At 32.6% G+C, this 288,358-nt stretch overlaps 6 protein-coding genes across 10 annotated transcripts; 1 reads left to right on the plus strand and 5 right to left on the minus strand.

The window, feature by feature from the left end:
- Positions 1 to 3,607: 3,607 nt before the first annotated feature.
- LOC139513748 (calcitonin gene-related peptide type 1 receptor-like) lies at positions 3,608 to 57,378 on the minus strand. Of its 3 annotated transcripts, none has more exons than XM_071302527.1 (13): positions 57,199 to 57,378; positions 15,799 to 15,903; positions 14,114 to 14,555; positions 13,301 to 13,392; positions 12,644 to 12,735; positions 11,349 to 11,502; positions 10,004 to 10,154; positions 9,212 to 9,272; positions 8,890 to 8,956; positions 8,355 to 8,437; positions 6,954 to 7,089; positions 5,737 to 5,820; positions 3,608 to 4,023 (listed from the first exon to the last, which is right to left on the minus strand). In XM_071302527.1, the coding sequence occupies exons 2-13, from the start codon at positions 15,847 to 15,849 to the stop codon at positions 3,766 to 3,768; spliced, it is 1,671 nt and encodes a 556-aa protein (XP_071158628.1). In that variant the 5' UTR covers positions 15,850 to 15,903; positions 57,199 to 57,378; the 3' UTR covers positions 3,608 to 3,765. The 3 variants fall into 3 exon arrangements, with proteins under 3 accessions (XP_071158628.1, XP_071158629.1, XP_071158627.1); XM_071302528.1 differs by lacking the exon at positions 57,199 to 57,378 and adding an exon at positions 27,956 to 28,094 and having other exon boundaries at positions 5,779 to 5,820; XM_071302526.1 differs by lacking the exon at positions 57,199 to 57,378 and adding an exon at positions 27,956 to 28,094.
- A 12,936-nt stretch (positions 57,379 to 70,314) lies between these two features.
- On the minus strand, positions 70,315 to 114,559 carry LOC139513759 (calcitonin gene-related peptide type 1 receptor-like). 2 transcript variants are annotated; one of them, XM_071302544.1, is made up of 14 exons: positions 114,410 to 114,559; positions 102,735 to 102,809; positions 87,989 to 88,071; positions 86,170 to 86,611; positions 84,816 to 84,907; positions 84,416 to 84,507; positions 83,406 to 83,559; positions 81,886 to 82,036; positions 81,636 to 81,696; positions 80,790 to 80,856; positions 79,753 to 79,835; positions 72,535 to 72,670; positions 71,790 to 71,831; positions 70,315 to 70,707 (listed from the first exon to the last, which is right to left on the minus strand). In XM_071302544.1, the coding sequence occupies exons 3-14, from the start codon at positions 88,040 to 88,042 to the stop codon at positions 70,432 to 70,434; spliced, it is 1,650 nt and encodes a 549-aa protein (XP_071158645.1). In that variant the 5' UTR covers positions 88,043 to 88,071; positions 102,735 to 102,809; positions 114,410 to 114,559; the 3' UTR covers positions 70,315 to 70,431. The 2 variants fall into 2 exon arrangements, with proteins under 2 accessions (XP_071158645.1, XP_071158644.1); XM_071302543.1 differs by lacking the exon at positions 114,410 to 114,559 and adding an exon at positions 112,856 to 113,009.
- Positions 114,560 to 141,140: 26,581 nt separating this feature from the next.
- LOC139513749 (uncharacterized) lies at positions 141,141 to 145,637 on the minus strand. Its single transcript, XM_071302530.1, has 3 exons — positions 144,466 to 145,637; positions 142,996 to 143,115; positions 141,141 to 141,350 (listed from the first exon to the last, which is right to left on the minus strand). Exons 1-3 carry the CDS (start codon positions 144,981 to 144,983, stop codon positions 141,209 to 141,211), a joined length of 780 nt encoding a protein of 259 aa, XP_071158631.1. The 5' UTR covers positions 144,984 to 145,637; the 3' UTR covers positions 141,141 to 141,208.
- A 3,890-nt stretch (positions 145,638 to 149,527) lies between these two features.
- Positions 149,528 to 165,180, minus strand: LOC139513750 (uncharacterized). Its single transcript, XM_071302531.1, has 6 exons — positions 164,888 to 165,180; positions 161,562 to 161,730; positions 157,474 to 158,198; positions 156,075 to 156,245; positions 154,463 to 154,569; positions 149,528 to 149,865 (listed from the first exon to the last, which is right to left on the minus strand). The coding sequence occupies exons 1-6, from the start codon at positions 165,069 to 165,071 to the stop codon at positions 149,665 to 149,667; spliced, it is 1,557 nt and encodes a 518-aa protein (XP_071158632.1). The 5' UTR covers positions 165,072 to 165,180; the 3' UTR covers positions 149,528 to 149,664.
- Positions 165,181 to 190,271: 25,091 nt separating this feature from the next.
- On the minus strand, positions 190,272 to 216,363 carry LOC139513751 (galanin receptor type 1-like). 2 transcript variants are annotated; one of them, XM_071302533.1, is made up of 5 exons: positions 216,082 to 216,363; positions 211,003 to 211,338; positions 197,009 to 197,144; positions 192,225 to 192,460; positions 190,272 to 190,732 (listed from the first exon to the last, which is right to left on the minus strand). In XM_071302533.1, the coding sequence occupies exons 1-5, from the start codon at positions 216,082 to 216,084 to the stop codon at positions 190,304 to 190,306; spliced, it is 1,140 nt and encodes a 379-aa protein (XP_071158634.1). In that variant the 5' UTR covers positions 216,085 to 216,363; the 3' UTR covers positions 190,272 to 190,303. The 2 variants fall into 2 exon arrangements, with proteins under 2 accessions (XP_071158634.1, XP_071158633.1); XM_071302532.1 differs by lacking the exon at positions 216,082 to 216,363 and adding an exon at positions 214,144 to 214,229 and having other exon boundaries at positions 190,289 to 190,732.
- Positions 216,364 to 281,926: 65,563 nt separating this feature from the next.
- On the plus strand, positions 281,927 to 283,841 carry LOC139511140 (uncharacterized). Its single transcript, XM_071297714.1, has 2 exons — positions 281,927 to 283,723; positions 283,764 to 283,841. The coding sequence occupies exons 1-2, from the start codon at positions 281,927 to 281,929 to the stop codon at positions 283,839 to 283,841; spliced, it is 1,875 nt and encodes a 624-aa protein (XP_071153815.1).
- Positions 283,842 to 288,358: the final 4,517 nt, after the last annotated feature.

Raw genomic sequence — 288,358 nt, forward strand, 5'->3', positions numbered from 1 at the left:
GTCCTGGTGTAGTTGTATGTGTCGTGGCTTGATATGATAAAGGTCTTGAGTTCGAATCCCTGCATATACTGTGGATTTTTTCTACGTGAATTTTGATAGATAGTCTTTTCCGTATAATCAATTATAAGTTTTATAGTGGATTTGACATTCCCGCCAAAATGTTACAGAACAAAGGAAAGCATGCATAACAAAGAAACTCAAACTGGGGTGATCTGGTAGGGGTGATCTGGGCTCAGATCACCCCTGTTAGAACAAAGGAGCTGGGATGTAATGATTGATATTGACACTACCTAACTTTAAAGGTCACCATCACCAATTGGTAGACCCATACGATGTTGTTCTGTCTCAACCCTATAACGAGTAGTCTAATATGTAAGTTAACCGATTGTGTTGTATGCCTAATTGTGATATTTTGACTGAGTGTGAATTCACGCGGCAGGTAATGCATGCATATGAGAGGACACTTAACTTGTCGATACACCCGTTACACTTAACTTGTCGATACACCTGTTCTCATTCTGGTTTTATATTCTGATTGTTATGTCGATACACCCGTTCTCATTCTGGTTTTATATTCTGATTGTTATGTCGATACACCTGTTCTCATTCTGGTTTTATATTCTGATTGTTATGTCGATACACCCGTTCTCATTCTGGTTTTATATTCTGATTGTTATGTCGATACACCTGTTCTCATTCTGGTTTTATATTCTGATTGTTATGTCGATACACCCGTTCTCATTCTGGTTTTATATTCTGATTGTTATGTTGATTAGTCTCTCCTGATTTTTTTATGCATTCAATGTTTTGTTCAGGTCATATTTTCGTACATGATATGAATTCGTACTATGCCTGCGTTTTCAATGAAAATTGTGACGTAGCAATGCACGGGGATAAATATAAAAGTAGAAAAAAGTAAAATCACACAAATACTGAACTCCGAGGAAAATTCGAAACGGAAAGTCCCTAATCTAATTGCAAAATCAAATGATAAAACACTTCAAACGAATGGACAACAACTGGCATATTCCTGACTTGGTTGAGGCATTTTCAAATGTAAAAAATGAAATTGTTAGAAACTACTTATACATATATATTTATATCCTGATATAAGATTTATTCATACATTGTAATCTGGGCATGTATACCATCGAAACTTCGAACAATAACGTTTCAGTGAAATGAATACCATTTAATGTTTAAAAAACGGCATTTTAATAAATAGGCTCGTACTCTATAAGTAGTCTGTTCCTCAGCACGTCTGGCGTATTAAATTATAATCCTGGTACCTTTGATTACCTGATTAACTATTTAGCGAGAATAACGATCATGCAAACTAGCTGAACTAAGGAATATCTTATCCCTAGAAATCATAATGAAGGTATGAAGGTTTCAAATAGATAAAAATCATTTAAACAGAAACAGGTATAATATTAGATAATCAATCCCGTGTCTTCAAATTATCCCGACTTGTACGTACTTTTCTATACTGGGAAATGTCATCATTCAATTACATTACTTGTAGTACTTATAGATGAGTTCAATTTCTTATCCGTACTTTTAATTCTCTATATCATTTGAACTAAACATGTTATATTAACCTTTATTCAGTGCTCTGTGTACAATAACCAGACTAATTTGCGCAAAATTATTTTTGGGTTAAAAAATATAAACTTAGCAATCCGATCACATAGTTTGAATTATTCTTTAACTTCCTTTGAATTATTGACAAAATTCTCCTTTCTAGTTATTTCTAGCAGGCTATGAGACTATTGCATATACTGACTCCGAACAATTAAAGTCTATGTTTCATTTTAATAATTTCCTGAAGAACTCACTCTCTGCCCTTCGTACTAATTTGATAGACCAAAGCAACAGTCATTTTAGGTCTTATATAATTCATGAGTATACATTTTCATTTACTATTAATGGGTTGATTGTAACATTTTCCCAGTAGTCAGTGCTGTGGTACTGATATGATATATTAATATATTAATTATTTTAAATTAATTGAGCATATTTTGTGAATTAGATAAGGTTTCATCTTTCTGTGTCTGTATATTGCTGTACCTTTATTTTTGACAGTTTTACCTATTAGAAATATGTTTGTTCTCTCCACATATCATTGTCAATATAATGGAATTGCATGCGACTGTCATACAAGTTAGAGATTTTACTAGCTATAAAACCAGATTATAAAATACACAAAATAACATAAAATCAAATTAAACCAAATTTCAATTCAAATCCAATTGTTTAAAATTTACCTATGACGTCACTCTTTGTGGCGTTGATACATTTGTATGACTACAGTTCGTATTTCTTTTATGCTGTTCTGTTCTTAATTAATTTTAGGTATTTGTTGTTATTTTGTGGTTAACATGTCGAAATATACTATTATATCATTTATTTATGTATTTCTCTGTCCGGAGTGTTTTTGCATTTGTTTTTACAGTAACTGTATTCCTGTCATGTTATGTTGTCATTTTAGCGGTATATCTAACATTGCCATATAGGTCGAGGTTGGCATGCCACAAAACCAGGTTGAACGCACCGTTTTTCGTATATTGTCCTGTACCAAGTCAGGAATATGGAGGATGTCATTTAATAGTTCGTATCTATGTATTTTGCCTTATCGTTTGTTTTGGTTGCACTTCAGTGTTTCTATTGTTTCGTTGTTTTGTTGTTTCTCTCGGGTTTAGTTTGAAACACGGATTAGTTTTCTCGCAATCGATTTATGACTTTTGAACAGTGGTATACTACTTTTGCCTTTATTAATCCATTATTTTCTAAATAAGAAAACGCCTGTACCAAGTCATGAAAATGATAGTTGTTTTTCATTCGTTTGATGTGTTTGAGCTTTTGATTTTGCCGTTTGAATACGGAATTTTACGCGTAGTTTAGTATTTTTGTTATTTTACATTTTGAAAACATAATTAAAATGAATTTAGCTTCCTTTTTCTTCTAGTCGATTTTCTTCGAACATTTTTACGGTTTTATACATAGTGGACTGTAAAGTAACATTTGAAAGCCAACATGTTTGATTGATTGATTGTTGTTTGCTTTACGTCGCATTAGCACAAAAAGGCTATATCGCGGCGAGAGCTAATTCGAAGATCTCAAATGTTGATTGATTTTTCCCGAGTGTGTGGTCATCTCTAGCTTCCACATCATCCTTAGTTATACCGTTCTTGATAGAGACTTAAAAAAATTGTTGGACTAATGAAATTTATAAAATAGTGTTTTTTACATTTCATAACAGCTGTTGTTAGCCCCTCTGGTATTTAAGTGTTCATACATCATTGTTTTCCATTTGTTTGATGTGTTTGAGCTTTTGATTTTGTCATTTGATAAGGGACTTTTCATTTCAATTTTCCTTGGAGTTTGGTATTTCTGTTATCTACTTTTTTCAAATGTTTTAGTTTGGTAAGAGCCTTTTCGAGGAAAGAAAATGCAGAAAACGCAGCGACTGAACTAAATTTGTGATTTTGTTAAATCTTTGTTTTATTTCTGTACAACATATATTTAAAACTGTTTTAAAGTCACAGTAACCTCTTTGAAGGGGATTGAATAAAATCAAAATTTCCGATGAAATGAAATTGCAACGCTAATAAAAAAAGTTTTAATGATAAACATATCAGTGATTCGCAGTAAATATAACAAAGAACACAATTAACTTCTTCAACGTCGTATTATAAATATGGACAATGAAAAATGCAATGAAAGAAAAGAAAACAAAATATCGATCCACATCACATTGGACTGTTATAAGTTTGAAAAGTCTGTTTTAGGTACGCATTTTACAGAATTTTCATCATAAGGACAAAACATGTTGTCACCTTTATCAGGACTGCAGCCTCTGTTTTCATTCTTAATGTCACACAAAGGTTTATTAACACAATGAAAGTCTGCGTCAGTTCTTGTCAAGGACATATTGACTGATGTCATGTCTGTTCTCCTGGAATGTGATGCTCCTCTATCACGTACCCTTCGGCGCCATGACCGTCGAATATTTGAAATCACCTGAAACCAAAGATGCATTTTGTGTTTATGTTTTAATTACATGCATTGGAGATAATCAATTTCACCATCTTACAACACACAGTTATCAAACCAGAAACTTCGTTGGATTGTGTGCAAGTCACAAGGTGATAGGACGTGCCGTTGGAATAGTTAACTTTTTCAAGCTAGAAAATATGTGAATAGATCGGGAAAACTTTCAGAAATATATGATAAAGTCAATGCAGTTGTTATCACTTCTTCTTCTGTCATCTTTTTCGGTGTTCCCGGCTGTTTTTATCAACCATTGTTCTCTCGTGTGACAGTTAAGTATTCGGTATTTCTCTGTTACACTACATTTATCTGCTGCTACTTCACTAAGCCATGTCGTTGTCAGTGTTTATTATCGATCTATGAGTTTGAATGTCCCGCTTGTATCTTTCGCCCCTCTTAAAGATTGATACGTACTTTTAAATGTCTTTATGTTTGTTGCTCTTTTTGTCGTTTATATTTTTCACATTTTTTCATGTTTAGCTGACTATAGGTATGGCTTTTGGCATTGTGTGGCCTATATGTGGCTACATCCACGTCGTGTGGACTTAAATGAATATTCTCTTATTAATAATGAAACCACATCTTGATTTTTATTTCTATACCAAATTTTACATACTAAAAGTATTACATAAAGAAATATTATCAAACATGATATAATATTGATCAAATTTGTTTTTTGTTCTTGTGGTTATTTTATTAGAATTCCGTGATGCATGGTGTACCATACTTCTTTAATGTGATGGTGTTATGTATAAAGAACCAACATTAAAAAAACAATTGGTTACGTTAAATATGATGGGTTCATATGCCTTATTGTGTTATCTTTATTGTAAATGAAAAAAATAAATTATTTTACATCAGTTTTAAGACTTTGAATGTCTTTTTTAAGCTCAAATATTCTTTGTTAACCCCGGGCAGTTTTTGAAAAGAGCAAATGTTTGAACTGCAGTACTCGAATACGGCTTGAAAATGAAAAAAAATACTACAGATTTACAAGAAAAAACAACAGATAAAAAAAAACATTATTTCGAACTGTACTATGGTTATACAAAAATCTGTATTTAAGTAAAACTCTTCTACTCACAAAACGCTAGACACTAGATTATTGCCTCTATTTTTCATTTCAAATTTTCAGTTCTTGTAAAATAATTGTTCAAATATTAATTTCATTCATTATTTTATTGACTAGAAAGACTTGCAGTTCGAAAGTTGAATGGATTACGTGATTGTTGAGGTTCAAAACATGCAGTATGCATAGAAATCCTGGTTTCCTCTTTTGAATGGAAATATCATCGTCGAAGGCAGAGAATGCAAATTACCGACGCCTAAATGATGGACAACAAGTCAATAAGTTCTGTTTGGCATGTTCTAGGTTTGCTATGTACCTTTTGATTTGGTATTTGTCCCACACAGTACAATGTATTGTTTACAGTCATGTTAACTTTAGGGCTTAACCTTTTACTGCAGTCTATTTTTTGGCATTTCATTATATGGAAAGATTTATGGCGTGAATCAGTCTTGTGGCCGTAAATATTTTTCGCAAATGACGTTTCGTAATCACCTTGTTTTGACGTGTCGTAATCACCTTGTTTTGACGTGTCGTTATCACTACATATTGACCTGGTCATGGGTGTTTATATTCTGCTATAAGAAGAATGTTTAAAGAAGGGAAAGAAAACTTACTAGTTTATTAAAACATCTTTGAAGTTGTATATGGCTGCTTACCTCATTATTAAGGAAGCAAAATATTAAAGCTACAAAGAAACCCTGAAATAAAAATATGCTTAAAAAAATATGATCTATTGTATTACACATATATTTGGTTTAAACTTATATAAAACAGAAAATATATCAACCACTGAGGTAGTATATTGGGTGTGAATCAGTCTTGTGACGAGAATTGGTCGACGTGATTACCCTGGTGACGCTGTGGCCGTAAATATGTGTAGCAAATGACATTTCGTGTTGCTTATTCTTTAGTTTTCTCTGTTGTGCCATGTGTACTATTGTTTGTCTGTTTGTCTTTATCATTGTTAGCCAGTTGTCAGTTAATTTTCGATTTATGAGTTTGACTACCCCTCTGGTATCTTTCGTCCCTCTTTTACTGAGACTAAAGCGAAACTATATAAACTAAATAATTGAAAAAGAGGGACGAAAGATACCAAAGGGACAGTCAAACTCTTAAATCTAAAACAAACTGACAACGCCATGGCTAAAAATGAAAAAGACAAACAAACAACAGCACACACGACACAACATAGAAAACTAAAGAATAAACAACACGAACCCCACCAAAAAACTAGGGGTGAACAGAGTATGTATACATATATCAAACAGTGTATGCATGTCGTGTATTTTAAGAAAATATTCAAACAGTGTATGCATGTCATGTATTTTAATAAAATATTCAAACAGTGTATGCATGCATAAAAGTAAAATAATCAAAGTGTATTTTAGGTATCATAAAAAATTCCTGTATTTTTCTTCAATTACATGAATATCATGTATTACACGCAGTCTGTACATTTTTCGATCTTTGAAATCTAGCACTGTTGATTACCAATGTTAACCTTGAAATACTGCATCAAAAAATGTGTTGCAGATATTCTGCAGAAAGATTCATAAATATTTACACATTATGTATATAAATTTGAACTCTTGGGTAGCAGTTTCCATCGATGTATACAAATTTGTCAAATAGTGCCAATGAATACCGATTGTAAGCCATGTCAGAGATGGGATCTAACAATTCTTCTCTTAAAATTCTCGAGCATCATATCAAAACAGTATAGAACGTGTGTTTTTTATTGTTAATAAAATAGTTATAATAAAGATAATACTTTCATTTACTTGCATGACTGATCCCATACGTTAACATACAGGCGATTCAAATATCTCACCTGAAGATTATTAGTTACAATAGAAAATCTCTCGTATTCCAGACCACCAGGGGATGATGTAGGAATTCTATATATAGTAACAAATAACTGAACCCCGAACAGTGGAATCAACACAAATGTCGCTTTAACTGCCCGTCTGCAATAGATGATAATATGTTTTAAAAAGGATCTACACAGTACATTTGTCTAATAATCTGTCAAAAAGATTTGAACTGTAAATTACTCGAAATTGTTACGGTAATTTCATTTTTGCTTAAAAAAAATCACAGCAAAAACTACGGTAGAGAACAAAATCCGTACCAATTTTCAGTAATAATGAATGTAAAAGTCCAAGCTCGGATGAACATCTGACATTTGCCTGAAAATAATTTGTTCGTGTGGTTATGATATTACCTCGGGTATGACACATTTTAAAATTTTGTTATAAGAATTTCAACGATTCTGTTAAATAGGCTTGTCTCGCGCAGACCGTTAGTAGCATTGTTTCGCATTTCAGTATCCCTGACATTTAAAAGTTTACCATGCATATGGGATAAGCTTATTGATAAAGGGCATGTGTGGAACTGTTCCTGTGTACTTCCTTGCACTTTGATCTTTTGGTTAATATAATTTTCTCATTGACAATTTGGTCCTCAGTAATCTTCAACTTTGTACTTGTTTTAAGTTTCAAACTATTTTCATCTAAGCGTCGCTTGTTAGTCTTGTGTGGACGTGGCGCGCGTCTGGCATATTAAATTTTTAACCTGGCACCTTTTGTTGACTATTATTCGTTTGTTTCTCTGTCCTACATTTTCTCCCATTTATTTGTACTGTAGGGCTGTCATGTAATGTTGTCATTTTAATGTTATAATTAACATTGCCATTAAAGCGGGAGGTTTGGCATGCCACAAAAACCAGGTTCAACCCACCATTGTTTCTTATAATGCCCTGTAACAAGTCAGGAAAATGGCCATTGTTATATTATCGTTTCTGTGTGTGTTACATTTTAATGTTGTGATACTGTTGTGTCGTAGTTCTCTTATATTTAATACGTTTCCCTCAGTTTTAGTTTGTAACCCGGATTTGTTTTTTTCTCTTTCGATTTATAAATTTCGAACAGCGGTATACTACTGTTGCCTTTATTTATTAACAACACCACATCTTCTCATTTTCATATTTTTAACATTGGTGATGCAAATCTAAATAACTTCATTTATACAGCTCACGGAATACATCTATTCAAATTCAAAAGGGTTAATTTTAACCTAAATATTCAAATGAGAATAGTTGCAAGAGTTGTGTACAAAGAAAATAATCGAACATTTTTTTTATATATATATATCGGCAAAATGTTTTTTGTTATTATAAACCCTTAGTAAATAGGATTGTTTTGAATATGTTAGTATGGAGCAATGACGTTACCTGAAATGACTCGGTTCATTTGGATGAGACTGAATCTGTGTCAGCAAAATACGTAATATATTGCACAGAAATATTAGGTTCACCTACAAGGCAAGATAGAATGGATTACGATAATGCACAAAGGGCGATGTAAGCATAGAGTTCTGTATTTAAGTTTTGTAATGAAAAAATTTACATACAACATTGTACTTTGTATTGTCTAGTTTATAATGACAACTCAACCATACAAATATGAGCAATAAAAGTTTGTTTAGTTTATAATGATAACTCAACAATACAAATATGAGCAATACAAGTTTGTTTAGTTTATAATGACAACTCAACCATACAAATATGAGCAATACAAGTTTGTTTAGTTTATAATGATAACTCAACAATACAAATATGAGCAATACAAGTTTGTTTAGTTTATAATGATAACTCAACCAAACAAATATGAGCAATACAAGTTTGTTTAGTTTATAATGATAACTCAACCATACAAATATGAGCAATAAAAGTAAAAATTGCCAGCTTATATGTTGTGTATACTCACAAGAAGGCATGCAAGATTAGGAGCATCAAAGATCCACTCAAAATGACCATAACTGGTTGACCAACAGCTAAAATAAAAATGCCATATCATTTCATGTCTTTTTATTTATATGTTTTTTTTAACCTACAAAACAACATAACGTGACAATACTAGTACACTAGTACATGTATAATAAAATGGTAAATAACAGATCAGAAATATAACTCATTTTTATAAACATTCTCCAAGTCATTTTAATTTTTGAAATAGTTTGTAGAATCTGTTTATATTTAAGAAATTAAAATACAAACTTTGAAAGTAACCTAATATAACTAAGTCCTACCTTTCATTTGCATACACAATCCGTAGAACTGCATAAATTAATGTTGACACGAACGGAATGGCTGAAACATATTAAGGTTATGAAAAGCATTTGAACTTCATTAATAAAATAAAGTTTATGGAAATTTCTCAATACAAAAAAAATCAATAGTTGCAGCTAAAATTTACAATGTTCATAGCTAGCTTCCTTGCACTTTTCTTTCTGATGTGTAGCTTATATAGAATTAGTTTTCAAGTAGCTTGCTATTATTTATTCCTCCAAATATATTAAAAGTTACATGTACGTGTTGTGGCTTTTTTTAACAAACAAATACACAGAGATCGTCGGGACGAATTATTTAGGAGTTATTGAGTTGCTGTACTCTTTTCATTCATCAACAGAAACTTATCGAGTCATTGAAAACTTGTTTTAATGCTGAATCGTCTCTTTCAAAGAAAAATGTATGATCTTTATTGTGCGTATATGAGCATTACATAATCATCATTGTTCGGTTTCTATTGGATTGTTTTCTCATTGGCAACTATACCTAAAATCCTAATTTTAATTTTGAACGGACTTGGTAGATCCAATTGCACATGCCCCAAATTAATCAAACTGAAATATGTAAACATAAATTTGTAAGTCCGTTTCCATGAAAAAATTGGTTGTATTATTTATTATTTATTTTTTCATATGACATTGAATTATATAATCTACATTTTTTTTTGATATAAAAATATACAATTCGTTTATAAATTTAATATGACAGATACAGGAATATAATACTATTGTCATGACACGTTAATAACTCACCCCATCCTGCAACAAATATAGGTATAAGTGAACGAGGTGGAGAGAAGGCATCACTCATCAGTCGGTGTAAATAATAACCCTCACAAAACATCCAAGTAAAACTGGCACCTTTAGCATATATTTTAAGAAAGGATAATATTTTACATCCAGCCTGTTCAAATAGAATAAAAACAAAAGTGTTCTTTAACAGTTATATGTTCTGTGTCGTTTATCAAGGTATGTCTATATAGTTATAGCGAGCGGGGGAAGTATTGGGGTCAGGACTTTTCACTACGATGGTACCACATGGTGTAAATCTAGGAACGCACTTCAAATGCAATGCTATATTTCTTAAGAACTCTTTTATTTTTAGCAATATTAATCTGATATCGGATCACTAACAAAGCTAAACAAAAGAAGAATTTTTTCATAAAGTAAGTTATTCGTTATGTTGCAATATATACATATTATGTATTAGTTCTATTTCAGTCCTAATACAGCGTCTTTGAAGTGTGATGAATTGAATATGTTTCAAAGAACTATTTTTGTATAATTGAAGGCTCTATGGAACCTACCAGACTTTAATCAGCTCAATAGAATAACAAGCATTGATATCGCTTGATTATTGGTTTTCTTTAAAATTTCATCAACAGAAGAAATTAAAATAACAAAATCTGTGATAATGAATATATAAAATGTTCTAACGTCTTTATATCTAGTATGAACTCCTTTAAAACAAAAAAGATTAATATATTACAACACAATTGGGTTTTTAATGCTGTTCATTTTCCTTAATGCTAGAAATAATTATTGATCGTGTTAAGAATTAAAGGTACGTGTACAAAAAGTATAAAAAATTAAAATGCACAAAACATTTAAAAGAACGGTAAAAACAATGTACATTTTAACCTTAAAACTGATTAAAAACGATACATTGTTTTGTATTTATATAGTATATCTTCAAAAATACGTACGTGATTAAAGATTTTACAGTAGGGCAGGTTAACTTGGGAAAGCACTAAACACGTGCACCAGCAAAAATGAATAAAACAAAATGCGGTATGGGATTTTATCGATGCATTCCAGAACAATTAGTTGCCTTGGGTTGTTTTTCGTTTTGATTGCGTTAATATCTATTTGACACATTCACCGTTTCAATTCTGTTAAATAAGATATATGCACGTTCGGTTTATATACGAGGAGTCTAAATAATGTGTAAAAATATTTTTTTCAAAAAGCATTACGTTCCTGTTTTGCATGTGGATAATTTACGGAACTAATATGTATGCACTAATATTGCTGAGTAAAAAGTAAAATGCATTCTATAATTGTCTTATCTAAATAATTGTTACAAATAAACACTTACTCCATTCTGAGCAAGAACCGTGCTGCTGCTGTCGCTGTTAGTTATGCGTTCATACGTAACCAACATATCCCACAGTGCAACGGCACTTTCCTTGAGGAATAGTGACAGGAAGAAATTGATATGTAGACGAATTCTGTGTTGTTTGCGGAGTGCTCTACAATGAAATGTGAAAGCATCAGTATCGATAGTATAGTTTCTGTATTAAGTTATATGAGAAAGAATCTAATTTAATATGAATGTATTTTTATAAATTTCCTGTTTACAAAACTTTGAATTTTTCGAAAAACTAATATGTTACAATGAAGTCTACATCTTAGTTTGTTATTCACACACTTGTGATGTTAATAAAACTTGAACATCTGATTAAAGTTAACTGATAACATGTTTGAGATCAGAATAAATGTTTTCGTGATATATATATAAAAATGAGAAAGAATCTAATTTAATATGAATGTATTTTTATAAATTTCCTGTTTACAAAACTTTGAATTTTTCGAAAAACTAATATGTTACAATGAAGTCTACATCTTAGTTTGTTTTTCACACACTTGTGATGTTAATAAAACTTGAACATCTGATTAAAGTTAACTGATAACATGTTTGAGATCAGAATAAATGTTTTCGTGATATATATATATATATAAAAAAAAAAAAACCAACAACAATGTTGTGGGTAGTTTGTACATGCATGTAAAACACATCGAAAACAGAAAAAGAATTTAGAATTTTGTATTTTGATTTAAAATTTTTAGAGATAAGCAAATTATATGTTTGTCTGTTCATTGTCTTATAAAAATATAAAGCTTGCAGATATATATTTCCTTTTCAAAAATCTAAATCTAAATTAAAATAATATTTTAAAATTAAAAGCATGGACATCTTCATATCAGTAAACTGATTAAATCGATGAATAGGCTCTATTATTATTCATGTCTTTATATCGATTTAATAAACTTGATTTCAGTCGGTCTGAGGGAGATTTTGTATCTTAATTAGCCCTTCAGACGTGAAGAAAAGGAAAGTCTAATGAAGTATCATTAAATAAATGATCCATAAGACAACAGTGGTATATATTCACCACGTGCATAACTGGGTGCACGGTTTGTTTTTAATTCGCAATAAACTATCGGGGAACACGGTTTTGGGTACATTTTATATATTGTGATTTTATTTAACTCGATCAAATATTGGTAAATTACTTTAGAAATCACATTCCAGTTATAAATACTACAAGAAGACTAGCCAAAGCATGCAACAAATATTAATATATTAAGTCAAACGTTTAAATCACTTACTGATATCGTATAAAAATAACAACGGCAGGAAATAAAGCTGCAATGCTGACAAGACTACACGCAAATCCTATATATATAGATGTCTTCAGATCCTAAAACGGCAGTAACATAATGAAATAAACGGGTTTATTATGCCTATAGTCAGTTTTTAAACCATTTAAGCTATAATTTGATATGTAATTTCTGTATTCGAACATGCTTCATAGCAGCAATCATCGGTACGTTTATAAAAATATTCTATAATATGACCAAAGCTTTTCAAATAAAACCTCATATATGACTTTACCTGAATCAAGATAGTCTTAAACAAGATAAGATACCAAGGAAGACAAGCTTGGTCATATTTTGACGAAAAATGAAGAGAAACGCGTTCTATGGTTCAGATAAAATATATATATTTAGCTCAATAAATACATGCACATACATTTAATACATTATAAATGGCCTGTAACAAGTAAGAATATGACAGTTATTATCAATTCGTTTGTTGTTTTTTTGATTTTGTCATTTAAGTCGTGATATTCCATTTTGAATTTTCTCCTGAGTTCAATATTTTTGTTATTTTACTTTTTGACAAACAAAAACAAAATGTCCCTACAAGTGATGAAGACACATTTAGGTGAAAGTTCATGAATTAATGATATGTAAATCGCTTACATCAACATAAAGACATGTTTGATAATCGGTCCATTCAAAACCTTCTCTTCTTTCCCATGTTGCGTTTGATAGGCAGGTCTTAACAGCTTGACCTAAAAAAAAAGAACAAGATGCACTCGTGTACCGTTTTATAGACGTGGCGTTACGTTCTGATTTTTTAAATATTTAAACTCGTACAAATGAGAGGTTTGGCTAGCTAAACCAGGTTCCATCTACCATGTTGTAGATATGAAAATGCCTGTACCAAGTCAGGAATATGACAATTGTTATCATTCGTTTAGAGAATTATTTGAGCTTTTGGTTTTGACATTTGATTAGGAACTTTCTGTTCATAATTTTCCTAATAGGTAATATATTTATTATTCTACTTTTTCTGTACCTAAGACAAGTAACATTTGGTAGGCAGGTCGTAACACCTTGTAAAATAGAACATAATGTAATTAAATCAGAAAAAGTAAATGTATCTACTTTATAATGAAGCAAGAAAAACAGTCCGATGACACTATTAGAGCTATCTTCTCATATTTAATCTAAAATATTATGGTGTATTTTTCTTTTTTTCACTAAAAATTGGGTTTTATATGCTTAATCTACACAAAATCACTAGCAGACTATGTAACGAATTTATCGTTCACCATATATACCGTATTAAGTCACTAGCACACTATTTAACTAATACTACATAAGTAAGTTCCTAGTATTTAAACCATTTTACACGAATGTCCTTGTGCCATAAGTTTCTCTTTGACAAATTACAGTGAACTATACATCATATAAGTTTTATGTATGTCTACTGTACATAAGTAAACTTACGGGAAGGCACTGAAAATGTGAGATAGAGTGGGCATGACTGGTAAACTTGCTGTCCTGGATGTGTGTCGTCCCAACATATCCATCCATCCCATGTTCGATCACATGTGTTATTTAAATCACCCAACGGAACAGACAATTGTTTCTGGCAACATGCAGAAGCTGCACTGCAACATGTTTGCCATCTATGACATTCGTCCTTGTCAAGAGTTGAGCATATGTCATTCACGTAAGTCTGATTATTGATATCAGGTAATATTACCCTGTTTTCTATTGTATGATACAGATAATGAACTACTTCCGAGGCAATTAAAGTTTTGTGTGTTGTCTGGAACAAAAAATCGTAGCACCAAGCACAAGAAAAATATTCAAATTCTTTCTTTTTATGTATTCCAATACGAGAATTACATGTTCTTTCTACAGTACAAGCACACTCGAACATCAGCTAAAAAAGAAAAAAAAGGTAAAAGATGCGTGTTGATAAAAAATATTTATAATATATTTTGGATATTTTTTTTTCTCAACATTAGTCATTCTAATCTTTAGACATTTTCAGTATTCTTTTATATTATGATATTTTATTTAATTACATTTGATCATAATTTAACTTTCGATAAACATGTATTTACAGTTTACTCTTTTGGTAATATGTGACAGTTAAACCCACAAATCGAAAACGAACTGACAACGCCATGGCTAAAAATGAAAAAGACAAACAGACAAACAATATTACACATGACATAACATAGAAAACTAAAGAATAAGCAACACGAACCCCACCAAAAACTGAGGGTGACCTCAGATGCTCCGGAAGGGTAAGCAGATCATGCTCCACATGTGGGACCCGTCGTTTTGCTCATGTTATTACAAATCCGGTAAATAGTCTAATTCGATAGGTCATAATTCATGAAAGGGTAGGGAATTGAAGTTACGACGTAAGAAACATATCCGATATCATCTGTGAAACGGTTATTCCATAGCGGTCAACCAACTCGTGATGGCGTCCGTAAAATTTACGAAGGGATGATTTCAACTACACCATTTGGAACTCTTGGTTTTTAAAATAGCTTCCTTGTGAGCAGCAACCCTCTATTGGTAATACATAAAAAAAAAATAGTTCCTTTCTGTGTGTGTTACATTTTAACGTTGTGTTTCTTTTGTGTCGTGTTTTTCCTCTTATATTTGAGTGTGAATTCACATTATTAAAAGACGTGTCACGGTACTTTTCTATCCTAAATTCATGTATTTAGTTTTGATGTTATATTTGTCATTCTCATCGGATTTTGTCTAATGCTTAGTTCGTTTCAGTGTGTGTTACATTTTGATGTTGTATCGTCATTCTCCTCTTATATTTAATGAGTTTCCCTCCATTTTGGTTTGTGACCCAGATTTGGTTTTTTTCTATCGATTTATGAGTTTTGAACATCGGTATACCAATGTTGCCTTTATTTACCAATCGGAGATCACCCCTAGTTTTTGGTGGGGTTCGTATTGCTTATTCTTTAGTTTCTATGTTGTGTCATGTGTACTATTGTTTGTCTGATTGTCTTTTTCGTTTTTAGCGATGGCGCTGTCAGTTTATTTTCAGTGTACGAGTTTGACTGTCCCTCTGGTATCTTTCGTCCCTCTTTTACAGTAACATGCATGTAGGTGTACGTGACATAATATCTTAATACCAAATGCCTTACCTGAAGCGCATACAGAATCTCTAGTAATCGCCAGCCAGGAACCTTATACATGTTCGAATGGTTTATATACAAATACACTAGCTAATCCATGTACCATCTTCTAAGCTGAAATAAGAAAATCGTTGTATTGTCTTAAAATCAATTCAATATGCATCATTTTGACTTGCTTAAACTTGAGACCAAACTGACCGCACGATGTAGTAGAAATATATGTCATAATACTCTTAGCCTGTTTTTCGTTTATATCTTGGTCATCCTAATGTCAACAAATTGACTTTTATTGTTTCCTGCAATCAACAAAGTATTGTACAAGTTACAGATATAATTCAATTGTTTTGCTATTTATTCAAAAAATTATATTACTTGAACTGTTATACGATTCTGTAATTTGATAGGTACAATTTTAAAGTTACATTTATTTCCGTATAGAATGCAGTATATATTTTTTTTAATATATAGCCATATAGAATAGGAAAAGAATGGCTTGGTTTAACTCGTATATAAATGGCATCAGCATAAACAAGTTATTATCTAAGAATTTTGCGCAATTTTGTAATTTCATAGGGTTGTTAAAGCTTTGACAGGAATATGACAGTTCTTGTCCATTCGTTTTTGATGCGTTTTGTTATTTGATTTTGCCATTTGATTATGGACTTTCCGAATTGATTTCCACTAAGTTCAGTTTTTTTGTGATTTTACTTTTTTTTTAACGTACGCGCATTTTTCAGTGCAATGAGTCGCTGAAAAAATAATATCCTGTTAACGTTTTTATGTAAAAAATCCAATAAATTGCAGGATAATATAATATTTGTTTGCGTAAATAAAAATCTCTGTTCGAACCTGTTAAAAGAACAATAAGAAGGGTTCTGAACATAAATATTCGTTTAGAACATCTTAGAACAACTTTTTAATACGCAGCATGATGTTAGAAAAAAGGAAAGGAGCCTCAGACTTCAGCAAGGAGAGAAAACAAATCCATTATAAACATATAACACGATGGCAAAGAAGTAACAAAAAATCAATAAACAAACAGCAAGAAAACACCAGGCAAAAAGCAGGCCACAACACACCGAAATCTAAAGACAAGAAAAGTCATCAGATCCTGTTCCATGGCGGATATCCAATGCGTTTATACATTAAAAGTGTTATTTTCCATAGCATAGTTTAGATGAATGTGATTACTGTTATAATTAATATATTTCAGCAGTTATGATTTACTAATGAACATAATTATGAATAAGGATTTCGGTAAATAGAAAGTTATTGATTGATGAATGTAAAAACGTACAACACGGCAAATGTAGAACACTCAAATGACAATTTTTACGATAGTTCTCAAAACATATACGACGAAAACTTCTTACGACGGACAGACAGGTGTAAACTAGTTTACTCCCTGCTCCGATCAGAGGAATAAATAGAAGGACCTATAGCTTCATATAGCTCCAAATATATCGATTGAGAAGATGTTATTTTATGTATGCTGATCTGCCATTGTTACAAACATTTTAGATATTCCTTGAATTAGTGTTAGGATGATGTGTGTACTGCCTTGTAGGTTTAAATAAAGGCAACAGTAGTATACTGTTGTTCAAAAGTAGTAAATTGATTGAGAGAAAACAAATCCGTGTTATAACTCATATCTGAGGGAATGGACGCAGTGACTATCCCGTTCCCTTTTCGCGAATGTGACCTACCGAATAATACTTTTCATTTGTGACATTTTTACCTGTTGTGAGTGTTTGTTTTGTTCCCGCATCATTATCAATACAATTATTAAATTTTATGCGACTGTCGTACAAGTGAGAGGTTAGCGCTTCAAAAACCAGGTTCAATCCACCATTTTCTACATTGGAAAATGTCTGTGCCAAGTCAGGAATATGACAGTTTTTTTCCATTCGTTGTATGTGTTTTATCCTTTGATTTTGCCATTTGATGAGGGACTTTCCGTTTTGAATTTTCCTCTTAGTTCAGTATTTTTGTGATTTTACTTTTTTCTATACTATATATAGACTGTACCTGATGAACGGTACACTATTTATATCAATGTCTATACAGTGATCTCTTTACAATTTGTGTACAGCAATTATTCTTAAAAACAAACTCAGGATTTACATGTTTATTTCACCAAATTTAGCAAATACTACTGATCTAGAAATACAATTTGACCTGTTCATGCATAGGAACTATCTTAAACTTAGTTCAATTACAGACAGTGTTAAAGGCAGAATACATAAAGATAAGGACATTTGGTATATTGTACATTATTGAACAACTTTGAACTTGTCAATAAAGGCTCTTGGGAATAAGGAATATATAGTGCAATATACAATTAATAAATAACACACCATTATGAGTTATGTTGGTTATGAGGGGGGAAAATACACCCTTCTACAATGTATGAAAGCAAAAAAGCAAGATTAAAATTTTAGCTATTAGAAGACATTTTGTTGGTTGCACTAAAAAAAAGTAAAGCTATATCAGAAGAAATATTGATCTCATAAGCAAAAATCTAGGAGAGCTATAGTAGATGGCAAGCTCTATTCAGCCCAATAAATAAACCAGATAGCTATAATATATGGCTATGTCAATACGTGTAATACCAGATATCAAACTTTAGTTAGCATAGGTCTAGACGTGTTGTAAATGCACATTGGTCGGCAAACCAACAACAAAACAATCAACAGGTTTTAAAGGTCAATACAGAAGAGTACCTAAAATAAGCTTAATAACTTCGTGCGTCTGAATAAATTTACTTGATTAACATTTAATGAATCCTTCGTGTGTGGTTAGAAAATCTACCCCAAGTCTGGTTTGGCAATTTCTCTAATTCCCAGGCCAGCTCCAAAAGATTTTCAGACGTCAGAGCAATCCCATACATTCCTGAACAAAGCATTTATAAAGTTAGCTATGCATAACTCTTCGAGCCTCTAGTTATCACACTATCTTATATTTTTGTAAGTTATTTCTTTCAGAAAAAAATGACCTTTATAACAATGCAAAGAGATTTAGGAAAAAAATCATTGAAAAAATATCCTAAGGCTCGAGTTTCAGTGATTTCGAAAAGATGGAATTCGATATACAAGAATTTCTGATTTGAATGAGTGGTTTAGGGTCGTCTGATTGTCGAATTTCCATCTGCGTTTGTATTTTACAATAACATATGAATGTAGAATGGTAGATAAAACTAATACGGCCAATGTTCTATTAGATAACATATATACAATTTGGCAGAAATGGAAATTGGTAATAGTGTTTGTAAAAAATTCCAGACCATTCTGCTAAAGAACGAACGAGAACATTAATTCTTTATTGATAACAGATGGAAAAAAGATTCATTCCAGAATTATATCGTACTGAAACGATAGTTATAAATTCATTTATTTGAAGGATTATTTGCATCAGATGATTACAACTTGACGAAATTCATAAGAATTGGATGGAAATTATTTTGCTATTACAACTGTATTATAAGGTTAGACCAACACAATTGACGAGGAATCGCACGGAGCACAGAGTTATCTCAGATCTCCGGGAAATACAAACAAGCGTCGACGATAGATTTGATTACAGCGTATGATATTTATTATAATCTTAATTCAAATACATTCAGTTATTACGCAATGTATGAAAAGGGTTGTCGAGTTGACTTTTACAAGTAAGTTTTTCTGTCTAAATAATGAAACGACCGAGGACAATTGGCTAACCTGCAATACGCTGCACAGTTTAATTGCTTCAATACAACCTTGTCTTTGTTTTAACTTGGGCCTCAATAGTCAAACATTAGCCAGTCAACACCGAAGTTGTGAGTTCGATTACTGCACGTGGCAGCTGAGCTCGACTTGAATCTTAATTGACTAGGATTGTCAATGTTCCTACCATAGGTCGATTGTTTTCTCTATGCACCCATAAAAAGTGACCGGCACACAATAGCACAATAATGCTGAAACTTGCGTTAAACACCAATCAATACATCAATAAATCAATCTTTTTACTGTAGCTACTTGTTTTAATATGAGCGCAATAGGCCTGTAGTAAAAGTAGCGAGGGTTTATTTGATTTTCTTACTTTCTTATACGAGCCTTACAAAATCATAAGCTGAGTATCTTTGGTCATTTTGTAATTTCTTTATTATTATACAGTTCAGTATAGAAAGAAAATAAGAGTCCCTCAGGAAGAAAATACATGTACCAAGTCAGGAATATTACATTTGTTGTCCATTCGTGTGATGTTGAGTTTTGGATTTTGTCTTTTGATTAGGGACTTTCCGTTTTGAATTTTCCTCGTAGTTCATAACTTTTTGTGATTTTATTTTTTACCATGGGGAATACAGGAAAGAATGGTCAGTTAACTTTTTTTTATCATCGAACGTATCTTCTTGTCATTTTTTTTAAACGAAGAATGTAGTTCACTTAGGAACTTGTTTTAAAATCAATAAAATAAAAATTTTCTGATAAGACGACGTCAACAGAATTTGGCACTGGCGACGTCCAAATGTGACGACGCACTGGCAATGTCATAACGTTGAATCTTATGAATCTGACGTCAAAACGGTTAACCGATTGTCATATGTTATAACTTATAACCGCCAAGAATTAGCCCAACGGTGATAGTTATCAAAGGTACCAGGATTATAATTTAGTACGCCAGACGCGCGTTTCGTCTACCTAAGACTCATCAGTGACGATCATCAAAAGATTTATAAAGCCAAACAAGTACAAAGTTGAAGAGCATCGAGGATCCAAAATTCCAGAAAGTTGTGCCAAATACGGCTAAGGTAATCTATGCCTGGGATAAGAAAACTCTTAGTTTTTCGACAAATTCAAAGTTTTGTAAACAGGAAATTTATAAAAATGACCACATTATTGCTATTCATGTCATATTTTGAATTTTGTGTTTTAAAAATACTAATCAATCATTCAATCAATCTTTTAAAATTTGTTCGAGGTGTGAAGGCGTTGCCCGAAGCGCATTTTGTATGAAGCATTTTCAAATGCGGATTATGAATGATTTATTTCCAGCATAAAGGACAGTTTATATTTGTATGTTTGACTGCAGGTTGTTATGGATGGTCCGACAAGCACTTGTTCCAGTAAATAAAATCACATCTTTACACCCGAAAGTGAGGTTAATGAACAGCTATATTTTTTTTCTGGGACAGGTTAGTGCGTGAATGATAAATTAATGACAGGGAATTAAACCTCACCGTAAAGACTATTTTATTGTAATGATACAAATCAGTATACTCTGGTTTATTGTTATATAATTATATATTAGTATTTGTATATTATAGTTACATGTACATATAATTTTCATGCATTTGTATATCATTTTTTTCTACAATATTAATAATAGTGCAGTGTAAATGCATGGTGAATTTAGCATATATTCTTTTTTTTTTAGTTAAAAGTTTCTTTAAACAAAGAAGATGCTGAACAAATATAATTTACAGATATAAACAATACCAAATTTTCACATTGTTTTTTTTTCAAATTGGTCACAAAGCAACAAATTTGCAATTTCTTTAATGAAAAATGTGCCTAAAAAGAATAAAAAATACACATTACACTTTGGTGTTGAACATTTCATAAGCAGCTAGAAGATAATATATTATAGTCATATACGAACGTATAAGCCCATCAAAGTATCATGCCTTACAAAATACAAAATACACTGTGGCGGCATGCTTTTATTATTGCTGGGTTTCTATTTCTATACGCCTCCATCCATTCATCCTTTCAGTCCTATAGATGCGTTGAAAACTTCTATGTCTTTTGGTGTCCAGTGGAGATTTGTCTCATTGACAAGCATGCCTCATCTTTGATTTTTTTATATACACGAATAAGGAGTTTTCGAATTGAGTGTAATTAAGTCCTCTTATATGGTGCTATACAGTCTCCAGTATTATCAATGTAATACCAATACCATTAATGTTGTCGGAAGTTAATAAATACTATACGAACTATAGTTAATTTTAACAAGGAACTACGACACTTTCTCCTTAGTATAATTCATGCAAAGGTCATTTAGAAAAAAAGACATTGCAATCTTAAGTGTAATTTACAGTACTACAGTTCCCTTAATGTGTAACATTCAAAATCCATTAGAGTTTTACTGATTGAAATGTTTTCCCTGAAGTTGTCAGTTTGTTATCGAATTTTAAGTTTCAATTTCCATTTGATATCTTTTGCCTCTCTTTTTTTGTTCTATTTTTTTTATTGTTAGGAATTTGCTCTGAACAAATTTTCAGGAGCCTGTAATTCAGCGGTTGTCGTTTGTTTATGTGGTACATATTTGTTTTTCGTTCATTTTTTTTATATAAATAAGGCCGTTAGTTTTCTCGTTTGAATTGTTTTACATTGTCTTATCGGGGCCTTTTATAGCTGACTATGCGGTATGGGCTTTGCTCATTGTTGAAGGCCGTACGGTGACCTATAGTTGTTAATGTCTGTATCATTTGGTCTCTTGTGGACAGTTGTCTCATTGGCAATCATACCACATCTTCTTTTTTATATTACAATAACTGGGATATCTGCGGAACCGTAACAGTTATGTCCTTATGATATGTTTTTATTACTTGCAGAGCATATATTATATAGTCCGCAATTAGTAAACAAAATAACAAAAGTAAATAAGAGCTACGGTTCCCCAGCTAAAACTGTCAATTCTCATAAACTGTGGTTTTTATGCTGTGACACCTTTGTCTACGTTTAGACTAGGAGGTACGGAGAGTACTCATACATATCTTAAACCCCGCCACAATCTTTATGAAAAAAATAAGAAGGTGTGGCAGACTTGCCAATGAGACAACACCCACGGTGATCAGAGACAAAGAGATGTAGCAGTTACTGTAGGTACTGTTAGGCCTTGAACAAAACGATAACACCATACCACATTGCAAGTTATAAAGGTCAGAATGACAAATGTTAACAAATTAAACAAGAAAACTGGCAGTCTGATTAACTTAAAATAAAAATTAACACAAAGAATTCAAGCAAACAACAAAAGGAATTAAGACACAGTGTACGGTACCGATTGGAGAGTACTCACAGTTACTGAAAGCTTGTTCAAAGACAATAACAATAAATACAAAACTTATGTATCAAAGATTAAACGTTGTCTGTAACAATGATTTATATGTTGTCTTTCACAGCAATTATACCGTCGAAAAGTATTTATTTAAATTCTGTAGACATACATGAGTCTCTATAGTTCAAATTTCTAGTCAAACGTGTCATAAACTTTCGAAATTTGACCTTAACTTTTAACTTGTCAAATTTAGCAAAGGTAATTAATTTTTTTCTTTGGAAATAGATAACAAAAGCTGTTATCATCATATCTGAGATACCCAACAGCTTTATGGAAGATGAATATTGGATCTGACGATTCTCGTCGATGTTGAGGTCCATTGAAATATGCAACTTTAATTATGACCTTTAACACGGGGCATTTTCTTATAACATATTATTATATTAAAAAACGACTTCCACTACATTCCAGATGTACTAACAATACTTCAGTGTAACAATTTTTGCACCATATGTCCATGACAAGTAATCGAGTAATTGATTGAATTTAACCGTTTTTTATCGGCTGAATCACAATGTTTATTTTTTTTCGAGTGCTGAAAAAAAGACTTGTGTCCTACAGTCGACCATTTTACTATATAAATACAAAACAGTATACGCATACTTATCCTGCTTCTATTTGAAGCGAACGGATACATTCGAATCATTGTTTATGTGGCCGTTTACTTTGTGATCCCCGTTAAAATGCTGTAGATTTTAATGAAAAGTAATGTTGGTAAAATAGAGATACATGTGCTCATGCGTTAACTATAAATTGTCTGCTTAAACATAAGTCGTACTGTATATTGTAGGAAAATACGGAAAAGGAGAAAGCTCGGCGAACATTATTTTTCTTGTATTTAGATTTGAGCTTATGCAAATAAATGCTGCATTTTTCGATAATGAACGAATTAGGAATTTTTGATTTTCAATGACAAATGTTAGGGAGGTTGTAACATTTGTGTGAACAGCATTCTATACCAATTATCCAAATATTCAATACGCTCCGAATTGTTAAAAATTTAATTTACATGAAATATAATATTAGCAAAACATAAATAACCTTTATAGCAATTATTACTTCGTCGGACTTGTTAATTTAGAAACAATTACTTACGCCTACCGGTAAATTGTAAAGCCTATCTCATATGTTATATCTTAGCATAATAGCTTTTGCAAAAAAACTTTTTAAACCTCTATGTTTTAATACTTCCAATCTTACCCTTTGGACCATCACACTTTAGCATGATACACCATCGTACTTTAGCGAACAAACAACCAACGCACTTTAGCGTGAGACACCATCGTACTTTAGCGTAGACTATCGCACTTTAGCGTGACCATCGCACTTTAGAGTACCATCGCACTTTACAACATCACCAAAGAAAACAATTAAACGAACAATATGTTAGATATTTCGGATAACAGATATCCTTCCCTGGTAATAGCACGATGTCAAATGAATCATGTCAATATATTTAAATTAAAACACTATCAAAATCTTGAAATTTTTACAATTTAGGCGAACATCACAGCCGCTGGTACAATTTTAAAATTTCCAAACACGTGGCAAAGACTACAAAAATATGCCAAAATAAAAATAGTTATTTGCGATGTGAACTGGCACAACTTTAAATTTCCAAAGGTGGTGCCGGACAGTTGAGATGTTATAACAACTGCGTGAAAATACACTCCCAATAAACAGTCCTGACCGATCTAAGCTGGTATAATATTTAAAATATGACAACGGCAGAGCAATTGCAACAGAGACCAATATTCTGTTTTTATGGAGAGGATTTTCTATCTTGTATTAATCTGTGTAAATAGGCAAAGTACTTCACATCACTAAGCGGTCTGTAGCAAAAATTAAATAGTTTTGCCGTTAAAAAAGAGACTGATGATAACAAGGGACATACACAATGCACCATTCGGGAGATAACAAGGGACATACACAATCCTCCATTCGGGAGATAACAAGGGACATACACAATCCTCCATTCGGGAGATAACAAGGGACATACACAATGCACCATTCGGGAGATAACAAGGGACATACACAATCCTCCATTCGGGAGATAACAAGGGACATACACAATCCTCCATTCGGGAGATAACAAGGGACATACACAATGCACCATTCGGGAGATAACAAGGGACAGACACAATGCACCATTCGGGAGATAACAAGGGACAGACACAATGCACCATTCGGGAGATAACAAGGGACATACACAATGCACCATTCGGGAGATAACAAGGGACATACACAATGCACCATTCGGGAGATAACAAGGGACAGACACAATGCACCATTCGGGAGATAACAAGGGACATACACAATGCACCATTCGGGAGATAACAAGGGACATACACAATCCTCCATTCGGGAGATAACAAGGGACATACACAATGCACCATTCGGGAGATAACAAGGGACATACACAATCCTCCATTCGGGAGATAACAAGGGACATACACAATGCACCATTCGGGAGATAACAAGGGACATACACAATGCACCATTCGGGAGATAACAAGGGACATACACAATGAACCATTCGGGAGATAACAAGGGACATACACAATCCTCCATTCGGGAGATAACAAGGGACATACACAATGCACCATTCGGGAGATAACAAGGGACATACACAATCCTCCATTCGGGAGATAACAAGGGACATACACAATGAACCATTCGGGATATAACAAGGGACAGACACAATGCACCATTCGGGAGATAACAAGGGACAGACACAATGCACCATTCGGGAGACTACCACATAAAAGAAAGAATAGGACAAGACTAACAATATAAATTAGTAGAAATCGTATGATTGCCAATGAGACCATAAGTTCACAAAAGACTACATTAAAAACTAAAAACTGATCAACATAAACTCCGTCAAAACTAAGGGTGACCTTAGGTGCTCCGGAAGGATAAGCAGATCCTGTTTCAACAGTCATAGTTTAAGTTTCAAATCCAATGTGGGTTATTCATCTGAGCGACTAAGATTAGTGATAACCTTACTCAAATCGTAACAGGGAAAGGGACAGAGCTATCTAAAAAAGTCAACACCGCAAAGGGAATAATTATAAGAATTGAATGATGTACTCTCGAAATCATCAATCAAGGAAGCAAACCATACGTTATATATAATATATGAGTGCACTTACCCAACAGGGTATTTTCTAAATAGTAAAAACCACCTCAAATTAACTTTACCTGGGGAGTTTCAACATTAATTTAAAAACAATTATCAAAGTTTATGGACTGGAAACATATACATAATATACTAACATATAATGTTAGTTGAAATCATTGAAATATGACATAAAGTTAAAGACGTATTTAATGTTAGAGGGATGGAGTCGTTTAAAGTTGAAGTCTTAATTCAAAACTTATCAGTGCTTTATAGATATTCTTTGATGACTTAAACTGTACTGTCAATGACAAGAGCACTACGGAATATTTACAATAATCTAAACACATGAATACTCTTGACTTCGGTACATGCAAACAATGGAACGTCAACTAAATGAAAATGAACTATGTGTCGGGAAGGACAATATTATGAAGTTGCAATCAATTGAAATATTCCGGTCATAACAATTCTATTTTCAATACGACATGAACATCCTTATTAGAATTATGCATAATGCTGAACATGATCTTGCGGAGACCTTCTTCTCTGGTAACATATGAATATATATCGAGAAAGTGAAAGAAACTCATGATAATTTAATCAGATATTTAAGTTCATAAATTTGTGTTTCTTTATTTAAAAAAAAACCCCAACATATCAGTGTATTACATATTAGATATAAGAAGATGTGGCATGAGTGCAACTCTCTAACCGAGTCACAATTTATAAAAGTGAACCATTATAGGTCACAGTACGGTTTTCAACACGGAGCTTTGGTTGACATTGCACAACAAGCTTTAAAGGGTCCCAAAATTACTAGTGTAAACGCATTTAAACGGGAAAACCAACGGTCTGATCTATAAGTTTATCAAATATGTTTATGAATTGTATAAAAAATCAGCCATTATTTTTTTTTTTACGATTGAATATCTTGGCCCGAGAACACAGTTATTTCGTACTGCATTTCTTTTAGACAATAAATTCAAATTAAAAAAATCGCACCTGCTCTGTCTTGAAAAGATTTTTACAATGTAGCAAACTACTAGTGGGACAAAAAATATAAAAATTATAGAAGCTTCTACCAGCTCTAACTCAACATATTGTCATTATTGATAATAGTGTTTTAAGGGGTGTAAAATTCAGTTTGACAGCTTTAGACGTAATAAAATTTGACCTTTTTAACATTACCAAATCACTACTTAACATAAGGATTCATCACCCATTTTTTTAACATGTAATTTCATCCCTCTACTTAATAGTTTAATGCATTAAATATCAAGAAATGAATTGAAAAAGTGTATCAAATAAAAAATGCAAGTTATACACTGTTCACACTAAGGATTATATTCGTAGACAACGAAAACCAACGGACGATAACTGTGTCCTTGGACCTGTTGTCTTACTATTAACAAACTTATATTGCTTTGCCTTAAAATAGTAGTAAGAGTGTTATCCTCAGCCAGCCAATTTGTATAAAACAGATAAAATAGTACAGATAATCCTAGCTCATCAGAATTTATACTGATTCAAATATACCTTTTTTAACATACGACACAAATTAATCAACAGTTACTAGTCCCAATATGAAATATTTGCCACTGAAAGTTTAGAAACTACAAACTATATACAGTGTTGCTGTTTTTTCCAACGTTTACAAATTGATTATAAATGCAAAAATAACATACTGCGACCTTAGACTTAGATATGATCAAATAACCTCCCATATGATTGCCACTCAGAAAATATAAATGTATGATGTATATTATATATTATTGTAAGTTTTTGTAATTTATTGCTAAAAAGATATAAATTCATCAGTTATGATAAAAAAAAATCGAATATAATACAATATCATATTGTAAAAGAATACATGCATTTTAAAACACTATTGAAAAAAATGAATGAACATCTTATACCGTAACAATTAAAACAAATTGAACGTACCTTTGATGAAGAAAACGGAAACAATCCTGTTTATCAAAGTACAAAACACTTAACCACTATCAAGTATCTTTCTATATTCAACAGATTTCATTAAATATGAAAGAATCAAAGGAAAGCCTTTGGACGATAAGGTGTAATAAAGGCGTGTTTATATCTGTCAATGACGAAGCTTTAGTCGAGTATCGCGGAAGGTAAACTGTATTGATTTATGGAGTGATTAGGATCTGCAAACCGAGCATTTAATTGCAATAATGTATATCAAGACATGCTGGTATTTAGTTAAATGTTTGAAAAATATTTCACAAGAGAGGCAAGTTTATACAAACGCCATTTCCGCATACGATAAAATTAAAAGGATGATTGTTCGCATCAGATGACTCCTGTATTCGTAGTGTTGTAATATCCATAATGCTGGCAATGACCAAATTCTCATTGAGATAAATACGCCGATAGCATATTACAGAATAGATGTCAGACAAATGAAGTTATCAGAATATAAACATATCAATGTTCAATATGTTTGATTACATTTATAGTCAATTACATTTATTTGATTTGTTGTAATTAAGATATCCTTATCAAGAAATCAAATAGTTTTCTTGTTGACATTCATTACTCTTTACGGTATTATATTAAATTTTTACGTTTGGGATATTAAAATTCTTGTGATTTTAAATGTCCCTGAAACTATTCAAATATTTATGTTTGATATTGCTGTTGTATTCAAAAGTTCTGAAGCAATGAATGCGATATCTGAAAGTGTCCTGGTATGGAGAACTGGATTGTAATTTTGTATTGGTATCTTTGTTTTTATTTCAGGGTTACATATGAACAATAATGCCTCCTTATAGCATTAATAAGTTGACAGGGATATACAAAGGAAAAGCCTTTTTTCAATAAAATAAATATGGTTCACAGTATCATTATGTATGAAACAAAACTTTTACGTTGTAAATCCCTACAAATATAGATGCCCTTGTATACTCTGAAAGTTTAGGTATAAAAAATGAAAGAATTTTTATGATCGATCAAACAAACAGTGAAAAAAACCCGGAAATCTTTCAAAATAAATATTTAAAATTGGTGTGTTCATTTGTTTATTGTTACAAAGGAAATATTCCCCTATATCGGAATCGACGACCCCTTGCCGAAGTACTGGATTGCGTATTAATACAACCCATTTTGCAAAACGAACGAGTCACGTAAGCATGTTCTTTAGTTTCGGGTAGGAGAAGATAAGGTGACCATAATTTCAAAACCCATTTAATTCTTGGTGTTCATTATTGTATGCAGAAACAAACTTTCAAAATAAAAATACATAAGATATGAGCTATTTATTATCATTATTGTTCTGGAAGGGTAAGGGTGGTCTTTTCTACAAATAAAAGCCATTAGACATCCTATAATCCAGCTATTTTGGATAATGTTTGTATTAAAATGAGCGTTTCATACTAAGATTGCATATATCAATTGGAACGCTGCATGAAGCCAGGACCATATGTGGAGAAATGACTTATCTGTGTCCTATTTCATACACGTGTTTAATGATGTACCACACATAGTCAACCGTAGCAAGAAGATTTTTACATATGTCAATGTCTGGTGAATTATTTCAAATATTTAGTATGCCCCAGTAAAAAGACAGAAATAGCCGACAACAGTATTTTTTCCAAATTTCTAAGATAAAAAAGGGAATCTCATAAGGAGCGTCACCGCGCAACTATTCTGGTATCTGAAGATTGAAGACAGCGAACTCAAGAGATTTGGGAGTTGAACCACTGACACATCACATTGGTAAACGTTTCGTGGTGTTGAGAATAAAACTTGTATGGTGTCAATTGTCCTTGTTATAACCCTGCTAAAGCGATTTATATAAGAAACACACCCTTGTTCGTCAAGTATATGTAAGGGGAAAAACAAACGCGCCTAAAGGTTAAAACAAACAGTTTGATTGCACTATGTAGAAGTTAACTGTTGGTTCTTGTGGCATTCTGATAGCATCCAAAACAAGATATCTTTACTAGTTGTTAAATTGATAATAATGATATAAATGATAACATACATCACTTAAAATGCAGTTATCAAAAATTGAACTAGACATTGCATACTTTATGACAATTTGATTGAAAAAAGGTAATTATTCGAACAAATTCAGAAGTTTACATGTCGATGCGAAGAATTTATTTATTATTGTATGATCATGCTCTAAGTCTTTGCGTACTACAGTTCAAAACAAAAATGAAAAGTACATCGAAACTATGACTATTACTTGATCGTCCACGACCTGGTTCGTCCATGTTAACTTCTGATGTCTTTCGTTTGATAGTTCCAGTAAACAGTATTTTGCTTTTATATATTTCATAAATAAGTTTCAAATGTTACACTCGGGACATTAATATGAACACAAAGCAAGGCGAATAAACAGAGAAAAGAAATGAAATTAACTATAACTTTGTGTATATATATTATGCAACCTCATAGAATGTAAGAATGGATAACAATTGCATTATTCGTATACTTTAAGCGTGTTTTATTATATGTACAAAATGTTTATGCAATAACAAACGCGCGTCTGGCGTACCAAATTATTAGCCTAGTATCTTTGATGAGTTTTATTTTATTTTTTTCTAAATAACTAGAAACAAGAAAGTCATTAAACATTACATTATATACTTTCACATTTGGCGAATTTAGGATTATAGAATGTACCAATTGTTAGTGACATTTGTATCAGCTTTCACATAATGGGGAATCACTAGATATGACTCGTCAATGTGTTTTGATAAAAGTAACACGACCGGTCTCTACCTAAAATGTTTTGAAGTGAAAAAATAATCGTGAATGTATCCTATGAGGGATTTCGAACCACTTTTTGTCTGAATCATTTCTTATTCGATTGGTTAATTGATAAGAATATGTAAACAGGCATGACAATACGGAAGCACTAACTACGGAGTTGATGATACCACAAGGAACTAACTGTGAACCAGCAGTAGTGTCAACCCAGTCCTAAATGAATATAATATTTCATGATTTCATGAATTTCATTCGTCCGAAGTTGTTTCCTGGACTAGCATTCATGACAAACGCTCAAACACAAAATTTGAAAGCCACTGATGTTTAAATACGAAGAAACATTATTAGCTTTATAAAGAGACATAATTGTGTCATGTGACCGTGACGTCATTAACGTTTTGTCATGATTCATTCCGGTTTCAGGATGTTTCTCCTCAATTTTTAAATTTTTGTCAGATTTTAGGATTCCTCTGGTTTTATCCATGTGTTGCTTTTAAAAAGTTTTGCCCAATAACCCCTTCTTTTCTTATCATAATTTTTATTACATAAACTTTAAAAAGCCATGTTTCAAAATCTTAAAAATTCTTGTTATTTTTTCATAGTTTTTTTTAAAAACAAAAAAGGTGCCAATGTTAAATGTATAAAAAATTTAGAGATAATTATGTCCCGCCAAATTTTCAATGGTTTATATCTGGAAAACAAACACACGGACCCCCCATTTTTTCTGATCTTTCAGTTTCTCTATTTATATACTATCAACTCATAACAGTCTTTTACCGTTTTTTTCAAAAGTGATTATTTTCGAAGGGTTAAATATTTCGCGGTGGTGTTTTGTCATGGCTTTGTTTAGACTTTTTTGTTTGCTTTTTGGCCTTGTATGTTTGTGCCTAATATTTTATTAACTGTGCATTTGCATTAAGGTATCGCAGATCAAATTCATTCGTTCATAGAGTGTTAATTTACTTTTTTTGAGTTAAGACTTCCAATTGGTATTTTATCGTGTGGTTTTCTATGTTGTGATGTTATGCTATTGTTTCAGAAAAAGGGAGAAGGTTTGGCAACATTAAAACGTTTAATCCCGCTGCAAATGTTTGCACCTGTCCGTAGTCAGGCATCTGATGTACAGTAGTTGTCCTTTGTTTATGTAATTTATATGTGTTTCTCGTTTCTCGTTTTTTATATAGATTAGACCGTTGGTTTTCCCGTTTGAATGGTTTTACACTAGTAATATTGGGGCCCTTTATAGCTTTTTGTTCGGTGTGAGCCAAGGCTCCGTGTTGAAGACCGTACATTGACCTATAATGGTTTACTTTTATAAATTGTTATTTGGATGTCGAGAGTTGTCTCATTGGCACTCACACCACATCTTCCTATATCTATTTTAAAAAGCTTGTTATTTTTTAATAGAGTAGCGAACATCCTTAAAATGGAATTAAGAAATAAATTTTAAAATATGACTGTAATATGTTTTCTGTCTATTCGAAATAACATAAAAAATGGGGTGCACACTTTAAAATAACCGGGTCCGCGGTTTATTCAGTGTGCACCACATTTTTAAGTCATTCCTTAAGTACGTTATATAGTACGACTAGAATATTTAAGTCTCCCAAACAAAGTTTGGAGACTTATTGTTTTTGCTCAGTTCTTATTATGTCACCCGATCGACAATGTCGGGTGACATATTGCTTTTCCTCTGTTTCTTTGTTATTATGTCACCCGATCGACAATGTCGGGTGACATATTGCTTTTCCTCTGTTTCTTTTTCTGTATTATTATTATTATTCTTCCACCTATTTTGTCCGGCAGTTTTCTCGGAGCCAATGGAACCAATCTTAATGATAGTTAAGTATAATGAGGAACACAAAATTCCGAGTTGCAGTAGGTCTTAAGACCATAAAAATGGCTGCCGTTACCATGGAAACGGAACAATTGTGAAAAATTCCAGTTTTTGGTTTTAATGAATTATTTGGTGTTGTTTAAACTTAGAATCATTATATTTTGATACAATGTAGGTGCCGGGCATATACTTCTTTTGGATGATTTTGGCAATCATTGGAACTATCATGTTGCCATGGAAACTACACCAAAAATTTCCAAAATATCAAAATGCTCCAAATTTAATAAAACTCCACAGTAACGATGAGCAACATTGGTAGATGTGCAATTTGGTGTTGGAATTTCAAAAATGTCTGTCGTTACCATGGAAACAAGTCAAGAATGGTAAAAATGCTTCAAAAACCTTAAAGTGGCATTTACTTTCTTAAAATGGTAGGTCAAATCCATTGAAATTTTGATGGTATGTTCCCTCCCATGTACCAATGTGGTATCTGCCATTAGAAATTTGGAATGGTATCTGTTACCATAGAAACCAGCCAAAGTGTCAAAAATTTCAAAAATTTCAAAATGCTCCAAAATTGATGAAACTTAATATGATAGTTGACTGGCAAGTCTGGATGAGACTTTTGACTTTGGAATTTCCAAAATGGCCACCGTTGCCATGGAAACTGCAAAAAAGTCAAAATTTCTCAACATGCTTTGAACTTAATGAAACTTGATATTATTGTTAACGGGCAAGTACAGATGAGACTTTTGACTTTGAAATTTTCAAAATGGCTGCTGTTGCCATGGAAACAGCAGAAATGTGATTTTTTTTTAAATTCTCTGAATGTACTGAAAATTTATAGAAAGATGTATTGCCATGCATATGTGTGCATTCACTGTTAAACCATTTTGAAATGGCTGCAACTTAGTGGCAATGGGGGGAAGGGTGACATCCGCTATTGCTTGCAATGGCAATTCTAGTTATTATTATTCTGCCAACTATTTTGTCCGCCACTTTTCTCGGAGCCAATGGAACCAATCTTAATGATAGTTAAGTATAATAGGGAACACAAAATTGCGGGTTGCAGTAGGGTCTAAGACCATAAAAAATGGCTGCCGTTTCCATGGAAACGGAACAATTGTGAAAAATTCCACTTTTTGTTTTTTTGGAATAATTTAGAGATGCTTAAACTCAGAATCATCATATTTTAATACAATGCAGGTGCCACCCATATACTGGTTTTGGATGATTTTGGCAATCATTGGAACTACTATGTTGCCATGGAAACTACACCAAAAATTTCAAAAATATGAAAATGCTCCAAATTTTTTGAAACTTTAACATAACGATGAGCAACTTTGGTACATGTGGAATCTGGCGTTGGAATTTCCAAAATGTCTGCCGTTTCCATGGAAACAATGCAAAAAGGTCAAAATGCTCCAAAAACTTCCGGGTTTGGTGAATAACTTTGGTATGCTTGAACTTAAAATCATCACATTTTTACACAATATAGTTATCCACTATATACAGGTTTTGATTGATTTTGACAATCATTGGAACTACTCTGTTACCATGGATACAGGATCAAATATTTCAAAAATTTCAAAATGCTCCAAAATTGATGAAACTTAATATGATTGTTGACTGTCAACACTGCATCAAACTTTTGAAGGTGGAATTTCCAAAATGGCCACCGTTGCCATGGAAACTGCAAAAATGTCAAATATTTTCGAAATGCTCCAAACTTGATGAAACTTAATATTATTGTTAACTGGCATGTATAGATGAGACTTTTGACTTCAGAATTTTCAAAATGGCTGCCGTTGCCATGGAAACAAAAGAAATGTGAAACTTTTGACAATGCTCAAAATGTACTGAAAATTTACAGACGGATATATCGCAATGCGTTGATCTGCATTCACTGTTAAATTGTTTTCAAAAGGCTGCAGCTTAGTGGCAATAGGGGAAGGGTGACATCCGCTATTGCTTGCAATGGCAATTCTAGTTATGGCACCCTAAACGGAGTTTGGGTGACATATTGTTATTCTACGTTTCTTTTTGTTTTTTTTATCTTTATTATTTTTCTTCCACACTTTTTTGTCCAGTCTGGAACTCTAATATAAATGGACCAAAGAAGATGGAACTATACCATAATGTTAACCACCATGTGAAGATTTGCTTTTTGGGGTTGGCACTTTCAAGATGTCCGCCGTTACCATGGAAATAGAACAACTGTGAAAAAATTCACTTTTTGGTTTTGGGGAATAATTTAGAGATGCTTCAACTCAGAATCCTTATATTTTAACACAATGTAGGTGCCAGCCATATACAGGTGTTGGATGATTTTCGTACTTATTGGAACTACTATGTTGCCAAGGAAACAACACCAAAATTTTCAAAAATATCAAAATACTCCAAACTTTATGAAACTTCACAGTAACGATGAGCAACCTTGGCAGATGTGGCTTTTGGAGTTGGAATTTCCAAAATGGCTTTTGTTACCATGGAAACAATGCAAAACATTTAAAAAAAATAATAATGCTTCAAACTGGATGAAACTTTACAGAAATGGTAACTGGCATTGGCAGAGTTTCATTTTAAAGTTGGAAATTTCAAAATGGCCGCCGTAACCATGGAAAAAGCAAAAATGTCCAAATTATCAAAATGCTCCAAACTTAATGAAACTTTTCAAAAATGATAATTTGCATGTGTAAATACACTCTTTGACTTTGGAATTTTCTAAATGGCTGCCGCTCGCCTGGCAATTGGGGAAGGGTGCCATCCGCTATTGCTTGCAATGGCAAATCTAGTTATTTTTATTATTCTTCTTTTTCTTTTTCTTCCGCCACATTAAAAATGAACTTGTCCGCAGCGTTTCTCAAAAACCCTTGGTCAGATTAACTTAGGGTTTCATAGAATGTAAGACTAATATGTTTAGGTGAGCCATCGATCTTTTGTTTGTGCATTGGGGTCTATTAAGGGGTATTTTGGGGGGCAGAAAGAAGGGAGGGGTTTACTATAGAACCCTATGGGATTTTATTTTCTAAAATTTTCAAATGAATATAACTTGAAAACTGTAAGTGATAGATACAAGTAGTCTTCAGAAATGATTAAAGGACAATAAAACAAATCACATGAAATATAGGGGGAGTCCCTGGGGGGTCATCCCCACCCCCTTCAATTTGAGAAAATGCTTTTATCTTGTAAACGGTCCAGATCCCCACCCCTAAACCTCATATATTCTTGAATGGGACGATAAAACAAATCAAATGAAATTAAAAGGAAGTCCCCGGGGGTCCTCCCCACCCCGTTCAATTTGAAAATGTGCTATTATCTTGTAAACGGTCCAGATCCCCACCCCTAAACCATATATATTCTTGTAGGGGACAATAAAACAAATGAAATGAAATAAAAGGGAAGTCCCTAGGGGGTCACCCCACCCCCTCTTGTTTGAAAACTTGTAAACGGTCAACATCCCCACCCCTAAAACATGTATATTCTTGTATGGGACAATAAAACAAATCAAATGAAATAAAAGGGAAGTCCCCGGGGGTCCTCCACACCCCGTTCAATTTGAAAATGTGCTATTATCTTGTAAACGGTCCAGATCCCCACCCCTAAACCATATATATTCTTGTAGGGGACAATAAAACAAATAAAATGAAATAAAAGGGAAGTCCCTAGGGGGTCACTCCACCCCCTCTTGTTTGAAAACTTGTAAACGGTCAACCTCCCCACCCCTAAACCATATATATTCTTGTATGGGACAATGAAACAAATCAAATGAAATGTAGGTAAAGTCCCTGGGGGTCATCACCATCCCCTGCTGTTTGAATACTTGTAAATGGTGGAGATCCCCACTCGTAAGCCATATATATTCTTGTATGGGACAAAAAATCAAATCAAATGAACATGGGACCATATGAATGGCGAGTTATGGGAGCTTTGTTTGGGAGACTTCGTAACAGCATCCTGTTACAATTACTTCTTGTTCGTTATCAACTTGTACGGTTTATCTTACGACTAGAATTATTCGTGAGCTGCTTGTACGTTTTATCTTTTACGACTTGAAATGTTTGATAGCTGTTTGTGCGTAATTTCTTACGACTAGAAATATTTGATAGCTGGTTGTGTGTTATATCTTACGACTAGAATAATACGACTTGAATAATTCGTAAAAGAGGGACGAAAGATACCAAAGGGACAGTCAAACTCATAAATCTAAAACAAACTGACAACGCCATGGCTAAAAATGAAAAAAGACAAACAGAAAAACAATAGTACACATGACACAACATAGAAAACTAAAGAATAAACAACACGAACCCCACCAAAAACTAGGGGTGATCTCAGGTGCTCCGGAAGGGTAAGCAGATCCTACTCCACATGTGGTAAGCTACTTGTCCATTCTTACGACTAGAATAAAACGACTTAAATACTTCTTTAGCTATTTGTTTCATTCTGACGACTAGAATTATACGACTTGAAAACTTCTTAGCTACTTGTACTTTCTTACGACTAGAACAATACGACTCGAAAACTTCGTTAGCTTCTTCTACGTTCTTACGACTAGAATAATACGACTTGAAAACTTCGTTAGCTTCTTGTACATACTTTCGGCTAGAATAATTCGACTTGAAAACTTCGTTAGTTACTTCTACGTTCTTACGAGTAGAATAACACGACTTGAAAACTTCGTTAGCTACTTGTACATTCTTTCGACTAGAATAATTCGACTTCAAAACTTCGTTAGCTACTTGTACATACTTTCGACTAAAATAATACGACTTAAAAACTTCGTTAGCTACTTGTAAGTTCTTACGACTAGAATTATACGACTTGAAAACTTCGTTAGCTTCTTTCACGTTCTTACGACTAGAATTATACGACTTGAAATATTCGTTAGCTACTTGTACATTCTTTCGACTAGAATAATACGACTAGCTACTTTCACGTTCTTACGACTAGAATTATTTTATCTTACGATTATTCGATAGCTGCTTTCACGTTAGAATTATTCGTTAATATCATTAATATTCAATAAATGTATTCGATACGATCTGTATCGCTGACTTACCAATGAGCTATATTTATACCAACGACAGAATTGCGGGATACAGTCACGGTAAAGAGTTTACATGGAGAGAATCGTTAGATTATAAACTATGAATGATAGTTCAAAGAATCTTACACAAGGGAAGACTTTAAAGGAGATTGTTACTTTATACAGATAACGTACAATTATAAAAAGGAGTTAATGAGAACATAGCCGTCGGGTTCTACTAGATATAATAAGGGTAGAGCCATGGGGTGTTCAAAGATATTATGGAGAAGATACATTGGTATGTTTGATTTGATATCTGATTATCATCTTCATCTACCTTGCAGCTGTCGAAATAAAAAGATAAAAATTATAACAAAAAATAAATTAACAAACGCATTACTTAATCTATCATAGACAAAGAGGAACATAAAAGCTGAATTTTAGATGAAAAAGATTATAAAATGAGTGTAATACAATTTAGCTGTCTGTTGATTTCAAACTTTCAAAATTCATAGAAGGAAAAAACGGATTTTAGGGAATTTACTGATCAGTCAAAAGTCCATGAAATTTTTGTAAACGACATAAGACGTACACTTTGATAGTATATTAGAAGCTTTTTCGACAAAGGAGACCTGTTTATCATGTAATGCTTTGGATTAACTGTAATACGTTTGATTTATTAGACACATTTAAAGTTAAAAAATACATTTCTCTGTGTCATAAAAATCCTAGAAATTTATAGATATACATTTCCCAATAGAACTTTAAAAGGTCGAATACACTATTAAATCCATTAAGATTATATACAATGTTTTGATACGGATTTTGGTGGACTTCCCTAGGGTGTCGTTCTAACTTATAATGATATTGGCACATATATAACTGTTTTGTGGAATCTAGTTAAATTTATTTTCGTTAAGGTGATATCAGTTCAAGGGCTATAATCATCTCTAGGCTATCGGCTCGTTGATTAACCTTAAGTACTCGTACATTATCGGATTTATCCAATCTCGAGGCCGAGGCTCTGCCTTCAAAATTCGATAACTTAACTATATCAATTGGATAAATCTGATAATCCCCTGGTACCAATGTGTGAATTATAGATTATCGTTGGTCATTGATTGATTTGGTTGATTTGAGCCGGTACGGTGAAAGTGAGAAAAGTAATCGAGTTGGGATAACCAATGATAATTTGTTTTTCGCTATTTTATCACAGTGTAAAATGCATTGGCAATGACATGTGCGCCCTTAGTTTCTAGCAATAATTTTTCATATCACTTTACTGTGCTTAGAAAGATAATTAGTAAGATCAAAGGATAATTTCGTGAAATAGCGGCAATCGACATATAGCGCACATTTCTCCGTTTTATATATGTACTAGTTTATCATATAAAACTTCGAATATAATAGCATTTCAATTTGTGAAGCATTGCCCTCAAACCTAGCTACTGAAATTGTATTGCATTATGATGAATCTTTGCAAAAAAAATCTCAAAAAATATACATTGATTCTTGCATGATATCGACCTGTTGGTTTTCATTGTTCCATCTGAGTGGGTATTTTTGGTAATAAATTCGTTGATCTAAATTGTTCACGTCTTTGACATTAGTGTTAGTCTTATGGACAGCTTGTTCCCGTTTTTTTTTTACCTTTTGTAACCTTCGGTCAAAAATTATAGTTGTCAGATTGACATCATATCATATCATATCTATTATTGTTTTGAATGCATCAGTAATTGAATGTTATAAAATATTTAAAATTCTTAGCAAATAATCATGTCCTATACATTTCAATAAGATCTACATTTGGTATATGAAAACTTACTTTTACATGGTCATGTTTGTTCTCAAGTAGAATAATCCTTTGAAGTACACTTACAATTATCATTGCTCTTACTTGTAATAGTACTAAAGATCGTTTTTATACATAAACGTTTGAATTTGTCAATTTTACAACTGAATGCGATTACACTTGCTGATCAATACTAATACAAAGTCTACACTTTTGATCTCTGTATTGAATAAAGTATGAATATGAAATAAAATGACTAAATAACAGCCCATTTTGTAACATGTTTCCTTAATAGATATCAATCGTATTAACTGAACTCTGTGGCTATCGTTCATAACTGAGTGCGCTTGATATATGTTGACATATGTATAAACTTTCTGGTTAATTCGAAGTTCGTGTTTCTGTTCCCACCTGCTGATAATTCAAATTAATTCTTGTTTGAGTTTATTTTTACGTTATATAATTTAAAGTTACACCAAAGTCGCTCAGCAAAGTAAATATTGAACACAATTTCATTCTTACTCAGCACTTTATAAAGACATACATGTATAATGAAAAGCATAAAACTAAAAGTCATCGATGATGAAGAAGTTTATGTTATAAAAACTCTTGTACTCTATGTACATTTGTATACGGTGCTGTTAACATTAAAAAAAATAACGATTCTGGGAAAGAGTTTTTCGCAAACCTTAAGTCAAAAATTGTGATGGATCTGATTTATAACATGTTTATGGTGACCTTCTTGACTTATGAGTACCAGACTATATCATCGATAAAAATAAACTTATTTTGAAAGAATCGACGCATTTTTTTCCAACTTTCACGCACAAATAATTGCTCTTCATGTATTTCCTCGTTTATTTAATTTGTGTTATGACAAAAAACCTCGTGTACTGGAATATCTACTAAAGTATCTTGTTTAGTGGTCACCAAATCAGTATGATGCTTTGATTTATTAGATTTCTACTGTTTTCATTCATCATTTTTTTCCTGATGAATTTATACAAGACTGAATAATTTCATTATGGAAAAGCTTCTAATATTATTTGATGTTATGTAGAACCCCATAAGTCCAAGTAATAAAACACAAGTATGGTATCAAGCAGACAATTGATGGATTGCGTCTGCTTTTTAGGTGTTGAAAGAAAATCAAACAATATATTCGTTTATGATTAAATTCAAAGAAAAAAATATAAAGCATATTTAATTAATTACGATAATCTAATTTAGAAAAGAGTTATAAATAAATACTACTTCAAACCTAATGAACCATTTGAAATAAAACACAACTATTTTGTTTCCCAACCCAAATTCGCTTATCTCACGCGAATTTCATTGGACTCATTTTATATACAGGCAGTAGACGATACAATAAACCATGGTCAAAACAACAACTACATAATTTTGATAGCACAACAAAAAAACTCATAATATGAGATTTGACTGCAACATTGTTAAAAATCATGTATGAGCACACAACGCGATGCTTCTGTTTACACGTTTTACACGTGACAGAATGATTTTATTGTCAGGTTTATGAATTATATGCTACGTCCAGCATTATTTTTTTGTCAGCACTAGTTGAGCATCATCTACTGATATTTCATATAAATTCAATACTTGATGTGTTTTGTTAGTTCGAATATTTTCATTGATTTATACTTCGATAGTCCTCATTGCTGAAACTACATTCTTTGTCTATGTAAACTCTATGTTGCTTTCATTGAGATATATGCAAGCGCAATATCATTAGGTTCCAGCTACATCATTGGGAATCAAAAGGATTAAATTCATTTTTCTAGAAATAAACATGGTGTCTTAATCTTTATCATTTGATGAGCTCTATTTGCACCGGGTCTAGAAAATTGGTGACCAAGTTCAACAAGGACTATAAGAATCTGCCATTTACACTAAATGACTTTAGGACATATACATAAATATAAAAATATTGACATTACGAGGTTTCTGATTTGAGAATGGTACTTGATTACGTGGCTTATCGTTTTGTTTCTCTTTGTTGTACATGTATGGTTTTTTAACTGTATTTTTGTTATCTATTAAAACGTAATGATAGTCAGGGTTAATAGCTTCTTTGTACTTAGTTTTAATGTAAGTTCTTTTATGCTAGGCAATTGTCTTTTGTTTTATATTAACAGTCATCTACAGAATATGATAGCAATGAAATATCTCTGTTAAATGTATGTAAAGCCTTTTAGTTATTTATTTTTATATCCGTACGTTTCGTACAAAATTTAGTTATTCAATTTCGAATTTAGCATCTCGAATGACTTTCTAGGCTTTCACAGAAAAGTGTCACAATGCATAAGAATTAAGTTCAGCATGTAATCGCTTTGCTCTATTCTTGTATTTCGCAAATGTTTAAGACCGTATGCTTAAGAATGTCTGTAAAGGCGCTTAAACATGATATTTTTAAAATTAGAATGTTTGTCATGAATTATTTATAAATGACTCTCAAAGAACTTTAAGGGGATTACAAGGGATTTACATACATATATGTTTTCTGGTAAATGAGATTACTTTTTTTCACTTCATTTATTTGACAAATATAAACCAGCAAATAAACACAAACAATGGATAGATACTACAACTAGTAGCGAAATAACGGTGGAAAACTTCTGTTGACCGGCGAGTTATGGTTATGTATGTAGTGTTTTTTTTTTTTTTTTTTTTTTTTTTTTTATCGTCGTACAAAACCTAGGCACAAAGAAAACATGTTTGTCAATTATAGATAACAGTAATAGCATTGCTTATGATACTATTCTTTGCATCGGGTATATAGACAATTGTTTAGTGTCTTTAAATATCAACTGTATGTGTACGAGGCTAGGAAACAAGGTGTATGCGAGCTTTAGCGAGCTACTACACCTGTTTCGAGCCGAGTACAAATATAGCTGATATTTAAAGACACGTAACAGTTATTGTCTTTATCCTGCAATTAATTCTGTATATTATTTGTGTTTTGAAAGACACAAACACACATCTCGAATGGTCAACAATAATACAGCGCTAAAGGTAAATAATTATCTATTTTAACATAACAACTAATTTCAACAGTAAACAATAACAAAATATTGTCCAATTTGAAACAGGAGTGTACGAGTTGTCCTACGCTTCAGACTCGACATTCACTAAACATGCATGCTGAAATTGACATGGTTGTTTTTTTTTACACATTCATACACATTCAAGTTTTGAAATCGATAGTTGTCATCGTAGAAAAGACTGCTGTTCATGTGTGTATGTTATCAGAACATTAATGTGATTCTTATTGCTTTAAAGAAATTTTTGAAAACAAACAGAACGTATAAAAGAAATCGTTAGTTCGTAACTAATACGTAATTGGAATGCGACTGCAATATATATTCTGAGGTCACGCAGGTTAAAATGTTAAACAATACTCAGTCCGGCAGTGGGTGGAGCTTTAAAGCGATATCTGTATAATATACAGATTTATACTGCACTCGTTCTATTTGAGCAGTCAAAATTCGTTGACTGTATATGCTATGCCATATACAGTCACTGACCTGATATCACTTTTCCTCATGAATATTTAAATAGAAATTGTCGAAATTATATTTAATTATTCATACGACCTCTTCAACCTGTTCTTGTTTCCAATGTAAACAATGATGTGTTTAACGACTCAAACTTGTTTCTTTTGCAATTTTTGGGTAAACATATTTTACTTATTAATATTTTTTTGTTTGCAACCTATAATTCATTATGTTTTATGCTTATTGCTGATATTTTAGTCTGCAACGAATTCGTTCATCATTGATTGCGGTAATGATGTACATTTCATCGTGTTTTATATTTCTCCGTCTGTGTGATATGAGGCCTTTTTAAAGGGGGATTTTTCCCAATATTTAAATAAAAAAAATAACAATAACACAATAAACAAAAATTGAAAATGTTTTTTCTAGATTGCAGTATAAAGACAATAATAGTGCATTGACTTGCCATATCAACGATATAAGGATTCGGCCCGAAACGGGGAAAATGCGAGGCACAGCCTCGCATTTCCCCGTTTCTAAGCCGAATCCTTATATCGTTGATATGTCAAGTCAATGCACTATTATTGTCTATATAGCATAGCAATATTTGTAGGGCTATATCTTTGTAGAAGAACACCCAATTGCAGGATAAATACATATATACACGTGTTTACATTTGGGAGAAAATTATGACATGCCGTTTTAATTTTGATTATTGTCAGTACACATAGACAATACATAAAATTACAAAGAGAAGAGATTTGCTTTTGCGTAGCATTTGTTTGTTAATATTTTATTGATAAGTAAAGAACTTGTAATTTACAACTGCAAGTGCACCTACAATACAATAAAGAACTATTTACAAATATGTTATGCGTTATTAAATCAGATAAGTAATGTATAAAGAAGCAAGACTAAAGGATCAAAGACTCTTCGTAGATAAAATCGAAAGTTGTAACAAAATTTAAATATTTGATAATTCAAAAAATATTAACAAAAATAATGTTATCAATAACTAATCAACTCATCAAACAGCTGATTGAAACATTTTACATACTTTAAATTCGATATTGCTTATATTTAACTTCCTACCATACGAAATTGTTTTGGTTTAATAAACTTAAAAATCGAGAAAAGTTTGTAATAAAAAGTAGATGTTGTATGACTATCAAATAGACTTGTAACTATCAAACATATACCAGATTACGTGATCGTTAACTATAGGTCAACGTACGACACAATGAGCAAAATCCATACCGAATAGTAAACTATGTAAGACCCCTTCGTGGCAAAATATGAAATAATCAACACATGGAAAAAACGGCCCGATCTAGGGTTAACCAATAAACGAGAAACATATAAAATACTTTCAGAGCAACAATACACCAATTTATGACCAGAATTTTGAAATATTCAGTAAAGAAAAATAAAGATGTGACAAATTTCAGTAGGTTAATCACCTAGTGTATAACAAACGTGAATGTAGTGTAGTTGCATGGTCTTAATTAGCCAAGTCTTATAATGTAATGAATACTGTGGATTCATTATTATTCGTTGGATACCAATTTTCGTGGGTTTCGTGGGGACAGGTGAACCACGAATTCAAATGTTAAACGAATAGCACTTTTTCAATAGGCTTTGAATACAGAGATTGGCAAAACCACGAAATAAAATTTCCTCGAATATGCAAGTTTTCAGCAATCCACGAAAATTGATACCCACGAAAATAAATGAATTCACAGTACACTTGAAAAGTCCCCATTAAAGATCCAGAATAAGCATGACAATACTTAAATATTTCTTTTAGTCCCTAATCAATTTGCAAAATCAATAGCTCAAACAAATTAAACGAATGTATAACAACTGTCAAATTCCTGACTTTATACATTTTTATATGTAGAAAATGGTGGATTAAACCTGGTTTTAAAGCTAGCTAAACCTTTCACTTGTATGACAGTCGCTTCAAGTTCCATTATATTGACATCGATGTGTGAAAAAAAACAAACAAACATAACAGGTTGAAAAGGTCAGCAATAGGGGTACAGCAGTCACCATTTTGTTATAAGCTTATTATCTCTATAAAAACTTACAAATATGTAACAAAGAAGCACAAATAGTCATATAGACAAAGCACAATAGCAAAATTAAAGACAAGTATACAAAATTTTACAATAAAACAATAAAACAATGACGGAGCGTATAAGTACAGAGCCACGTCATATGTATTTAAGAAACACAACAAAAGTTATATAGACAAGCACATTAATTCCAGTACCAAGTCAGGAATATGACAGTTTGATGTGTTTGAGTTATTTTGATTTTTCCATTTGATTTAGGACCTTCCGTTTTGAATTTTCATCGGAGTTCGGTATTTTTTATAACTTTACTTTTTATCATTATGTTGTTATAATTGTGTTCCATTCAATTGATGGTCTTTATGACTCATTATATTTACTTCCTTAATTGAGAAATGTAATGGATTCAGATTCAATGTTCAGTGCATTAATTTTGTGGGAAAACTTAGTACACATTATAAAATTTTGTGATTAATGATGCTTGAAAATGCAGCTTAATGAAAATAATTCTGCACAGAAACCAATAAATACTACTTTTAATTTAAGGTACTTTATTATATAACTTACAATAGTTCCTTAAATATAGTTATCTCTTTCATAAACTGTCAAATCATTACCAAAATCACAATATTATATAGAAACTGACAAACCATTACACAAATCAAAATATTATATATAAACTGATTAATGGTCCTTGAAGTTTAGTTATACTATGACAAAATGCCTCAATAATAGGAAAATCATTAAAGCAGAAATGACAATTTTTATGATTTGAAAAATATTATTTGATAAAATCATTGTGTCCTGGTGGTGAGTTATTAAAACGCCAGTTGTTATTGATATTTCTGATTTTAATGGAAAAAAAGTCTTCCGTTCTAATGTTTGATGGTATACACAAACGAAACATAAGAGCAAAACATAAGAGATATTCTTCACGGTGTTGTTTAAGAAAGATTGCCAAACGCTTAGGGCAAGGACGAGAATTTGGTAACTCTAACCTGTATCAACATAAAAAAGACTACATACTTGCATAATCTTTCTACCGGGCATCATTCCATTGGATTTAGTTTCTTCATCTAGAAACTATCTCGATCCTCCCACAGGGCACCATACCAGAGGATGTTGTTTTTTCATCAAGATTTTTTTCTCGATCTTCACGATGGGCGTCATTCCAGTGGATGTAGTTCCTTCTTTTATAGTCTTTTCTAAATCATACCGCTATGCATTATTCCAGCAAATGATGTAGTTCTTTCCTCAGAAATCATTCCTGATCCTCCCGCTGATTATCATACCAGCGGATGAGAGGTATTCAGAATCTATCTCGATCCTCCCACAGGATATCTTACAGTGGATGTAGTTCCTTCGTTCAAAATCGTTTCCAATCATACGGCTGGATATCCTTCCAGTGGAAGTAGTTCTTACAACTAGAATATTTTCTCAAACATCACGCTAGGCAACATTCCAGTGGATGTAGTTGCTTTATCCATAATTTCTATCGATCCTCTCACAGGATGTTATTTCAGTAGATGTAGTTCCTTCAACCAAAATCTTTTATCGATCATCCCGCTGGGCATCTTTCCTGTGGGTGTAGTTCCTTCATTAACAATCTTTTATCGATCATCCCGCTGGGCATCTTTCCTGTGGATGTAGTTCCTTCATTAACAATCTTTTATCGATCATCCCGCTGGGCATCTTTCCTGTGGATGTAGTTCCTTCATTAACAATCTTTTATCGATCATCCCGCTAAGCATCATTCCTGTGGATGTAGTTCCTTCATTGACAATCTTTTATCGATCATCCAGCTGGGCATCTTTCCTGTGGATGTAGTTCCTTCATTAATAATCTTTTATCGATCATCCCGCTGGGCATCTTTCCTGTATATGTAGTTTCTTCATTAACAATCTTTTATCGATCATCCCGCTGGGCATCTTTCCTGTGGAAGTAGTTACTTCATTAACAATCATTTATCGATCATCCCGCTGGGCATCTCTCCTGTGGATGTAGTTCCTTCATTAATAATCTTTTATCGATCATCCCGCTGGGCATCTTTCCTGTGGATGTAGTTACTTCATTAACAATCATTTATCGATCATTCCGCTGGGCATCTTTCCTGTGGATGTGGTTCCTTCATTAACAATCTTTTATCGATCATCCCGCTAAGCATCTTTCCTGTGTATGTAGTTCCTTCATTGACAATATTTTATCGATCATCCAGCTGGGCATCTTTCCTGTGGATGTAGTTCCTTCATTAATAATCTTTTATCGATCATCCCGCTGGGCATCTTTCCTGTATATGTAGTTCCTTCATTAACAATCTTTTATCGATCATCCCGCTGGGCATCTTTCCTGTGGATGTAGTTACTTCATTAACAATCATTTATCGATCATCCCGCTGGGCATCTTTCCTGTGGATGTAGTTCCTTCATTAATAATCTTTTATCGATCATCCCGCTGGGCATCTTTCCTGTATATGTAGTTCCTTCATTAACAATCTTTTATCGATCATCCCGCTGGACATCTTTCCTGTGTATGTAGTTCCTTCATTAACAATCTTTTATCGATTATCCCGCTGGGCATCTTTCCTGTGGATGTAGTTCCTTCGTTAACAATCTTATATTGGTCATCCCTCTGGGCATCTGATCTGTGGTTGTTTTTCCTTCTTTGTCAATCTTTTATCGATTACCCGCTGGGTATCTTTTTTGTGTATTTTTCATGCTTTCAGTAGATAAAATTTCTTTATCACCAATATCTCTCGGTCTTCACGATGGGCATCATTCCAGTGGATGTACATATGCAGTTTCGTCTTTTATAGTCTTTTCTCAATCATACCGCTCTCGATCTTCCCGCTGGGTATCATTCTGATGAAAGTTACAGTTACCGAAAATAGTGTCGTCCTACACTCTAATATCGGTTGATGTATATCATAAAATACAGCATAAAGAAAGTACGGAACAGACCTGATGCAATACATAGAACATCCAACGCAAATTTGAATATTGTAGTAAAAGCTTTAAATCACAAATTTGGGAATCCATATATAAAATTAACGCAGTTATTAAACAATTTCAACTAATAAGAATCTGATCAAAATACGTATCATGTGTCCAATGTTTGCCTTGTTATCATGTGTCCAATGTTTGCCTTGTTATCATGTGTCCAATGTTTGCCTTGTTATCATGTGTCCAATGTTTGCCTTGTTATCATGTGTCCAATGTTTGCCTTGCTATCATGTGTCCAATGTTTGCCTTGTTATCATGTGTCCAATGTTTGCCTTGTTATCATGTGTCCAATGTTTGCCTTGTTATCATGTGTCCAATGTTTGCCTTGTTATCATGTGTCCCATGTTTGTCTTGCTATCATGTGTCCAATGTTTGCCTTGTAAGCAAAGGATCGGTATTTTAATCAGATTGAGTACATTAATTATAAACTTTATTAATTGTTTTCAAATCCGACAATAAAATGCCAGGACTCTTTACCCTTCTAGATACTATTACTAGATATGTAGTCAGTGGGTTTTCTTGGTTTTGTGGAACACAAACAAAAACACTGCTCAGGTTTGGGATTTTTTTATTTTTTACGATATGGCAATAATGTGTAACAAAAGACCCTGTAATGAAATATAAAATTATAAACAACGGTTCAAGAATAAAAGCATGAGTACAATGAACCCTCAATGAATTTCCAATTAAAATAAATTATACAATTTCTTAATCTTTCCTCTTATTTCGTTATTCTAACAAAATATTATAATGTTATCTAATTTAATTGAATCGCTTATTGATTTTATAAACTTTTCAATTATATAATAATGTCTTGGAAATTTATAGAATTACATGCAAAACTAGATTCTACACGAAGCAAACTAAATATCTTACAATAGTGTATTGTTTCGTTTGGTTATTGTCGTATTTACATTTACCCAACGCTTTTTTCATACATCTTTGTAATTAAACTTGAAAAGCTTTCCTACAAATTACGCCTTTTATTAACAGAGAAATATAATTTAAAAGCTAAGCAACTGGTATTAAATTAGATGGTAAGACGAACAAATTGGATCAGCTCCACAATAACTAACCGAAAAATTATATAATGCTATAATTCTAAAGTTCTTTTGCATAACGTTTACATATATCTTAATGTTATTTTCGATTTATTTCACATCGAGGAACAAATTATATCCTCATCAAGAATGCATCACGAGTTTATTATGATGTTATACAGATCATCTACTTACGACAGAACAATACATACAACTTAATTACCTCTTAATAATACATCTCATAATCTAGATCTTCATTTTCTACATAGAGACAAAACAGCATGGTTCAGACGTGTATTAGAGTTGTATCACTGGAAGTAAACACAATCACATTCGATCAGCGGTACTAATTAATAGTTATCCCACGAGGACACGGTGTGTCAGTATAAGATAACCCTGATGACCGGAGGGTGATCTAACACTGACACACCTAGTCCGAGTGGGATAACTATTTAACATCCCAGTTGTTTTAGATTAGACGAAAAACAATTTACAATTCATAAAATCTAGTTTAGAACGCCACACAACCATTATAATATACTTTATATATTACTGTATAATGTATTATACCCTTTATGACCCCGAAGACGATGAGTAGATATAAAACAATGTCAACTCGCCCCACTGGCCAATCGGCCGACACTATATCGTCACTTTATAAAAGAATCTTGTTTACCGACTAGACCACCTTTTGAAAAAGTGTAAAATTTCGAATTAAACAATCAATCTGACAACTTACTTATTAACGAAAAGGGTTTAAACCCCACTGTATAAAGGTCTACCAACTCGCCTCATTTATAAAAATATCTTGCTTCCTTTAAGTATGTTAAATTACTGAGAGTTGGTATCCAGTCGTCCTGGTGTAATGGTATGTGTCGTGGGTTCATAGTCTAAAGGTCTTTAGTTCGACTTCCAGCATATACACTGGATTTTTTTCTACGTACATTTGAATAGTCTTTTCCGTATAATAAAGGAAAGCATGCAATACAAAGAAACTCCATCTGGTAGGCTCATTTAAATTTATATTTACTGAGATGTTTTAACCTCGAAGCCTAGCCTAATTATACGTATGACACCAGGAACACGCAATCTTAGGAAAACAGAGGCGAACGCTCCAAATGGACATTCAAAACTCAAACTGAAGTCATGCTAAAAATGAAAAACGAATAGTCCGGAAGATTTGGTGCCATAATATCATGCTTGTCCAATACGGATATAATATTAAAAAGACAATCATATTAGTTAATGAAATTATTGCTTACAAAAGAAAGAAGTTGTCCTAGACCTTAGAGAAATACGAATATAAAAGAAAAAAACCCAAACAATTTTCGATTAGAGCGATCTGTATAGTGTAACCAATTGATAGGAAAATTTTCACCATGAAAGTAATTATATCGAGCACAGGTTAAAAACAATGAATACAATGATAATAAGCAAATTCTCTAAAAACAATTATCGTTTGTTAAATCAGCTTTTACCAATTTTTCTAAAATCTAAATGAAAGTAGAGAAAAGATATTTTGTTTAGAAAATTAGAATATAACCGTTCTTTTTTTTTCTTTTCTATTACAAAATCATATACATTTTATAGGTCTCTGTGTTGTTATTGTCATGCAACTAATGAAATTTAGTTTGAACAAGTAATCAATAATTGTCATTTAACACCAAGAAACTGCATTTTTCAACCCATACAAATCTCCGATTATTAATGTCAAATTCACTCCTCTGTATCTCACAAGAAACCATACTGATAAAGTCCTCATTCAATCATTTAGCATATTTCGTTAAAACACATTTACTTGCAATTCCAATGTTTTTAACAATTAAAACAGAATGTTGATTGATTTCAGTTTCAATTTCAAAGGAAACGTTTATCCATTTTTCTTCTTCGTTTCATTTAATCGCCTGTAATGACGAATTGACATGGAAATAAATTGACATCGAAATATTTATGCCTAGAGCAGCAGCACTGTAATACAACTTACAAGACAAAGAGAAAGAACTTCTACTGTTTTCCAAACTTTCAACCTTATCTAACTTGTTCCGTGTCGACTAATATGTATTAAACACTAGGGAAATTGTGTGTCACGCAGGTCGTATTTGAGTTATTACGCAGGTTTTATTTCATTGATTTCTATATTTACTATTACGAGACAGAAAAGATTTATTTTGCACATTGTGTTAGCACTTATATCAAACAGTAATTTAATAATGTCCCAATGATTTAATTAAGTACAAAGATTTTTCAAAGTCTGACAACTAAATTGTTATTTGATTAATAGAAAAACTCAATGGAATAAATATATTCATCGGGAGGTCAAAATGTACTCTTGAGTAAACCATAAATTACCATGAGGGCATGAAGATCTAGTGCAAATGTACCCGAATCAAAATTCTGCACATAATCAACTAGTGATAAAATTATGGAAATGAAAAGGAAAACCCGTTGTATCATCTACTACTGATAATATTTTATTATTTTCATATGCACATTAATTGTTAAAACAAACATCCTTTGATTTATGATATACAAAAATGCCCTCCTTGCAACAGACCACAATTAAATTCTCTATTAGTTCTTTATAACGTTTTGTTTCATTAACAAAAATGCACGGAATCTTTTTGTCAAATTTTGTGTATGTGTAAAGTACAGTTCTAGTCCAAACATGCGTCCGTCATTCAGAAAGATTGATCTGCTGTATTTTTCAAATTTAGCCAATACACATCCATACCCCTATGGACAAGTCAATAGATGTTCCGAAAACTGTAAATATCACCTTTTTGCACCTGGCCTAATCACTCTTTCCATATCAAAATCAGTTAAAATAAAACACCCAAAAATTTATTTCAGCTCTCTTCATTCATTTCCACCCCAGGAAAACTAAGAAATGTATGAGAAAGAGAAAAAAAAATACACTATAATTAAAGGGAACTATATTCGTGGAAAACGAAAAGCGGGATTATAAATTGTGGTCTTAAGGCCTACTATTCTCATAAATATTGTTTCTTTAAAGCAATATGGTGACAGATATCTGTTTCTACTTGTCATTTATTTTGGTCGACTTATCATAAGTTGAATAAGTTGAATTTTCAGTAGATTACGTATACTTGTCAGGTTAAACAATGAAACTGTTCTGTAGAAAATAAAAATATCTTAAGTGTGTAAGCCCATTTCATGACAAATGTAAAAACAATAAAATTGAGAATGGGAATGGGGAATGTGTCAAAGAGACAACAACCCGACCAAATAAAAAACAACAGCAGAGGGTCACCAACAGGTCTTCAATGTAGCGAGAAATTCCCGCACCCGGAGGCGTCCTTCAGCTGGCCCCTAAACAAATATATACTAGTCCAGTGATAATGAACGCGATACTAATTTCCAAATTGTACACAAGAAACTAAAATTAAAATAATACAAGACTAACAAAGGCCAGAGGCTCCTGACTTGGGACAGGCGCAAAAATGCGGCGGGGTTAAACATGTTTGTGAGGTCTCAACCCTCCCCCTATACCTCTAACCAATGTAGAAAAGTAAACGCATAACAATACGCACATTAAAATTCAGTTCAAGAGAAGTCCGAGTCTGATGTCAGAAGATGTAACCAAAAAAAATAAACAAAATGACAATAATACATAAATAACAACAGACTACTAGCAGTTAACTGACATGCCAGCTCCAGACTTCAATTAAACTGACTGAAAGATTATGATTTCATCATATGAACATCAGGCACAATCCTTCCCGTTAGGGGTTTAGTATCATACCATCATAACATATATGAGAAGAACATAACCCGTGTCATGCCAACAACTGTTTTTAGAATAAATGTGTTTAGTTCCGATGCAAAGACCTTATCAGTGACTCAATATTAACGCCAAAATAAGCAATCTTTAATGACTTGACAACAGTATCGTAATTATATCCCTTCTTAATAAGTCTATTCAAAGGTTTTGTAAGTTTCTGAGACTTATATGTCTGACAAAGTAACAAGTAGAATTCATAAATTGAAATGTAGACTTTAATAACTGACAAGTCGGCTCATTTGTACCAATATTTGTTTCTTAAAATGTCCTGCTCCAGAATATGGCAGTTGTTATCAAATAGTTCGTTTCTATGTATGTTGGTGTTTGTTTGTATTGCACTTCAGTGATCCTGTTGTTCCCTTATGCTCCTCTTTTGTTGATGTGTTTCTCACGGGTATAGTTTGTCACCCGGAATTGTCTTCCCTCAATCTATTTATGACTTTTGAACACCGGTATACTACAAATGTACTGTTACCTTTATCTGTATACAATATGTGTATATTTTCGGGAAATGTATCATGTATTTGTATGAGCTTTAGACACAAAACAAAAAGTAAGAATCGCAGAGTTTTTCTCATGTTTCGTATCTAGTACAAATAAATTTTATCCTGCAGTTTAAACCCAACACTTGATATTTTAGTTGTTAAATTCCAAACCATTGCCTCTAAATATTAAAAAAAAAACCCGAATACGTTTAAACGCGGACCGCGAAGAAGACTTAAAAATGAACAATTATGCAACCAGAAAAACTCCACATTACCGCTTGCTCAACATGGAAGTTGGATAACATGATATTTTAATATAGCAAATCATTTTTTGCGTACCTGTTATTTGTACAATAGTTAGGTGATTGCAGGATAAATTTATATATTTAATAACACTTTTAAACTAAGTGACAAGTAGGGACAGACATATGCCACCATACTATTAGTATATTGCAGTCGTTTCTCTATGTTCTTTGCATTTCTTTCAAATGTCTTGCATTTTATGCAAAACTTTAAAATATCCTCACTTTTAATTATTTCATCTACATTTTTAGATATCAACCAAGGCTTTATCCATAAAAAGGTTTTTTTTCAACAAGCTGTCTTATAGTATTATTATAATACAGATAAACTATCTGTTTGGAAAGAAATTGGCTCATAACTATAGTTTACCTCAAATAAAATCTAAAAATTGTCAATTTATTTATCAATAGAACTTAAAAGACATAATACATTGAGAATGTGTCAAAGAGACAACCACCCGATCACAGAGACGACAACAGCCGAATACTACCAAAGGGCCTTCAACGAAGCGAGAAAATCCCGTACCCGGAGGTGGTCCTCAGCTGGCCCCTAAAACATTTGTGTACTAGTTCCATAAAAATGGACGTCATACAAAACTCCAAAACATTTTAATGAATTAAAACTAAAAAACACACAAGACTAACAAAAGTCACAGGCTTTAGACGTGAGGCAGGCGCAAAAATGTGGCGGGATTAAATATGTTTTATTAGATCTCGACCCTCCCCCTATGCATCTAGCCAATGTAGAATAAAAATCACGTAGCACAGTATAACTTAGTTAAAAAGAAGTCCGAGTCCGGTAAAAAATGAAACTAAGCAAAATGGCAATGATACATACATTAACAAAAGACCAGTAGCAGTTACTGAAGAAGGACTATATTTGCAATTTCAAAAACCTAAATAATGACCTCCTCCATTAGACAAACATGATTTTTTCCCAACTAAACTTAAAGGTTTTGAAAGTGAAGCACTAGTGTTGGATGTTATCTAATTTCTGTTATCCTTAATTATGCATCTTCTAGGTTTGGGACACACTACATAATGATAAATGGGACGCAGAGACCTGTATAAATGAAAATAACACGTCATACATTTTATGTGTCTGACATGCTTTTATAAATTTAACTTCATCGAGAACGCTAACAACCGAGTATTTGAAAACCAAGAATTAATAATTACCGAAACAATTGAAGAGCTAAAATAACAAACAAAAAAGACATAAAAAGTATCTAAATCCGTCTAACGTCAACTTTAATTACTTAAAATTTAAAATTTTTTAATGAACATTTTGATAATGATCAATTAGCAAAATACTTGGATATAAATAATTCAAATGTATTTTACAGGTCAAATTTATCTAGGTTTGTAACAATGCATGTTGTATTGCGAAATATAGTTGCATTTACTTCAAAGAGTCTCAACAAAAATGTTTCCTGATTCCGTAAGTTTCCAGTTTCAAGACAACCTCTCGGTCCTTTAAAATGAAATAACATTTCGAGAAGAAAGTACCATGGTACAACATAAGATAAATATTACTGATATTATTGTGAAATAACTTCTAAAAAATAAATGTATCTATAAGCCACCGGACATCAGTTCATTATTAAAACATTAGTTCCTATAACTATGCTAGATCTTAATAAAGAAAGCTTCACGATATATCGACGTTTCTCAGCACGAAATTAGGTCATTAGATCTTAATTCGTTTGCTATTTGCTAAATCCTCCATCGTCAATGTAGATAAATGTTTTCACCATGTGAACAATAATTACAAATATTTAAAAGATTAAATGTAATTCTAAATTCTACACAGTATATTTCAACCAATATTATACTTTCACTGTTTTTTTCTAAATATATAGTAATAAAAGTCTCTAAACTTCTAAACTAAAATAAACCATTCGGTCATAGTAAACTCATTATTAATTTGAGATGAAAGCGAAGAAAAGCAGTAAATTTCTTTTTCTTTCTACATTTCCCCCTGAACGGATTATATTCTCTACCGAAGAGTAGGCGATGACGAAGGGAAGATCAAGTGTAAAATAATACGCTCTATATACATGAAGGTAGCACAATATAACTAGATAGTTCCAGAAGAAATAGAGCAAATAGCTAAAACTCAAAACATAAAAAAAAAAAAAAAATAGTCTACGCGAATATAAGAGGATTACCACTTCATACATTTTTACAGTTAAAACAAATATTTGCAAGAAACTTTTCAAATAAGTTTTGTAAGAATATACAAGTTCAAGTAAAGTTTTGCTTAATTGCTTTAATGGGTCACTTTCGTATTTATTTTTCTACAACACTTTTAAAATTGTGTTGAGTTTAAGCAATGTCAAGGAATCTAATTGGAACCAAAAGATTAACGAGACAGTTAACTTGAATAAGAAAGAAAAAAAACCTTAAAAATCATCCATAGAAATCGTCTTTTCATTAATATATCTGTCACTTGTTCAGAAAAGACACGAACAGAGTCATTTAAACTGCTAGAGTTTTGTCAATAAGAATACAAAAATTAAAAAAGATTTTGAAATCAAAACTTTGCATGCACGTGGACATTCTCACTAAATCAATCTTAAGTATTTCAAAGTATGATAAATATGTTCAATTTAAATTAGAAAACAGAACAGATGATTTATACCGGGACCTCCGTACTTTAGAAGGGATAATAAATTGTCTTACAGTAAACAACATATAGCTTTGGTCGTCCGATTTGTCATCTTCTGTTACAAAACCGTAATGTATAAAAATAAAAATGTTCAAAACATCAATTTGATTCTTAACTATAGATTACTTCTGGTGTTTGGTTTTTCATAAATGTAGTAAGTTTTACATGTTTCATTTTAAGGAAGCTTTAAATTTTTAAGTTAACATTTTTTTTCACAATTTATAAGATTTCGACGTTGCAGGAAGAAAATAAAGAACTGCGAGTTGTCTTGGAAAATAATGTTTCATGCAGTTCTATACGGAAGCAATACAACTGTAATGAAATAGATCCATTTTCTTTGCAGAGAGATTAAACGAAATATTGAGTGATATGAAAAATTAAAGAACGTAAAAAGTAAAATAGCATAAATATCGAACTCCGAGGAAAATTCCAAACAAAAATTCTCTGCTCAAATGGCAAAATCAAAAGTACCAAACACATACAGCTAGTTGTGAGTGATTATTATATTCCTTACTTGGTACAGGCATATTATGCATTCATCCAGTGTCGTGTGATTAAAAATTTTCAAGTGCTTAAGATGGATATTTGTTTTAACAGTTTCAGAAAGTGTGCTCGAGTGATAGCTTCCTTTTTTGTTTTAGGATTTCAATCTAATTGAATTTGATCCCATATACCAATTTGAAATATACATAAAACAAAAACTAAAAAATAATCTTATATTGTAAAAAAGTTACATGTGGTGTGATCACCAATGAGAGTTTCACCAGAGTTCAAATGAAGGGTTACTAGTTTTTTTATGCAAGTTAAACCCAGTATATGTCAGAATAAATAAAGAGATAACATATACTTTTTGTTTTTCAACATTTTTTGTATGCTTACTAAAATTAACAAAGATAATACCTGTCGTCTTAGTGTAAGACCTGGTCCTGATGAAAAAATCCACTGAACAAATCAGAAAAAAACTGCATGACAATAACTTTAGCGTTATTCCACTAGATAATTTGAAGAATTAACAAATAATTACCAACTGAGACCGTTTTTTTTAGTGTGCAACTGGCATAGCAGCCAACAATACCTTTCGACGTTCTCTAAAATATAACGAAATCGTTGATAGACGCTTTAACTCGAAAATAAATACATTTTATATAAAAAGAACTTTGTGTTTACCGTGTGAAAACCAATCTTGAAGTGAAAATTGTAAGTATGTTATTTAACAGGTAAATGATTAGATTTCAACTGGTGTTTCAATCAGAAAATGCATAACAGATGTTTATAAACAATTGTGAAACAGTGAAGTAGAATAAATCTTGCAAGAATGTAAAAGTATTTCTCAGTAATTAATCATTTTTGTTAGAATACAAATTTCAATATGAGATTCACTCATCCTCTTGACTTATTCCTCTCAGAAGTAAAACGGATTCTTTTAAATTATTGCTGCGACCGTTAGACTTTGAAATTTTTAAGAAACTAAGGTTTCAACTCTCTCAGGCAAAGTTTGCTTTAGATGAATTTGGCTATGTATTTTAGGTATTTTTGACATATAGTTCTTCAACGGTTTCGGTACTTATACATCCTCGGATTACAAATGTTTGGCTTTGAGCGTTCCTGATAAAGGTATATCCAGAAAAGCGCTTCGGACACATTAAATTATTAAACGTGTTGTTTTCAATTTTTCAGGAACATATAAATACACAGTCGACGATCCGGTCGTGGTTGAGACGTTTAAAATACTACTTAATATGCTAAATGTGCAACGTATTCTGCACTTTCTAGAACCTCGCAATAACATTCCGCCCATTCATCCCAGTCGCCCTACTTTGTTAAAAAATACATTTGAATGTATTGTTATATTTCTGTAGGTCCTGCATATGCATTGATTAATCAGCAATAAAACAGTCATATATAAAAGCTGTACGACTCGAAAGTATTTTACCAAAAATGCTTCCGACAGCAACTGTAAACTAGAATGTGGCACTTTAACCGGTAATTGAAATAGACAAAATATCTGTTTAATTTAGGACATACATTGTGATTTACATAAAAAAAGTTATTGTAAATCATTGTAGATATATGTCTGGAACTACGACGACAATGATTGTAAATAACTGAATTATGGAACAGCAAGAAGATATTTTGTTCCCAGAAGACATAGTCAGACGTGCAAAGCTATTACAAAAACTAACAATTAAATTAGCTGTTAGGAAGTACTTTTCTTAAAGAATTAGCTGAGCGCTATAAATAAAAGCGTTTACACATTGCCGACATCTCGCTGCTTTTAAACTGGTGTCATTTCATATCATGTTAGAAAAATACATTCAAATTTCTCACTTACTGAAATGTTGATATAACTAACATAAAAATAATAGAAGCTCTAGGGAATAGCCCGAATCAGCATATGCAAACATTTATTTAACTTTTTAAACTTGCTACCTGCTGAGTTAATCTAAAATAAAGGTTAAAGATACACTAGAGATTAGCAAACTCATCAGTCGAAAACGAACTGACAATGCCACGGCAAAAAAAGGTGTAAATTCTAGTAACTAATCAACATGGGCGAAACAATAATTTTTTTTTGTTTCACATTTCCGTTAACCGAATTGATTTGATAATCAGAGAGCATGTTTAGATGAACTGCATATATAGTCTGCAATTTTAAATTGTTGCCTAAACATGATTTCTGATGTTCATGATACAATATATTGTTTTAAGGCTATTTTATCCCGTTTATTATATGAACGACTTTCATTTTACCTTTCTCAATTTATTACCATTATTATAGAGGAAGAGATAATTTTTTATTACCATTATTATAGAGGAAGAGAACGTTGCTTAAGGAGAGATAATACGCAGAGAAAACTTCTGATTCAGGAAGAACGATGAATTGACTATGAAATGATGCTAATTAGAAAAAGATAAACATATGTTCAATTGAAATCGTGATGAAATTTCCAGATATTATTTGTTACATGAACATATGTACCTATGCATATGCATGTATTAAGGCTACAGCTGACTCGTAGTGGTCAATCCAAGGAGTAATCTTTACATTGTATTATGTCTTGTCCATTCGTTTTTGATGAGTTTTTTATTTGAATTTGCGATGTGATTATGGACTCTCCGAATTGATTTTCCTCTAAGTTCAGTATTTTTGTGATTTTACTTTTTTTTTTATGTGTTTTCATGTTGTAAACCATTATATAGTTCCATCAGGTAGTGTCGTACAGATGAAATTAGAACGTTAAGGTATTGTTTTTTGGTCATTGCGGAAAGGGGAATTTCATAGGTCCACAAAGTCTAAGGTAAAATATGTTTCACATCCTCCAAATTTCCGTATTATTTCATATAAATAAACTCATCATAGATACTAGGACTGCAATTTTGTATTTCACGCGCGTTTCGTCTACAAAAGACTCAGCAGTGACCCCCGAATCAAACAAGGAAAAATAAAGTACAAAGTTGAAGCATTATGAACAAAAGATTCCTAAAAAGTGTCAATGTTCCTGTATAGCTAGAGGTTCTTGTGTGCAGAAATTCATACTTGTCTTAAAACAGTGATTTCAATGAAAAAAATATTTTATTTCATAATTATGGCAAGAAATTGCAGACATCTCAGAAAAAACATCTTTCAATTTGGACCTACGACAATATTTGACCCGCCATTACGTCCTTACTTTTCAACGATACGTCAAAAACTTTATGGGGACTACAAGTTTATTTCTATGATGAATTTTGGGTGTGAATACTTAGGTAAACTAAATATTATTTATATTATTTTAACTACAACACATATGACATTTTCACTGATCTTTCATATAAAAGAATTATATCACTTACATGTACCTTAGTATGAAGGGATTTCAAACAAGTCAAATCTAATAATCATATTGCAAGGTGGAGAAGGGCATAATAGCCATACTCTTTATTGCTCACACATGATTACTGTATAAAACTAACAGCAAAATACAACTTCTCTCCTTATACTGTTGTACAGATGAAATGTTGATATATTAAAAATTAATATTGGAAAAGTATTCGTACAAATAATAAAACTAATTTATGTCTACATATTACATACTAAAAATAATTGACTGCAATCTCAATGATAAATTAGAATCATGACATTTTTGGTATTTAATAAATGTTGAAACGAAAATATGATGAACACTTTACTTTTAAAAACAATAAGGACAAAGAGCAATAATTTACTAAATAATGTACGTTTTTGAGACAGAATTAAATGAGACAATATGCATAATGACCGGACTTCATATTGTTGGTCATTATTAATTCGCATGTTTTAGCGAAACACTTTTAAATTATAACTCTTATTTAATGCTTAAAACATCTAAACTCTATATCAATCATAGAAAAAAACTTGTATGTCCCCATACACAAATAGACGTTACGTTGAAAGTAAACGAAGTTTTTCTAACATAAACCTCATACCTCCAAAAGTTGTTTTTGTGCTTAGTACTTATATTTGTTTTCATTCTTTATGTGCCTATCCTTAGCCAGGCGCCTGTAATCCAATAGATTGCGTAGGTTGCTGCTTGCCATGTTTGGTTTTCCGTTTATTGTTGTTGGTCATTGGTGTTATCCATATATTGTTTTCACCTATAAACATTCCGGGGTTTTATATAGCTTGTTATTTATCATGGATGACACCAGATCATACCACACCTCATTGTTCAGTAGGCTTTGTACCGACAATTTGTTAATATCTGCATAATTAAGAACAAATGCATGCAAACTTTGAAAATATTTATTTTCAAATACAAACCAACATAATTGTTTATACATAAAGGGTTAAACTTGCTTTTGTTGTTACCCTTGTGTCTAAAACTGTCGCCAGAATACGAAATGAATTATGATTGACTAAGTGCTTCCTCACACCAGTGTACTTATGTCATGTTTGTGGATTTGAGTGCATGACCTGCGAAACGAACAGATAATTCATCGAATCCGATTGTATATGCAATATATTTGTACGTTTATGACTGCTGGGAAATGTTATCATTGTAACATATATTTGTTAATAATTAAAGCTGAAGTCCACATACATTGTTTCTGCAGAAATTGAATTAAATTGATCAATACGTTATCAATCATTTTTTGTGGAAGGTTCATTTGGAGGAATAGCAAATGAAATCCAATTACTCCGTGTATTTGATTCTGCCTATGTACGAATCTTATAATAAATGGAATATTCTCTTTGGGATTATAGTGAGCATGTCTTCAAATTACCAAACAAACGAGCGTTGGGAAGTAATGTTTCCTATATATATGTTACAGTGAATTTGTATAATCAGTGATTATGTAGAATCCCTGATTTTTCAGGGATTATGTAGAATCACTAAAATCATTAGTGATTATACAGATTCCCTGAAAATTACCAGTGATTTCACATAATCACTGATAATTTTAATTAGTATTCTACAAATTCCCTAATAATATTTCAGTGATTATCAATAATTAAAAGCTCCAAAGATGATGAAACAAATTAACATAGACACATTATCATTTTTTTCTTATTCCTTGAAAGTTTAAGTAAACATGCAGTTTTCATTCCTGATCTACTATTTGATTCTTAAGTGATGAGTTTTTTCCTTTATATTTTATCCAAGTGTTGAACCTCATTATGCTACTAACAAATAAGCTCGGCACAGGCACAGGCACAGGTGTTGCTTGGGTTGAAGAAAACGTATGCTCAAAAACGCTATAAAACAACATATATCTCAAACCAATTCCACAAGTGGTTCCAGGAAAGGGAGATCCTTGCCATATGGCAATGGACTCCTGCTCGGATCTTTAATATAAGAAATCAGTTTGAGGTTGCTGATTTCCCTTCATAGGTACCTTCAGATGTTTGTGCTGAAAACTCTATTTCTCTGAGACGTGCCGTAAAATATGATTGGATATGGAGGACAAGGTTTTTTAAATGTTGATATTGTGGTAAAAACAAATATGAATTTAATAGATATACATGTAAAAAAACAGGACAAATGTGTAATAGTCGATGCCATCCAAATCTGGTTTGTAAATAAAGTGTTTATTTTTAAAATATTGTGCATAAAGTTCACATTTATCAAAATGATTGTACGCGTAAAAATAGTTTTGATGACAATTTCAGTTTAATTCATATCTCAACATAAAAACAATTGCTAAAACAATACGATAAAAATAAAAATAATCATTATGCCATTTAATCATGTTAATATTTTAATACTAACTTCATCAACCCGCCCTTGTGGGCTCACTTGATATTATTAATACTGATACAGTAAATATCAAAAAGGGCTCGCTTGATATTATTGCTGATCAAGTCAGTATTAAAAACAAAACATCAATTATTCAATATATATTTTGCTTATCATTTAATTATATTGTGCTTATCATTTAATTATGCCATTTAATCATGTTAATATTTTAATACTAACTTCATCAACCCGCCCTTGTGGGCTCGCTTGATATTATTAATACTGATACAGTAAATATCAAAAAGGGCTTGCTTGATATTATTGCTGAGACAAAATTATATCACGCCTAAATTCTGGTTGTTACGAAACTTTATGGTATGCTTTCTGAAATTCCCCGGTAGTTCCAGTACCTATCCGCCTTCTACTCTGCACTAACCACTGCTTTCTGCTTTTTTCAAAATCCGATTTTCAAGCTGTTTAAAGAGAGAAACCTTACACTGTCAATGGTCTTTTTAATATAAGTTTCCCCTACTGGTTCACTGTGGGATCAGAAGCCTTTTAGATTTGTTTTTCTAAACAAGGCTTTTAGTCAGCAGGACCTTGCAAGGTTTATGAGAAAACGCGATATTTGACTCGTAAACTTTCAAATGACTGTTACAAAATTCACCATATTTTGCAAGGCTACCAACATTATGTGTATCTTATTCAGTGTATGTGTGGCAATAATTATCAAAGATACCAGGATTATAATTCAATACACCAGACGCGCGTTTTGTCTATATAAGAATCATCAGTGACGCTCAAATAGTTGTAAAGCCAAACAAGCTCAAAGTTGAAGAACACTTAGGACCCAAAATTCCAAAAAGTTGTGCAAAGTATGGCAAAAGTAATTCATTCCTGGGATAAGAATTTTTTTGTGTTCTAAACATTTTTTTTTCAAATGTAAATTTATCAAAATTACTATATATTTGATATTCATGTCAACACTGAAGTGCTGACTACTGGGCTGTTGATACCCTCAGGGACGAAACGTCCACCAGCAGTGCCATCGACCCAGTGGTGTTATTAGTTATCAAAGGTACCAGGATCATAATTTCATACGTCAGACGCGTGTTTCGTCTACATAAGACTTATAGTTTTAGTTTGTTACCCCGATTTTGTTTTTTGTCCATATATTTATGAGTTTGAACAGCGGTATACTACTGTTGCCTTTATTTATCAGTGACGTTCAAATCAAAATAGTTGTAAAGCCAATCAAGCACAATGTGTAAGAGCATTAAGGACCCAAAATTCCAGGAAAGTTGTGCTAAATAAAGGCAACAGTAGTACACCGCTGTTCAAACTCATAAATCCATGGACAAAAAACAAAATCGGGGTAACAAATTAAAACTTAGGGAAACGCATCAAATATAGGAGGAGAGCAACGACACAACACTACAATGTAACACACACAGAAACGGACCAAGCATCAGACAAAATCCCTCGAGAATAACAAATATAGCCAAATACGGCAAAGGTATTCCTGGGATAAGAAATACTTAGATTTTCTAAAAAAAATATTTTTTTGTCAACGGTAAATTTATCAAAATGACCAACTTTAAATCACAATGGCGAGTTAGAACAGAAAACGTATGAGTGGTCATCGTAGTGACTATGACTGTAGGTTAGATCTATAGTTGTCCAGCTGTTCTCTTGTTTATTAACATCGCATTTACAATTATACCGGACTCGTTCATTCTCCTTCCAGAGTTCATTCTTTAATTTGTTCCCCTGATTTATATATATATGAGATTTAAACAATGGTATCCTTATGTCGCCTCTAATGTACCACCTTTTCTTCCTTTTTGGAATTTTTACATAGCCTGCTACTGATTCATCTGAAGTTGACATTTATAGCAGATATAAAGGAATCACGTGTACTAAAAGACAGTTTTAGGAATGTTGTTTTAATCTGTTGTTTGGTTGAAGAATAACAAAATGTAATTTCTCTGTGTGAATTTTTGTTCGTTTCCTAATGCAATACTTTTTAAAAAACGCCATTGAAACAGAGAATAATTTCAAGATCATGAGCGTTGTATTTTTTTAAATTTCAGTTCTTATTCATAAAGTAAATTAAATCTACAAAATGCAATTAATTTTAGACGAAACCCAATTGACGTACTTAAAAGGTTAGATAATTAGATAATAACGTAGACGAACAAAATTGAATTAAACATGAAACGATAATCAGTTAACTATATTGCTGAATTGTTAGATATCTTTTAAGCAATCATATTGTCATCAATTGAAACGTGTACACACATAAGTAATATAAAAAGTACAAGAATTAATCGTTATCATTAGACAATGATAATACATGATAATTTGTTAACAGATAATAAATCACAAATAATAAATAAGGCAAACATTAACATATAATCATACAAATAAGCAAATTTCTCCACAAGGATTCCACATACACCGTCACACTATAATTGATGGAATTAAACACTAACTTACAAAACTGAAATACTATTAATATAAATTCTATCTTCAGGTTTAATCAACCATTTTGCTTCAGAAGATCCCTGTTTTAAGTCAGAAATGTGACAGATAATTCGTAGGTTGATAAAGTTGAATATTGGTTTTGTCATTTTTTTTGGACTCCTCCATTTTGATTTATCTTTGAAATTGGTATTTTTGTTGATAAGTGCGCCTCAATATTGAAAACAACATATTTGTTGGCAAACCGGTAGGTATTTACCAATCATAGATATATAATATAGTTTTCCATTGGTATAGAATGAGATGAATAGGTCATACATTTCTGCAATTCGGAATAATCTTAAGCATATTGTTTTTCTCCTTAAGGGGGCTCGCGGGTCGAAATCGAATTTTTTATTTAATATAGGATTTCGCTATATTTTTCTATAATTGAACTTTATCTTATACTGAATAGAAAAACAAAATTAAAAAATGGGGTCACCGTTCATTTACGCTCACAATCTGCCTTCAAAAGAAGCATGCATTTTTGTAAAAGTACCTTTATTTGTTGAACTAATAGGAGAAATAGAGGTAATATCGAAATACAAAAGAACTTAATTACAGAAATCGCTCAAATTTTACAATAGTTTAGTTCAAGTACAGCTAATTTGAAAATAATAATAAAAAATATAGATCACCGATGAGTTAAAAAAAAGATATTTCAATTCTAATGCCAAAAAAATGGCATTTTTGCACAAAAGGGAGATAATTTTGAGCTTTTTCAATGGCATCTATATTTTAGAATTCATCCGAAATTTATACCCTTGAGCCTCCTTTATGCTTTAGAAAAGAGCTTAATGGTACCATGGAAGCAAACACCTGAGGTGGGAGAAAAATAGAAACCACAATGATCAATAAAGCAGATGAACAGAAAAACAACACTGCGCTGCTCTAGAAGGGTCATTATTTTAACCCACAATGATCAATAAAGCAGATGAACAGACAGACAACACTGCTCTGCTCTAGAAGGGTCGTTATTTTTACCCACAATGATCAATAAAGCAGATGAATAGACAAACAACACTGCTCTGCTCTAGAAGGGTCATTATTTTAACCCACATGAGTCAATAAAGCAGATGAACAGACAGACAACACTGCGCTGCTCTAGAAGGGACATTATTTTAACAACACTCGCTGCTCTAGAAGGTTCATTATTTTAACAACACTGCTCTGCTCTAGAAGGGTCATTATTTTAACCCACATGAGTATCATCGTCGCGATACTTCTGTAGAAAATAAGGATAAACACCATACTACAGTAAATGGGTAAATGAAAAAAGGAAGATGTTGGATGATTGCCAATGAGACAAATCTCCACAAGGGACAAAAATAACACAGAAATCAACAACTATAGGTCACCATACGGCCTTCAACAATGAGCAAAGGCCATACCGTATAGTCAGCTATAAAAGGCCCCGAAATGAAAATGTAAAACAATTCAAAAGAGAAAACTAACGGCCTAATTTATGTAAAAATAGAACAAAAAAAACCAAATATGCAACACATAAACAAACGGCAACGACTGATTTACAGGCTCCTGACTTGGGACAGGCACATACAAACAGAATGTGGCGGAATTAAATATATCTTTTTATTTAGTTACATTACATGTATCTTATTCATATGCGATCAATATATTTAATTTTTCTGATAATAAATCTGTTGAGAAGTTTCAAATGAAAACAACTTTTTATGTGAAAAAATTCGAGAATGGATATCGTACACAATGATTGAATATAAATTTTTACTATTACTTTAGAAACAACACCAGAAATCCCCTTAAAGACAAATCCTCTATTGTTAATGCGCACATACTTGAGATGGGGTTGCGCACGTACCATCAACTGACAGATTTCTAGAGTGCTTTGATCGATTGTATCATTTTTTGTTGTATACTTACCTGTTCCTGGTTGGTCCTGACAGACTATGAAGGCGTTTATTTAGTCAAAGTTGTTTTTGTTTATTTTGGATAATAGATCTATATATGTTACAGGCATTTTCTGAATTTAGGCATTTTGTAAAATACCTTAAAACTTTAGGCATTTTCTACAATGCCTTGAGGATTCAGGCACTTTAAATAATGACTTATTTTCTTGGGCCTTTTACAAAACAGCTGGAAAAATCGAAAGGCATTTTATTAAATGCCTGAGATTATTTAATAGAATGAAATGTTAAAAAAAACCAATTGAAAGCTTTGAACAAAAGAGCAGTTTTATTTATGATAATTACTAATTGTTAAATCTTGCAGTTTTCCAAATTCACACAAGCACATAACTCGACAAATATTTGTTATTTCTGAAAATGTTTGGATGCCAGAACTGTTACACAATATGTTTCCTATTTTTTTTCGAATATATTCATTTGTGTAAAATCTGGTTTAAACACTTTGACCACTTTTCGAGAAACCTGGATCATGATTAGTTTATATATGTTCCCAAAAGTGAATTGTATGATTTTTAATTATGTATGCATTGCAATAAATATTACATGCTGATTTTTACGCAATCACATTTTTTATCAATTAAAAAGAACTGATCACTACTCACTATTGCCTTCGTATATTTAATAATCAACACTAGTTATACAGTGGGCACTTAGAGTGCATATAACACATCATACTATGATATGATTCGAAAAAATAAGGAACATGTTTTACTGATAATAAATAAACTCATCATAGATACCAAAAATTTATATTTACGTCAGACGCACGTTTCTTCTTAAAAAGACTCATCAGTGACGCTCGAATCAAAAAATGTTTGAAAGGCCAAATAGAGTATAAAGATGAAGAGCATTGAGGACCAACAATTCAAAAACGTTTTGCCAAATACAACTTAGGTAATCTATTCCTTAGATAGGAAAGCCTTAATTTTTCAAAAATTCAAAGTTTTGTTAACAGTTAATTTATAATTATGAACATATCAATGATAACTCAAGTAAACACAGAAGTGCTGACTACTTGGCTGGTGATACCCTCGGGGAAATAAATCTCCACCAGTGGTTGCAAATAAACTCATCATAGATACCAGGATCAACATTTTATATTTACGCCAGACGCTCGCTTCGTCTAAAAAAGACTCATCAGTGACGCTTGAATCAAAAAATGTTTAAAAGGCCAAATAGAGTACAAAGTTGAAGAGCATTGAGGACCAAAAATTCACAAAAGTTTTGCCAAATACAACTAAGGTAATTTTTTGCTGAGGTAGAAAAGCCTTAGTTTTTCAAAAATTCAAAGTTTTGTTAACAGTTAATTTATAATTATGAACATATCAATGATAACTCAAGTCAACACAGAAGTGCTGAATACTGGACTGGTGAAAAAGATTGATTTTCTTCCTCTTCCTGAAAAAAATCTCCATACTAGTATTAAAAGAGGGACGAAAGATACCAAAGGGACAGTCAAACTCATAAATCTAAAACAAACTGACAACGCCATGGCTAAAAATAAAAAAGACAAACAGAAAAACAATAGTACACACGACACAACATAAAAAACTAAAGAATAAACAACACGAACCCCACCAAAAACTAGGGGTGATCTCAGGTGCTCCGGAAGGGTAAGCAGATCCTGCTCCACATGTGGCACCCGTCGTGTTGCTTAAGTGATTACAAATCCGGTAAATAGTCTAATTCGGTAGGTCATATTCATGAAAGGGAAGGGGATTGTAGTTACGACGTAAGGAACATATCCGATATCATTTGTGAAACGGTTATTCCATAACGGTCAACCAACTCGTGATGGCGTCCGTAAAATTTACGAAGGGATGATTTGAACTTCACCATTTGGAACTCTTGGTTTAATAGCTTCCTTGTGAGCAGCAAACCTCTATCAAGAAAATCATGATAGGAAATGCAAACACGGGAATATCGTATCAATTGGGAGATATATACCCCGTATGCAGGTATTAACTGTTTGCAGACGATGTTCTGTTTTTTTGACAGCTTGACGTTCAACAATTAGCTGGTTGTGATAGGTCTTTAACTTAATCCAAAATAACTTGATTGATGGTTTTAATATTCTTCTGCTATAAAGGCAAGGTATAGAGAAGTACAATTGAACTTTTCGCACACTTACAGAATATTAATATGCCTTTAATAAGTAAGATTTCAAAAAGAATTCACAAATATTAAATATATAAACAAATATGCCAAAAAGAAGTGTAGTCTGTAACCCACATTTTTTTCTCACCATTGATTTATGACTTTTGAACAGCATTATACTACTGTTGCATTTATGTATTATAACTATACCCATTCATGTTAAATTCAAATTCTAAGTGAAATCAAGATTTGCCATTGGATCTAAACAATATTACAATGTGTCATGTAAGTAGTTAGATTTATGTTAAAATTCATTATTACAACCCAAGTATTTATCGAATTTAAAACGGAATATAATAATGGAATTTCAATTACTTTTTTTGAAAAATATTTTATTTTTCTCTTCAAGATTTTCTCTCGCGCTGAATTAAAGAGTACAATGTTTAAAGAAATTTGTTTATGAAACTGAAAAAAAACAACATTAATTTTCCAATGGGAATCTTTCCATGCACTGTTTATTTCCTGTTTTTAAAATAATGTCATCCATGGATTGTCATTGAATGACGATTTGTTCTGTACAGTATTATGTCTATTTTAAAATCATTATAGTATGTGAAACCAAAATCGTTCAAGTTATTTTTTTTTTCAAAATGTATATGTTGATTCAGACTTCCATAACAAAAGTATAGCATGAAAAAACCATCTTCTCCTACTAAAATTAGTTTATTATACTACATGCTACTGTCCGAGAACACTGTCTTACTCCATTGTACCCATACGCGTATTTCTTTTAAGAGTAGATTAAAAAATGAAAGCCGCATGATACATCTTGTTGTTCGTGTTGTTAGTGAAATCCCGGATTCTAATAGACCATTTTCATATAACCGACTATTTACTCCCGAGTTTAAAATTTTGCGACAGGTAACCTACTCTTTTGTTGGCCTTCCTGTTACTCCGTCTTGAATGAGCAACTTAAAAAATTAAAATCAAGCACAATCGGTACAACTGTTTGGGATAATTTTTACATTACAAACTAATCGGAAAACAAAAACTTTTCCCTGAATTTTAACTGATCATATGTTTGATATTCAGTTCTTTTAGTTGTTCCGAACTGACCTTGTACCAGGATGTCTTACCGCAGAGTGGGTTACTTGACGAAATAATATGTAATCCGGAGTGAAAAGTCGGTTATATGCAAAAAGTCGGTTATATGCAAAAAGTCTTTTGAAATTAAAAATGAGGTTATGACATTAAAAATATTTAATAAAACATTTATTGTGTGTAAAAATTCCTTATTATGTTAAATACTCTTGACAAACAACAATCATAAAAGGCACTAACATTTACAGTAAAAAAAAAAGACATGAATCATTTTAAATATCATTGTTTCTTAGAAGGACTCTGTTACATAAATTGTCTAAACTGTCATCCTTGAAATTTTCACAAGGAATTTGTTCATTAGCGTCCCGACTTAAATGATCTCCACCATTTTCCTCCACTTTATCACATAATGATCTATGAACAAAGTCACCTTCTGCCCTCGAAGTAAGAGTCATATTAACTGACGTAGAGTTAAATTTACTTCTAGAATGTGAAATACCACGATCCCTAATTCGTCGGCGCCATGTCCGGCGTAGGTGTGAAAATACCTGCAATCAAGATATCAAGAATACAAAAATGTTTTTCAACGAGATACTTCTTTGATATAATAACGAAGAAGAAAGAACCAATACGAAACTTGTTTTCGTTAAATGGTACTTTCGAATCGACAAAAATACTATAATGTTTGTGAAAAAAACACCAAGATTTGGTTTCTTTTGAATTCTCGAAATACACTTTCGAATTAAATTAATATTTGATAATAAAAAATAAATTATTACAAATACGAGATACTTGATTCATAACGCTTGAAGTGCGCTGCGAGTACAAGAATTATCAAAGTAACGTCGTAATGAATTTAGTATGAAAGCAAAAGCAATTCAAAGTTGATGAGCATTGAAAACCATGCAATTCCATGAAGTAGTCATTATAATAAAACTGCTTGGTACCCCACTTCTATTAACGATATGTTATGAATCAACGTTTTTACTAGGAAACATCAATGCGACAACAACACTTTACTGTTTATTGTTTTATTTGGTCAATAGATATAATTAGAATCAAACATACTGCCTTCTTAATGCAGGTAAAACACAATTGATAATTGAATAGTAAAAAAGGTGTCAAAATTATGACAAAACATTAACGATGTTTCTTGCCCGGAGCAGACACACAAATATACGACATGAATAATCTAGTCTTTTAATATCTCAAAATAATATGTTACTGTTTGAAACAAAAAGTAATAATTGCAGAGCAAAAGATTGACAATTACCAATACTATCAACACAAATACATCTATGTCGATGTTCGTCTTTGAATTCGGGATCGGTTTTCCTTTTGTTAGTAATTTGATTTGTCTTCAAGGTTGTACAAAATAAACGATACTATAGCTGATTGATGGGAAAGGAAAGGGAGACAATATAAAGGAGTAAATAAAGAGAACAACTGTCCATTGAGTATGTAGTTGTGTAGTGTAGAACACTGGTAAGTGTAATTACGGTTACCTGGATTTTTTTTCTATTTTTCTGTATATCATATTTACATACAATATATCAAAAGAACATGGTATTTTTTATCGTTATCATGTACGTATTGATTAATTTCAATAAAATTATATTGTTTTACTTACTTCATTGTTTAGGAAACAAAATATCAGTGCAACAAGAAATCCCTAGAAAAAAAAGATTCTTCACAATTAGAAAAATGTACATTTTTGGTCACCTCGTTCCATACATATTTATTTTTGACACCAGCGGACTTCCTCCCGCTATTACTATCAGCTGATATGTTTTGTGTGAGTAGTTTTGTTGTACACGACAATCAAAAGACATTGAAAGTCGAATTATATTGATACATCGATCAAGGATTAAACAATATATAAACATTCTTTAGTAAATCAATACTAATACGACCCGTTCAAGATCTGTTCCAAATAGGTATGGGAAATGTTGAGACAACTGTTCATAAAGACGAAATGATGCACATAATAATAATTACAGGTCACTGTGCTGTAATGTTCAGTATATGTTTTGTTTGTGCAACTGTAATTAATATTGAACTGTCTAAAAATAACTTAACATTATTTGATCAAATAACATTCTTTGAAAAGTGATCAACATGTTCATGTTTGGACATTTCAGATGAGTATTAGATCAACTTAAAATTTTCAAGCTAAAATTTCTTTACCAATTTTTAGTTAACAAAATTTACATAGCTAGCACATTTATTTGAAACTTCCAAAGCAATAACAAACACGTATAAAGAACAGTAGATGCGTATAGAATTTCGTAAATTTTCACTCAAATTATGGTTTTAATCATACACGCTTTAACAAAAAAATGAATATTTATTCATAACATTATAGATCTTCTTACCTGTAGATTGTTAATAACGATAGAAAATCGTTCGTACTGTAAACCACTTGGTTCAGTGATTGGAACTCTATAAATGGTCACAACCAACTGTATACCAAACAAAGGTATTAACACAAACATTGCCTTTAAAGCTTTTCTGAAAATAAATTAAGAATGTACTCAATATATAGTCAATACCATTTGTCTTCTTTGTTACATATTTGTTTTTATTTTTTTTTAGTGATTAAGATTATAACACAATGTTTACTGACTGCTGTATATTTGAGTTTTTATCTATTACATATGTTTGTTTTGTTCACGCATCGTTGTTAATTTAATGGAATTTGATGCGACGGTTAAACTAGCTTTAAAACCAACTTCAGTCCACCATTTTCTTAAATGCTTGTACCAAGTCAGGAATATAACAGTTGTTATCTATTTGTTAGATGTGTTTGAGATTGTAATTTTGCCATTTGATAAGGGACTTTCCGTTTTTAGTATGAATTTTCCACGGAGTATGGTTGGTAATTTTACTTTTTTCCAAACAAAGGTAATAACACAAACATTGCCTTTAAAACCTTTTTAAAAGTAAAGTAAGAATGCTACTCTATATATAGTCAAGACCACGTGTATTCCTAACAAAGGTATTAACACAAACATTGCCTTTAAAGCTTTTATAAAAGTAAAATAAGTATGATACTATTTATATAGTCAATATAAAAAAAGAAGGTGTGGTATGATTGCCAATGAGACAACTCTCCACAAGAGACCGAAATGACACAGAAATAAACAACTATAGGTCATCGTACGGCCTTCAACAACGAGCAAATCCATTACCGCATAGTCAGCTATAGAAGGCCCCGAAATGACAATGTAAAACAATTCAAGCGAGAAAACTTACGTTCTAAATTATGTACAAGAATCGAACGAAAAACAAATATGTAACACACAAACAAACGACAACCACTGAATTCCAGGCTACTTTATACCAAACAACGGTTTAAACACACACATTGCCTTCCAAGTTTTCCTTAAAGACTTTATATGTAGTCACTACCAACGGTATTCGAAATAATGGGTTTAATACAAACATCACATTTAGTGCTTTTCAAAAGGAAAAAATGTCCCCTTTACAAAGTCGCAACAAACTATAACGCAAACATCGCATCTCAAGCTTTTCTAAAAGTGAAAAAAATATAAAGTATTCCAAAGAAAGGTTATAAAGCTTTCCTAAAGGTAAAAGTTAGTTAAATTACCATGTATGTTTGAAAATTAGTTCGTGTTAAAGAGGATAATTAAATGAGAAACTATTATGTGTACTTGTATGTTTACAAAAAAAAAAAAAAAATCACAAAAATACTGAACTCCGAGGAAAATTGAAAACGGAAAGTCCCTAATCAAATGGCAAAATCAAAGGATAATAGTTATCAAAGGTACCAGGATTATAATTTAGTACGCCAGACGCGCGTTTCGTCTACATAAGACTCATCAGTGACGCTCATATCAAAATATTTATAAAGCCAAACAAGTACAAAGTTGAAGAGCATTGAGGATTCAAAATTCCCAAAAAGTTGTGCTAAATACGGCTAAGTTAATCTATGCCTGGGATAAGAAAATCCTTAGTTTTTCAAAAAATTCTAAATTCTAAATTCTAAAACAAATCAAACGAACGGACAACAACTGTAATATTCCTGACTTGGTACAGGCATTTTCAAATGTACAAAATGTTGGATTGACCTGGTTTTATAGCGCTAATCTTCTCACTTATATGACAGTCGCATCAAATTCCGTTACAAGTTTATTCTTTCAATTGATCTTCAGTTTATATTTAAAGAGTAATTTAAATTCAGGAGGTATGGAAAGTTGTTCAATGAGACTACCATTCATTATGGTTCCAATGTCGTAGATGCAGGCATATATATGTCGTCATTATTATTACAGTTAATGTTAAAAAAAATATAGAAAAGGTAATCCAACCAATGAACTGGGAATATATATTAGATTAATGAGTTTAAGGTAGTTCGGGGGTTTAAATTTTCGCGCCGTCTGCGCATAAAGTTGCGCATTGATATCGTAAGTGATGTACATTGTCGTAATTTTCCATAACAGTAAAATATGATCATTTTAATAATCTGTTTTATTCAAATGCATTGAGAAAGAGTTGAATAACTTTTAAATGCAATTTTAAAACTTAATAAAATTTATTCTTACAATTGTCATTGTTGAAATAGTACTTCCGTTCTAAAAATAAATATGAAGCATGTTTTTGACGAAGGAAGAAGAATGAAAAGAGAATAACTCACATTTATCGAACACGTGGACTGCTTTTCATGAATACTGTAATGCAGATCGAAATTATAGATAACGATCTTCATTTTGGTAGCTTATGAAGCAGTTTCACCCTTGTCTTACACTAGAAAAGGTCCGACAAACTAGCGAAAGATGATGTAAACAAATCATGAAAAGGGGGAAATTTAAACTGACAAGTAAGCACTAATGAATTGAATATACAAGTTCAAAGAGCGATTCACGACCACTGAAAAATAACCTTTAAGCGTAAATAAATTTCAAAACAATATCCGTGTCCAACAACAAAACAATGACCCCCCCCCCCCTTTTCAGGCTGAAAATTAATTATGAATGTAACTAAAGGCATAGCTCATGGTACTTTTATCATGTAATAGATTTGGAAATTTGTGGACCAGAGAAATATGTCATCTGCATAGGGTTCAGACCATTGAGGTTTCTGGGAGAAAAGGTCATGATAAAATTTTATGAAAGTAGGGGATTTATACAATTACATGTATATGCAAACAGAATTTTCTTGTTGTAAACCTGGAGTATTCGAATGTGAATGCAGTTTATTTTGCTAGGATTCCAATTATAACATTTTTGGTTAAGCATGCAGACTTAAAATTTAGACATGTAAGAATAGAACAAAACCCATCTATATAAAAAAGATGTGGTATGATTGCCAATGAGACAACTTCAATGTATCCAAAAGAGACCAAAATGGCACAGACATTAACAGCTATAGGTCACTGTACGGCCTTCAACAATGAGCAAAGCCCATACCGCATATATAGTCAGCAATGAAAGGCCCAGATATGACAATGTACATGATGTACAACAATTCAAACAAGAAAATAACGGCCTTATTTGTTTAAAAAAAATGAATGAAAAACAAATATGTTACACATAAACAAATGACAACCACTGAATTACAGGCTCCTGACTTGGGACAGACACATACATAAATAATGTGGTGGGGTTAAACAAGTTAGCGGGATCTAGACTGTATAAATTATTTTTAAATATGAATCATTTCACAAAACTACCTTTCTTACCAATGGTCTGGATTGAGGGTCCTTCATTTCATTCCTATCTAATTCTTTATACCATTTATCTCTATTTATTTTTTTTTCCATTTTTCTGTACTTCTTATAATTTAACAACCCGTTTTTCTTCATTGTTACATGTATGTCTATTTTCTTTTATATTTACAAATGTATTGTGAACATTTCATGCATTATTCTCTATTCTTTAAATCTTTTCCATACCCTCCTATAATGTATTTGATCCTACAGAATCTTCATGAGAGAAAACAAAACTTTTACTACCTAAACAGGAAAAGCGGTCTTGTCATAAAATGATATTTTTCTAAATTTAAAAGCTTGTTAGGTCTCTACACAGTTATTTCGAAGTGCATTTCTTTAATATGTTAAAGACATTAAATGCAAACTTTTAAAAATTACACCTGCACTAAGTGGGTGTCATATTCTCTTGATGGTTTCAGACATTTTTTAACCTTTTTTAGCTGGTCCATTCGTGACCAAAAGTTACAGTATAATTTCAACTCTTTAAATACTTCCTCTTTATTTAAAGGCATATTTTTTAAAGGTGTATGAAAAAAAATTCAAGGTATGAAATCAAATTTATAAAAATGATTATATAATTGATTTTCATGTGGAGCGCATTGTAATGTTCACACAAGATATAAAAAAGAAGATGTGGTATGATTGCCAATGAGACAACTATCCACAAAAGACCAAAATGACACAAACATTAACAACTATAGGTCACATAACGGCCTTCACCAATGAGCAAAGCCCATACCACATAGTCAGCTATAAAAGGCCCCGGTAAGACAATGTAAAACAATTCAAACGAGAAAACTAAAGTCTTTATTTTGTAAATAAAGATAAAATCAAAGGATAATAAATACCTATATTCCTATCTAATAGGATAGTAGGAACTAACTGATCTTAACCAACTTTGTGTGACCAGAGCTTACTAAATTAAAAGCCTACGGACCAAGTTTCATGGCAATTAAAAGATATATGTTATAGACAAAATGTTTTTAAAGACTAATTTGATGTACATGTATCAGACATGTAGATTAAGAATGTTTAATAATTATTCAAAAGTCAAAATTATAAAAATGTATGAGTATGTGCCTTTTAGCATGTTTAGTAGGTTTTTGAATGAAAAAGGGGGAGGGCTTGTATAAAGAGGTGATATTTTCCTGCAATTTAAAACCTCGTGAATGTTTTTGTTGCATAAATAATCCCAGTGGCGGATCCAGAATTTTTCATAAGTAGGGGCTCACTGACTGCCTAAAAGGGGACCCGCTCAGGTCATGCTCCAGTGAATCCCTATATTATTAACCAAATTTTTCCCAGGGCTGCCTCTGAATCCTCCGATATGTTTAAAATGTACTTTAAATAGAAAGGAAATTACAAATGGCATAGTATATTACATGTAATAATTTAATAGTACGTTATGTATTAAAAGGTCTAAGGCCAAAAACACTTGAAATAATTCAGGGTCAATTTAGGCCCCTAACACATACATTGTATTTACATTTAAAAATGCATACTACAGCTGTAGTTATTAAAATTTGCTTTTTTGGGGGCTGATTTTTATTGCATGTAATTTTAGTCTCAAGAGGCATACATGTATATTTGAACCACTTACTTTTCTTTTCTATCCTACAGTAGAAAAGAAAAATAACATGTTAAATACAGCAGTTACAAAAAATATTGTAAAATGCGAATATACTGAAATCTTGAATTTTATGACAGACTTTATGTACATACAAATCTCATCACATTTTTCTTGCTCCATAAAGTTTGCAAGATAAGGGTCCCGACTATGCATACAACTCATTCTGCAAATTTATCTGTGATAATCTACTTTTCGCTAGATTTAGAGTTCAAAAATGATTAATACAAATTGATAAAACCTCTATGTTGTACCAATTTACACCACTGTCCCAGGTTAAGGAGAAGGGTTGTCACCTTCAAACATTTACCCCACAACATTATGTATGTGCCTGTCCCAAGTCATGAACCTGTAATTCAGATAGTGGTTGTCTTTTGTTGTGTCACATATTTTTTTTTTGTTCATCATTTGTACATTAATATGCCTTCAGTTTTCTCATTTGAATTGTTTTTCATAAGTAATTGAAGGGCCCTTTACAGCTCACTATGCAATAACCGCTTTTGATCTGTAGCTGTTAACTTCTGTGTCTTTTGGTCTATTGCGGAGAGTTGCCTCAGTAACAATCAATTATCATACCACATCTTCCTTTTATATTGAAACACAAATATTGACACATAAAAACCTTTCAGATAGAAAGTCAGAATGAGACTTATGGATAAAAACTTAGCAGACTGTCAGCTCACACTTTTCATATGTTGTCACAAATATGGTGTATTAAGCACAATAATAACCAGATGCTCCGCAGGACGCAGCTTTATACAACCGCAGAGGTAAACCCCTCGTTGCACAATGAACAACTTCTGTCATTTATTTTGCTAAAAAAAATCTCTTGGATGGCGGATGACCCGCAAATTTTATTTCAATTTAATAAAATAGAGACATCAAGCTTTACAGTATGAAAAAAAATGAGCAACTTCTGTCATTTATTTTGCTCTTAAAATTCAATCAAAGATATTTTATGCCTGTTTTCCCTATATTTAGCCTATTTGCACTCATTTTCAGAGGTCAAAAAATCTCTTGGATGGCCGGTGACCCCCAAATTTTATTTCAATTTTATAAAATAGAGACATCAAGCTTTACAGTATGAAAAAATAGGCAACTTCTGTCATTTATTTTGCTCTTAAAATTCAATCAAAGATATTTTATGCCTGTTTTCCCTATATTTAGCCTATTTGCACTCATTTTCAGAGGTCAAAAAATCTCTTGGATGGCCGGTGACCCCCAAATTTTATTTCAATTTTATAAAATAGAGACATCAAGCTTTACAGTATGAAAAAATAGGCAACTTCTGTCATTTATTTTGCTCTTAAAATTCAATCAAAGATATTTTATGCCTGTTTTCCCTATATTTAGCCTATTTGCATCCATTTTCATAGGTCAACAAATCTCTTGGATGGCCGGTGACCCCACAATTTTATTTCAATTTTATAAAATAGAGACATCAAGCTTTACTTTATGAAAAAATGAGCAACTTCTGTCATTTATTTTGCTTTGAAAATTCAATCAAATTGTTTTTTTGTCCATTTTCCCTATATTTCCATATAACCTATTTGCACTCATTTTCAGAGGTAAAAATATCTCTTAGATGGCCGGTGACCCCCAATTTTTTTGGCATTTTTTCATTTACAATACTTCAAAGTTAAATTTCACAAAGTATAAGAAAATTCTGTCATTTTTGTTCTATACCCCTGAACTACCTTAATATATAATATCTATTTGTTATTCTCGTGGGATTTTGTCTAATGATTGGTCCGCTTCTGTGTGTGTTACATTTAAGTGTTGTGTCGTTGTTCTCCTCTGCTATTTAATGCGTTTCTCTCGGTTTTAGTTTGTTACCCCGATTTTGTTTTTTGTCCATGGATTTATGAGTTTTGAACAGCGGTATACTACTGTTGCCTTTATTTAATAATTCGTTTATGAATCATGTATAAATATACTGAAAGTCTAGTTTTAGAGCTTTGACATCACACAGAATAACGAAAATAGTTTTGAAACATCATATCTTTCAATGATAATCAATCTGACTGAACTATTCTAAATTTATAAATTATATAGGCACGTGTTTAATGGCTCATAAATAATGTTTGTTTTAATTATTCCTCTTAATAGCATAACGATGATAACTTCAAAAATATCTATAATCGATGGAAAGTTTTGGATTAATTACTTTATAATATTTAGGTACTTTCTCATTTGCACAGCAGTCACAGTTTGTACTCATAAATAGCTACCCACCTGAAATTACTGGGTTCATTGGGGTGAGACTGCATCTGTGTGAGTAGTATCCGAAGAATGTTACAAAGAAATATTAGATTCACCTGTTCAAGATAGAAGAACATTATGATAATTAAGATACTCATCATAAATCGATTAATAAACGTTCGTATTAACGAAGGAGCCTTAACTTTATTCGTACTTTGTATTTAAATTAAGTTAAAAGTTAAAAGTTAAAACTAAATTAAATGAAACCGTGATGACAATTAGACTGATATACATATAAGTATTTTCAATGTAATTTGTCATTGTAAATATGGTCTTACTATGTTGAGTTTTACATAGTTCTCATTTAAAAGGCACTGATAAAACGCTATCATGAGCTGGTCGACCGTTATGGAATATCTGTGTCACAATTGACCACGAATTTTCTCCGATTGCCGTTACAACATTTACGTTCCCTTCTCTTCTCATCAATTTGATCGTCATCTAAATTTCACTTACTCTCAGTAACACAACACTAGCACTAGTAGAGAAAGAACTGCTCACATTTCTATGTTGCTCAATCTATAGTTTTCTTTGTAGTGTTTTGTGCACGTGTTGTCTTTTCGTCTTCGTTCTTATTGTTTTACCATGGCATGTCAGTTTCTCTTAGAGGTATGCCATTTTTTTGTCCTTTTCGATCTTTCGCCTCTTTATTATAGTTTTTTCGATTTTCAAGTTCTATACTAGTTTTGCTAAATTAGATCGGGCTGATATCAATAATGACAAACTTAACATTTTGATTGTACGACAGTCATTAGCTGGACCGAAATAAAGACTTATTTGTGTTTGCATAAATATGATCCGCTGATCTACTTGTGTCGTCCGCAACGATTGTGATTTTGACATTTATGTTGTGTGTCACTTGTCCATGAATATAGGATAATGTTTATAGCCCGGATGAAAACTGTAGTGTTTGGTACACTGACAGATACAAGTAAATAATGGGGCTTAACCATATATTTATTATAGAATATCAAAATTGGAAAAATGAAAAAAATAATATCGATACTTACAACTAAAAACATAAGATTTGGTACATCAAATATCCATTCGAAATGTCCGTAGCTAGTTGACCAACAACTGAAATAAAACACAAACAAACCCATTTAATTGTTTTAGTTGATTTTGCATTACAAACACAACATACATTTCAACATAAACAACAACATAAGGTTGACATATAACTATCTTTTTACAAGTTTGAACGAAAACCAAAGGTACTTTTTAGCAATTTAACTAAATTTTGCTTCAAAAAATTAAACAAAGCTTCTGATCACTATTGCAACATATAGCATCTACGAACATCAATTGCCACTACTTCAATACTCTGAATAAGGGAAAATTATCAGGCATTGAGATATACTAAGACGAGAGAATATTTAATTTCTGATACATTCCGAAAAAACTATAGTTGATGCTTTTCAAAAAGTATTCCTATATATAAGTTACGTTTATGACTTTGTTTAATTTTCTAATTTTTTTATTGGACCGTCACTGATGAGTCACATGTAGACGAAACGTGCGTATGGTGTATCAAATTAAGCCTGGTACCTTTGATAACTATTATGACCAACTATGTTTGCCTGTGTATAACGAAATATTTAAGGTGCAATACTATCAAAACAGCAAACGTATTGAATGCAAGAGATGTGTCATATATCAAAGAGAAACGTTGTTTACAGATAAAAAACCGATTTCATTGCATTTTCAAAAAGAGAGAATCTTGTGGCAAGTCAAGCCATTATTTTTACAGAAAATCCAAAGACTTTATCAAAGAAGATTTAAATGTTCATACGTTTAATATTAAAACACCGATAGCGTACACAATCCCTTATTAACATTTATGGATTATTTCTTACCTTTCATTAGCAAGCACGGCACGTAGAATTGCGTAAATGAGTGTTGTTGTAAAAGGTACAGCTGAAATTGACAATGTGTACACTGAATATTATTTTAAAATAATCTAAACATTGATCATGCTAGTAGCATACAAATGATATATTTTTCCTATGCATTGCTACCTACTTGTTTTTCAATTTATATACACATAACACGAATTAACTTGTGCATGATTATTTCGATACAATCTTAGAAATAAAATGTACTTACTCCAGCCGGCTATATAAAAAGGTATAAGTGATCTGGGAGGAGAAAAAGCGTCACTCATTAGTCGATGTAAAAACAAGCCTTCACAAAACATCCAAGTAAAACTGGCACATTTAAAGTAGATTTTCACAAATGAAAGGATCTTACAGCCTGCCTGAAAACAAAACAAAATCGATAGATCTTGTATTTTGCATTTTAAAATAGTGAATTATCCATCAAAACAATTTAAAAAAAATGTTATAAGAAACGGGTGCTTTTGTTTTTTCTTGACCTAATTCTTATATGGTTATTTAATAATTTAATTGAAAAAACTGCAAGTAATTTCAATCTTCCAAAGCCGCTAATTTTAATGTGTTTTTCATTTTTAGCCATAGTCAGTTTATTTTCGATTTATGTTCCTCTGGTATCTTTCGCCCCTCTTTGCATACGTATATTAGAGCAAAACAGACATTTATTGGATAAGTTAGGATTTTTCAAATAATATACTGACCGACTTTAGAAACGCAACACTAGATCTTTTTAATTCTTATTTTCAAATATGTATTTTTTTGTAAACAAACTTATGAATAGAAAGTTTTTTCATTATTACAATGTTTAAAAAATGTCAGTTTGAAGGGTTGAATTGATTACGTCATTTTCATTGTTCAAATATAGTGGTGTACACTGAAACCCTGTGTTTCCCCTTACAAATGAACGTTTCGCCATCAAAAGCAATGACTGCCTGTAACAAACGCCAACATGATTGTCAGAAAGGTCAACAAATTCTGTTGGCACGTTTTGGGTTCTGTTTTGCATATTCTGATTTTGCCGTTGTTCCACCCATTATATACAATGGGTTTTGGCAATTAGGCGGTTGAAACTTTAAGGCTTTAAATGTTTTGCTGCAGTCAATTCTTCGGCAGTTCAGTTAATGGAAAACATTTATGGCATAATCAAATTTTATTGACGTTGCATTGTCACTACATTTTGATCTGGTCATTGATGGTCTTCAACAAATCTCGTCAACTGGCAACATTGTCGGAAAGACAGTAAGACGAGTTTCTGACATCAAATTGAATGGTTGCAACAGGTTCATGTTTTCCTGTTTGCAGTATTCTAATGGATTGATTCACTTTTTTATTCCTCCGTCTTTGCAATATAGAGATGCAACATGTTTTAACTGATTAAAGTGTGGCCAAAGATTGAAAGAACTTTCACAATAAAAAAAATGAAAAAAAATCTTTTATTGGTTCGAATTTCGCTTTCTGAAATTTGTGCGATCTCAAGAATCCGGTATGTTCAATAACCACAGGTAAGTCAGATGTCGATTTTTTCGAAGGAGAAAAAAAGATTGATAAACATGATTAGCAGTTGTATTAGGATCGAACATGATTTGGTAAAATAAATCTACAAAATGAGTGTATGTTTTTAAAGTCAGTCAGTATATTTTAAAATGAATATTAAGGAATAAAAAACAGGAATGAATGAAATGTTTTACTACTAACAAACAACATGTTGAAAAGTATCAATGAACGAAACTTTACCCCATTCCCCGCAAGTACTGTACTGCTTGTATCAATATTGGTCATTCTCTCGTACGTTACTAACATATCCCAGCATGCAACAGCAATCTCTTTAAGCAGTAATGATAGAAATAAATTAATATGCAAACGTATTCTGTGCTGCTTCCGGAGACCTCTGCAATAGATTTAAGCAAAACAAATATTTAATTTTTAATCATATGTATCAAGACGATAAGTATGAATTTGGTTTCTATCTGATTGAGATTTATCTACATATATCAAATGATGGGACTGGCAATTAATACAATAACTCAGACTTGATAAAATACTCTTAGACTTGTCATAATAAATTACATCAAGTTTACAAAATATAGCTTTAACAGAAACAATGCTCTAAGATATAATCAAAAGATTATTACCAAGATTCGATGAACATAGTACAGATCTATTCTTTGGTCAGGCAATGATAAATTAAGGTTAATATGGTATTGGAGACAAAATAATTGCTTTCTCCATTTCATCAGATTTTTTCATTACAGTGTTAGATTTTTGTCATGAGGTAATTTATCCCTATTACAGTATCCAAATGAATAAAACATTAAGAAAATCTAAGTAAAACTTCCATACTATGAATCAATTTAAAAGCATATCATTCGTTTTGCTATTTAGACTGTTATGCATTAAGAAGTCGTGATAAATAATGTAACAGTTTCAATAGTATTTGCATACTGTAATTATATAAAACAATTGTATATGATTTGTTACAGTCCAAGATGATCATTTAATCATGGAGCAAAATTATACGTCGTCAAATGTTTGTGAGAAAATACATTTTTGTGTATTATTTTTTTTAAACCAAAGAACTATTCCATTAAGAAAAATTTCAATTCCCAAGTCCTATGAAGCGTTTTAATTGACTAAAATTACAGATTTTATTTCAATTTATGCAAACAAAAACACTATATTACGTTTGTAAAATGAAATAGTACAAGACCAACAAACGACAAAATGTATATATAAAAAAAACTTACTGATATCGTATAAAAATGAAAATAGCCGGAAACAGGACGAGTATACTACATATACTACAGCCAAGGCCAACAAATATTGACGTTTTCAAATCCTAGAAAAGAGTATACAGAATTAAAATTCAATATCAACAAAGCAAATATACTACATCTTCTGATTTATCTATATATGTATTATTTTTTATATGAGCGTCACTGATGAGTCTTATGTAGACGAAACGCGTGTCAAACGGCCGTCTAGCGTACTAAATTATAATCCTGGTACCTTTGGTAACTATTAAATGCTATAGTATTTGATAAATTATGATAATAGGCTGAAACATGTATATGTTCTGTAGGTATTTATTTACATTTTACAATCATAGAAAACTGACATAACTTTAAACGAATAAACGAATCTTACATTAACTGTTAAACATGGCTGATAATTTGTCCATTCTCTACCATCACGTCTTTCCCAACTAGCATTATGATGACAAGTTTTCATTGCCTGTCCTGAAAATATTATATCGTATACACAGCATAAAAATGAACCCGTAATTGTTATTAGGCAAAAATATAAAACAGTATTGAGGTTTGGGTGACCTCATAGTCGTCATCAATTCGTTTGTAAGTGTTGCATAATTTTAATATTTATTGTTTGTTTGTGTTACAGGTGTATTTAGTACCAATCCTAATGGTTTGATTTAATACTAGTAATAATCGATACAAGAAAATATAAGACAATGACGTCGTGTATCAGTATAGGAATATCACGTGGTGAAGTCCATCCGCGTCAAAATGTACCCAAAAAATGCACGCAACCAACTATCCAAACGTTTTGTATTAAATATTTCATTTTACTACATAATCGTAATCAAAATTCATTAGCACGAATATCAAGTCGCCCCTGTGGTCTCGCTTGATATGCTTGCTGATAAAGTCGGTATCATCAACACAAATGTCATTACTCTATATGTAACTAATACTTTATATCGTTTAATAGATACTAAAATATTGCAACAACTGTGGCACCCGAGGAAAAGGACGATAACCTAAATGTGAGATTTTCTTGTTAAAACGATTGTTAGAATCCGTACCAGTTGAAGATTCTGAAACTTACGAAATTTGGAATCCACTTCTATATTTGAAATGATATTTGTAAGGCAAGATAAAAAAGAATCCATAAATCGGTTTTGTTGAATTCACAACGATAAACAATTATATAGATTTGAGGCCTGTTCGGTTAACGTCAATAAGAAAACAATACATCAACACACACACAATAAAACAAATAAAAAAACACTGTATGTTTTGTTCACACATTGTTGTCAACTTAATGGAATTTAATGTGACTGTCTTACAAGTGAGAGGTTTATCTAGCTATAAGACCAGATTTAGTCAGCATTTTCTACATAAGAAAATGCGTGTACCAAGTCAGGAATGTGACAGTTGTTTGCCATTCGTTTGATGTGTTCGAGCTTTTGATTTTGCCATTTAAATGAGGGACTTTCATTTTTAAAATTTCCTTGGAGTGCAGTATTTTTGTGATTTTACTTGTCTTGTAGTCATCGACACTAATGGAGGATTTTTAGAAATAATTAATCTTTTTGAATTGCATGCTATTACTTACTTATATTAAATATGAGATGCTGATAACAAATAAAATGGATTAGTACAACAGACCACACAACTGCTCCGAAAAAATAAACATGTAAAGACAAACAACAAAGAACAGGTTTGGGGATATCACTTCTCTTGTTTTAGTCTACACTTACGTATTGGTAGTGAATATTGCAAATAAAGTGGACATGACAAATACACTCGCTTGTCTGGTTCTGTGTCGTCCCAACATCCCCATCCATCCCATGTCCGACCACATGTTTCATTTATGTCTCCAAGAGGTGTAGACAACTGTCTTCTACAACAATCATTGGCAGCAACACAACAAGATTTCCATCGATGACATTCATCATTGTCAACAGTGGAACATACTTCATTTATAACTGTCTGATTATTGATATCTGGTGAAATAAGAAGCTTCTTTGAGGGGTTGTATAAAAAGGCAACTCGATCTGAAGCATACAACTGTCGTTGAGGTTTGATGCTAAACAAGTGTTCATAGCACCATGCACAAGAGAAAAGTTCAAACACATCTGGATTGTTGTATCCCAGTCTTGAATGACATTTTCTTTCAAGCGTAGAATAAACTACAGTAACCTGAAAAGTGCAAATATGCTTGCATAAATGATAATACGTATACAGTATATCACTGTAATGGTGGATGAAGATATATCACGTTCGAACATCAAAGCATCCAGTTCCTTCTTGTTATGCGAATTATTTCGTTGCTTATAATTGTATGTTTATCACTTTTAAAAATGTAAAAATAAGAGATATAAACTAAATTAAATGCCAACAAGAATGTGTCCCCAGTACACGGATACCCCATCCGCACTATCATTTTCTATGTTCAGTGAACCGTGAAAATGGGGTAAAATATCTAATTTGGCAATAAATTTAGAAAGATCGTGTCATAGGGAAAATGTGTACTAAATTTAAAGTTGATTGGACTTCAAAGTACCTCGACCAAAACCTTTAACCTGAAGCGGGACGAACGGCCTGCCGGACGCACAGACCAGAAAACATAATGCCCATAAATGGGGCATAACAAATGTATATGTCAGATATATTGTCATTAGAACTTTTAAAATCTTCTAGAAGATTATAATCAAATATAAATAAAATTAGTTTTACTCATATAATATATATATATTGAGTTTGAGTGTCTTGACGTAAAGCATTATCGTTATTTTTCTTTCTTTATCAAAGAAATTACATACAGTGTCTGTATCGATTGTTTGATTGGTTAATTGAATTATTGCCTGAAGAAGTTTTAACACGCGCAGGTGCTTTGAAGTATTTAGTTATAAGTATTACATGAATTCCCAGGAAATCTCGATACAAAAGTAACATCATAATTGATCACTTTAATCTATCAGATTGCTTTCCCTAATAAGCTGAATAAATATCTACGAGCAAAGACAGAACGCTTTGTCTCGAAAATTCTCTACAAGTTTTTAGTTTATCAAATACGGTCTATATCTAGAGCGGTATCAATACATGGTAAAGAGATATTGTTAACAAGTAACAATAGTTGCGTTGATAATAGCACAAATATATTACTTTAATCTCAATGCTTTTTTTGTCTTAAAACGATAGACGTGCTTGTTCATGTCTTTCAAATTTCGAAATTACTCGATGCTTTACTACATCAAGAAATATCTATTACAAATTGCTATAAACATTTAAACCTAATTCAAGTTATGCTTAATGTTGCCTTTCAAATAATGTCAGCTCCGAAACAAATAGATTAAAAACACAAGGAAAATTAATTGTCCGCAACAATAGACATAACCTAACCGTATTTGTCATGTTGAACAAATAAAATGACACACTTTCATCATACTGAAATCTTATTTCTAAATCTGAGTCACTCTTCAAGCTACGAATTTGGAATCAAGTATATGCATTTTATTTCATCCTGAAGTTGAACATTATACATATTTAGCTTTTAACTTTGAACTGAAGCAATACCTGCGAAAAGTACCAGCACAGGAAAAATCTGTTTACAATTCTGTTTTTAATCATGATCTGCTGTCCATTTAAATTGCCAGCGTCTGTAAAATAAAATAGTTACATGTACGTTTAGAAATTCGTATGTGTGGCTATGTACCTATATCTATGAAGAAAGCAGTGTATGTTAGTCTAGTTACCTTTCTGTCAATGCCTTTGTCTAAATTTATATCATTTGAAACTTGTATTTTATGAAAAAAAATGTTTCAATTAGAACCAACCTAAGTAATGTATCACCAAACTCTAATGAACTGAACCAGAAATATACCAATGCGGCGGTTCCCCGGATATAAATCTGCCACAGGACGGGTGCTATTTGGTAACCAGAAACTGCTTACTCTTACAGAATATATAAGAGCACCCTTAATCTTTTTTTAATTTTGAATGTTTTTGCTCTTTATTTTTTATTTTGACACTACCATCTCGTGCATCCGTGTGTTTATAAAAACGCGTTTTCATTTTAATTATCGCAGTCTGTCAAGGTGTATAATTGAATTCACATGTGCAATCTGTTAAAACAAAATATCTATCTATCGGTTGCAAAATTAACTGAAGGAATATATAAACGTAGCACCACAAGTGTCGATAGGTCAGAACGAATCGATTACCCTATGAAGCACTGAGTTTAATTTCTTGATGTTTCCTTTTTACCATTGTCAGCGTTTTGTATTTTTTTTTAAAATAGAATTGATTGTCCGTTTCTGTACAAATTATTATTTCCGATTGCTCACTTAGTATCTTTAATTCTATTTTGCATTGTGGATGAAGTAGAACGTTTTATTTTTGTTAGAAAATGCAATTGAAAGTTACAAAGGACTTGATCATTAGTTAAAATACTTTATCTAATTTAGGTTAACACATGGATTATTTGTGTAAAATAAAGGCAACAGTAGTATACCGCTGTTCAAAAGTCATAAATCTATTGAATGAAAACAAATCTGGTTTACAAACTGAACCCGAGGAAAACACATCAACTGTATGAGGAAAACAACGGAACAACGAAATCACTGAGGTGCAACACAAACAATAGTTATCAGATGTACCAGGAGCGTTTCGTCTACATAAGACTCATCAGTGACGCTCATATCAAAATATTTATTTAGCCAAACAAGTACATAGTTAAAGAGCATTGAGGATTCAAAATTCCAAAAAGGTGTGCCAAATACGGCTAAGGTAATCCAGGCCTCGGATAAGAAAATCCTTAGTTATGTAATCCGGAAATTTATAAAAATGACCACATGATTGATATTTATGTCAACACCGAAGTGTTAACTAGTGGGCTGGTGGTACCCTCGGGGACGAAACGTCTACCAGCAGTGGCATCGACCAAGTGGTGTAAATAGTTATCAAAGGTACCAGGATTATAATTTAGCATAAATACATAGAAATGTATATATATATAACAACTGCCGCCATATTATGACTTGTTATGGGACACTTTTAGATACAATAGTGGGTTGGACCTTGTTTAATTCGTTTTACTATGATTTCAATTTGACTTTCGATATCACATTTGCATACAAATATTGCATTATAGTCCGGTAATTGTCTGATTATTTTAAGATGATATCACTGAGTTACATTGTCAGGCGTCTGTTATGCGAATTCGTTAAGAATGAAAAAGAAACAAAATTATTGTTTCCTGCAAACGCATTTCTACAGAGTATACCTATTGTGATATGCTCCTTGCCAAATAAAAACAATTATGCATAGCATTTGAAAATAAAAAATCGCAACCGAACGGAGCATAAACGTATGTCAGACTAAGTTTGATATTTAGCTTTTAATGATTTACTTTATATTAGTCAGCTATATAAACGTATTGACACTTTGGTATTAAGCTGTATTTTGTCTCCACATGACTTAAGAACAGTCTCCAAATAACGTCAAGGAACAATAACTATTTTAAATTGTGCTGTTACGAGAACTTGTGTGATTTTAAGTAATGGCGGACAATTGGATTCAAGTGTAAATACGTCTAATAAATAATAGATAAACTCATAAGAACAAAAACGTTATGCAAAATAAAAAGGAGTGGAAATAAATAAAACTCATGGACGACATATTAGAAAGCAAAACCAGAAACAAATGCTGGCACTACACAAAATGAAATCAATACTAAAATTAATTTTGTGTCTCAGCATTGATTTCTATTTGGAACACAATCCACCACTAAGGGTATATTGACTTATGTAACGGATAGACTTTTGATGCAAAATTACAAGTTTCTAAGATGTGCACATAGGTTGTATTTTATCGCAAAATGACTTGATACTTCGGAAAGACACAAGAGCGTGTTGTGAATCCCATTTCAGATTATTTTTCCTTCAAAACGTAACAAAAAGTTTAAAAAACATTAAACCTTTAAAAAAGTCATCAAGATTCTAGTTCACAAGTCGAGTAGGTGACATATACGTTCTTATATTATACTTACAACGATAAATTAATCCCATGGCATAAAGTTCTAACTTTTAACTTATCCTTTTTCTCACGCTATACTGACTAAACAAAATGCGTATCCCATAAAACCTTCATATGTACATATTACACAAGTATACGGAGTTTCAAGTTGATGGAACCACACTGTCGTGATAACAACTCGTCAAAGATACCAGGTTTATCATTGTGTATGCCACATGATTTGATAATGAAGGACCGAAGAAAAAGATGTTTGTTAAAATAAGAAATATCCATGGCAATCTGTCGCTCAATAATTGGGTCTGTTAAACTTTTGGAGAGATAACTTCAACTGCACAAAATTATTGTAAGCAGTCACCATCAATTAAGGATAGTGTTATAAGAAATGCAAGGTCATGAATATTGTCCAAAATGTAGGCGCTGCTAAAATAGTTATCAAAGGTACCAGGATTATAATTTAGTACGCCACACGCGCGTTTCGTCTATATAGACTCATCAGTGACGCTCATATCAAAATATTTATAATAAAGCCAAACAAGTACAAAGTTGAAGAGCATTGAGGATCCAAAATTCCAAAATGTGGTGCCAAATACGGCTAAGGTAATCTATGCCTGGGATAAGAAATCCTTAGTTTTTCGAAAAATTCAAACTTTTGTAAACAGGAAATTTATAAAAATGACCACATTATTGACATTCATGTCAACACCGAAGTGTTGACTACTGTGCTGGTGATACCCGCGGGGACGAAACATCCACCAGCAGTGGCATCGACCCAGTGGTTTAAATAGTTATCAAAGGTACCAGGATTATAATTTAGTACGCCAGACAAAAATTGCTACACATATTGTTGTTTGTATTCGCAAATAATCTCAATATACTCATGCAACTGTTTCGGGGAAGTTGATTTACTATTATCAAAACTGAATTAATATAGAGTCAATTTATCAATTGGAAATATGTTAGTCGGGGAGATGTTTCACTTTTCTATGTTTTATATACAAGACTTTATACTGATCGATTGAGCCTATATATACTATTCCTAGGTGTCACATTATAATTTTTTTAAATTTAAAAATCAGATGCAAATGATTGATTACCTACATCTCATTATTTCATAACACTATTTAAATCATTTGACAATTTTTCATTTTATATAAACATTCAGGATTCACTTTTGAGACGACATATATTGATTTAACCATGTGGATGAAGGAGGAAAAGCTACTGCTTCTCCTGTTACAAACGCAAACACATCTGTCAGACGCAATCTAAGGACACAGCTATTGTTATACCACTCACACCCAAAATTAATATGGAGGGAGCCCACATCAAGACAGACGTTTTAACCATCCCATACAACTTCCAGAAAGCATACAATGACCGATACTTTTAAACAAAATCCAAACCTAGAAATAAACGTTGTAGTCGCAAGCTAAACGACCAGGTAGGAGCAAGGGAAAAAAGGGAAAAGAACAACAGCAGTTCCATCGCTACAACTATAAGCTCATGGAGTCCGCAATATCTACCCAGAGAACTGGACACTTAAACCCAACATCATTACCTTTTTTCAATGGGAAAGAAGTCCTACAATAGATAAAAGTCTAAAGCAAGTAGACAAAGGACATTATAGTAAAATAAAACATTCAATATCAAAATTGCTACACTTTTAAGACATTTATTTTTTGTAGTTTTAACTAAATTTTCAAATTGCACAAAACAAATTAAGTTATTGACTTTTGTGGCGATATTTTGTTCGAATTAGAAAGAAATTCGATATCTTTTGATACATACTTGTACAAAGACCTTCAACATCTTATGTTTGAAATAATACCTAAACGAAAATAGATATGACTTTAAAGTCGGGTGAATGAAAATGGTACGCCTAATGAATTTTGATATTTGTTAGCGTAAAAGCAAATATCGTTTGCAAAGTCTATGCAATGTTATAAAATATAGATTTACAACAAATTTAGAGAAACTCAAGCGTTTTCAATCGATAATAGAATATACCTCAAAGATATGTAAGACAGGTTATTTTCGCAGGGTAGACATTTCATCAATTTTCGCAATTATCTGAGATATTGTACCATCAAAATCTAGTAAATTAGACTTTCTTTGTTTTGCAATACAATATATCCTTTAGCATACTGTAGTTATAAAACGTGTAGGTTTTTTAATCTATATAATTCACTTAATCTGACCAGAACTAATATCAATCGTCTTAAGATGTCCAGATAAATGTCAAATCTAAACAAAGATACCACACCTTGATGAAAACAGGAACAAAGAAATGCTAAATATATATTTCACAGATGACGTTAATACACACGACGTTAATTACGCTTTCATTTACGAATGAAGATAAATATCCCTTAATTAATTTTTGCAGATAGTTTTCAATGATTTAAGAAGAAAATAATGATATAACTAAAACACCAGGTTTAATCCACAATGTTCTACTTTACTACGAAAATGTCTGTACCAAGTCGGAAGTATGACAGTTGTTGTCCATCCGTTTGATGAGTTTGATCTTTTGATTTTGCCATATGATTAGGGATTTTTCGTTTTGAATTCTCCTCGAATATCAAAAAGAAGATGTGGTCTGATTGCCAATGAGACAACCGTCCACAAGAGACCAAAATGACACAGAAATTAACAACTATAGGTCATCGAAGTTCAATATTTTTGTGATTTTACTTTTTACCTTATTTTTTAAAGATAAAGCATAATGAATTAAAATTATATTTTATGATCGCATGGTGAAATATTTTCCACCTGTCTGTTATTGTTTATATCAACGTAAATTTGAGGAGTTAAAGTTTCCGATAAGGACAATGGTGTTAATGTCTAATGTAAGTGAATTCTTAGAAGTGTCTGGTCCTAAATTTGTAGGAGTAAAAAGATTAAAATCGATGAGACATGTCAGTCTTGCTGTCAATTTACCGCGATATCCACTGTGGTAGATTCAGTACTTCTTGAGCATTGCGTAGTAAATTATGGTGTCTGTTCATGTTCAGAATGTTTATTAACTTTTTTCACTTGAACAAAACATACTGAATATGACTGAACAATACAGGATACACTGTCAGAGAAATAGTATAACCTGAACAAAAAAAACTAAATTTATGTTCAGACATTTCAACTATTAAATAATGCACATTTTTTATATAATATTTTTGTCATATATATAAAACCGGCTAACAGGAGCTGTGGATTATACAGAAATGGAAAATATGTCACTTAAGAGAAGATTAATTTTAAACAAAATACGAGAATATATCTCTTCCTGAAACGTTAACATAAATACACAAATAAACAAACAATTCTTTATGGTTCTTGTTTTCCAGGTTCATATAATTAAAAAGAAAAATGAGTGTTAACATGACTTATTCACATATGTATCAAAGGACAATATTGACTGCTGTGCCCTTATTTTTGTTATTTTTACTTATTACTGTCTGTTTGTTTAGTTCACACATCGGCAGTTGTTATCCATTCGTTTGATTTGTTTGAGCTTTGATTTTGCCATTTAATTAGGGTCTTTCCGTTTTGAATTTTTCGCGGAGTTTGTTGTTTTTGTTATCTTCCTTTTTCACAATAAACAGAGACCAGTGCCCGTCTTTAACTCTACACTGGTGTTTGAATACTTCTAGATATCGGTTAATTTTGACTAGTTTAGTGATGTTTACTTGGACACAGCCAACAATCTCTTTTTTTGTCATGTTGAAAACATTGAAGAGTATGATATTTTGTTACCCAAGTTGTAGTCTTATTTCACATAAGATTGTTATAACATATTCACAAAAGCCATTTTTGGAACTGAAAGGTCTTGCTTGTCAATAAGTCAAGAATATCAAAAATAAAAAAGACTGATGTTTTTAAACCATCGGACAAAGTAACTTACTCTGATGTTTATGGTGGCCGGTTAAGGCCATTTCGCGTTTTCGCGTTTTCACCTTTTATATTCTATAGGGCGAAAACGTGAAACCGCGAAGTCGAAAACGCGAAGTCAAAACCGTGAAAAGGCGAAATATTTTTCTTTCCGTTTTCGCCTTTTTGCGATTTCGCGTTTTCACGTTTTCACAATTTAGCCGTTTCCCGTTTTTACGATAGACATGTTATTATAACATTACATATTAAATGTAATTGGAGACAAGACTACAAAGTATAAGTCATTCAAATGATTGTCATATAAATTTCATATCTGTGACGTATTTTAAATATTTTCATAAATTAGACAATTTCTTTACATTCTTTGTTGACAATTACTGAACAAAAATACACGTTAAGCCACAATGTAAACTATAGGCGGTTTTTGTGGTTGTAATTATATATCTATTCAATTCAATTCAATATTTTATTTAAGTCTCATCTCTCAATAATATATAATACAACATTACATTAAATGTAAAAATATATAAATATAAAAAGAGAGCCATTCTGTACAGAATTACAAGAGACTATAACATTAAAAATTATATAAAGAATGCATCTATTATAAAACATATTGACATTAACATTATTTACAGTATAAAACATTTTTACGTCTATTTAAAATAAGATTATGTAGGCTTTGGCACAGCTACGAATCATATTATTATCTGTAAATAAAAACACTAATTTCTGTTTATCATCATAAGACATAAAATCACTATTAAAATGTGTTGCTTCATCAAATAATTTCTTTCTAAAATCATCATACAAAGGACACGATAAAATAACATGGGCTTCATCTTCTAAAATATTCATGCAATTATCACAGACTCGATCTTTTAAAATTAATTTTTCAAATCTCCCCGTTTCTATTCTTAGTGGTGCTACACCACATCGAAATTTGGCAAAAGAACTCCTTTGCGAAAATGGCATTGGAATTTTACAATAAGTTTCCGTTTCAAAACTGTTCTTAAATAGATTATATGTACGAAGTTTGTTACCACCTTTACCAGATAAAGCTTTCTCTGATTGTAAATTGCCTTGCCACTGTTCGACATATTTACTAAACATTTTAGACATAACAGTATTGACAACTGAGGTACTATCAACATAATCTGTAATGATACACAAATGTTCTGCATTATACTCAGAAAACGTTTTCCTTACATAAAAATTCCAATTTTTTATACACTTATGTTTTTTACTCATAATGTCTGACCATATGAAAATTTTTCTGTTTAAACGATCAGAACTCATATTGTTCAAACGGCACCAAAGTCGAATTAAGCATTGCCATTGTTTTTGAAAGATAGGTATCCACCCCATATCCCCTGCAACTGCAGCATTTGGAGTATATTTACCCACTCCAAGAAAAAATCTGCAAGCTCTATTATGGATGGCATTTATAAAAGAAAAAATTTTGAAACCCCAAATACCAGCACCATATTCAACAATTGGAAGCACCAAACTCTCATATAATTTTGAAAAGACATTATGAGTAACACCACCTAAGATTTTGCACTTGGCTATAACAAGGCCAAGTGCTCTATTTGCAGAAGCTGCAACAGCTTTAGCAGTTACATTATAATCTACAAATTCACTTAAAACTAAACCTAAATATGTATAAGTAGTAGAATATTCTATTGTTAACATGTGTATATTTGTAGATTAATTATGTGTTATGCATGTAGTTAATATTGTTTGTAGAGAGCCTTATTGAAAATTGGTTTAATCCAAATGATTTATCTCTTTAAATAAAGATATTATTATTATCATTATTATTATTATCATTATTATTATTATTACTGAACAAATTTAAAAACAGATGCATTTGTATAAAATGCCTTTGAGTATACAATTTGCTTGAAATCATATTTTTGACATTTTAAAATATATTTGTTAATTGACCAGATTCAGTTTCTCTATTTGTTTTGTTAATCTGGTTCTGACACGGGGAGGATTGTTGTTATTGTCTACCGCATTCAACAGATTATCCCTTGTCCCTTGGTGTCTCCTGAAGGATATCTTTGCTAAGATCAACCTACGACAGTTTTGAGGCGAGGTCTGGGATAGTCCTAAGAGGATCATAAGACACGTCATAAGATATTCTAGTATATTATAACAGGTCTTAGAATAGCTTCGCAAAACCGTCCCAAGATTAATTTGACAAAAATCTAATTCCACAATGTATTAAATTTTAAACTTTTTGCACACTAGCTAATCTAAATATTATTTTTTTTTAGATTCACAACCAGAGCATTAAATCAAAGATTATGTATTTTAAGTAACCATGGCGATAATAATGATTAATTTCCTTTATTTTAAAATGTCCAAACTATAACTTCCTGCAAATTGTATATTCTAAGGCATATCATAGAAATGCATCTGTTTTTAAATTTGTTCAGTAATTGTCAAAAAAGAATGAAAAGAAATTGTCTAATTTATGAAAATATTTAAAATACGTCACAGATATGAAATTTATATGACAATCATTTGAATGACTTATCCTTTGTAGTCTTATCTCCAATTATATTTAAAATGTTATTATAATAACATGTATATCGTTAAAACGCGAAAACGCGAAAAGGTGAAATCGCGAAGTCGACAACGCGAAACGCAAAAAGGCGAAGTTGAAAACGGGAAAACGCGAAGTTGACAACGCGAAATCGCACAGAAAAATATTTAGCCTTTTCGCGTTTTCGACTTCGCGTTTTCAACTTCGCGATTTCGTGTTTTCGCCCTATAGAAACGAAAGGCGAAACCGCGAAAACGAGAAAACGCGAAATGGCCTTAACCGGCCACCATAGATGTTGTAGTTTGAAAGAAGAACTGTGCTCTCATACATTAAATAATTCATTTTTGTACTTTCGTTAATATTTAGCTTATCTACCTTGGACGGAAATATCGTTGATAAACATATTTTTAAAACGACTAATTGTAAGTTATAATTCACTGTCTAAGTATTCAAACTATGCACATAATTCCTCAATTACATAGAATGCATGATTCCTCAATTACATAGAATGCATGATTCCTCAATTACATAGAATGCATGATTCAATTAATTTCTGCTTTAAACACATTTCTTATTTCTATTACCAAATTTTCTTACAACCGTTAGGAGAATTGTTATCATTTTTGTAACAAAGGTTATGAACTAATCTAATAGTGTTTAAATAGCTGCATGTTATTAACAAGAAACTATAAAACTGCAGTGTCTGGGTTAACCTTCATTTTAAACATTGAAAACAAAACAATTGAAAGTCAGGGAGGTTTAAATATTAAGAAGCTTTATGGTCAAAAGGGATGAACAAGGCAACAGATTTCGCGAGAACAGTTAATCAATGAAAGATTGATTCGAATTCATCCAACTGGTCAAAATCTATATAAATGTAAACAGATTAGAGAAATGTAACGACCGTTAAAACATTTGACTTTAATGTTATAATGTCTTTTCAGTTAATTGTAAATGTTAATTTAAATATTGAGTGTATATTTATAAGTTGCTCGACATTCACGTGTTTTAAGAAATTCTCCAATTTATAACTGTGTTTTTTGTCATGGTTTTTCCCTTATGAGTTTGAAAGTTCCTTTTGGTATCAATTGCCTCTCTTTTACAGTTTAATTAAAAGAGTTTATTAAAGAACCCGGATATTATGTATCGAGACATTTAGAGCATATTTATTAATCACATATATATATTTGATCGATTGTCAATAAACTCCTTCCTGGATTGACCTTTTGGAAGACTTTATAAAGTTGTTGATATAATTCATTGAACCTTGTACTTTTGTACAGTATCAACTGTCTTACTCAGAATTAAGCGTTTTCGTTTGCTTTTTTAATACGTACATTTAATCAACCTATACATTGCATTCAAGTTTTTCTGTATATTGATCTTACTTATAATGCGGCTACACATGTTACACATGCAATCAATCAATGAATACAAGCAAATTCATTGTCTCAAAGTCTTATTTGTACATAATGTTTGTCCAAGACTAGAGGAGAGAAGAGGAAAATCAAATATCATAAGTCTAAGTAAAACTGAAAACCACATGGTAAAAACTCAAGAGTCAACAAAAACACTCTACAAAAATCAGGTGAAGAGACAAACAACAAAAACACTCTACAAAAATCACGTGAAGAGACAAACAACAAAAACACTCTACACAAATCACGTGAAGAGACAAACAACAAACACACTCTACACAAATCACGTGAAGAGACAAACAACAAACACACTCTACACAAAACACGTGAAGAGACAAACAACAAAAACACTCTACACAAATCACGTGAAGAGACAAACAACAAACACACTCTACACAAATCACGTGAAGAGACAAACAACAAAAACACTCTACACAAATCACATGAAGAGAAAAACAACAAACACACTCTACACAAATCACGTGAGGAGACAAACAACAAAAACACTCTACACAAATCACGTGAGGAGACAAACAACAAAAACACTCTACAAAAATCACGTGAAGAGACAAACAGCAAAAACACTCTACACAAAACACGTGAAGAGACAAACAACAAAAACACTCTACAACAATCACGTGAAGAGACAAACAACAAAAACACTCTACACAAATCACGTGAAGAGACAAACAACAAACACACTCTACACAAATCACGTGAAGAGACAAACAACAAACACACTCTACACAAATCACGTGAAGAGACAAACAACAAAAACACTCTACACAAATCACGTGAAGAGACAAACAACAAAAACACTCTACACAAATCACGTGAAGAGACAAACAACAAACACACTCTACACAAATCACGTGAAGAGACAAACAACAAACACACTCTACACAAATCACGTGAAGAGACAAACAACAAAAACACTCTACACAAATCACGTGATGAGACAAACAACAAAAACACTCTACAAAAATCACGTGAAGAGACAAACAGCAAAAACACTCTACAAAGGAAACACTTGAAAAGACAAACATAAGTCAACAAAAACACTGCACAGAAAACTAGAATCAAGCGACAAAAATCAAGTGATTAACTCGGGTTCTACGGGAGGATGTAGTTCCTGTATCGCTATTCCAAGTAACATTAACACAGGGTTACATACTCTAGGAATAAACCACCATACACCTGTTGAGGCATAAAAAATCTGTCCAGAATTTAATACAGGTTATAATATTGTTATTTCTGTTTATCAAAGAGCTCACATGAGTAAGAATAGTGTTGCATTTATGAAAGCATCTTTTAATGTCGATAATGATATTAACCGTGTAATAAAAGAAAGAAAATTGACAGTTGTTACAGGTCTAGTTCTTGCTGTTCATTCTCCAATAGAATATATAAATGTGTTCAAATCATTAAACGTTTATATTATAATGTTATCCATTCGTTTGATGTGTCTGCATGAGCTTTTGATTTTGCCATTCGATTAAGGACTTTCCTTTTTGAATTTTCCACGGAGTTCAGTATTTTTTTTTAATTTTACTTCTTTTTTTGTATGCAAAATCTTTATACATATATGAAAAAAAGTTCATAACCCTCAAAAATACGCCTTCTGTCACGTATATAATATATATTCAATGCATTTTTGCTTTTGTCTATGTGCCAGCTTCATACTGTTAGATCTTATATGTAGGGATAAAAATATTTTATGAAATTGAATGTCACCAAATTTCTGTACTTGTTTCTCCTTCGGCAGCCATTTGGAAAAGAGGCTGGATATTAAAACATGTGCTTGAATTAGCGCCCCCTTCAATTAGAGAATTCCAAAGAGTTGCAAGTCAGATAATCACATATGTCCCAACTTAACTATTTTTAACATATTTCTAAAAATTACAAAACATGATAACACAAGACTGAATACAATAAAAATTACAGTCTTTATTTGTACCATAAAGTCACCTATGCTGCACATAAGTGTATTTATGGTCCGCTAAAGGTGAAATAACAACTAACACATATTATGATGATGCAGGCCACAGATGTGACAGTTTATGTTTCAGAATCAATCATATCAAAAGATACATGTATGAAATTTGCATACACTACAATTATAAGTACCAATTATGAATTTAAATATACAATACTTTCATTACAGTCTGAACCAATGAGCATGTAGGATGAATAAGCAGTTCAATTACATTTAGTTGATTATAATGTTGACCTCTGGTGCTTTGGTGGATAATTGGCTCATTAACCATCATACCGAATTATTAAATTTTGTAATACGTACTACCATTAAGGTGATAAAATGACCACAGATATTAGTTACAACTTACAGTAATCATAACAGATTTTAAATGGATTAACTTATGAAATTTCAATAACATTTTTTGCGTGGTAAAATATATAAAATTTTGATGCAAGTTTGTTCTCTGCATACACACTTTTTTTCTTTTAACAAAATAGTTCAATAAGCAATGATCATATTTCAAATGTACCATAAATAAAGGCAACATTAGTATACCGATTTTCAAAAGTCATAAATCGATTGAGAGAAAACAAATACGGATTACAAACTAAAACCGGGGAAACACATCAACTATAAGAGGAAATCAACGAAACAACAGAAGCACTGAAGTGCAAAAACAAAACCAAGCGACAACGCAACACACACATAAACATTGCACACAACATTAAATGAAAGGTTTAACTAAAGTGGGTTGTTACGATTTTGTGTTTTGTTCGATCTGTTGTCAATGTTCGATTCTGTCAGATATTAGAACTGTGGTCAATCTTAGCCGACTGATTCAATCATTTTCAGACTGCTCGGTATGTAATGATTGGCTAATTAAAATAACAGTTTTGTGCACAGTAAGGCGTTAAATGAAATGATTGCTCCTAATATAAAATAATGATTAATTGCAAGGTAACAGTAGCCGTTGATGGACTGAAACCATTTTCGGTTTCTACGCTATATCTCTTGAATAATATTCCAATCATTTATGAAAATGGAAAATGATCCTAGAACAGAAAAAACGATCCCAGATATTTGGGTTAAATGTCACTTAACATAAATTGTCAGTAGACTTTGCAGTCTTTGTCATCAAAACCCTTAATTGTAATTTCCTGGCTCAAAATTTATGTTTCTGCGAGTATCAATCAATTTAGATTGAAACTTGGCTTAAGCACCCACGATACATCCGGACATTTTGGTAGATATCATTTTCACTGTAAATATATTAATTTGAAAACGTAAGAGAGGTCGGTCAATTTGATACCATGTCTGCAATAAAGTTTATCTTATCTGGTTTTATCAAAACATGGTTCACTTTCATACAATGCATTGATTTGTTTGTCAACATTATTGAATTCTGATATTGTTCTTTTCCTGTTAAGGTTTAACTTATCTAGAATATTAAATTGACCATATCTCACACGGACCTTATTACGAGTTCGTCCGGAATAGTTAACTTTTACACTTGACGATTGTTTGCGATAAATAAAGATCATATATTAAAACGGAAAGTTGAGCTTTGAAAAATGTTCAAATAAACCACGCGCTATTACTTTTGATTGAATATTTTCGTTGTGTTTGCTTCAAATTTATCTTTTATTTATTTAAATATTTCTACAGATTTATCATATGTAGCAATTGCAATCATTTGAACCATTTTTGGTTGACTATATCACTATGACAAGAATTGAAATAACGTACAAGTTTTAACAATAAATAATAATGGTAAACCTAAATGTATCTGATTCAACGGTGCAGTACACTCTGTGAAGGAATAAGTAGTACATGTTTCCAGAGAGTATGTAACATATAAATGTAAAATGTGGATGGTTATATAATGAAAAGTTCCTATTTGTGAACATTTTTAGTCTGAGTGTGTTTTGCAATTGCAATGTGTTAGCCTTGATCGGTACAGGATTAATTGTGTTGCATGTACACTGACTTAAAGTAAGTCTGGCAAAGATCGCATCATTCAAATTTAATGAAATGTTTTGAGATGTTACGTCCCATACGTCCCCAAAGAGTTAACTGACACATTAAAAATCATCTGCTACATTCAATGGAAATTCGAAATACCAATATCGTCAGCAAATAAAATATGAAACAAGGACCATTTACCTCTGAAAATGTTTGTACCAAGTCAGGGATATGGCAGTTTTTTTTTGTTTTTTTTTGGTTGTTCCGTTGATTGATAGCGTTTAATTTTATTAGTTTGTATGGACTTCCGTGTTATAAGTTTGCCTTGGAGTTCAGTGTATTTATGCTTTTCTATATAAAGTTTTGTTTTAAGTGTAGAAACAATTCAACTAATTTTCATAAAAAGAGACGACTCTATCAACAAAATAAAACTACAATTCATACTTGAATAATAATTTTTATCTACAAAAAGGTTACTCTTACCGTATCTGGTCTCGTATCACTTCATACTCAGTCACACATATAATGCAGCTTGTATTACTCCATCAAGAATTTTAACTGGAAAATATGAAAGAAAAACATGACAAGCAATCACTTTATTGATGTGTAGAACCAATTGATAAAATACTTATCTGTTCACCTCCTCCCGATTTTAATAGGAAGAGCATGACTTGAAATACCATTCTTATCTTAAAGCGATAAAATACTAATAGCTACACCAATATAATTCTCATATCGTTTATCAATATTAAGTACCTTTTTCTGTTCACTTTTCTTTTAAAGTAGAATTTTTTAAACATTCTTTTTATCGGGGGAATAAACTATAATGATTACGAAAACCTTTGTATTTGTCATTTTTAAAACATTAACACAAAAAAAAGACTTCCCACTAACATCTGTGTATAGTAATACTCTGAATTTTTACCGCATTTTTTTTTTACTTTTTAAAGGATTGAGCATACAAATAGTGAAGGCTCACGGTTTTTTTATAATTGCATCTATTGTATTGTCGTTCCTTGACTCAACAGTTTTAACAAGGACCACTTCTGACAAGTTAATGACATTTATCCAATCAGCCTTGTTAGTAAGCAAATTCGGTCAAGTTATAATGAGCATACATTGTATATGAAGTGAAAGACCTTGGATATAATTATGTCTCTCAATCCACTATTACTTCGGAGGTTCTCCTTAAAGAAAAACAAACACGGAACTTGAAGTTATTCAATGTGAAAATTGACGACTGCTAATAGTTTTGATAATATAAAAAAAAAGATGTGGTATGATTGCCAATGAGACAACTGTCCACAAGAGACCAAAATGACACAGACATTAACAACTATAGGTCACCGTACGGCCTTCAACAATGAGCAAAGCCCATACCGCATAGTCAGCTATAAAAGGCCCCGATATGACAATGTAAAACAATTCAAACGAGAAAACTAACGGCCTTATTTAAATTAAAAAAATGAACGAAAAACAAATATGTAACACATAAACAAACGACAACCACTGAATTACAGGCTCCTGACTTGGGACATTCGTTTTCCTGCTAATGATCATAAATAATATAATAAGGTTGATGAAAATACATGTATTAGACATCACAGAAACGTGCGAAATACAAACAACACATTATCGTAAAATGATTTAAAAATGAAACACACCACGGTGTCTATTTACGTTAAAAAGATTATGACGGAAGCACTTTTAAATTTTTCCGAGAAAAACACTTTTCATTCAGAAATCTTCCTTTTCTACGATTTGCTGATATCAGTCGTCTTTAAACAAACTTTGTCCATTTAAAAACAGAACTTTGCGCTAAAAAGGTTAAAGCTTTAGTCAATCTTTATCATTGAAAGACATGTGGATATGGTATAAAAGAATACAAAATGAAGACTGTTCATTTCCTGGATACGGTTGTCAAATTTATACATGTGTAATGAAGCTTACAATCTAGCTTCATTAAAGCGTCAAGAAAGATGCATGTCTTACGATAAAGAGGGTGATATATTCTGTACTAATGTCATAAATGTGAACACTGTGGTAACAAAACGGCGTATAAAGGTACGAATTCACCAAAATACAATACGGCAATAAACCAAAAGGATAACTTAAGACCACAATTCCCAATGTCAAATTGTAAAATCATCTTAAAGTAATCCACAATACTTTTCAATAAAAAAAAAGAAATGGAAGCACATGCTATAAACGTATTATTGCTTTATGATACCATTTGGTATAGTTTGTTAATGCTACAGTTGGTATAGTTTGTTAATGCTACAGTTGGTATAGTTTGTTAATGCTACAGTTGGTATAGTTTGTTAATGCTTCAGTTGGTATAGTTTTTAATGCTTCAGTGAGGAATAGATAGATCCTTATGCTGGAGTATGTTTTAAACACTTTTTAAAACAAATTACTTAATTTAATCATTTCAATTTCAATAGAAGTATGGATTACTGGAATGTTTACGCATTTTACTTTGTAATATTAAATGTAACCTAGAGTTGATCAAAATTGAAAGAAGTATACAAATAATAATTAAGTAACAATGACAAAAATTAATACTGTACTGTTAAATGTACTAGTATTTTTATACATGATTACAACCATGCATACAAGGGTCATATAAAATTGTTTTTGTTACAAATTATAAACAACTTTCAGTGTCAATAAAATCACTGGTTTCCATCTGTTTTTAGCTGTCTACCTAAAAGATGTCTAAGAAAATTATATCTAATAGTCTCTAAGGACCAATCTTTGACCCAGAAGTGTCAATATTAAATCTCAGTGCGTCTTGAAGCAATTAGTGTTTCAGGAGGATTAGTATTTATTCCGTGGGAAAATTAACCAGATGACTGCGAAAACTAGTTTAAGCTAGTCAAATATTTATGAATGGACACCTATGGAAATTAAATTGACAAAAGTAACTTATATGTAAGTTATATTCAAAAGAGCCTCGTTTTCAATGTAACTTGTGTAAGTAAGTTTGAAAGTTACTTGTACACTCATAAATCGAACAATTGAAAAAAATACAAAAACGCAAATAAACGAAGTTAAAACAATAAAAGAACTTTTGTTTGGTAGTGTCAATGATACAACAATTCTACTACAATAAGCCGAGTTGTTTTATAACTGTTTGGAAATAAACACACAGCTCTGCTTTGAACGTCAATGTCTTCAAATAACCAAGAACATTAAGATAATTATGACATTATACAACAACTAACGAGGTTTCTGACTAGAGACAGGTACTTAATTTAGATCTAACCTTTTTTTTTTATCTTGATAAGAAGACCAACAAACGGTACATAAAAGACCATACAATAATTATCAGTACTAGGTTAAGAACTTCCTGTAAAATTACGTTGTAGTTGATAACAAACTCAAGCTCTACGTACTACACACACAAACCAAAGTGGTACTTTACATGCAGGAGATTTCAGGCTGCAACTCAGAAACACCATACATCTTAGAAAATAACCAACTATAGAAACAAATACACATGCTGATAATTTATTTCACATCTAATATTGGACTCTTATGTAATCTCCTCCTTTACTTGGTTTAACTAAAACTGTAATAATTTTTTTTTGTAAGCTGTACAATGTATTTATTTTAGTGTATTTCTTTAAAATGATTTATTTCACAGCCATCACAATACACGTTTATTGGAGATAAGTAAACTAGCACGAAGTTGCGAAATATATTAAATATAAATGCTGTCGGCCTATAACTGACATTATTTTTTATTAAATTATATTAGTAGTCCGGTCTGGTATATTGACAATAGATATTTAATAAAGTAAACATACCTACAATAAAATATACAGTTTCTCTACTGAATATTTAACTTATGAAAGTAAATTAATCAAAAGAGAGTCCAGTGTTTGTCATTGAAATCCCGATAAAACGTTGTCTCGTCATAACACAACGTATATCTACTATGGGAAACAATAGTCACAAGGGACAGTTTTTTTGTGTGTAAATTCACAAAAGCCAAGGCATTCATATAGTTTAAGCAGAATTCTAGCATTTAATCGGTACTGCTTAGATATTTCGATAGCAGTCAATCTAGTATCGTTTAGATTTTTGTCTAGCATTAAATCGGTACTTTATTTTCTTTTATATATATTTCGACGTTTGGACAACTCGCCACAACAGACCAAACGACACAGAAGTTTTTAACATTGTTTCAATCGACTTTCGTACATTTATCCAATGCACGAAAATGGATAGAAACAATGAAGCAATGGAACAATGGAACGATTGAACTATGCTTCGTCTTACAAGATCTCATAAGATAAAAAGTAGGCTTTTTCGGTTCAATATAGATTAATAACCTCGAAACAAAATAATCGTATGGTTGAAGTTTGTTTTTTTGGCATTACGCTAATAAAGAGCAATAAAATTACCAGAATCGCCAAGAAGAAATCTGGATGGCTACTAGTAGCTTTATAGTCTGTAATATTCTTCTGTTGATATTTTAATTGTATCGTATAAATTTTCAATGAACAAAGTTCCTTCAGATTATCAATTTATAAAGATGCCGAAGAAATTATAATGGTTAAATGCAATGCATCATACATACGTCATTATTGTTTTTAAATATAATTATCCTTTCAAAAAAGGTAGACGTTTCGTTTAAGTAGTATTTTTTCCCCGGTTCTTGCTCTCATACAACCCCACTTTTTAACAAGACAAAGTGTTGTACTTATATCACCTCCATGTGACCTAGACATTTGACCTTAGAGTCAAATTAGTTGATTGTGTGGGTGGTGGGGTTGGTTGTAGGTGGTGGGCAGGGGGGTTCACGTACCTTGTGAACGTGTCTTAACTCTTTTATATAATTAATTATCAAATGTTTTGGAAATAATTGTCACGTCAAAACATTTTTCCTATAGGGAAGTGCTCCCCTCTCCTTAAACGAAAAGTACTAAACATACCACAAACTGTTAAAAATCCCAACTACACGAATGAAATTGAAATTGAATAATCTGAAAGATGTTCTAAGATCAACACCAATGGTTATCTTTAGTAATAGAATGTCTGATTGGCGTAAAAAATCCATACTAAAACATCAAGATTGCGCCTGTAACTGTTACAGAATTTGGACTCAAATCGTAAATTTCAACGGTTTTAATTTGTTAAATGACAAACGAGTTTGTATTCCTCTATCATTACAAAGCTATCAATCGTTTCACGTGTGATAATGAATTCAATATGAAGATTTCCAAAGATTAGGCTATAATTGTATAGAATTCTAATGGCGGTAGACATTTGCATAGAGATTTATCTTTGTTTTGGAAAGTGCAGCCTTTTCATGACATCTTTAAAGTAAATGACACTACAACATGCAAACATAATTTTATGTTTAGAATATAAAGAGTGTAACACTATTTAAGACACGTTTCAATAAAAATGGTTATTTTATTCTTTCTGTTGTGAACATGGACTGTAAATCCCAAAATTGTTTATCTATTGCAACCTTCATGTAGATGGGAAACACAAAAAACTAATTAATCGTTATATAAATAAGATGTGGTATGATTTCTAATGAGAAAACTCTCCACCTAACGCAGCAGTTTGAAATGATATGTTTCCATACGACCTTCAACAATTAGCCATTTAAACCATACCGTATACCAAGCTATAAAAGGCAAGAAAATGACATACAAAACAATTAAAACGAGAAAAACGAATGTGATGCAAAAGAAACAAACGACAGCTACGGAACCGCAGGCATCTAACTAGGAATAGTCTCTCTCTTAACCTTAGACAATGGAGCAACAGCACAAGAACAAACTATACAAACAAATTAATCGATTGATTAGGGATTGCTTTACGCCGCAACAGCACAAAAAGTATTTTCAAAATACTTCTCTCTGTGATTATGCATGTCTGCTCTCTTGCAGCTCAAGGTTAAAAGAACGTTAACGCCAAATTGACGTCACCACTATACATCTTAAGGGCATCCGATACAGTAACGGCATAATTTATGTGCTGCAATTTATGTACAAAAAAAAGAAGTTCCGTTTGCAGGAGAACGCTGAGTTCACACGTAATTCGAATTAGTTTAATTTGCATTCGAAATTAGTTTAATTCGCATTCGAAATGTTTTACGTCCTAGCGTAAATTCTAATTCAAATTGCAATGCGTGTCAAATTTGATTACTGTCCAATCGACGCTAACTTTTTTAAAATTCGTTTCAACAAAAACGGATTTTCTCAGTGATAAAAACGTAAATTAAAGGATATTAAGGAGTATGTGTAATGAAACAGCAGCCAACCAAACAAAACAAAACAAAGAACAACATCTAGAGGTCATCATACAGTATGAAATAATATACGAGTTTGTACAGTAAATGTACCTGTATGTCATGTTCTAAATCGCCGAGTCTTTAACTTTTGAAAGCCGTAAAGAATATCAACAGTCCGTAATAACTTTTCTTGAGATGTTTCTCACTTAGACCACAAACACAGAGATGTATTTGTTATTCACATGATTTTACTTCCGAAAACAATGTTACCATTTATAGATAGTACTTTACAAGCAATATCTATACATCTGAAAAATGTCGCCGGTAGTTTGATGCGATAACGTCGAAATTGTCTGCCAGCGACGTCGTGCACTTTAGCGCTAACGTTGAGGTTGCAAAGGGGGGACGCAATTTTTTAGGATAAATCGAGATTATCATGGAATCCAGCACGGTGACCTATATTTTTTATTTGAGATTCGGAGAAAGCATGATAAAATGCAGTTTATGCAGAAAAATGATAAAAATGACATTTTCAGAAACAGTTTTTTTTCAATTTTTTTAGGTTTAGAAAAATACCACTTTGAGCATCTGGTCCGCAATGTCAAGCAAGACTTGAATTATTTTATAGTTATTCGTGTAGTGATTTATTTTTTTCTTTATTGCCACTTATCACAGCTTCAGATTGAACCCGATCTTAATAATTTACGACGAAGAATATCTGCTCCAAAAATTTTATAACATTGCCTAATTTTTTTACAAAATTGCACAAATCCCCAATTTTCAGCCTCAATTTTCTCGAAAACGAGCACGGTGACCTATGTTTTATTTTGTGTTTTATTTTATAACTTGCCAAGGCCTACAACATATTTCAAAATTATAAAAATGACATTATATCGAGAAACTGTATCGGATGCCCTTAACCATTACATATGAATTTATAAAGGAAGCACTACAACGGACGAGATTAAAACTTTCCACTAGAATAACCGAATTTATGTAAATTACATAAATTATATTATCGTAGCGAGTAAAAATTGGGACAGTGATGCACCAGCATCATACATTTGTACGACTATACAAACTAGTTTAAAAGGCGCAAACTCATTAGATCGATACAATCGCAAAAGCAACCAAAAAAACACACAAAAAGTACAAAAATTAGTGTCCTTGTAGTGTACACAAAAAGAGAGCTGCATTTTTCAATTCACCATTATGTGAACATTAAGCCGCACTACTTTGAAATGAAAATAAAGAATTTTCACCGGTTTTTTTTAAATAATGAATAAGAAAGAGCCACCACCTTTTCATTAGAATATTCATAGCAAACCTCAATAAGACATATAATTGGTGCTGTTATAGATCAAAGTCCCAAGACAGTGCTATCGTAGAACTACAACATATGTTACCATGACATCCCCAATACCAATCATTATCAATAACTTTTGTGCTACTAAGAAAGCAAAGTTGAATCATGACAGAAAGAGCTAAATAAAATGGTTAAAAAACTTATATATTGCATGAGTCGTTCTAATATTATTTGACACAATTTACATAGTGACATCGTATTCAACACACAAGTAAACTGTGGCATTGCGGTTCCGTGACTGATTTGAATTTGAATGTCAAGTTATAGTCTTGATTTTAAGTATTCGTATTGTCATATGATGAATACTCGCAGTGAATTTGATGAACAATTATCCCTACTAACAATATCTTGCTGTATAAATTCGTCCTTGGTTTCTTACTATCATGGTTTTACCGTCAGCAGCTGGACGGGTTAGTGTGTGCAGCAAAAATTGCTTTTACCTCTGTAGAACCTAAATCTTTTTGTAGGTTTTAAATGGGTGCATGTCATTTTGTGTGATCATGAAGAAAACTAATTACAGTAAGACGTGTAGGTAGTATAAACTTTTCATTTGACCATATGCCAATGAGGGAACTTACGTGTATATAGTATAAATATTATCTGACTGTTCATGACGTCTTTATACATTGAATCCATTGGATGTTGGATGTGTACTGATTGATAATTTAGTCTAAGAGACATACCTTTTTTTCAAGAAGTTGTTATTCGCTTTTAACTAGTTGTCAGTGACTGCGAGTACTCTCAGATCTGTACTTAGTGTCTTCTTGTTTTTGGAATGTATATTTACCCAGCATATATTTCTATTTTAATTCATCTGATGAGTTATGCCATTTTCAACTGATTTTTATAGTTTGTTCTTATATTGAATCGTTACACCACTGTTCCAGGTAAGGAGAAGGGTTGAGTGCTTCCAGACATGTTCAACCCAGACACTTTCTTGACGTGCCTGTCCCAATCCAGGAGCTTGTAAGTCAGTAGTTGTTGGTTGTTTATGTCCGCCATATCTGTTTTTTGCAAACTGTTAAAATGTTATAATTTAGGCCGTTACTTTTATTAATTGAATTGTTTCATATTTTTATGTCCCTACTTTTCTAGCCAACCTTATGGTATTGGGTTTTCTCCACGTTGAAGGCCTTATGGTTGCCTATAATTGCTCTAGATCTGTATACTGCATTTCACTTTTGGTTCATTTACTGTGTACATTATTTCGTATGTGACCGTTTTTAAAAACAAACTTTACTATGTGTGCTCTAACGCTGGACAGAAAAATCATCGAAGTAGGAGGAAATTATGGACAAAAAACCCGGAACCAAAGTACTGACGGCAAGTAATCTAGAAATAAATTTGTTTCCCCCATTTTTTTCAAAATAAATAACTATTAAGAAGGATACCACCATCAGTGTGTAGACAAGATAGCCATATAGACTGATTTGACCGGGAAGACGGAGACAGGTCTTCTCATTTAGTATTATAGATAACTTATTAAACGACATTGGTCTATACAAATGTACCACATTCATATACAGACATACAATAATTTCGGAAAAAATCTCTGAGATATAGTGTAACTTAGAACAGATTTAATGTTTTCCTATCAAGATGTACAATGTATACATTATGGTTTATCTTTTTAATTACCAAAATCAACCCTCTTTATAAAATACATAGTTTAATGTTGAACAGACGAAAACTACTTATTGCAATTGACAATTTTGTCATCGGTTACTGAGGATAAACAGGAAGACCCATGATTCAAATTTTCAACGATAAATACCACTCCTTGTTATTGTTTCATTTTTTTAACAGAAACAATGATTCTAAAAGAATTGTAATCGACTTTTTTTGTAGTTACTGTTAATTCTATTAACATCGATTTAGACACGACGCGAATAAGATCTATTAAAAAAACTTCTCTGTTGTTGAACATGATATATTTAACTCTAGATAGCTTTTTTGTTTTTTGTATTTTTGCTGTTTCAACAACGTATGCTCAATACTATACACCTTTAATTTTAATATTTTTAAAAGAAGGTTGGCATCACAAATGTTAACTATAAATAAACAATTAAAATTCAATAGTAGAAAAGAGACGGAAGGAACCAAGGAGATTTTCAAATCTCATAAGTCGAAAAAAAGTGACAACGTCAATGAAAAAACGGCAAACGATAAAAGATAAACAGTCCATTAAACACAAAATAGAAAACAAGAGATTGAGTAGCACAAACCCCACCATAAACTAAGTATAAACTCGCTCTGGAAGGGTAAGCAAGTCCTGCTCCACATTTGGCGTTCGTCGTGTTGCTCATGCAAGAATAAATCCGGTTACGTGTCTTATTCGGTGATGTATTTAATATAAACATGAGGATGGGATTTTGGTAACGACAATAAAACATATTCGTGGACAGTTGAAATCATGCTGTTTATACGTACTAATTGCAAAAGAAATATCATGAAACGTTTCCTGATAATGCCTTCATATGGTTTTTAATCACGCTCAGATATCAACGTTTCCCACCAAATAAGCGAAACAATGACTAGTTAGGGAATGTGTTTTTACAGTTTTGTTTCACTGTTTTTGTGGGGATGTTTCAAATATATGTAAAAAAAATTAGGTTAGTTTCGTTTGGTTTTCGGTGACACTTTGATGCCGACGCATGCATCAACATATATTTTGACATAATGTCTGTTATTGCATATAAATTATTTGATAATATACACTATGTCGATCACAGCACTCTATATTTTTTTATACATAATTGTCGCCACTTAATTAGAAAGAAACGTAAAAAAATATTTTCACATGATTATGAATCAGCTTGAAAAACTGTTCATCTTGAAATACTGAAACTAGCATTGGGGCAAAGTAGAACCATTATCGCTCTTACTTTTTTTTTTTATATTTTTAGATTAAATCTAACCAAATCAAGAATTAATATTTTTCTACCCTATTTTTTTTTGTTTAAATTAAAAGTAAAAATTTACCTTAACTCTGCGCACAGTTCAGTCAGTTCGTACAATGTAGATATCCGACAAATAAATGAAGCAACAGAAACAGAAATCACAGTGTCAAATATATCAATCACTTTATAACATGTTCATAAAACTATAAAATCATCAAAAGAAACAGTTCGAGTCAGCGATTAAGCTTTGTATAGGCGTGTTTATAACTGTCTTTCATCGACAGAGAAGCTTTCATAGATATCAATATTATAGCGTACATAAGGTAGGTCCCATTGATTTATACAGAACATATTTTAGTTTGAACATAAAGCAATCAGGAGAGAGTAAGATAGGATAATTCGTATATATATTGAAAGATCTGTTAATTTTTATACTTTCTTATCCTTCACTTTATATCGTACGATTTACACGATTCATACTATCAATTCAAATGATTTAAATATTTCCCTGATTTTTTTCATTTTCGAGAATTATTATTACAAAAAAAAAATAAATGATTATTTTGTTTCGCACGATAACCTGTAAAAACATGAAATCCTTTCCCGACAAGCAGCTTGCTGTTGAACTGCCCGGGCAGTATTAAAACACCGATGAATTGTTACAACCAAATAAACTGCAAGAACGAGGACAGTAAATTCCACAGGGCCGAAGAACAATTATTCATAAAACTTAACAAAACAAAACCTAAAATCAAATAGTTCATTCAAAATTTGTGGACTTCATATGGTAAGATACTAGTAAATTATAAAAACTAATATGACTATGCTGACGGGGAGGTCAATCGTTGCCGTTAAAATTGGTGTATGCTGTCTTTGACAGATAGTACTCACAAAAAATGTTAAAGAACTTTCCCAAAGATGCTTACATCCACCTAATTTGAACGTTGGTGGATAGTTTGTCTCATTGGCAATCATACATGTATTTCATCTCCTGATGTTTATATAGGTGTTATAATGTGCCGTTTTAAACCACTTTGACAATATTCACCACGCATGACTATCAATGATTTACATTTGATTTTAGACTGAAGAAATATTGCATAACGTTTGTTATTTAACCTTTACTTTACTTTCAGAAAAATCGTCAGAACTTAAGCCATCAGATAAACAAGTGTTATGTTAACATTCTTGGTATCGAACTTCCATCAAGTGTTTCCTAATTGATCCCAATGCATGTAGTTTAAGACAAGGTTAGATTACAGTGCAGTCCCATTAGTGGAAACGACGTTTGTTTTTCAAATGGTATTGTTTGTTTTCCTTCCAAAGATAATACAGTGTCGCCTAAAACATTACCATTTTCTAGACAACATATCGTTATACTGTGTGATACAATCATTATTATAACGAACAATGATACAATACATGATACAATACACTGATATATAACTCTTTGAAGCTAAAGATCAAACACAAGCAGCTCAACCACCCATATCATAACAGTGCTCAAAGATTTGTTAATTAATATTAAATCCAGCATCCGAATTCCACTCGTAGGACAATACGTAAGTGTATATACTTAAATGTTCAAAAAACTTTACGATACCATTCATTCAAAAATAATCATACTGTACTCTACCTTATGCTTTGTCAAACAAGTATGCAGTTTTCATTTTAGGTAAATCCAAATATATTGTCATCAACCTCATTCATGAACTACATTAATTATTGATGATTAAAAGACAATAATTGTAATACACTTGTCAGGAAATGCCTCCTTTAGTTAGTTAAACTTATATCACTTGTTAAATTATTATAGTCTCGACGTCATTTTAATAGGCTCTTATTGACATGACTTGATTTGGGAACAGCGAGCAACCAGGAACGGTAGGTGTCAAATTGATTGAATATATTTTGTGATTTTATTTAGTCTTTCTCTAGCAGCGAGTTCCGATATAAACTGACCCGTTCGTTTGCCCTCGGTCAACTTCAGATTCAGATGTTCTTAAACGAAGTGTTACCTTGTTTGATTGGATGATACAATTAATTTTTGTGTTGATGTTTGTTTAATATATATATATAAGATATAAGACGATGAGGTATGAGGGTCAATGAGACAACTCTCCATTCAAGTCACAATTTATAAATATAGACCATTATAGGTCAAATTACGGTCTTCAACACGGAGTCATTGCTCACAGCGAACATATATAAAAGATATTGTCTGTAATCAAAGATTCTTGGCTGTTTTACCTACTTATAATGAAAAATTTTCTATTAGGTCATTCATAAGTGCAATCTATGATAAGACAATGTGGTGCAATCTATGTCACAACCATACAATGCAGTCTGTGTCACCGACATGCAGTGAAATCTTTGTCATACAAATGCAGTGAAATCTATGAAATAATGCGGTACAATTCATGTCACAACCATGCAGAGCCATCTTTTTCATAAAAATTAAATGAAATTTATTTACATTCAGTGAATTTATATTAAAAAATAAGCATAGTATAGTTAATGTCATAATCATGTTATGTTTTTTTCAATGTCACAATCATGCAGTGTAATCTCTGTCACAATCATGCAGTGTAATTTATGTCACAATCATGCAGTGTAATCTATGTCAAAATCATACAGTGTAATTTATGTCACAATCATACAGCGTAATCTATGTCATAATCATGCAGCGTAATCTATGTCACAGTCACGCAGTGTAATCTATGTCACAATGTGTAAAATATGTCACAATCACGCAGTGTAATCTATGTCACAATGTGTAATCTATGTCACAACCACGCAGTGTAATTAAACAATATACTTATAGTGTCTTGAAATATGAAATTTATTTGTATGAGGCTTAGAAACGGAGCATTTTCCCGTTTCGTGCCGAATACAAATAAATTTCATATTTCAAGACACTATACGTATATTGTCTTTATACTGAAATCGATAAATATAAAAAAAAAAATAAAAAAAATATGTAACAAATATTGTTAAAAAAAAAAAGTGTTTGGAATTTCTCCATGGGGTACCATTTTGGGGTATTTCCCTATTTACGTAGTCCTGGCGGTAAGACATTACCATTTTGAGGAATTAGAAAGGGAAAATGAACTTAATTTATACTAAACATGGTATATAAATTACCAATTTGAAGACATAACAAGTTTAAATTCATAAAAGTTTGACCATTGCTACCACACGTTGTCATGGTTATGACGTGACGTTTTTGATGAAATACAGTAGTTCCGGTAAGTAGGCGGGGCTTTTAGGTTAGTTGAGGTCATTGACGTATAAAGCTAACGTTTATACGTATAGCTTTATCTGTATAGTAACATAGCTGATTGCAGTGTAATCTATGTCACAATCACACAGTGTAATCTATGTCACAATCTTGCAGTGCAATCTAATTCACAATCACGCAGTGTAATCTATGCCACAATCACGCAGTGTAATTTATGTCACAATCATGTAGTGTAATCAATGTCAAAATCATACAGTGTAATCTATGTCACAATCATGCAGTGTAATATATGTCACATTAATGTAGTGTAATCTATGACACAACCATGTAGTGTAATATAAGTTACTCTCATGCAGTTTAATCTATGTCCCAATCATACAGTGTAATATATGTCACAATCATGCAGTGTAATATATGTCACAATCATGCAGTGTAATCTTTGTCACAGTCACGAAGTGTACTCTATGACACAATCACGCAGTGTAATCTATGTTACAATCATAGTGTAATCTATTTCACAATCATGCGGTTTAATCTTTGTCACAATCATGCAGTGTAATCTCTGTCACAATCATGCAGTGTATTGTCTGTCACAATCATGCAGTGTAATCTCTGTCACAATCATGCAGTGTAATATATGTCACAATTGCGAAGTGAAATCTATGTCACAATCTTGAAGTGTAATCCTTGTCACAATCACGAAGTGTTATCTATCTAACACACTTGCAGTTTAATCTATCTCACAATCACGCAGTGTAATCTATGTCACAATCAAGCAGTTTAATATATGTCACAGTCACACAGTATAATCTTTGTCACAGTCACGAAGTGTAATCTATGACACAATCACGCAGTGTAATCTATGTTACAATCATGCAGTGTAATCTATTTCACAATCATGCAGTGTAATGTCTGTCACAATCATGCAGTGTAATTAATGTCACAAATATGCAGTATAATTAATGTCACAACTATGCAGAGTAATCTATGACACAATCATGCAGTGTAATCTATGTCACAATCATGCGGTATAATCTACGTCACAACCATGCGGTATAATCTACGTCGCAATCATGCGGTATAATCTACGTCGCAATCGTGCAGTGTTACCTTTGTCACGACCATGCAGTGTTATCTATGTCACAATTATGCGGTGTTATTTATGCCAAAAACATTGCAATCTGATAGCTTCATTGTTAATTTAAAATATGAGCTCCATGAAACTGAAAAGTTTCAGATATGAGACTTGTATCTTACTCACTATCGTTTTCAGAATAACTATACAAATTGCAAAATTTTAATTTTCAAAAGATTTAGGATTTTAATGCACTTATGATGATCCAACCTATACATGATTTTCACACTTATATAGCATTGTTATTAGTTCTTTAACACGTAAAGAGCTATCAAAGGTACCAGGATTATAATTTAGTACGCCAGATTATAATTAAGTAAAGCTATCACAGTTGAATGCAATTGGAAACATCAAGTCGGCATCTAAATTTGGCCTTAGAGGATTTTTGTGAGAAATTTAGCAGTTAACGAAGCATGTGTATTGAAGTGTTGAATTGTCGTTGTAAATATTAACATTACAATTAAGATAAGTCTTAATTAATCATCCACGTTGTACATAATATTTTTTATAAAACTAATGACACAGAGAACAAACGTATGTAAAATTGAATTTTACAGACCTGATATCGATATTTGTTCCTTTCTTCGTTCTGTTAATCTTTTACATTTAAGTATGAATAATGAAGATGTGGGGTTTACACCAATGAGACTCAACAACACAAAAAACATCTTAAGGTCATGCTTATGGACTTCATTTTCTATAAATAGATTCTTTAATAATCCGAAACAGAAAACTATTTTACTAATAGGTAAAGTTGGACTCTTTAATATTTACTTTTTTTTTAATTGTTGTTCCATTTCGTTCTTGATTTATCTTGTCAACTGTTTTGATCTGAGCGATACTGAAGAGTCTTGAACGAACCGCTCATCTGGTGCATTATTATATGATAAGCCAATATCGTTGATTATTAACTTCAATAAATTGACATGTGCTACTTTCTGCTTTCCCATGGTTATTATTGGTATGCCTAGCTTTACAAAGGCCTAACGTGTAGTCTGGGAACACTATATATATATATATATATTCCTGGTGTTGTTTAATTGGGAAAAGTTTGCCAACCCAATTGAAATTACTGGTGGTGTAAACCCTCAACATCAAACCCAAGGTGGTGTCATTTTCGAAATAATATATAAATTATATTTAGATTCCAGCAAATATTAATTGTTTTAGCGTACAGATGAACGAATGGCAGCAATTCCAATCTTTGAGGTTAGGAATGTTGATGTTAAATTGTAATTATCAGACTGTTTAAAACAGTAGTATCCGTCCATTTAACATTACATAACAATCTACCATCTGCATACTCGGTTAATTTTCTACAATCCAAGCAATGGTAATGGCATGTCAAAAAAAACATTTGTTAATTTATTTCTAGATGAAGAAGCAAACAAACTCTGATTGCTGATAAGAATCTGATTGACGTTAGATTGTTGTTGTTACATTAGAAATATTTATATTACATTCAGTGAGGTAGTTTCTGTTCGATTTAGAAATGTTCTACCTTAAACATTACTAATAGTACAATTCCTCAGTGAGAATGAAATATCATTGTAGTCATTCTTTTTCTACTAAACTGAATAAAACATCCATTACAATGCTATAGAATGATGGTTGACATGTTTTAGAACTTAATGTCAGGTATCGTTGATGGAACTCTGTCTTTTTGTGGCTAAATAGTAAACTATGTTTACAATACGACACTCATTGTTATCTGAATTTGAAATGGCCAATCATATCATATATTTAAATAAAGCTTCGATAGTTTTTGACACCATCAACAGAAAACTGTAATTTCCAAATGTAATACAAATATCATCTTACAAATAAACTCATCATAGATACCAGGACTAAATTTTGCGTCAGAGAGTGTAACCTTCCTTTATAAGTAAAGCATCAGAAAAATTTACATGTTATAATGTTATCAATATATAAGTAAACTTAGTGAGTTAACCGAAACAAGTTTTAATTAAGATAAGCAGCAGTCAATAAAAAGTACCTCTTTTAATACTATCTCTAATAATAATAATAATTACAATACAATATGTTTTAATGTATATATATACCAAACTTATCTGTATAAAGTTTTGCCTATGTTTATTATGGTTGTAGTTTCTTTTTATTTGTATTTGTTGATAACTGGCAAAAAAAGATGTCAGTACGTTAATGATGCAGCAACTCCAATGAACCAAATAGCAAAAAAGTTAAGTGTAATCGGTGGTAGCTACTTATTAAATCAAAGTTGCTTTAATGACAATATTTACTTGATGGCAATTGTGCCGAGACAGGCAAATTTCTGTGTCATGTTGGTCTCTTGTGGGGAGTTGTCTCATTGGCAAACATACCACATCTTTTTTTTTTTTTTTTTTTTTTTTTTTATATATATTAAGGCAGCAACCATTTGATTTTCTGGGGGGGGGGCTATGGTTTTTTTTTTCTGTGCAAACTTTTTTTTTCGCCTTCGGCGAAGAACAATATATTTAAAAAAAAAATTTTTTTCTCACCAAAACCTGGAAACAAACTTTTTTTTCCAAAAAAAAAACATAGCCCCCCCCCCCCCCCCCCAGAAAATCAAATGGTTGCTGCCTAAGACTTTATCGGGTGATGGTTGTGACAATGTTAAAGCCAGTATCGTTAAAAAAGAACACGTATAAACACAACTCTATTAGTTGATTTATGTCGATATGAAGGTTTTATAAGGATAAAATGGAATCAAACTACACGTCTAGAAATCGGCACAATAGATATTTAACATGAATGAATAGTCATCAACTTGCATAGTAAATACTCAATGCCACTTAATGATGTCAAAAACTTTGACATGTTCTCTTATATCTGTTTACGGTAATGTCTGACGTGGAGTTAAATGACAGTCTGTTTATACGGTCTATTGTTAACATGACAATTAACTTTACTTCAAAAAACTAAATATCTTACATCCGGACAAACGAAGGCAGGAACAATTTAGAAAACTATTAATTAAAATGATGGTCTCTTATGATCAGGATCAGGATCTACTTAAAACAAACTTTCCACTTGATCGTTTGACGCTATATATTCGAATCGATATCTCGGACAACCAAAACAACATGTATGCACGCCTTCCTTTTTGGTCATTGAAGTATAATACCTCTATGATCCTATATAATGATTATTGAGGAAATGGAAAAAGTAATTGGACGGTTAAGTAACAACACTTACGCTCTCTCTATATAAACATACACTTACACCTTATATGTAAAAGTAATATTTCCGCATAATAAATTGAATAACTAGATTCCGTATTCAGTATTGTTCAAACCGTACGTCATAGTAATTTCGTCTAATACAGACTGAGTCCTGTTAAAGTAACTTGTTGGTATTAGTTTGAGCGTTTAGTTTGTGTATATATGGTACTTATGACCTTACAAAATCAACATTTTACTATATATATGTTGCAGCATGTATAAAATATGGCAAAGAAATTCATATACAAAAGTGTCTAATTATTGGGTTAATGTTTTTGTTAATACGGGTTCCACTGTATCTTTCTTGTAGTTGCTATTTACCAAATCGGTTCACTTGTTCTCGTTCAAATTAGCATCTTAAAAATAATTGATATACTTAATTTAACTCAGGGAACTAAGCCATGTCCCTATATTTAAAGGGAATTTCGATACTTTCACTCTCTCTCTTTTTTTCTCTCCACTTTGTTCGACCATGCTCTAAAATCGTGACCATTTGTAGAGCTCACAAAAGATTCGTATGCTTGGAGACATATAGAGGAATAACCAAATATATTTACAATATACATGTATGTACATTGTCGGAAAATATAAAATTTATGTGTATGAGCTTAAGAAATTTCTTGTTTCGCAGCGAGTACAAATAAATCTTATATTTTTCGACAATGTACATTTGTTGTTTTTATCCTTAATTTTACTTCCAAAACTTGAAACTTTAGCTATTTAAATCTGAATCATTGTCACTAATCTTTCAAAGAAATCGACACAGTTTAAACGCGGACCACGAAGAGGACCCCAAATTGAACTGATTCAGAAAAAGAAATATCCACATTTCCGCGCTTGCTCAACATGGAAGCAGGATAACAGGAGAATGTATATGTACAAGTACAAATAAAGCAAACATTTATCTGTCTGCCCTTTTATTTACACAATTATCATAGTTTGCTAATTGCAGGATAAAAAATGAATGTATGACATTAAGGACATTAACACATATATTTATAACTCTATGTGTTGTCAGAGACATATTGTATGATATGTCTCTAAATACATATGTTACCAAATACCGTAACAATAGACACATTGACGACAAATATATCAAGTTCAGCACAGTCTTCAACTATAAACATATTTCTCTACACCGTCAAGTTCAAAATTATCTCCATTGTATAAAAGTTGTGGCTTTTTAAACACATAATGCAGTATACGTATCAATAGATTTGTTGGCATTTAGATAAATAGCTGTTTGTTATTTCTGTAATAATTAAAATAAATAAGCTGTAAACCGATTGAACAGTGCATTAAACTGCAATCAGATTAGCTATAGATACATGCTATACATATAGATAAAGCTTACTGGTCATTTCATAAATACTAAGAGGCAACCTTTAAATTTTGAACTGTTATATTCTACTCGTAGATGGACTTGTCGATGGATTTGTTTTGACGATCAAAATTTGCTTCATCGCTTGAAAAACTTTGGGATTTGTTTAGTGAACAACAGATATCTGGGTCATTCTCAAATTTGAGGATATTCAATTTAAAAAAAATGGCTGTAACACATTTAAGATACCTATTTACATTTCATTAATTGTAAAGTTATGCAATTCTCTCAAAATATCTGCAATTAACACCCAAAGCCCAAAAGAAAGTGCTTTCCATATTCTATGACATGTACAAATCAAATCTAAAGTCGAAGATGTTCTATCAAAATGAAATTTATAAAAAAAAAACGAGTAACGAATTTCGCATGCGTTGCTTGCATAAACACACTGTTTCGCTTTTTCAAATTCTTTGACCATAATTTATATGATAACTGATAAAAGAATGTACATTATATTGTGTTTTAACCCATGAAAAAGTATCATTTTCTGTTTTCTAATTTAAAGTACAAATGTTTATTATGCAGAAGTCTTGTTATGATTGATATTTAGATTAGTTTATTCCAGGCAGATCACATTCATTACAGTTTATGATGCATGTAACGATAATCGACCTAATAGTACAATCATTTACTCGAAAACGATATTTGAACGTCTTTCGTGGTTTAATCAAAACAGACCGCGTGTTTAATATTTTGATTACGATTAAAAATATGATAAAAATAATTGTTTACATAAATTGATGCATGTACATGTACAGGGGAGAAGTAAAAAAAAAGTATAACCAATTTCTTTCGTTTGATCTAGCCGTTGATCAAATCTACACTATGCGATTACCAGATATATAACGCCTATAAAAAATATTATAATGTATTTATAACCTTTGTATGAGGGCGATACGAGGTTGAGGTTAAGTCGACCTAAAGAATCATACGGACTAAGGAAGAAGGCCGAGTTCGATATGCTAAATTAATGTAGGTTGGTCTAACATCGTATTGACCTCAACTAACTACCATTGTTAAACACAGGCACTTGTCTCAGAAAATTTCCTAAATACCATAAGTGTTTTATTAAGGTATATAGGAATTTTATTTTTTGAGACAAGTGCCTGTGTTGTTAAATTATTTAAAAAAAGATTATTGCATGAACAAATGCTAACATTGGTGCAACAGCACAACACATACTTCATAGAACAATTAACAAGTAAACCAACGCGAGAAATAGCAATAAACGACGACCAATCAATTACAGGCTCCTAATTTGGAATAGAACATATAAAATGCGGCGGGCGCCAACCCTACTTCTATTTCTACTTCGCAGTGGTTCCAACAATATAACTTAAAGAATTAATGCACCTTTTCAAGCTTATCGGTGCAAAATATTGCAATTCCGGTTAAAGAAGTAAAAGATGTTAGTTGCAGAGTTTGATTTCGTTAAAATGTTGCCCGGACATTAAATCACTGTTTGTGTTTGGTTAATTCGATTTGTCGTGTGCTGATTATTTCTGTAGTTACATTGTTGTAATATTGAATTAACAAACATTTATCTATATAAAAACTTAAGCGGATAGCGGTTTATACAGCTCGATAGTTAATGATTTAGTACTTACATAATGTATATAACATACCATTCTTAAATTTACAAATAATTAATAAACCCAGCTCCTTATCAATTAAGGTATTTTCATCATTTGCTATCACATTTATTTGGTTTGAAGGTTTCTGGTATATGTAAAATCCAGTAAATCCAGAAACTTGTTCAAACATACCAAATTTATATAGTGTTATTTTCTTTGAATAATTTATGTTGACGTGCCCAAACAGACACATATGTAGCAGATAAGTATAGAATTAATGATTCTATCATTTTACACGTCTAACTACAATAGTCAATGTAACATGTATTTCATTTTGCTACAGGACTACAGATGGGTGCGGTCCTAACCTTGACAAAAGTTAACTTAGAGTTAACTTGTTGACTGCTTTTTAAGTTAACTTGAGAATTTTTAAGCAGACCAGCAAGTTAACTTCGTCTACGGTGGACCAGACCTACGGTCCGCTTTTTTATGACTGCTGCAGACCTATCGACGGGTCTGTTCCAGACCAGACCTGTGGACAAGTCTGCTTTTGACCAGTCCTGAGGACAGGTCTGCCCCAGACCAGACCTGTGGACAGGTCTGCTCCTGACCAGACCTGCGGACAGGTCTGCTCCTGACCAGACCTGCGGACAGGTCTGCTTCTGACCAGACCTGTGGACAGGTCTGCTTCTGACCAGACCTGTTGACAGGTCTGCTTCTGACCAGACCTGTGGACAAGTCTGCTATTGACCAGACCTGGGGACATGTTTGCTTATGAAATGTTATCGTTTTTGTGACTTTTCATATCAGACTTGAGCTTTATTAAAATATGTATAAACAACATTCGCATTGTTCTTCCCAAGAAGGCCTCTGTTAGCAAATTTCTTTACTCGCTATACTCTATTAGACATTATTAATAACAACACAATTCTTTCTTTTTTTATTTTTATATATTCTTATAAACATTAGTCAATTACATAGAGCTATCATATTTTTTTAATTGGAAGGCGGATAGAAATTAGGGTTATCCAACGCATCGGAACAACATTCGTATATCATGGGATATCAACATCTTTGTCGACGTTACTTCGTTCCCCGTGTTTTACCTGTCCCTTCATAATTTTTACTTTACGCATTTATACATGCACGGATATTTCATTGTTATTCTACTTATTTGGATTGGATTTACTATTCTTTTCCCGCAGAATATTCTAACGAAAATTGTACAGTTGTACAGTGTCCGGATATGTACGATGTGGTAAAACTACCAACAATCTCGTCAAATTCGTCAGATTTGTCGAGAGATTTGTGCACATGAATGAACTAGTTGTCACTTGACGTTTAACTACAAACAAAATCAATCAACCGACATAATAGATTAACAGTATACTATTACCAGAAGAGAACCTCAAATACATTTTTTATTAAAAATCACAAATGAATTCAGACATGTCAGTGTTGGTACATGTACTTGGATGATGCGGCCTAATAGTTTCGTTTTACACACCCTAGTGACTGTTCAATATTATGAATACAGAGATGAAACGCTGACATTCTCAATGTATGCGGAAAAAAAATTGCATTAATTGTTTTCCTTATTGCTTACATTTGCCGTCCTACTAACAAATTCAAATTCAAATATATTTTATTGCTAATCAAAGCGCCCACAAGGAGCAGAACAATCAACATTAATTACATACAAATGATTACAAGTGATTCAATATGATTAACACACAATGTTATAAAAAAAAACAACCAAAAAATAACCAAACCAAAAAATATTTATTAAGACAAGTACAAGAATACAACAAGCACAGTGTTTAATAACATAAGGGGGTGACTGTGCATTTTTATATCTATATATCATTTAAGGAAACTTTCCTATATGAGGATAAATTTTCCAATAATTCTCCGAGTTTCTGGAGTATGAAAGTATCTTCAGAGGACATTAGCCAAATAAATTGTGATTTAATATCTAAACCACTAAAATTTTTAAACCGTTGTTTTATTTCATTTAAAAAGTTGAAACGAATATTTGAAAGTTTGTGGCACTGAAGAAGAAAATGAATTTCATCCTCAACCTCAGTACCGCACAATTTACAGATACGTTCTGACACTGTCAGATTTTTGTACCTTCCCCTCTCAATCTCTAAATCGTGAGCACTGATACGGAATTTTGTTAAATAATGTCTATATCTAAAATTTTCCTGCAAAAGGTAATTTTCTAAGCAAAATCGGCTTTTAAAAAGTCTATAAGTTCTGAGCTTGTTACCATATAGTTTATTGCCTCTGAAATCATTATTAAGCTCAGTTTGCCATATTAAATCATATTTTGATTGCATCTTTTTGCATAAATAGTTTTTTAACTTCGTCTTTAAATTAAGTGCATAATTTTCATTGATGCTAAAGTATTTAAATAAAGTTTGAATACTGGTATACCAGCTCTTTTTCTGCTCATCATGTAGAGATTTTGAGAGGTTGAAAGCCTCTTTTAATAATAAGTCATCAGATTTTTTTAAACGTATATAATATTTAAACATATTTAACAAAACCTCCAAAAATAGAGGATATCTGCCCAGTTCACCCATAACTGCAATATTTGTTGCTTTTTTACTTACTCCAAGTATAAATTTACAAAAGCTTAAATGAGCCTTCTCTACTGCCAGGTCTCCACATAGTTTTTTGAAATAGTTATCCCCTTGAGTGTTTAGTTTGTGAAAGTTAATGTCACCCCATATTTCACTGCCATACATTAAGACGGATTTAACTGTATGGTCAAAAACATGAATGAGAGTTTTTATTTTTGGTTTATGACCTGAGAAACATTTTTTTAGTTTAAATAAGGCCTTTAACCCTTTATTATACATTTCATGTTGGGCATCTGTAAATTTGCCATTAATACTAAATTTGACACCCAAGTAGGTATAATTTTTTGTGTTCGTTAGGGGGGTATTATTTAAATGAAATTGAGTAGAAAGAAGTCTACCAGAATTGCTAAAAATCATGACTTTGGATTTAGTAATGTTAACTTCCAGTCCCCAATTATTGCAATAGATCTGTAGTTTATCAAGACATTCTTGTAGACCCCTAGGAGTTTCAGAAAGCAAAATTAGATCATCTGCATACATCAGACAATTAAGTTTTGTATTATTTAGTTTAACTGGAAAGCAATCCTCATCAAATATTTCTGGAATATCATTAACAAAAATGTTGTACAAGATGGGACTTAAATTATCTCCCTGTCTCACTCCTATAAAAGATGAAAAAGTGTCAGTTACATGATTAGGGTCAATTTTCACTGACAATAAAGTTTTACTATATATATCTTTAACAACATTATAAAATAGATCACTAACACCAAGTTTTCTTAATTTATAAAATAAGCCTTCATGCCAAACTTTATCAAAGGCTTTTTTGAAATCAATAAAGCAGGTATACAAATGTTTTAAACCTGTTTGAGTATATTTATCAATAAGACATTTCATGACAAACATATGATCTGAAGTACGCTTGCCTTTGCAGAAACCAATTTGCTCAGGACAAATGATATTTCTTTTAATACAAAATTTTTCTAATCTTTTAGTAAGAATTTTTGTAAATACTTTACTGAGACAACTAGTCACAGTTAGTCCACGATAATTTGATGGATCATCCTTTGAACCATTTTTAAATAAGGCAGTTATAAAACCATTACCCCATATCTGAGGATAGTTTCCAGTTGAAAGTATTTTATTAAAAACATGATTTAAACTTTTAATTAGAAAACTTTGACTGTTTTTTATCATTTCATTTGAAATACTGTCTGGGCCACATGATTTTTTATTCTTTAAAGTATGAATTGCATCAGAAATTTCTTTATCTGTGATAAGGATGTCTAATTCAGTAAAAACTTTAGCATTTTCTAAATTACGTAAAAATTTTATTATATTAGGAGAAGGAGTTACTGGTTTTTTGTTAAGATCTTTAAAATATTCAGCCCACTCCGTGCTTGTTATATTTGATGATTTTTCTGTTTTTTTGTCTGAATTTTTAAGGGATTCTAATAAAGTCCAATAACTTTTTGGGTTTTCCTCACGCAAATTATCAAGTTGATCTATAAGATCAGCACGGAATTCTCTATATTTAGTTTTTCTTGCTTTTCTGTATTTTTTCAGTAAAGCAAAGAAGGAGGATCTAATATAAGGATCTTTGTTATATTTTTTAAAAAGCTTTTCTTTATCGCATAACTGTTTTTTCATATTTATGAGGGGTAGGTCAAACCATTTTGACTGTTGACTTTTCTTCACTTTAGCAGTACTATTTACCTTTTTTATAATCTTTTTCTTAATAGAAATATTAGCTGCCTCATAAAGGATATTATTCAGATCTTGTATCATAATATTTGAGTCACCAGTATAATTTGTATTATTAAATGTTTTTATTTTTTCTTGAACCAATGGTGAAGCTAGAGCATTTTGGAATTTCTCTGCAGAATTTTCTTCCCATATATATTGGTTTGGTATAGAGTAAACATCTTTTTGCACTGCATTAAATATACAGTTAACTTTTAACATTGTGGATACCTGGCAGTGATCAGAGAGGTCGGCTTTAAAATCATGAACCTTAGAAAATAGTATATTACTTAAAAGACTTTCGGAGGATAAAAAATAGTCTACCACACTACTACCCATAGGGGTGTGGCAAGTAAGCTGACCTATATAATCACCCGGGGTTCTACCATTTAGGATACGGATCCCTGTCTGCACACACAAGTCGTTAAGTGTCTTGCCCCTTTTGGATAAAATGCTATCTTGGCTATGACGGACTGGTATATCAAAATCAGGGTTATATTTTTCAAATAAAGATGAGATATGAGTATCTAAAATATCGTTTTGAATAAAGTCTAATTGTTTGGACCCTGTTCTAGCATTTACATCACCAGCAATTAAAATATTTCCCAGTTTGGAATAACTTACTATATCATTTTCCACATATTCCAGAATATCATAGGTTAGAGATTGAGAATATGTCGAATTGGCAGGGGGGTTATATAAAAAACATAGATATAAATCTTCAGGTAAGCCAAAAAATTGCTTAGAAAGTTTAAGCCAAATGTAGTCATTTGTTTTGTGTTTTAAGAATTTTATTCCAGGTCTCAGTGTAGACCTTACATATACAGAAATACCACCAGAGCGTTTTCTTGTGCGTGCAGACATGGGCCGAATAAGATGCACAGCTTTAAAATCTGGTATTTCCAATGCATCTTCAAGAGAGCAATGGGTTTCAAGTAAACAAAAAATATCTTTTTTGTTGAATTCACTTATAAAATCTGAATCACTGTACTTGTTGTATCCTTTTAGTTTAAAACCATTAATATTCCAACAGCTTACATGTAAACTGTTTTTGATAACCATTACACAGAAGGAAAAAATAATCAGATATAAAAAAGACGAAAAAACTGAGATACCCATAGATATAAATTTGTTGTACAGTAATGTAACAAATTTTACAGTAAATAGTGTGAGAAAAGTTATTTTACTTATTAGATGACATTAATATGATCAAGGAGAGATAACCCAATGACTCCAATGATTTTATAGTATTAGCATTCATACAGAGAACAGAAAATTAATTTCTGAAAGCTTTTTAAATTATTGAGACATTTTGTATGATTGCATTTGTTACATACTGTACTGTTTCACCATGTTTACAAAATGTGTATACAAAAATACAAAACATTTGGTCTATTGTAAATTGTACAAAAGGATCAATATATGCATGTTTATAATATACATGTATGCAAAGTTTATAATTATTGTACATGTGTAAATGAAGGCCTCTTTGGCCAATAAAAGCTAAACAAACACAAATATTGACTCTTGACTTAAATAAGAGTATATATGTATACATGTATAATAGAGGATCAAAACATTCTTGTGCCACATACATGTACATAAAAAAATAAAATAAAAAATATTATTTATAATTATCATAAGCAAATAATACTTGCAATAATAGCTTTGAAAAAATAAAGTTGATTTACAAGTACATATTACATGTAGTTACCACTGAGTAATAAGTTTTTGTTGTTGTTTTTTTTGTTGTTGTTTTTTATCTTCTACCAGTTTGTTGGCATATAGCCAAACATACTAGGATTGAAACCTGTGTACATAGGATACATAAAAGGGGGTTGTGGGGAATGTTGTTCTAAATTTTGTTCTGTTTTGTTAGAGTTAAATTTCATATTACCTGTACCATGCCAGGAATTCTGGTTTACAAAATCAGTACTTTGTGTACCTATTTGGGGTTTGTTCCTTTTTTGGTAGTTATTTCCCCTTTTCTGTTGATTGTGATGTTGGATTTTTTCCAAGCCCATTTGCTTTCTTAATTGATGTTTTATGTTTGATACAAATACATTCATACCTTGTTTATTGAAGTAAAGGCCATCATTGGCTAGGAACTTTTTAACAGGAGTTCCTCTACTACCTAAATTATGATTGTCACAAATTAAGATATCTAAACTGTTTAGATATGTATACTGTAAAAGTACATTACATTTCATAATCTTATCATTAAGAGTTTGATCTTTGAGACAAGCAAATGGCAAGGAGATTGTAATTTTAGCAAAGGTACAATGAGACTTTATCACATCAATTAAATCTGAACAAAGTTGTATACAATCTTCAGGTGTATTATTGCGCAAATCATTTGTAAAGAAATGAATAAAAACACATTCATAATCTGTACTATAGTTTTGAATTTTCTCATTTGCTTCTTCAAAAGTTGACACTGTAAGCTTGTCAACAATACAATCTTTTAAGAAGTAGTTTGTATTGATGTATTTTACATGGGAATTGCCCATTAATAGTATTTTATGGTTTGCGGACTTCTTTGATTTACTTTCAATTTTTTCCTGTTCTGCGTCTGGTGAATCCTGGTAGTCAGACAGAGCTTGGTAACGATTTGAAGTATCACAATTGAGGATTGAACTATCCTGTGTTCTTCGTGAGCGAGACATCTGGGGATTTTCTCTTGTAGGTATTGATGTTTCAAGTAACTTCACAGATTGACAAAGGCTAGATAAGTTTCTACTGACAGTATCATTGATTGTGGAGTTCTTACTCAGAATTTCACTTGTAATTTCAAGATTACTATTGACTTGACAGTTTTGTTCATTCAGTTCTTTAAATGAGTGAGACACTTTGTCGGTGTTGACTGTAAATAGTTTACCAAGGCTATTAAGATTTTTGGATATAGCATCACTGTCTTTTGAAATTTTATCAAGTTTGTTTGAAAGCTGGCTATAGTTTTCATAAAGTTGAGATTTCTCTTGAGCTTGAGAGTTTGACATTTTATCTAATTTGTCACATAAACTTTTGATTTCATTTCTGTCTTCGAGCTCTTTCTTTAACGTGTTAATAATTTCATCTTGATTTGATTGATGGATGTTAGTTATAGCTGTTACAACACTTTGCTCAATACGCGTGGCAATTTGAAGAACTTCAGGGGATGATTCGGGAGCTTGTGGTAGTATGGATACGTTTTCCCATTTTTCTTTGAAGCATGTTGGCACTTCAGCACAAACTTCACATGTATACTTCCTAGAAGTGTTAACGAGTGTGTACAGTTGATAAATTGGTAGTTTCGTACATTCATAATGTGTCCATTTGTGACATTTGCTACATTCCATCATATGATCATTCTGATCTTTGTTACACGACTGTGAGCACTCAGATTTCAAGGTTGTTTTTTTGTTACGAGTTGTGACTGAAGGTTCAGACTGCTTGGATTCTGATACATGTACATTTTGTACATGTAACTCTGTGTCTGAAGGGGTTGTGTTTTTGTTTTCTGATAGCAATTGCTTTGGATCAGTATTGTCACAATCATATATTGGTTCAATGTCTTCATTAGTTAGACTTTGAGATAGTGTTTGTTGAACTGAGATGGTGAATGAAGGGTCACATAGATCTATTGTACAGTTAGTGTCATTGGGACAGGCATGTCCAAAATCTGTGGGAGATTTAAGTACAGTTGTGTCATCATATACTGGGATGACATTACATGATTGATAAGTATTACCAGCAATAAGAAATTGAATGGCTTCGTCTATAGTTTTGAAGCCTTTATACACGGCATGGCGAAATCGGTGTACACTGAGTTCACACTTCGACCAGTCAGTGAAGATTCCGGTCGTTAAACCACGGGCTACGCTATAAAAGTTTTTTCTGGACATACTTCATATATAAGTGGCACTGTTTATGCATAAATATTACCGAATTAGACCATTAAAGACATATATGGGTCAGTTTTTCGTCTTTTGAATCGTCTTCAAAATTTTTGCGCCATATTGGTAAAGGGACGCAACTCAGAAGCATGTTCACAGGAGTGCCAGGAGAAGACATAATTAGGCGCCATCCCAACAGCGGTCATTTATTTTATACATTGAATCCGGACATCAAAAATATGGCTGATTTACTATGCGGATAAATATAGATTTTTAAATTAAAGTGCACATATGCAGGTCAGTTTTTGGTCGATGCAGTCAAATAATTTTGTTATATAAGTCAGCATGAGGTATCAAATCTACTGAAATTTTGTTACGTATCAATATTTTGAATAAAAGGAGCACATGCTGACATCCAAAATTAATGCGAACAAAAATTTGTTGTTATTATATTGCAATATTACTGTCCATTGTATTATACATTGAATCCTGGCATAAAAAATATATGGCTTATTTACTATGCGGGTATACATATGTACATGGTACATGTATATAGATTTACAAATTAAAGTGCACATATGGTCAGTTTTGGTCAATGCGGTCAAATCATTTTGTTGTACAAGTCAGCATGAGGTATCAAAACTACTGAAATTTTGTTACGTATCAACAGATCAATATTTTGAATAAAAGGAGGACATGCTGGCACCCTAAATTTATGCGAACAAAAATTTGTTGTTCATGTTGTTATTGTATTGCAATATAGCTGTCAGTTGTATTATACATTGAATCGTGACATAAAAAAATATGGCTGATTTACTATGCTGGCATATAGATTTACAAATTAGTGTGCACATATGGTCAGTTTTGGTCTTGGTCAATGCGGTCAAATTATTTCATTGTACAAGTCAGCATGAGGTATCAAAACTATTGAAATTTTGTTACGTATCAATATTTTGAATATAAGGAGGACATGCTGGCACCCTAAATTTATGCGAAACAAAAATTTGTTGTTATCAGTTGGTTATTGTATTGCAATATTGCAAGCCATTGTATTATACATTGAATCCTGACATAAAAAATATGGCTGAATTACTATGCGAGTATATATGGCATGTATGGTATATACATTTGTAGATTTACAAATTTAAGTGCACATATGGTCAGTTTTGGTGGAAGCGCTCAAAATATTTTGTTGTACAAGTCAGCATGAGGTATCAAAACACTGTAATTTTGATACGTATCAATATTTTGAATAAAGGAGGACATTCTAGCACCATAAATGTATGGGAACACAAATTTGTTGTTATTTTATTGCAATATTGCTGTCCATTGTATTGTACATTGAATCCTAACACAAAAAAATATGGCTGATTTACTATACAGGTATATAACTTTACAAATTAAAGTGTACATATGGTCAGTTTTAGTTGATGCGGTCAAAAAATTTTGTTGTACAAGTCAGCATGGTCAGCATGAGGTATCAAAACTACTGAAATTTTGTTATGTATCAATATTTTGAATTAAAGGAGGGCATGCTGGCACCCTAAATTTATGCGAACACAAATTTGTTGTTATTGTATTGCAATATTGCTGTCCATTGTATTATACATTGAATCCTGACATAAAAAATATGGCTGATTTACTATGCGGGTATATAGATTTACAAATTAAAGTGCACACATGGTCAGTTTTGGTCAACAGGGTCAAATAATTTTGTTGCACAAGTCAGCATGAGGTATCAAAACTACTGAAATTTTGTTACGGATCAATATTTTGAATAAAAGGAGGACATATGCTGGCACCCTAAATTTATGCAAACAAAAAATTGTTGTTATTGTATAGCAATATTGCTGTCCATTGTAATATACATTGAATCCTGACATAACAAATTTGGCTGATTTACTATGCTGGTATATAGATTTACAAATTAAAGTGCACATATGGTCAGTTTTAGTTGATTCAGTCAAATAATTTTGTTGTATAAGTCAGTATGAGGTATTAACACTACTGAAATTTTGTTACATATCAAAATTTTGAATAAAAGGAGGACATGCTGGCACCCTAAATTTATGCAAACAAAAATTTGAAAAAATTTGCTGATTTAGTATGCTGGTATATAGATTTATGAATAAAAGTGCTCACATGGTCAGTTTTGGTCAACACGGTCAAATAAGTTTGTTGCACAAGTCAGCAAGAGGTATCAAAACTACTGAAATTTTGTTACGTATCAATATTTTGAATAAAAGGAGGACATATGCTGGCACCCTAAATTTATGCGAACAAAAATTTGAAAAAATATGGCTGATTTACTATGCGGGTATATAGATTTATAAAAAAAAGTGCACACATGGTCAGTTTTGGTCAACACGGTCAAATAATTTTGTTGCACAAGTCAGCAAGAGGTATCAAAACTACTGAAATTTTGTTACGTATCAATATTTTGAATAAAAGGAGGACATATGCTGGCACCCTAAATTTATGCAAACAAAAAATTGTTGTTATTGTATAGCAATATTGTTGTCCATTGTAATATACATTGAATCCTGACATAACAAATATGGCTGATTTACTATGCTGGTATATAGATTTACAAATTAAAGTGCACATATGGTCAGTTTCAGTTGATGCAGTCAAAAAATTTTGTTGTACAAGTCAGTATGAGGTATCAAAACTACTGAAATTTTGTTACGTATCAAAATTTTGAATAAAAGGAGGACATGCTGGTACGCTAAATTTATGCGAACAAAAATTTGAAAAAATATGGCTGATTTAATACTATGCGGGTATATAGATTTATAAAAAAAAAGTGCACACATGGTCAGTTTTGGTCAACACGGTCAAATAAATTTGTTGCACAAGTCAGCAAGAGGTATCAAAACTACTGAAATTTTGTTACGTATCAATATTTTGAATAAAAGGAGGACATATGCTGGCACCCTAAATTTATGCGAACAAAAATTTGAAAAAATATGGCTGATTTACTATGCTGGTATATAGATTTATAAAAAAAAGTGCACACATGGTCAGTTTTGGTCAACACGGTCAAATAATTTTATTACACAAGTCAGCAAGAGGTATCAAAACTACTGAAATTTTGTTACGTATCAATATTTTGAATAAAAGGAGGACACATGCTGGCACCCTAAATTTATGCGAACAAAAATTTGAAAAAATATGGCTGATTTACCATGCGGGTATATAGATTTATAAAAAAAAGTGCACACATGGTCAGTTTTGGTCAACACGGTCAAACAATTTTGTTGCACAAGTCAGCAAGAGGTATCAAAACTACTGAAATTTTGTTACGTATCCATATTTTGAATAAAAGGAGGACATATGCTGGCACCCTAAATTTATGCAAACAAAAAATTGTTGTTATTGTATAGCAATATTGCTGTCCATTGTAATATACATTGAATCCTGACATAACAAATATGGCTGATTTACTATGCTGGTATATAGATTTACAAATTAAAGTGCACATATGGTCAGTTTTAGTTGATGCAGTCAAATAATTTTGTTGTACAAGTCAGTATGAGGTATCAAAACTACTGAAATTTTGTTACGTATCAAAATTTTGAATAAAAGGAGGACATGCTGGTACGCTAAATTTATGCGAACAAAAATTAGAAAAAATATGACTGATTTAATACTATGCGGGTATATAGATTTATAAAAAAAAAGTGCACACATGGTCAGTTTTGGTCAACACGGTCAAATAATTTTATTACACAAGTCAGCAAGAGGTATCAAAACTACTGAAATTTTGTTACGTATCAATATTTTGAATAAAAGGAGGACACATGCTGGCACCCTAAATTTATGCGAACAAAAATTTGAAAAAATATGGCTGATTTACCATGCGGGTATATAGATTTATAAAAAAAAGTGCACACATGGTCAGTTTTGGTCAACACGGTCAAACAATTTTGTTGCACAAGTCAGCAAGAGGTATCAAAACTACTGAAATTTTGTTACGTATCCATATTTTGAATAAAAGGAGGACATATGCTGGCACCCTAAATTTATGCAAACAAAAAATTGTTGTTATTGTATAGCAATATTGCTGTCCATTATTATATACATTGAATCCTGACATAACAAATATGGCTGATTTACTATGCTGGTATATAGATTTACAAATTAAAGTGCACATATGGTCAGTTTTAGTTGATGCAGTCAAATAATTTTGTTGTACAAGTCAAGTCAGTATGAGGTATCAAAACTACTGAAATTTTGTTACGTATCAAAATTTTGAATAAAAGGAGGACATGCTGGTACCCTAAATGCATGCGAACAAAAATTAGAAAAAATATGGCTGATTTACTATGCAGGTATATAGATTTATAAATAAAAGTGCACACATGGTCAGTTTTGGTCAACGCGGTCAAATAATTGTGTTGTACAAGTCAGCATGAGGTATCAAAACGTAACTAAATTTTTTTATGCATCAATATTTTGAATAAAAGGAGGACATGCTGGCACCCTAAATTTATGCGAACAAAAATTTGTAGTCATGTGTTAAAATGATGCTTTCCTCTAAAATACGTCCTTGCATAGATATACATATAAATAAAGTGCAAATATGGTTGAATTTGATAGGTATTGGAATATATATTCAGTGCCCGTTATCATTGTTACCAAGATCGTTTTTTAATTGATAGATTGGCAGGTCATAGATAAATTTGTGTTTCAAGCAACGTTTTATGCGAACTTTATTTTCAAATATTTGTATTAAATCCTATTTATATAACGGAAGTATTAGTTTTACTTTATTTTCGATGTTTATACTACGAAACAAAGATATTAAAAAATATTTTTAAAAAATCGATGTAGAGCGGTCCTGGTTACAAGTTAACTTAGTGTTGAGCAGACCAGTCAAAAGTTAACTTGGGAACAGGTCTGGTTTTGATAGGATTTGTCAAAGCAAAAGTTAACTTTGTGGCAGGACTGGTCTCGAAGTTAACTTATGTTAACTTTATGGCAGGACTGGTTTTGAAGTTAACTTATGTTAACTTTACGGCAGGACTGGTTCGAAGTTAACTTATATCAATAGCGGACCTGTTTCGAAGTTAACTTTTTGGCAGACATAAAAACAGTCCTAGGACCAAGTCCGCTTTTCAAGTTAACTAGATTTTGGTCCTAGGACTGGTCAGAGCAGTCCTAAATTTGGTCACAGGTTAACTTTGACCAGTCCAAATGACTGGTTATCAAGTTAACTTGCTGTACAGGTTAGGACTGCACCCATCTGTATGATCTTTGTCATATATTTGAAATATACTCTCAATACATCATTTATTACATGTGATCTTCTATGATTATATACAAACAGTAAAAGATATCAAATACAATTATATATTGGATAAATACTTAGAAATAGAATATCTGCAACACCCATACGAAAAATTGTTTTCGTATGGGTGTACTGTCTAAATCGGTTACTAGAAACCGTAAAGTTGAAGAATTCAGCTAAATCCAGGAAATCTCAATTAATCACAGAAACATATTGAAATATTATATTACATGTAACTTGTCAGTTTCTCCGAAAAGAATCAAAACTCAATTAGTCTCAAGTTAGAGATATAGTCAGGCTTATGTGTTATTATATCGATCACCAAAACTACCATATATACATCATTCCCTGTAGTCTACATATATTGTATATGAGTTAACAGAAGTATTGGATATTATTCAATGTGCCAGCACTCTCCCAATAACAGAACTTAACACAAACTAAAACGAGGACGATTGCTATAGGCTAACACTGTCTACTAGTTTATTAGAAATTGTAGGTTAATGCAACCAAACATCATAATAAGTATCAAACTTTATTTTAACTGCTATTTATGTTTTAAATACCTGCGTCTGTTTTCTTGACCGCCTTTTATAAATAGAATTATAAACAAAAATCATAAACAAAAATATCTCTCCGCGATATAGCCTTTTTGTGCTGATGTAGCGTAAAGTAAACAACAATCAATCATAAAAGGCAACAAACGTTTCTAAACAATTTCAATCACAACGTTATCTAGAATTATTACTCCTGATATTTCTACATTTGTCATTTCGTAAATAAAGGCAAAAGGAGCTATAAATTTATTGAGACAAAAACCAATCCGGGTTACAAACTAAAACCGAGGGAAACACATTAACTATAAGAGAAAAACAACGAAACAACGTTCAGAAACACTGAAGTGAACAAAAAACAAAAGACAAGCAAAAGACGAGACCAAAAAGTAATCTTCGCTCATACCGTGTGCTACATAGGTACATTGTAATGGGGAATTTGTCGAAGGGATAACAACCCGACCAAAGAGCAGATGTATACCAAAATAACGTGGTATGATGATTATCACCGACAAGGCACCTTTCTTTGTTTGGAATAATATTACTTTAATTCTTTTTTTTGATATATTCTAGATAACTTATGTCATAATGTACTATTTAATACTACGAACTACAATTAACAAAGGCGAGAATGTCAAATAGTGAGGTAAGATCAAATTGTAATGATAAGAAACCAACATTTATGTTCATTGGCAAAGCAGATAATATTATTCTAGCTATTATTTCTACTATCTTGTCCGTATTGGACATTTAGTTTATAAGAAAGCAATAACGGACCATCTTGATCAAACTATCATGGACAATACCATTCCTTGTCTGTAGAGTCAACTCAAAGTTCAACGTAACATTAACAGACAGATATCCAAGCTCCATTCAAATACCATAATTTCTTTAAGATAACACAGGATGGAAAAAACAATGTTGAGAATCAGAGAAAAAAATGAGATAATTTGAGTGTATGGAATACATGTGAAGTTATATCGGTTATTATACTCCCGCCAAAAACACTCTCTCATATGATTGAATGTCCCTCATTATCTACACTCGGACTGAAAGTTTAGTGGAGCATTAAATGTCGGATAAGATTCATATCCTGTTTACATGCATAAAGTCGGATATCATATCTAGATTTATCATATCGGAATTGCACCCAGTTTGCTTTTAACTTTTTAATGTGTAATTATTATTCGTGATTAAATCCCACATAGTCTACACGAGACTCATTATAAGCACTCGAATACAAAAAATGAAAGGCAAAATCAAGCGCAAAGCTGAAGAGCATTAAACAGTATGTAACATTAAATTGCATAAAGGTTAAAAATACTCTTCTTGTTCAAAACGAAGAGATTGATTAGACAGCAAATTTTAAATCACGTAATAGTGTTTGTCCATTTTCACATTTGACAAATCTTGTCCTCAGAATTTGTTTACCATGTACTGCGCCAACTTGCATACAAGTTTTCCAAGATTTCTGTTTACATCGGTATTTGCTTTGGCTGTTCATGCAAACATACTAATGTGAAGTAGTCCTCAATTGATGTGATTTAATAAAGACTCCAAGAAAAACAACTGTTGTAAGAATTTTGCTAGGCTCATATAGTCATACCAAAAGGTGTGCCAAATTTGGAACAAAATGTTTAATACGTTTGCAAACAACGTTGCTATGGAAAGTATAAAACACGTTCATTTTTGAGAATTTGGATCTCAAATTCACAGTAAAATTGAAATAAAGACAAACTGTAAAGAAAAAAAAAACACCCGTCGTGTTGCTTATGTAAGTTCAAATGCGACGAAAAGGTTTTTATCTGAGAAACAACTGTGTCAATCTGTTTTTATCTGAGAAACAACTGTGTCAATCTGTTTTTATTTGAGAAACAACTGTGTCAATCTGTTTTCATCTGAGAAACAACTGTGTCAATCTGTTTTTATCTGAGAAACAACTGTGTCAATCTGTTTTTATCTGAGAAACAACTGTGTCAATCTGTTTTTATTTGAGAAACAACTGTGTCAATCTGTTTTAATCTGAGAAACAACTGTGTCAATCTGTTTTTATCTGAGAAACAACTGTGTCAATCTGTTTTTATTTGAGAAACAACTGTGTCAATCTGTTTTCATCTGAGAAACAACTGTGTCAATCTGTTTTTATTTAGATCTCAACCGCATTTTTAAAAAAATCTAGACAAGTTGTGTGGCATCAGAAAAAAACCCCAATTTAACGTCATAATTGAAAAGTGGTGGTTGCATGACGCCAATAAATCTACAAAATCAAGATATAATAGATAGAGAATAATACATGGCAAAATCCGTATCATATGTCGTATCATGGAAGTAATATTTAATAAAGGGTGTCCAAACGTATTTTTTGTACAGTCATCTTCTTAACTTTATACGGAAATGGTTTTTTAATTGTCTGTAAATTTTAAAATTGAAATGACACAACTTTGTTCTCCAATTTCGTATGTGATAGCTGTCGGTTTTAACTATTAAGTTCAAACTAACCAAAAATAGGGAAAAATTGGACTAAAATAAAAATTGAACGAATGACTCTTTTCGGCAGCGTACATCAACGGAATGTAACGAATGGACTATTCGGGTTACTTCGCATGTATATTCGACAAAAACTTGTCTGTTCGTAGTTCTCCGTGAACACGAAAATGACCGATAAGTGTCAGTGATTTGATCGATCACATGCGGAGAATAAACTTCCATGCCAGATATTGAACCAATTAACGAGTTATTGAAAGATGGGCGGTAACGCAGATGAAACCTTTGAAGTGACGACGATGTTATTCCTTCCAATATTACTTCCATGATCAGCCCAAGGGCCTGTAGGCCCGAGGGATGATATTGGTCGAGGGTGATATGGCATGTGATACGGATTTTCCCATGTTTTATACGCTTTATCATATATTTCAACAGGAGAGTATTATATTTTATGAATTGTTTTCTGATCCATAGCACTGGGTTACCTTCAGTTCTACTTTTGTCTTGTTTTAAAAGCCTTAAAAGAACTGTCCAATTACTTATCCAAAGCACCTTGGTAACCTTACAATTTCCGTGCTGTTGTTTTAAAAAAATATTTTGTTTATGATTGTATTTTTTTGTGTATTTTGTATTTTTTATAGTTGCACTTAGTGTGCCAAAAACTATGAAAACTTGACGTTCGTGACCAAACATTCTAATGGAACAACGTTTGTAACGTTCATTTTGATTGGATAACGTAACTTATTTACATAGCATCAATTGACAATTGATGCTCTCGGACGTACGCGCAGGCGCAAACGTCATTTGACAGATTTTAACGTTGTTTTCTGTCAGTGTCATTAGAATGAAGATAACAATATTGTATGTTAAGCTCCAACGGCATCAATTGTGGATTTGATGGTCGCAAATTACCCGTTTACTGTCTCCGCTAACGCGTCGCCAGTAAACTTAGTCTTAATTTGATGCCGTCGGAGCTTAAAATACAATACAGTTATCTCCTATATGACGTCATTCAATAAATTGCGTCATGCCCGAATGACCGTTCTATTGGACTTTTTTTGAGATTAAGCTTACATAAATAAAAACTGACTTTATGTAAAAAAAGAAAAAAAAGTAGGGATGTGATAAAGTGTGTGATAAAGTGTGTGATAAAGGGTATGCGATAAAGGGTGCGCATCAAAGTTGCGCGATATGTATTAAACAGCAGGCTATTTGTCAAATATTCAAAACTACTGTATTTACTACTAAACATATGATAAATAATAAAAAAACAAGTACGAAAAACCCCATTATAATATAACATGTGTCTTCTAATTCTCATGCAAGATGTATCGGTTGTTTATTTATCTATTTTTACAAGAGCAATAGCTGTTTACATAAAATTTGTCAAATTTCACAGGTGGAAACTGCAATGCATCTGGATCTACTATCAACAGAAAGTGAAGACGCTGCTGAATCCTGCAGTCTGTGCAAATACCAGACGACCTACAATGTACAGAACAAAATTGAGAAAAAGGAAATGGGGAATGTGTCAAAGCGACAACAACCCGACCATAGAGCAGACAACAGCCGAAGGCCACCAATGGGTCTTCAATGTAGCGAGAAAATCCCGCACCCGGAGGCGTCCTTCAGCTGGTCCCTTAAAAAATATGTATACTAGTTCAGTGATAATGGACGTCATACTAAACTCCGAATTATACACAAGAAACTAAAATAAAAAATCATACAAGACTAACAAAGGCCAGAGGCTCCTGACTTGGGACAGGCGCAAAATTGCGGCGGGGTTAAACATGTTTATGAGATCTCAACCCTCCCTCTATACCTCTAGCTACAAATGTATATAGCCAATGTAGAAAATTAAACGCATAACAATACGCACATTAAAATTCAGTTCAAGAGAAGTCCGAGTCCGATGTCAGAAGATGCAACAAAATAAAATAAACAAAATGACAATGATACATAAATAACAACAGACTACTAGCAGTTAACTGACATGCCAGCTCCAGATCTTAATTAAACTGATTGAAAGATTATGTCTTCATCATATGAATATCAGGCACATTTCCTCCCGTTAGGGGTTTAGTATCATACTATCATAAAATATATGAGAAGAACATAACCCGTGTCATGCCAACAACTGTTTTTTGTTCACAAAAAACATTTAAAAAACTGAAAAGGAAGGAATATCCGATGAAGGCCAAAAAATCTTTTACAGGCGTCGATATTTTATTAAATGAATAAAAGGAGATGTAAGGTCAATGTGACAGCCTTACAAAACAAAAACAAATTAGAAAGGCAATTCATAGGTCAACATAACATTGTCTTAAAAAAGACTTTGACTTTGTAATTAGACGTGAGTGTTTAACATAATTTGCCAGGTGTTAAAATGTGTACAGGGATGCATGATTTTTTATTAGTTGTTAGAGACTTTAAACTAGCTGTCAGTACAAATGTAGCTGTAAGTACTCTGAGATCTGTACTTAGTGTCTTTTTGTTTTTGGGATGTACAAGTACCCTGCCACGTCCACTCTATGTTTTTGTTAGATGTATTTCTATGTATACCTACCTGATGAGTTAAGCCTTTTCCAACCGATTGTTATAGTTTGTTCTTTCGTGGAACTGTAATACACCTGTCCTATGTAAGGGAAGAGTTGGACACCCGAACACATGTTTAACCCCGCCACATTCTGTATGTGCCTATCCCAACTCCGAAGTCTGTAATACAGTATTTGTCGTTTGTTGCTGTGTTACATATTTGTTTTTCGTTTATTATTCTATGCCGTTAGTTTTCTCGTTTTAATTGTTCAACATTTGTGATTCCGGGGCCTTTATGGCTTACTATGTTCTGTGGACTTTGCCTATCTATATAGCTATTGCTAAAAGCCGTATGATGACCTATATTTGTCAATTTCTGTGTCATTAAGCCTGCTTTGATCGATTTTGTTTTGCGAGCAACTGGTTCATCGTCTGTCACCATATACAAGGAAGTTATCAGGAAACACACACGTGTCTTAGTGAAATGTAATATTCTTACTAGATCGTGTGGCATTAAGATTAAAAAAATCTGGTGGATAGTCTTTTTTTTCATGTATGCATTGTCATATTTACTGTACAAATATGTATAACTTACACACACTGTCCTATTGGTATAAACTGTTGATACGGTGGGTTTCCACCAATAAAATGAACAATCTCTCTTCTTATACCGTCAGTATTTATCAGATGTGTATCACTTATGTGGCTGAGGCGACTAAAATAAACCATTGATTCATTAGACATATCAAACTTTTATATTTTCTTTCTAATGAAAATATATCTTTCAAAAAGAAACTCTGTATTAGACCTTTTCAACATCTCTCAACACCGACTAATGACACCTGCAGTTTACAGGTAAAATGGATGGGTCGTCTCAAAGACAAAAACCATCATGATTATCAATACGTAACATATTGGATTGGCGGTTATATACTGTCTTGACTATATAGTTTCAGAATTTAATTATATCAACCAAATAAATAAATAAATATATGTCACTGTCATATAATATTCTTATTTTATATGTATTTACACGACATTTCATGTTGAATGATTAAAACAAATACAGCAACCGTTCTGCATGCTAATCCGCTTTCTCTTCCATTTTATGATTATGTGAGTCCTTTACCAATTATTTGCTGCATGTAAAAAACGATTAATTTGTTGGTGTAAAAGCTTTTATGAAAATTTCCAAAATTTATGAAAATAATTACTGGACTGTCCGTACGTCCGTATCACATTTGTGAACATGACCAAATTGGTATTTTTCAACCGATTGCAAAATCAATATGGACAGTGCTAAGCAGGGGTTTGGAGAGTTTTTTCGTACTTTAGATTTTTTTTGTATCTCATCTATGACCATACATAAGAGAGGTTTTGAATCAAAACAGGGAGAAATAAACCGCTGCATTTCCCTTAGAGACAAAGTTTATCCATATAGTCATCCTTTAGGTACACCATTTACAACACCTCAAATTAATCGTAAGCCATAACATTTGAGAGAAAGAGCAGAAAATTTAATCGCGTGATTGGTGAATACAGAATTCCAGTGGAACACCAAATTGGTGAATTAAAAATATACAAAGTATTCAGTAAATTACGGAGGCACACAAGGCCAAAACTAACAGACATTGTGGAAACATGTGCCGCCTTTGTCAACAGACATAAAATATTGTTTTATTAAATATCAAATACAATTTAACATGCTTTGTTCTTTTCATTTTCCAAATTCCACCATGACAGCTAGAAGCTCAACGTCTAAAAAGATGAAATGTGACTTAAAGCCCATCATTTTATTCATAATAAATTAAAAAAAAATCCATGTTATTTGAACTCTGTAGGAAAGTTCTATCATTGTCAATGAAAGCAATAAAATCAATAAATTAATAATTTCATTTTTTTTTAATTTTGAGTCGACCCCTCACATTTTACCTGTCGTAGTCGTTCTCAACTGTAGGTGTCGAGAGATGTTGAAAAGGTCTATTAATAACTATAGTAACTGTAGGCAGTAGGAAATAAGTTTTTTTTTAGCTTCTTGACATTTTCAATCTTGAAATATACTCACGTTGGGCAACATTGATCCCCATCGTCGTCTGATGGAAAGCCAGGTCTACCTGGTGTGCCTGAATTACCTGGTCTACCTGGTTCATCTGGATTGGTTGGTTTTCCTGGTTTTACCGGTACATTATGACGTAGATGTATAAGACTATTAAGATTATCCAATTTGACAATATCCTCTCGTTTGAAAAATAGATTGACAAATATTTTGTTAAAGTCGCCAAATGAATGTCCAGCACACCTACCGTTGCTACAGAAGTTTTTCCCGAACGATTCACGTCCTCCTACAAATGCAGGTTTTCCAAAGGGCGGAGTAGTAATTCTACCTTGGCCGGAAATATTATTGGAACTGTCTGAACCGTAAAACGGGTCAATAAAGTTGTAAAATCCCGGATGTAAACTTTCGTCGATGTACAGAATACCGTTCACAGGTTTTCTTTTATAAGTTTTCTCTCGAATGTTCTGACTTTCAACAATTACAGAACAGTTAAAGATGAACAGAAATAAGGTCAAGACTGGCGACATTATTTGGTCAACACTCGAGAGACTGATCGTATACAGAGTCTGCTGGTTTGTGTCTGCATGTTGTTCTATATATTTACATTTAAAAGTAGGATTTATTATGCAGATAAAAAATTAATTCGCATTGATTTCTTCACTAAAACTTTTTATTTATCGTAAACGGTTACAGTTTTCTGGTACATTTACATTAAAAAGATATTATAATAATTGTAATAAAACAGTGCTATGAACTTTTTATATATTTTGTATACCTTTAGTATTCAGTCTTAACTCAAGTAAGTCAGAATATCATTATAAGCAGATTTGTAGTCAGGAAATCACGTATATGCCATTAAAAGAATTAAGCTTTAATTTGTAAAATCAAACAGGGTTATAGACGATATAACATAAATGGAGTGTTTGCTATAAGAGGTTTAATACATTATATTTTATTTGCATAGGTTTAATATGAAGTAACTGTGATTCAGTAGACTATGATAATAGATTAGGAAGAGTAAAATATATGTGTGCATCAGACACGCGTTTCGTCTACATACAACAATTCAGTTGCGTTCAAATTTAAAGAAATCAGATGGCTAAATCAAATGCGAAGTGGATAGGCTTCAAAACCCGTTAATTCTGAACAATTGTGTCGTACACGGCTGATGCAGTCTATAACTGGGCTAGATACCCTTACTCTGCAGAATACTACAAGATTGTATATACAGTACATTTACAGAAAATGAACATAGACGATGAATGAAGTGGGATTGCTGTTTTCGCTAGCATTAACTAGAGGCTCTAAAGAGCCTGTGTCGCTCACCTTGGTCTATGTGCATATTAAACAAAGGACACAGATGGATTCATGACAAAATTGTGTTTTGCTAATAGTGATGTGTTTGTAGATCTTACTTTACTGAACATTCTTGGTACTTAGAATTTTCTCTATCTATAATAAACTTGGACCTTTAGATACAGTGAAAAATATTTTGTAAAAATTTACAAAAATTTACCATATTAGTGAAAATTGTTAAAAATTGAATAAAATGGGCAACAACTCCTTAAGGGGTCAACTGACGATTTTGGTCATGTTGACTTATTTCTAGATCTTATTTAGCTGAACATTATTGCTGTTCACAAGTTATCTCTATCTATAACAATATTCAAGATAATAACCAAAAACAGCAAAATTTCCTTAAAATTACTAATTCAGGGGCAGCAACCCAACAACAGGTTATCCGATTTATCTGAAAATTTCAAGGCAGATAGATCTTGACCTGTTACACAATTTTACCCCTTGTCAGATTTGCTCTAAATGCTTTGGTTTTTGAGTTATAAGCCCAAAACTGCATTTTACCCCTATGTTCTATTTTTAGCCATGGCGGCCATCTTGGATGGTTGGCTGGGTCACCGGACACATTTTTTAAACAAGATACCCCAATGATGATTTTGGCCAAGTTTGGTGTAATTTGGCGAAGTAGTTTCAGAGGAGAAGATGTAAAAGATTACTAAGATTTACGAAAAATGGTTAAAAATTGACTATTAAGGGCAATAACTCCTAAAGGGGTCAACTGACCATTTCGGTCATCTGACTTATTTGTAAATCTTTTTTTGCTGAACATTATTGCTGTTTACAGTTTATCTCTATCTATAATAATATTCAAGATAATAACCAAAAACAGCAAAATTTCATTAAAATTACTTATTCTGGGGCAGCAACCCAAAACCGGGTTGTCCAATTCATCTGAAAATTTCAGGGCAGGTAGATCTTGTCAGATTTACTCTAAATGCTTTGGTTTTTGAGTTATAAGCCAAAAACTGCATTTTACCCAAGGTTCTATTTTTAGCCATGGCGGCCATCTTGATTGGATGGCTGGGTCACTGGACACATTTTTCAAACTACATACCCCAAAGATGGTTGTGGCCAAGTTTGGATTGATTTGGCCAAGTAGTTTCAGAGGAGAAGATTTTTGTAAAAGATTACTAAGATTTACGAAAAATGGTTAAAAATTGACTATAAAGGGCAATAACTCCTAAAGGGGTCAACTGACCATTTCGGTCATGTTGACTTATTTGTAAATATTACTTTGCTGAACATTATTGCTGTTTACAGTTTATCTCTATCTATAATAATATTCAAGATAATAACCAAAAACAGCAAAATTTCCTTAAAATTACTAATTCAGGGGCAGCAACCCAACAACAGGTTATCCGATTTATCTGAAAATTTCAGGGCAGATAGATCTTGACCTGTTACACAATTTTACCCCTGTCAGATTTGCTCTAAATGCTTTGGTTTTTGAGTTATAAGCCCAAAACTGCATTTTACCCCTATGTTCTATTTTAAGCCATGGCGGCCATCTTGGATGGTTGGCCGGGTCACCGGACACATTTTTTAAACTAGATACCCCAATGATGATTTTGGCCAAGTTTGGTGTAATTTGGCCCAGTAGTTTCAGAGGAGAAGATTTTTGTAAAAGTTAACGACGCCGGACGACGACGGACGACGGACGACGGACGCCAAGTGATGGGAAAAGCTCACTTGGCCCTTTGGGCCAGGTGAGCTAAAAATGGTTAAAAATTGACTATAAAGGGCAATAACTCCTAAAGGGGTCAACTGACCATTTCAGTCATGTTGACTTATTTGTAAATCTTACTTTGCTGAATATTATTGCTGTTTACTGTTTATCTCTATCTATAATAATATTCAAGATAATAACCAAAAACAGCAAAATTTCCTTAAAATTGCTAATTCAGGGGCAGCAACCCAACAACAGGTTATCCGATTCATCTGAAAATTTCAGGGCAGATAGATCTTCACCTGTTTAACAATTCTACCCCATGTCAGATTTGCTCTAAATGCTTTGGTTTTTGAGTTATAAGCCAAAAACTGCATTTTACCCCTATGTTCTATTTTTAGCCATGGCGGCCATCTTAGATGGTTGGCCGGGTCACCGGACACATTTTTTAAACTAGATACTCCAATGATGATTGTGGCCAAGTTTGGTTTAATTTGGCCCAGTAGTTTCAGAGGAGAAGATTTTTGTAAAAGTTAACGACGACGACGGACGACGACGGACGCCGGACGCCAAGTGATGAGAAAAGCTCACTTGGCCTTTTAGGCCAGGTGAGCTAAAAACGTGAAAAGAACACGCATGTCTTCACAAAAGTGCTGACTACTGGGCTGGTAAAACTTACGGGTTGACAAATCGTCAACCAGCAGTGGTATCAACCCAGTGGTTGTAAAAAATCGTTAAACATACATGTACTAGGCTCATAAATTTGTGCATAAGGCGCTTCTTCATAATACTCATCAGTGACTACCTCAGAATCAACAAGATTCGAATTTTAATAAAATGGTTGCCTTTTTGTCTCCATGTATAAGAATATACAATAAGGACATTTGGTATGATTGCCAATGAGACAACTATCCACTAGAGACCAAATAGTGAGTATCTAAGCAAATATTTGGCTTATATTTTCGTCTTCATTACTACGAGAGAAACTAGTAATTTCCAGTCCATTCTATCGTCTATCTGTCATGTTCTGTGCATAAAAAGCTAGTTTCCACATTGTCGATCGAACGATTTCTAAGACGACAGTTTGAGTATGTGTTTTCACTTCAAAATTTTATACAAATACAACAGGCATACACATACAGTGACGTAACCATGTAATCTATTGGAAAAAGGGGGAAGCGATTATAATGTTTGTAGCATGTCCTTTTTACATTTTGTGTTCACTTTATTATATTAACTTATGTAATTTGGAAATAAAGAACACTATTGTGATGTGGGTCACAAAGACAACTGGGACTAGTTTTGATAACGACATCCATGACTTAAACAAATCCAGTTATACGTAAATTTTGTTCGTTAAAGTCACTACAGACAGGGCATAGCGATTGAGTTATATACAGATAAAAAATATAACGTATAGAGTGGAAATCGTAAGTCAGGTGTAAATTACGGACATCACATAGGAAACCGTGAAATGAAAATAAAACACTTGATTTCGTGTGCCTTTAGTGCCTTTACCATCATCAAAAATGCTCAAACCTTATTACATTTTTAAACGCAGGGATGTATAATTACGGGGAAACGGTAGGAGCATATAAGAACTACATTGTAGAACAAAATCACGACATTAGACCTTTTTCTTGGCATGTAGTGTAAAAACAATGTATGTGAAAATTGGAACCATTAGAGCATTAAAAATATGTAGTATCTCAGATGATTAAATTCATTTTTCTTTAACTATTAAATTAACAAAAATAAGCACCTTTTTAGAATATTATATCTAAAACTAAGTCAATTTTAATACACTTAAGGTAAATGATAAATTCTCGACTATACTAAAGCAGTCAACACCCAATGATATAAAAACAGTTTTTTCCTTTTCAAAGATTCATCAGAACTGGTAAAACTACACATACATTAAAATTGTGACCATTTGGGATTCTGCGTCAGTGAACTTTTTTTTAAATCTAGAAATTGTTTAAGTCTAGGTGAAATATATATTATTATTTCATGTCCAAGAAAATAAAAAATAAATGCTGCAACGCTAAAAACATTGATCATTAAAATTTGTTTCTTTTATTCCATAAAATATTGATAATGAATACAACCATATATACAAATCACGATGATGAATGGATTAATGCAAGACTCAACTATAAAGTTGTCCTTCAATACGAACTGACAGTTTATTTTGGTTTATGAATCGCTGCGTCGTTCCAATAATTCCAAATTTGTTTAGCAATATTTTGACCTGTACTCGGGAGATCCATAATTTTCAATTCGGATTTCGAATGAAACCTCAAAGGCTGACCCTTGATCTTTGCAGTGACGAACAATTTGCTGAATGCAAAAGTATCAGGATTCAAAGATTTCTGATCGAGCTCAACCTGAAAGAAAACACAATAGTTAACTTAAAAGAGGGAAACAAATAATTATAAACATAATTATATCATAAAGCAGCAAAACTCAGAGTTGAGCTCCGGTAAACACTACTGCTTAACTGCTTGTTAATACTGTTAATTCAAAACAGTTAAGATGGTACCTAGCACTACAGGGAGATACATGTAACCCTGTAAAATCAGCTAAATATTTAAGCACGTACGTTGTATTGGTAAGGAAATATAAAGCTTCTCAATGATCAAAATTAGTGTTTGTCAAACTGCTATATATCCAATGATTTTTTTCCAAGAAAGTGATCGATTCAAATTTTCAGATTTTTTAAAAAATTTTGTCAAAGAAACAAAGTAAATATTTTATCAAAATTTTATGAAAATGAAACGAGCAAAATGTATTTTAGCCAAGGTGTTTGGTACCACCGTAGTATATTATTTATATTAATTCATGAGAATATTGCTCACGACAGGTAGATTGAATAGCTAACCAAATATTCCCACAATTGTGTTAGCAGATTGTGTTTATTTGGACCAGTAAATATAATTGGATATGGTTAATGCTAATTCTATCTGTAAAAAACGTTTGCGGAAGAGTGAAGTAGTTTAGCTTTCCAATTTAACAATACCTTAAAAGAATTGTTAAGTAAAGTAGTTTAGCTTTTCAATTTAACAATACCTTAAAAGAATTGTAAAGTCAAGTAGTTTAGCTTTTCAATTTAACAATACCTTAAAAGAATTGTAAAGTCAAGTAGTTTAGGTTTCCAATTTAACAATACCTTAAAAGAATTGTTAAGTCAAGTAGTTTGGCGTTTCAATTTAACAATACCTTAAAAGAATTGTTAAGTCAAGTAGTTTGGCGTTTCAATTTAACAATACCTTAAAAGAATTGTTAAGTCAAGTAGTTTAGCGTTTCAATTTAACAATACCTTAAAAGAATTGTTAAGTCAAGTAGTTTAGCGTTTCAATTTAACAATTCCTTAAAAGAATTGTTAAGTCAAGTAGTTTGGCGTTTCAATTTAACAATACCTTAAAAGAATTGATAAGTCAAGTAGTTTTGCGTTTCAATTTAACAATACCTTAAAAGAATAGATAAGTCAAGTAGTTTGGCGTTTCAATTTAAGAATTGTTAAGTCAAGTAGTTTGGCATTTCAATTTAACAATTCCTTAAAAGAATTGTTAAGTCAAGTAGTTTGGCGTTTCAATTTAACAATACCTTAAAAGAATTGATAAGTCAAGTAGTTTTGCGTTTCAATTTAACAATACCTTAAAAGAATTGATAAGTCAAGTAGTTTGGCGTGTTTGGCGTTTCAATTTAACAATACCTTAAAAGAATTGTTAAGTCAAGTAGTTTAGCTTTTAAATTTAACAATACCTTAAAAGAATTGTTAAGTCAAGTAGTTTGGCGTTTCAATTTAACAATACCTTAAAAGAATTGTTAAGTCAAGTAGTTTGGCTTTTCAATTTAACAATACCTTAAAAGAATTGTTAAGTCAAGTAGTTTGGCATTTCAATTTAACATTACCTTAAAAGAATTGTTAGGTCAAGTAGTTTGGCGTTTCAATTTAACAATACCTTAAAAGAATTGTTAAGTCAAGTAGTTTAGCGTTTCAATTTAACAATACCTTAAAAGAATTGTTAAGTCAAGTAGTTTGGCGTGTTTGGCGTTTCAATTTAACAATACCTTAAAAGAATTGTTAAGTCAAGTAGTTTAGCTTTTAAATTTAACAATACCTTAAAAGAATTGTTAAGTCAAGTAGTTTGGCGTTTCAATTTAACAATACCTTAAAAGAATTGTTAAGTCAAGTAGTTTGGCTTTTCAATTTAACAATACCTTAAAAGAATTGTTAAGTCAAGTAGTTTGGCGTTTCAATTTAACAATACCTTAAAAGAATTGTTAAGTCAAGTAGTTTGGCGTTTCAATTTAACAATACCTTAAAAGAATTGTTAAGTCAAGTAGTTTAGCGTTTCAATTTAACAATACCTTAAAAGAATTGTTAAGTGAAGTAGTTTAGCGTTTCAATTTAACAATTCCTTAAAAGAATTGTTAAGTCAAGTAGTTTGGCGTTTCAATTTAACAATACCTTAAAAGAATTGATAAGTCAAGTAGTTCTGCGTTTCAATTTAACAATACCTTAAAAGAATTGATAAGTCAAGTAGTTTGGCGTTTCAATTTAAGAATTGTTAAGTCAAGTAGTTTGGCATTTCAATTTAACTTTACCTTAATAGAATTGTTAAGTCAAGTAGTTTGGCGTTTCATTTAACAATACCTTAAAAGAATTGTTAAGTCAAGTAGTTTGGCGTTTCAATTTAACAATACCTTAAAAGAATTGTTAAGTCAAGTAGTTTGGCGTTTCAATTTAACAATACCTTAAAAGAATTGTTAAGTCAAGTAGTTTAGCTTTTCAATTTAACAATACCTTAAAAGAATTGTTAAGTCAAGTAGTTTAGCGTTTCAATTTAACAATACCTTAAAAGAATTGTTAAGTCAAGTAGTTTGGCGTTTCAATTTAACAATACCTTAAAAGAATTGTTAAGTCAAGTAGTTTAGCGTTTCAATTTAACAATACCTTAAAAGAATTGTTAAGTCAAGTAGTTTGGCGTGTTTGGCGTTTCAATTTAACAATACCTTAAAAGAATTGTTAAGTCAAGTAGTTTAGCTTTTCAATTTAACAATACCTTAAAAGAATTGTTAAGTCAAGTAGTTTGGCGTTTCAATTTAACAATACCTTAAAAGAATTGTTAAGTCAAGTAGTTTGGCGTTTCAATTTAACAATACCTTAAAAGAATTGTTAAGTCAAGTAGTTTGGCGTTTCAATTTAACAACACCTTAAAAGAATTGTTAAGTCAAGTAGTTTGGCGTTTCAATTTAACAATACCTTAAAAGAATTGTTAAGTCAAGTAGTTTGGCGTTTCAATTTAACAATACCTTAAAAGAATTGTTAAGTCAAGTAGTTTAGCGTTTCAATTTAACAATACCTTAAAAGAATTGTTAAGTCAAGTAGTTTAGCGTTTCAATTTAACAATTCCTTAAAAGAATTGTTAAGTCAAGTAGTTTGGCGTTTCAATTTAACAATACCTTAAAAGAATTGATAAGTCAAGTAGTTTGGCGTTTCAATTTAACAATACCTTAAAAGAATTGATAAGTCAAGTAGTTTGGCGTTTCAATTTAAGAATTGTTAAGTCAAGTAGTTTGGCATTTCAATTTAACATTACCTTAAAAGAATTGTTAAGTCAAGTAGTTTGGCGTTTCAATTTAACAATACCTTAAAAGAATTGTTAAGTCAAGTAGTTTGGCGTTTCAATTTAACAATACCTTAAAAGAATTGTTAAGTCAAGTAGTTTGGCGTTTCAATTTAACAATACCTTAAAAGAATTGTTAAGTCAAGTAGTTTAGCTTTTCAATTTAACAATACCTTAAAAGAATTGTTAAACCAAGTAGTTTAGCTTTTCAATTTAACAATGCCTTAAAAGAATTGTTAAGTCAAGAAGTTTAGCTTTTCAATTTAACAATACCTTAAAAGAATTGTTAAGTCAAGTAGTTTGGCGTTTCAATTTAACAATACCTTAAAAGAATTGTTAAGTCAAGTAGTTTAGCGTTTCAATTTAACAATACCTTAAAAGAATTGTTAAGTCAAGTAGTTTGGCGTTTCAATTTAACAATACCTTAAAAGAATTGTTAAGTCAAGTAGTTTGGCGTTTCAATTTAACAATACCTTAAAAGAATTGTTAAGTCAAGTAGTTTAGCGTTTCAATTTAACAATACCTTAAAAGAATTGTTAAGTCAAGTAGTTTGGCGTTTCAATTTAACAATACCTTAAAAGAATTGTTAAGTCAAGTAGTTTGGCGTTTCAATTTAACAATACCTTAAAAGAATTGTTAAGTCAAGTAGTTTGGCGTTTCAATTTAACAATACCTTAAAAGAATTGTTAAGTCAAGTAGTTTAGCTTTTCAATTTAACAATACCTTAAAAGAATTGTTAAGTCAAGTAGTTTAGCGTTTCAATTTAACAATACCTTAAAAGAATTGTTAAGTCAAGTAGTTTGGCGTTTCAATTTAACAATACCTTAAAAGAATTGTTAAGTCAAGTAGTTTGGCGTTTCAATTTAACAATACCTTAAAAGAATTGTTAAGTCAAGTAGTTTAGCGTTTCAATTTAACAATACCTTTAAAGAATTGTTAAGTCAAGTAGTTTGGCGTTTCAATTATATTAATACCTTAAAAGAATTGTTAAGTCAAGTAGTTTGGCGTTTCAATTTAACAATACCTTAAAAGAATTGTTAAGTCAAGTAGTTTAGCTTTTCAATTTAACGATACATTAAAAGAATTGTTAAGTCAAGTAGTTTAGCGTTTCAATTTAACAATACCTTAAAAGAATTCTTATGCAATATATGTTTCTATGCAATCAAGTCAATGGAGTTTTGTAAACAGACAATTGCACCCTCCCGAAATGTAGCCCTCGTAGATCAGCGGAATATAACGACTGAATTATTCGGGTTAATGAGAATGTAGTATAACGTAAACAGACATTTAATATTTTAATTAGATTGCCAGCTACCCATACTTTCCATATGAGTTCATACTTTCAAATTACCTTTGTCAGCATTTTTCTGTCAGATATAACAGTAGCTTCTATCTGTTCAAGTTCTTCCAATTTCAAATTTATCTGATTAATTTTGTCCACAATAACATCTCCACATTCTGTAAAAAAAATGGACAAAAAGAATTTGATACACATGAGGACATTAAATACAAAACCTGTGGACATTAAATACAAAACAAATTTATTATTACATAACTGCATTTTTAAATGATATATTAAAACAAATCAAATTGATATAGTTTAAATGATGGTAAACTTCAATAAACTCATTCATTGGATTTAATAAAGTCAGTAAAAGGTAACAAAAGAAGGAACCAGTGACCAAATATTAAAAACAAGTTTGTGGAAGGACACACAATATCTTGTCAGTTGTCAAGTAATAAACAGCTGCGCCATGAGCGCATGATACGCCCGATGTCTTGTGTGGAAGTTTTATGCAATAATCATAAATAGTTTCTGAGAAAGTTTAAGCAATAACCCTATATTGTTTTTGAAATACGGCGAGACATGTGAAACCCCCAACCCTGTTTTTTTTTTTACAAAAAACTAAATATCACTAAACTTAAATTTTGAATCAAAACCAAAAAGTATAACAGATCTTTAGATTAATATAACAAAGAAGTGTGTAAAGTTTTAAGCAATAATCATAAATTATTTTTGAGATACGGTGCAACATGTAAAAAAAAACCTCCCCTGTTTAACAAAATACTCAATAACTCCAAAATAAAGTTTTGAATCATCACCAAAAAGTATACAGATCTTTAGATTAATATAACAAAGAAGTGTGGAAAGTTTTAAGCAATAATCATAAATTGTTTTTGAGATACGGCACAACATGTAAAAAAAAACTCCCCTTTTTTTTTACAAAATACTCAATAACTCAAAAATGAAATTTTGAATCATCTCCAAAAAGTATATAGATCTTTAGATTAATATAACAAAGACATGTGTAAAGTTTTAAGTAATAATCATAAATCGTTTTTGAGATATGGTGCGACATGTAAAAAAAAAACTCCCCATTTTTTTTTACAAAATACTCAATAACTCTAAAACAAAATTTTGAATCATCACCAAAAAGTATACAGATATTAAGATTAATATAACTAAGAAGTGTTTACAGTTTTAAGCCAAAATCAAGAATCGTTTTTGAGATACGGTGCGACATGTGTAAAAACGCACCCCTGTTTTAGTTACAAAGTGCCGTTACTCAAAACGTTTTAATCTTATTTTCACCAAAAAGTATACAGATCATTTGACCATCATAAGAAACAACTATGTTAAGTTTCATGAAATTTGGATAAGTCGTTCTCAAGTTACGGTGCGACATGTTTACGCCGGACAGACAGACGGACGGACGGACACCGGACATATTTATACCATAATACGTCCCGTCAAAATTTTGACGGGCGTATAAAATAAGATAAAATAGTTTAATGATTTAAACGGCAAAGGAATCCGTTGTTTTGCAAATGGAACATATCCAAGGAACGAGTCGTGGTGACGATCGTAAAACTATCAAAATGAAGTCAACAAGAGCCAATAATTATGAAGCTTTTCGTTCCTATCACTATATTCTATGTGTATTTTAATAAGGAATGTCTACCTTGTTGGATAACGTCTCCATCCGTAATGTTGCTTGTTTGTGGACATAATTGACATCTTGTTCTATATTCAGCACAGACAGTAGAATTTTTCGACATTACATCACATTGTACTTCATGTAATGGATTAGAAATAATTTGAGCTTGACGTTTTTTCCTTCCAAACATGTTTGCTGAAAAAAGATGTCAGATATATTAGAGTTGTGTTTCTTTGTATAGTTCTGTAAACACAAGCATTGTGTGAATGAAGAATAAATATCAGCTGTTCAGGACTTAAGGGCATACACAATAGTTTCAAGGGACGTAAAATATTTTTGTTACATTGTAGGTGGTGGCTAATTGTAAGGAAAATATGGGAGTTTTTTTTCGTTGAAATCAATACATAAATAGAATTCATTTTCTAAAATATATATGTGGTAGCAACATTACAAGACAATGGTTTCTTTTTCTTGTTTTACCTTTAACCCCGAGCATCTGCCTGCTTTTCATGGATATAAACATTTCTTCAGAAACTATTCCTATTTACAACTTACTAATATGACTACTGCAGCTCACGTCGGAGGATTCTTGCAATTACAATGTACTTGGTATTAACAAAATATAGTATTGTAAACGGTCTGTATATGTCTTATTGTTTTGTGTTTTTAGGTTGCTGTCTAAATTAACATGACAATTGACGAACCTTTGATAGTGTCTTTTATCTTAGGCACAGATATTTTATACATTTAGCAAGGGTTAACCTTGTTTCGTAAGATCGCCACCCGTCTTTCCTGTTTATTTCGATCAGCGGAATGCCTAATCTTAAGCTTATAATTTTGACATGAAAAGCATGATGCGAAATATTACTTTTTTTATTACGTGCAGGTTGAGTTACAATTCTGTAATTAATCTCCATATTTGGGATAAGATTTAGTACAGCTGCTTTGAAACGCCAAACACGCATGTTACATTTGTGTAAGTCAAAATAAATTGACGCTGGGTAATTTCATTTTGAGGATATCTTGTAAAGCAAGATCATTTGTTAAAAAGATATAAATTAAAATGTCTGTCAAGTGCTGCTTTGATGCTCTGTAAAAATACATGTCTTCTTAAGAATTTTGTAAAGTGCTGAACATTGCTGAGAGAGAGAAAAAAAGCTAGAGAGAACAAAACAATTAAATAAATCTTTCCTCGCTTTATGTAAGAATAATAAACAAATAGAATAAATATAATTGGATTCAATTTAAAGGAACCATAGATTGAACCATAAATAACGCAGATCTCAAGGGGAAAAGGGTGTGTGTGTAATTTGACAAAATTGAATATAATACATAAATAACATTATTTTGGACGATTTAATGTTAAAATATAAAACAAAGTTTGAGACCTGGATACGCCATTGCATCTCTTTGTCATACTTACATAACATATTGTTGAGTGACTGACCAAAGTTCTGTCTCCATTGGCCAAAACCTTGGTGGAAATTCTGCATCATATTGTTAACACCATTTTTGACTCCCATATTAACGTTAGGCCCGATATGAGACGTCATTCTATTTACGTTAGGACCTATTTGACTAAGTGACTGATGCATTTGCATATGAGGACCTTGTTGCATCATCTGCATTCTGTGTCCAGCATTTGACCACATTTGATTTCTATTAGGTCCAATTTGTGATACCATCTGATTGACGTTCGGTCCGATCTGAGACAACGTATGGTCCATGCCCGTCATAGACTGGTGGATATCACTGCCGACTCCATCAAACATATGCTGAAGTTCATACTGCATGCCACCAAGTTCAGTATTCAGTTCATTGAGCATTCGTTCCACTCCTTCATTCACTACACGTGAAGTGTTCATATCACCCACAACGCTGTGCATCTGATTCACAAACATGCCGGCACTGCCACCAAAGTCGTTCGCAACACTTCGTAAATGTACATGTATAGTATCTCCCATACTTTTTATAGATGTTGCAAACGCTCCTTCCGGATTCATGACAGTTGTACAAGCCTTTGACTGTCCCCACATTACGGTACAAATTGTTGTGATTGGTCGTCCCCGGTCATTTACAGAATTGGACACAGAAACACCACCGCTATTTGGCGCTGATATTTGAATGGAACCGTTGCACTCTTTATACCTATAATTTTGAACAAAAACAATATATACATTAGTTAATTTGTCAATTTCGTGTGGCAAAGTAATCTTAAGTTGACTCGAATGAAGGTCGAGAACATCTTAACTTAGTTTCACTGAAAATATAGTTATATATCTAATTTTTATTAGTTCAAAGAGACAAAAAAGATCAGACAAAATGAATAGGTCAGGAATGTTACATTTTTCCATTCGTTTGTGGGTTTGAGCTTTTGATTTTTTCATTAGATTAGCCTAAGGGAATTTCCGTTTTGAATTTTCCTCTGAGTTGAGTATTTTTGTTAATTTACTTTTTATGACTTCTTTTCCTTCACATATAGTACAACACTTACACTAATTGTACAGAACATGACAGTTGTGTAGATATACGTCTAGAGGCAATGAAAACAAATTTGAAAGAAAATCAATTAAAGTAGAATTTTCATCGAGGACCCTTCCATTACATTAACACTACCACTTTTCTGCACTAGATGCTGAAATATATGCTGGAAGCCAAAACATTTGAAAATCCCAAAACTTATGAAAGATAATGAAGATCTCATAAACTCAATTGTCAGGTGACAAGTCATGGGGAACAAAGCAGATGCATTGTTGAACATGGTTTTCAGATAAGCTAACCAATGTTTTCGGAGATAAGGTGCAAACCTTTTTACGACAAATAAAATATCTTGGTCTAAATACTAATTTTGACTTTTCTTCGAGTATGCTTCACAAGATTTTGTGTGGACAATTTAAAAATGAGATTACTTATTAGTGTTATCAATGTTTTTGCAATATCAAGTTGATATAATGTTGTCTTAGTCCCAAGATAAATCCTGGTTTGTAATAAGACCGTCACGTTAGCCTTATTTTATTGTGGTTACAGTGTTAAAGTCTTATGTAGACGAAACGCGCGTCTGGCGTACTAAATTATAATCCTGGTACGTTTGAAAACTATTGTCTACAAAATGTTAGGCTGACATTAACACGACTTCCCTACGTGTATTTCCAAATTTATTTTATTCTCCTCAACTGTATGTTAATCAGAAAATCCAAAGTTTTTGGTGGAAAACGTTATACAAGCGCTATTATATAGACCTACAAGCTGAAAAAAAAATCACCCTTGAACACCATATTTTCTAACTCAATACTAATCGGAGAATTGACAATTTAGAATAAGTTTTAAAACAAATCAAGATTTTAAAGTCGTTGGTTTGAACTGAACAGAAATTAGAAGCTACTTTTGAAAAATCTTAATGATATTTTTTTTATTTTAACATATGTTCATTTTGTTTTTATTCAATGTCTCTGGCAGAACATTGCACTTCAGCGTTACCACCATCGCACTCCGTCGTAGTTATTAAAACAAGTTAACGTCACAATGTCACCATCGCACTTTGAACAGCGTGGTAACCATCGTACTTCAGCGTGGATACCATCGTACTTCAGCGTGGATAATCGTATTTCAGCGCGACCATCGCGGTTCGGAGTACCATCGCGGTTCCGAGACTGGGACTAAAATTTACATTTTGTGGTATGCACATAAGTATCTTGAATGTATTCTCTATGTCTATGGTTTATGGACCAAGAACCTCATTCTAAATTCCTCTAGTCTGAGTTGGATCCAAGGGTGGTCCCTTCCCTGGGGTTGGCAAAAATGGTGCACCATGTACCAAAATGGTGAATCGTGTACACAAATGGTGCACAATGAAACATGCATTTTAATGTAATATTTTAATTTATTCATCTATTTGTCTATCACTGGTAATAAAATTGTCATTACTTATCCTTAGGCGAAATACATGTACCTTGACATGTATGTTTATACAATAATGTTTGAAGTAATTATTTTTAAAAGTTTTAAAGGGCGTATGCCATTTGCGCCGATTTTTAAAATGTTCATTCTTTCATATGCGCCATTTTACATTTTCATTTGCGCCGATTTTATAATTGCTCCTAATTGCATTTACAGTTTAACATAGATGAACAAATACTGGCCATACATATCGGAAGATCAGTGCAAATGATAGCGAGAAACGTATACTTATTTTTCTACACACCTCAATCTTCAATGTCTTTGCAATGATATATCTCCAATATTTATAGATGAAACTTTTGCTGTCCGAAATACTTTTATGATATCAGTTATTTACTTTACACGGATGTAAAATTGGAAACTGCGTACCTCTAATTACGCCCTCTTCCAAGCAAACGTGTTATGAAGTATTGTTGAAAATAATTTACGATCTCTGCCGTCAAAAACAGCTTTCCTTTGTGGCCGAGGTTATGCAGGCTCAGAACTGGTGGAGGAAAATCCAGTATGTTGGGCTGAGCACAGAGTATACAGACAAATTATTCATTTTTTTTATATAAATAAGGCAGTTAGTTTTCTCGTTTAAATTGTTTGACATTGTCATTTCGGGGCCTTTTATAGCCGACTCATAGGTATGGGCTTTGCTCATTGTTGAAGGCCATACGGTTACCTATAATTGTTAATGTCTGTGTCATTTTGGTCTCTTGTGGAGAGTTGTCCCATTAGCAATCATACCACATCGTCTTTTTTATTGAGTGACTTTGGTAAATGGCTATCTGAATTGACTGACAATTCATAACATTTGTACAATTGCTAACGGAAGAGGTTTATGATGATACATGAAAAATAGCATTCACCTGTAATTTACCTGGGAAAAAATCGGCGCAATTGAAAAGCAAAATCGGCGCAAATGAAAGAAAAAATCTGCTCAAATGAAATGCAGATCGGCGCAAATGCTAAACGCCGGTTTAAAAATCATTCAATACCAAAAACAAAATCCTAGTAATATAGAGACTAAACATACATTTGGCCGTGATGACACATATTCTAAAAAGGACCAAGAAGAGACAACATTTAGAAAAGACGGTCTATATACAAACTCTTTTTGATGCACTGATGCACGTGGTTATTTACATTTGAACTTGATATGATTGATGACACGTTTGCATTCACGAAAAAAAGAATTTGGAATAAATTATAAGTTCTGTTAACCATTTTATTTAGTTTTTACTTTTATCACGACATTAATTTATCAATAAAACAAAATTGTATAAGAGTTCGTAACATTGCATTTCAGAAACAAGAGTTTTTGAAGAGGACCATAATTATCAACAAAGTTTAAGTTCTTTCCCCAGAATGGTGCAGAATGGCGCAAATACCTTAATAAAATGACAGTCAAGACATTTCTTTACAAAAAGTACCACATTATAATGAAACGGTCCCACACCAATGAGACAGTCGTTAAAAATTATCTGAATATAACAGTTTACTGTAAAACGGATGCAAATAAACTCTTATGCGTTCAATCGCATTTGCTTTAAAAGACCAGAAACTGACCTATTTTGGCATTTCATATCAACACATTGTACACAATCATAGTATTTCTGATCTACTTTCTGCTGACAATCGTTTACTTCCGGTTCTATAGATTTCATCACGGCGTGTGCTGTAGAAAGTTCATCTCCTACGATTTTTAGCAAAGCTTTCCTTGTTTCTCGATTCAAGGCTGTAAAAATAAAACATACGCAAAACTGAAAAACATGTCTCACAATTTTTCTCTATATTAGATTAATGTACATATTACAAATACTTGGGTTTCCGAATATGCGTAACCAGACTAGGGATTTGATGTTTTAAAATAAATAGAGTTGGGCGTATACAGATGGATACTTTTGTATGGGAGAATATGATTTATTGATAAGATAAAAACGGCTGTGAAGAATGGCGAACTATGCAAACAAAACATTTGATCTAATAATTTGGAAACAAACTGACAACGTCAAGGCAAAAAAAAAAACCCGAAAAACGACAAAAAGACAAACGACAGTTACAGTATACAAAACACAACATAGAAAACTAAAGACACTACCACCATTACAAATTTGGATTATCTTGGATGCTCCGGAAAGGTGAATATATCCTGCTCCACATGTGACGTCCGTTGTGTTACTGCTATAAAATATGTGTAAACGATATATCGAGTGAATAGCTAAATACGTGATGTGTTTTTATGTTTCTTGAAGGACACACGTTTCCTATAATTGCTTTTATCCACTTCACTTGGATAGTTTTTCCAGTGGCAATCATCATGAATCATACATTACCCCTTACTTTTACTTTGAACAAGCATTTTTATGTAAATCTTTTGTTTGGTGCTCCGTACCAATCCATTGAGGTGAGCTATTTGTAACGGATTTTTATACATTGTTATATGCTGTTGTCCGAGGTTAATGGAGAATATACTGCTCACAAACATGTTCAACCCCGGTACATTCTATATCTGCCTGTCTCAAGTAAGAGTCTTAAAAAAATGAGCTTATTTGAGATGTAAAGACAAAACATATAAAGATAGAGAACTGTATTGGAGTTCCGATTTGTGATTGATATCAATTAGTATGAATCAGAATAGGAAGATTGTGGATTCTACTGAATTCCAATTAGTAGCGCAACACATATGTTAGGAAAGCAATAATAGTAATGTGACAACCCGCATGGGCGGGTCCAGGTAAGGGCGTAATGGCCCCTTTAAAAAAAAAAAAAAAAAAAAAAAAAAAAACTATCGTTATGATCTGCTAGTATTGTATTGAATGATGGCAATTTATCATATTCATTAATTAAACACATACTCTGATTTCTTTTTATACTGATTCCCCAATTTGATGGGTCATCATCAACCGTAAAATTTCGTTTCTCGGAGTCCGGCGTGTTCGACTCTGCGATTAGTATCCATTGTTGTTGATGTGATAAAGAATTCGCAAAGATGTCGATGTCAAAAACAAAACGTCAAAAGACCTTAAAATCGTATCAAGGTGTCTTGGACACCTTTTTTAAACAACCAAAACGGTAAGTAAATCAGTATAATACATGAATATTGGTTGTTTTGTGTGACACTAACTTCGATTCCCCATAGCCATTCTAAATATACCGGGGGGGGGGGGGGGGGTATATTATCATATATACGATACTGGGTATATTCTGACAAAAGGGGTTGTATTTTCAGCTAAATTGTCTAAAATGGGGTTATTTTTTCACCCTGACACTTTAACTATAAAATATACATGCTCCAAGTCAGGAACCGTTACATTAGTGCAATTCTCTATTATTTTATGTTTTTAAGCCAAAAAAGGTCCAAAAGAATTTTCCAAGAAATATTTTATTCTACGCCCCCCCTTTCAAATATCCTGGACACGCCCCTGACCCGCGACCACATACACAACACATGTTTACTAGTTTGTTAAGAATTCATCTTTACGTGTCATACGATTAACCACTTAATACAAAATACTTGTTTGTAAACACCTTGACAAGTAATAAACAATTTTCTGTCTTATTTGTGATACTTTCTGGTCAAAAATGTCCGCATGTTTTCTTATGATTAACGCGTTCATCTGTATTTATATAAAACAATACGACGTTTTTTCTAATGATGTAGGAGAAACTATAAGATTTGACCATTCTGTGGTTGACTTGGCGAAACAAGTCAATTCTCACACTTGCTAGATTTTCATAATTTTAAAATTCAAGAAACATTTAACGTAAATTCTGTTGTGTCGCTAAAACCTGATCATTGCTTTCAACTCTGGTGGATGGTTCATAGTTGTTTCATTGACAATCATACCACATTTCTTTGTGTAAGTGATAGAAAATTACCAATTTAATTGAACAGAAAAAGTATTAATACCAGATCATCAATTTGACGTTGACTTGTGTTTCTTTCTTTTTATACAATCTGTAACTGCTTATCTTATTTGAAAGCCTGGGGTGTGCATGTTTTTTTTAAATGTAAGAACCGCCTTAATAAGATTTTTACACAATGTTGACTTCTGTATTTGTGACATTTTTACCTATAATGTCTGTTTGTTTTGTTCACGCATCTTTGTCAATAAATGGAATTTGATGCGACTGTCATACAAGTGAGATATTTAGCTAGCTATAAAACCAGTTTCCATCTACTTTTTTATACATATGAAAATGCCTGTACCAATTCACGAATATGACAGTTGTTATCCATTCGTTTGATGTGTTTGAGCTTTTGATTTTGCCATTTGAATTTTCCTCGGAGGTCAGTATTTTTTTGTGATTTTACTTTTGAGACTGAGTAAATCATTGAACATTATTTACAAATGATTGAAATCTGACATCATTTCGGTTTTCAATGAATTGATTTGTTAATCATGTAAATTGCATTTATAGATTGATATACCGAAAATACAATTCTAGTGAGCTGAATGGTAGTAATGGTGTGCGTCAAGGGGGTATTTTATCATCTTACTTATTGTAATTTTTATATTATAACAGATGGGCAAAAGCTAACGATGATTGGTTTCTTTTCAAAAAAATATTTTAATAAAGCACTTGTAAATATTTTTTGTTTTTTGTTATGCTGATATCAAAAAGGACAAGTGAATGATTAAAATAAATCTGGATGAAAGTAAATAAAGTATATGAAGAACTATAATGCGCTCAAACTATATCTATATGTGGTAATTTATTTGAATTTGTTGATGAACATACATATCTTGGACATATGATTTGTAATGCTGATTATCACATAAAGGGACAATATATGCAGGAAAGTTAATAAATGGACCCTTTGGGTCTGAAATAAAGATTATCTTATCTTATCATGCAGCAAGTAACTATTGCATCAAACTAAAACTTACTTTGTAAATTAGTTGCGTCAAGTTCCTTTAGCGACGATTGCACAGAAGCTTTTTTCAAGTTTGGTGGTGTTGTTGGTAATCCAGAAACTATAGTAAACGGTAGAACTAAAGTCAAACATACGATATACGTTGTATACTCCATCTCTATAATGGTTATATAACTTCCCGTCAAGGGACAAAACATATATTTATGTCGATTGTCAATGTCACTTGTTTATTACTAATACATTTATTTACCTGTTTGTACGATGTGATACGGACACCTATAATTAATTCTAGAATGGCGATTTTTACAAGTACAAAAATTATTTGACTAAACTGTACTTGCTGAGTAATTAGATGCAATATCCTTATTGAGAAGATGGATTAGTTCTCGTATTTATAACTGTAAAAACTTCTACAGAATGTATCGCCTTTCCGTAAACATGTGAATTGTGTTCCTGTAAAAAAAAAGCATGTCAGTCGTAATGTCTGTTATATTGACAAGTGTGCATCATGCCACCTACGATGGAAGACCGGTTATAAATAAAAAATTCAACAACAGTTTTTATCGCTATTTTGTGCATTTTTCCTTTGATCTTTTTGTGTGATAATTTTTCATAATATGCTACTCGATTGAGATGGAAAATTATCGCTAGAAACTATGAAAACATGAAATTGACAACGTCATCATTGGTCATCTCAACTCGATTGCTTTTCTCGCTTTCGCCGTCCCGGCTCATGCGAGAAAATCAATCTCGTTGAAATGATCAGCGATAATCTATAATTCACTGTGACAATGGCTATATTTTGAAAAAATATTGCAGTGGTAATGGACATACAAAAGTCTATCGAAGTCACAATTTATAAAAGACAACATGGAACCTTGGTGTCGGTTGTCGGTTTAGCACTATTGTCCGTATTTTGTTCAAAGTTTAATATCTGTTTTATAAGTATTGTCCAATTGTCCGTAGTTTTCAAAGCTTAGCAACTGTTTTGTTAATATTGCCCGATTTCCCGTGTAAATATAAAAATGAGAGGGTGAGGTACGATTGCCATGCACGAGACAACTTTACAAAAGACCAAAGGACATAGAACTTAACAACTATAGGTTACCTTACTGTCTTCGTCGATGACTCAGTCCCAACTGTCAACTATAAAAGGTCCCGAAATGACGAATGTAGAACAATGGCCGACCGTGCAAGGGCTGTCTAGCCAGTCAAGGTTTTTTTTTAAACTTCCATTTGTTGTTGATGTAAAACAATTCAAACGCCAAAAATTGTGAACAATACTATGTGAACGGAAAACAAACATAATATACCTCAAAGAAACACTGAATTACAGGCTACCACTGGCGGATCTAGAAATTTTCATAAGTGGGGGCCCACTGACTGCCTAAGAGGGGCCCGCTCCAGTCACGCTTCAGTGATTCCCTATATAAGCAACCAATTTTTTTCCCAAAAAGGAAGGGGGCGGGCTCCCTGGGCCACCCCTAAATCTGCCTCTGGCTACTGATTTGGGACAGGCACACACGGAAGCTTTTTATCTAAACTGTTAAAGTCTGTACTTTGGGTAATGCCCGACTGTCCATACGATTCAAAGCTTATTATCTGTACTTTAAGTATTGTCCTTTTTCCATACGGTTCAAAGCTTATTATCTGTACTTTAAGTATTGTCCTTTTCAATACGCTTCAAAGCTTATTATCTGTACTTTAAGTATTGTCCTTTTTCCATACGGTTCAAAGCTTATTATCTGTCCTTTTCCATACGTTTCAAAGTTTATTATCTGTACTTTAAGTATTGTCCCTTTTCAATACGGTTCAAAGCGTATTATTGTCCGTACTGTTCAAAGCTTATAATATGTACTATGAGTAACGCTCGATTGTCCTTTTGTTGTTTACATCTTGCTAAAACAGTTTTTTCGTTGAAAATGGGTAGTGCTGTTTTCACAATCAAACCAATGTTATTTACCTACTAGTATCATAAATGTCTAGTTAATTTATATATTTGTTCATTTTGGAATGACAGCATTTCCTACTACGCGATGCCCGATCTCATTTGCATTTTAGTCGTATGCATGACAATTTTTGCTTAGTGTGACACGAGGTGAGTCCTAGGCCGCCCCGCACAGTATTTTGTTGTATAAAAAAGAAGTTGAGTTATGATTGCCAATTATACAAATCTTTACTAGTGACCAAAATGACTCAGAAATTAACAGCTATAGATCAGCTTACGAAATATAGACTTGCAGTGAGCAAAGCTGTACAACATAGTCAGCTATAAAATGCTCCTAAATCTCAAATGTAAAACAAATGATGAAAATGTTGGAATAAAACCTGGTTTTAAAGCTAGCTATACCTCTCACTTGTATGACAGTCGCATAAAATTTCATTATATTGACAACGATGTGTGAACAAAACAAAAAGACATAGTACGTAAAAATATCAAGAATAGGGGTAAAGCAGTCAACATTGTGTTATGATCAAAATCATTATAAAACAATCAAATATGTAACAAAGAAACAAAAAAAGGCATAAACAAAGCACGTAAACAAAATGACAGACAAGAATACAATAATTTATCATAGCACAATAACACAATGATGGCATGTTTAAGTACAGAACCACGTCAAATGGATATTACCGAGACTAGTCTAAACAGTAAAAGTAATATTCATAAAGACAAATAAAAGAATACAATAACACATCATTAAGATGACAAAAAACAAAATCAGTATTTATAATCTATACTTCAAGACCTCCGTGTATTATTTGTGAAGTTGATACGGAATATTTATCTACATGGTCTTGAATTCATAGCCAGAAATTAGTAGTGGTTTTGCTAATTAATATTCATAATATGTAAATGAGAATTGTACCACGTGATAGTAGTTTGAACTGGACTGGCTTGATATCATTAAAATCATTGAAATCTTTAAAACACGGATATTATAAGTTGCCCGTCACAGAGTCCTTATTTACAATCACTTTGATATTTCCGTAACGTTGTCAGGCGGTCAAAATCAAAACAATGAACGCGAATTTAGTGAATTTTTCGTGCTTTCGTGGGTTTATTCTTCTTGAAATAGTGACATTTTAACTTTACGTGGGAACCTAGAGTTTAACGACTACACATACAAGGTTTGGACTTGCTTATTCCTTGGAAATTCAAGTTTCAAATTTCACCCCGGCAACCTGTTTTTGTAATGACCTTAGTAGCCAATTTTCAACACGAAGTCTGCAAATTTGACGTTTCAGCCATTTTAGCCTGTATTTAACACTGCAATATTAAAAGCCTCTCGCTTCGATTTTTAAAATAGCTCAGGAACCTATATTTTTGCAACAACAGTCATTATATGTTTCGTTTAAATGGTGTATATTGTTGTGTATATTCATTTTCTGCCCCGGCAACCTGTCTATCACTTAAATTAAAATTAATACAGACATTTTTTCAAAATTCCCTATCATTTTAATGTAATTTCCGTGACCAGTATCCGATTTCTTTAGTATAATATTCAAATAAGCAAAGTGGCGTTGATTTCTGGATATGTGGTACCTTCCGATGACCTCTTTTTTTTGGAAAAAAAGTTGTTCGTTCTTTAACATGTTTAACAAAGCCCTCGGTCATCAGCTTTCAACTCAGACACTAGTGACGTTTACAAAGTCTGACTAGCAGCTGCAAGCTCTTGACTACCGAATAAGTTGGGAAATGTATATCCCATATGCATATAAGTTGGTATGTTGGTACTACTGACCGACAGTTTTGTTTTTAAGTAAAGTTTTCACCGAACCAGAGTTTTAGATATTTGAACGAATCTGTATAGTCAAGGTCGTGATTTCCGCAGGAGAACGGAAAAACTGATTGCTACACAGAATCAATCCTCAAATGTATTATTTTGTTTTTTAATCAACACTTGTCTTCAATACTGGGTCATTGTAATTGTGCGTTTTATAAAGTCCGATAAATGTGCTCAAACAAAATGCTAGATATACTATTTGACAATAAATAATATTCAGTTGGTATATCTACATATCTACAAGGACCGTTCTTACACCGGATATAACATGGGGTGTTACAATGTCACTTTCATGTGTTGAAAAGTATGTTAATCAGACTTTTGATTTATTACTTTGAACTTTATTTAAGTTCATAAATCTCTTAAAACATAACATATGTTCATTGAATATAATTAATGATGAGATCTGTGTTTCGTGTGTCTCTTCTTTGTCTTACAGTTCAAATAAGTTAATATGATTTTAAACTCTAAAGTAGTATACAAACTGCAGTTTGATTCCAAATGTTTATTTATTTTGCACTGGCAATACGAAGAACAAACTGTTATTTGCAAGTCATATTAACGACGTTACAATCGGGTTCAACGAAACGCACGTCTGGCGTATTAAATTTTAAAACTGTTGCCTTTTGTTAGCTATTATTCGTGTGTTTCTCTGTCCCATATGTTCAAATTATTTGTATTGTAGTCCTGTCATGCTGTGTTGTCATTGTAATGTTATATAAAACATTGCCATTAACACTGGAGGTTTGGCATGCCACAAAACCAGCTTCAACCCGACCTTTATTTTCTAAAAATGTCTTGTACCAAGTCAGAAAAATGGTCATTGTTACATTATAGTTCGTTTCTGTGTGTGTTATATTTCAATGTTGTGTTTCTATTGTGTCGTTGTTCTCCTCTTATATTTGATGCGTTTCCCTCAGTTTTAGCTTGTAGCCCGGATTATTTTCTCTCTCAATCGATATGAGTTTCGAACAGCGGTATAGTGAGAGAGTAACGCTATAAAACCAGGTTTAATCCACCATTTTCTACATTTCCGAATTGATTTTCATCTAAGTTCAGTATTTTTGTGATTTTACTTCATACTACTGTTGCCTTTTTTTAGATTTCATTTACTTCACGGCGAATGTCATCGATTTTGTTTTACTTACAAATAATCAAACGAAAAAAGGATGCCGTATAATAGCTTACAATTTACTTCTCTTAGGAGAGCCACAGTGGTTTATTTGAAATATCGATTTACGCTGCCCAAAGTTTTCGGACAAAACAAACAAAACACTAGATGGAAGGCAAGTGAAACATATGATATACTAGTATAGAAAAATGGAGAATAATGAAAAGTTAATAAAACAAAAGATTAAACTGTCATCTATGACAATCAATGTGTATTAATGGTACAATGATCTAAGATTTTCGTAAAGGTAAATTTCAACATAAAACTGTCTAGAATATTTGTTTGCTTAATGGAAGTGATTGTTATGCTTTCTTCCTATAATACATTCTTCCACCACTGTCCTAGTCTAGGGAAATGCGTGAGCGCTCTTAGACACATTCAACCCGAATTAATAAAGTATGTGCATGTCACACAGTCCTGTTATGTCTGTGATTGTCATTGGTTTCTATCTTTTTTGGATGTGCAATTTCTTGATAAAATGCATAGTTCGAATCGATATGGTATATATAGTGCTTACTACAGCATCTGACTGCGTTAGTTTCATGTTGGATGCATACATAAGCAGTCTGCAAGTCTACTTTTACAATTTGTGACTTGGATGGAGAATTGTCTCATTGGCACTCATATCGCATCTTATTGTAAACAATTAATGTGTAGACTTTGAGATTCTATAATTACAAGCACACCAGAGTGATCATGTTTGTATTACGGTTAGTTGATAGTTCAAATCGATTAAATAAATAGTTCAAATCGAGCACCGCATACAACGGCAGCTGGATGTGTAAGTTTAATTTTGGATGCATACATAAGCAGTCTGCATTGTAAACACTAAATTTGTGTGAACTTTGAGGTTGTAGTAGTTATCAAGGGTACCAGGATTATAACTTAATACGCCAGACGCGCGTTTCGTCTACATAAGACTCATTAGTGACGCTCAGATCAAAATATTTATAAAGCCAAACAAGTAGAAGAGCATTGAGGATCCAAAATTCAATTGTAGAAGTACAAGCACACGAAAGTGATCATGTTTAAATTACGGTTTATATTATTTCGAGCATCGTTTAATTAGACTTCATTACACATCAAACCACCGAAGGATATCAAAAAGGTTATTGTGGGTATTTGTATTTTCTTTTACCGTTCCTCTCTCGCCAGTGCCCATTCTGTGTACAAAAAAGTAAAATAACAAAAATACCGAACTCTGTGGAAAATCCATTCAAATGGCAAAATTAAAACCTCAACCACATCAAACGAATAGATAACAATTGTCAATTTCCTGACTTGGTACAGACATTTTCTTCAGTATGTAGAAACTAGTGGATTAATTGGTTATCAAAGGTACCAAGCTAATAATTTGATACCCCAGGCTCGCGTTCCGTCCACATAAGACTCGATCAGTGATGATCAGATCGAAATAGTAAGAAAGCCAAAAAAGTCTAAAGATAAAGATCATTTAGGAACCAAAATTCCCAAAAGTTGTGCCAAATACTGATAAAGTAATCTATAAGGCAACAGTAGTATACCGCTGTTAGAAAGTCATAAATCGATTGAGAGAATCCGGGTTACAAACTAAAACTGAGGGAAACACATCAAGTATAAGAGCAAAAGAACAAAATAAGTGCAACAAAACAATATGCCTGGGATAAAAAATCCTACGTATTTCGAATAAATCATACATTTTCAAACAGCAGTGGCATCGGCCCAGTGGATAACAACTGTCAATTTCCTGACTTGATACAGGCGTTTTCTTCAATATGTAGAAAATTGTGGATAAATTGGTTTTCAAAAGGTACCAGTATAATTTAATACGCCTGACGCGCGTTTCGTCTACAACTTATCAACGACGCTCAGATCAAAATAGTTAGAAAGACTAACCTAGTTTCAAAGCCAGCTTAGTCTCTCACTTGTATGACATTCGCATGACATTCATTTGAAATGACAAGAAAGTGTTAAAAAATCAAACAGACATAAAAGGTTAAACTGTCAATAAACCTTAAATTGGCTGCATGGTTTTTTAAACAGCTGTTCATAGATATATTTGGTTATTTTAAAGACATATCCTTCAATTTTTACATATCAGTTAAGTCTGACCACTTCTTTATATTCAGATACAACACCACAATCTAGACAACTACCCATTATTAAAAAAGGTGTCCTTCGTTATATTAGGGGATTCTGTATTTTAGGATTGGATCCATCGTAGGGTAAGGTAAGGCAATGTTTTGGTTTGGTTTAGGGCTATGTGTTGAAGTAAGTAGATGGTAAAGTTAAGTTTTATGGTTGGGGTCTCTTACTTAATTAAGCAAAGTCCGATACGGATTGTTTTCTCTAAAGTAAATGATATACGCATACATGTAAAAAGACAAATATGTGTTTCTTACAAACAGTGAAGAAGAACCCAACGGAACGATTAAATGCATGTCAAAGAAAAATTTAATTTTGCTATCAAACTTACCAAACACATGTTAAAATATATAAGAATGGAAAAAGGGAGATAAAACGAGCGAAACTATGTATCATAACTGCCATGAATGCATTGAACAAATGGAACAAAATATTCACAAATGGTAATAAAACATAAACAATAGTGGACAGTATTACAGACCAAACAATAAAAAACCCAACTGCTCAGATACCTAAAAAGAACAATAATCAAAACATGTTCCAGATAGCTTACTATGGTAAAGGCACAGTGAAAAGTGGTGGGGCTTAATTAAGTTTTTATATTTCAACATCATCGTTCTATATCTATGTCTTGATAGTTATACCACAGATCCTTATTTTATGGTAAAATGTTAAAATCGAACAATCAGTAAAAAAAACCCTGTATAGTTTATGTACCACTAAGACGACCAACTACTGGGACAAATAAAAACAAGACTGTATCTAATTTTTAAATGAGTAAAAGTTACAAAGTGAAGATAACTAAGATAGGCACAGTTGACAGTTTTTATTACTGCAACTGAATTGACAACCCCTTCCCCGGTCCCCCCAAAAAGGAAAAAAAACACTCATTGTCGGTTTCAAGATGTGTAATTGAAAAAAAAATGAAATCGGATCTATTTGTGAAAGGCTTGATGGTATTTTGAATTATAAGTTAGAAAATTAGAGTTCAGAACCATTGACATAAATAACAACCTAGCACGAGAGATCCTCAGGGTAGTTAAACACCTTAAAGTAGTAGCATCTTTTGTCGGATATTTCTGTTTCATTTTTGACATCTTTTCGATTTGTCAATGGAGTAAAATAAGTAGAACAAAAATTGACTGAAGTTTGCACAAAGGTTACATTCAACCAAAATAAAATAATTTGTTAAGGTAAGACAATACATAATAAGATACCACAATGATGGCCTCAGTATAGTTCAGACTCTATGATTATATAATTTGTATTTTGTTAAGGTAAATTTAAGTTGAAAACAGAAATTGGTAATGGGAATATAAGGTTGTTTTAAACGATACCTGGTTAAAATTCTTTGTTTCTACATACACATTTATGATCTTTATTTCTCATTAGAAATTTTTACAAAATGTTCCGAAATGACTATTATGTACGATCCACATTTATAGGTTAATTACAAGTAAATGAATAAAGAAATTCATCAAAATAGATTACTTTTTTTTAAGATGACACATATTTTTAAACCATTTTAAGTTTTGCATAGCCAATTGCTCTTCTCAGTTCTAATTTCAATATTCGTGCATCTTAGAGACTATATTCAAGTGAATTAGGTATCTGACAAAATACTATTTAGAGGAAAATACATTTTCACGGAGGAATTAAACTAATTCTTTGATATATTACCAATTTTCTGAGAGCCAATATTGAATTTTATCAACTAATCTGTTCTTAGTTTTGAATTTAACACTGATGAATCAAAATTGAATGTGTTAATATTATAAGAAAGTTTTACAGTAAATAATCTTTTCACGTAAGTTTTCATTCTTTACCTTATTGCAAATTGATTTGGAAATCTACCAAGTTCTCATTATACCATAATGCAAAAGATACTTTATTCAAAATCATAATAGATTTTTTTCAAACTGAAAATGTACATTTTTCTTAGTTGTTCATATTATCAGCAAATCCAAACATATCAGGTCGGAACCTTGTAAAGCTTGTTATGCGTATGGAATTTGCTGCTTGTTGAAAGCGCACAGTAACCAAATTTTAATTCCGACATATTTCTACGTCATTTAGTCTCTGGGGATAGATACCAACTAGACAACCCGAGTGACAACCATACCACATCTCTTTATAATATAAATATTGCTATCTAAGTATAAAATATTAATAGTATTACACTCTGTCGACACCTATATAGTTTTGAAATGGACAAATACATGTGTTTATTTTCTTTTCTTTTAACATCTCATATCTTCTTTTCACCGAATCTGTCATATGATGACTGGTAATTTAGTTTTTAATGAAAAAAACATTGGAACAAGCTATCAATTAATTGGAGTACTTACATGACTTTGTGTAATTTGGTCGTTTTTTTGTCAATGTTTTGTTTGTTTTAAATACCAATCTTATGAGTAAAGCAATTTGCAATATAAGTATCTGTAGCTACATTTGTTTTATTTATACATAATCGTACTAAGGCCGTGTTCACACCAAACGCCGTGTAGAGTAAACATGTTTACAATTAGTTTAGTGTAGTGTACACTGGTTTCACATTACATTTTTTCACATCTATACACATTGTTTAGCTACCTGTACATAAGATGTGTTTCGATATCGAAATATTCCAGCCGACCGGAGAATCTGTAAAGTGTGCAACTCCAATGTGACTGAAGATGAAATCCACTTTTTGTTTTTGTGTAACCGTTACTCTGTTAGAAGGAACGAACTCAGACGAGAACTCATCTCAGTTGACTTTGACTCCCCAGAAGAAACACTAAAAGAACTGTTAATCAGCAACCCGAAAACGTTGGCAAACTTTATCATAGACTGTTTAAGGATAAGACAAGATGTTATATAAACATTTTTACTTTAACAAAACTACACGACGTAAAAACTGTAAAACTTAATATTTTATATCAATTCAAATGTAGCTATACATGTATAATAATGTTTTAAAATGACAGTGCTTCGTAAGCCTATAAGGCTGGCTGAAAATAACAATGTGCATATCATATGTATTATATAATGGCAATTCAGGTTGCACTTTAATAAATTATTTATTCATTCAAAAAAAAAAAAAAAAAAAAAAAAAAAAAAAAAAAAAAAAGATGTGTTCCCACTTGTAAACTATATGTCATTTAAATGTTCATTACGTAGAACTGAATTCAAAATTTTTGGACAATTTTTCTAGCGGTAAGGGAACAACCATTTGTCTTCAAAAGGGGGTGGGGTGGAAATGGAAATATTCCGTTCCCCAATTTGATAAAAAAAAAAGTGGTCATACACATGATAAAAAAAAATTATTCTGAATCAAGAGTTTCCCCATACATTATAGTGTTAAATATTGAAAAAAAAAGTATTTGATCACCAGCATCGAAAAAAAAAAGGAATAAAAACGTACGCGCGAAAAAAAATCTGACTCGGATAAAAAAAAAATAACCCTCCCCCTTTTTTTAAGTTAAGTGGTTGCTACTTTATGAAAGCCATTTTTATTATTTGTAGTAGTTTGAATATACTAGAGATGTCTCGATTACGCATTAGAAAACGTTAGCTGCAGCAGCGTGCTTACAGCCGGAAAAAAGGATTGAGATATTAGGGATCACTACATTTTTATCTTTTCTGTTTGTTTGAAATGGTATTTCTTCTCCAAGTAGTATTTGGTAAAGGAATAAGGTAACGTTTTTTTTTTAATTTATTTTAAGTGTTATTTAACGGATCTGAGATACTAGACAAACGTATCATTTACCTCACACTTTTTTTAGTCATGCATTTATGCGTGAATCGTTGTTTGAGTAAAGACCAGTGGCGAATATTTCTGTGTACGCCAAGTCGATTCGGGAAGACCTTTTCAAATGAATTAGGCAGCAACTATTTACTTCATTTTTTGGGGAGGGGAAAGGGGAGCGGGGGGGGGGGGGAGGGGGGTAGGGGGCGTGGGCTATTGATTATTTTCAGGACAAATTTTGGTGACAAGTCGAAATAAATTTTAGCATTATATATAGTGGCAGCTGAGGGTGAAAAAAAAATTAAAAATTCAGGGCCAAAAACTGGAAACATTTTTGGTTTCCAAAACAAAATCCATAGCTCACCACCCTCACCCCCTTGCCTTTATGTTTTATACTCAACTATAATAGCCACCCCCCCCCCCCCCCCCCCGAAAAATCAATTGGTTGCTGCCTTATGGGTTCGGCAATGATGCTGCTTTGAGTCTTGATAAAGAACGTTAATTTTTTTTAACAAAAAAAAAATCTGTAAAATTTAGACAATAATTTCTGTAAAGATCTATGTACTAATAATTATCAAAAATATCAATTTTACTCAAAAATAGTTTCCTCCTTAAATATATATACACGGTAAAACTAATGTCCTAAATGCCTAGTTTTGTGTACACTTAACCTACACAAGGCCTACATTGACTATCGACTGTGTGTAGATAAAACATGATTTAAACTACATGTAAAGATTGAGTTTTATCAATGGAAACGCAATTGTGTTTAGTTTACGTGTGAGTTACACTAACACAACACCGAATTTAGGTCAATGTGAACACGACCTAAGTAGAATTGTCTCTGTCATAGTTATTGTTAAACAAAGAGTTAATCGTTATATTGGTTTTTTCTTTCTTTTAATAACGATGCATATGATATTCTTGTTTCTTTGTCTGTAGGAGTGACCAGATACTAAAGGGACATTCAAACTCATGAGTGGAAAAAAAATGGTAAGCACCATGGTAGGGAAAAGAAAAATACCAAAACGACAAACAGTGAGGTCGATGTCACTGCTGGTGGACGTTTCGTCCCCGAGGGTATCACCAACCTAGTAGTCAGAACTTCGATGTTGACATGCATATCATTTATATGGTCATTCTTTTATAAAGTTCCTGTTTACAAAACTATGAATTTTCCGAAAAATAAGGATTTTCTTATCCCAGGCATAGATTACCTTAGCCGTATTGGGCGCAACCTTTTTGAATTTTGGGCTCAATGCTATTCAACTTAATACTTGTTTGGCTTTATAACTATTTTGATATGAGTGCACTGATGAGTCTTATGTAGACGAAACGTGCGTCTGGCGTATTAAGTTATAATCCTGGTACCTTTGATAACTATATACAAAACACAACATTAATAACTAAAGACTGAGATTCACGAACCCCACCTAATACCAGGGGTGATCTCAGTTCCCATGTTAAGATTGATTCATTCATTGTTTGCGTATTTATTTTATGAGCATGCTTATAGATCTATGATATAATGACCTATAGTGGTTTACATTTTACATAGTGTGACTAAGATAGACAGTTAAGGTAGATTCATGTTATACCGCCATCTTGGATTGCACAATCGCAGTACAAAATCGGTCTAATTATTTGCCTAAATCTGCAAATTTGGAGACAGATTTGCAATTCAATGGTTAGACTGTTTTTTCTATTTGAAGACAAATTGTTAATTAATCGTATTATTCAAAATATTTTAACAATTATCAATTTATTTTGGTATAAAAATTACTTTTTTCAAATGAGCCTTTTAAGGGGAAATAACTCTTTTAGTACAAAATTTATACTGGGCTAATAGGGAAATTCTTTATTTTTACTTGTAGCAAGAAAACAAGTTCGGTGACACAATGTTTTCTTTTTATTTTCTTAAAATATATTATGAACCCTTTCTTCTCACAATTTATTTCAAAATTCTATCTCATAGAATTTTTTTTTTTGCACACTAATGTGTTTTTTCATGAACAAACTAACCAAATTTTTGCAATTTTCAACGACCCATAGCTTGAAAAATAGCACGGTGACCCATACTTTTTATTAAATTTTTGAAAAGAGCATAATAAAATTTTCATTTTGGCAAATTATAAAAAAATTCTGTCTCAAAAAATATATACTTGTGATCTACCTTAAACCCATTGTCCCTCATACCACATCTTCTTATTTCTAATTATAGTAGTATGGTTTTTTTTACATTTGAGTATTAACAAATTACTTGAATAAAGAATTTTTGTAGGACTCAACTTATTTTAAAATCCTAAATTGTACTAAGAAATGAACATGTCGTTGCTTTGAAATATTGTAGTAAATATCGTGTTATATATAAGTGGTTATAAGAAGAAATATCTATGTCGCGTTTATATGTGTTTGGGCTTTTTATATTGCCCTTTGATTAGGGACTTTTCGGTTTGGTATTTCCCATGGAGTTCAGTATTTTTGTTGTTTTACTTTTTATATACGAATAATGTCTATACGCAGTTAAATGCGGGAAACAGAAGCTAAATGGCATAGAAGTCAAAGATTATCTACAGGTCGATATAAATTTATACATGAAGTTCTAAAAGAAGGTAAAATAGTCTATTCAATTGGAGACGCTTTTGATCGTTCTGATAATAAAACTACTAATGGTAGTTATATTGATACTAAGATATTGATACTAAGAGTAACACACTGTCTACATTCTAATGAAACTGACAGAAAACAACGTCAAATCATTCGTTTAAAAAAAATCTGTGATACGTCGTCTGCGCTTCATGTGTCAAACCGATATTCCATAACAAACAAACATGTGATGGCGTCCGTAAAATTGTGAGCAACTACTCTGTATCAAGGAAATCATGATACGATATACAAGCCCTGGAATATCTCATCAACTGGGAGAGGATGGAGCTCTCCGCATCATTGTGACGCATTTCAAATAACGACATAACATATTTTTATCTGACGAAATTATGTTATGAAAGTTGTAGGTACACAGGAATGGTTACTTGTTCTCAAAGATTCATAAATTACAATATTTTCTCTAGAGAAACTAGAACTATGTCTACAATGCTACTGGTATAAAGACGGATGGAATCTCTATAACGTTCGATTATACTTTCTGTGAAGATATAGAAACCTTTCAACTGATGTATTTTCAAGATAATCTTCCATAACAAATATTTAACATTGATCGTGTACTAGCGTAAACTTATTTCACTTCTTCAAAGATCATAAACTAACTATGAAACATGTCAAATAAGTGTTTCGTACTCTTCATAGTTCATCAGTTTCACGGCATAAAATATTTCGGTGTGATATCGTCATATAGTAAAGATGACCTTTTACAGTTTATAAATAAATTTGGTGTATTTACTGTCTTCTGATTGGTTAAAAGTATGAGTTTTATTTTCAATGTTGTCAATTTTTATGGCGACACGCCCACTTTGACGTTGTGTATTCATACGCCAACATGTGTGTACGTTGTTATTGTTAATATAATAATATAAAAAGTTCTTTGAGCCTTATTTTGATAGAAATTTATTTATAATGAATGGCAATAATTTATTTTGAATTTATTGACCCATAAAAATAATTTTTGACTCTTTGCATTTTACATAATCCGCTTCACGGATTATTTAATGTGAAGAGTCAAAAAATAATTTTATGGGTCAATAAATTCAAAATGAATAATAGCCATTCATTAAGTATTGTTAGCGTTTATTAGATTTGGTTCCCTACAATATCACGTGCAAGAGGAAAATATTCTAGTTAAGCACATGCAGGAAAAGTAAATGCATTTCATCCTTTCTATGCGAAAAAGATCATGATTTGGCTTGAGCTTTTTCTACGCTTGTGTTGTAATTGAGCAAAAGTAAATTTTATCCTCCGGGTGCGGGAATTTCTCGCTACATTGAAGAACTGTTGGTGATCTTCTGCTGTTGTTTTTTTTCTATGGTCGGGTTGTTGTCTCTTTGGCACATTCCCCATTTCCATTCTATATCATTTTATTTGTCTACTGCTAAAAGTGTCTTATACTTATATGTTCGAAACTTGATAGAAAATTGCATTCGAATTATCTCCTTTTGTTTCACCAAACAGGAAAATAATGTTTAGGTCTATTTTTAAAACTAAAATCAAAATATAACTAAATAAATACTCCTATCAAGTTATTTACACCTTCGGTCCTAAATCCTGTCCATATCTATATTTTGGTATTGCGCCAGATCTATTATATCGCATCCTTGTATTTTCATATTTACTTGAGAACTGAAAATATATTTATCTATAATAATTTTATGTCAGTAAACTAAAACAAACATGTCTTGCTTTATGGGAAATGGTCAATTTATTCAGGTAAATGAACAAATTTTAATTGACAATAATGTAAGAGAATATGTTTTATTATTGTCATACGATACTTATTTCATTTCGAAATTAAATGGATATATTTTGTGTAAAACCTTAATCAATAATCATTTACTTGCAAGAAATGCAATACCACGAATAGAGTCACCTTGGTTTAATTCAATTTGTTAAATATGACCCACAAATATAAAAAGTATCTCAGCAATTATAGACATACATTTTACCAAATTAGAGTTTCATGGATGGTAGAAAAATTACTCGATTAACTGAATTCTGTATGTTACTGATAAGAGAGTTTATCAGATTTTGTACCGTTCTAAATTAAATGATATTGTATACGATTCGTAGTCTTTTTCAATGCTAGTAAAGTTTTTGCTGGTATTTGTTTTATGTTTTTCTTAGGTATGCCAGATATTTCTGATGTATAAAGATGACACAACTGAATTATTAAGGTGAAAATAGAAATGACACCTGAAAACAAAAGGCGTAGCAAATAATTTTATTTTAATCTTTAATTTTTGTTATCTTAAAGTCATATTTTTATTCAAAAAATATTATAGAATCATGCACGGTGTGTTTTTGTTTTTCTTGTCCTGATAGCAAATAAAACTTGATTCGCTTATATCTCAGTAATTAATTTTCCACCATGTGAGGCAAATAAAGGCAACAGTAGTATACCGCTGTTCAAATATCATTAATCCATTTGGAGAAAACAAATCCGGGTTACAAACCAGAACTGAGGTTAAAGTCCTCAACTATTTGAGGAAAACAACTAAACAACAGAAACACTGAAGTACAACAACAACAAAACATACGACAATGCAACATACATAAAAACAATAAATACATAGCATAGCTGACCTAAAATTTATTCGACCGGGTTTTTATGTCACTTTGTGGTTGTATAGCTCGTCACATAGTTATTTCTTTGTTCTTGGCTTGAACCGGTATCGGGAGTATAGTATTGCATTGTTTTAATTGGAGGTGTTTGAAACCATAGGCTATTACCACTGTAAGTCCATCCTTATTCTTTATATGCATTTGTTAAATAGATCCCCATAAACTTTTCTAATTATGATAAAGTCATATTACAAATTTTTGGGGTACACTTAGTTCAGACGCTTCATATTTGCGAAGTCTTAGAGTTGCATTTGATTGATTTACTTTGAATATATTTTTAAAAGGAGAAGCCTTATCGACTACACAACACTTTTTAAAGTTATATTTCACATGGCTATGAAAGGGGAGGTTTGGCATGCCACAAAACCAGGTTCAACCCACCATTTTTTCCTTTAAAAATGTCCTGTACCAAGTCAGGAATATGGCCATTGTTATGTTATAGTTCGTTTCTGTGTGTGTTACAATTTACCGTTGCGTCGTTTGTTTTCTCTTATTTTTTAGTGTAAATTGACATTGCGATAAGACGTGTCACGGTACTTGTCTATCCCAAATTCATGTATTTGGTTTTGATGTTATATTTGTTATTCTCGTGGGATTTTGTCTGATGCTTGGTCCGTTTCTGTGTGTGTTACATTGTAGTGTTGTGTCGTTGTTCTCCTCTTATATTTAATGCGCTTCCCTCAGTTTTAGTTTGTTACCCCGATTTTGTTTTTTGTCCATAGATTTATGAGTTTGAACAGCGGTATACTACTGTTGCCTTTATTTTTCCTTATTTAATAGTTTTATTCGTTATTTGCAATCATGAAAGAGAATGTCCGATTTTCTTAAAAACTTACAACTTAATTATTTTTTTTACTTAAACATACAGAGGCATCAGGTCATGATTTACAATTTAAAAAATAGGAGAAAAACAAAACCAGCCTGTGCTAAGTAAAAAAAATAAAAATAAAAATACCAACTGTTTACAATACCAGTAACTGAGCAATAGTATCTTGCCCTGGGACAGCTATATTTTTGTCGTACATATAAAATGTGACGGATTTATAAAACATGTTTATGAACACTCATAATTATCCCCTTGAAAAAAAAACCAAACCAAACCAAACCAAATAAATTAAATTAAAACATGCAACAGTATTAAATAAAGGCAACAGTAGTATACCGCTGTTCAAAACTCATAAATCCATGGACAAAAAACAAAATCGGGGTAACAAACTAAAACTGAAGGAAACGCATGAGATATAAGAGGAGAACAAAGACACAACATTTAAAAATAACACACACAGAAACGGACTAAGCATTAGACAAAATTCTATGAGAATAACAAATATAACATAAAAACCAAATACATGAATTTGGGATAGATAAGTACCGTGACACGTCTTATAGTAACGTGAATTCACACTCAAAAATAAGAGAAAAACAAACGACACAACGGAACACAACGTTAAAATGTAACACACACAGAACGAACTATAATATAACAATGGCAATATTCCTGACTTGGTACTTGATTATGTAGCGATCTCCCATGGTGTGATGAACTGAAATGGCGTACAATACTAAATTAATTATTTTAATCATCTTCCGCATTCAGAAGATACATATGGATCAGTCACAGTCTTAGAAAATATTTTCTTGCGTCCATGTAAAGTTATTGACGTTGAAATATATATTAAGCTTACATTTTACGAATATCTATTAGATTTAGATTTCCGCCATGCTGTTTAATTTATAAAATTCTATATCGATATTTTGTTGAGATGGATTAAACAGTTCGGATTTATTTTTGCTTTTATTCTACTTGAAAATAAAGGTGCTGAGATAAAATTACATCACTGAATCATATATAATATTCAAATGTAAGTCGAAATAAAACAGGACTGTTCATTAGTAACTGACGGAAAAATTTTTCAAAATAGTGGAAGTACATGTAATTATAAAGGAGGTACAACTGTACATCAATGAGGGTTTGTTTTTATCAAGCTCTTAAACCATTTCTACTCTATAATAAGCTCATTTAAGATACCAGGATTACAATGTTGTACTTCAGAAGTGCGTTTCGTCTACACACAAGTCAGTGACGCTGAAACAAAAATAGTTTAACGTCAAATGATGGACGATTTGAAAAGAATTGAGGAGCAAAAAATCCGAAAAGTTTTGGATCTTTTCCTTGCATAGGTTTTCGAACAATTCAAAAGTTAAATTGGTAATGAATATTATATATATGACAATTTCAGTATTATGTCAAATTAACACAGACGTGTTGACTAATGGGCTGGTGAGGAAACCTCAAACAGCAATGGCATCCGCCCAGTGATTGTTAAAATAAACTCATCAAAGATGTCAAGATTATAATTTTGTTCGCCAGACCCCGTGTTTCATCTACAAGAGACTCATCAGTGACGCCCGAATGAAAGTATGCATTTTAGGAAATCATGGTTAATTACATCGCTCTTGAATTACTAAATAGTGAACTTGGATTTGTTAAACATCCACAGTGGGTCTTGAAGACATCTTCAAGCCCAGATATGTGATCAAAAGTCCTTTGCCTAATATTCATGCATATTTAATGCGTGAAGCTATAAAAGGAACACTAACATAAATATATAAAAATCAAATAACCAGAAAGGATATTAGGCAGTCATTTTTTTTTTCGTATACATTATTAATATCACTACAATGCCAGTACATCATATTGTAACAATAATGATTTTCAAAGCCTAAAATTGTATTTAAAATTATTCATAAAAGACAGTACTTGCTGTAAATTGTCAAAATTGTGATTTGTCGTCCTTATATAAGACTTCCTTTTCATGGCATATGGGATATTTTATTATTTAATTTGCTTGTTTATTTCCCGGTTATTTTGAATCATAAAGGTGTTATTGTAAAAAAAATCTATATCTAACGGGAAGCTTAATTATCACTACAATTTTACGGGGAAAAAAATTGCCATTTCCTATGGTTCATCCGATTTAAAATGGAGATGTTCCCTTGCAATTGGTACCATCGCATGGTGTTTATATATCTATAATTATATACTTGTACTCGTGTATGTAACATCAGCGCAGTTGAAGTTAACGAAATAAAAATCTGTTTTAGTGAAAATAAGCTGAACAAGTATAACTGATAAATATTAAGAAAGTAAGGTAAATGTGGTTATATATGAACAAAAATACTTTAATTGTCAAGGTCATGGGTTAAAACATATGGATATGGCTTAACTTTGTTAACGTAGACTATCGTATTGAAAATGAAATTACTTTTAGTCTCAAAGCACCAAAGTTAAAAACTGTAATAAGCTTTGTGTTAGGGACATGATTCTGATGCTTATAGACTGGTCGACCCCACGGGACATCTCAGTTATCAGATTTACCAAACTAATACGTCTTTTCTTAAAAATCAAATCGGTTGGAGATATTAAGACTAATGTCGCAACTGTTCCCTTACGGTCCTTTTTAATATTCACATGTATCTCCCATATTGTTAAAGTATATACACAGCAAATAATTATGCACTTAGCGATTTAATTGTTAAAGAAACGTTTCAGTCAAAGTCAGATATAGAGATGCAACACTTAAAGAAAAGGAATGCAAGTAAGTGATTCGAACAGCGATTTCCGATGAGGAGCAACAATTCTTTATCAATTTAATAACAAAACTTAGGAATTCCTTCACAATACTGTGAACAGTTTCAATCAAGAAAAACACACTAACAATGCCATAGTTACATTCGTCCGTCCAAATGTTGCTTTTTATTTCAATGATCTATTATGTTCAACATTGTGTACACACACAGCTGAATATTTTATGAACAATGATGGCTCAATTTACTGTTTTTAAATATTTGTTCAATTTTACAAAACATGATATGTTAAAAGAATTGCTTTATACAGATATATGAAGAGTGTATGAGTGCCAATATGACAACTCTCCATCCAAAGTAACAATTATATGTTGGTTTCGTGTGCCGCCTTACGCAACTTTTAATAGCATAATGTTCCTCTATTTAAATACTTAAATGTATAAATAAAATAATAAGTGATCGGAAATAAGAAGTTGTTCTATACAATTTACTAGATACTATTTGTAGAAAATGGTACAGTTTACAACGTATAATTTGTAGTATATGTCTGGGATAATAGCATGAAGAACTACGTAATTACTGACAACACGTCAAATACATTTGTTTTTCAACTGAATTCATGACCAGAAAATTCCTCAAGAAGTCAAGATTGAGCTGTAGATTGGTCCACAAGAAGTCAAGATTGAGCTGTAGATTGGTTATAATATATAGCGAGTCTATCGAAGGGAAAGATATAATATATACGTATATACATACAGAAACATCAGAAACCGACTTATATAGGATTAAACACATTTTTTCTAGAGGTTATTGATGTGTAAACCGGGGCGATTAACTCACAAACTGAATAAAAGTCCGAAGGACTTTTATGTTAAGTTTGTGAGTAAGAGCCCCGGTTTACACATCAATAACCTCTAGAAAAAATGTGTTTAATCCTTATAATTCTTAAGCCAAATAATAGCGATTTTAAGAACATTAAATTTTTGTTTTGTAAATGCTACTATAATAACCATCAAATGCCACAATTGGCATGTCGTAACTAAGGAGTTGGCCGCCATATTGACTTTCTAAAATCCTTAAATGTTCGAAAAATGCAACGGAATCTTGAATAAAATAGCACCTACCTCCAAAACTTCAAATTAATGAGATATACCATTCGAATTTGAAGCGTACACGTAACGAAATAATCTTTCCAATGAAGTTTTCATTCGTATGACGTCGTGTTTAGCCACGACGTAAATTCGCCAAATCATTCATGAAAGTTCGCGGAGTTTTATTTGAATTTTGAATTTATACATTTTCGTAGCTTTAGTGTATTCATTTCATTACTTTTTTGTCATATATTCACGAAAATAGACACACCTGTTATGCATTTGTTTTTTAATCTATATTTGCCGAAAATCCCGGAATCCCTGTAAGCTTGTGAATCGCGCATGAATAGATTACGAAAGTAGTTTCGGAAACATGGTTTATCGAAGTGTAAACTTAGAGAAAAATTCTAATTGACCAATCCAATTCAAGTATTTATCGATATGCAAATCATATAAGAATTATGACGTAATAACTTTCAGATACAATCCGTGCTAATGTATAACAGTTATATTTAAAATCGTTAAACGTAATAAACATCATACAGTTTTAAAACGACATATGAAAAAAATATGTTACATTAACTGATGATGTAATTTAAATAAGTGCTTTGTGTTTGACTTAATGGATGTTGATAGCATTTGTTGACATATTATTTAATGTTCCTGGACGTATTATTTTTTTTCGAAATCCTACACTTTAGTATATTCAATATTGCATGTATATGGTATACTTTAAATGTTAACATGTTACAACGCAGTAAATGTCACTTTGAAGAGGAATCTATATAAAAAAAAAACATGCATACGATTTCATATGACATCTTCACCGACATTTTCAATATATACTTTTTCCGGGTTACTGACCAAAAATTCCAATATATGGCTTCACATATTTGATGTGAGGATTGTGTTTCTTGGTGCAACGGTTTACCTCACAGCGTAAAACGTGACAGTTATTAATGATGTTCCTTCGTTTAACCATCCAACTTTTTTAAATGGGTTCCCTTAAAAATTAATACATCCTCCAGAACGAGAAAATAAGAAACAAAACAACAGAGACGACTTCCTCCGCCTCATTGACTTATACCTCAAATTGGACATGAGCGGTCATTTCAGTGACATAATCTATGACAAACTATACGATTTTATTTACTGAGTATGAAATTATCAATTTCCCCCTACTAAGTAGCATTTTATAAACATCACTTGCGTCTAGAAACACAAAAAGGAATTTGGATGGATAGTTGTCTCATTGGCACTCATACCACATCTTCATATACCTATATATACAAATTACATTACAATAATGAAAGACAAGAACACAAAAATTAACCATAGCACAATATCACCATAACGGGATGTATGAATCTAGATCTGTATACACTATGCAGATTTATTCCCTAGAATAAACAAAAACGCAAAACACATACCCAGATAGTTATAAGATTAAAATTACACTATTCTAGAATATTATCTACTAATGGCATTAAAATTAACGGAAACCATAATTAGAGAAAAAATTAGTACTCATTCTGAGTAATTTTACAGTGTGTATACAATACTAAACATGTTAAAAAAAACAATGAGATACGCATAGAATTGTTCTACATGGAAACATTGCAAATTTCAACCGCATGTATCTATTTTAATAATAAAAGTCCATTAATTTCAAGTACAAAAGTCTTTTCACGTGTAATTATTTCCATAACCGTTAATTGTTGAACGTTATCGGCGGGATATATATAATATTTCAGTTTTGCTGTACACTTAATCAAAATGACATGTGCAACGTCACAAACTGTTTCAGCTAAAATTCTTATGGATATGTTCTTATCTTACCTCCTATACATTTCTAGGAATGTGATTGGTTAAAAGCGTCCGCGTGAAGACCGTGTATATTTGATATTTGGTTAGAAGGGAGGCGGGGCTTATTTCATACACGGTTAGTAGTGGAGTTACGTCCCTTTATATTCCATATTAGGTAGTAGGGAGGCGGGGCTTATTCCATACACGGTTAGTAGTGGTGTTACGTCCCTTTATAAAAACAAAACGGAACTGAGAAACAAATTTTAAGGTTTCCTCAGACAAGGAACTTGATGATTAAGATTGAAATAAATTCAGTAAACACATTTAAACCTAACAAGTTGTTATCGTTTGCTATTCTTGTTTCTTAATGCTAACCGCAGTATTGAAGACTGGCTTGCTCAATTTGATAGGCACAAGTCAAAATTTTACACGTTAAGATAGTCGGTAAGATAAATTCGTTATATAGTGTGCTAGTGACGTAATACGTTATATATGGGGTCAGTAAATTCCATATGGGGATTCGAGTTTCGCTCTCACCCCATATATATCGTATTAGGTCACTAGCATACTATGTAACTAATCTTGTCGGATACATCCGTTTTTTTTCTAACCATCTATATGGTTCACTACTTCAAGTGCCCCATATATTGTGCAATGAGTTGTGAAATTCTCTGTTATAACATTTTCCCCTGCACGCTTATGGGAAATGACGAAATGTCTCACATAGAGGTTAACACTGTAAATTCATAAATTATTGTTTTTTAATGCGACTGGGTGAATATCGCTTAAAAGGGACTTGCATTCTCCAATTTGATACATATATCTTTATGTAGGTTTTCCATATACTACAATGATTGATCTCGCTTTTTTGTTAATTTTTCAAAAATTGCAACAACAAATGAACGCAACAATTTCTTAATTTACAGCATTCGTATCATTATTGAATAATTAAGCTACTAAATATATTTAGTGTGGGCTAATATGATTTCTATTTCAGAATCCTGTTTTGATCTTTTTTTTATAACAGTTGTCATTTCCCGTTAAATATTGTGTATAATACCGCAGTCCCACTAGGCCACTATCGCACTACGATCTGCGAAAAAAATGCAAATTTTGATGATCGTAGTACGATCGTGTAGATCGCAGTAAGGTCGTATCACGGGCGTGGTGAGGTCATAAAGATCGAGATGAGCGTGGCCAACTTTGAACATGTTCAAAACAATCGTGGTGCGGTCTTGGCGAAATCAGGTCGTAGTAGGAGCGTAGTGATAGCGCACTAAGATCGTGGTAAGATCGCAAAGGTCGGTGTACCATCGTAGCTAGAGCGTAGCGAAAGCGTGATTCTTTTCGGAGAGATTACGCAACGATCTCAAAGCGACGTTATTACGACCTCACTACGACCACCACGTTCTCACCGCGACCCAAATACGCTTCCACTACGACTATACCACGTTTACACCACGCTGTTCACGACCATAGTACGATTCTAGCACGCCCTTGCCGTCCTCGTCGCGTTCTTCTTTCGACCTGACTACGTTTATACTACGACCATAATTCTCATTGTTATTTTCACATAGAATATATAAAACATCTCCCTAGATTTTGTCTGTCTGTATGTAATTATCCATTTGCTCTAACGGATCAACCATGCCTATCGTTTTTATATAGATTAGACCGTTGGTTTTCCCGTTTAAATGGATTTACACTGGTAATTTTTTGGGCACTTTGTAGCTTGCTGTTCGGTGTGAGCCAAGGCTCCGTGTTGAACGCCTAACCTTGGCCTATAATGGACTTTTATAAATTATTACTTTGATGGAGAGTTGTCTCATAAGCACTCATACCACATCTTCCTATATATATTGACACACCTGTGTCATATCTCCTATCGTTCAATGCAATATCGTCATTTGAGCTATAGTGACCAGCAATAAGATTGTAATTTAGGTTGGATTGGTCGGTCCGACATCTCTGCTTGATCAGGATTCGCTACTTTGCTCCCTCTGCCTTTACATCAACCCCTACCACCACGCCCACATTCTCTAGTAGATTTTGGTGGCATGACTGTATTGTTTACGAGAAATCTACGCATTAATCAGAAATAGAAGGAATGGAACTGTATTGTTATGGAACTCGATGTTGACGTTATTGCTGAGAATGTAGAAAGGGACGACATCAAAAGTTCAATGAGGGATAAAAAACTTAATTTACTTAGTGGTTTTCACTGAACCCCCCTACCCCTCTTTTTAACTTAATTTGTAAAAATTGATTGACCAATATGGATATATGTAAATCAATCAAATAAATCAATGTCGAATAAACAAAACTTGCAGTAGTTTAATCCAACACCCCAAACTATTTGATTTAAGTTTTTGTTTTATCCTACATTGATCTTCTTATGTCGCCTCTAATATCGCGATATGAACGTAGTATAATCGTGGCAAGAACGTGTTATAATCGCAGTAGAAGCGTGGTAAGATCGTGTTGCAATCGGATAACTCGTGGTATGGTCGTAGTGAGAACGTGAAGAGCGTAGACAGATCTTGATAAGCGTAGTGAGGTTGCAGACTAAGCGCGGTGAGAACTTGGTATAATCGTAACGGGATCGTTGTAGAAGCGTAGTGAGGACGTAGTAGCATCGTAAAAGCAACACAAATTTTCATTTTCATGCCGCTCATAACACAACCTCACCACGATCTGAATTTATTTTCGATCGCGGTGAGCGTGGTGCGATCGTGGTCTAGTGGGACTGGGGTTTAAGATGTCAGTGATATTTAGACTTTCAATTTTTGCGAAATCTTCAATATTTCACATTGTCTGCACTAAATATTTATTATATGAGATTTTATACATTATTTTGTACCGTCTGTAGTTCTGTTTGACCCTCAATTGTAGGTCGTGTACCAACTGACTTGTCGATCATATTTTTATTGTTCTTCATCGGTTTTTCTTCCAATACACATTGACATAGTTTTGTAATTAAAGGTGATCTTTTGATAATCGCCTGTTTAAATCCCTCATTTACAAATGCGTAGACGAATGGATTGACACAAGAGTTAGCATAAGAGAGCGTGTGACCAAATAATTTGAAATAGTGCATTGCATCTGTTCTCGGGAAGTTAGGATCGAACTGTATCCAAAGTGCGATCAAATGTATGGGAAACCAGCACAAAGCAAACAAGAATACTACTATAGCCACCATTCTCGTTACTCGTTTTTTACGACGAAGTTGCCTTTCTTGTTTGTCATTTTTAATTGGTAGTGCAGCCTCGTTCTGAAATGATAAAAATCTTTGTATTGGCATAAACTTTATAACAACTTTGTGTATTTATCACCTTATATTAATATAACAAAACGATACACAAAGAGTGAGGCAGAAAAAAATTGAACTGTTGTATGTTATTTTAACAACCTATAAAGATGGGTCCCTCTTAGTTCAACTGAAAAAACTTATTCTTATGTTAAAGAGTGGAATTTGGTGACCGACTTGTCTGAAATTTCGACTATAACAATAATCTGTCAATCTGAGATTGAGAGTTAGCAAACCAAAATCTTGCAAAATTAACGTGTTGTTGTCTCATTTCTTCAAAGTTTTCATTAACGGCGAAATTTACTTTGCACTGATAATTAGCCAAGTTTATTTTTTGATTCGGATGAGGTAAACTTATGATAGGTGTTTCTCATGAAAACTACAATAGCTACCACCATTTTCAACATTTTGTGTATACAATTAGGTGAAGCCAAAGTTACTTATCGATTAGTTTGGTTCGTGGTATTCCTTAAGTTTTATTTGTAATAGAATTGGAACCGCTTGTATTTTACCAAGTTTATAAAAACTGACAGAAGCTGCCTTTCCTCCAAATAAGATTTTTGTATTCTTTCATCATGGGTCTATTAGTATTGATTTTAACCGATATTTGTGTCATGGTAAATTCACTGTCTAATCATTATTATATAATGGTATAATTTAGTTATATTTGTAATGTCAATTTAAGCGTTTTAACAATTGTGTGAAATTTCAAACCCTGAGGGGTCCATTATTTGGTGAATGTAAATGCTTTCCATTTCTCTGCTTACTTATTGCTATATGTATTCTACATTTGCATACATGTTTGTGTTATCATGATTTCGATGATTTACCAACTGATGGTCCAGGACATACCAACATGATTTAGAAATAATCAAAATAAATACAACTTAATGTTTTATGTTGATGCATTTCAATTGATTATTTTGTATTATTTCCTTCTTTTTTGATCTAAGATAATAATAATTAGTAGCACTGACTTTATCTTTTGAGAATATCAAATATAAGTCCAAGTAATTTTAATATAGTTAACTAAATGAAAGTTTATTATTTTGTAAAACACGTTTCATCAGAGAGAATATCACATTCCCGATTGAGACTTATCAGCCGACGGTTAACTTGTAATGATACCACCAGAAAACTTGCAGTCATCTTTTGCATTTGGTAAGGTGTATGCATACTTAGCAAGAAAAGCAAGTCGACAAATCAGGTCTCACCACATTCTGATTCCGAGCGATAATTACTTTTTTCTATCCGCTGTTTTGTTTTGATGTGAAGAATTATAATATTAGAAAAATTCTTTACAAAATCTTAATATGAGCCATTAAAATTGTATAGATAACGTTTTAGTTTGTTAGAAAGAAAATGTTGCATATCCCTTTTTTTATTTTCTTAGGATTTTTGCATTACTTTATGTTTCTTAAGTTACACCAAAACCTACGTACAACTCTTTTCTTACCTCGGGCTTTGCTCGTTTCATTTTATTTCCTTTCCACAGATGTTGCAAAATACAGCCATAACATATTGTTATAGCTGTCATTGGAATAAAAAATGTTGTCATGACAACTGCTAATGTAGTAGTCTTAATCCATTCTGGCCCGGGCCACTTGGGGACACAGTCTAAAATGCCCTCATTTCCTGGACGCTCGACTACTGTTGGAAACAGGAAGAATGGAAGTGATATGCTGATTGACACTAAAAATTTAAGCAAAAGGAAACTATTGTTATAAGAACTATGATCATGTACACAGAGATAAGTACTTTTTTCACTTCTGTATTGACCAAAGTATCCTTGCAACGGAAAGTCACTAATCAAATAGCAAAATCATAAACTCAAACACATCAAACGAATACATAACAGCTGTCATATATCTGACTTGGTAATACCTTTTTATATGTAGAAAATGGTGGATTAAAGTTGGGTTTATTTCTAGCTATACCTTTTTCTTGTATGACAGTACATAAGAATCAATAAATGAATTTATATTCTTTAAATTATAACTTTTTTGTTATGTCCAACTGTCCTAATTCCATTAAACGGGTCGTTATTATTGTTAACCTATTTTAATGATTTATCTCATCTGCAATCATATTACATATTTTCCTTTCATTCATTTTAATGTAAATATGATACTGTTATACGAGAAAAATAATATTCACGAAAATAAACAAAACTGCCTAAAAAATGAGGACACTTTTGCTACATTCCTACCAATACTTCTAAGCTAATGAATGGTGAAACTATTGCTACATACCTAACCATACATCAAAACAAATGAATAATGAAACTTTGGAAACATACGTGCTCATATACTTCAAGGCTTATGAATAATAAATATTTTGTCACACATCTAGTCATAATTCAAGGCTAATCACAAATTAAACTTTGACTAAATACCTTCTCATACTTCAAGTGTAATAAATAATGAAACTTTGGCTACAAACCAGCTTATACTTCAAGACTATATGGTAATTATACTTTTGTTACACAACTACCCATACTTTTATGCTAATGAATAATGAAAATTTTGGTTATATACCTGCTCAAATTTCAAGGTTAATGAAAGATGAAACATTTGATACATATCTGTCCATACTGCATGGCTTATAAATTATGCAATCTTGGCAACACACATTCCGTATTACCAAACTAATAAATCAAACCTTGGCTACATACCTTCCCATACTCCTGGCTAATAAATCAAATATTGGCTACATACCTTCCCAAACCCAAAGATTAATAAATGAAATATTGGACACACCCCTGTCCATACTTTAAGGCTAGTGAAGAATGAAAACCTTTTGCCACATACATGTACCTATCCATACCTTTAGTCTAATGAATGACGAAAATTTTGCTACGTACCTGCCCATACTCCTGGTTAATAAATCAAACCTTGGCTTCATACTTTCCCATACTCCTGGCTAATCATTCAAACCTTGGCTACATACCTTCCCACACTCCTGGTTAATAAATCAAACCTTGGCTACGTACCTTTCCATACTCCTGGTTAATAAAACAAACCTTGGCTACATACCTTTCCATACTCCTGGTTAATAAATCAAACCTTGGCTACATACCTTCCCATACTCCTGGTTAATAAATCAAACCTTGGCTACGTACCTTTCCATACTCCTGGCTAATCATACAAACATCGGCTACATACCTTTCCATACTCCTGGTTAATAAATCAAACCTTGGCTACATACCTTACCATTCTCCTTGCTAATAAAACAAACCTTGGCTACATACTTTTCCATACTCCTGGCTAATAAAACAAACCTTGGCTACGTACTTTTCCATACTCCTGGTTAATAAATCAAACCTTGGCTACGTACCTTTCCATACTCCTGGCTAATCATTCAAACCTCGGCTACATACCTTTCCATACTCCTGGTTAATAAATCAAACCTTGGCTACATACCTTTCCATTCTCCTTGCTAATAAAACAAACCTTGGCTACATACATTCCCATACTCCTGGTTAATAAATCAAACCTTGGCTACATACCTTCTTATACTCCTGGTTAATAAATCAAACCTTGGCTACATACCTTCCCATACTCCTGGTTAATAAATCAAACCTTGGCTACATACCTTCCCATACTCCTGGTTAATAAATCAAACCTTGGCTACATACCTTCCCATGCTCCTGGTTAATAAATCAAACCTTGGCTACATACCTTCCCATACTCCTGGTTAATAAATCAAACCGTGGCTACATACCTTCCCATACTCCTGGTTAATAAATCAAACCTTGGCTACATATCTTCCCATACTCCTGGTTAATAAATCAAACCTTGGCTACATACCTTCCCATACTCCTAGTTAATAAATCAAACCTTGGCTACATACCTTCCCATACTCCTGGTTAATAAATCAAACCTTGGCTACATACCTTTCCATTCTCCGTGCTAATAAAACAAACCTTGGCTACATACTTTTCCATACTCCTGGCTAATAAATCACACCTTGGCTACGTACCTTTCCATACTCCTGGTTAATAAATCAAACCTTGGCTACATACCTTCCCATACTCCTGGTTAATAAATCAAACCTTGGCTACGTACCTTTCCATACTCCTGGCTAATCATTCAAACCTCGGCTACATACCTTTCCATACTCCTGGTTAATAAATCAAACCTTGGCTACATACCTTTCCATTCTCCTTGCTAATAAAACAAACCTTGGCTACATACATTCCCATACTCCTGGTTAATAAATCAAACCTTGGCTACATACCTTCTTATACTCCTGGTTAATAAATCAAACCTTGGCTACATACCTTCCCATACTCCTGGTTAATAAATCAAACCTTGGCTACATACCTTCCCATACTCCTGGTTAATAAATCAAACCTTGGCTACATACCTTCCCATACTCCTGGTTAATAAATCAAACCTTGGCTACATACCTTCCCATACTCCTGGTTAATAAATCAAACCTTGGCTACATACCTTCCCATACTCCTGGTTAATAAATCAAACCTTGGCTACATATCTTCCCATACTCCTGGTTAATAAATCAAACCTTGGCTACATACCTTCCCATACTCCTAGTTAATAAATCAAACCTTGGCTACATACCTTCCCATACTCCTGGTTAATAAATCAAACCTTGGCTACATACCTTTCCATTCTCCGTGCTAATAAAACAAACCTTGGCTACATACTTTTCCATACTCCTGGCTAATAAATCACACCTTGGCTACGTACCTTTCCATACTCCTGGTTAATAAATCAAACCTTGGCTACATACCTTCCCATACTCCTGGTTAATAAATCAAACCTTGGCTACATACCTTTCCATTCTCCTTGCTAATAAAACAAACCTTGGCTACATACTTTTCCATACTCCTGGCTAATAAAACAAACCTTGGCTACGTACCTTTCCATACTCCTGGTTAATAAATCAAACATTGGCTACATACCTTCCCATACTCCTGGTTAATAAATCAAACCTTGGCTACATACCTTCCCATAGTCCTGGTTGATAAATCAAACCTTGGCTACATACCTTTCCATACTCCTGGTTAATAAATCAAACCTTGGCTACATACCTTTCCATACTCCTGGCTAATCATTCAAACCTTGGCTACATACCTTTCCATACTCCTGGTTAATAAATCAAACCTTGGCTACATACCTTTCAATACTCCTGGTTAATAAATCAAACCTTGGCTACGTACCTTTCCATACTCCTGGTTAATAAATCAAACCTTGGCTACATACCTTCCCATACTCCTGGTTAATACATCAAACCTTGGCTACATACCTTCCCATACCCCTGGTTAATAAATCAAACCTTGGCTACATACCTTTCCATACTCCTGGCTAAAAAATCAAACCTTGGCTACATACCTTCCCATACTCCTGACTAATTATTCAAACCTCGGCTACATACCTTCCCATACTCCTGGTTAATAAATCAAACCTTGGCTACATACCTTCCCATACTCCTGGTTAATAAATCAAACCTTGGCTTGATAACTTTCCATACTCCTGGTTAATAAATCAAACCTTCAAGTTGGCTACATACCTTTCCATACTTTTGGCTAATAAATCAAACCTTGGCTACGTACCTTTCCATATTCCTGGTTAATAAATCAAACCATGGCTACATACCTTCCCATACTCCTGGTTAATAAATCAAACCTTGGCTACATACCTTTCCATACTCCTGGTTAATAAATCAAACCTTGGCTACGTACCTTTCCATACTCCTGGTTAATAAATTAAACCTTGCCTACCTACCTTCTCATACTCCTGGTTAATAAATCAAACCTTGGCTACATACCTTTCCATACTCCTGGCTAATCATTCAAACCTCGGCTACATACCTTTCCATTCTCCTTGCTAATAAAACAAACCTTGGCTACATACTTTTCCATACTCCTGGCTAATAAAACAAACCTTGGCTACATAACTTTCCATACTCCTTGCTAATAAATCAAACCTTGGCTACATACCTTTCCATATTCCTGGCTAATAAAACAAACCTTTGTTACATACCTGTCCATACTCCTGTCTACTAAACCAAGTCTTGGCTACATTCATGTCCATACTCCTGGCTAATAAATCAAATATTGGCTACACACCTTCCCAAACCCAAAGATTAATAAATGAAATATTGGACACACCCCTGTCCATACTTTAAGGCTAGTGAAGAATGAAAACCTTTTGCCACATAAATGTACCTATCCATACCTTTAGTCTAATGAATGACGAAACTTTTGCTACGTACCTGCCCATACTCCTAGGCTAATAAATGATGAAACTTTAGCAGATCTCCAGTTCATAGATCGTATTGGATTGACTATCGCATGGTATCTATCTATTGTCATGGCCGATAATGTCAAACAAGTTGCATGTAAAGGCACCTGTAAAATGTTTTAAAGTACATCATAATCACAAAAATAACATGATTAAAAAAATATTCTTGAATGGCTTGCGTTATCAAATTTAGGTAAATATATAAATTACGACATGTGTATTCTACATGACGTCGAACTGATATTTTACACCATCAATAATTTTATGTTTATGACAGACACAGGTATGTCGTGATGGTATTCAATGGATTCTAAGAATTGCGGTGTTGTTGGTTTTTTTTTATCGCTAGTTCCTTTCACTTCTTCATGTAAAAGTGCAAAACAGAAACTTGAACAATCGGATATTAAGTTTCCCTTTTATGGGAGTTTGTGTTGTTTCTTATTTATTATTTAAAACTGTTGATGTACATGTTTTTTGGTTTTGTGAATCTTTGTTTACTCCTTGGTTTTGATAGTTATTGTCTTATATTGATAAGTTATTACACTCAATTTGATGACTACTTAGATGTTACAAATACCCATATTTTACTAATAGTGAAAGAATACACTAATGTGTTTTTTCTGAAGATGCTAAACTATAATGGAAAGAATTCATTCGTTGTCTGCAGCTTTAAATAAACAAATGAGTTATTATCATTTTATGTGCGAAAAAATGTAAAATCACAAAAATACTGAACTGCGAGAAAAATTAAAAATGGAAAGGTCTTATCAAATGACAAAATCAAATGATAAGTCACATAAAACGAATGGACAACACTTGTCATATTCCTGACTAGGTACAGGCATTTTTAAATGTAGAAAATTGTGGCTGGCTTGAACCTGTTGCATCAAATTCCATTATATTTTCAACAATGCGTGAACAAAACAGATATACAAGGTAAAAATTAAACTTAATGTTTTGAAATTATAAATATATATGCATGAACAAAATTGTGTCTCCTTTTGTTAACATCTTTATTTATTTTAAAAAGCTACTGTTTGTTATTTGTTGTCATCTGTAACTTCGCTATAATATTTGAACTTCTTCTGCCTGTACACAGGACAATTAATCTTGATTAGCCTTATGTTATAAAATGAACTCGAAATCAAATACTTCACTTATTTGATTCGATATAATTTCGACATCTTACTTAAAGTAATGTCACTAAGAAGCACAGAAGGATGAGAGTGAAACCATTAGGATTCCTTTTATGTTATATGTTCAAGAATGATATGTTTGATCGGATAGAAGTCTATTAGACGAAGTAGAAATAAATCCAACAAACCGATTTATCTTATTACACGTAATACTTAATAAATCAGAAGGGATTTGTGAGAGAAACAAATTAAAAAGTGAGCATTCACACAATTTATATAATTACAAAGTCCTATTTCTGTCGCAGTAGAATTGTCGTAGTAAGCGTGCACTGCAAATAATATTTCTTGGTTTTTATAAACATGTAAATGTAGAATACTTATCGTAGTAAATAATACGAAATATCTCTGCTGGAAAAAAACCATGCTGAATTGAAAAAGACGATCACAACATACAAATGTTGTTCTAAATACGATGCAAAAATAGTAAAATCTGTCAACTTTTATGTATGTAAAATTTTAAAAGAAAAGTGTCAAAAAATAGAAAAACACTAGCTACGAGATATATACAAAAACTTAAATAGGATTTTCATTTTGTTCAATCATTAATAAAAATGAAGTAGTGAACTAATTTTTGGTATTTAGCAGCCAGTATGGTTCATTTTTGTCAAAATAAGTTAAAAGTGCTATGATGAATTATTCACTAACAAAGAATAATTTGACCTCATTGAATTCGTATTAATTTGAACTTCAATGTAACCCCTTAGCCAGAGATGGATAACGCTTGAATTATCCGTGTAAAATAATTAAAGGAAAAGAATGTCAACATTGAAAGCGAAACAAATGTAAATCATTTGATTGACTGATTCGATTCACAAAAAAATCATTTTATACAGGAAAAAACGATGATAAACATATATTTTCAATCTATAATATGAAATTAAACAGACCTAGAAAATCTAATTACATGAGTTGTTAAATGAATTTATATCTATATCTATGTTCATATCGCTTATATGGTGATCGGAGTGGTTCGGTGGTCAACTTGATAGTTACTTAGATGGCGTCTAGACGAAAATACACACGAAACGAAGCTACATATTATTGAGCTCATGACATGAAAACTGTTTCTTGAAGGCAAACAACAGGGATAAATATTTTATATTGTTATAAATCCAATATGAGAATTTGAGTCAAATCGGTGAACATAAATTTGATAGCTAGTGTCCCTTTAACATAACAAAAGTATAACAGTAATAGCAAACATATAGGTAAGTTCTAAATCAGGGAAGTCCATCAAAACTGACAAATATAACGTTATAATTAGTTATCAAAGGTACCAGGGTTATAATTCAATACACAAGGCTCATCAGTGACGCTCAGGTCGAAATAGACTTTATCAAACAACGAAGCGAACATAAAACAATTGTCATATTCTTGATTTGGTACCTAATACATTCAGCGAAGATAATGGAGGGTTAAACCTGGTCTAATTAAAAAAGAATTAATGTAAGCAATAGATTTGATGGACATTTACAAAATAAAATATTTGGCTTGCATTACATGTTTTGAAATAACCACTAGAAAAAATTGTGTATAATCCTTTTATTTCCAAACCAAACATTTGCAATTTTTAATTTATATTTTTTCTCGTAAGCTACTGTCAAATTCACTGATGATATTTTGAAACTTAGAAGCCACCATGTTGACTTGCTTAATTTAGTAAATGTGCGAATAATGTAATAGGATAGGAAATAAAACTACCTAAAAACTGCATTAACTTTTTTGGATTCGAGCGTCACTGATGAGTCTTTTGTAGACGAAACGCGCGTCTGGCGTTTATACACAATTTAGTCCTGGTATCCATGATGAGTTTATTAATTGCACTATTATCTAAATTTGGAGGTTTAACGCATCGTGAAAATTTTTTCAATTTTAGCTTTTTCATTCGTATGGCGTCCTGTTTTAAGATGACGTTAATGCACCAGAAACATTTATTTGTACATTTTATACGAGATATAATGCATTCATTCCTTTTGTTATGCCTCACAATAAGAATAAAGGTTCTGTAGGTGTTTTTTTTAATTGCAATTTTTAACACAGCGAAATCGGTATAGCGTTTGCACATAGGTTACGATACATGAGGGTTTACGTGGGAGGTATATATTAACAACCCTTATTATGTATATATCGGTGTCTTTGCTATGTATACAAATATTGATACAAATCAAACGATTCACATCATTATAGAAAAGCTAGCTAAATATATGTGTTTTACAGTTCGATTATATGTACATAAAAGGGTTAGAAACCCAAATAGACATAAAAGGTAAAAGGAAGATAGTTGGGATTTAGCTGCTAAAACTGTGTTGGGATAATCACTGACATCAAACATAACAGATTAAAAGATTCCAACTAACAAAAACAAAAAATTAAAAAAACGCCATCAAATGTTTTTTTTTAAAGTTAATTGTAAATTTGACTAAGACACCAACAATTCTCTTATTTAAACTAGGCTGTTTCGCTCACCTGCAAATTAAACAATGGCTTATTTGTAGTAAACATCATAATGAAAGGGCTGTGGTAAGTTACATAAGCTAAACATGACGAGTACGGACTGCGACGAGAAAACCAGAGAGGCCAACCGGAAGCAAGTGGGTGTGCGGTTTAATCGTCCTCGTGTGAAAGACAGTTGCAGACGAGTGCCATAAAATATATTCCAGAGACTAAGAGAGTGTGATGATACTTAAACCTAGGACCTAAGCCTTGCCGATCACAGCATAATTGGTAAGTTAGCTTAAATATACATCAAATGGCGCTGCGAGCAGGGTTTAAGTATTGTGAAAAGCTTTTCAAAGGGATAGTTCAGAAAAAAATAGTTCGTTAGCGCGAAAACATGGTATCGACAGTTTAACAGGATATAACTGTGTTGAATTCATGAATAAAGAATAAATGTGATAAATTGTATGATGTTGCAACAACAGTGAGTAGTTTGTGTTAAATTTGATATTTTGAAAAATTTTGTCACGGAAAAAATAGTGTTCACCAAAAATCAGGCATACTAGCCACAGTATCCTATTATGAGACGTTTTTGGAAATAAATTTTTTTTTAGCCGTTAGTCAGAAAATTCGATTTTTTTGTTTCCATATCACCGTGAGAACGGTCAAATGGCCAAAAGTTATTTTTTTTTGGATAAACAAAACAGGTGTTCAGAGAACAATTTATTAAATGGGACTTTGATTTTTTTCCCTGAAATTTGGATAGTAAAGTGATATATTTTTTAAAGATTATAGGTAAATTATTATATTAGTGTATAAAGTTTTGCATAACAAATCCTGAGTGAATTTTGAGTGTGTTTAGTGAAAATAAAATTCATTAAACAAAATGTCTTATTTAGAACATGACATCAATATGGACAAAGTGTGTGTTAATTTTTGTGGTTATGATGAACTGTTGTTAATTCCGTCCGTTGGTCAGATTACCCCAGACCGTATTTCAGAATTGCGTAAACAAGGGATATAACACCAGAAATGTTAGTGACTATACCGCATATCAGAATGGCTGTTGTCCACCAATTCATTGACTACACCACTCTTTGTGGTGTTAAATTTGTGGACCATGTCGAGAATGATTTGGAGGATTTGCTGACAAGTGTTCCATCTTTTCCTGGGAGGAGCAAAATGATTATGGTGAAGAGGAGGAGACAAAATGTCCTAATTTGCAGACAATTATTGAAAAAAGTGAGTCCTGGAAACCTCCAAATACATTTAGTTTTCAATATCCACAAATGTAGCTGGGTCAAGAATCTCAAGAGAGGAAGATAAAATTTGATCTTGTGCAAAATCCCGTGACAGCGGGCAAAGTTCTGGATAGTGTACCAAAATCTGAACAAGTGGTTCCTAGAAGCTATTCAAGTCCAGTAGACATGCATAAAATTTAACCAACATTATCATTCCGACCAAAAGCAGTAAGCACAGGCATTGCGCCGAGAAAGCCTAAAGTGGGATAGTCAGTAAAGCGCCCTGTCGCACCCCCCACAGTTAATATCCTAGCCAAACACTTGCGCCATTACAGCAGCCAATATTTCAAGATCAGTTGTGACAAATAAGGCTTCTACTACACCATTGAAATCTCTCAAGTATGATGGCACAGACAAGGGAGATGATTGGGTATCTTTTTGGGACAAATTTGAAATGTATGCAGATGTGGCAGGATTAAGATAAACGGGCACATCTGTGTTGGGCAGTAACAGGAAATGCAGCAAGGATTTGCTTGGGGCGTGTTCGCCGTAATAAGGACATATCATATGTTGAACTGGTAAAATGTATGTAGAAGAGATTTAATTTGAGAAAATTAACAGAGACAGTAAGAATCCTGTTCCAAAGTGCACGACAATCCCCTGGAGAAGACGTAGACGATTGGGCAGAGCGTCTTTTGAGTTTGGCAGACAAAGCGTTTGGAGACTTGCCAGAAGAATTTGTCACATGTGAGGTTATCACGAAATTGTGCCATGGTACTGTGGATAAGCATACAGGAAGTGTAGCAGCATCTTTTAAAACAGTAGATGAGGCATTGGAAAGAATTAAGTGGCAACAATACAATGACAAAGCTTTGTTTGGACAGGATGTGCGTACCCGTAATGCACGGGAGATCCAAGAGCCAAAATGTGAAAATTTTGAGGATGATGCATTCTAAGTGAATAATGTGAAGATGGATTCTCAACAGCAATTAGTCCAGAGCGTTGATAAATTAACTGAGAATGTGGACCGTAATTTGAAGCACATTTAGTCAAATATTGGTAATGTTCAGAACGGTGTTGATAAAAACATCCAGGCTGTGCAAGCAGAAATGAAAGGGATGGAAAGAAAATAGAAAAATGAAATGGAAGCGATGAAGGATACCATCAATCGAATTAAGAAGACCCGAACAAGCGGTCAATGTAGGTCGCAGTACAGACCTCGCCAAAATCAAGGAACAGATAGATCGACATGGGAGTGCTACAATTGTCATGAGTTGGGACACATTGCAAAGTTTTGTCCAAAGTCTAATGAAACATCAAAAGAGGCATTAAACTCCAAGGGGTCGGTTGGTCCGTCCCGCACTGTTGAAAATCGCCAAAATGAAAATATCAATTTAAAAAAAACCACATTTAACGATGTTGACACCGAAAAAACATTTAACGATGTTAAGAGTGTAAAGACATTTAACGATGTTCAAAGTGATAAAACATTTAACTATGTTCACACAGATAAAACAACATTTAACTATGTTGACACCGATACAACAGTGTGTGAAAAACCAGTAGTTTGTGAGGAAGAAAGTGTTGGAAATAAAGTTGACAATGTTTTTGAAAATAATTCAGTGGAAATAAACTCATCATAGATACCAGGACTAAATTTTGTATATACGCCAGACGCGTGTTTCGTCTACAAAAGACTCATCAGTGATGTTCGAATCCAAAAAAGCTTAAAAGGGCCAAATAAAGTACGAAGTTGAAGAGCATTGAGGACCAAAATTCCTAAAAGTCCCTCCCCCAAAAGGAATAAACGTTGGTAATCAGGTGGATATCAGTGAGACAAGTACAGTGACTGATGGCTCCGAGAGGATAATCACAACCATGCAGTTGGGTAATTCATCTCTTTTGAGATTGAGCTTAGATTTAGAAGATACACCGTTGGTGGGGGCTGTATACACCGCTGCGTAAGTGACCATTATTTTGTATTACTCGAGAAGAAACCAACAATTTGAGAGAGACAGTTATGCATGCTGCCGGCCGGGGCATGAAATGAAGACCTTAGTATTGGGTCCAGTGAAATTGAGGATTGGTACAAAACTTCATGAAACAGATGTGTATGTGGCGCCAATAGATGATGCCATGTTGTTAGGTTTGAACTTCATGATGGCGTATGGTGTAACGGTTGACCTAGAAAAGCTCACATTCAATATAGGAGAAATGTTAGAAATGTTCCCTGGACCGAAAAGAAGTATACCTGTTGTATCCAAAGTAGTAATTGGAAAAAGGACTGTAGTTCCGCCACATTCAGTTGTGCGTGTGCAGGCGAAGAAAGAAAACTAACTTGAACGGTTATATAATTGAACCATGTGAAAAACGTTTGCCAATTTTGTTTCCAAGATGTCTTTATAACCATCAGGATAAACCTAGTATCTGTTTGGTTAACGTTAGTGACAGATACTAAACACTCAAGAAAAATTCTGTAATTGCAAAAGCGGAAGTGGTTAAAGAAATTGAACCCTGTGTGTCAACTAATCAAGTCACAGAAGTTAGTGAAGGAGGGCAAGTTGAGTTATCGCCTGAAATAAGACACTTATTAGATTGCTCTAGTGTGAATTTATCAGAAGATGAAAAACAGCAGTTAGAAGTGCTATTGTCAGAATACACCGACATATTTTCAAAGGATGAATTTGACATTGGAACATTCAGAGGAATAGAACATGGTATTGACACGGAACAAGCACTACCAATCAAACAACGAATGCGAAGAACACCATTACAATTTGTGGAAGAAGAAAAACAACAATTAGCGAAAATGTTAGAGTCTGGGGTGATTGAACCAAGTATGTCTGAATGGGCGGCAGCGCCAGTTTTGAATAGAAAATCAGACGGGAAGGTGCGCTACGCGATTGATTACCGGAAACTCAACTCTGTAACGAAAACAGATGTTTATCCGTTACCATTAATTGAGGAATGTCTGGATACACTTGCCGGAAATGAGTGGTTTTCGAAGTTAGACGCTAACAACGCGTATTTGCAGGGAAAAATGGCAAAAGAAGATCAAGCGAAGACCCCCTTCATAACAAAATACGGACTTTTTCAGTTTGCGCGAATGAGTTTTGGACTTTGCAATGCACCATACACGTATGCACGTGCTATGGATTTGGTATTGCGGGGTCTTATTTGGCAAATTGTACGTTATTCTTGTCATGGGGAGAAATGTCAGTGATCAAATCCAAAATCTAAGGGCTGTGTTTGAACGCTTCCGTGAGTACGGAATAACGTTGAAACCGAAGAAATGTGATTTGTGCAAAAGGGAAGCAAGTTTTTAGGCCGAGCAGTCAACAAACAGGGTATGGCAATTGGTGGGGAATAAGTAGAAGTGATAAAAAAACTGAAGAATACCAAGTTACACGAAAGAAGTAGAGCAGTTTCTCGGCTTTGTCAATTACCATCGGAATTTTATAAAGAGCTACTCTAAAATAGCTAAACCATTGACAGAGATTTCAGGAAAGAAACCGTTTAGATCGGACCAAAGTCAACAGGAGGCTTTTGACGTACTGAAAAGTGCGGTACCGACCACACAAGTATTAACGTTACCAAATTCAATTGACCAGTTCATTTTGGATACGGATGCCTCTGACATTGTCATAGATGCTGAGTTATAGCAAGTGCAAGATGGTAAGGAACGTTTTGTGGCCTATGGAAGCTTCACTTTGTCACCAGCTCAGCGTAGATATTGCACCATACGCAAAGGATTGCTGGCAGTAGTTCGATTCACGCAATATTTCAGGGGTTTTAAGGCAATACCAATTTGATACTACACTGGCTACAAAAAGAGGAAGAACCACCAGATAATATAGTGTACATGGCAGGACCAGCAGCCAAGAAATACTTAGTCAATGAAGAACAATTCTTTTTAGATAAGGCAGTACTTTTCAATACTAGTAGGTCAAAGAGTGATCAGGTTATATTAGTTGTTCCAAATGCATATATTCAGGCGGTATTGAGTCTAAATCATGACCTTCCAATAACTGGACATCAAGGTATAGACAGAACAACAGGTAGAGTTAAAAAGAAATTATATTGGTACAAATGGGAGACATGATAAAAGAGTATGTTAGGACCTGTAATGTCTGCAATAAGAACAAAAAGCCAAAGAGAAAAGCAAGATGTCCATGGACCCAGTATCAGGCAGGAGCACCCATGGAGCGAGTCAATATAGACTTCTTATGACCGTTACCTGAAGCAACAAGGGGAAATACGAATATATTGGTTATGGTAGACCAGTTTACTAAATGGGTAGAAATTATACCTTTACCATCACAAACAGTTGAAGAAACAGCAAAAGCAGCTGTGAATGAGTTTTTCACACGTTTTGGGTGTTCATTCTCTATCCACAGCGATCAAGGGAGAAATTGTATAACCGGACTCAGATGGACATTATAAGATTTTTTGTGAACAAATTACAAAAAGATTGGGATGAATATCTACCACAACTTGCTAGTGCTATTTGATCATCAGATAACAGAATGACAGGAATGACTCCTAATAAAATGATGCTTGGAAGGGAAATAAACATGCCAATATATTTAGTTTTTCGACCACCAACAGAAGAGAGTGATGAAAGCGAGAAGGCATATGTCAGTTGTTTGATTAAAGCGACAAGACAAGCGCATGGAATCGCACGTCAAAAACTAAAACTTTCGCAGGAATATATGAAAAGGGACTATGATATCAAGATGAGAAAAAATGAATATTTTCCAGGTGACTTAGTGTATATCTTAGATACTGCAAGTCTCAAAAGACGGAGTAAGAAACTTGACCCTCCATGGAAAGGGCAGGGCATAATAGTTGAGAAAATTACGTCATATGTTTAAAGAGTTAAACTAGAGAAGTCAGTTTTCGTGATGAATTATGACCGAATGAAAATGTGCAATGATCGAAATATTCCGGCTTGGCTGAAAAGAGCGAAAATCAGTTACGGGATGGCGAAAATATTGTAGTAGATAATGGAGAAATTTATTGCATTTGTAGAAAAGGGGACCAGGGTGCGTTCATGATACAGTGCGACCTTTGCGACGACTGGTATCATTGGACTTGTGTAAATGTCACTCCAGAAGTGACCGAGATTTTTGCGACGTATCACTGTCCGAAATGTCAAACACCGAATGACATATAATGGCCCGTGCAAAGTGATAGTGTATATAGGAGTTATAATTATTGTATTCTTTATATTTCAGGATTTATCCAGTTTTGACTGTGTTGACATTGACATTTTATTGACATTTTTCCATAAATGTGTGTGCGTTTGCGTTTTTTTATTTTGCGTTGTTGTAAATATATATATATGCGGATAGTTTGATTTAGTAATAAGTGCTTTGCCGTGTAGACGGTTACATATTGCACTCGAGGGAAGTGGTAATTTTTAGTATGGACAGTTATAAGTCGGAAATGGGTTTTGAGGACATTTCAAGTTTGGAAGACACATCATGAGATGCAGAGAGCATCGGGACAGATTATGTGGCGGATATTGATGAGTTTGAGGATAATCCTCATTTTGGCTATGATGAGACCACTGGGGACATTGTGGTGAACGAACAGATTCCCAAGTCAGACTTACCATCTAAATTACCAACATTGACGTACGAACAAATCATTCAAAAGGAGCGTACATACATTGTTAAGGAAGACTTGACCAATATTAGAAATTTACTGTCTCAGTGTGAGAATATTGAGTCATCAGAATCTGAAACAACAGAACCTCGTTGGTTTCCAAAGATTGCAGATAATATGAAAGTAAGAAGAACATTCAAGCTTGATGCGATTGAAAGTGATAGCGACTGGGATGACAGCTCGAGGGATGATAATAACAACTCGGTATATGAAGAAATATCAGAAGGTAGTTTGCATTTGCAACAAGTTGAAGAAAAGAAGAATGATCCTCGTAACTCACCATGTCCATTTGAGGGATGCGAAATTGTGGGAAGAAAACTCAAGTTTCATGTGCAGCATATCCACCTGCCGCGCATCATGTGGGACAATCCATAGTCACCAGTGAGGCAAGAAAGATTGGCAGAGGGCCATCAACTGAGGGGTAATGTGCTACAGTATCTAAGTGAGTGTCTGACTGGACACAGTTCTATGACTGAGCTTATAAGATGGGCAAATAACAACATTTCCAGAATGATACCTAAAAGAAGTGACAACCTGTCTAATGCAAGGATCCAGATGGAAGGGCTTTGTGAGAAGCTAAAATGGCGCAAACCAGACTGGTATGCTCTTCGGCCAATAGTGTCGCCTTGTGTATTAGCTCATTGGAGATACCAGGTTTTGTTCAGCTAGTATATGCTGAATGAACAGCTATCAGCATATATGAGTTTTGGGTTATAGTTCATGAATAATATTGACAACTTGGAAAAATCGCCACTGAAATATGCCAACACATACTCACTCATTGCTCGAGTACTTGCCTTGAGAGAGTAAATAGTTCACATGTATAGGACAATACAATGTGCGGAATTATTTTTATTTGCCTTGAGACCGTGTTATAGTATGTGAAGTATGATGTTTATGAAATATTGAGTTTAGGGACAATCAAGCAACTTAATGGATATTCAGTGACTAATAAAAAATGTGTACAGTGATTTAAAGTGAATCGTATTCGTTAAGTGATGTAAGTCTGTGAAATGTACCTGTTTACACGGGCCCCCCGTTTTCACAGCTGACAAAGTTAACGCTAATTAATCCATGCTCAGTGCGAAAGGAGCAAAGGACGAAATGTATATATGTTTTGTTAAGTATAACGTTGAAATGCAAAAATGTTAGGTATTTGGCACGGGAAAAGCAAATTTCTTTGCGTTGAAATTTTTTTTATCCGTTTCTGTTAAATGTGATAAGTAGAAGACTAAGTTTATTTCTAGGAGAAAGTTCTAGTGCTCATAGTGTTCGTATAGAAAGTCTGTAAAAAAAAGAAGCTGCAGTGACGTCCCTTCGTCTTTTAAAAGGGGGCAGGGTGTGGTAAGGTTGAGTAAACTAGACATGACGAGTACGGACTGGGACGAGAGAACCAGAGAGGGTAACTGGAAGCAAGTGTGTGTGCGGTGTAATCGTCCTCGTGTGAAAGACAGTTGCAGACGAGTGCCATAGAATATATTCCAGAGACAAAGAGAGTGTGATAATATTTAAACCTAGGACCTAAGCCTTGCCGATCACAGCATAATTGGTAAGCTAGCTTAAATATACATCAGGGCTATAACTTTAATAGGGAGTCGACTGACGATTTTGATAATACTGACTTATTTGTAGATCAAATAGAAGTTTCTTTGTAACTATAATGGTTTACAATTTTTTTTATCTTTTTTTTTTTTTTTTTTTTTTTTTAAAGATTTGACATTCAAGGGTTATATCCTGTAAAAATTCGTCTGACAGCTTTGACCCATACGAAGATCGGGTAACTTGCAACAACCTCAACATTTCTAACCCTGTAATATTTACTCTTTACCTTGAACGAGGGAAGTTGATTTAACAAACTTCGTATGAAACTAACATAAAGTTCAATAGTAGTGCACCTTTTGTAACTTTGTAAACTACATTTGTCATATATGACATGAAAATGAAACAACAAAGGCCATTTTTAAACAAAAACATAACAACAAATGCTAGCGCAATAACACAGTGACGACTGCATAGTAAACAGATATCATATTCCGCTTCATTTTCTACATTGATAGAATGACTACTACTTCAGCAGAGTTGTTGATTATTGAGAACATATTATCGTAAAGGTAATAGGACTGTCACAACAGTTTATTAATTTTTACTTGATGATTTGTAATGTATGTCGTCAATGCTTTACGACAATACAAAATCCGTTTTTGGTTTAACAACTTTTATGTTTGTACATTTGTTTGACCTTAAGTGACGACTCTGTATGATACAAAACGAAATCTTTGATTTATTTTCCGTTAACAGAAAAGAAAAACGATCAAAGGAACTCTTCAGATGATATAAATAACTTGATAATAGAATTACAATGTAATCAGAGGTAAATTATCAAAAGTAACAACTAAAAGGGAATCAATATAACGATGGAGAAAGATAGGAAGCCCGGAGTTCACATAAAACAGTCTTGTCACGCACCCATCCAGAGGGGGAAAATTTTCCTGGCTTTACTTTTGTCATTTGTGTACCAAAGCAAGAGAAGGACGTCAACTTAAGAGCCGTGATTAGGTGTACGGGTATACTATATATTCTATGTTTGTAAGAATACCTGCAATGTGTATATTTACAATATACAATTATGGCCGGCTGAGGAGTTGTCAACACGAGTAAGTTATTCCCTCGGACTAAAGCCCTCGTGGAATATCCCTTACTCGAGTTGACAATTTTTGATAACCTGCGACTCAATGGGCCTTAATTGTTCTATTATACCGAACAAAAAATTTCAATTAAAAGTAAAATATTGCAACAGATTGTTAAAACATTTTCGTTAGAAAACTATTTTGTGTCTATTGACATTTCGCGTTGTATACTATGTCAAACAAAGATAGACTTTTTCTGTAATATATAGATGGCCCTGAAAAGGGCCGTTTAATACAGAAATAAATAATAACCGTAATATTTTTTCTATCTATTCGGAATAATTTCAAAAGAGGGGGACATACTTTTGAATCAACAAACTATAACATAATACGGTTAGTAGTGCCCAGTCTAAATCTGCAACACGAATATCAACGATTTAGTAAGCAACATATACTCCATGACTGGACAGGTGCTAACATGATATCCTCAGTTCTGTGGAAAGTATTCAATCCTTCCGAAAACATCCCCGCACTATACATTTCTTAAAAACACCTATATTATAACATATTTGCTACGGTCATTGTTTTAGTTTTTTCATATTTAAAAAACAAAAATTGCTTACAATTGTGTACATATATAAGTTTGGGGAAAAGGATCAATAGCACTACATGTCTTTTCGTTTGATATACCAAAAAAGATCATCATTTAAAAAGTTCAAGGGCGTTCAACCTAAAACGGGTTTTCCAGAAAAACCTAAGTTTATTGATTGATATTTGTAACTATAAATGTCTTACGTATATCATATAAGTTGACAGTTTGCAGACCGCATCTCCTAGAATCCAGGTAGGTATAACTATGTGAACCAATGTTGCAGGTACCACAAATATAATAAACATCAAATCAGCGAAGGCAAGGTTAATGACGTATACGTTGGTTACAGACCGTTCGCCGAATCGAAACAATATATAAAGTACAAGGCCGTTACCAATGGCACCTGTAACTATGATCAGACTCCAAACTGAGCTGACCAATACCACGGCTTCAATTGGTAACGGTTGTTGTATTTTGGAGTCATTTCCAGTTGTCATTAAAATGCTGCTTATATTCTCTGTAACAGTTTCCATATTGACCTAAAAAATAAAATAAAGATAACCTATTCAGATATGATTGAAACAAAGGTATATAGTAACACTTAAGCAACGTCACTCTCGGTTTTCCTGCTCTTTTTTTTTAATTGTTTAGTGTTTTATGTACGTTTTCTTACTCTAATGACAGAGATAATTGGGGGATGGGGTACACTGTCCACAGTTCGAGATCTCATTATAAGTTGTCGTATGTCTTGTCGTTATTGTTTCCGTTTTATTTTAGAATCGTGCACTTGAGGCAAAACTATGATTTTATCTGTCAAGTTATTGTTTACTGACTGTACGTTGCCCTTTTAAGGTCTTTTTGTTCATCGTCGCAAGCTTACAACTAACAAAGACATTCCGCATGTCTTTTCTTAAGCCACAAGACTTGCTGGTGAGAGCTAATTTATCCTCTAAACCCGATTTTATCTTTGATTTTCATTGTTTTCATGGTCCAAACCAATGATGCACTCTTTCTTAGCCATTTGTTTTATGTCATACGGTTTCCTCTGGTGATGCCTGATAAATTTGCAATGTATTTACAAGAATTGAACATCATTACAGTATTGTTGAATTTCTTTTTTATTAATAGATTTCAAGAAATATAATTTTGAAAGGTGTGTGTGTTTTGTGTACATTGAAAGGTATTATATTGGACATATGTAAACGTATAGGCAATCATTACTTTTCATGTGAAGTTGAATTTTTATGAATGATGTTATGAAGTGTGATCGATACTGAAAACGAAAATATGAACAACGGCATTTGAAAGCTTGATAAGTATCTATCGATGGTGTTTTCAATTAAGAAGAAAACATAAAAATAAAGTGATTGAATTGAATTTTCTCTCAAATGATAACCTCTCCAATTGAGCATACAAGGAATGTTATATCTTTTGTCCTATCATTTCTATACAATTTGACAAAGCAGTTTATTAGGAAACTAACGTCAGAATGATACTCATGTCAGATCTACGTGGGCTGCAATGTCTTGCAACATATGTGCTCCTCTTTTGTATCAATTGCGTTGACTAAAATAGTTATGTGTAATGACAAATATATATGTATACATATTATGTTTGGAAAAAACAAACCACATGCTTTCAGACATTTTACATGATTTATTTCATAGACTCATTCGTTTTACATGTTTTATTTCATACTATTAGACGTTTAACATGTTTATATTCCTGTGGTTTAAGACATTTTACATGTTTATTGCATGCGCTCAGTCGTTTTTCCATTTTTAATTCAAATTTAAAAAAAAAATGGGCGAGAGATACCAGAGGGACAGTCAAACTCATTGATCGAAAATAAAGTAACAATGCCATGGCTAAAAAAGAGAAAGACAAACAGACAAATAGTACACAAGACACAACATAGAAACTGAAGACTATGCAACAAGAACCTAACCAAAAACTGGGGGTGATCTCATATGTGTTTGAAGGGTACGCAGATCCTGCTCCACATGTAACACCTTTCATATTGCTCGTGTTATTACAAACCCGGTAAATAGTCTAATTCGGTAGGTCACATTTGTGAAATGGGAACGGGATTGACGTTACGACATAAGGAACATATCCGATATCATCTGTGAAACGGATATTCCATAACTGTCAACCAAACTCGTGATGGCGTCTGTAAAATGTACGAATAAACTCATCATATAAACCAGGATGAACATTTTATATTAACGCCAGACGTGCGTTTCGTCTACATAAGACTCATCAGTGAAGCTCGAATAAAAAAATGTTTAAAAGGCCAAATAAAGTACGGAGAGATGATTTAAACTTCCCCATTTGGAACTCTTTGTTAAATAGCGTCCTAGTGAGCAGTAAACCTCTATCAAGGAAATCATAATAGGAAATACAGGACATGGAGTATTGTATCAATTGTGAGATATATACTCCGTATGCAGGCGCTGCTGGTATGATGCTACATAGAAATGGAAGGTTCACAATAGGGAGGCTAAAATTCTGTTTTTTGTCCTTTGACGTTTAACAGTTTTTATGTTATGTTCCCGAACGTTTTATCGGTTTTATCTCGTGTCCTCGAACATTTTTATAGTGTGTTTGATGATCTCAAACGTTGAACAGGTCATTTACAACCTATGGTTAAGAGAATTATAATTATGCTTATAGGACTAATACGGTACAGGCATTTTCTTATGTAGAAAATGGTAGATTAAACCTTGATTTATAGCTAGCTGAACCTGTCACTTGTATGACAGTCGCATAAAACTCTAATATATTAATAACGATGTGAGATCAAAAAGAACATACATATTAGTTAGTTAGAAATGTCAAAAATAGGGGTGCAACAGTGTTAACATTGTGTTGTAATATAAAAACTATACGAATCAACAAATATGACAACTATGAAACCAAAAGACATATTGACAAAACCCATCAGTAAAAACGAAAGATGAATACAAAAATTTACAATAGCACTTTAACGCAAAGATAACATGTACAAGTACCGAGCCAATTCAAATGGATATTACCGAAAATAGACTGAACATTAAAAGTAATAGTTTATAATCACGCCTTATTCAAATGAAAACATCGTCAGTACCTAGAATCTATGCTTCATAATCATCGTTAATACAGGGTCTCGGTATCCATGAACCCTTTTTAGAAAAAAAACGAGACGTTTTGAATTTTCCTGGGAGCGTATTTTACATTTTTTTGTAACTTTTAACTTTCACATTTCTACAAATTGAGATAATTTCTACTAAGGTGACAATTTGAAGCAGATCAAGCTATCAATTGAAACCAAATAAAATAATCGAAATCTTTTGAACACCTACAGAACGAACGGCATCAGGTGTGTTGATCGGGTAAACTTTTCAAAGTCTCATATTAAATATTGCTTAAGCACCATGTTGATCGAAAGGCAACTAGTTGAAAGATAAGAGTGTGGTTTGTATGTCTTTATCAAGATAAAATGTGACTAGCTTCTACTTCTACCATGATAACACTATAGACTTCAGCTCCTATCCGTCCGTCCACTTTAACGTTACGTGTGTTCTCTTTAATTTCAACCTTCTTAATTTATTAGAATGTGTATTTAAAGAATAAAGATATGTTATCGTCATTTTTGGTTAGATATTACATTCTGTTTCACTCCTTTTATAGTTTAAAAAACAGTTAGGTATAAAGTTGCGAATAAAAAATGACGAATACTTTAATTGCTAAATACATATGACATATATCGCTCAATTACTCAACGGGGAATTATATATTAAGGGATATGTTTTATGTCGTATTTGTACACATAATACATGTGTTTATTTTACCAGGTTTGAGACCTTTTTAATAACTCGGCACACTGATGTGTACATTAATTTTCATATATATTTATATTTAAGAACAACGACCACTTTAAACAAATTACGTTGGCGAATATCAACTGTATCATGAATGCCAAAATTAATATTAAATCTGTTAACAGAGGAATTGTCTAGACTGGGTTTGAAGTCAAAGTGAAATATGGGAAATTTAACCAAAACTGACGTTGCTATGAAAATAACGCATACATAAGATATCGTGATTTCATGATGTACAATAAAATATGCTTTAAAGTGGTTTTAATACAAACAAATGATAGCCCTAAATGGACCTATTCCATAAATTTCTTTTCGTTATAAGGCTTAACGAATACCGTTATGCGTAGTAATTTGCACTGGTGGTTTCACCCGTGCATACCTAAGCGGGAATTAAATCATTCGACGGTTTGCATTCAATCAGTCTACACGTTTAATTCAATTGCTGTTAAGGTCTGTTTGACTTTATTTTGTTTTGTTTTTGTTTAAAAAAAAAAAAAAAAAAAAAAAAAAAAAAAAACACTTTCTATAGGTACTGTCTTCCACACGTATGTTAAGTTTATTCTTATAGAATTGTACAATTCAATAGATGCACATGTATACTGTCCAAAGTTACAGTATTTAACCAATTTCTCTTTTCATTCATTTAAATGTAGTTGCGAATTGTAGATTGTTCAGGCTGTTGATCATACTTCTAGTGAAGAGAATGTGATAAGGACTGTTTTTTGGCGTAACACCTGCAATTCTAATTTTTTTCCCCACATGTTATTATGTTCCGAATGTATTATTAAAAGACGGGATGCTGCAAACCTACATCCCATAGTATATTTGTGTTTTGTGTTATTAAGCCTTGTATAGAAAAAAAAATGCTTTATGTTCGGTTGAACCCGTGAAAAAGAACATAATTTTGATTAAAGTAATCTAATAGCTTATTACCTCTCGGTCTTATTTTAAAACACATCTTATGTAAACATATAATGATTTCTTTTCTTTGCACGGATTTTCATTCAAACGAATTTAAGACAGAAAGAAACTTAGAGATAGCTGCTATAAGTATATTTTGCCTTAATTTTACAAAGATGGCGTGTATGTTTTTTGGTAAAATTCTACAGTTACCAAGTTGTAATTTGTTTTATAAGTCGAGGCTTCTCTAGAGGTAGTTTGATGACAACATGTCATATATTCCTGGATGATAGCGTTCGTTCACCTCCCTAACATTATATTTATAAACGAAGCCTTTTCAAACAATACGTTTTCTAATTAAGTATATCTTAATGATTTCTAATGACAAATCTTTTATACCAAAAATAACGTTATAAAACAGTTCATTTTTTACTCAAATTATATCTAAAATAAAAATAAAAAAAGAAACATAGTATTGCTTTTGAAATAGATCTTTCATTGAGTTAATGAATTGCTTACCATGTACAAATATGTCTTTCTTCCGTTAACACTAAAAAAATTAACTATCACACTTCCTCAACTTTTCCTCACACAAGAAAAGGAATAACTATCCCACTGCATCAACTTGAAAATTTGAGATCCGTCAATGAATGTATCTAAAATCTAAAATCAGTGTTCACATCGACAGTCATGAATGTAAGTATCATCCAATGCTTATCTAATCGATATATTGGTTTGATATATATTTACTACAGACTTGTCCCTAGTCCTCTGCAGTCTGTAGAAGACAAACTTGAAGTGAACAGCAGAAGCAGTTTACATAACGATTTACCAGAAACTACAAATGCTTTTTGATTAAGACGAGATTAAGACAGTTATGAATATTAATATTCATTGCAAAACTATGAAAGATATAAATGGCTTTTAGACTGTCGTCTGATATAAATTCTTACAACAATTAAAATCAGAGTCTTATGTGGCATGTTTTCAATGATTTTTAGAGTATATTTTCAATTAAACTCTTTTTTGGCATTTGAATTAAAACATTAAAAACAAGCACGAATCTATCAAATACTCTCATTCTGACAAGAATTTAGTTATACTTTTAGAAGTTTGATATGCAAGCATAGTTTATATTCTTGGATGACAAAAAAATCGTGAATTGTGAAAGAAAATAACCTTGGAAAAATTGTCAAACTAGTATTATCTTTAGATTTTTTTCATTATGAAGAAGAAATAAATAACTTCCGTAACCAAAGAGATGTATTTCAGGCAAATAACATTCCAAACGACATCAATCGACTAAATCTTTAATTTGAGTTCCACCTCAAATATTATAGAATATATCTCACTCTTGATAAACTCTGCCATAAAACAATTTGTGCAAGAAATGAGACGTTCTGCTTACACTGAGTTTATTTTAATCAGTAGAATACTTGCTTTATACATATATATAATGACGGAAAAGTGCAATACTATCCTGTTGGTTTTGTTTTAAAGCAGTACTTGTAAAAGAAATATATGAAAATACATATAATTCTTACTTTATTGTCTAAGTAAAGTTTGCAGTGTGATATTTAAATCCCGTGATACATGTATGCACTGAAACCCTTGTTTTCGCCTTAACATGTTTGTTCCCGTTGGAACCAATACCAGCTTTTTATAAACACCTAAATATTTGACAGACTAGTCCACTAGTTCTGTGGGGAGTGTTTTTACACTGCTAATCGTATTACAATGATTGTTTGCAGTGGATGCTGTGGACATTTAGTATGTTGGAAACATTATTGTTATTTTCATGTTTTCCATGATATTTGCCGACATGGTTAGCAATTGACGTTTCAGACGTTTTAAAATCTCTCAGCAAATTGAGTTGTATTAAGCAGTTATATTAACATGATAGTTTGAACTTCAGATTGAATTGGCTATTGCTGGTAATTTCTGTTCCCGACTGGCTTTACCGTTGATATTTTGCCCGAAAGTAGAATACATGACGTAAATTGTTTGGCAGCAGCAAATTGAAATTCTTCCTGCTGATATTTTTTTTTTCGGTCTGATTCAGATTTGTGTTGCTCAGTTTCGGCAATATGCAATCGCCACAATATTTAAAAAATTTAACTGTGGTTAAGCATTTAATGAAATTTGTTACGTAGAAAAAAAACCATGTAAAGGTTTCAAATATAGAAATTTATTTTGATGCAAAAAATCCAGTATGGCAAATCGTCTCAGGTATGAAATTTTTCGAATAAGAAAGATGTATGGTAAGTATAAATAGCAAGGTAATAAAGAGTAATAATGATATCTACAAAGTGTGCGACTTCTGTTGGTATAAATAAATTTTCCTCCGTGGTAAATCGGTGTATTCCAAAACAACTTTTCCCAAACAGACTATTCTATCCAGGTGTTATTTATTACATGCATACACATACCAGTGTATGTAAAGTGCGGATCCTAAAATACCATTTTCACTGTATATGCCATGTATTTCTGATGTAGAATGGTAAATAAACAGACGAAAAAATTATGATTTTTGAAGAAAATGAAGAAAAATAGTTCAAATGTATATGTTTAGTAATAAGTAATACAAGTTAGACAAAGTAAGAGATGGGAACGGGTTTTTATCGCGCCGAGAGCCATCTATACGTTAAATATATACCGAAATAGGTGAAATATTTAGGACGTTTTGCGAACAAATCGTGCAGGTGATTAGAAACTAGCAGGAAAGATGTAGTTGCAGAAGAATATTAATTTCAACACAATTATTAATGTTGTATAACGTAGAATAGCTTTTGTTATTCAGTTTGTCCATATTGTATTGAATTCCACTATGATGCTATCTTTATGTGAGTCATGTTTACTGTTGAATAATGATACTTTACCTTCATTTTCACTGTAGAGCGATTCATTAGTACTGTATATGCGGTGCATTTTCACTGTATGAATTTTATTCATATTTATGCATTAAATTCCTAATTCAGCCGACTTGCTCAAACAATAATTAAAGTAAGAAAAGGATTTGATAGTGCTGACTTTGAGATGGAAAGTTTGATGGAACACTCCAATAAATTCAATATAATTAATATTTATTTAAAATATAACACATCGAAGTCATAATATAACAACATGTGGATCATTTAAGGTGGTATGGGTGTCTTCCTCCATCATGGATTGTAAAAAACAGAGAATCAAAGGTCCAGATTTTCCATCAAGTTAGCAAAATTTGATGCAGGAATGCAGATGTTTAATGTACATTTTCATTTAAAAGTACTAATTTATAAGAATATAACTTCTAAATATTGATATTTTTGCAAATGTTAATTATTTTTGGTTGTTTTTTGTTTTTGTTTTTTTTTAAATTGGCATTTTAAGGGGAGGTAACTCTAAAAAAGTGCATTTTCTGTAGGATTCTGTATGGAATATTCCTATTTTGTATTTTAGCCGGAAAAAACGTACGGTGACCCTATCTTTTCTTTTGATATTCTCAAAGAAGTGTCTGAAAGCTATCTTTTCCTGAAGTATTTAACAATTCTATCATTTTGTTTAGTTTCTAATCACAAAATGGTGTTTTTTCCTGTATAATCCATACAAAATGTGTCATTTTGTCCCGTCCTGTAGCTTGAGAAAATGCGCGGTGACCTATCATTTTTATTATATTTTTCAACATGTATCAATAGATACAGCGTTTTGGCAAAGTATGAACAAATTCTATCATTTTTATTTTAGACTCCCATACCACCTTAAGAGTTGAAAGTGTTTTAAATTTTATCTTTGAAATTCGAGTATGGGTCTATTTACAAAGCAGAAGAATCATGTAATAGACATCAGCACCTTTATTTAAAGTGTAGTTATATTTATCCAATGCAATGACACTTCATCACTGAATACGTACATCTATTATGTCTCTCGAAATAGAATGTAATAATAAGGGATAAAAAACACAATACTTTTCTAATATTTTTTTTATAAATCACTTCTTGACAAATTTCAATGAGGTTTTGAAGTAAGATTTTTGATTTTGGGTCTGGTTTTAAATTGGCCCACAAGGTCCAAAATAAAAGTTGAGGTTATTTGATAGGCTAAATCCATACATGATTGTGTATATTATTTTTTAATAAATGTTTGGCCCATTTAACAAGTTTGTGGGGTCCAAACTATCAAGAAATAAATTCTTTGGATTTTAACAACAATTGAATATTTGGGGTACTTTGGCATGCTGAATCTCATTGTGTTTTTAAATTTGGGATTTTGGTATTTTGGATTTTAAGTTATCGAAATGGTCCACATTGAGGTACAAATGGTCCGACATTTAACATTTTTTTTTATTTCATCAAAAAAGAGTCTAGCTTGAATGTTGTGTATATACTTACCCCAAACTGTTCAGGTTTCGACCTCTGCGGTAGTATGAAGGTGCTCTACAACACGTACATCATGTACGGTGCCAATGCAACTTTATCAGTTTACATTTTTTACAGAAAAAGTTTGCTCTACACAACTTGACTTGCATTTCACGCTTTGATGACTTTGAATAATTTATATGTCACATGTCGTTTCATTTTTGACAGTAAAGAACATGCAAGCAACAATCGAGCTAAAAACTATTTTTCCTTTATAATATGGATATTGAAGCATTAGGGGAGGTAAGTGAAGATGAATCACAGAAAAAAGAACTAAAGTTAAGAAGGAGGGGTCTTCATACCAATGCACTTATTGCCCTTTCAAGACAAATGGGTAGCTAGTTTGCACAGGCATAAGAAGATCCACACTAATGAGTTACACAAATGTAACATTTTAAGACTTCTCAATGAACATAAATACTGATAGCATGGAGAAGGCCTAATTTGTACTCATTGTTCCAAACACTTCAAAAGCAGAACTGGGCAGCGGCCGATCCAGAACTTTTTGTAAGGCGGGCCCGATGGATTACCTAAAGGGGGCGCCCCATCTCACGCTTCAGTGATTCCCTATATAATCAACCGATTTTTTCCAGTCCCAGTTCCAATTTGGTGGGGTTCGTGTTGTTTATTCTTTAGTTTTCTATGTTGTGTCATGTGTACTATTGTTTGTCTTTTTCATTCTTAGCCATGGCGTTGTCAGTTTAATTTAGATTTCTGAGTTTGACTGTCCCTTTGGTATCTTTCGTCCCCCTTTCTGACACAAGGTAAATGTGGTCGAAGATCTTACAAATCGTATGCGCAATACTTTCAAAAATTTGAAATATAAATAAATAAAAATAAAAGAGATATGAACCCGTTTGAACCATCAAACGAAATCTTAGTCTTTCCTTTATGGTATTATAAATAAACCTTGTAGTACAATTTTAGAGAGACCCACACACTTAAACACAAGATATTGTATGGAAACATGTGTTTTTTTGCCATTTCTGTTGTCCCTAATTCTGCATGTTTGGGACAATTATCCCCGAACCTAATCCCAGTCTTCCCTTTGTGATACTGTTCCTTGTGGTACAATGCCAGTACAATACACACAAGTAATTTCCCGGAAACTACAAAGTAAACATGATTGTTTGTTGTCCCTTTTTGTTCCTTTATTCCTAAACTATTAGTACCATAACCCCAAAAATAAACCATAACCTTCTACTTGTGGTATTGAACACTGTGGTACAATATCAGAGCAATCGAAATTCCTATACAAAACTATATTTATAAGTAGTTATCCTGAATTAAAAAAAAATGCTTCTTTTATGCCCCCTTTTCGTAAACGGTTGGAACCATTATTCCCAAATATATCCCAACATTCCTTTTGTGGTATTGAACCTTCTTTAAGATTTATATAGATCCATTCACTTAAATTGAAGTTGTCCGGAAACCAAATGTGTCTTCGGACGACGCAGACGATGATGACATCATAACAATATACGAACCGAAAAAAAAATTTGTTCGTATAAAAACGACACTTTGATGGCCATGTCAACAAGCACCTAAACAACAAGCCCTATAAATTTAAGAAATGCGAGAGGTCATTTTTCTACAAACATAATTTGAAACAACATGCACCAAGAAAACAACAAAAAGTACTAGTGTGATTTGTGTAATCAGGAATTTGCAACTTCAAAAGACCTAGCGAATCACAAAGCAGGGAAACATGGCAATATAGTTCACACATGTCAATACTGTGGGAAAACGTATAAATGGCCAGCCAGTTTTTATAGACATATACAAGTTATAAAAAGAAATAAATATTAAAGAAATCAAATAAGTTTTTCATTTGTTACAAGTCTAATTATCACATTAATCTACAATGAAAATTCATCGCATCTTCGAAAATTCTACATCAGAAATGAATGCCATGCAGTGATAATTTATCGCATCTGTGAAAATGGATCGCTTTTAATTTGTATTCTATATTATGTTGCTTTTATAACACATATTTGAACATTAATACTGTTATTTTACATTAAAAAGACACATCATAATAAAAATATGTTAAAATTTAGTTTCAAATCAATTATTTTGGTATTTTCAAAACGTAAACAAATAAAGTTTTCCCATGATCCTTTATTCTACAATAAACATACTCGCATACAACAGTGAAAATGAACTGATTCGCACTTTATATACACTGCATACTAGGTTGTTAAAATCTTTAAAAAAAAAAAAATTACTGTTACATACTGGTAGTTAAAGTCTTCGTGATTACAAAAGATATATTTTTAAATATGTTTCACCCTATGACCTTATTTGACCCAATTTCTGATATTTAATAACATGATTTGATAGATTTTCACGACCACCCGGAAACTGTTATCCGTCTGTAACACCTTTAATCATAATTACTTATGGTATTGTATCATTAAAAGGGGTTTACATTGCATTAATAAGTCGTGTTGTTGGCCGTTAAGAAATTTATATCACTTGTTAATCATCTAAAATAAATGCCTATCTAACTGTTCATTTTATCTTCATTTCCCTTTAGTTCTTCCTCTAGTGTCCACACTTTATCAAATTACTGATTCTCGGCTTTTTTTCCGTCTTTTTTGTCATTTTCTATCTCAATTCATCTGAAGTTTGACGATTTTACTTATAAATTAATTACCAAGATACAAGGCAATGAGACAACAAAAAACAACGACAGGAAGAACCTTAATACATCTGAAGCGCAACACGCAGTTCAATATTACCGCCATGTATGCAGGTTGACACATGTTATATATGCCTTTTTGTGTTTCTTTTTAACATATTTAATTGTTTTTATAGTGATTAAGATTACAACACAATGTTGAGTGCTGTTCCCCTTTCTTCGACATTATAACCTATTTCGTCTGCTTGTTTTGCTCACACATCATTGTCAATGTAGCAGAATTTAATGCACATGTCATACATAATGTCAACAGTATTATACCACTGTTCGAAATTCATATAACGATTGAGAAATAAACAAATCCGGGTTACAAACTAAAACTGAGGGAGACACATCAAATAGAAGGGAAGAACAACGACACAGCAGAAACACAGAAACATTAAAATATAACACTCAAAGAAACGAACTATAATATAACAATGGCCATTTTCCTGACTTTCATTTTGGTACAGGACATTTTAAGAATCAAATGGTAGGTTGAACCTGGTTTTGTGGCATGTCAAACCTTCCGCTTTTATGGCAATGTTAGATATAACATTAAAATGACAACATAATATGACAGGACTACAATACAAATGAATGGGAGAACATATAGGACAGATACTTTATATGTTAGATTCCTAGAGAAAATGAGTATTATTATTGTATATCTATAAGCCGTTTTGTTTCATTTGCCAATGTCGACCAAGACACGTTTACTCCCCCAAGATTCTGTTATTGTCACATGATTATTTTCATTTCTATCCGGCATCAATCGCTGATTTAAAAAGTTGAAACACATGCCTTAACATCTATTCAATATTTTTATATCTTTTCGTAGACTGATCAAATGACATTATGCTTATTTACAATGTATTTTGTATAAAAATCAAAACCATTCTCCAGTCTTTATTATGCTAGTGTCATATGGAAGATTTTTTAATGACAAAATCTATTGGAAGGATAATGATCATACAAAGAAAAATCTTCCCTTTCTTTTTTAGACCATGACAGTATTTCATGATAAGCTGTTATTTTTATTGGTATCAAAATAATCATAGATTTCTCAGATAAAACAATTTTTATAGGGAACAAAGAATTATACGGCTGTCTTTATAGCTTTTTATACCATACAATCAATTTAAGGCAAAATGTCAACAATTCAATCCGCATTCCGCTCTCAACAATAACAACTATAACAGCATGAGAGGGTCTCAAAGTGATGAGATTTGTTAGGTAACAAAATGTTTCAGTTTAATCCTTAGTGAGCATAGTACAACGGTATTCGTCTTTTTCTGATGTATTCAAAATTCGATACTTTAATCTTTGGTAAATAATGTTAATTTGATAATTTCTTACTCTAGAGCATGAAGTCACGTAGGATTTAAATGATCTGGAATTAAGCAATATGTAAGACACGCTCTCTGAAGAATTCATAGAGAATGCTTTTGTCATTAAATGTAACATCACAAATCTATCTGAAGTCATGAATCTTTAAAACAAAACTTTGAAAGATAAGAGTCAGATTTGATAAGAAAGTATTACCAACACGTCGAGTGTGACATTTACTATTGATTCAGTGGATGGATTTGTAAATATTGAACAATGCTATCGTTAGATACATTAGAAATATCAACACAATGATTTCCTCTGAGGAGTTGTATTTTCATGTTAGTGTTACAAGGATCTAAAGATTATCTCATCAACCAAATTTCGATTACAATACCGTTTAAATTTGACATCAGCTATTTGTCCGAGTCAGATAGATTTTAGTTCATAACCCGGATTTGTTTTTTTCTAAATCGATTTATGACTTTTGAACAGCGGTTTAATAGTTTTGCGTATATTTAGAGCACTGATATGAATTAAGATCTGCATTATTTATTTGACTGATCATACCTGTTCATTCTTGAAGACCACAATATTTTATAATTATTTGCTTTCAATATGTATTTACTGAATTGCCAAAGCATTAGAGGCAGTTGTTATACATTTATATTTTTACTGGCTAGAAACTAGTTAATCAATATTATGCAACAAAATAAAACATAGTTGCATAATTTCAAAAATAAATATGAATTATTGTGACAAGAGATATTTAACTTTAGGAACATGTTCAATTTCCTTCGCTTAGATAATAGTATGCACAATGATCTAAGAATCAAAACTAATGTTTTGAAAATATAACAGACTTTACAAACATACACTTTAAAATCAAAGAAACACTTATAAATGGTTTATATGTACGTAATATGTTATCTACTTTAAGAAATGTACAAAATACATTACATTTATTTAGTCTGTTTCAACTGGCTAGGAACATTAATCAGACACAAGAAACAAGTATTGTAACAGTATATTCAACTTGTATTGTCCTCAGTGGAACTTTCTTAAACCTGGAGAGTCATTACTTTATTTGGTTGTTTTTACTTTGAAATAATGTAAGTGTTATCACATTCAAATGATCACGAAGTATACGTTGTAGGTAAGCAGTTCACACTGATTAACATAAATAAATGACAAAATTATTTTATTTATTAAATATTATTACTGTTATGTCTTTTTTTTTTTGTGATATACATTTGACGTGACTCTGTACTTATGTATCCCGTCATACTTTGAACCACACTATTATTTTATTTATTATTATTACTTTTACTGTTAAGTCTGTTTTTATCTATTTTACATGACTGTATTTATGTATCCCGCCATACTTTGAACGACAAAATTATTTTATGTCTACCTGTGCAAATTTCAAACGCGGAATTTTACACCAGTACTTAAAACCTTCCATCCTTTATGGGTGTATTTTACGTAGATAAATAAAATAGTATAATATAAGCATACTGAGGATGTTAATTTTGATGTATGCCTTTTTGTGTTTCTAGATTTGTTGTTTTTATAGTGATTAAGATGATAACACAATGTTGACTGCTGTACCTCTATTTTTGACATTTTCAACTATTGTGTCTGTTTGGTTTGTTCACGCAGCGGTGACAATATAAGGGAATTTGGTGCGACTGTCATACAAGTGAGAGGTTTAGCTAGCTATAAAACCAGGTTAAATCCACCATTGTCTACATAAAAACATGTCTGTACCAAGTCAGGAATATGACAGTTGTTATCCATTCGTTTGATGTGTTTGAGCTTTTGATTTTGCCATTTGATTATGACTTATATCTAGAAATTGACTATGAGGGTCAAAAGAGATGATTTCAGCTTCCAAACTGTGTGAATTTTCATTTTTAAACCAAGAGTTTCAAATGGTGAAGTTGAAATCATCACTTTGTAATATTTACGGACGCCATCACTAGTTGGTTGACCGTTATGGAATATCCGTTTCACATATGATATCGGATATGTTCCTTATGTCGTAACTACAATCCCGTTCCCTTTTCTCGAATGTGACCTACCGAATTAGACTATTTACCCCTATTTGCGACATTTGTACCTATTGTTTTTGTCTGCTTTTGAATTTTCCTTGGAGTTCAGTATTTTTCTGATTTTACTTTTTAATAATCAATATATATTTTCTTTTTTAACTTGGTCTAAAAAGAGCAATTATATTTTGATAAGATAGTAAAAGTGTCATTATCTCGTTTCATGTTATGTAGTACTGGCTTTGAAATGAAATGTTGATTGCTTCTACTTTTTGGCAATACATTGGTACCGTGTCATGGCTTTTATATGACAATATGAATGGGCGTATCTCGTCTTTTTCTAGTTTATTTGCCAAAATCTGATTTTATGCTGATAGATGAAAATACTTCTTTGTGAATTTATATATGAGCTGCTAATGATAACATCCTTAAAACTCAGTCTGTTGATCATTTTGTTTAGAGTTAAATTTGTCGTATCAGAGACTATATTCACATGATTTCCGAAAAAGTATCAGATTAACAAAAAATAAAAATAAAAATTATAAAAGTAGCATTTTGTAATTATGAATAAAATTTTAAACACGGTTTTTAGTGTTATGCAACTGCTTGTTAAAATATTTATAAATTCACTCATTACTATGTTAAAACTGTTGATAAGACCGAAGCAAAATTTAAATTGCGAAAAGTTGTCAAATGTAACCATTCAAAAAGTTAAATCACAAAAATACTGAACTCATGCTTATATTTATCATTGTTTTTTTCATTTGCAATAAAACCTCTTTAAATCTGAATGTGTCAGGAGTTGTTTTCTATCGTAACAGTTTAGTATTACGCTTTTAATTTTCCCTACATTTCAATGAGCACTTATATTTCATCTTTTTTATTCTGTGGCATTTAAATCTCTTCCAGACACATTGTATGACAATAAAATCAACATGTGGGTTACGATGATCTCAGAAAATGATTGGATGAGTTTACGAGCCATACCCTTTATCAGCTAACTGAATGAATCAAAATGTCCTAGCAGGTGTTAAGACTCGGACTTAAAAATATCTCGATTGGAAAAATCCAATAATCCACTGGTACAAACGTAAGAAACTTTATATATTTAAGTGAACATGAGCGTTTGGATACCTCGGAATGTATATTGCTGCATACCTCGATTTTTTTGTCCGACATTGACACCGACAGACGACTTAATCTAGACTATACAACAAATGTCTTTATTTCAACTTTGTAATGGTCAACTTCACATTTCTAACCATAACAAATCCCCTGCTTCATCGTAGACATATACAAAGTTATATGTAACGCTCGTGCATGTTTAAAAGAGGGACGAAAGATACCAAAGGGACAGTCAAACTCATAAATCTAAAACAAACTGACAACGCCATGGCTAAAAATGAAAAAGACAAACAGAAAAACAATAGTACACATGACACAACATAGAAAACCAAAGAATAAACAACACGAACCCCACCAAAAACTAGGGGTGATCTCAGGTGCTCCGGAAGGGTAAGCAGATCCTGCTCCACATGTGGCACCTGTCGTGTTGCTTATGTGATTACAAATCCGGTAAATAGTCTAATTCGGTAGGTCACATTCATGAAAGGGAAGGGGATTGTAGTTACGACGTAAGGAACATATCCGATATCATTTGTGAAACGGTTATTCCATAACGGTCAACCAACTCGTGATGGCGTCCGTAAAATTTACGAAGGGATGATTTCAACTTCACCATTTGGAACTCTTGGTTTAATAGCTTCCTTGTGAGCAGTAACCCTCTATCAAGAAAATCATGATAGGAATACAAGCACGGGAATATCGTTTCAATTGGGAGATATATACCCCGTATGCAGGTGCTGCTGGAATGATGCTACTTAGAAATGGAAAGTTCACAATTGGAAAGCTGAAATCATCTCTTTTGTCGTAAAGTTTTGTTTTCAACCGACCCTCATGGTCAATTTCTAGATGTAATTCAAGATATGAAGCCGACTTAACTGTATCTGTAGTATCCTTTATCTCCAATTCGATTGGATAGATGCGTTCCACATAGTCATTGTTTAGTGAAAGAACGTCATCTATATTACGGAAAGTAGAGTTAAAGGATATTGCTAACTTCTTATCTTTCTTCCTAAGAAGTTCCTGCATGAAGTCAGCCTCATAATAATAAAGAAACAAGTCGGCAAGTAGAGGGGCACAGTTTGTTCCCATTCGGATGCCGACAGTCTGTTGAAAAACACGTCCTCCGAACGTTACAAATATGTTGTCAATCAAGAAATCAAGCATCTTGATAATATCGGTTTCAGAGAATTTTTTGTTTGAATCAGAGTGATTCTTTACAAAGTATGATTTATCCCTCCCTAAGACAAGATACTTGTATCTACGTTGGCCATTCTTTTTTATGAAGCAAAGTAATACCAACTCTTTCTTTTAGTTTGGAATGTGGAATACTTGTGTAAAGAGTAGAAAAGTCAAATGTTTTAATACTGTTACAAGATGAAAGAGAGTTAGATTGTATGTACTCTAAAAGATCTTTGGAATTTTTAAGTATCCACATCTGATTCACGCCACCTCTAGAATAGGCAGTTTCACAATAACTTTGAAGCCCGTCTTTGATTGCTGATAAAATAGATGTTAATAATTTAGAAAAAGGTTTCGTGGAGCACTTGGAAGACCCAGCAATATACCGTTGTTTGTAAGGACACTTATGTAGTTTAGGTATCCAATACAGGGATGGAAGATCCAGTTCTTCATCTTTGGTTGAAATACCAAAGGAACAAAGAACAGACCTATGATTATCCAGGATTTCCTCTTTGGTAAGTGTCGTGAGGGTATATGTTGAGTTTCCAAGTGAATTGTCTATACCTAATTCGTTTATCAAGCAATTAATGTAGTGATTTTTGCAGACAAAAACGATGTTATTTGGGGCTTTGTCTGCGGGGACAACAACATATTTATCATGGAGGTCGGATAAGTGTTTAGCAACATTTGGGTCTTTAAAGATTGACGTAGCATGGGCATTGATGGACCCATTCAGTTTCTTGATTCTGATTTGTATTAACGACCTCACTGCCTTAATCCATTCGGATAGAGTGTCTACGTTTTCCTTTTCACGTTTAGCCCATTGCCTGGCATAATCCTTGGACTGATCTACCTACACAAAAACATAGTTACGAGGAAGGCCGATTGAAATACCTACCTACTTATCCTCTTTGCTCCTGGCGGAGCGTAAGGTCGCCACAAGAATTTACTATCCAGTTCGGTCTTCAGCCTTAGTTTCGGCACCTCTCCAGGTCATGTCAAGCTCCTTCAGTTCTGCTTCAATCGTTCGACGCCAGGAGGTTTTGTGTCTTCCTCCTGGTATCCTGGTGTCAATCCTGATTATATTGGATACAGGCATCCTGAGAACATGTCCAGCCATATGCAGCGCTTCTGTCGAATTTCTTTCAGGATAAATGTGGAATAAGTCATGTCAAGGAAATGTTCATTTGAAATACGGTTTGGTCAGAAGTATTTGCAGATTCGCCTCACGCAATTTTGGTGAAATCTTGAAGGCGATCTCATATCTGTTTCTGTAATTATTACCATTACTGTTATATAGCCTTATCTTTGTTTTCCTGTTGTATTGTTTGGGCCTCTAAATGGGTCGTAGTCTTTGAAATAGACCCTACATAAGTTTAACGTTAACTATTACGATGTGGAGGTGTCTTAACTCAATACCAACATGATTTTAGTTTATCGCTCTTACATCTAAAGATATCAATAAATTCGTCTGATCATATTACCTATTATGTCTTATTACCGATTATGACATTGTGTTGTGTATCTCATTTGTTGTTTATGTGATTCCTACAGTTTCAGTTTTTGTTTGTTACCTTTCATTGTCTCGTTCTATTCGATTTAAGGTTGTTTATGTGATTCCCACAGTTTTTGTTTGTTACCTTTGATTGTTCTTATCGATTTACGTGATGCGAATATCGGTTAACTACTATCGTCGTGATTAACACCTTAATAAAAATCAAAGCAGAGATCAATTCTTTTATAAATCTTAGAAAGGTTGATGTTGCTAGGTTGCAGTATGTCCGATTTGATTTTCGTTAATAAACTTTTGCATAAATTAATACTTTGGTGCTTCGTTTGATTTGTTTCACATTTTTCATGTCTGGGCCTATTTAAAGGTTACCCTGCGGTATGTGTTGTGATTGTCGACGACCGTACAGTGACCTATAACTTCTAACATAGATATAAGAAGATGTGGTATGAATGCCATTGAAACAACTTTCCAAGTTACAGTTTTTAAAATTAAAACATTATAGGTCAAAGTACGGTCTTCAAAACGAAACCATATCTCACTCTACGTCCTACCATGCCTCTTTATTATTATAGGTATAGTATTATTACGAATTTATTTAATCTGGAATTAAAAAAGATACGTTGATTGATTGCCATTGAGACAACTATCCATAAACACCACACAGATAGGAACAGATATAAATGTCAGCGTAAGCTATGCTCAACATACAATTAGAAGCCGAGTGATGACGTCATGGAGAGACATAATTTGTACAAAGCATAAGATACATGTACACTGACTACAGTTTGACATGATTGAACAAAAAAAAAGAAAAACATTAAAGAGCTCGTATGTTGTGAAATATAATTACAATGTCTGTTTAATACTTTATTTTTGAGAATGAGTGTATGGTATGATTGAAACATTGTCAGTTTCAATTGCAGTTCTGTCTATTTCAATACTAGTTATTGTTTGAATAGTGTTATAAATTGACTTTTCTGTGACGTATGACACAATAAATAACTTAAACGAAAACATACAAATTTTGCAGCTCCAATCTGAATTCTTCTGAAATCAATTTTTATTACTAAATTATTTCTGTGTTATAAAAACTAAGTGAAGTAAATAGGACAGACGGCATTACAAACACCTTCCATCGAAAAAAGTTAAATAACAAAAATACCGAACTCCAAGTGAAATTCCATACGGAAATTCCTTAATGAAATGGAAAAAAATCAAAAGCCCAAACACACCTAACGAATGGAATAGCGACCTATCAGAAATTTAATATTTCTATAATTAATAATTTTAAGTGTGTAAGACCTTTTACATGATACTCCTTTCCACTTTCTGTATTTTTTCGTTTATTTGACCGTTTCTTCAAGTCTTTTTCCTGCACTACTAGTTCCATTACTAGATACTTGTTGTGCTATGTTCACTGGTTGTAAAGGGATGGTCGTAAATAAAACTTACGACCATCCGGGATGGGAGACAACTCTAAGGATAAGTTTTTCTTTTCCGATTTTAGTGCAGTAAAAGGTTCATTTGAGCAAAACCGCTTGTCTCATACATACTATTCGACAGTTCGGTTATATTGAAACAAAATTTGATGCATTAAAACATTCCAATCTTTGTTAAATAGTCATTCAAAAATTCGGGCATGATGGTCGTAACTAAAAAAACAAAAATGTTGAGGATGGTCGTAAAGTAAATTTTGGATGATCGTAATCAGTTTTAAATAAGACCGAATAAGACAAGTCAAGAGTTTTAAACGTGTCTTTTATTACATTTAATTTACGTGACTGATTGAGTATGATTTTTTAAGTTTAAAAAAAATATCACGATAGATATCAACTTTTAAAAATTAGAAGGAACATGTTGTGAAAAATACCAAGTAATTTTTTTCTTCCTTTAGTTGCCAATTTCACCGTCCAGTAAAGACACAGAGAGACTTGTGTTCCACTTAATTGGCATCTTTATACTATTTGATTCAGCTTTGTATTCAAGTATAGATAGTTACATGTGACATGCGTACATAATGTGCAGGTTTCTAATAACTATTGACTTTGTGCACTTACCTCTACACTTGTAGTACTAACTATGCCCTTGTAATACTAATCATTGCCCTTGTAGTACTAACTATGCCCTTGAAGTACTAAATATTGCCCTTGTAGTTCTAACTGTTGCCCTTGTAATACTATTGATTTCCTTTGTAGCACTTACTATTGCCCTTGTAGTACTTATTATTGACTTTGTATACTTCGTATTGCCCTTGTAGTAGTTTATATTGCCTATGTAGTATTGATTATTTCCCTTGTAGTACTTACTATTGCCCTTATCGTAATTACTATTGGCCTTGTAGAAAAAAATATAGTGCCCTTGTAGAACATACTATTGACCTTGTAGAACACACTGTTTTCATTGTGGTATTTACTTATTACAATACATATTATGTATCATTTAGAAAGCTTATTATTCGTTCTTTCTATTTAGACCGTTCGTCGATAATCAAGCCATTTTGTCGTTTAAGGTAAAGAAATTTGTTTTCGTCAATTAAAACTGTAAGTAATGTAGATCATTCTAGAAATGTTAAAGATAAACAGTTGACCAAAACCCCGCCATATGCATTTAGGCGTCTGTTTTCCATTCTTTTATCTCTCATCGAACGTTGTTAGTATCAAGAGGAAATTTAGAAGAGCTTTAGAAAGTGCACAGAAAAATATACTATAACTATTTATAGTTAAAAATATATGTTTTATCAGAGTTTAACTAAATATACCTTTTTCGGACTTGTAAAGCTGTCATATAATTGGCGAAATTGAAATAATTTGTGTTCATTAGTACTTCAATGTCCTTTGCCTTTTAAAAAATTCAATCTCGTTTCGAATTTAAATTAAAACTGTTTATACCACCACACGCTTTCAAATAACAAATTCGTTTACTATTTATATGTTTGTAAACTATTACAACAAAATGTAGACAGTTGCCTTAAAAAATATTAAATATTTCTGAAATTTCATAATGTTAAGGAGTATTAACCATTCCTCACCACCTGAGATCACCCCTGGTGCTAGGTAGTGTTCGATTTTACATTCGGTGGAGCAATTTGTTGATCATTGTAAGGCTTGCTACTATTATTGTGTTATTAAAACAAAGGCGGAAATACCAAAAGGACATTCAAACTAATAAATCCAAAAAATATTGACATCGCTATGGCCAAAACAAAAGAAAACAACAAAAAGACAACCAATAGTATATATCATAATATAAAACATAGAAAATGAAACACTGAGTAATACGAACCCCATCAAAACCCGAGATGTCTCAGCTGTCCCTAAAAAGTAAGCAGATCCTGGTTATAAGTTTTAATTCGGTATATCACATTTGAGTGAAAGAGGGATATATATCCATCCTCAGTGAAACAGATATTCCATAAGGGACATCCATTTTGTAATATCGTCCGTAAAGTTTTCGAAGGGACGATTTTAACTTCACCACTTAAATATTCTTATTCAAATTTGTAACAGATGTTTTGTTGTTGGTGATTTTGTATCACTTAACTATTCACAATTTTCTTTTTCCAATGCCTTTCAACATAATACTTTTATTTGCTTTTTTACTTTTTTTTATTTGAGCAATAGACAAAACGCGTGTCTAGTATACAAAATCAAAAACATGTTATTTCTTTTGATATACAACAATAACACTAGCGTATAATTGCATTCTTTCGATATAAGCTTTTTAATTTAACATGTATATAATTGAAAAGAAAAATGTCCTCTGACAAAATTTCGCATTATCATACAAAAAGAAAGAAATGAAAAACGTCCTTATTTAAAAGAGGGCGAAAGATACCATAGGGACATTCAAATAATCACTAAAAACTTATGGGACACGTGCCGTTGTCAATGAAACTAACAACGTCGTAATTGGTAAAATAGCGATTATCAGATTATTGTTGGTCATCTCATTTCGAATGCTCTCTCACTTTTGCCGTACCGGCTCAGGCGAGAAAATCAATATCATTGAGGTGACCAACGATAACCTATAAATTGTTACAAAAAGTAAGAATAAGTATCTGGATATTGAGTTATTAACAGACAAACAAGATTAAACGACAAACAACATCAACAAAAATAACACAGGAATCAATGATTGATTTATATATAAAAAAAAGAAGAAGGACGTGGTTTGATTGCCAAGGAGACAGTGTCACAACTTCGACAAAATGACTTAGAACTAGAAGTTAGCAACTATAGGTCAAAGAACGGCCTCGTTCCATTAGCAAAGCCAAAACCGCATATAAAGCTAATACAAAAAATAATAGCAATTCAAACGAGAAAACAAGTTATATTAATGATTAAGCAATGCACTAACAAAAACTACAGACAGACAACTCCAAACGATAAATTTTAAATTAAATATGCATAATATTTCTGAATTTAACATTTAAGCAAACCGACAATCCTCAAACATACATGTAAACGTGGTGTTAAAGCATCACTATGAAAAAATCAATTGGAAACGGCTTGACACATAACATCATCACTATCCACAAAACACAACTAACAAAACTACCACATACACCAAGTATCGATTCTAAGGGAACTCATAGTAGATGCAAGTTAGTTTAAAGCCGATACCAACTAGAACGTTAATCATGTTTACCAGAGAGAAATCCTTAACCCTAGCATATTCTGAAATTGAAATCGTATGTATGTTTTTCTTATAGAGTTTTCTTATTAAATGACATTAATAATTTGTTAAATTTTAAAAGAATAACACCATTTGTTGACCTTTAAAGTATACCATGTATACTGGTAAAACTGAATATTTACATCAGATTCCAACGAGTATGGAGCTACAGGTAGATTCTTTGGTTAGCTTCCTTGTTAGCTCAACCATGAAATGATTATTACCTTAAAATTGGGAGGAGCATAGCACCAATACATCATCCAATGAAAACACTCATATCATTGGCCTGTTTATAATATGTATGTTTCATACAAGCAGGTTTCCCTAAACAACTTTGCAAATTAAATTTCATTTTATTTTCATTAATGAATGAATTAAAAAATTCTATGTATTACAATAAGTTAGAAGCGGAGTTACGGTTTATGTTTTGTTCAAGGATGAAATACCCTTGTGTTGATTCAATGCTAATCTGATGTACAGTAGTTGTCGTTTGTTTATGTAATATATACGTGTTTCTCGTTTCTCGTTTTGTTTATATAGATTAGACCGTTGGTTTTCCCGTTTGAATGGTTTTACACTAGTAATTTTGGGGCCCTTTATAGCTTGTTGTTCGGTGTGAGCTAAGGCTCCGTGTTGAAGGCCGTACTTTAACCTATAATGGTTTACTTTTTAAATTGTTATTTGTATGGAGAGTTGTCTCATTGGCACTCACACCACATCTTCCTATATCTATAAACAAATGGAAATTTTATAGAAAATCCACAGCATTTCCCCTTGCACTTTCATAGTTGGCAATTTAGTACTTGATATATGGAGGCAAGCAGTGCTAGCAATAATTTCATTAAAACAAGTTTATAAATTAAGATATTGGTTTAAACAAATATATATATACTAGAACACACCCGTGATATCACGGGTCCGTGACTGAATTAAAGTATATAACTATGTGCAAGCCTTATTTTAGTATTAGTATTGTCATCTGATAAAGTCATGCCGATTATAAGATCCACAGTTTTTCTCTGCTTTCAAGTCTTTCTGTTTGAACCCGTCGAACTGGAACTTATCAATTATTGGTAATATTAATTATTTGGAAAACAAAAGGTCCTGGAATGGAGTATATTTTAATCAACAGCATTGTCCTACATAAGTTATAAGTAAAGTTGAATTCTTTGCTTCGCTGTTTTACGTCATGCCTACTAACACATCGAAAACTGTACCTATACGCCTTATTTTTAGTCCAGATTTTTAGTATTCGTATTGTTATTTTAGAAAGTCTAACTGATTAAAATACTACAATAGGTAACAATTTGACAATTAAGTAGTGTCAACCATGTGGTTATGACCCGTGTATATAGCATATTAATCCTGAATACAACGTTTGGTGGTGCGCATGTCAGATGCGGAACGTACAGATAAGGTAGTAGGTAACAGGTGAATATACTATTGGTATCGGTAGCGGACTCGACCCGGAACTTCTTCATTATTGGCAATATTAATTACGTGGAAAACAAAAGGGCCTGGAGTGGTGTAATTTTTAATCTACACCTTTGTACTATATTAGTTATATATAAAGTTGAATTCTGTGATTCGTCGTTTTTACGTGATGACGGCTGACAAATTGGACCTCGTAATTTTAGTATTATAGATGGACCAATTCAAGTACACCTTCTAGGGTGCGCTCGAATTTCGTGACTTCGGACGATTGTTTTTTAATTTACATTAACGGTTGTCTAGGACTTTTTGTAAACAATTAATATTAGCACATCATAGAAAATCAAGTGAGTAATCTATGCTTAAAATTTTATAACAAAAATATCTATGGATTTCATTCTACAAAAATCTTGGTTTATTTGCCACAAAATCCCGTTTAACTTTTAAATGCAATAAAACTACAAATAATAATGCTTAATAGAAGTTTTCTCATTGTAAATGTACAAAATGGTCCATCTCTATTTCAATATCTTTGCTGTTTTTATATTATTGCAATTTGAAACATTCGTAATTCAAAGGCTACAGAAGGGGTCATTAACCTTATACATACACATAACTGGATTTAGAAATGAACTGAGTAATTTATTGAAATAAAATTGGCAAATCAAGCACACCTACAACATGCTTGTGAATTGGCTTATACTTGTCAATAAATTTTAAATTTAGATTGAAAACTTATCTTTAAACTGACTTGTAAAACAAGTTTTACAATGTTTATATTCTGTCACTAGTTCTGATTGGTTCTCTGTTTAACTATTGACTCCACCCAAAGGCTTGTGTACCTTACCTAATAATGATTTCATGGTTGAGCTAGCAAGGAAGGTAACCAAAGAATCTACATTTAGCTTCATACTCGTTGGAATCTGCTGTAAATTACAGGATTTTGACAAAAATACGTTCTGGAGCATTAGTTGATCTGTCACCAAACGCTTTTACCAACATGTATTTAGATAAACACTATGCATTTATCTTGTTTAATTATACCACCATTTTATTTTACATATAAAATGATATGTCGTCTTAACATTTCATGATGTCTATTACAGTTAATGATTTTAAAATGTAAGTGTTAAACATTAGCACAGATAGCATCTTAGCGTTATTATGTCTAAGTAGGTTTCTCATGTTTCCGTTTGTATATACATTATACATAATATCTTTCACTGTGATTGACTTACTATATGTTATGACCAATCTTCTGCTCAAGCTCGACTTCAAGTGAAAGTTTTCATGAATGTTGTATCCCATTCTACAAATTATATCTTGTAAACTGTACCACATTCTACAAATTATATCTTGTAAACTGTACCACATTCTACAAATTATAACCTGTAAACTGTACCAAATTCTACAAATTATAACTTGTAAACTGTACCAAACAGCTAGTCATTTCCGATCACTGATTATTTTATTTATTCATTTATGGTTTATCATAGAGGAACATTATATGACGAAAGACAAACATGAACAGAATCTGTCTTTTTAAGATGGCTAAATAATTCTATTTTACGTGGCACATAAAAAAACTTTTTGAGGATTTGTATTATCATAACGTGTTTTGTAAATTTGAAAACAAATCTTTGAAAATAAATTGTCAAATTAATTAGTGTTTATTTAATTTGTGTTTTTATAGAATAAATTCAACTTAATAAACCATCGACAGGGGCCACCAAAGATTACCAATGGACAGATTTCACCCGACATGAATATACATGCAGATAAATAACACCAAGCACCCGAAAGCTTGATTTTTGTTGAGCTTATGTGGTCGAGTGGTCTAGCGTGCCAGGGATAGTGTAAGGCGATTTGTTTCGTCGATATCTCAGTAGCATGAGTTCGAATCTCAACCAAGGAAGAACAAAATTCCGCAATTTACAGATCTAACATTGTTGGGCTGTTATTTAGACGAATTATATGTTCAGAATGTGTTTTCAGCTTTGTATCACCATCACTAGTGATCTGATGGATAAAATCTGTCGTTGAGTTGTCACTGGTCCAGACTTACATGTAGTTAAATGTTGTAGACGTGGCATTTAGCGATAAGTGTTTTCAATAGTATAATGACTAGGACTTCTTATTTTAATTTGGTGTTATTCAATTGTTGATAAGTAGTGAAAAATACTGGAATAAGAAAGACTGTTTGAGGCGAACCTAATTATTAAAACATGGGACTTTTTGCTGGTTTTGCAATAAATCTTTTAAGCTAGAATTCCTTTGAATACCCAAATATATTCATGTGCAGTCCACAAATTAATGAAATATACATATGTATATGTTATACACCAGACGTTTACAACGATTCATAAGTAACACCCGATTCAAATAATAATGAGTTAGAGAGGCATACCGGTCAGAAGTTGAAGAGCTTTTAAGACCTCAAAACATTTGCGTCATGCATATGAACCCAAATTGGGGCTAAATAAATGTCATACACGAAACTAATGTAAAAATTATTTGTAATGACCGAAGTGATCGATTTTTTTCTAATATTCCAATCGTGTTGTAAACAGCACAGACATTATTGTTTTACATACACAGCTCGTTGTTTGGCAGAATTAAGTGATTCTTTCTTTTAAAAATTCACTTTCTATGTAAGTAGGATTTCACTTAATATCAACAAAACTCTAAAAAATAATTATTTCTTGTAGTAACAATGAAAACATGAATACCAGATAATGAAGAATAAACATTTGTCAAATAAGAAAAATTTCACATTTGAATTATGTGACTGTTCGGATAAACTTATTATAATAAGGTTGTAAGCTTTTGCTTTGGCTATAATTTTTTAAGTTTAAAACAATGGATATCAGTTTTGATTTGCAACTTTTAATGATCGGAAAAACGTGTTGAGAAACAGGACAATTATTTTTTTCTTCCTTTAATTATCCATTTTAATAATTCATCGATATGCTGTAAGATTTTTTCAATCAATTTAATTGGCATCTTTATAGTATTTGATTCAGCTTTGTATTCAAGTATAGGTTATTATTGCCTTTTGGATTATAGCTCTTCATCTTTTATATAAGCTTTGGATTGCAAATATTTTGGCCACGAGCATCACTGAAGAGACATGTATTGTCGAAATGCGCATCTGGTACAAGAAAATTGGTACCGTTAATTTTATTATTAAGTGTTACATGCTGTACACAATATACAGGTTTCTGATAACTAAGTGTTTTAATACTTACTATTGCTTTTGTAGTACTTACTTTTGCCCTTATAAAACTTTTTATTGCGCTTTTAATACTTACTAGTAGTACTTACTCCATTCAAACGTACCGTTAATGTTTTACCCAGGGCGTAGCTGGTGATTGGCTTTTGTTGTTTGTGCTTTTTTGTTTGATTCTGTTTTTTTCGTCATATAGCACCAAAGAAACAACCATTCATCATTTGAAACAATTCTGTTGAGGCAGAAATTTGGAGCCCCAAAATATTTCCATATTATCAAATATTTAATTTTTTTGATTTTTAAGATTATTTTAATAAAGTTTGTAATAATGACATAAAAATGTTCTTTAGCTTGTCAACTCTAAATTACTTTGACATATAGGTATCCATTCGTTTGATGTGTTTGAGCTTTCCCTCTTATGTTCATGAGAGAGAAAACAAAAAATTGATTCTGTAACATTTAACCAATGACATACCACAAAATTGTCAATGTCATTTTTAGTATATAGAGCATATGCTTTATAAAATTCTATTGTTTTTACTTTATTTCATATGCCCTAGCTATAGCCATTTACCTTTTGTTTTGCTTATTTTCTTTGTTACATATTTTTTGATTTTATAGTGATTTGAAAGATATAACATAATGTTGACTGTTGTACCCCTATTTTTAACATTTTTCCTATTATGTCTTTTTGGTTTTCTTTCATACATCGTTGTCAATATACTGGAATTTAATGCGACTGTCATACAGGTTCAGCTAGTTATAAAACCAGGTTTAATTCACCATTTTTTACATAAGAAAATTCCTGTACCAAGTCAGGAAAATGACAGTTGTTATCCATTCGTTTAATTGTTTGAGCTTTTAATTTTTGGCATTTGATTAGGGTTTTTCCGTTTTGAACTATTTTTGGAGTTCAGTACTTTTGTGATTTTACTTTTTTCTGACAAAATTTTACTATCGTCCTATACACGTCTTATTTAAAACACTCATTTCTTAGTTTAGTGATGTGCTTATTGACTATAAAAATGTATCGATGCCATTGTTGGTGGACATTTGATGCTTGTCTTTACTGTTATCGCTCATAAAATAAAAAAGTCAAACCATTAAGTGAGGTTTTTTTTCTCTTATCAAGAAATTGCCTTGACCGTATATTTTCAAATTTGATGCACATTCTGTATTGTTAAGAATTAAGTAAAATAATTTTTGACAAATGATACTAATTTTTCAATGGCTTGGTAAACATAATCATGTCAATATGACAGTGTTCTATTTTGTTGGGATGCTTTTCAATAAATATTTCACTAGTTTACAACTTTGCGGTCTGTATCATCTTTTGTGGTTCCTTACTTCACAGTATAAGTGATTGTCCTGTCGTTTTCTACGGACACTAAATTGTCTCAGGCATGATGTTATATATACTTTCTACCTTATGAACCTTTGTGTAGCCAATTATTTGTTTTCACAAGGATATCACACATAATATTCAACTCTATTAGTTTCATAGTTTTGGGGAAAATTACGGCTTAATGTTAAATTACTGCTTGACAACTGTGTTTTCCCAATATAAACGTACATATAAAACCTATTAAAAACCCGCCATTGTAGGGCTGTAATTATTCTGTAGCACTTTTAACATTCATCTTTTACTTTTCGTCCAGAAATTCAAAAAAAGTGAAATAATAAAAGACAAAAGAAAAATTAACCTAAATAAATAAAGGTGTATATAAGAAATTGAACATAACAATATGACAAACAATGTCTGTCGGTAGTCATAAATCTATTAAAAAGTAAAATAACAAAAATACTGAGCTCCGAGGAAAGTGATTCTATGTTCTCTGAATTAGCATTTACAATCTGTTTACATTTGTATACTACAGAATTACAATGTAACATATTTCCTATACTACAGCATTACAATGACGTAACATATTTCCGGACTTGTTTCTGTCAATAAGATAATAACCTTCAATAACGACTTTTATGTTAAAACATGTCAATCGAAAGCGCTATATAATCACACAGCTTATACGGTAATGGTATTGTCTTGACAAATGCTTGTTGAAAGAAATACAAAGAAATCTATTATAATCAAAGTAATCACCTTGATTATCAGCCGTATTCTCCTTTGCAGAACATTATATATGTATTTATGGTCAAATAAACCTAAATTGATGGCATCGATAATGGAGAAATTACAAACTTTATCACTATAGAACACAAATGTACGACACCTAATGTGCATGAAATAAAGCTACAAACAACAAAAAAACAGTGATTACAAAAATAATATGTATATATTAGAAACACCAATGACGACGATAGCCTGGTCTATATAATTAACAAGATTTATGGTTTTATGCCGAATGATAAGTTTAAATAATTTAGTAAGATTTTTTCCTCTGTTTGATATTACTTAATGGTAAAGAATAATAAATGCAGGGTTATCAATTACATTTATGACATCTTGGTTTAATTATGAAGTAAAAAAACAATCTATTCGCGGCAAACACTTTCTCGCTTAAAATTGAAATATGTAGGCATACAAAAATTTAAATATATAGGCATACAGTTCTATCATATAGCAAGCGTGTTATCAATCGAATACAACTATTTAACTGAATACACCAGTCGAAAAACAGAACAAACGATCATAATCTTTTTCTATTTTGCAGTGTCGAAATACAAGGTTATCTTATGAAAGGTCTATCAAAATACAAAGACATAAAAGGGTAAAATTGAGAATGGAAATGGGAAATGTGACAAAGAGACAACAACCCGACCAAAGAGTAGAAAACAGCCGAAGGCCACCTATGGTTCTTCAAAACAGCTAGAAAATGCATAACCCGAGGCGTGCTTCACCTGGCCCCTTAATTAGTTGAGAGATTATGGACAAGTCGGGAGCATCTGGCCTTTGTTAGTCTCGTGTGATTTTTAATTTTAGTTTCTTGTTTATTATTCGGAGTTAAGTATGACGTCCATTATCAGTTAACTAGTATACATATTTGTTTAGAGGCCAGCTGAAGGACTCATCCGGATGCGGGAGTTTCTCGCTGCATTGAAGACCAATTTGTGACCTTCGGCTATTGGCTGTTCTATGGTCGGTTGCTGTCTCTTTGGCACATTCCCCAATTCCATTCTCAATTTAAACATACATATATGAATATCAGGAGCCTTTCTTTAAGAGAATTTATGTTTTGGTTTTTTTTCTTATGTAAAGATATTAAGGATGTACTATACATAAACTGTTGTCAGTAGGCATCAATAATGAATAATGCACGAAATGCACATCAAACGTTTTTAATTTGAACAAAACAAAACTACATAATAAAACGAGGTTTAATTAAAGTTTAGATAGACGCATTACAGCAATTGAAAACCGGTCTACATGAACATCTAGTTGTATGCATAGTTGTTGATCTGCTGTATGGTCATTTTTAATGTGTAACTAAAGAGAAGGATAATCTTTAACTGTTCCGGTATATATAGTGTTAAATATAATCCAAATACAAGAGCAATACAATCACCGAACACTGAAAATGTAAGATTGGTTTGTACCGTTTTTCAAGTTGATCACAGAGCAGACTGAAGTCATTATTCGCCAAATGGAAGCATGTTCGTTTCTGCCTTGATTACACGTCAATTGATATTAAATCAGCTATAGCGATAATTAAATATCAGTGGCATGTAAACGGCATGATGATGGAATTACTGACCTAATATATTGGTAATTTAAATCAACTGTCACAACGTATCTGCAATCTGCCAAATAGTGTGTTCTAATACCACACTGTCGATACTGCGACAATACCATGATATGTCCGATTCTAAAAACAATATGAGCATTGACCATTTGCATGCAGATATAGTACATTTTGCAATTTCTACTAACCAACAAAACAAGCTGTTGAAACATTGAAAATGAAGTTTCTTTAAATATGTCCTTTCACTCCTTTACTCAGCTCAAGAACAGTATTTTTATTGCAATTAAATAACGTGGATTTAAGCAACTAAATGTTACTGTAACGCATTATTCAGTTGACCAAATATAGATGCAATCTCGCTATTTGTTAAAGTGCTATGTAGTTCAAGAGATTGATTGATAGTTTAACATCCACTGTCTAATAATGTATACATATTCATAGGTTGGTCCCATCCGTAAAACATTCAGTATGCCTTCGGAATATACAAATATAAGTATTGTCAAGAAATTCAATATCGGCCGGGAAACAGACTAACATATTCAACACCTAATAAGTTACACTATAAGTACAGTGTACGTTCTGATACGTTCTTCACATACTCCTTACATGGATTTCATTGACAGAATTATAAGACATCTTAATCAATAGATATATATCAAACATATGTGCTGGTACTGATAACCATGTATAATTGATATTTGACCATTATAGTCCTGTGTCATGAATACGAGCAATATCGACAACTATGTCACTGTAACTATTATTGGTCTAATGCTTATCTAAAGGTGGGGTAGTCAGAATTATTTATTGAAGAAGTGTGTAGATAATATTAGTTTTAATTTTACTGAATACAATTTTTCACCTTCACCACGTAATACTTTAATATGTTATTGATATTTATGCTAGATGTCTCTTGTATCCCTTATGATATTTATAACATGACATTTTGCAATTATGAGTAAAAAGTATATAGTTTGAAGTTCCACTTTTTACTAGACCATGGCCGTCAATGAACCTTTCATCTAGGTTTAGTTACGAAGTTTTTCATTATTGAAAATGAAAATATCTTTATATTTTCAGTTTGGTTTCATTACATAATAAATTCACGCATTAATTACTAAGATTCTAAGTATGTTACATGAGATATTATGAAGACACAAATAAACTGTGACCTGATTTCTGATGTGTTTGTTAATTTTAATTCGAATTGAGTTGACGCCGATCACAACACCCCCAAGTGTAAAATGTAATTATCTCAACACGTTTAATAAATTACATTCAAATAATGATGACTGATTGATATCGAAAATGCACGAAAAAAGTTGTCATTCAAATTAGAAAACAGTAAGAGACCGTGAACGTGGTCGTCAATACACTAACGTTTCTGTAAGTCCCGTTAAAGTGTTCTGTATAATAGTTGTTTTTATCTTATACATATTTTCTAGTGTTCTTTAACGTCTTTTGTATCGACTCTTTGATGAGTCCCAATTACCCAGACGTATCTATAAGTATAACTTTTCTTAATTAAGTAGCTAGGTGATCGAGACTATCCTTGGATACACCCGATCATGGCGGTCATTTTTATTCTTCATATATTGAGGAAGCATGAGAGCCCGAACGAAATCAATCAATAATTTGTACCTTCGGAGCAGGAACTGGCAATCTTTGTCGAAAACTTTATCTTATATTTCCTTAGATGTGAAGAAAAACAGTACATTAAAGTATCAGTTCCTTGAAAAAGTAGGCGAAAACAGAGTTATTTTCAATGTTGATTGTTTTATTTATTGATTGATGTCCAATTTTATTACTCGGAATAAAATAGAAGTAAGAGTACATGTTCGTTGCACTGTGGATCAGTAGCATGAAACCAATAAACCGATGAAAAAAACTGTTGTATGCTATTGTTTACCCATTAAGGCGACACTAGATTTTGTTAAAGCTGACCCTATTTTTGCTTGTTTATATCTACGTTTATATATTATGATTTTTCTTAGCACCACCAAATATTTTGTGTTTCTCTTGTTATTGCTTATAACAACTTGAACGTATTGATACAACAAAGTTGAAACATAAACATCGGTAATCATTGGATGCTATAGTGGAGCATATTTCCCTATTGATGATATATATGTTTGTCAAACCCACAAATTGCGGGGTTTTTTTTCGTCACATCGATCCTTAGAATAAATGGCGTCTTTTATTAAAAGATGATACGGCGATTAAAAGAAAAAGACAGAAGATTCAAAAGAACAATTAAAACACCAACAAAATGAACATAACGATAAACAACAGTCATAACACAGAAAACTAATGATTAGCACTCACTATCTCATGTGTTGGGAAAATGGCTGGCGGTGCCCTAGGGGTGACACCCGTCGTTTTATACATGGTTTACATATATATTGGCATGACATACCGCACATTTAAAAAAACTTCAAAAGACAATCACTTAATTACAGGATCATGCACATGTAGATTAAATATTTACGCGGGCATGAAACTGTTCCTACAATCTCAAACTGTGGTGTAACATCACAATCATATTACATATATTTGAAAAGGGACTTAAACGACGAGAAATACATATACTTTATCTAGGAAATGCTCTTTAAAACAAAGAGTACCCGTACAAGATTTTCAAATCGACAAGATTTATATGTGCATGATCTAGCAAAGTATTTCTGACAGGTTAAATGATCATGATCTTGCATAGTCTCTTACAACAGGAAAGTATATGTACTTGATATAGAAAAATTTCTAACGACAAGAAGAACTTTTACATGATCATTCGAAATCGCTCACGGCGTGAAGTAAATGCATGTATATGATAAAGTGAAGTTTCTCATGTACATAATCTAGCAAAGTGTGTAACGACGAGAAGTGTCATCCATCCTCAATATTATGGCCTCATGGCACATCTGTTCTAATTATTGTATCTTATACCCAATGTGGATCTTCGTCCGTATAATATTTTCGACGCACTTGAATTTGTTTTTGCTGTTTATGATTGAGAGTGAGGATGGTTTGGTGTGTCCCAACGTCCTGTTTGCGCTACAAAGGCGGACACTATTTCTTTCTTTCATTTAACATCGTCTATACTTTCCTGATCTAGTCTTGCAAGTAGGATGCCTGTGTTGATGTTGATTATCCCTAGATCTTTTGTTTCTTGGTAGTACATAACTTTTCTTTGATCCTCATAGTTTGAGTACTCCGTGAAATAGTGCCATATCTGCACAATTCGGTGGTCTTTTTACACGGGTCGGTCTTTATATTAATGTAGGGTGGTATATTCTGTTCTGAACTGTGAGAAAATACTGAAGATTTTGCAGTGTCGTTTGGTTTTTTGTGCATTTCAGTGTGTCTGTTGTTTCGTTGTGTTTTTTTCTCTTTTAGTTTGATACCCGGATTTGTTTGCCCTAAATTCCACGACGGTAAAGCTAGATTCACACTGCCGATCAGATCAACTCGATGATCCCGATTATCCAAAATTCCACGATCAAGCTCAACCAAATTCTGATCGGGCCTGTTTACGGCTTCTACCCGACCGCCATTCGACTGTACACAACCTTAATTAGACCATTCACGACTCCTTAATGACTCCATCACGACTCTATCCCGACAACAAAATGAATACTTATTCGATAATTCCGATCAATTCACGATCTTAAAACGATCTATACTCGACTAGCTAGACCAAATCAACTATTCACGATCTCATCCTGATCTCGACCAAACCAGATCGACCTGATCGTATATTGGTCGTAGGGATATTCGGGAATTGGTCGGGTATGCACATTCTTAGTATAAAAACGTCCAATTTTTATATTCCCTGCCGCTTCGGAGTGGACATTAAGTGTTACCCTTGTCCGTCCGTACGCACGTACGTCCCAACATGACCCTTTATAATGTTATATATGCTAACTGGGGCATTATTGGTGTCCCATGGACACATTCTCCGTTTTTTTGGTTATATTCAGTAGAAGGTCTGAGTAAAATCATATATCTAAAATATCTACTTAGAATAAAGCAGTTGGATTTGTGGGCAAGGTGGTAAAAGCTCAGAGAGACAGGTTAATAGCTGTGACGGAGCTTGAAGAATGCATAGAAAACGAAGAATATTGTGTAGACATCAACAGGCGCCGAGAAATCTAGGTGAGACCGTGGCTGACACAACGACCACTGTGTGGGCAGTTTGAGAGCCTTGCACAAACTCAATAAAAATGCTTATAAAAACTTCCACATAGTTGACACTGATATGTAATGGTAGTTTTATTGCCCTTTTTTCAAAATGACACCGCAAAATGAGATTTGTCACCGGATTAGTACTTATGTTAGCAATATACATAAACTTTACCATCCCCATTTCCTTGCTTTCTTACACATAAAGTCGTACTGTTTGTCAAATATATGTGCATAAGTATGTTATCAGTACTTTTCATAGATTTGATATCCAATAGTTGAACGGTTAAAGATATTTATTTTCTTTTTGCTGTATGGCAACAACCTGTATGTATATGGCCAAAAAATATAGCAAAAAGAGGGCAAAGATGTCACATATTTCCCAAAATTTTGACCCAAAGTAGAATTTCAATCCTCTAGAGTGATACCTTTTCTATAACAGTTTACAACTTTACATATATCTATCAAGAGATTAAGAGTGCATTTCTATCTAACCAAAGTTTGGTAAACGTTGTGTGCCGTTTTTTTATAGTTAGTTAAACGTAACAGCAGTAGAAACAAATGCATTGTTTGGTTAGAGGGGATGGAAATTTTGAGTAATTTTAGACAATGTTTTGAGTTATGACAAGCTAGAACACTTTTAAATACTTGATTTAATGTTAAAGTTCAAAAGAAATGCATCGTTTGTAGACGCATTTGCAGCGAGTGTATAGTTTGTCAAAGTTTATGCAAACTTGCAAAAGTATGTTAGAAACAAATAATCAAAACTTGTGCTCGCTGAACAGTTTGTATCGTTACTGTTAGAAAGATATTCGCACCAAATAAAAAATATTTGTCTTTCGTCTCATTTTTGTGTGAAATTACGTCAAAAAGTTCGAATGAAAAAAAATGACTGTAAGGTGACCTATATAGTTGTTATTGATAATTTCTGTGTCATTTGGTGTTCTGTGAAGAGCTGTCTCATTGGCAATTGTACCACATTTTCTTTTTTTATGCTACAAACATTTTTGGACAAACGGAAAATACTGACAGACATAACAGAAAATAGCCCATAAAACAGGTAAAATATAATCTTTATGTTCTTATAAACCAACTTGAAAGATAAGTCATCAACAGTTTAACAATGAATAGTATTTCACAATTACTTTAATTAATATTTGAATAATCCGCCAGTGCCAAAATTCCTAGTCCTATTATGTAACGAGTCATAAATAGGAAAAGCACGAAACAATTTCTTTTATTTATCATTCTAGAATGCTACAAGCAGTCTGTAAAGTACCAAAAAACAGACATTTCCCTATCATTCAATATAAAGTAGACATACATTTCCGTCGTGTTGTACATTAAGACTAAGCATTGTTGTTTTCACTTCCATTAGCTTTTGTTTGTACAAGATCCTATAGTCTGGATACTATGCAGCTTATAGAATCGTTCTCTCATTATGTCATAAAGGGTAGTAAAATTCGTATTTTGAAATATCAACGTGGGAATTAGTGTACTTTCAGAATCCCTTAGCAATTGTCCCTTGGCTAAGTATTGATAATCAATCTCCAGGTATTAAATAACAAAGTTTGTATAAAATAAACATAATTTTAATTTAAGAACATTTTGAGTATACTCCAATAATACAACGTTGTGAAATAAGTATTGTTTGCTCATGATATAGAATAATTAATCTCTTTTAGCTGGCGAAGTTTAGAGAAAAGCATGAGCTAATGTCATCAGGTGGCGTCTTTCTTCGAAAACTTTTGAAGAAACAAAGTACTCAAATAGCAAACTATCATTTCATTACAACATATTAGGGTGAGGCCTCATCTAATCATTTGAGGTCCCTACTGATCAGGTTATTGTACAAACTAGGAGTCAAATATCGTTTCATTCGGCCTCCGGTTAGTGTTCTACAACTAATATTTCAGTGCTTTCAACTAACTCCGTTACTTCTATCAAAGAACTTATCATAACCTTCATACAAAGAAAAAACCATGAAACTAACTGTATTGGTTCTTTCTATTGTAAAGCATTTTTGGATGTTTAAGAAAAACTCACTTACTTATAATCCTGGTACTTTAATAACTATTTACGGTTATACATCTTGTTGATATTTTATATATTCTGGTATTGCACACGGTAATGTTTCTTATTATTTCAACTAGAGATCCTAAACTGACAGTGTTATCGGCACGCTACTTCGCGTCATTACTGTTACACCAATGTCATTGGTTAAATACAGCTGGGCGCTCGCAAAAATAAAATCTGTATTTGGCTATCCCGAGTCAAGAACCTGGAAATCAGTGTTTTTCGTTTAGTGCTGAAAAATTATCAATGTATTTGTTTTTCGGTTGTCGTTTTATGAATGGTTGTCTGGTAGATATGTGACTCATTGGGGAAATTTCTCCAGTTTGTTGCTCTTTCAGGTATATTAAAAAGTATAGAATCCTTCATCCTATGAGATATTGAGGGAAATACCAATGCTAAAAGTGAGGTTATGTAACCTGTTATCCTAAGAAAGACATAAAACACGGTTACTAAAATAAAGAGAACAAACAATAAACCAAAAGTTCACAAAACATTAAACACAAAAGTAAAGATTTACATTTTGTATCTTGTGAATTTTAACACAAATGCACATTTTAATAGTCACAGTTTTTATACGGTAAAGTCCCGTTTTTTAGAAACGAGGAGAAAAAATTCATGCAATTTTCAAACAATGGAATCAGCTGTTTTCTTGACGACTTAAAAGTAAAGACACGTTTTATTTCTAACTGTGCAGCTCTGAAATATGTCAAGTTTAAATCTTAATGATGAAATAGACTACTTGCCTGCAGCTTGCCTCTTAAACGTATTCAAAACAAATTTTGCAGTTATGATTAGATTTACTGTCGAAAATGTAAATTTTCAAAATTGTACACAACTCCATTTAATTGCCAACAACATATTAATTGATGTTTGCTAAATAAGATTTAATCGAAATAATGACATGTCACACATCACTAATTCTGATTGTCTTCATGTGATAAAAACTGTTAAACTACAGCTTATTTTGATAAACGATATTCATTCGTCATTGGAGACATAGTATGAAACATCCGATTTGATTAAATATGAATCGTTGTGTTATGTAATTGATTTCCAAAAGATAAACAAAAGATCTGTGTGTACGATATTGGACCCAAAACATTAGTTTAAGATTTATATCGTGTATATATGTTAAGGCAGAGTATTTTAAAGTATCGGCTGTTGTATTAATCTGTTTCAAACCTTTCTGATTGTGAGATTGTCTAATAGGAGGCCGTGCCAGTCATGTTTGATTGGTTTCTTAAATATTCAACCTATCCTCTTTTCACAAAGGGGGGGGGTCTTTCCCCTAAATCCGCCTCTGAAAGGAGGAAGTATAACGACATATGCATATTTTGCAACTGCTGTCGTCATTTTTTTATTTTCACATCCGCATAATAATGAATGCGACAAATTTTAAATTTGTAACAAGAAAATAAACGGTTGTCTCTCATTATTTTTTTGCAAATACACATACAGTGTTTACATATTCTTACCGAATCAATGACCATAACCGGACACTTCATTGATGAGTCTATCCTGAAAAATCTGTAGATGGACTGGTATAGCATTAGCAAACGGGTTACAGTGAAATAGATCAAGTAATAGGTTGCAACATTCCAGCAGCGCCTACATGGGGAGTACTTTATTTATCCTCCGTTGTTACGATTTTCTGGGCTTGTTTTTCCTATCATGATTTCATTGGCAGAGGATTGCTGCTCACAAGGAAGCCATTGAACCATGTATTCCTAGTGTTGAAGTTGAAACAATCCCTTGGTAAGGTTTACGAAAGCCACTCGAAGTTGGTTGAACGTCATGGAATATTTTTTTTCAAAGATGACGACGAATATGTTTCAATTGATGTAATCTCGTCCCCTTTTCCACGGATGTGACCCACTGAATAATACTTATCACTGGGTTTTACGTTAGCAACATAATCGGTGCCACATGTGGAGTATGATCTGCTTACACTTCCACAGCTGTTTTTCGTGTTCTTAGGTTTTTAGTTTGCTATGTTGTATGCGTATTGTGTATGTCTGTTGGTATATCCCCCTTGGCGTTGTCACTTTATTTTCGACTTAAGAATTCGAATGTACTTTTGGCATCTGTAGTCTCCCTCTGACATATTGTTCTTATATCAAAATGTTTCAAATTTAGCTGAACACATTGTTCAGTTACATAAATGTTTCCAATTTAGCCTTACATAAAGGTCTTCATTTCCAATTTTAACGTATGCATTTGTTTCAATTAAGGCTCTCCATGCTGTTTAACTTTGCAGATTTTTCACTTTAAACTTTACACTTTGCCCTGTTTTATATAATTCACATAAAATAAATGCATGCTCTATTATTTTACCGTTTCCCATTTAGCTGAGCAAATAAAAACAGAACAATAGGTAAAGCTAAATGGAAAACGATGATATAACTGAATACACTAACGGCCTAAATAAGTTACAAAATAAAGAACGAAAAACAAATGTGTAACACAGCAACAATGGACAACTACTGAATTACAGACTCTTTACTTTGGACAGGCACATACAGAATTTGGCACGGTTAAATATGTTAGCGGGCATTCCTGTGTCCCCTAACCTGGGTCAGTGATGTTACAATACAATATAAGAACAAACGAACAAACTGCAAACATCAGTTGAAAAAGCCGGAAATCTTCAGATGGATAGAAATACATCTAACGAAAACACGTGTACGGTACAACAACAAAAAGACACTACGTACAGATGATGAGAGTAATCGTAGTTACTAGCAGCTAGTTCAAAGCCAAAACAACAAATAAAAAAATCATGCATCTTAAAATAACTTATCAATCGGTACACATCAAACATCCTATGGTTTGGGTGTAAAGAAGTCATAAATAGTCATAAAAAATATGACCTTGTACAATGCAAAATACAGGTATCGACAGATTGCAGAGCCATGAATGTGCATATGCATGTATATGACAATAATGTTTAGTTTGCTTTTAATATACTGATATCATAATCAATATTTATACCAATGAAACAATACTCAAAGATCTAATAATAGTATTGAATTGGTAACTTGAGAATAAGTATATTAAAGGATTGATAAGTTAACCAAGATCGTTTCTAAATTTCCAGGCATGGTAAACATCGCCTGTTTCATCCCGTTTGAAAAAGGTACAACCAAACTTCGAAATCAAATCGTTTATCTGTGGAAGAATTAGTAAAGGTGTTAATTTAATATATGAAAACGAAATCCTGACGTAATAATATACCAGCCAAACAAAGATCACATTCATTAAAATTCAAAACGTCACCACAGACAAGGGCATATCGAACAAGTTGTGATATATGATCACCGCAAGGTGGTGCCAAAGAAACACCACCATCAAAAAAGGAAAATCAACAATGGGGCACGGAAAATTATCTCTAGATCTGGAAAAGGACGGTTATAACAGTTTATGTTTGATTTATTTAAAGTAAGTTCTTTTGGGTAAATGTCGGCAGTATATTCAGAAAATTCATAAATAATTCAATACTGGAAAAAGATGATACAACTGATTCCAAAATCATATAATAAAAACATACCAAAAACAAGCATCGTAATGAGCCATAAAAAGGCAGACCATATTTACAGGCAGACAACGTTATGTGTAGAGCAAAGAGAAGCAGTGAAATCTAGTTATGAACACATGCGCATGAGATAGCTATGTCAAGGGAGAAAAAGTCATTCAAAGACTTTTATCGAAACGAGATTACAACAGAATTAGAGGACAGATACTCTATTGACTTAGAACCGGTATCTAAATATTTAACTGAACGTCAATCTAATTTTCGTCTCTTTTCGGGAATGAATAAAAGTATAATGGACCATATAAGATCAACATATATTGCTATTGCACATGGTATCTAGAAGTGGACGGCCAAGTTGTTGTTGAACTTAATGTTTAAAATTATATATCAAAGGAAGCGATAAGGATTTTATGGTTAACTAAATTTATAAGTTTGAATGTCCCTTTGGTATCTTTTGTCTCTCCTTTAGACAAAGCATGCACAGTTTCTCCTGAATAATGAACATGTTTGATCGACATAGTTCAAGTCATTGCATAAACAAAATTTTCCTTTTTTTATTAACTTCATTTCGTATACGTACATTTGAATTATAAAAATATAAATTTATTCTATTTTCATTTATCGATACAAACATTGAATTGATTGTATTTCAAAAGCTAGATATGTTAAACCATATGTATCTCTGTTTAGTTATTAACTCTTTTGGTCCTACATCTTGTGATTAATAAGAGGTTGGCATTACACAATAGCATGCTTTTCTCAAGGCATATGACGTCCTTAGATTAAATTCGTTTTATGTCAAAATAAGATGTGATATAATTGCCAATGAGACAGCTCACCACCAGGGACCAAATGACGTAGAAGTTGGTAGCTCCTGTGCACTGATTGATATTTGATCAAGAATCATATTACATATCTACTTTCAATTCGGGCTTTGCAAATAATCGGTATTTGTAAGTATTCTTAGAAAAAACTAATGGATGTCTTTCGTCTCTTTCTTAGTTTATTTTATTCTGAATAACAATACGATGAATCTAGCCATTTGCAACTGTTTTTTTTATAGTTAGTTCTTATATTGTACTTTTCACTCCTTCTCCCAGTTCAGAGAAAAAGCACTCACAAACTTGATTTAGGTAGGTATTTTACTCTTCATGTTAATTTTGTCTAGCCATTTATAGGCATTGGCATGAAAATAAAAAAATTTAATCACGAGCATATAAAAGCTGTGTCAATTCCTAAACTGTTGTTCACAAATTATTTCTCTCTCTTTCAAAAATAAAACCAGTTTCTTATTTTGCAAAATATTTAATTAATCTGTTTTATTCGATGTGTTTCCCTCAGTTTTAGTTTGTAACCCGGATTTGTTTTTTTCTCAATCGATTTATGAGCTTCGAACAGCAATATACTACTGTTGCCTTTATTTATGGTAGACATATTAAAGTAAAGCTGAGCTTCCTTTGTTTATCAATGATGTGTAGTACTACTTTAACCAAATTATACTCGGTGAACACGCCACCTAACTTAAGCATTGCTTCTTTGTGTCATTTGAAAATCGTTAGCCCGACAGTGAATGAAATTAAACCAGGAACTTGAAATTGGATTTCTATGATGAATCAATGCAAATTAATTTAATATCCTTCTTTTTAAATTTTATATTAACACTGTATTGAAACAAGCCTTCTTTGTAATGACAAGTTTTAGATTTTGATTTAAAATTTGGCCTTGTACACTGAGAAAGCCATTTTTCACTGTAAAGTATTTGCAGTGTGTACTTCATCTCCTCGTTCCCGACAAATCTGAAATCCTCTGACATCGGAAATATATATAGAGATACATTATAAAATACACTTTACTCGAATGAAACCACATTGACATGAATGGAGCCACATTGACATCCCCACCAAATAAAAGCTTAAGGCCCTTTGCCTTTTAAAATCAACGAGAAAATTAAGATTGTTGTTCTTGCCCAGTAAACTACGCAGTATAGTATTAGATTGTAAGAAAATTCTTATATGTTGCTGTTCAATTTGGTTTTCTCAATTAAAGAAAAGATCGGGAGAAAATTTATGATATCAACTGCAGTTTTTTGGTGGTTTGCTGAGTTATTATTTGTTTTCTTTAGTTTGGTGAATACATTTATATAATTAAAACTTATAGTAAATATCATTTAAGGGAACAATTATAGTCATACGAAGTGAATTTCTACTGATATTAACGTATTAATTACCAAACGTGATTTATTACCGATTGTGACTGTTTTGCTGAGTGTGAATTCGCATTACTATAATACGGGTTACGGTACTTATCTATCCCAAATTCATGTATTTAGTTTAAATGTTAGATTTGTAATTCTCATCGGATTTTGTCAAATGTGTTCACGTCTTTTCTATTATATTCATGTGTTATGGTAAAGAAAATTCATCACCGCCTTCATTAATTTGATTTCATTTTGTTCAACGTAATATGTACAATGGTTTACGTTTGAAATAAGATTCAAAACAAACCGGACATATGATATAGTTTATTGCTACCTTAGTTTGCTATTAATAAGTATTGAAATGTGCATTGTTATTAAATATAATATCAGTATATAGTTCAAATATAATCTTAAATTAATCCTTATTCTATCTTATTCATTCAAATGTGACGTCATTTTTCATTTTTTGATGATCTTGTTTCACAAATTCAAATGTGACGTAATTTTTTTGTCATTTTTTACAATTTCAAATATGACGTCACTTGGCGTTGAGGTTTAAACTTATTCGGATGTGCTGCATTTCGTCGGGTTATGTAGTGTATTTCGGTTGTTTCCTGTAATTAGTTAATACTTCAGTTTTATCATATATATCTTTTGTATAGTAATTTTATAAAATTTACTGTTTGTAAAAGTATAAATTATTCTAAATAATAGGGATGTTCTGGTACCTAACAGAAAACCCTGGCCGTTTTTGGCACAACTTTTTTGAACTTTTGGTCCTCGATGCTGTTCAAATTTGTACTTGTTTCGGCTTTCAAACTTTTGTATCTGGGCGTCACTAGTAAGTCTTGTGTGGACAAAATGCACTTCTGGCGTATTAAAATTTAATAAACTCTTAATTGTTGCCTTTTGTTAGCTATTATTCGTGTGTTTCTTTGTCAATTATGTTCTCCTACTTATTTATAATGTAGTCCTGTAATGATGTGTTGTCATTTTAATGTTATATTTCACATGACCATAAAAGAGGGAGGTTTGACATGCCACAAAACAAGGTTCAACCGACCATTTTTTCCTTTGAAAATGTCCTGTACCAAGTCATGAATATGGCCATTGTTATATTATAGTTCGTTTCTGTGTGTGTTACATTTTAACGTTGTGTTTCCGTTCTGTCGTTTGTTTCCTCTTATTTTTTAGTGTGAATTCACATTACTATAAGACGTGTCACGGTACTTATCTGTCTCAAATTCTTGTATTTGGTTTTGATGTTATATGAGATATTCAAGAGCTTGCAGTGCTATTCATTATTTGCAAAACGTCACCAGTGTCTGAGTAAAAGCCAGTTGATGAGCCAGGGGTATGTTAAAGAACGTCTAGTCCTTTTTGTTAAACAAATTCATCGGAAAATGACAAGACCTGGTTGATAAATATTCCGTCTACTCAATTTCACAAATAATACACCGTCACGATGGTCTTCGCGTACAGATTCAAGACACTGACGTTAATCATCATCTGAAAAATGTGTAATAGTATTCTTTTTTTTTTTTTATTACTTTTACTGTTAAGTCTATATTTTTGGTAATATCAATTTGACATGACTTTGTATTTATACATCTGGTTATTGTGCTATGGTAAATGTTGTATTATTGTTTTCCGTACTGCTGATGTGATCTACATGTTGAAATATTTAGATTTTAAGTACATGAGGTATGAGTGCCACTGAGACATAATCAGTGCAAATGAGCGTATAATAAATTTTATTTGTTTTGAAAATAAATTGTATTTATGGATTATGAATAATTTTATTTACTAGATGTGTGATATATGTTGTTTATTGTTTTCCCCCTTAATTTACCCATTACAAAATAATTATGGCCTTTCCATTAAAGTATCACGTTAGCATATTTTGCAGTCGTACCTTAAAGCTAGATTTTAAAGTGCGATGTCTATACGCTTCAGATTCCATTTCAGGATTAAGTTAATAAAATCTCATCGGAAGAACTCTATGTTTGATATAAACGCAATATGACAAAATTGTTAACTTTCAGGGCAGCCAGATGGATTTCAATTACTACATGAAGGCGTCTTTTCTTTTTCTTTTTATTGATTCGCCATGTTACTTTAATGAATTTGTCGTCTTTAATAGGTCTAGCAATTTTTCATTAAAAACGGTGTCAGAACAAAGACACGACATTATGTTTAGGTCGAAGTGTAAATTTTAATCACTTCAGCAATGATCACAGCAGATTCAACCGTTAACATCATCGACGTACCCATGTGTTGGTAAAATAGACAGGATTATTCCCCATGTGTTGTTAAAACAGAGACTGTTTTCTAATAAATATGATCAGACATAATGCAATCCTTTTTGTTTTGGTTCAAATTTTGAAATCATTTGTATACTGATAGTATACAGGTTTATATACTACGTTGGTTTCTCTTTTCTTGATTAATTTGTACGATTTGTACATCAGTTAACTACTGTGGTCTGAATCTATAAAGTTATTCAGGCTAGAACTATTCAACTATTCCCATCGTTATTGAATTTAAAATCTTTCAGACTCAGAAGTAGAAGTTGTTTGTAGTCGTTTGTATTCCTATGAGGACCAATTGTCTCCTTCAACAGCTAGCAGACTATTGCTTGTATAGCTATTAATCATAGTTATGGCACAATTCAGTAAAGATCTTTCTAAATTCAATTTGATTGAAAAATTGAAATAACACCTATCGTTACTTTGAAGATAGTTTTGTTTCAAAAAACCCAAGAACATTACTTCCTATTTATACTGCGGAAATATACTCAAGGGACATGACGTTAAATAAATATAATACATTACGCCTTTTCCATATTACCGATGATTGAGCCGAGGGTCTATATGTGTTGAGGGATAATACCCTGGCCAATGTTATAAAGACATGTTATAATCTATTAATCACATATTTAAGTTCTACAGAAAAAGAGATAAACGTTCAATTATAAAATTAATATCAACCCCAACAGGCCAAATCTAAAAAGATTATCCCATTTTTCATTATTTTTTATATAATTACACCTTATGTAAGAATCCGGGGTTTTGATTGGTTAATAGCCAGTGTATTTTTCACCAATTTACTGTTATCAAATGAATATCGTTCATTTTTAACGCCGCCGGGGTATTTGCTAAAAGGATATGCCTTTTTTACCCTCTCTGCCGTGGTATTTGCCAAAAAATACTCTATCCGACTGGACGCTTGTAACGTCACGATCATCAATGCGTTTTAGTACATTAACATTCGGTGTAATTAAACAGATATATCATGTTATTGAGGGGTATTTGCGAAAAATACCAGTCTTGAGAATGAATTTCCCTCGCCTGAAATTTAACATTCTCTCTACTGGTATTTTTCGCAAATACCCCTCCTTAACATGATATATCTGTTCAATATATTGCATATAAATCTATTGTAACATTATTTTTTAATATGGTAATACACAAATGCGAGAATTTGACATGACTCAAGCTGAATCGAGAATATTTTGTATATAAACTAGTGGCCATTGTAGCAGAATTCCCATAATTTTATATAATTTTTTTTTCCCAATAATTTTTAAATAATTAATAATACAAACACCGTCATTGTTCGCCCTTGTTGTTGAAGACGCAATGACGTCACCTCATTGAGAATCGGGTCACAATAACAAACAACTATTTTTTGCCCGGGCAGCAAATAGAGTAGGACAACTTTGCGGTTATTACATATACAAAACCGAATGTGTTTGTAACAAATATGTGATAACTGTTCATTATTGGGATATTTCAGATTCCCAAACATTGTCTTTAAGTTTAGATTCCGGGTACTGACATTGTTTATCGTCTAAATAACATGTTATATTATTCTTTTATTTGTCCTAATAAACATTTTTTTCTCTGTTTAGTCTGGTTTTTTTTTTTGTTATATGCATTCAACGTGACTCAGTACCTATTTATCCCGTCATTGTGTTATTGTTTAATGACAATTTTTGTAATATTGTCTTTTTTTATAAATATGACGTGGCTCTGTATTTGTACATTCCGCCATTATGTAATTGTACTATTGTGTTGTTTTGTATTCTTGTTTATGTGCTTTGTCTATATGCCTTTTTGTGCTTCTTTGTTACACATTTGTTTGCTTTTATAGGGATAAAGATTATAACATAATTATGACTGTTGCACCCTTTTTTTGACATTTTTATCTATCTTGTTCACACATCGTGGTCGATATGATTGAATGTGATGCGACTGTTAAACAAGTGAGAGGTTTAGCTAGCTATAACACCAGGTTTTATCCACCATTTTCTACATAATACATTGTCTGTATTAAGTCAGGAATATAACAGTTGTTATCCATTCGTTTGATGTGCTTGAGGTTTTGATTTTGCCATTTGATTAGGCACTTTCCGTTTTGAATTTTCCGCGGAGTTCAGTATTTTTGTGATTTTACTTTTTTTTATTAATAGTTGCCCTTGTAAAATTATTGTTTCATAAAGCTATCAGTACTTGTGGTTTTTCCGACGTAGTCGGTATAGTTTCGGTTTGTGCCTTTGAACTTAAGGACGCTTAACTATGGCAACAGAATACGCATGCTCGAAAATCCTTTCTGTGATTGGACTAAATGCTGTCATGGTGGGTATTTGGTTGTGTTTGCATCCGTGACAGCTGTTTATTCTGGACAATTATATAATTTTTAGTGTAAACTTTGATGTACGAACGTACATGACTTTTTGAAAGCACCTACGCATGTGAGATTTCCGCGGGGTTTTGGTGAATGTCAACAAAAAGATACGAGGACCGAGAATACTGAACACAAACAGAGAAAACGTTATTTAAATGGTATCTTTGTGCTTCTGAAGGTTATCGAAATGATAGTTTTAAACATATACTCAAATTTAAATACGTCGGATATCTTTTTTAAAGATAGTTCTTGTTTATTTTGATTCTTACTTTAAACCGATCCTACATTGGATTCATATGACCCAGTTTTAGATATGCAAGTTTGATTTCTGCAAACGAAGTGTCTTTGTATTTGAAAATCTCTTTTGAGGTTCAAGCCCAACACTTTAAAGTTTTCAAATTGATACCACTAAAATTATTCGTTCATTTACAGAGAAAGTAGATCCGTAGAGTACATTTCTATATCATTTCAGGATAGCAAAACTAATGATATAGACAATATTGATTGATAAGAGCAAAGTCGTTTGAACCAGTGTCGTGAATATATTTAATTGATTGGTCAAGCGTGTCATACCAAGATAAGGCAAATAACTCTATATCTGAAAATCATCAAAAGTCATCAGTATGTAAATGAATAACCATCTACAAAATGAATGTTTAGTTTGGATTTTTTCAGTTAAAGTATATGGGAAGATTAATTTAAAATAATAATTGTCATTAAAGGCAACAGTAGTATACCGCTGTTCAAACTCATATATCCGTGGACAAAAAAACAAAATCGGGGTAACAAACTAAAACTGAGGGAAACGTATTAAATAAGAGGAGAACAACGACACAACACTACAATGTAACACACACAGAAACGAACCAAGCATCAGACAAAATCCAACGAGAATAACAAAATATAACATCAAAACAAAATACATGAATTTGGGATAGACAAGTACCGTGACACGTCTTATCGCAATGTGAGTTTACACTCAAAAATAAGAGAAAACAAACGACGCAACGTTAAAATGTAACACACACAGAAACGAACTATAATATAACAATGGCCATATTCCTGACTTGGTACGGGACATTTTAAAAGGAAAAAATGATGGGTTGAACCTGGTTTTGTGGCATGCCAACCCTCGCACTTTAATGGCATTGTTAAATATAACATTAAAATGACAATATAATATTACAGGACTACAATACAAGTAAATAGGAGAACGTATTAGACAAAGAAACACATGAATAATAGATAACAAAAGGCATCAGGTTTTAAATTCAATACGCAAAAATCTCGCCTCGTCCACACAAGACTTACCAGTAGTGCCAAGATATAAAATTTCGAAAGTAAAAAAAAATAAAATAAGGGAGGTACAAAGTTGTACAGCAGTAAGGATCAAAAGTTGAAAAATGTTGTGCCAAATACGGCCATGGTTTTCTGCTTGGGACAAGAACATCCTTATTATTTAGAACAATTTATGCTATTGCAAACAGTAAATTTTATCAAATGAATGTAAAAGATATACATGATACATGATACATTCAGGTATTTCACATCCAAAATTTTATGGAAATATTCTTTATAAAGCACAAAAATGTCAGTATTCTCCTCAGAAACTAACAAAACCTTTAAATAGACTTATTAAAAGGGGATATAGTTACGATACTGTTGTCAGGTCATTAAAGATTGCATATTTTGGCTTTAACATTGATTCACTGATAGGGTCTTTGCATCGGAACTAAACCCATTTATTTCTAAAAAAAACAGTTGTTGGCATGACACGGGTTATGTTCTTCTCATATATTTTATGATAGTATGATACTAAACCCCTAACGGGAGGGATTGTACCTGATATTCATATGATGAAGACATAATCTTTCAATCAGTTTAATTGAGGTCTGGAGCTGGCATGTCAGTTAACTGCTAGTAGTATGTTGTTATTTATGTATTATTGTCATTTTATTTATTTTCTTTTGTTACATCTTTTGACATCAGACTCGGACTTCTCTTGAACTGAATTTTAATGTGCGTATTGTTATTGTTTTACTTTTCTACATTGGCTAGAGGTATAGGGGGAGGGTTGAGATCTCATAAACATGTTTAACCCCGCCGCAATTTTGCGCCTGTCCCAAGTCAGGAGCCTCTGGCCTTTGTTAGTCTTGTATGATTTTAAATTTTAGTTTCTTGTGTATAATTCGGAGTTTAGTATGACGTCCATTATCACTGTACTATTATGCATATTTTAGGGGCCAGCTGAAGGACACCTACGGGTGCGGGAATTCTCGCTACATTGAAGACCCATTGGTTGCCTTCGGCTGTTGTTTGCTCTATGGTCGGGTGGTTGTCGCTTTGACATATTCACAATTTCCTTTCTCAATTTTATGATAAAACTGAAGTATTAACGAACTACAGAAAACAAAACCCGAATACATAATACAAAGACCAACACAATAGATAGACACACCCGACTTAGTCCAGGCCTTAACGCAAAAAGTCATAAAATGGCGTCACATAGAAAGTGGTGAAAAGGCACAAAAATGACGTCATCGGTGTATTGATAACTTTTCAACATTTTACTGTGAATTTAATGCTTTTTTCAATATTTGTATATGATGTTTCCCTAAATCGGTCATTTGATCAAGATAATTTTCTAAAAAGTATTGACAATTGCATTAGAAGTAAACTTGAACCAACCATAGCTTTACTAAATTTTTTGACATTTTTCAGTAAGTTAATCACTTTTTGGATCATTGTATCAGATAAACCTTAAATCGACCATATTTTATAGATTTAGAATATACACTTAACCTGCCATCGGTGTATTGATAATATTTCCTCATTTTACTGTAAATTTGTCAATTTTTTTTTATCAATGTTTATAATGTTACCTTAAATCGGTAATTTGATCAAGACAATTTTCAAATATGTATTGACAATTGTATTAGAAGTAAAATTGAACAGCTTTACTATTTTTTTTAATATATTTTTCAATAAATTTAGCCACTTTTGTTTTATTATTGTAGTAGATAAAACCTTGAATCGACCAAATTTTTAAATATTTGTATTTTATGTACACTAAACCTGCCATCGCTAAATCGGTCTTTTTTCAACAATTTACTATGAATTTGACAATTGTTTTAATAATTGTATATGATGTTCCCTAAATCAATACGATGCTATAAAGTATAATGAAAATATCTGAGTGGTTGAAAGAGTGCAAACATTTTTTTTACAATTTGTGACTTGGCTGGAGAGTTGTATCGTCGGTACTCATATCACATCTTCTTATACATGTAGTAATTTGCGCATTTCTTCTTTTCATTAGCACCATAATCTTGAACTTAAATTAATAATATCTGAATAAGTCTTCCCGATAAAACCATGCTTTTACATTGTCTCAGATATAAGTATGTGTTTGAACACAAATTGAAACCGGTTAAAATGCGGTGCGACACTCGTTTTACCATTTTTGTAAGTCTCATGGCTCTCACAAATAGCACTTAACTGAAACAATGTGCATAACATTATATATAAGCAAGCTATAAAGGGCCCCAAAACATTACTAGTGTAAAACGATTTAAACGAGAAAACTAACGGTCTAATCTGTATACAAACGATAAACACTTAGGAACCACATAAACAGACGAAAACCACTGAACATCAGATTCCTGACTTAAGATAGGTGCACATAATTCTAAACGGGATTAAACGTTTTAATGTTACCAAACCTTCTGCCTTTTCTGAAAAATCAGTATAGCATCACAACACTATAAAATATCAATTGGAATAACTTCACTCAATCAAAAAACGTAGTTACACAAATTAACACACAATAAACTAATAAATTTGATCTGTGATACAATGTAAATAAATAGTTCATAAAATAAGGGATGAATTATTAAAATTAAAGTATAAAACTGCTGTGAAATGTTAAACAATTTTAGAAAAACTTCAAATAGTCTATTTGATTCTGAAAGCGTCACTAGAGGAACAACACAAATATCAACAGTCATCAAGATATAAGCTAACGAATAGTAAAGCGTATACAACTTAGAAGGACGTGAAACATAGTCTTATCTGGCCAATCAATAAGATCTTAATATCAAATAATTTTACACAATAGGGGCAAAAGATACCAGAAGGACAGTCAAACTCAAACCGTATCCCGGAACTGCCGTATAAGAATTACGCTTAAGCTTATGATTTTTTTAAAAACTACGTTAAAATTTTGCAATATCTAAACTTGTAAATTAGAAGACTATGCAAATCAGATAAATAAATATTTAAGAAATAAGAAACTGCATTTACCTTAGAGGCTAGAAGCGTTGAACTAGTAGACAAAAGTAACTTTGAATGAAACCTTAATTTCTCAGTTATTTCGATTTTTAAATAGTCAAACAAGGCAATGTCATAAACCTGACAGTGCGACCGAAATCAAGTCCCATTTTAACGAAAGTTATCTAAAATAGATACTAGTATTGATAATTGTATTCTAATTAGAACTGGATTTTTTAGGTCGATTTACATCTTAAATTATTCCTCAAACTAGCATCACGTATCTATTTATGGGTATATGTTAATTGTTTTTATGTGTCGATTGTTTCGAAATCATTGCATGTGCCATCATTATATTACGTTCATAATCCATTCTAACATGAATTCAAATTAACTTCATGCACCTTTGTATTATTGCATTTATAGAATACAATCTGTTATTTTTTTAGATAAAAAAATCTCAAAACAAATATATAATTGTTTCAGTCAGTGGTGCAATGCCGTTACAATATAATTTACAACTTGAAACAAGCAGCGTTATTGGCAATAACAGCCAGCAATTTATTTTTTATTAACCTTTAGATATCATATATAGGAAGGAAAGACATCGGATAAATGAGAATACACTTTTGTAATAAAGGATAACTACTAAATAAAAATGACGTACTTGGTATTCATCCCAGTATAATCTTTTGACATCCGAATAAAACTACACTTCCATAAATGGTGATTAATCGTCAATAACAGCACAATGCATGGCCCATCAACTCATGCTATTGTTATATATTGACCATTAAAGCAAAGAACAATCATGAGTGTTGGACAATTCATTTATTGTTGTTTAAGTCACTTGACCTATCTTACAGTGTATCATCTATTATTGCCACCTTCGTGCTATTATTTATTAAGGTTAAACAGTTTGATATCATGACTAGACGTGTCAGTGTTGAATACATTCAAACAATGCTTTCTATCGAATAATAATAACGAAATATCCTGCACTCATTAACTCCATTTATTGTCACTTTTCATCCTTGTGCAATCATTTAGGATTCCCTGGAAATATTATTTAATACTTAATAGGCATGTAGGTTTTTTATCCACTGTATACCATCGTCTTGCGCCAGAATGTACTTTTCTTCTTCACATTTTAACTTTTTCTGGACCTATTGTTAGTAACTGTACGGTATCTGTTCTATGACAACCTTTTTATTTGTTTACAACCTTGTACTTTTGTCCGTGATTGTTATACATCTCCATATTTTAATATTGCTAATATTATTTAAATATAATATACTGGTCATTCACGTTAGAATACATTGAAATAAAAGAATACTTACGTACTTGAGTTTGCTTGTAAACCTGTTTGATTCAAAAATCACTAATGAGTCTTTTGATTTCTTACAAATCAGCATGACAAACAGATATCTGGATTTATTTATATGTATTTTGGTCATGTGTATGCATTGCCAATACTTGAAACAACATCATTTCTTGAAAAAGTGGCCGCCTAGTTTTTTTGTTTTTTTTTCTGATGATTTAAAAAAAGCAAGATATTAAACGTAATTATTCAATATGTTCTAAATTGTCTAAATAACTTCATGATATTCAACATTCCCATAAAGCGCGAGGTTTGGCTAACCACAAAACCAGGTTCCATCCACTATTTTTCTTATAATGTCATGTACCCAGTCATGAATATGGCAGCTGTTATATAATAGTTCGTTAATTTGTATGTTGTGTTATCGTTTGTTTTTTGTTGCACTTCAGTGTTTCTGTTGTTTCGTTGTTTTCCTTTTGTAATCGATGTTTTCCATCAGTTTGAATAAGTTACCCGGTTTTGATTTCTCTCAATCGAGTTATGACTTTTGAACAGTGGTATACTACTATTGCCTTTATTTTTACCATTTATTCTACTGTAAACCAACTTATTTTCGCGGATACTTTTTTTGGCGTTTTACCCTTTCATGACAACTTCGCGGCTATTTAATTTTGCGATTTTCTGATTGACTTGATGAAGTTTAAACAGGAAATATCCAAGCTTTACATATTCGCATCGATTTAAATTCGCGTTATTTTTTTACTCGCGAAAGTCGCGAAAATAAATCGCTCGCGAAAATAAGTTGGTTTACAGTATTTGAAACAGTGACTATGCAATATGTTCCGGTGGCATTAATATTCCATTTCGAACCTACTTTATGAACGAACATGTGACATAACTTCGAAGTTTATTTCTAAAACACCGTGCACTGATTTGAAGCTTTTAACAACATTTTATGTGTTTTGTCTTTCCTAAATATTGACACAGATGTAAGACTTCAACCTAGAAGCTACGCCCAACAAGCTTTTAGGCAGAAAAACTAAATAAACATTACAATAGTTTTACGGTCACAAAGTGTTTTCCGACACAATATGGCCGAGTCTCAACTTATTTGCGGCATGTTTTCGCAATCATTTTTGTTCAGTTACCTTTTAAAATATTTTTGTTATTCTACTTTATATAATCTGATTTGTACCTTTACCGAGTGTGTCATATTCCCGATAATAATGGTTTGACAGAGTGTGGAATGGCATGGAGGAAGATGCATTGAATTCTGCTGACTACCTCAGTGTTTGATTGTTACCTTGATTTGTCTTCTTAACCGATTAATGCGATTTGAACATAATAACTGTTGCCTAAGATGATTTTCTTCTTTCATATATAAAAAATCCGTACATAACTTTGTGATACACCGTATTATTCTTTCTCATACATTATACTAATACATCATATATAAGAGATCAAATATGTTGACTTTTGTTACATCCTTAAGATACAGATAGAACAAAACAATACTAGTCAATGTAACTTTTAAAAATACAAGAAATGATTTTACCTTTCATTCCAACTTTCAATTTTTGAATTATGTTTAATAGTCAGCGAAATTACAAAAATATAAAAATTACTAAATGTTTTTTTTTTTTATTTGAAAGGATATCTTCAATTGTGTCCATCTATAATCAAAGTCATATAAAGAGGAATAAGATTTATATTTCTTTGACACGAATGTGTATGATGAAAGCTCTTGATTAATTGCTTTACAATATAGAAAGTAAACTGACAGGGTTGAAGTAATCATAAGACCGATATAATATACGGATAAGGCAATAAAAAGACTGTAAATTACATAGAAATAAAGAGAGTAATGGAATCTGAAAGTCCGAGATAAAACTAATGTTACGTAAGGGAACTATCTAAGAAATATAGCTATCAATGTAGAAGGAAATTAAATTATTGACTCTTACTTTCCTATTAATGTTTTCTCAAAGAGCAATTATCCGATGCCATTGTCAGATTGGCGCAAACGAACCCATTAATTATCCAATATATTGTCCACTTTGGTTTCATCATTCGAACTTTTCAGGGTTTAACTTTATTCCATGTCTTTTTATTGCAAGGGTCTCCTTATTTCGCAATTGATATTTTTTCAGATTTTTAAAAATGTTTTGTTTCAATTTCTGGAATTTGACAAAACCATTCAATAATCAAAACTCCTCCCGGTTTCCCCTGGTACGTTTTATTTGTTATTTACAGCAAACACTTATTATATAACTCATTAATCAAATATTGTATAATAAATACTGAAATTATTTGGAATTTTCACATTTAGTCTTCTTTTGAATGATTAATCAAAATTGAAAACCTTTTGACATTTGTTTCTCTTGATTGAAAATTTGGTACGCTGTGTAAATTGAAAAAAAAGTAATGAAAAGATAGATGGTTCCAATAATTTCATACTTCACTTCAACACAGTGGGTTAGTTTAAGTTTATACACTCGTTTTCTATTTAGGGTGTCTGCAATTGCTGGATTGTTTCTTTAGAAAACACTGTCGCTTTGTAAAGCATGTTTCGCATCAAAATATTTTCTAAATTTCATTTCTTTCTCTGGTTTATCAATTGTAATCTCGTCTTTTTATAAATACGCAGACATAAATACACCCACTTATACTCATCAAATTAGTTTTGATAGTTGTAGCAAACTGTTGGCTGTTATAAATATTATTTCTGTTTGTTTCAAGCTCTTTTCCCAAACGAAATTTCAACGGGATATGTTGGAGGGAATGTGGGAAATATGTTATGGTGTGTATTAAATGTTGCTTGTTAAAGGATTGGTACTTTTGCTTAAACGTCAAATTGTTAAAGATTAAATATTAAAAATCATTGTTTGTCGTATTATTAATTGCTTTTAGATATGTTAAAATTCATTTTATGTGGCAGTTCCTTTGTGTGATGTTAATCAACCATACGTTTTTATTATTGATGTCATACACTTTTGTTCACATCTTTCTTAGTAAGCAAAGAGTGCAAGAAAACCCATACATCAATTTCCCAAAACTTAGCAGTAATATACCAACTTCATCTGCATATGGGATATACATTTCCAAACTTATACGGTTTTCAAATGCATGCAACAACTTCTCAGACTTTGTAAAACGTCACCAGTTTCTGAGCAGAGAGTTGATGAACCAGTGGTATGTCAAAGAAGTCTTGTTTTTTTTTTCTTAAAAAGTTCGTCGGAAGGTATCAAGATCTTGTTGATCAATATTCCGTATCAAATTCACAAATAATACACGATGGTCTTGAAGTAGAGATTCGGCGTACTGACGTTGTTTCTTATCTTAATAACGTGTTGTAATCTTTTATTTGTCTTTGTGAATATTACTTTTACTGTTTAGTCGGTGTTCTGTGGTATCCATTTGACGTGGATCTGTACTTATACCTCCCGTGATTGTGTTATTGTTCTATGATAATTTCTGTATTCTTGTCTTTTCATTTTTACACATATGCTTTGTTTATATGCCTTTTTTCGTTTTTCTTACATATGACGTGGCTCTGTACATATACATCCCGTCATTGTGTTATTTTGCCATGGTAAATATTTGTTTCTATATTTGTTTGTTTGTTTTAATAGAGATTTAGATAAGAACACAATGTTGACTGCTGTACCCATATTTTCGACATTTTTACCTATTATGCCTGTTTGGTTTTGTTCACACATCGTTGTCAATATCAAGGAATTTGATGCGACTGTCATACAAGTAAGTGATTTAGCTAGCTTTTAAACTAGGTTTAGTCCATCATTTTCTACATAAGAAAAGTCAGGAATATGACAAATATTGATGTGTTGGAGCTTTTGATTTTGCCATTTGATTAGGGATTTCCATTTTGAGTTTTCCTCGGAGTTCAGTTTGATTTTAGTTTGTTTTTTCTGTTGTTGATTATCTTATCGTCCATGTTAGATTGATCAATAAATAAACGTTCAGAAATGATATTAGTGTTTTATTTCATATACTAAATTATGATATGTGGTCCTTTGTAAAACATGATATAAAAGAAATTTCTTTTTAATCTTTTTTCTACAAGATAAGTAGCTTAGTGAAGAAAATTATAAAATGTTTCAGATCGACTAAAACGCTTAGGAAATTTAACTTCAACTTTTTTCATGATGATGATGAAGAGCTCCATGTGACTGTCTTCCTTTTGTCGGTGAATGTGTTTTGCTTTGTCTCAACATACAATATGTTTGTGTTTGGGTAACCAGCATGTTTCCGACAAGGTATATGCTTTTTCATTATGAGGATTATAGCTTTTGGTTTTTAAGTAGTTCAGTGGTTCTGTTGTTCCGTTGCTTTTCTCTTGTAGTCTTTTAGGTGTGTTTCACTCAGTTTATATTTGTGTTGCTGTTACATGTAGGGCTGTAATGAGTGTTCATAACCTTTATTACAATTATAGTCCTTAGCTATTCAAACTAATGCAAAATACCTTTCCCAACAAAATTATATTGCAGAAATCGAAATTGTATAAGCATCAAACCAATTCTATGAATAGAAGTACACTCAATTTGTTTTTAACGGTTTTCTGTAAATGTTTTTTTTATGTCAAGTATTTACCTTAATGTCTCCGTGATGCATATGGTTCAAATGAGTTTAAAGAGTTCTAAATCCCCTTTTTATATGACCTTGCTTGTAAGTACTACTCAATCATTGCCACTGCTTGAGAAAGATTCGTATATTAGGGTATTACTACACTATAAATATTGTTGGTATTTTTATGAGTTTTTATACATGTAACATTTTACAGCAGTCAGTGCAGATATACATGCATTGAATGTGATCAACTCGTCCTTTGTCGCATTGGCTGTGCTATTTGATTGAAGAATCATATATCAATATTATGTCAGTTCTAAGTCAGATCTTATAATTTGATATTTACACGATTAGAATATAAAGTTAGTAAATTGTCCTAATAATCAAACATATATTTTAACTGTGGAAAAAACATCTTTGTATCTACTAATCTTTCATAGCCTACGAGATTTTGGGGTTATTTATATATTTCTCATATCAAAATCAAATTATGGCTAATGTGTCTATAAGAAATCTAATAAGACAGCATGATTTTCAAAGCTTTTTAGACAAATTAATACAGTCGGTTTATTGAGGAGTGTGGTACACATATGTCCTTAAATATATATCGCCTCCAAATACTGATTGATAATGAATTAAATATTGATATTCTATGAGATCAAAGTGAAATTACATAGACCAAACGGCAGCTTTGTAGTCACATCATAGACTTCAGATAAAATGTCTCGTATGAAAACATTAAAACTGACCAAATAGCTAACTGGTATTGATATGAATAAAGGATTTATGCAAATTAAATCAATGTCATTTGTCAGGAGCCACGCGTTACAATGACTCTTATCATATTTGTAGGGCAAATAAAAGTTGACCTAATACTTTTAGCACTGAAAATATTATCTTAGAATCTATTATACTAAGAAAACTATAATCAATGTTTGAATTACCTGTTGAATACTTATTTAAATGGCTTATTATTTCAAACAGGAAAACAACTAATTGGTTGTTGACAACGGGAGCATGTAAACGAGTATTGACATTTTAGAATGTATAAAGAAGTCTTGATATATGATATATTGTACTTTTGAAGGATGAGTTTGCAACAAACAACATGAGCTTGAGAAGTTAAGAAGCTTGCATTAATCATCCATTCATTTCAAGTTCCGCTACATAGCTGATGTTCTCACAAATACTGGTGAGTCTCTTCTATATCATGAATAGAACTAGAGTTGAGATTTAAATAACTTTACGACAAAAACAGAGAGACCGTTCTCATCAACATTCCAGCGGTGCCTGCATATTGTACAAAGTTTAATCCTGGTATCTATGATGAGTTTATTGCATATATGGGCGTTTTTCAATGAAAACGTGATTTCTTGTCCCAGCTACTTTAAAAAAAAGGTGTATGATCTTTACAAGTAATTTTTTGTGCAGTCAGTACATTGAATTATATTTAACATTTCTAAGCAAAGAAACATACTGTTTTTAGAGGGATTAACAAGATATTGATTCCTGAATAGTTCAAATTAACCAAAATGGCATGTCCTTAGACTTCCTGTTCAACATTCATATTCTGAAATATTGTACAAAAAGGTAGAAATAAATGGGTTTTTTTTTACTTCAAGTATGTTTAGAATCAACATATTTTAATAAACAGCTTTTGACAAAGGATTTTTAAATTAGAAGGTGTGTCTCTGACATTCCTGACAAAAAGTCGACGAAGTCATTGAATATTTTCCAATAAACAGTTTTATAAAATCAATGTTTGCAAGAGATATAAACACTAGGGACTTGCAAAAGAAGTGTTGCTTTTATAACGGCAGTTAAATTGTTGACCAAAAAACTTGAGCACATCAAATGGACTAGAGTGATACGTGCTTTGATGAATAGAATCATTCTTGATACCTTTGCAATATAGAGATTGTGGGGGGGGACATGTGAATATGTCGACTACGAAAAGGTCACCTACGTAAGTATGGGAGAAAGAAAGTTTCGTAGTGCAGTCGTTTTTTACTTTTTTAGCTCACCTGGCCCGAAGGGCCAAGTGAGCTTTTCTCATCACTTGGCGTCCGGCGTCCGTCGTCCGTCGTCCGTCGTCGTCCGTCGTCGTCCGTCGTCGTCGTCCGTCGTCGTTAACTTTTACAAAAATCTTCTCCTCTGAAACTACTGGGCCAAATCAAACCAAACTTGGCCACAATCATCATTGGGGTATCTAGTTTAAAAAATGTGTGGCGTGACCCGGTCAACCAACCAAGATGGCCGCCACGGCTAAAAATAGAACATAGGGGTAAAATGCAGTTTTTGGCTTATAACTCAAAAACCAAAGCATTTTGAGCAAATCTGACATGGGGTAAAAATGTTTATCAGGTCAAGATCTATCTGCCCTGAAATTTTCAGATGAATCGGTCAATCGGTTGTTGGGTTGCTGCCCCTGAATTGGTAATTTTGAGGAAATTTTGCTGTTTTTGGTTATTATCTTGAATATTATTATAGATAGAGATAAACTGTAAACAGCAATAATGTTCAGCAAAGTAAGATCTACAAATAAGTCAACATGACCAAAACGGTCAGTTGACCCGTTTAGGAGTTATTGCCCTTTATAGTCAATTTTTAACCATTTTTCGTTAATTAAAGTAATCTTTTACAAAAATCTTCTCCTCTGAAACTACTGGGCCAAATTAATCCAAACTTGGCCACAATCATCTTTGGGGTATCTAGTTTAAAAAATGTGTGGCGTGACCTGGTCAACCAACCAAGATGGCCGCCACGGCTAAAAATAGAACAAAGGGGTAAAATACAGTTTTTGGCTTATAACTCAAAAACCAAAGCATTTTGAGGAAATCTGACGGGATAAAAATCTTAATCAGGTCAAGATCTATCTGCCCTGAAATTTTCAGATGAATCAGTCAATCGGTTGTTGGGTTGCTGCCCCTGAATTGGTAATTTTGAGGAAATTTTGCTGTTTTTGGTTATTATCTTGAATATTATTATAGATAGAGATAAACTGTAAACAGCAATAATGTTCAGCAAAGTAAGATCTACAAATAAGTCAACATGACCAAAACGGTCAGTTGACCCGTTTAGGAGTTATTGCCCTTTATAGTCAATTTTTAACCATTTTTCGTTAATTAAAGTAATCTTTTACAAAAATCTTCTCCTCTGAAACTACTGGGACAAATTAATCCAAACTTGGCCACAATCATCTTTGGGGTATCTAGTTTAAAAAATGTGTGGCGTGACCTGGTCAACCAACCAAGATGGCCGCCACGGCTAAAAATAGAACATAGGGGTAAAATGCAGTTTTTGGCTTATAACTCAAAAACCAAAGCATTTAGAGCAAATCTGACGGGATAAAAATGTTTATCAGGTCAAGATCTATCTGCCCTGAAATTTTCAGATGAATCGGTCAATCGGTTGTTGGGTTGCTGCCCCTGAATTGGTAATTTTGAGGAAATTTTGCTGTTTTTGGTTATTATCTTGAATATTATTATAGATAGAGATAAACTGTAAACAGCAATAATGTTCAGCAAAGTAAGATCTACAAATAAGTCAACATGACCAAAACGGTCAGTTGACCCGTTTAGGAGTTATTGCCCTTTATAGTCAATCTTTAACCATTTTTCATAAATCAAAGTAATCTTTTACAAAATCTCCACTGAAACTACTAGGCCACAATCATCTTTGGGGTATCTAGTTTGAAAAATGTGTCCGATGACCTGGCCATTCAACCAAGATGGCCGCCACGGCTAAAAATAGAACATAGGGGTAAAATGCAGTTTTTGGCTAATAACTATGAATTCAAAGCATCTAGAGCAAATCTGACAAGAAGTTAAATTGTTAATCAAGTCAATATCTATCTGCCCTGAATTTTTCAGATGAATTGGACAACTGGTTGTTGGGTTGCTGCCCTCCAATTGGTAATTTTTAAAGAAATTTTGCCGTTTTTGGTTATCTTGAATACTATTATAGATAGCTATAAACTGTAAACAGCAATAATGTTCAGCAAAGTAAGATCTACAAATAAGTCAACATGACCTAAATGGTCAATTGACCCCTTAAGGAGTTATTGCCCTTTATAGTCAATTTTTAACAATTTTCATTGATTTGGTAAATATATGTAAATTTTTACCAAATATAGTTCTCTGTTACTAATGGGCAAAGTTCATTATAGATATAATTGTAAGAAGCAAAATCGTTCAGTAAAGTAAGAACTTCAAACACATCACCATCACCAAAATACAATTTTGTCATGAATCCATTTGTGTCCTTTGTTTAATATGCACATAGACCAAGGTGAGCGACACAGGCTCTTTAGAGCCTCTAGTTTTCAATTATATTCGTGCAAAACAAATACAGGGGTTAGTTTCATGTAATTTTCAGTATGTGTTTATCAACATAAAATAGGGTTGATGTCAACTACGAAACTTTTTGTCCACTAAGAGACTCATCAAAATGTCCACTACGTAACATGATTTGTACCTTCATATGTGAAGTATTGTCTATCTTTATCGATACAAAATGGTTCTCCAATTCAGAAGAAAATGAGATCTTTCTAGTATATGTAAAGTAAACCAAACTGGAATGTCTATAGAAAACATTAAAATGCAATAAGATGGGCGTTTAGAAGCATTTTCGGAGTGGACGAATGTCCCCTACAAGTATTTACAAGCAGGTCTATAATAGAGGTATTCAAAAAAACTCTTAAAATAAAATTTTAGACAAGCTGATTTTTCATTTTTTATAAGTCTGAAATTCACACTATTATTGAAAAACGCCCATATCCTCCTATTGTTAAGATATTCAAGACCTTACGTTTCTAATCATGGTTTCTTTCATATTAGAATATGAGAAATAAGGACCACTTTTGAAAAAATCTGTAAAGCCATGTGGTTATACACATTTCGACCACAAATATCGTATTCAGACTCGGATATCAATCAATAAAATACCATACTTGGTGTTTCTAGTGCAAATTATGTACACCATGTACTGAGTTAAGGCATCTTTATAATCATCCCTTCGTAAATTTTACGGACGCCATCACGAGTTGGTTGACCGTTATGGAATAACCATTTCACAAATGATATCGGATATGTTCCTCACGTCGTAACTACAATCCCCTTCCCTTTCATGAATTTGACCTACCGAATTAGACTATTTACCGGATTTGTAATCACATAAGCAACACGACGGGTGCCGCATGTGGAGCAGGATCTGCTTACCCTTCCGGAGCACCTGAGATCACCCCTAGTTTTTGGTGGGGTTCGTGTTGTTTATTCTTTAGTTTTCTATGTTGTGTCATGTGTACTATTGTTTTTCTGTTTGTCTTTTTCATTTTTAGCCATGGCGTTGTCAGTTTGTTTTAGATTTATGAGTTTGACTGTCCCTTTGGTATCTTTCGTCCCTCTTTTAATGCAGTTTGTCGTGTGCAATCAAATAAAAATGTGGACAGTTATTCAAAAGAAAAAAATCCTTTGAATCAGCGAGAACATATTTGACATAGTGAAAACATAGCTTTTTTATGCCATCTTATAAAAGTTCAGTTATTGAAGTATTGAGACAACCACAACAAGTCTAATTAGATTCAAACGGAACATACAAGGGGTAAGGATGCCTTATAATGGTCAAACAACTATTCATTATTTTTATTAATGTGAAATGATTATTCCTTAGCAGAGTTCGTTGACACTCAGTTCTTATTAGAAAACCATCGTCCTATAATATATAATTTGTATAAGGGAAAGACTTATTACGTCAAGTAATTTTGTTTTCAATTTCCCTTTCCAATCACTTGATACATAAAAAGATCAAATATATAAAAAAAATTGTCATGCTTATAAGGACAGGGAAATAGTTTCGAGCTTTGAATTTCATTTATTAAATAAACTGTTATAATTTTCTAGTGTACTGCATTTTCGACAGAGATTTCTTTCTTTCGTGGGAATTTATTAGAAAAAGTAATTATAACATGACGAAAAACCCAAAATATTGTACAAACAGCACATATTAAGAAGGGGGATTTATGGGACAGAGATAAACAGCTCAGTGTATGGCAGTTTTTCAAAACATTACTTTCACCTTCATACGTTTATATATATGAAAAATCCTTTTTGTTGTAATTACAGCAAAAAAAGTGCAGTAAAAATTGTTTTTGCAGAAAAAAATCAATGTTTGTTGTATTTCGATAATCAAGTTATGTTTGATTAAGTGGAAGCTTAGTTGTTTCAACCATTAAACATAGTAAACAAACCTTGTCCCTAAATCTTTTTTATGGATTTATGATTTAAATTTTATGTTATATCTGTTTAAGAAATAGTCGCTCCGGAAGCTATAATCTGAGACAGCAGATGGTAATATTAACATTGCATTATAGAGAAAGATTTCCATGGCTTAATATATATAAAATTCCACAAAATCGTTAATTAAATCTTTCTCATTAAAAAAAAGACCCCCTGTAATCGAAAATGTAGGCCGTTATTCTATTGTTGAGATCACTTTATATTTACTGTAACACGTCAAGTATTACTATAACAATAGTTTGAAACTTAATAAACTTGAAAATAAATTCAATTCCACTGATACTTGTAATACAAGTTACGCCCTAACAATCCTAGCCCTTACTAGAAGTATATTTGATTTTGGGTCACATTAATTTTGTTGGCTACCCTTTCAGTGATTATAAAAAGTAGGATAACAATTAATTATAATGCATTTCTAAGACCTACATATTTAAAAGACGCACTCACACAATTTATCAGTTTATTTTCAATCTATGAGTTTGACTGTTCCTCTGGTATTTTTTGCCCATCTTTTATCAATTTAACATTCTATTGGAAAAAAAATCTTATCTATGTCGATTTGTGTTTAATTCTTCTCTATTTTGGGGTTTAACATTCGAGGTAGAAAAGTATTAAATAATGTAAGTATTGACTTAATTCCTCATAAATCTACATGTGCTAGTTATATTAAGGTTTTCGGTGTATTTTTAACAATATTCAGTCGAATTCAATACTGAAAAATAGTATAAAAAGAAAGATGTTGTATGATTAAAAATGAAAACATTACTCCCAAGAGACTATACTTAAAGATGTAAATAGTTCACTGAAGTGTAAGCTATACGTCATTTTACTTTCAGAACATGTATATATATATATTAAATTTCGGTTTTTATCCAACGCAATCATAGGTTTAGACGTAGTTTTCAATTTAGACTCGTTTATATATATACATTACATTAATTTGTAGGATCCTTTACTATAGATAATTTAGCTGATCTGTAACAATAACATCTTCATGCCTTATATATCATGTACTGTAGTACGCCGCTAGATTAAAACTGACGTGGAAAGGTAACACATGCCCACCGAAAGCTCTTTTTTTTTAGAGCCCAGGTGGTCGTGTGGTCTAGCGGGACGGCTGCAGTGCAGGCGATTTGGTGTCACGATATCACAGTAGCATGGGTTCGAATCCCGACGAGGGAAGAACCAAAAATTTGCGAAAGCAAATTTACAGATCTAACATTGTTGGGTTGATGTTTAGACGAGTTGTATATACATTATGTACACAGCCATGTATTACCATCATTGATGGCGATCCGATGGATACATCTGTTGTAGAGTTGTCACTGACTCAGACGTACTTATGAATATAATTATTTTCTGTGACTGTATATTACATTAATTTGTAGGATCCTTTACTATAGATAATTTAGCTGATCTGTAACAATAACATCTTCATGCCTTATATATCATGTACTGTAGTACGCCGCTAGATTAAAACTGACATGGAAAGGTAACACATGCCCACCGAAAGCTCTTTTTTTTGAGAGCCCAGGTGGTCGTGTGGTCTAGCGGGACGGCTGCAGTGCAGGCGATTTGGTGTCACGATATCACAGTAGCATGGGTTCGAATCCCGACGAGGGAAGAACCAAAAATTTGCGAAAGCAAATTTACAGATCTAACATTGTTGGGTTGATGTTTAGACGAGTTGTATATACATTATGTACACAGCCATGTATTACCATCATTGATGGCGATCCGATGGATACATCTGTTGTAGAGTTGTCACTGACTCAGACGTACTTATGAATATAATTATTTTCTGTGACTGTATATTACATTAATTTGTAGGATCCTTTACTATAGATAATTTAGCTGATCTGTAACAATAACACCTTCATGCCTTATATATCATGTACTGTAGTACGCCGCTAGATTAAAACTGACGTGGAAAGGTAACACATGCCAACCGAAAGCTCTTATACAACTCGTCTAAACATCAACCCAACAATGTTAGATCTGTAAATTTGCTTTCGCAAATATTTGGTTCTTCCCTCGTCGGGATTCGAACCCATGCTACTGTGATATCGTGACACCAAATCGCCTGCACTGCAGCCGTCCCGCTAGACCACACGACCACCTGGGCTCTCAAAAAAAGAGCTTTCGGTGGGCATGTGTTACCTTTCCACGTCAGTTTTAATCTAGCGGCGTACTACAGTACATGATATATAAGGCATGAAGATGTTATTGTTACAAATCAGCTAAATTATCTATAATAAAGGATGCTACAAATTAATGTAATATACAGAAAATAATTATATTTATAAGTACGTCTGAGTCAGTGACAACTCTACAACAGATGTATCCATCGGATCGCCCTCAATGATGGTGATACATGGCTGTGTACATAATGTATAAACAACTCGTCTAAACATCAACCCAACAATGTTAGATATATATATATATAACACATGCCCACCGAAAGCTCTTTTTTTGAGAGCCCAAGTGGTCGTGTGGTCTAGCGGGACGGCTGCAGTGCAGGCGATTTGGTGTCACGATATCACAGTAGCATGGGTTCGAATCCCGACGAGGGAAGAACCAAAAATTTGCGAAAGCAAATTTACAGATCTAACATTGTTGGGTTGATGTTTAGACGAGTTGTATATACATTATGTACACAGCCATGTATCACCATCATTGATGGCGATCCGATGGATACATCTGTTGTAGGGTTGTCACTGACTCAGACGTACTTATGAATATAATTATTTTCTGTGACTGTATCTTACATTAATTTGTAGGATCCTTTACTATGGATAATTTAGCTGATCTGTAACAATAACATCTTCATGCCTTATATATCATGTACTGTAGTACGCCGCTAGATTAAAACTGACGTGGAAAGGTAACACATGCCCACCGAAAGCTCTTTTTTTGAGAGCCCAGGTGGTCGTGTGGTCTAGCGGGACGGCTGCAGTGCAGGCGATTTGGTGTCACGATATCACAGTAGCATGGGTTCGAATCCCGACGAGGGAAGAACCAAAAATTTGCGAAAGCAAATTTACAGATCTAACATTGTTGGGTTGATGTTTAGACGAGTTGTATATACATTATGTACACAGCCATGTATCACCATCATTGATGGCGATCCGATGGATACATCTGTTGTAGGGTTGTCACTGACTCAGACGTACTTATGAATATAATTATTTTCTGTGACTGTATCTTACATTAATTTGTAGGATCCTTTACTATGGATAATTTAGCTGATCTGTAACAATAACATCTTCATGCCTTATATATCATGTACTGTAGTACGCCGCTAGATTAAAACTGACGTGGAAAGGTAACACATGCCCACCGAAAGCTCTTTTTTTGAGAGCCCAGGTGGTCGTGTGGTCTAGCGGGACGGCTGCAGTGCAGGCGATTTGGTGTCACGATATCACAGTAGCATGGGTTCGAATCCCGACGAGGGAAGAACCAAAAATTTGCGAAAGCAAATTTACAGATCTAACATTGTTGGGTTGATGTTTAGACGAGTTGTATATATATATATATATATATAAGTCTGAAAATTACACCAAACAATATATATATAAGAAAATTATTAAAAGATAAAAACGGTTTCAATGCATCACTTTTTTACTAGTACTTTCACTGCTTCCGCAGATCTACAGGTAATGTGACTTGTATATAAATAAAACAATTGATTGACGTTAACAATAGTATGACGTTAACAAATACAAGGGAGACTACTAATGTCATTTTAAGACTTTAAAATGTTACGTTAAAATTAGAATATCATTTATCATTTAATCCCGTGTTGAGAATGTTTATGAATAATTCTTCCTTCTGCCTCCGGAGAAAATCATTTTGACGATTGACCATATACAATGGAAATATTTTAAATCGTCCATTAGAACAACGATGGAAATGGTCGTTTGCCCTGATGAGTGTTAAATCTTCATGGTTGGTTTGCTGTCTATGTAAAGTCATTCTAGTCCGCAGTTCATTTTTTGTCTCTCCAACATAGAATTCCTCACAATTTGAACATATGAGAGAATAGATGACGTTTGAACTTTTACAAGACATATTTTGCCTCACAGTAAAATGCTTTCCATTTTTGAAATAAATTGAACTTTCTTCTATTAAATTTGGACAAGTCATACATCGTTTATCGGTACATTTTTTTACAATTGGCACAGTTTCATTAAAGTCAAATTTTGAAGATGTTAAATATCGTTTCAGACTTTTCGACTGTCTTTTGCTGTTGATAATCTTCTTTTTCTGTAAGACCTTGTCCATTCTTTCACTTTTGTGTAAATTATAATTGCGGATTATAAGTTGTGACAAACGGAATAATTTTGTTTAAATTGTTCGATGATTCCTCGGTAGTTTCGGATCGCCGTGATTCTGTAACAATTGGTCCTTTTGTCAGTGCCTTTTGAATTCCGTAATTTATTACTTGTTCCGGGTAGTGTTGCTTCTTTAAATACGCTTTTAATTCTTCCAGTCTTTTATTGCGTAATATGTCTGTGCTTGTAATAGTGATTATTCTTGACGCTAGATTAAAAGGTATATTTAATTTAACATGTTTTGGATGGAAGCAGTGAAAGTACTAGTAAAAAAGTGATGCATTGAAACCGTTTTTATCTTTTAATAATTTTCTTATATGTTACCAGCATACGGACTTTACTTAACTTTTTCTTATATAAATATATATATATGAGTCTGAAAGATTGTGTAACAATACCGATAAATAGATGGAAAACAAAACACTAAAAAGTGTTGAATATCATTGCACAAAGATGGAAAAACTGAACAGATGATATAAATTATACAATAATTGCAAATATTTCGGCTCAACAAATGGCCTTCTTCGGTGACAAAAGTTTTAACAATAATGAGATATAATGTATAAGGTGTAAACATAGATCACTAATAATACAGGTAAGTTTTGGTCGATTGATTTTAATCCAAAATCCTGAATATAATAATATAAACACTAGACTGTAAATTTAATTATTTCTTTCTATTGATTCCATCTGGATGGAGGACACCCAGTGTTTTTATCCAAAACCTCTCCCGATTTTCTCTTTGCCTATGTTGCCATGTACAATCCTGTTCGATCACAAGGATCTTCATGTGATCAAAATCTTTCAGATTGTGATCTGGTAACCTGAAATGTTGGCTGACAGGAATATACGGTTTTTTTTGTGAGGTCACTCCTGTGGCCATTGAGGCGTTTGTGAAATGGCTGCATAGATTCACCAACATATTGGAGACCACATCTAGGACACTCAAGAACGTAAATCACGTTTGAGCGTTTGCAGTTGACATTGCAGAAGATCTTGTATGTCTTTTCTGTGGTCTTACTGTGAAATGTTGATGAATGCTGCAAAGAGAAAATCGGGAGAGGTTTTGGATAAAAACACTGGGTGTCCTCCATCCAGATGGAATCAATAGAAAGAAATAATTAAATTTACAGTCTAGTGTTTATATTATTATATTCAGGATTTTGGATTAAAATCAATCGACCAAAACTTACCTGTATTATTAGTGATCTATGTTTACACCTTATACATTATATCTCATTATTGTTAAAACTTTTGTCACCGAAGAAGGCCATTTGTTGAGCCGAAATATTTGCAATTATTGTATAATTTATATCATCTGTTCAGTTTTTCCATCTTTGTGCAATGATATTCAACACTTTTTAGTGTATTGTTTTCCATCTATTTATCGGTATTGTTACACAATCTTTCAGACTCATATAATTTTTCCTGTTTGTGTAGTATTGTCAATTTTGATGATCCAATACCTATTAAGTTTACTGGTTGGTAGATTCGTACAGATTCTATATTATTTTTGGGCTACCTGCATTGTGTTTTTCATGATCCCAGCAGACTTATATTCCAACTGTGTACAACATGAATTATGATCAATATTTTAAACAACTAAGGATCACTAAACAACAACAAATTAGTACTAGACACCATCTTTCTAATTACTGTCATTATATTGACAATAATGTTATTCCCAGTGGCTTATGTATTAAAGCACTGCCTCAAACTACCGGCAACCTGTCTAATACATTTCTTCGCAGGTGGGATCAAACCCTATTTCACTGTTCCCTCCGTCTACTCATACTTCTTAGAGAACACTGTATTGAACATCTTAAAAACCTAACACTTCAATTTGACTCCTTGTCTCAGGCTTGCAAAACAGATCTAACAGCAAGTGAATTCGAGAACATCCAAGAGCGCCTGAGAGATATAACCAACACTAAGACCGCCACTCTCCGCTCCAGACAAAGATGCAAATTTCAACGGGATGGTACTTCTTTCCCATCCGTTAGTACAAAAGAAAAAAAGAATAATAAAACCAAAAACAGACATTTTAGACGTAGACCTCAAGTCCTTAGCAACAAGATCAATACCGTTGTTAATCTTTCCAGCAAACAACTTACTGAGGACGAAACGTCATTACTATCCAGAGGCCTAAACTTTTGTCCAGTCCCAGGTCCAGTGAATGATACTAAATTGTCTGAGGAACTGGATTATTTTGCCAGGAGCCTCCGCATCAAGGAACATTTTGCATCGAAAGAGGACGATAGCACCACCTCAGATAGTGACTCTGATGACTCCAACGAATATAGATTTAGAACGAAAAGCAACTGGGTCCCTAAACCAAGCAAAAACACCACCTTAGAATCATTTATAGACAATGTTAAAACGGATATACTTACAAATGTAAAAATAAACAATCAGACCTATGATAATTTAACACCTGATGAACGTGTGGCTTTGACAAATTTGAGAGATAATGACGACATTGTTATTAAACCTGCAGACAAAGGGAGTGCAGTTGTCGTCATGGACAAATCTAACTATGTCCAAGAGGCCATTCGCCAATTAGATGATGACCGGTTTTACAGAAAACTTAATTCGGACCCCACCCTCCAATTCAGCGAGGAAATAACAGAATGTTTAAAGGAAATGTGTGACAATAACATCATTGATATAGATACTTTCAAATATTTAAAACCTGAAAATTCAAAACCTGGGCGATTCTACCTGCTCCCTAAAATTCATAAACCTGGTAACCCAGGTAGACCAATCGTCTCAGCTAATGGTCATCCCACAGAAAAAATATCCGAATTCGTTGATTACTATCTTCGACCTAATGTAGAAAACTTGCCATCTTTTATTAAAGATTCTACAGATTACTTACTAAAGATGCAGGATTTAAACCCTCTACCTGCCAATACTACTCTTGTCACTATGGATGTCACCTCTCTCTATACGAATATTCCCCATGCGGATGGTATTGAAGCATGTAGAGAAGTTTGGGACTCTCGATCTCTTAAAATTCCACCTACTGATTGCTTAGTTGAAATGCTTACTATGGTCTTGAAAAAGAACAATTTCACATTCCAAGGAGAACACTATTTACAGACAAATGGCACTGCTATGGGTACAAAAATGGCTCCATCTTATGCCAATATATTCATGGGTAAATTTGAAAAGCAACTGCTGGAGTGCTCCATCGAAAAACCGCTTTCCTGGTATCGATTTATTGATGACGTTGACATGAAATGGGACAAGGGAGACCAAAAATTACAAACTTTTATAACAAATGCTAACAATCAACACCCTACCATCAAATTCACCAATGAAACATCTAATTCCACCATAAACTTCCTTGATATATCTAGCACCCTCTCTGTAGGTATAATAAACACAGATATATACTCTAAACCTACAGATACTCATCAATACTTGTCGCCTGAAAGTTGCCATCCTCCACACTGCACGAAGAGCATTCCATACAGCCAAGCTCTAAGAATAAGGCGAATCTGCTCCTCTGAAAATACTGCAAAACAACGTCTGGGGCAGCTTAAAGGACATTTGAAAAGAAGGGGATATAAACACAAAAACATCAAAAATAGTTTTCGAAAAGCGGAATCCATCCCCAGAAGCAGTCTGCTAACTTACAAAGATAAACAGAAAAGTAAAAGAATCCCATGTGTGCTCACCTACCATCCATGCCTGAGAAATAGTTTCAAGACCATTCGTGATCATTGGACAGCAATCGAGAAACATTCGAAGTTATCCAAAATCTTTCCTGAGCCTCCCATGATTGCCTTCAAACAACCTAACAGCCTGAGAAATATACTTGTCCGTGCTGACCTTTCCAAACCTAACCATACTGTAGGTAATTGTCAGCCTTGTGGGGATAAGCGCTGCAAATGTTGCAACCAATTGCAGCATTCATCAACATTTCACAGTAAGACCACAGAAAAGACATACAAGATCTTCTGCAATGTCAACTGCAAAAGCTCAAACGTGATTTACGTTCTTGAGTGTCCTAGATGTGGTCTCCAATATGTTGGTGAATCTATGCAGCCATTTCACAAACGCCTCAATGGCCACAGGAGTGACCTCACAAAAAAACCGTATATTCCTGTCAGCCAACATTTCAGGTTACCAGATCACAATCTGAAAGATTTTGATCACATGAAGATCCTTGTGATCGAACAGGATTGTACATGGCAACATAGGCAAAGAGAAAATCGGGAGAGGTTTTGGATAAAAACACTGGGTGTCCTCCATCCAGATGGAATCAATAGAAAGAAATAATTAAATTTACAGTCTAGTGTTTATATTATTATATTCAGGATTTTGGATTAAAATCAATCGACCAAAACTTACCTGTATTATTAGTGATCTATGTTTACACCTTATACATTATATCTCATTATTGTTAAAACTTTTGTCACCGAAGAAGGCCATTTGTTGAGCCGAAATATTTGCAATTATTGTATAATTTATATCATCTGTTCAGTTTTTCCATCTTTGTGCAATGATATTCAACACTTTTTAGTGTTTTGTTTTCCATCTATTTATCGGTATTGTTACACAATCTTTCAGACTCATATAATTTTTCCTGTTTGCGTAGTATTGTCAATTTTGATGATCCAATACCTATTAAGTTTACTGGTTGGTAGATTCGTATAGACTCTATATATATATATATATATATAATTTAAAAGTAAAAAACACAAAAAATCACATCATAAATCGAACATTGTTTCTGTTAGCGCTTTCACCGCATCTCCAGCGGTTCATCAGACAGAATTGTTATCGTTAATAGTAACGACTTGTGACGTTACGTTATAGTAACGACTTGTGACGTTACGTTATAGTAACGTCATGCGGTAGTTGTATATATCTTACGGAATTTTATTAACGGACCGAATTTCACTTCCTATTTAGTGTGGGCTTATAAAGTTCAATAAAATATTGTTCCTTGGCTTCACGCGGAATTTTATCTTCGGTCCACATCTTAAAAAAGGGATATATTTTAAATTTTCCCTTTCCACATCGGTCAAAGTGTTCAGAACAGGGAGAATTTCGAATTGACGGGTCTTTTATCTGCTGTTTATGAACTCTCACTCTATCAATTAGTCTATTTGTTTGACCTATGTAGTTTTTATTACAAGTGGGACAGGTTGCACAATAAATGACATTTTCCGATTTGCAGTTCATGCTTTTATTCGGTTTGATTACTGTGCCGGATTTCAGAGTTTTACTTTGTCCCACTTCTAGCATTTCGCACGTTCCACATCTGGGATCCCCGCATTTTTGTATTTCTGCTACCTTCTGTGTACTGAATTGTGCTCGTGTGAGAAGTTTCTTCAGATTTGGTGCTTGTCGACGGCTCCCAATAAGCTGTGATTTGTCGACAAGATCTTTCATTTTCTCTGATTTGTGAAGAATAGGTAAAAACCCTTTAGCAGAATTTAAGATCTGGTGATTACGTGGATTATGAGTTATAACAAAAGGAATTGATTGTTGTTTATCTTTTTTGTCTTCCCTTGATACTGTTTTTCTTAGTTCAGCGATTGGAATTTTCAATGCATTTTTAATTCCATTTTCAATTAATCTGACTGGGTAGTTTTGTCTTTTTAGATAATTTTTCAATTCCTGTAGTCTCTTATCACGTAACTCCAAATTTATTACTATTGTGCATATACGTCGGGCTAAATTAAAAGGAATATTTCGTTTGGTATGTGACGGGTGACATGACCTAAAATCCAAATACTGATGGGTATCAGTGGGTTTACAGTATAAGTCCGTTATTATTTCTTCTTCTTCCTTGATAATATTGATGTCTAGGAATGGGAGTTTTGAAGAGCTGGAATCGTAAGTGAATTGTATTGATTCATTTAAGGCATTCATCATTGAATGAAATTTATCTAGTTCAACTTCACTTTTTGTCCAGAAAATAAAACAATCATCAAGATATCGCTTCCAATTTTCTTCAATGTAAAGTCTGAAGTTTTCATCGAATTCGGAAGGTATCTTTTCGTATAGTTGTTTTTCTATGTAACCCATAACCAGAGTGGCATATGTTGGTGCCACCTTTGTACCCATCGCGGTTCCCTTGATTTGAAGGAAATAAGTGTCGTTAAACTGGAAATAGTTGTTCTCAAGGATAAGTTTTAATCCTTTGATGATGAAGTCCTTAGAAAAACGTTCCGGAATTTCATCTAGATACTTTTCCAACCAGTATTGTACAGCTTTTAATCCTAATTCGTGCGGGATGTTCGTGTAAAGGCTTATTACGTCAAAACTCACTAGTATTGTATCAAGAGGTACCCGGTCTGGAATATAGTTTAGAAAATCCATGTCATCTCTGACAAAACTTGGCACTTTTATACAAAGTGGTTTAAGTAGGATATCAAGGAGGTTGCTTAGCCTTTGGGTACTACATGAAGGTCCTGCAATAATCGGTCTTATTTTAAGATCAGTAGGCCTGTTGATTTTGATATACATAGAATCACAGTTTTCTACAATTCTGTCTGATGAACCGCTGGAGATGCGGTGAAAGCGCTAACAGAAACAATGTTCGATTTATGATGTGATTTTTTGTGTTTTTTACTTTTAAATTATATTTTCTGTACCAAGGACTTTTTATTTATCAAAATATATATATATATATATATACAAAAAAAGTTTCTTTTCAAGCGGTGTACAGAATTATATATTAATTAAAAATTAAATACACAAAAAGAGTTTTAAAAGCAGCATAGATCTGTAAATTGGACGGCTGCAGTGCAGGCGATTTGGTGTCACGATATCACAGTAGCATGGGTTCGAATCCCGGCGAGGGAAGAACCAAAAATTTGCGAAAGCAAATTTACAGATCTAACATTGTTGGGTTGATGTTTAGACGAGTTGTATATGCATTATGTACACAGCCATGTATCACCATCATTGATGGGGATCCGATGGATACATCTGTTGTAGGGTTGTCACTGACTCAGACGTACTTATAAATATAATTATTTTCTGTGACTGTATCTTACATTAATTTGTAGGATCCTTTACTATAGATAATTAAGCTGATCTGTAACAATAACATCTTCATGCCTTATATATCATGTACTGCAGTTCGCCGCTAGATTAAAACTGACGTGGAAAGGTAACACACGGCCAGCGAAAGCTCTATTTTTAAGAGCCCAGGTGGTCGTGTGGTCTAGCGGGACGGCTGCAGTGCAGGCGATTTGGTGTCACGATATCACAGTAGCATGCATGGGTTCGAATCCCGGCGAGGGAAGAACCAAACATTTGCGAAAGCAAATTTACAGATTTAACATTGTTGGGTTGATGTTTAGACGAGTTGTATATGCATTATGTACACAGCCATGTTTCACCATCATTGATGGGGATCCGATGGATACATCTGTTGTAGGGTTGTCACTGACTCAGACGTACTTATAAATATAATTATTTTCTGTGACTGTATCTTACATTAATTTGTAGGATCCTTTACTATAAATAATTTAGCTGATCTGTAACAATAACATCTTCATGCCTTATATATCATGTACTGCAGTACGCCGCTAGATTAAAACTGACGTGGAAAGGTAACACACGGCCAGCGAAAGCTCTATTTTTAAGAGCCCAGGTGGTCGTGTGGTATAGCGGGACGGCTGCAGTGCAGGCGATTTGGTGTCACGATATCACAGTAGCATGGGTTCGAATCCCGGCGAGGGAAGAACCAAAAATTTGCGAAAGCAAATTTACAGATCTAACATTGTTGGGTTGATGTTTAGACGAGTTGTATATGCATTATGTACACAGCCATGTATCACCATCATTGATGGGGATCCGATGGATACATCTGGTGTAGGGTTGTCACTGACTCAGACGTACTTATATATATATATATATATATACAACTCGTCTAAACATCAACCCAACAATGTTAGATCTGTAAATTTGCTTTCGCAAATTTTTGGTTCTTCCCTCGCCGGGATTCGAACCCATGCTACTGTGATATCGTGACACCAA

This window comes from Mytilus edulis, chromosome 2 (assembly GCF_963676685.1).
Source record: "Mytilus edulis chromosome 2, xbMytEdul2.2, whole genome shotgun sequence".
In the NCBI taxonomy this organism is placed as follows: domain Eukaryota; kingdom Metazoa; phylum Mollusca; class Bivalvia; order Mytilida; family Mytilidae; genus Mytilus; species Mytilus edulis.

Excerpts from the sequence above, each read along its gene's own strand:
- LOC139513748 (XM_071302527.1), bottom strand. The coding sequence starts at position 15,849 with ATGTATAAGGTTCCTGGCTGGCGATTACTAGAGATTCTGTATGCGCTT. Across the intron at positions 11,503-12,643 it reads GTTATTTTTATACGATATCA|AGCACTCCGCAAACAACACA; the intron begins GTAAGTGATTTA and ends ATTTCATTGTAG. Across the intron at positions 8,438-8,889 it reads CTAATCTTGCATGCCTTCTT|GTGAACCTAATATTTCTGTG; the intron begins GTGAGTATACAC and ends CTTGCCTTGTAG.
- LOC139513759 (XM_071302544.1), bottom strand. The coding sequence starts at position 88,042 with ATGATTAAAAACAGAATTGTAAACAGATTTTTCCTGTGCTGGTACTTT. Across the intron at positions 84,508-84,815 it reads AGCCATGTTTAACAGTTAAT|GATTTGAAAACGTCAATATT; the intron begins GTAAGATTCGTT and ends ACTCTTTTCTAG. Across the intron at positions 79,836-80,789 it reads CAAATCTTATGTTTTTAGTT|GTGAATCTAATATTTCTTTG; the intron begins GTAAGTATCGAT and ends TATCTTGAACAG.
- LOC139513749 (XM_071302530.1), bottom strand. The coding sequence starts at position 144,983 with ATGTCGCCAGTCTTGACCTTATTTCTGTTCATCTTTAACTGTTCTGTA. Across the intron at positions 143,116-144,465 it reads GGGGATCAATGTTGCCCAAC|TCGCCTCAGCCACATAAGTG; the intron begins GTGAGTATATTT and ends GGTTTATTTTAG. Across the intron at positions 141,351-142,995 it reads ATACCAATAGGACAGTGTGT|GTCGTCTGGTATTTGCACAG; the intron begins GTAAGTTATACA and ends TGTACATTGTAG.
- LOC139513750 (XM_071302531.1), bottom strand. The coding sequence starts at position 165,071 with ATGTTTTGTCCCTTGACGGGAAGTTATATAACCATTATAGAGATGGAG. Across the intron at positions 154,570-156,074 it reads TGGAGACGTTATCCAACAAG|AATGTGGAGATGTTATTGTG; the intron begins GTAGACATTCCT and ends TTTTTTTTACAG. Across the intron at positions 149,866-154,462 it reads ACAGAAAAATGCTGACAAAG|GTTGAGCTCGATCAGAAATC; the intron begins GTAATTTGAAAG and ends GTTTTCTTTCAG.
- LOC139513751 (XM_071302533.1), bottom strand. Across the intron at positions 197,145-211,002 it reads TGTCAACTTATATGATATAC|GTGCCTTTACATGCAACTTG; the intron begins GTAAGACATTTA and ends AACATTTTACAG. Across the intron at positions 190,733-192,224 it reads TGAAACGAGCAAAGCCCGAG|AACGAGGCTGCACTACCAAT; the intron begins GTAAGAAAAGAG and ends TTATCATTTCAG.
- LOC139511140 (XM_071297714.1), top strand. The coding sequence starts at position 281,927 with ATGAATTATGATCAATATTTTAAACAACTAAGGATCACTAAACAACAA. Across the intron at positions 283,724-283,763 it reads ATATATCTAGCACCCTCTCT|ATACTCATCAATACTTGTCG; the intron begins GTAGGTATAATA and ends CTAAACCTACAG.